Source organism: Armigeres subalbatus, chromosome 3 (assembly GCF_024139115.2).
Source record: "Armigeres subalbatus isolate Guangzhou_Male chromosome 3, GZ_Asu_2, whole genome shotgun sequence".
NCBI classification, from domain to species: Eukaryota; Metazoa; Arthropoda; class Insecta; order Diptera; family Culicidae; genus Armigeres; species Armigeres subalbatus.
The window spans coordinates 281,049,098-281,337,455 of record NC_085141.1 but is presented as its reverse complement, the minus strand read 5'-3'; the positions used below and the strand labels follow the sequence as shown (position 1 = coordinate 281,337,455).

The 288,358-nt window shown below is 40.9% G+C and overlaps 6 protein-coding genes and 1 long non-coding RNA gene across 28 annotated transcripts in view; 3 read left to right on the top strand and 4 right to left on the bottom strand.

Annotated features, from left to right (window-relative positions):
* LOC134224636 (uncharacterized) overlaps positions 1 to 36,993 on the top strand; it is a 155,019-nt gene extending 118,026 nt beyond the window's left edge. For 4 of the 15 annotated variants that reach the window (XM_062704077.1, XM_062704082.1, XM_062704087.1 and 1 more), the window contains 9 exons: positions 11,783 to 11,959; positions 25,687 to 25,863; positions 26,975 to 27,151; positions 33,872 to 34,048; positions 34,399 to 34,575; positions 34,744 to 34,914; positions 34,975 to 35,466; positions 35,523 to 35,656; positions 35,719 to 36,993. In XM_062704077.1, coding sequence (XP_062560061.1) covers positions 11,783 to 11,959; positions 25,687 to 25,863; positions 26,975 to 27,151; positions 33,872 to 34,048; positions 34,399 to 34,575; positions 34,744 to 34,914; positions 34,975 to 35,466; positions 35,523 to 35,656; positions 35,719 to 36,753 — 2,717 coding nt within the window. In that variant the 3' untranslated portion in view covers positions 36,754 to 36,993. Of the gene's footprint in view, positions 1 to 9,909; positions 10,113 to 10,195; positions 10,567 to 11,226; positions 11,633 to 11,782; positions 11,960 to 25,686; positions 25,864 to 26,974; positions 27,152 to 33,871; positions 34,049 to 34,398; positions 34,576 to 34,743; positions 34,915 to 34,974; positions 35,467 to 35,522; positions 35,657 to 35,718 lie in introns of those variants that run through there. The other 11 variants (XM_062704089.1, XM_062704090.1, XM_062704078.1 and 8 more) reach the window with 11 other exon arrangements.
* Positions 36,994 to 49,900: 12,907 nt separating this feature from the next.
* On the bottom strand, positions 49,901 to 57,950 carry LOC134224641 (uncharacterized). Its single transcript, XR_009983007.1, has 2 exons — positions 57,755 to 57,950; positions 49,901 to 50,539 (listed from the first exon to the last, which is right to left on the bottom strand). It is a non-coding gene; the product is annotated as an uncharacterized LOC134224641 (long non-coding RNA).
* Positions 57,951 to 61,012: 3,062 nt separating this feature from the next.
* LOC134224638 (uncharacterized) lies at positions 61,013 to 257,229 on the bottom strand. Of its 8 annotated transcripts, none has more exons than XM_062704100.1 (7): positions 257,112 to 257,229; positions 240,389 to 240,564; positions 146,828 to 146,918; positions 76,253 to 76,818; positions 63,879 to 64,249; positions 63,297 to 63,818; positions 61,013 to 63,230 (listed from the first exon to the last, which is right to left on the bottom strand). In XM_062704100.1, the coding sequence occupies exons 4-7, from the start codon at positions 76,332 to 76,334 to the stop codon at positions 62,124 to 62,126; spliced, it is 2,082 nt and encodes a 693-aa protein (XP_062560084.1). In that variant the 5' UTR covers positions 76,335 to 76,818; positions 146,828 to 146,918; positions 240,389 to 240,564; positions 257,112 to 257,229; the 3' UTR covers positions 61,013 to 62,123. The 8 variants fall into 8 exon arrangements, with proteins under 8 accessions (XP_062560084.1, XP_062560083.1, XP_062560080.1 ...); XM_062704099.1 differs by having other exon boundaries at positions 240,389 to 240,601; positions 257,112 to 257,191; XM_062704096.1 differs by having other exon boundaries at positions 240,389 to 240,812; positions 257,112 to 257,188.
* On the top strand, positions 159,236 to 159,889 carry LOC134222498 (uncharacterized). The gene has a single exon (XM_062701646.1). It carries the CDS (start codon positions 159,236 to 159,238, stop codon positions 159,887 to 159,889), a length of 654 nt encoding a protein of 217 aa, XP_062557630.1.
* LOC134222497 (uncharacterized) lies at positions 159,889 to 160,449 on the top strand. The gene has a single exon (XM_062701645.1). The coding sequence runs from the start codon at positions 159,889 to 159,891 to the stop codon at positions 160,447 to 160,449; it is 561 nt and encodes a 186-aa protein (XP_062557629.1).
* LOC134222496 (uncharacterized) lies at positions 191,001 to 193,001 on the bottom strand. Its single transcript, XM_062701643.1, has one exon. The coding sequence runs from the start codon at positions 192,999 to 193,001 to the stop codon at positions 191,001 to 191,003; it is 2,001 nt and encodes a 666-aa protein (XP_062557627.1).
* Positions 193,162 to 195,645, bottom strand: LOC134222495 (uncharacterized). The gene has a single exon (XM_062701642.1). It carries the CDS (start codon positions 195,643 to 195,645, stop codon positions 193,162 to 193,164), a length of 2,484 nt encoding a protein of 827 aa, XP_062557626.1.
* Positions 257,230 to 288,358: the final 31,129 nt, after the last annotated feature.

Sequence of the window (288,358 nt, the reverse complement as noted above, 5' to 3'; positions counted from 1 at the left end):
GGTTGGCTTCCATTGCCCGTTGGACTGACGTAGTCTCCTCCGCTGCCTTGACTTTCACTGCCTGTACTCTCAGTGCCATTCAAATGTTCCTCGTAGTGCTGCTTCCACCTTTCGATCACCACACGTTCGTCCGTCAAGATGCTCCCATCCTTATCTCGGCACATTTCGGCTCGCGGCACGAAGTCGCGGCAAGAAGTTTGCGAGATGCGTTGAGCTTCTGATAGAACTTGCGTGTTTCTTGAGAACGGCACAGCTGTTCCATCTTCTCGCACTCCGCTTCTTCCAGGCGGCGTTTCTTCTCCTGAAAAAGGCGGGTCTGCTGTCTCCGCTTCCGTCTATAACGTTCCACGTTCTACCGGGTACCTTGCTGCAGCGCGACCGCCCGCGCTGCGTCCTTCTGCGCGTATTCAGTGGCGACATCAGGTTGCTTCAGTCGCTCTAGGTCGTACCGCGGCGGTCGTCGGTACCGAACATTGTTGATGCCGGATAGTTTTGGGCGCAGTTTAACCATCACTAGATAGTGGTCAGAGTTGATGTTAGCGCACGATATGTTCTGAAGTCGATAATGTCGGAGAAGTGCTGTCCATCAATCAGAACGATGTCGATTTGTGATTCTGTCTGCAGTGGTAATCTCGCAGTGGTCTTCGCCGATGGTTCCGGTTCGTACTATCTTGTTGATTGTTCGTTGCGTATGTTTTTCAAAAGCTGGCTTGCAGGGCCTGACACCAAACCCCCTAAATTTCCGGAGGACCATTCCTCCTTATTCCCGGTGGACCATGGTGCACAGTTTCATTTAGAGCCCCTAGTTGGTACTCGGACGATGATCAGCCACCCCTAACATGGAGAACAGGCGCTGTTGTGAACCGTTCCTGAGTAAGATTTGCACCTCCGGAGAGGAGCAAACCTCCCTTCTCTGTCAGCATACGACCATAGTTCTCACCAGGATTGGTTACCCGATCTTCCCTAAGGTTGCTCGTATCCCGGCCAGCACAATGGGGAGGTAGGGATAGGAGTTGCTGGGTAAGAGGCTAAGTGCCATGAGATGGGGTCTATTTTATTCCTTCAGGTACGCGAAGTACCAATGGTACGCGTTACCCAGCATTTGCCGGGCCTTATGTAACTAACCGCATCTGATATACAGATGTTTTTGCATTTCTTGTATACTAACTATACTGTAAAGGCTATGCGATCGCTTCAAAAACAAACTTTTTTAGAAGGCTCGGAGAGTGTTATATACCAATCGACTCAGCTCGACGAATTGAGGTGATGTCTGTTTGTGTGTATGTATATATATGTGTGTGTGTATGTGTACAAAATTTTGTAGACACACTTTTTGGAACTTAGCATTGACCGAATCATTCGCAGTGAGTTCCATTCAACTGAGAATCCTGTCCCATTGTTTGCTATTGAAAATTGGCCAAACTGGACAATGGGACCAAATATTATGGCCAAAATACTATTTTCTATGCGCAAAACACGCTAAAAAACGCTCACTCATATTTTCTAAATTTTTTTGTGCGAGAAAGGCATCAACACCGGTAGGTGGATTAATCTGGGCTTTCTTTTGCACTATCTATTTTTCTCCGGTCTTCATTCTTATTTTTCTATGTTTCTTCTTCGCATTTTTTTCCTCTTTCTATTTGCCTTCTTTTTTCATTCTATTGTTTCTTTCATTTCTTATTTCTTTTTTTTCATCTTTCCGTTTTCTACATTTTATCTCTTCTTTCTATATTTTTTTCTTTCCTTTCCTTTTTTCTTGTTTTGTCATCCTTTTCCTTTTCGTTCATTTATTCCCATATTTATTCTTTTTTTTTTTATTTCATCCGTCATTTTTTCTTCGTTCTTTTTTTTACTTTATGTTCCATTTTTTCTACTACTTTGGTCTATTATTTTTTGTTGCTTTTTTAACTAATTTTATTTGCTAATTATCTAATACATGCATTCGTCTCTTAGACTAGGTGTTCCGTGTTTTCTTAACACTATCATCCTTATTTGGTGTGTTACATTCTTAGTTACTATTAATACATTTCAATTACCTCTGGTTGAATTGAACCATGTAGGAATTACAATGTTTTCAACTTAAACTAAACTTTATTTATTTATTATCAGTCTAAGGCCGGAGTGGCATGTGCTGCACATAAAAGTCTTCTCCATTCAGCTCGGTCCATGGCTGCACTTCGCCAACCACGCAGTCTGCGGAGGGTCCGCAAATCGTCCTCCACCTGATCGATCCACCTTGCCCGCTGTGCACCTCGCCTTCTTTTTCCCGTCGGATCGTTGTCGAAAACCATTTTCACCGGATTACTGTCCGACATTCTGGCTACATGCCCGGCCCACCGCAGTCTTCCGATTTTCGTGGTGTGAACGATGGATGGTTCTCCCAACAGCTGATGCAACTCGTGGTTCATTCACCTCCTCCACGTACCGTCCGCCATCTGCACCCCACCATAGATGGTACGCAACACTTTCCTTTCAAGAACTCCCAGTGCGCGTTGGTCCTCCACGAGCATCGTCCAGGTCTCGTGTCCGTAGAGAACTACCGGTCTTATAAGCGTTTTGTAGATAGTCAGTTTGGTACGGCGGCGAACTCTATTCGATCGGAGCGTCTTACGGAGGCCAAAGTACGTACGATTTCCAGCCACTATGCGCCTCCGAATTTCTCTGCTGGTTTCGTTATCGGCGGTCACCAGTGAGCCCAAGTACACGAACTCTTCAACTAAACTAAACTGAACCTAATTCATACTAAGGGTACAAGGAGCTAATCGTTGCAATAGAAGATTGCAACGATTTTTGTCTAAAATTGGAAATTATTTTGTTGGACATTTGTTGCAATGTCTCAATATTAGAAATTCTATGAAGTTCATTGGTACTATACCACGGAGGCAACTTCAGAATCATTTTCAAAATTTTATTTTGAATCCTCTGAAGTGCCTTCTTTCTGGTATTGCAGCAACTAGTCCATGTTGGCACAGCATACAACATGGCAGGTCTAAAAATTTGTTTGTAAATCAAAAGTTTGTTCTTAAGACAAAGTTTTGATTTTCTGTTAATAAGTGGATATAGACACTTAATACATTTGTTACATTTGGCTTGAAGGCCTTCAATGTGATTTTTAAAAGTTAATTTTTGGTCCAGCAGAAGTCCTAAATATTTGATTTCGCTTGACCAATTGATTGGAACCCCATTCATAGTGACAATATGTCTGCTAGAAGGTTTCAAATAAGAAGCTCTTGGCTTATGTGGGAAAATTATAAGCTGAGTTTTGGAAGCATTTGGGGAAATTTTCCATTTTTGCAAGTAAGTTGAGGAAATATCCAAACTTTTTTGCAATCTACTACAAATGACACGAAGGCTTCGCCCTTTGGCTGAAAGGCCCGTGTCATCTGCAAACAAAGATATTTGACACCATGATGGTAAATCAGGTAAGTCAGAAGTAAAAATGATATACAAAATGGGCCCCAGTATGCTGCCTTGGGGGACACCAGCCCTTACAGGTAATCTATCAGATTTAGAATTCTGATAGTTTACCTGCAGTGAGCGACCTGAGAAATAATTTTGGATCAGTTTAATAATGTACAAAGGAAAATTAAAATTCATCAATTTTACAATCAAACCTTCATGCCAAACACTGTCAAATGCTTTCTCTATATCAAGAAGAGCAACTCCAGTCGAATTTCCTTCAGATTTGTTGAGCCGAATTGTTTGTAACTCTTAATAACTGATGAGTGGTTGAATGCCCATGGCGAAAACCAAATTGCTCATCTGCAAAAATAGAATTGTCATTAATATGAACCATCATTCAGTTTGAAATAATCTTTTCAAACAGTTTGCTAATTAAAGAAAGCAAACTGATTGGGCGATAACTAGAAGCCTCAGCTGGATTTTTGTCCGGTTCAAAATTGGAACAACTTTGGCGTTTTTCTATTTATCTGGGAAGTAAGCCAATTGAAAACATTTGGTACATAAATTTACCAAAAAGGATAAAGAGCTCTCAGGAAGTTTTTTGATAAGTATGTAGAAAATACCATTATCACCCGGGGTTTTCATATTTTTAAATTTTCTAGTAATAGATCTCACTTCATCCAAATTAGTTCCCAACGAAGGGTCAAAAACATTCTCTTGATTGAGAATGTCTTCGAAGCTTCGTATTACATGATCCTCAATTGGACTAGTGAGACCTAGACTATAATTACGGGCACTTTCGTGCTGAGCAAGTTTTTGAGCCTTTTCGCCATTTGTCAATAAAATTTTATTTCCCTTTTTAAGTGCTGGAATTGGCATTGGTATTGCCTTCGCCTCACATTTTTAAAACGGATCAGTAGCTGAAGGTCGTCGTCAATAATAATGGAGTTGAATTTATTTCACATTTAGGAATTGCAATGCCTCTGGCTTCGACAATTATTTTTTTCAAAGATGCGAGAGCATTATTAATATCACTTTTGGGGAATGTCAACATGAAAATTCCTATCGATATACGTTTTATTCAAATCCCAATCAGCTCTATGATAATTAAAAGTAGAGCTGATTGGATTGTTAATGGCTTCTTGTGAGATTTCAAATGCCACAGTAAGGTGATCAGAGTCAAGGTCAGCATGGCCACACAGCTGACTAGAATCCGTTAAAACTAAATCAATTGTAGAAGAATTTCGACTGGAAGAAAAACAAGTTGGTCCATTGGGATATTGAATAGTATAATATCCCGCAGAACAATCTTCAAATATAATTTTACCATTGGAATTGCTTTGAGCATTATTCAATGAACGGTGTTTGGCATTGAAGTCACCAATTATGAAAAATTTGGATTTGTTGCTAGTTCGAACTTGAAGATCAGCTCTTAACAAATTCCTTTGCTGCTCAGTGCATTGGAAAGGCAAATAGGCAGCAACAAATGAGAATTGTCCAGAATTTGTTTCAACAAAAACTCCCAAGGTTTCAAAAACTTTGGTTTCAAACGAAGAATATAATTTGGTTGGGGTTCAGCCAAACCGCACCAAGCGGCTTTTCGACTGACTTGTGATATTTTGTTCGTAAAAAGACAAAATTTGTTCGTGGTGGGTATGAATTGCTCGAAGGGGCTGTTACCCTCCAATACCTTTTCCGAACTAAATCTATCACATGTTGTACATATGCATTAGGGTGGTTCAAAAAATCGATTTTGCTCCACAGTGCTCATCTGATTCTTTACCATGTTCTGAATGTCCTCTGAAAATTTGAGCTCATTTGGATTAAAACTGATTTAGCACAAGCCGTTTCAAGTTTGCATGCAAATTAGTATGGAGGAATTTATTTTTTCATTATACTGTTAATGACGTTTCCCCATCAAGCACAGGTTAAAAGAAAACCTACATAGCTAAAAGGGATACTCAACATCTTTCACCCAACGAAAACCGCATGTTTATTAATCGTCCCTATAATTAGTAATCGATTTTAAGACAGGTTGCGAATCTTTAGTCATGATCGTTAAACTTCTTTGAGGGCATCACTGAAATGTGCAGTGCAACATAGTAGCCTGAATTTGTGTGTGCTATCTTTCGCGCCACGAGCAGCAATGTTGCCTGTTGATTAGTTATGCAATTAGCTCCAGAAAACCACGGTATAGATTAAATTCGATTACTAATTATTGGAACGATTAATTGAGCTGCGGTTTTCACTGAGTGAAAGCTGTTGAGTATTCCTTTTAGCTATGTAGGTTTTCTTTTAACATGCGCTCGATGGGGAAGCGTCATTAACAGTATAATGAAAAAATAAATTTCCCCTACTAACTTGCATGCAAGCTTGAAATGGCTTGTGCTGAATTAGTTTTAATCCAAATGAGCTCAAATTTTCAGAGGACACTCAGAACATGGTAAAGAATCAGATGAGCACTGTGGAGCAAAATCGATTTTTTGAACCACCCTAATATGCATAATCGAGCTTCAGACATAGTAGTTCACTTTTGTTTAAGTGAACTAAATAAAATTCTTTAGAAATACCCCTCTGGGAAGCATATGAGCGAGATTTCTTTTTCATCTTAATTATTTGAACTGGTTAAAAACCAAGTAATTTAGAAATTTCAATTAATCTTATCATCACTGGGGAGACCTTTCAAGACGACTTTGAACAATCGCTCAGTTTTGTCGTCGTATGAGAAGATTCATGGCGCTTCTCAGTTAAATACTGAAGAAGACGTTTGCGATCGTCAAAGGATCCCGGCAAAACGCGGCAGTCACCCTTCCTGGCAATCTGAAATGAAACTTTAATCCCCTGAAGCTTACTCAAAATCTCATTCCTAAAGCCAGAAAACTCGGCAACATATACCGCAATTGGCGGAATCCTTTGCTTTTTCACATGAATCGAACCATCTCAAAATCGCCATTATCAAATCGAACTGATTGCTCAGTTCGATAGGAGAAGAAATAATGTCAACGATAGCGTTAGAAGGAATATCTGAAGTCTCCAGCTTCCTTCTATTTTTTCCGCGTTTGGGCTGGACGGTCTTGAAACCTTGTTGTTTTTAAAGGGAGTGGAGAATTCAGAGATTCCCCCTTCCTCTTGTTTTTGTTAATACTCATGGCTGAGCGTGATGACGTGACCTTCTAAGAGGTTTTTTCCAGAACGGATTACCTGCAGGATTACCACCGCTTGTCTGAATTTTACTTCCGCAAACGGGTCCAACGTAAAACGAAGGCACGGGTCCTTGCAAAGATCGTAACGAGATCAGTGGGTACAAATAGCGCTGAGAAGCACCGTTGGAATAAAAATATCTTCGGGTAGTATTAAAAACTTCCTTCCGCAAAGAGAAAAAAGAACCGCACAGCACGAAAGCACGATGCGGTCTGATTTCCATTTCATTGTAAGCCGTTTAACTTCACGTAGAAGTAATACACTCAAATCATTAATTAGTGCTTTTTTTGCGCCTAAAACGGGGGAGCGTAAGATCTGCACGCGTAACTAGTGATCTTTCGGCCTTCGCCTTCATTGCATATGTTCATGGTCATCTAAAAAAACCCTGGAAAAGGCCTTAAGATTTACACGCGTAACCAGAGTTTATTTTTAGATTGTTTCAAAAGTGGTACATTCCCTTTGTTGTACACACGGAGAAAAAATGCGGTGGAATCAACCTGATTCTGCTTCAAATCAACAATATTTATGCATTGATTTATGAATAACAATATTTATTGTTGATACAACCACAAATAGGATTGAATCAACCATACACGATAGTTGATTCAACTCTCTTATATATTGAATTCAAACATGCTTTCCAGCTGTCACTGTCAAATAATGCTTCAGAAAACAACAATATTCATGGTTGTTTTTACATTCGAAAATGCTGCGAAACTACTTTATCGGCAATATGATGACAACAACAAAAGAGGAAAAAGTGACAGAAGCAGAATCGAACTAGTTACATGGGGAATGAGAGTCATCCACCTTACCTCTGCACCGTGCTTACTTCATGTAGACAGGATGATTTATATTGATCAGTTTATACAGTTTTTCCAAATTATGGAATGGTTGTCAAAAGAACAATATCATTATTGTTTCAATCATACAATGCAAGATTGAAACAACAATAATGTTCAATTGAATCAAGCAGTGAACAAGTGTTGAACCAACAACATTGAAGATTGAAACAAAAAAAATCCAACTTGTTTGATGCAACACTCGAAATAGTTGTTTCAAACGTGCAAGATTCTTCTGAGTGCATAGAAACCTTGGAAAAGGCTTTATGATCTACACGCGTAACCAGAGTTTTTTTTATTTTGTTTCAAAAGTGGCACATGTCCTTTGTGGTACATAGAATAGAGCTAGGATAGGATGTGACAATTCAATTGGGACTGCCTTGTTGTTTTTTAGTCGGTTGCTCTGACGAGGTGGTCGGCAGTGCAGCCAGTTTAATTTGGTACAAAATCTTCCAAATATCATGAATAAAAACTAGATGTTTTTCCTTCCGTTCCATCCATTATTTATGTAAAAGAAGCGAAAGCCAACAGAGAGAAGTTTTCGCTAATGAAAATATGACTTTGAGTCCGAAAATGACATTTTGACATATTTGCGAAACAAATAAATTTGAAATAAATGTCCGATTTTGTCACGTTTTATACTTTATCACCACAAAAATCAACAAAGGGGGTGGTAAAATCGGGATATTACTGTACCATGAAGGTGTCACACAAAGTGTGTAATGTTCAATAAACGCCTTCATTACGGAGCCCACAACAACGAAAATAACTACTTAAAATACAAACATATAACAAGGAGGTGTCTCACAACTTGTTTATTTTCAAATAACTGTCTCCATTTAGGAGGTTGATCCACCGATATTGACTCTATGGAGTTTCAGACAACAACAAGAACTACTTGGAAAACAAACATATACCATGAAGGCGTCACGCAACTTGTTTATTCTTCAATAACTGCATCCGCTACGGAGGTTGATCCATATACCTTTACTTTATGGAGGTCGTAGACTACCTGGAGCCCACGACAACAAAAATAACTAATTTGAACACAAACATATACCAGGAAGGAGTCACACAACTTGTTTATTCTGCAATAATTGCCTCCATTACGGAGGTTGATCCACAGACCTTGGCTGTATGGAGTTCGTAGACGACCTATGTTTTGCACGCAATTGCGCATAATTTCTAATGTTATTGCTGTTTGGAGCCAATACAGAGTACCATTTTGACTCAAATCCCGAACATGACTCATATTCCGAACACCCGCTTTTAAATGACCATTTAGATTTTATTCTCGTATTTTTTTCATACACCCAATCAGCGACTGTTAGTTTTTCTAACAATTCTGTATAAGAATCTACTAAAACCTGTATAAGAACTGGGCATATGCGACATTGTTAGATTCTTGTAATCCCATAAACAAATATTGTAGCAAAGCTTGCAAAATTGTTAGGTCTCATACAATATTTGTATAAGAATCTAGCATTTTCACATATGCCCAGTTCTTATGCAGGTTTTGGTAGGTTCTTGTACAAAAATTGTTAGAAAATCTAACAACCACCGGTTGGGTGTAGGATCATAAGTACATTTACATTCTCCATTCTCTGTACGAAAAAAATATTAAAAATTTTTGTTTTAGGGTGCTAAAACTTCTGTGTTCGGATTCGGAATATGAGTCATGGTCGGAATTTGATTCAAAACGGTACTTCCAAATTTAGTTATTTGATTTTTGACATTTTAGGCATACAAAATGAATATTTGTAAAAAAAATCAATGACTCAATTTCGAGTTGTGTTTCCATCGAAGTAGGTGCTTATCTATCAGGCGCTTGCGTTGAACAAGTAGAGCCTGAAAAATAAGGGTCTTTATTGGACCACCTCGATATTTTTCGCAAAATCAAGCGTCGTTGAACAATACACCATGTAATATCTTACCTAAGGAGTATGCCATGTAGCCAAAGCCATGAACAATAAGGATACCTTACCGTTTAATTTCACAATTCACGTAAAACAACGTTTTGCTGCTATCTCAAGTATGAAAATCAAATCTAATGTCAAAACACAATATGGATTAAAACACAAAATTATATGACAAGGAATATAGTTGCTTGTGTCCAAATTATTAGTGCTGCAGTAACGTTCAACTGACAATATAGATTCGCTGACACCTTTTTTGTGAGGAAGAGCGGGGGGTCGCAAATAAATAGATAAATAAATTAGAAATGAAATAAAAAATACAATTAAATGAAGAAAAATAGGAAATAAAATGACAAATGGAATAACAGATTAAAAGTCTTATGCACCACACCAAGCCAATGCAATGGGGCTGAAAGCCGGCAAGTTTGGCACCAAATGCAACCGCAACAAATTTGTGCGCAACCTTCGAATAAATAAATCCATGACACCTTCCATCAGAAATTCTCACTTGGCAAAAGATTTCAAATTGTCAACCTTCTCCCTTTCCCCCGATATTTTTTTCCCATTAGATACAGATTTGGAGACAGGTCGATTGGGAAAAACGGAGCACTAGCATAGCGCAGGGCTACTCGGCTGCGGAGGCGGAGTTTGAAGCAGGCCCGGCAGCTCCGGAAGATGGAGGGCAGCAAACCACTGATCGAGAGCAAGCACTGCCTCTCGTTAAAATGTGTTCTATTTCTATTTTATGGAGGTGAGTACAGAGTTGCAGTCGAATGTTTCAATTTTAAAAATAATTCATAAATTGCGTCACTCAACGTCTTCATCTGATTGCAGGTTTGGGATGCATCTATCCCTTCCTCCAGTCCAACATGGCCCACAAGGGCTTTGACTTCAACGAGATCTACTCGATATCGGCCATCATTCCGATAGCGGCCCTTTTCGGTCCGCTGGTGTTCGCCGTACTGGTGGACAAATGGGCCACGTCCAGCGCGTTTGCCTATGGTAAGCGGGTTCGCATCCTGACCGCGGTCAGTTTGATCGCATCGATCATACTCTACGTGCTGCTGATGTTCGGCGTTAGCCGGAATCCCCCTCCCGGCTTGTGCGAGCCTCAGGTGAGCTTCATGTGCAACAAGAAGGGAGCCTATCTGATGCAGGAGAAATGCTCGGCTGAAGGAGTGTGCCACGACTGGGACTATAATAAGGTGAGTGGTGTGTTTCATCGGCACTAGGGCACCGAAATCCATACCTACATAATCGATATGGTTAAATTTTAAATGTAATTAATTGCACCTAATCATATACAAATTGTGGAGTGCTTTTTGACCATTGAAATAAAAAGTAGGAGTATGACCGTATCTATAACATTACTGCTTGATGAGGTAGGACATCCGACTAACGTACTGAGAGATGTGGGTTCGATTCCCATTATTGGTAGGAAGATTTTTTTTTTCGTCTTTATTAGCGAGACTTTTAGCCCTGGGCTGGCTCGTCTCGAGAAAGAATATTATTTTTCTCATTTTCATAACTATTCTTCTCCTTAACACATGTTTCTAGTCTTAGACTTTTATACTTTAGAAAATTTCTAGATGAAAATTGATAAACTTAAAACTGGTGCAGTGAACTCTATGACCTTTTATTAGTGTCATGTTTTCTTTGGATTTATGAATAGAAACAGTAGGGAATGTTTGGTAGAATGTAAAACACAAATAGAGCATAGATTAAGAAAAAAGTTGAGTATGAGATGGAACTCAGTTGTGCTTTCAGGGTAGATGCTGCACCAAGAATTTAGTAGCACAGATTTTATAATATATATAGACCAATAATATGCATGGCTTACCCACAATTTCCCGTTCTCATTCCAGGCTGGTATACTAAATCTCGAGAACTGTGCCTACAAGTGCCAACAGGATGTCCAGTTCGAAAGCACTTGCTACGACCGTTTGGAGCTAGAGAGTCGTACGGCTGCAATTCAAGATCAAGAATCGGACAACGACGACATTGGCGACGTCGTGGAAGAATCGGAAACTATTCGCACGGATGAAGGAAGCGGCGATACTGGCAAACCACACAGCAATGATCTTGATGGCGATGGTATTCCGAACGATCAGGACCCGGATGACGATAACGATGGCATCCCAGACACACAGGATAACGACGATGACAATGATGGAATACCGGATGCGGAAGACATGGACGACGATAACGATGGTATTCCGGACAGCAAGGATCCAGACTCGAAGATAACGGCAAACGATTTGGATGGAGACGGTAAGTCGAATAGTAGCGGTAGGATTATTGTGAATATGTGTAAAAAAATGTGCTTTATGGGCTTTAAAATCGGCTATTAATAGTGCATGATTGGGGTGGCGAATGACACGTTGTAGAACTAGGCAGCAATTGGTTGAGCTTATTTTCCAGGAATTCCCAATGATCAAGATGACGACGATGATAATGATGGCATTCCGGATAGTGAAGATAGTGATGATGATAATGATGGAATCATCGACGCCGAAGATGATGACGATGACAACGATGGTATTCCGGATAGTGAAGACACCGATGGAAAACGTCGCAGCAATGATTTTGATGGCGACGGTACGTAATCTTGACGCTGTCTTGAGTTTGGTTTTGTTTCTACGTTTCCTCGTCATCCTCAGTTAGTGTGCTAAGAAAATGGTCGATTATCCACAATTGATCGTTGTCAAGTTTCTGTGGTCATGATCAATTTCAGCGAACTTCTTCGACTATTTAAAATTATTACTCTTGATATTTCAACGAAGAACTAGTGAATAATGACAACGTAATGAGCTTAGCTTAGTTTAGTCTGACTGTACATATCAATAGTTGCTACCCCGTGATTGATCAGAACTGGTGCAAATGGAGAGGAGACGTTTGGCCGAAACCCATTTGGCCGAATGCCACTTGGCCGAACAAACCATTAGGCCGAAACCCATCTGGCCGAAAAGGACATTTGGCCGAATAGGACTTTTGGCCGAATAGGACATTTGACCGAATAGGACATTTGACCGAATACCACATTTGACCGAATAGGACATTTGACCGAACATGTAATTTGAAAAGTGAAAATGTGAAAAGCGTGAAGTGAGTAGTGAGACGTCTCACTTCTCATTTCGCACTTCTCACATTTTACAGTGAGAAATGAGACGTCTCAATTCGCACTACTCACATTTTACAGTGAGAAGTGTGAGATAATGAGTGAGAAGTGAGACGTCTCACTTCTCACTCCTCATTTCTCACTACTCACTGTAAATAGTGAGTAGTACAAAGTGGGTAGTGAGACGTATCACTACTCACTTCACTACTCACTTCTCAGTCTCCTAAGTGAGGAGCACTACTCACCTTTCAGTTAGAAGTGAGACGACACACTTTTCACACCTCATTTCTCACTTTTCAAATGACTTATTCGGCCAAATGTCCTGCTCGGCCAAATGACATGTTCGGTCAAATTACCTATTAAGCCAAATGATCTGTTCGGCCAAATATCCTATTCGGCCAAATGACCTATTTGGGCAAATGCCCTATGCGGCCAAATGTCCTATTCGGCCAAATGACCTATTCAGTCAAATGACCTAGTCGGCCAAATGACCCGTTCGGTCAAATGGTGTAATCGGCCAAACCACTTTCGGCCTACTGGCCTTCGGCCAAATGGCATTCGTCCGAACGGTATTAGGCCAAACGGTTCTTCCCAGGTGCAAATTGCACTTCGATCCAAGTGAATGGTGGTTGGGATTTACTATCTATTCTCGAAGTGCACATTTCAGCAGCTCGCAGCGACGCCGGCCAAGTCCTTACAGTGTATGGTCATTGTTGCTACTAGAGACCGAGAATACCTCTGTATTTCCACAATTATTACGGGAAGGAAGTTGTGTTAGTTGGGAGGGTTTATCAGTGACATAGATCGGGAATCACCATGGGAAGTCATGTGACCTATACAACTTCTATACAACTGTATTAGCAATTCCTTTTCTTGTTCAATTGTTCATCCTTCGCGAGAATACACAATCAATCGCTCAAAGTGAGCGATTGTTCATTTGAATTTTAGATTAAACGCCCGCGTCATCATTTCCTTAACGTAAGGAAAGTAGAAAATAAGCGGGATTTAAATTGAAAATAAGAAGATATTCACGGCAGTGAAACCACATTGATAGTAAAAGGAAGGCTAATGTCAATCAGCAACCCTTATTTTATCTCAATTAGAGGTTAAATAAGAATGCATAGTCAGCCACGTTTATTTTTCATTTCTTTCTTTTGTGTGGGTTATGAGTATGTTTTCATTTAGTTTTTCAACTATTGTTCACTCTTATGGATTCCATTATTGCAATTGAAATGCATTGTCCAAAAAGAATGAGCAACATTTATTACCGCCCAACCTTTTCAAGTCATGGGCCAATTTTTAGCATTTTGAATATTTTCAAAATTATCAGTGTTTTTTTTTCATTTTCTTAAAAAACTAAACACGATTTTATTGCTTTCAAACAACCATTTTTGTTTATTTTGTTTCCGTTGTTTCATTAGGGGTCCCTTATTAACATCGGTGTTGAATAAATGGGAATTTCTATAATCTACCAGCATATTGAACAGATTTGCATGCACTGTTTTCAACATGATGAGAGAAATGTACCAGATTTCAACAAATCCACTGTGCCAAAGTGCTTTATGTTCAAGTCATTGAGATGTTTGGCGATATCTGCTAGAAAAGCCAAGCCACTCGAGCAGTGGTTTCTCTTTATCTTGTAAAAATAGTGTCATTTTCTTTTCGAAAAAAAAAAAAAAAAAAAATCTCTCAAGCATAGTACCGAGACTTAGTCGATGAACACAATAATACAGCAAGTTTCCGTATTCATCATTTAGAATTGGTGGTGGTTGAATTCCCTAACGTTGATAAAGTTGATTGTCCTAATAAAAAGCATCAATACTGTACTACATAATACAGGAATATTGATCGTTTTCGCTTATCGATTCTTTTGGTTAATATGCAATATGGAAGGGAAATATGGACATACCTTTTTGATTGCTTTTCCATGCTTAGAATTGTCACAATGGCCATTTTTATTCCGAATCATTGATTGTAGCTGCTCCATCAATAGTGAGATCACTTAAGTTTTCGAAGGGGAAAAAAATGTTCCTTCACACAGGTCTTATCAGCCCTCAGGTTTTTCCCGTTAGTTGCTCCCTGCATAGGGATCAAAGCTGCCAATTTCTCTGTCATTCGAAGATGACCATCAGTTCCTCTTATGAAGACAGCCACCATTGCCACGTTTTTCACGTCAGTATTTTCATCGTTTGCGAGAGAGTAGAATATTAAGGTGGTTATACAACAAAGCCACAAATCGGCCATCTTGGAAACCACGTGCTTTTTCTAGTGATTTTTCGAGAGCACGAATTGAAAGAACCACAACGCCCATGGGGATGAAACATCCGTAGATCGTTTACTTACTCATGCTAAACAATCGACTTTAATTTCAGCATTGTACGAAAATTATTTCCCTAGATTTGAACTTTTGATGTTACAAGTAGAAAACCTTGTGATGAATTTCAAATTCTTAAGGTGATTATACAATCAAGCCATGTGGTGAATTTCAAATTCACCACAAGGTTTTTTATACAATCAAGCCATGTGGTGAATTTCAAATTCTTAAGGTGATTATACAATCAAGGCATGTGGTGAATTTCAAATTCACCACAAGGTTTTCTACTTGTAACATCAAAAGTTAAAATCTAGGGTAATAATTATCGTACAATGCTGAAATTAAAGTCGATTGTTTAGCATGAGTAAGCAAACGATCTACGGATGTTTCATCCCCATGGGCGTTGTGGTTCTTTCAATTCGTGCTCTCGAAAAATCACTAGAAAAAGCACGTGGTTTCCAAGATGGCCGATTTGTGGCTTTGATGTATAACCACTAGGGTGGTTCAAAAATCGATTTTGCTCCACAGTGCTCATCTGATTCTTTACCATGTTCTGAGTGTTCTCTGAAAATTTGAGCTCATTTGGATTAAAACTGATTTAGCACAAGCCGTTTCAAGTTTGCATGCAAATTAGTATGAAGGAAATTGTTTTTTCATTATACTGTTAATGACGTTTCCTTATCAAGCACAGGTTAAAAGAAAACCTACATAGCTAAAAGGGATACTCAACAGCTTTCACCCAACGAAAACCGCATGTTTATTAATCGTCCCAATAATTAGTAATCGATTTTAAGACAGGTTGCGAATCTTTAGTCATGATCGTTAAACTTCTTTGAGGGCATCACTGAAATGTGCAGTGCAACATAGTAGCCTGAATTTGTGTGTGCTATCTTTCGCGCCACGAGCAGCAATGTTGCCTGTTGATGAGTTATGCAATTAGCTCCAGAAAACCACGGTATAGTTTAAATTCGATTACTAATTATTGGAACGATTAATTGAGCTGCGGTTTTCACTGAGTGAAAGCTGTTGAGTATTCCTTTTAGCTATGTAGGTTTTCTTTTAACATGCGCTTGATGGGGAAGCGTCATTAACAGTATAATGAAAAAATAAATTTCCCCATACTAATTTGCATGCAAACTTGAAACGGCTTGTGCTGAATCAGTTTTAATCCAAATGAGCTCAAATTTTCAGAGGACACTCAGAACATGGTAAAGAATCAGATGAGCACTGTGGAGCAAAATCGATTTTTTGAACCACCCTAATAACCACCTTAAGAGCCAGTTCGCGAGAAGCGCGACCCCCTTTCCAAGGGAGGTTGCAACGATGTTCTCCGATTTGGATGAAATTTTCAGGGTTTGTTCATATATGTAAGAGAAGGCATTTTGCAAATTTTCAGATTTTTTCATTGAGGGGAAGTGGGGTAAAACGGCCCTTCAAAAATTATTGTTCAAAAATCGCCAAAACCAAAAAATGCAATAACTTTGGCAATGAGTGACCGATTTTGTTTAAATTTTGCACGCTTTTTCTACTCAATTAGTACTTTATACCAAGTGGTTAATAGGGTTATAAAGTTGTTTACTTTATGAGAAAAATGACTTTTTCGATAAAAAATGGTCGTTTTTCCAAAGGGAATATTTTCCACCAACAGATCTAGGATAAAAAACTAAACCCGTAGGGCAATTAAGGAACTAAAGAGCTTTCATCTCATATATAATTCAGAAGCGCCAACTCAAGAATTTCTAAGAAAATCGAAATTTTCTGCAACACTGTTTATTCTTAAGAAAGTTTGCACAAATTTCGACCCTACTTATGTTGATGTTTTCCGATCTGGTGAAAACTGTCCAAACTTTTTTGTCTAAGTTGAAATTAAAAATCTGAATTTTCTATTAGGGGAGTGTAGGGTAAAATAGTCCTTTAAAAATAAATGTCAAAAAATACATCATTTTTTATGTGAGTTTTAGCAGAAAATACATAAGTTTAAAAAACTGTTTCTTCTTCCTTTCAATTCATCTATATTTTTCGTCTCAATAGATACGTCTATCCTTCGCTTAACTATATTAGATAGCAAACTATTTGCAGAACAATTTTCAATAGAAGTAAAATAGAACCAAAATAAGTGCCTTAAACATTAGCACGTCTTTCGCAAACTGAAACAAAAATGAACGAATTCGGCGAACGTGCTTATTGATATTTTTTTTTGAATAAGCTACAATTAATGTGGGTACCGGTAGTGATGTTGCTTTTATATCTATACGAAAAATAAACAATTACTCTTAACGACAAATGAGCAATTTCGGTAAATTGGGTAAAAGAGCCTTGTAAAAATAAAATGTCAAAAATTCATAAATTTTTATATGTGAGCTCAAGCAGAATATACATCAAACTTATTGAAACTTATTTCAGTGCGCCGACTTAAGAACAATCAATCAAATTATGAGTTTCTGCACATTGCACTGTTTGTTTGCAAGCCAGTTTGTGAGAATCGCAACTCCATTTTATCGATGTTTCAGCATCTGGCTAAAACTTACAAGGTTTATTTAAGGTTATATCTACACATATGTAGATTAAACCTAGGATAGGATGTGCCAATTAGTCATTAAAAATCGTACCGATTTTCTGTCAAAATCGTACCGGTTACTGATTGGGTGAAAATGACAATCGATTACTTCGATCGGCGGTATCACATTTTCAAAAGGGCAGTTTGTTGTTACCTTGGCCGTGTTGCTGGATAATCAAATTGATTTTTACTTGGAATTTTATGACAAAATTCAAAAGTTTGTTTTTTAATTTTTTGGGTAAAATTAATTTATGCTAGGCTGCAAATGATGTATGCATGATTCTTAAGAGTTATGCTTATTTAAAACACTCGTTGTAAAGCATTATTAACCAACTTTTTACAAATTTCACTGTAAAACTTCAACATCTCCCTGTAATTTTTTTTCTTCTGATAGTACTTAGCATCCTTTATTACGAATTATGAAACAAGAAAACATGTTTTTTTACATATACAATTCGGGGGATTTTGCATAAAAAATATTTGGAGGCACTGGCCACCACCTCGTCGAAGCAATCGACTGAGGAAACAACAAGGCAGTTGCAATTCTATTGTCACATCCTATCCTAGGATTAAACTATTTGGCAAAATATTGGGATGGGGAGAGAGGGGTAAAATAGATCTCCAAATAATGTTACGAAACAAGATAATCGTAACCACACTTCTTAGATTTGATTATTCCGACCCAACTGGCAACTAATCTAGTGATTTTGCTAGTTTGCTTCGAAATTCTTCCAAGCTTAGTATTTTTATGGTTTTTTTATCTGTCAACAATTAAATCCTTCACAATCTCTGAATCTCAAAAAATAACGTGAACTAGTTATCTAGTCATGTCATTTCTATAATATTCCGGCGGAGGTATTATAAACTTAGCGCCGTCTTAAACTTCCGTTCAAAAATATTGTTCCACCAAAATAAATGCTTTGGCTTGTTTCCATCCATTCGGAAGTGAGAACATTTGTTTTGGTACTTCAACACAGTAGTCTTTTCCTCGGTGAAAAAAGCAATAGATAGATTTCTCAAAAAGTATTGCAAGCTGTTACTACCCAAGTACTACTTCTTAGCAAACCACACCTTATGGTTGGTTGGAAATATGTTCATATAAGGTTAGTAAAGATTTCAAGACAAAAAGGCTGATATTTAAAGCATCATTTTTACAATCAACTACACAGTCTTGTTGAGGTAGTCAAGCACTTTCAGGTGGTGTAAATTAAGCCGAGAATAAAACAGTTTTGCTTGGTAATCTTTTAATTAATTGATTAAGCGATCTACAATTTATATACTTTATCTATGAGTGTAGAAACGTGAAAATATATACCCGATTAGAACTGGTATAGTCCATTCAGTCAAACATTTTGTTTAGAATGTATCTCTGCAATATTAGTTAGCAGTTTGAAGGTTAGTAATTCAAAATGTATGAATGGTACACGGTTTGACAATAAACTTGCAGAATTTGGTTTAAACTGATAATGATGGAGGATGAAAGAGAGTTATGAATACCGCACAATCGTTACAAGCTACAAAAACAAGCCTATGGTAACCTGATGCAAGTAGGTACAAAAGAAAAATATAATCTGAGAAGCAGCTCCACCAACAAGCTATGTTTAAACGCTACGAAATTGCTCATTTGCCGTTGAGAATAATTGTTTTTTTTTGGCATAGCTGTTGAAAAAAAAAATATCAACAAGCACTTTCGTCGAATCCGTTAATTTTTGTTTTAGTTTGTTTCAGTTTAAAGCACTTATTTTGGTCCTATTTTACTTCTGTTGAAAATTGTTCTGCAAATAGTTTGCTATCTAATATAGATCAGCGAAGGATATACGTATCTATTGAGACGAAAAATATAGATGAATTGAAAGGAAGAGGAAACAGTTTTTTTAAACTTATGTATTTTCTGCTAGAACTCACATAAAAAAATGATGTATTTTTTGACATTCATTTTTAAAGGACTATTTTACCCTATACTCCACTAATAGAAAATTCTGATTTTTAAATTCAACTTAGACAAAAAAGTTTGGACAGTTAATTTTGTACGAACTTTCTTTTGAATAAACAGTGTTGCAGTGAATTGCGATTTTCTTAGAAATTCTTGAGTTGGCGCTTCTACATTATATATGAGATGAAAGCTCTTTAGTTCCTTAATTGCCTTACGGGTTTAGTTTTTTATCCTAGATCTGTTGGTGAAAAATATTCCCTTTGGAAAAACGACCATTTTTTATCGAAAAAGTCATTTTTCTCCTAAAGTAAACAACTTTATAACCCTATTAACCACTTGGTATAAAGAACTAATTGAGTAGAAAAAGCGTGCAAAATTCGGTCACTCATTGCCAAAGTTATTGCATTTTTTTGGTTTTGGCGATTTTTGAACAATAATTTTTGAAGGGCCGTTTTACCCCACTTCCCCTCAATGAAAAAATCTGAAAATTTGCTAAATGTCTTCTCATACATATATGAACAAACCCTGAAAATTTCATCCAAATCGGAGAATATCGATAAAAGAGGGGGTCGCGCTTCTCGCGAACTGGCTCTTAAGTATGCTGCTTTTTTACGTAACGTAGCTTTCAAATCTACTGCAAGAGCTTGTACTCTTCACCGCGTTCCGCGCAAACTAGTGCTATTGAAAAAGGCTATTTCCTTAGGACACACGTTGTAAACAAGAACCGAAATGCTTTCCTTAACAAGCTCTCCGTCTTGGAAAGGTTTCATCCGTTTTGCCAAAATCTTACTAACAGCAAAACTGTCCCGCACTGCATTTTCTGACTGCGTATTTGCTCGAGTGAAGAGAGTTTGTTGTTTCTATAATCCACTGTACCATTAATGTGAGTCAATGAATGGAGCTTTAAATGGTTTGAGCACTTCACCTTTGAAGCTCTACCAACTTTTGTTTCCTAATGAGCCTTCTTAAATATCATATTTCATAGAATGCTTGGATTCAGATTTTATTCCTTAAATAGACGAACGCAAAATGAACTCCCCCAAAAAATTATGACGTTTGAGCGCGCATAATGAACGCAAAATGAAATTTTGTTCGAAAAGACGACCCGCTCAAATGTCAAAATCCATGGTGAGTGAATTTGATGAACTCCTGCACAGGTCTATATGGCAAAACTTTCAGAACAAATTAAGCAAACCGGCCTTCCTTTTTGAACGTGAACGTAAACTACCCGTGCCAATCTTTATTGAAAACGCGATGTTCCACATTAACCTTTTGTGTCTTGGGATCGCTCAATGCAATCATTTCAATACGTATTTGCTAATGAATAATGAATGATTAATAAACAAGAGCTTCTCGAGCCAGCTAGAAAAGCTGGTGGGCCGAATCTGAGTTTATTTTTCTTACACGTCGTGGGCCACAACGTTGGACAGCCCTGGTTTACATAAAAGTAGAAGTGTGTTGAAGCAAAAACATAACTACAGCAAACAGAAAGTTTTTCAATCGCTGAATGTGTAGCAAGTACTAAGATGAACTTTTACACTTGTTGTTATTTAACTTGTTCATTGAACGACTGAAAAACTGAAAGATTAAAAAAAACAGAAAGACTGAAAGTTGGAAAGATAGAAACACTTTGAGGCCGAAAGACTGAAAGATTTGAATACTAATAAACTAAAAAGATGAAATATCAAAAGTCTGGACTGAAAGTCTGAATGATTGAAAAACTTAAAGACTGAAAGACTGAGGGACTGAAAGGCTGAAGAATTGGAAAACTGGAAAAATGAAAGACTTAAACTCTGATAGATTGATAGACTGAAGGATTGGAATACTGAAAGATTTTGAAGACTAAAAGACTTAAACACTGAGAGATGGGAAGAAAATTTGAAGATTGGGAGAAACTAGAAGATTGAAATACATATTGCAAGACTGCAGGCTGAAAGATTGAAGGTCTGAAAGACTGGAACACTGAAAGAGTTTTCGAAAAGAATGAAAAAAGGAAAGACTGAAAAACTGACTGACTGAAAAAAAGATTAATAGACTGAATGACTAAAAGACTGAAAGGCTGAAAGACTGAAAGGCTGGAGGACTGAAAGACTGAAAGACTGGAAGATTGGAAGAGTGAGAGACTGGAAGACTGAAAAGCTGAAAATTGAAATACTGAAGACTGAAAGAATGAACTGTTGGAATGGACTATTCAAAAAGAATAAAAGAAAAAAAATAACTATAAGACTAAAAAGGCTGAAAATTTTAAGTACACTGAAAAACTGAAAGTATGAAATTTTGAATGACTGATAGATTGGAAAGCTGAAAGTAACGGAAAGATTTAAAGACTGAAAGATTAAAAAAAATATTGAAAAAGAGACTGAAAAACTGAACGACTGAAAATCTGAAAGATTGGAAAACTGAAAACCTGAAAGACTGAAGGACTGAAATTCTGAAAGTTTGGAAAACTGAGTGACTGGGAGTCTGAAGAACTTAAAGACTGCAGGTCTGAAGATTGAAATACCCCAAGATTAAAAGACTTAGAGACTGAAATACTGAAAGTATAAAGGAAAGATCAAAAGACCGAAAGACTGGAAAACTGAGAAACGGGAAAATAGAAAAGCTGAAAGACTGACACGAAAGAAGTGAAGATGTGGAGGACTTACATACTTTAAGACTGAAAAAACGGAAGACTGAATTACTGAAACGCTGAAGCAAGAAGAAACCGAAAGAAGGACTGAAGAACTTTTTCGCTAAAAATCTAACTAAATTAATTTAATATGAAGAGTCGTTAGACGCTTTCATAACTTTCTTTATGTGTAATTGTTCATCCATAACACGAATCCCCATCAAAGGAATTCTTTCTACTTGGTCCTCGCGCAAATTGTTGCTTCAATCCAAAACCCCTTTCTCTGTTCACAGCCGAACATATCGGAACGAAATCACAAATCTAGACCAACATTTGAAAAGGGCGTAACAGCTAACATTTATTCCTTCTGATTTTTCGTCTACATATATAGCTATATATGAAGACAAAGAATTAGGCGCAATAAATTTTGTCTGTTACGCCCTTTTCAAATGTTGGTCTAGAAATAGTCTACACGTTATCACCCAACTGTCAAGGACTATCCATAGTTTAACAACGTGTGTGGTTATTTAGAGTGAGAAAGGCACAATAGCGGTAAAATCAGGGACTTTCTTCTTGCCCTGGGTGACGATCTTGCCCCGTCCTACCCTATGTCAATTTGATGACCGCTAGTACTGTCGGTCAAGCAGCGCAAAAAAAAACGACTTGAGGGCACTACACTAGATAATACAACAATTTTATTTAAATTAGTGAAAAATATACTCAAAATACGACAGGATACCACCATGCCATAACGCCATCTTCCCATAGAAACTAAACTTGGATATTTATTTTTCTCAAACTGCGCATTTGCACAATATAAAATATTTCATCTAAGAAATTCGCAGGCATAACAATAAGTTAGAAAAACTTTTAGCTAATGGCTAATGGTAGCTAAAGAAAATTTATGGCAGCGATGTTGATTTGCTGCCATTCACACGCGCTGACTACTTCGATCCGCGTAGTGAATAATGACAATGTAAAGAGAGATGTTTGTCCACGCTTCGTCCTTGGACATCACCCGGAGGCCAAGATGGCGCTACGATGCCACCGACTGGGAGGCATACGTTTACCACCTTCAACGCAAATTTGAACGAAATACACCCACAACTTTTTCTGAGTTCATCAAAACCGTCCTCGATGCCGCCGTTGCCTGTATACCTCAAACTAGCACTCGGACATGACGAACGGCACTCCATTGGTGGTTGGAGTTCCCGCTGGCCATCATAACAACAATACTATGAATGCAGGTCAGTGATTCTTGAAGCAAAGAGAAAACAGTGGGAGGATTTTCTCGACTCGGTCAACCCCGGCCAATCTGCGGCTGAACTCTGGGGAAAAGGTGAACATACTTAGCGGTAATCGACGATCTTCCCCCACCCGTCTTTCACACCGGATCGTACCATCGTATATTTTGCTGGTTTAGTCTCCATCAACGACTATCCTGCTCATTTTCAGCGGACTATTGCTAGCAGATCTTCGTCTCTCTCGAACTTTCGAGTCCCTTCGGATTCACAAAATGCCGCTTTTAATTCTCCGTTTTCCGCTCCTGAGCTATCTTTCGCCCTCTCTAGGAGTAACGGAAAATTATCAGGTCCCGATGGGATTGGTTATCCCATGATCAAAAACCTCCCTCCTTGCGCCAAAATCCGGTTTCTGGAGTTGATCAATGGTCTGATCAAACCTTTCCGGACGAGTGGCGGAAAAGCCTCGTTGTACCCATCCCTAAGAACAACATTTCCTCTCTAGATGTCACAAAGTACCGGCCACTCTTATCAAGTTGGTAATCAAAGCTCAATGACCTTTCCAGAGGAAACAGGAGTTCCACAGGGATCCGTTCTAGCCGTCACATTACTCCTCGTAGCTATGAACGGGGTGCTTCGATCCCACCCGGCCAACATATATATCTGCTGATTGGCGATACGCCCGGTCGTACACGGATCAAGGCACAATCGGCAGCCTGTGCCGTCTTCCGTTGGGCCAACTCGGTGGGCTTTACTATGACGGCCAGCAAATCTGTGCGAGGACACGTCTGCAGGTGAAGACATTAGCTGTCCGGACCTAGCCTTAAGTTGGCGGACCAGCCCTTCCCAAACAACAAAAAAATGTGAAAGTTCGCGGAGTCTCCTTTGACCGGAGCCTCTCGTTCCTACCGCACTTCCGCGAAGTTAAAGTAAGTTGTCGGACCAGATGCAACCTGGTTCGGACCTGGTGTAAGCCGGGGGTAAAGATCGGGGAGACTATCATTGATATCCGCCTATTCTATGGCTTGGAACTGACCTGTATCGCCCACCGTAACTTTGTCGAAACTTTGTCACCGACTATTAATTCCTACGTTCGTGCCGCCTCAGGACTATTACCCTCAACACCAGTCGAGTCTGCTTGTACCGAGGCAGACATCTTGCCTTTTCGCCACAGTGCGCTAGCGGCCATCTGCCGAAAAGCCGCCTCTTTCGCCACAGCCACCTCCGGAGAATATAAAATCTCTCTCCTCACTGAAGGGGACCAGATTCTGTGGTACACGATTGCCAGCGTCGTTCTTCCCCCAGTGGCGCGAGTCCACTGGCATGGAGCGAGGAGCTGTAACTTCTCAACAGCCACTATAAATAGCTCCAAAGCTTCCGCCGGGGTGAAAATTCAATGGCTCTTAAAAGGCCGGTGGCCGAGCTCCTTAACAGAGATTCCCCTAACGGGCATCCCGAGGTCAATCTTGGGAGTAAGTTCCAACAACACGAGGCTTTCGGGCTTTCCTTGGTTACTTACCCCAAGGCTAAGAGTCCCCTCCAGTGACCGGGCAGCCTGGGAGCCCCAACCCGGGTTCTAAGTCCCTCGCAACATAAACCACCGATTCCAACAAGGTCTGCTGGGGGGCCTCGCACTTCCCGAATCTCATTACTGTCGCCTCACCTGCATAGCCATAAATTCTCTGGCAGCAATGCAAGAACGAATATGCTGCTTTCCATCATTTTTCAGAGCTCTAAAACTGATATACAGCGTTCAGATTTTATTTAATTTAACTTCCGACGTTCTGTATTATTGTAACTACGATCGGACATATTTGAACATTTTCGGAATATAATTTCCATTCTGAATTTGGATGACCAGATGGAATTAGAGGGCTGACCGCGACAATTGGCGAAAATCGCCCACATCAAGCTATTTCAAGTATCTCCGGAGGGCAGCGCACTAAATGTCACCTGGACCTACATTTTTTCTATCAAGGATTACCTGGATATTCCTTAGTTTCCTTTTCGTCGACCATTTTTAGACATTTACAATTTTCTATTAAAATTTTATGTGTTAGTATTAAGTTTTGAAATGTTCAAATATTAAGGATATTTGAATTAAAATCTACCAATGGAAGGTCCTACGGTTGGACCTGAGGGTGGTCATCTTGCCTCCTCCTCCTGCCAAGTGCCCCTGGCCTTGGTACTCTCGACGAGCGAAGAATTTAAAATTTAAAAATTCACATCAGTAACGAGTAGAAAAAAAAGATGAAAACTTATATGCTTTATCGGTATTTTGTGATCCGTTACTTAAAGTTGCAGTAAACTAATCATTTTTGGTTGAACAAAAAAAATCTCACATGTCGAGCATATGTTTACAGAGTACACAAAAGAAATATTCAGGGGTGACATATTTTAAAGGCCAAGATTGTATACCGAGTTGTAAGAACTGCAGGTTTGGTGGATATTAGGGCTTATACATATCAGTAAGGACTCCATTGCTTTGACTTTTGGTTCGAATATTTGATTGAAGACATGTCACAGGTCTACAGAGACAGTAAATATTTTCTAGGAATTCCAAATGATAAAGACGACGACGATGATAATGATGGCATTCCGGACTTGCTGGATGACGATGATGATAATGATGGTATCGTGGACGCCGAGGATGACGACGATGACAACGACGGTATTCCGGATAGTGAGGATAAGGATGGAAAGTCCTCAAGCAATGATCTTGATGGCGACGGTACGTAATACTACGTTCAGACTACGGAGTTATAACATTTTATGCAGATTATCAACAAGAAAAATTCCATCTAGATGATCTCATAATATGTTATGTAGTTCGAATATAGTATTCAGCTTTCAGTATTAATCGCTTGTGCATATGATAGAATTTATAGATTACATTTAAAAATCAAATATCATCACTTCACGTCCTCCCTTTCCATAAAAAATTAAGGAAAATTGAATTTGTCTGACAACCAGCAGTTATTGAATGATTTTTAGCATACGCAAAAACTGGCAAAACTGAACATGGAAAGCTGGAGAAGCTTGTTTCTTTCGAAACTGTTCCATTTCACTTATGATTTCAGTTACTGTTCCAGTGTTCCGCCATATACTGATTTCCATCAGTTGTTCAATTTTTGCGTCAGCATGATCATAAAAATGTCGTAGTTTTCATTACGTAGCCTGCAAAAATGATAATAGTTTCGCCTCCGCATCGTTGAATTTCAGTCATACTAAATATTGCAGTTTTAAAAATTAAACAAGATTTTTTTATACAATCAAATATCCCCGTTGGGTAGTTATTGTTACATTACATGCGATGTCCCCCTTAAAATGTCGCTGAGGTCATACAGACTACACCATAGTTTCCCAAAGTTATGGGTCGCGACAACCCAGCCTGTGTAAATCTTATGGAAGTGGGCCGTGACCCCCCAACTTTGGGAAGCTATAGACTACACAATAGAAATATTCTGGGGCGACATATTTATCTAATTCAAGACTGGCTACCGAAAACTGTCAGATTTCAATTGTTCATGTTCTTTCATTTCATTGAAAATTACTAAAACTCTATCCAAACTGCGAATCGCTGCAGAAATGATTATAACATTATAACATTCAAATTTCATCATGCTTTTTTTTTAATTTCTGTGTAAGAAGCACAAATTTTGTCTATAAGAATCTGGCGATTTTGTATAATGCCAAGATTGTATACCGAATTGTAAAAACTACGGGGTCGGTGGATCTCAAGACTTATAAATATCAGTAGGGACTCCGTAGCTTTGACTTTTGGTTCGAATATTTGATTGAGGACATATCGTAGATCTACATAGACAGTAAATATTTTCTAGGAATTCCAAATGATAAAGACGACGACGATGATAATGATGGCATTCCGGACGTGCTGGATGACGATGATGACAATGATGGTATCGTGGACGCCGAGGATGACGACGATGACAACGACGGTATTCCGGATAGTGAGGATAAGGATGGAAAATCCTTGAGCAATGATCTCGATGGCGACGGTATGTAATACTACGTTCAGACTACGGAGTTATAACATGTTATGCAGATTATCGACAAGAAAATTGCCATTGAGATGATCTCATAATATGCTATGTAGTTTGAATATAGTATTCAGCTTTCAGTATTATTTGCTTGTGCGTATGATAAAATCTATAGATTAGTTTTGAATATCAGATACCATTACTTCACGTCCTCCCTGTACAACAAAACTAAAGGAAAATTAAATTTATCTGACATTCAGCAGTAATCGAATGATTTTAGAATACGCAAAAACTGGCATGGCACCGAACATGGAATGTTGAAGAAGTTTATTACTTTTTCTAGTTGAGATCCATTTCATTGCTTGTGTACCGACAATTTCATTCTCACAATCTCATACGAAATTTTTGATTTTAGTTACTGTGTTACTAGTGTTCCGCCATATACTCTGCCGTCATACGCATATTTGTCCCATGTTTGCTGGGATTTCCTATATACATGGGACAGTTATGCGTATAACGGCAGTACTGATTTTCATCAATTGTACCATTTTCCCGTCAGCAGGATCATAATACACCCAGGTTTTTTTAAACGGTTTGGTTTTAGTCTTTTAAGCCCTTCAGCGTCAATGAAACAGTGAGTTAATCTCACTAAAAAATTCACAAAAAAACAAAGAAAATTCAGGTGGTATTTGAAAAGCTGTGAAAGTTCGGATTAACCAAGAAATTAATGAATTCCACCCGTTTTAAAAAAAAACCTGGGTGTACGTCACAGTTTTCACAACATGGACTGAATGAATGATAGTCGTTACGCCATCGCATCTTTGAATTTTAGTCATACTATTGCAGATCTGCCAATTTCTTTGTTCATCAGAAGTTGACAACAATTTTTTTTACAGTCGGATATTCTCAGTAGGGTAGCTTCTCTCAAATTTCTGGCATTGCATGTCAAAGTGTCGGGGTTCTGCAAAGGCAATAGAAAAAACTAGCCTTCCCTTTGCTTTTTTCATGGCACAAATCTCAATAAATAATCAATATTAGTAAAGGTAGTGTAAATTGACGGCAAAATTTTTGCTTCTGGTAACGAAATCGTCACAATCGGTTGTGCTTGGTTGGGACCAAGATAAATTGGATCAGGTGTACCAATCTGTCAAACTCACGATTCAGTCATCTTTGATTTTTGTTTGCTAACGAGTTTGTTTACGTTTTTTGAACTTTCCAGCAGGCAATGGTGAAATTATCACTTGCGGATTTGGTGGTTTATTTGAAGTGGTGTGGATGGTGGTGCCAGTAGTGGCGGTGCAAGTGGCAGTGGTGATGGCAGAAGCAATGGTCACGGCAGCGCCAGCGGTGGTTGTTGACTTTAAAGAAGTTATTGGGACTGTACTATGTATTGTAGGTGATGGTCTCGGTGGAACATTTTTTCTAATATTTAGTTTATTTGGAAGGCTCGTTTGCCGTGAAGCGTTACGGAGCCAAAATCAAGTTTTGTAATACATTTCTTGATTCTTATACATAGTATTAGTTTTAGGGAACCGAAAAACTCGCAGTTTGGTCGAGGTTACAGATTTCTGTGAATTTTTCTTCAATTAACCGAAATCTCAACAGAAGATTTGTTCGGTAATTATTTCACCAAATTTTCGGCGATTTTTCGCCCAAATTTTCGGCACCAAAAATCTGTAAAACTGATTCACCGAACAGTACTGCTGTTGGGATTTCGGTGAAATTTAACAGATATCTGCGATTTATTTTAAGTGTGTAGGGAATACAATAATATAGTAGGAAATGTTCAAAAGTTGACATTTTTCGCGATGTTCACATCTTTAACGGGACAAACAAACTTTTTCTTGGGAGACAACAACGAGAGGAAAACATACGAAAGGGATTAACGAGGGACATTGAAATCCACAACAAGAGAAAGACATTCATAATGGGGTACAAAAGACAAGGGGATAGGCAGACTATGATTACAGCCTTTCATCAGCAACTTTCAAAAATTGGTGGACGAGTTACATGTACTCGAGATCAAGACCCGACAACTTTTCCCTAATAGGCTTTGGTTGTTTTCCTCGGACTTGGAGATGTTCAGTTAGTGTAGATCTGGGGCCACGATGCTCCTCGCACGCCCACACGAAATGATGAATGCCCTGGTAATCCTCGCCGCAAACACAGAGATTACCTTCCAAGAGCCCCACTCCGAAAAGGTGTGCATTTAAGGTTTTAGTGATTGGACATTAGACGACACATTGTTCGAATGAAGTCTCGTCCCATATTCAATTTTTTTAACCATGGACGCTTCGACACCTACGGGCGAATTGAATTCAGCCAACTACCCAACTCTCCATTTGTCCATTTCTTTTGCCAGCTGTTTAAGGTTTCCTGAAGAACTAATGTAAAAAAATCATCGAAGGTGATTTTCCGATCGTAAATATCTCCTTCCATAGCGCCCACCTCAGCTAAAGAGTCCGCTTTCTCATTTCCCGGGATCGAGCAATGAGAAGGGAGTCAAGCCATGATGATTGTGTAAGACCGTTGTGATAAGGCACTCAAAGCTTTCCGCATCCCATTCAGAAGAAAGGCTGAGTGCTTAACCGGTTTCACTGACCGAACAACCTCCAAGGAACTAAAACTGTCGGTGAAGATGAAAAAGTGGTCAGGAGGTAGGCTTGCGATTTTCTCGAGTAAATAGAGTATAGCTGCTAGCTCAGCAGTATACACGGAATTAGGTTCTTTGAGCTTAAAGTAGGCGCTATGAAAAACGTTGAAAACACCGAAATCAGTGGAGTCATCCATCCTTGTCCCGTCTGTGAAACGGCTTGACAACAAATCATACGATTCAACCCATTTGTCTAGCCGGAAGAGAATCATCTTCTCCAATAGCTTCCGAAAACAGGATAGCATCGCGATTGGACGATACGAATTACAATCCGACGCGGGTTTTCCGGGCTTCTGGATGGCTATAACCTTCACTTGCCTCCAATCATCCGGAACAATGTTACACTCCAGTAACTGATTGAACAAGCTTAATAAGCGCCTCTTCACGACGTTTGGGAGGTTTTTGAGCAATTTGATTCTATCCATTCCTGGAGCGGAATTGTTACATGAAAGGAGGGCAAGCGAGAACTCAATCATCGAAAAGCGGCGATCCATCTCATCCCTAAGTATCACGTGCCTTTTGCTTCACCAGTACCGAATCTGGACACACTTTCTTTGCAAAGGCGAGTATCCACCGCGACGAGCTTTCACGATCTTCGTTTACGGACGACGTGTTGCGAATTCTTCTCTCGATGGTCCACAGAGCTTTCATTGAGGTCTCGCGCGATATACCTTCAACAAAAGTGCACCAATATTCGCGTTTCTTCACTTTGACTAGCTTCTTGAACTGGATCTCGAGCGCGATGTAGCATTTGTGAAGTACGATCGAACCGTGCTTCCGAAATTCTTTAAACGCGCCGGATTTCTCGCGACAAAGTTGTGTACACTCGACATTCCACCGCGGACTGTGTGGTTTCCTACTAATTGAAGCTCCTGGCATTAGCTGGCGTTGTGCCTGCAGAGCGGTGTTAAGGATCAACTGGGATAGGAACTCGTATTCTTCTCGCGGGGGAAGTGCTTCTATCGTCTGTACGATATCAATGATGGCCTCTGCATATTTTCTACAATCGATGTGCTTCGGTGAGGTCATATTAGAGGTCGATAGAAACAGTTTGATTACGTCCATTGGAAATCGAGACTTCGATCGGCAAATGATCACTACTATGGGGAGCTTGGACCACCTTCCAAGCAATATGCTCTAAGAAAGGTGTGGAGTAAGTCGACATTTACTTGTATTAGTAATGATAATGAGAGCTCGAACAAATGGGAAGATCTAGACGGCTATCTCTTGCTGGAGTTGCCACTCGTGTAACTTCTCCTGTATTCAAAAATGACATATTGAAGTCGTCGCAGAGGTCGTATATCATTGTTGAACGGTTATCGTCGTACAGTTCCCCCAGCTTGTGCCATGGGAGTTAAAATCTTCCAAGAGCAACAGTGGCTCGGACATAACTGAGCAGATATGCAAGAGATCTCTACGAGATATCGCGGTGTTAGAAGGAAGATATATCGAGGCGATACTGAGGTCTTTTCCTCGAATAGTCACCTGACATGCGACAGCTTCGGTGCCAGACATCTGAGCAAGATCGACTCTATAGAAGGAGTGCTGTTTTTTGATCCCTAAAAGCACGCCTCCATATCGATTTGCCCGATCGCGGCGGATTATGTTGAAATCAGGAAAATGAAGGTTTACATCTGGTGTTAGCCATGTTTCACATAAAGCAAAGGCATCGCATTGAAATTTGTTAACTAAAAATTTAAAAATATCTAATTTTAGAAGAATACTTCGACAGTTCCACTGTAGAATCGAAATCATATTACCCTTATTGACTAAGTTAGCCATCGAAGGATACAAATGACTCGAGGAGGGGCATTTTTGAAGCCAGCTGCTTCAGGAGAGGAGTCAGAATAGGAAGAACAGTTTTGACCATGTTCTTCACGGGGTCGAAAGCATCAAAGGAGTTGAGGATGAGCTCCACGATGCCAGAAAGTGTGAACATTAGAGCGCTCGGAAGTTCTTCGGATCGCTCTGTATGCTCTCTTTCTGGCTGAGAAATCGCAAAAAGTGGGGCATCTGGGATTTTAGATGTTCCCGGAAGCGGTGGAAACACTTGATCATCCCGATGTGAAACCACAAAAGTTGAACGCTTTTGAGTATTTCCACCCGCTTTGAATTTGACCATGTTGGATTGGGGCTCACTTTGAGGCCGTTTTCTAGGCTTTTTTGAGGGTTGCTGGCTCTGTTTTATTCTCTTCCCCATTTCCGACATCGGAGTCAGAGCTACCTTGATCGTCTAAAGGAAGAGACGAGTAGATGGTATAGAGAAGCGGCCTTCCTCAACATTTCGACGTAACTTCAGCGAAAACGCTGCTGAAGAGACCGCTTCTGGTGGATTCGCTGCTGTATGTACGTTGGGCAAGCTTCAAGAGCATGTGGAGGGCTTTTGTTACAATAGACACATTTCGGTGCCGTTTTGCACGCCCCCTCCACATGTTTCTCTCCTCATGATGCACAGCGAGGTTTATTGCAGCAGCACTGAGCGGTATGGCCCAGCTGCTTGCAACTAACAAAATTCATCACCTACCAGCCGAACAGGTAAACGAAGTTTGCCAATCACTACGTAGTCAGGCAGTGCGGACCCGGAAAAGGTGATGCAGAAAGAGTCAGACGGGAAATAAATCCGCTTCTCTGTCTCCTGCGACACCGAATACATTTGTTTGCAATCCAGTATCGCAACAGGAGGAGGCTAAGAAGCGTTATTGGAACGACCGAAACCTTGTTTCAAATCGTCGCATGTCACACTTCCCACCGTTAACATCCCCGCAATCTCACACACTACTGACGGTAAATAAACCTTATATTCGAGAGTGTAAAGCTCACAGGTGGCAATCTCGGTACGTTACTAACCGTGACGCGAAACTTACTGGATTCAACCATGTCAATGGTCGTAACAGACGAAAATCGCTTTTCCAGATCTCTGCTAATCGGGCGTTTGCCTTTGGGTCGCAAGAGAACAACATACGGCCCGCTTGATTCGGGAGGGTAGGTCTTGTGGCAGGGGTTTTTATTGGAAAAAACTACGTTGCTAATGTCCATTTTGTTTTTACTCGATACACCAGATTGCAGCGAAACATCTAACAGGGGATTCGAAGTTCCCCCGCCATCTTCGTCATCGTGCATTGCGGACATCATCATACGCACTAAGGAATTCTTCAATATTTTGTATAGACACATCTTCAGGTAGATCAAAGAGCTTCACCTTGACGGCTCCGTCTTCAAGACGAATACGAAGCTTGTAGGGCTAGGTCTTATTGTCTATTTCATGTTTATTATCATAATCGATTACCACTTTCTGAGCAAGATCAAGGCTACACACTTTCACAAAAATACAACTCAAGCTCCGGCTGCATTGTATGCGCAGGACATCTTCTTTCTTCAAATCAAGTTTACTAGCAATCAAAATGTGTAAATCGTCATAAAATGGTTTTTCGGCATATTCGAATAATCAGAATGGAAACGCGGAATGTGTTTTTTTCCGCCGACTTATCGTGGCGTGGCCTCTAGACGCGAAATGAGGCCCGAAAAAGAAGAAAACGAGATAGCTTGCGATTGACTTGCGTAGCTCAAAGAACTTGCGTAGCTCAAATCGAGTCGGATACCTTATAACTGAGAAAATCCAACAACCACTGTACAAATGAATTGATCTGAATCCATTTTATTTTCCATTCTGCGACCAAAAGATCACAAGTCAGTCAGATCTGCCCATGCTTTCGTTTAACAGATTTAATTGATCATAAATCGTATCGGATGTCCCTCAACCTCACAACTGAGGATTCCCTACAACCAATGTGCGTATGATTTCCATTTTCATTTTACAGACAAAATATCATAAGTAATATCATGCCACTTGGTGCCTTTTGGCAAAACCCTGAGCATATGATTTACTTACCATCAACTGTGATATCGCCTTCAGTGTCTCATACTTTACTAGACTTAACTTAATTAATAAGCTTCATTCGAATTCTATATTTGGGAATATTTCACTACACACATCATTGTCTTTAAAATCCACGTGTCTTGTTCGGTTAGAGTGGCGCATGAATCGTTGTAGAGTTAGACAGCAATCGGTTGAGCTTATTTTCTAGGAATTCCCAATGATCAAGACGACGACGACGATAACGACGGAATTCCGGACTCACAGGATGATGATGATGATAATGATGGGATCGTCGATACCGAGGATGATGATGACGATAATGACGGTATTCCCGATAGCGAGGACCTTGATGCAAAATCTCGTGGAAACGATTTTGATGGCGATGGTATGTAGGCAGAATGATTCTACGATTTGAGTCCTGTTTCTTCCCTTGTGTGCCATGGAATGTGCCATCTACAACTGTTCACTTTCATAACATAAATCTACAGGCAGTTTGCGACATCAGTTATTCTGCAGAGACAATGCACGATGTTCAACTGGTTACGAAGCCATCAGCGTTACAATTTCTTCGTCACCATGCTCATGAAATTTTACAATTCTGCTACTAACAAAAACGTGTCCTTAACAAATGCAAGTACTTTCTACTGTAATCCAAAATCTCAGCGATGTTTGCCTATCTTAACTACATTGAAACACTCGTGTATGTGATAAAATGTGTTACTACTGAAATCTTAGGTATTCCCAATGACAAAGATGATGACGACGATAATGATGGCATCCCAGACAGTGAGGATCCTGATGACGATAATGATGGAGTTCCCGATGTGAAAGATACGGACGATGACAATGACGGAATCCCGGATTACAAGGATAAGGATTCGAAATACGATATCAACGATTTAGATGGGGATGGTATGCCAGTTTCATTCGATCTGTACTAACAACCTCTGTCAAAACATATCACTAACATCCATTAGTAATGATTTTTCAAAGAAACAAAAATTGAACATTAAGTCTCAATTGGAATTGGCAAGAATTGGCAAGTAATGATTAGGGTACGACCCCTTTCCGCACGTGTAGGTATTCCCAATGAGTTAGATGATGATGATGACGGTGATGGAATTCCAGATGCAGAAGATGACGATGATGATAATGATGGCATCAAGGATGACGAGGATATCGATGACGACAACGACGGTATTCCGGATGATAAGGAAGGCCAACCAATTAATAACGATCTTGATGGAGACGGTAATTCGCTATGCACTATCGTTCAAACGAATGATTTCCTCACAATTTGATCTGCCCTAGGTATACCCAATGACGTAGATGATGACGATGACAATGACGGCATTCCAGATACAGACGATCAGGACGACGACAACGATGGAATTCCCGATGCCGAAGATGCTGATGATGATAATGATGGTATACCGGATATTCTGGACGCAAACTCACGCAATGCCAACGATTTGGACGGTGATGGTATTCCGAACGATCTAGATGACGATGATGATAATGATGGCGTCAAAGATACGGATGATAATGATGATGACAACGATGGCATTCCGGATGCAGTGGATAATGATGACGATAACGATGGAGTTCCTGATGAGAACGAAGGTTTGGTTCAATATGTCGCTCCACAGATTTGTCACGATCCTGCTGTAGATAACTCAGACGAAGACGACGAAGATGATGAGGAGCAATGCTATACTTTTGACGGCAAAACGATCAAGGTTAAGGCTTCAATTGACGAACATAACGAGCGGGATGATGTTGAGGAATGCGTCTATCCATTGGGTAACTACATGTCAAAATAAAGTTTATAGCTGACTTTAACATTGTCTTCGATTTAGATGGATTCAAATGTCACATTGACAAAGCCTGGATCAAGGACCAAGAGCAAGGATGTAAACCTGTCATAGAATGCTCTCTAAGCAAGGCCTATGCCCACAATTCCAGCCTTCTGTATGGAACAGAATGTGACGGTGTAGGTTTTCATATTACTCTTCGATCGATTGATTCTGTTATTGAAATTTTTGCTCTTCTTAGGATGAAGACAACGACGGTGACGATGACCGAGGCGACTCTACGTACTATTACTACCTATCCGTTCGTTCCTTGTTGGACTTTTTCCTGCTAGCAGCGCTCACTTTGTTCAACACAATTATCGTCGTCACTACCCGTGATGCGTCAACGGGTATCGCAGATTTCGGTCGCCAGTTGGTTTGGGGTGCAATTGGTTGGATCATATTCTTCAATGACGACTATGAGCAACCGTACTTCTGGTTCATCATCTTGAACACTATTGCTGCTGTTATTCTTCTTAGTCCACTACAGATGGATCTTTCACCTCCCGAAGAATGGTGGAAGTTCAAGACAGTTCCTCAGAAGTTCTTCTCCGGGCCAGCTTTCATCAAGTATGGCAAACAATCTTGGCTGCCCTTCCTAATCACTATTGGTTTGGGTTCACTGTGGAGTATCATTGACTCGATCGACAAATCTCACATGGTTGATATCCCGAAAGATGCTGCTACCGATGGGTCCGCCTTCAGAACCGTTTTCAGAACCCTACTTCTGGCTGGTGATCTCCTCGCGATTCCGGTGTTAGTTTTCTCCCAGCGAATCATTCAAGTTTTCGGCACATGTAAGATCCTTGTGGCAGCTTTCCTTGCTCTGGTTCTTCGCTTCATCCTACTGGCCATTTTTGACTGGGAATACTGGGATATCATCGAAGATGCCCTACTGCCGGCTACTCTTGGTTTGACATGGGTGACCTTGGTACTGCATTTCCGTGATATACTTCCCAGAAAGGTTACCGCCATTGCCCAATCATTGCCGGTGATCGCCCATTTTGGATTTGGTCGGTTCTTTGGTGCCCTGATCGGTATCGAGAATGATTACGATAACTTGGAGAATGATTACGAGGTTTTAGCTGGAGTTCTGTTCGCCATTACGATCCTCAGTATTGTGCTGTATCGCTATCGGGAGATCATATTGACACAAATCGGACAGTATATACCGGCATTGAAACCTTGTGAAAAGGAAAAGGTTTTGAAAGTTGGGAAGGGAGAAACCGATGTCTGAGGTTACATGAAACCACTAATGGATTGCTAGAATGTTATTTGGGAGATCTTCGCACGTTTTTTTTTTCTAATGCGGTCCACCGGAGTGGAAAAAAGAGTCGACATTGAAAAAAGGAGGTCGAGACAGTAGTGTTAAGCAAAGCGGTTGTGTTTGAGATTTAGATTTTATTTATAACATTTTGCTATGATAAACTCAAGACAAGTTCACTTGTGAAATAAAGACTTTGTTGATTGGCGTTGACTACTGTGTAGAAGTGCTATTTGTTTTTATTGATGACTACCAGCTGTGGGGAAATTGTTTACCTGGGGGTTGAATTGTGGAGTGTCATTGCCTCGATCCATAAACCTAGCATCTTCTTGTGCAAAAGCCTTTGGTGTGTTCGGATGTGCTAGAACAGTATTGTGCGCCGTGGTGTAAAATGACTCAATTGCATCGATAACAAAACACTGAAAAAGTTTTCAAGTAGGAAACGAAATACGTATCTGTTGATTATTATTATTATTATTCAGACTAAGGCCGATGTGGCCTGTGCGGTATATAAGAGTCTTCTCCATTCGGCTCGGTCCATGGTTACACGTCGCCAACCACGCAGTCTACGGAGGGTCCGCAAGTCATCTTCCACCTGATCGATCCACCTTTCCCGCTGCGCCCCTCGCCGCTCGGTCTTGTGCCCGTCGGATCGTTGTCGAGAACCATTTTAACCGGGTTACTGTCCGACATTCTGGCTACGTGCCCGGCCATCTGCACCCCACCATAGATGGTACGCAGTACTTTCCTTTCGAAAACTCCAAGTGCACGTTGGTCCTCCACGAGCATCGTCCAGGTCTCGTGACCGTAGAGGACTACCGGTCTAATGAGCGTTTTGTAGATTGTCAGTTTGGTACGGCGGCGAACTCTATTCGATAGGAGCGTCTTGCGGAGTCCAAAGTACGTACGATTTCTAGCCAGTATGCGCCTCCAAATTTCTCTGCTGGTATCATTTTCGGCAGTCACAAGTGAGTCCAAGTACACAAATTCTTCTACCACCTCGATTTCGTCACCACCGATGCAAACTCGTGGTGGGTGGCTCACATTGTCTTCTCTTGAACCTCTTCCTATCATGTACTTCGTCTGCGACGTGTTGATGACTAGTCCGGTCCGCTTAGCTTCCTTCTTCAGTCTGATGTAGGATTCCTCCATCTTCTCAAAGTTACGTGCCATAGTATCTATGTCGTCGGCGAAGCCAAATATCTGGACGGACTTATTGAAAATTGTACCACTCGTGTTAATCCCTGCCCTTCGTATTACCCCTTCCAAAGCGATGTTGAATAGCAGACACGAAAGACCATCACCTTGCCGTAACCCTCTGCGGGTTTCGAAGGGACTCGAGAATGCCCCTGAAGCTCGAACTACGTACATCACCCGATCCATTGTCGCTTTGATCAACCGTGGCAGTTTATCCGGAAATCCGTGTTCGTGCATTAGCTGCCATAGCTGGTCCCGATCATATGCGGCTTTGAAGTCGATAAATAGATGATGTGTGGGCACGTTGTATTCGCGGCATTTCTGCAGTGCTTGGCGAATGGCGAACACCTGGTCCGTGGTAGTGCATTCACCCATAAATCCCGCCTGGTACTGCCCCACGAACTCTCTTGCAATTGGTGATAGTCGGCGGCATAAAATTTGGGAGAGTACCTTGTAGGCGGCGTTCAGTTATGTGATTGCGCGGTAGTTGCTACAATCCAGCTTATCGCCCTGTTTGTAGATGGGACACACGACACCTTCCATCCTCTCATGCGGCAAAACTTCCTCCTCCCAAATCTTGGTAATGACCCAGTGCAGCGCTCTAGCTAGTGCCTCACCACCGTGTTTGAATAGCTCTCCTAGTAGTTGGTCAACCCCAGGGGCTTAGTTGTTCTTCATCCGGCCAATCTCCTCCTGGATTTCCTGGAGATCCGGAGCCGGTAAAATTATGCCCTGCGCGCGTTCTCCCAGGTCCATCACCATACTGCCATCTTCGTCTGCCACATCGCCATTCAGGTGTTCTTCATAGTGCTGCCGCCACCTTTGGATCACCTCACGCTCGTTCGGAAGAAGGTTCCCGTTTATGTCCCCACACATATCAGGCTGTGGCACGTTGCCCAGTGGCACGTTGCCCTTGAACGGTTTAATTTCTCATAGAACTTTCGTGCGTTATTAGCGCGGTACAGTTGCTCCGTCTCTTCACGGTCTCGATCTTCCTGCTATTTTGTCTATTCCGCGCCCGTTTATATCGTGCCTCGTTCACCCTCGTGCGGTGTTACAGCAATATCGCCCATGCCCATGCCCATCTTCTCGCAGTTTTCAGCATAACATTCTATATTTAATTCTACAAGAACTGAATGAGTATCATGGTTCTTCATCGTAAATTGTGCCGTCCAACTGCAAATTAGTGTTTTTGGATGTTTCTGTTATAAATAAAAGGGCGGCTTATCAAAAAATTGAAATAGTGTTTTTTGAACCACCCTAATGCTCCTACATGTTTACCTTCATTAGGCTTCAGTTTGACTGTATCTAAAATCTTAAATTTGATAACCTAATAGAGTAGTTTATTTACTCTACGAAAGTTGATAGATTGGAACTAGCGCCCTAATGGCAGGCTGGTCCGAAGCTAGGTAAAGGGCTCTGATCTGATATTTACACTCACCAAAGCGCTCGTAAAGTGTTTTGATGCCGACCTGACGATGGACCTCAGAAGTGTTGAGGATCATCTTTAAGAACTTGTTTTTTACTCTTTGGAGTTTCAGATGATGAGTTTTAGCAAGATGTTGTGGTGTTTGGCAGACTCTAGTAGCCGACTTTGAATTGCTTTTTTTTAAATAGCTTGGATAATCCTGAGAAAAAGCTGATGGGACGATAACTTCTTGGAGAGTAAGGACCCTTCCCAGGTTTTCGAATGGGAATGACTTTCGCTGGGAAGTAGCTGAGACGGAGACACTGATTGAAGATCAACGAAATGTGGTCGAAGAACGGAGCACTCATATGTTGCAGTTCGAAATTCAGGATGCTGTCGAAGCCTGGGGCCTTCATGTTTTTGATGATTTGATATAGGCCGTCAATTCGCCAGCTGTGATTTCCAACTCCACCGAGAAGTCGTTGGGAGTAAGATGGATGTTGTTGGCATGTTCGTTAGTGGCTGCTTCGTGTGGACTGACGATGTTCTTTCCAATATTGTGTGAGCTGACAAAGTGACAACCTATTTCGGCAACCTTATCTGCAGGAGTTATCAAGTGATCCTTAGAGCCATTGTTCTCTAATAGGAACAAAGGTGGAATGGGCCGAGGTTTAGAATTTTGGTCAATTTTCAGAACGGCTTCACGCAGAAGAATCTTGCAAAATTACAACATCTATTTTGTTGTTGTTCTTGGATGTAGGGTAAGACGGTATAATATGCCCCCCCTAAGGCAACTCCGCGATAACTTTTTACTTTTCAACGCAATTTATGCAAACTTTGTGTTATTTGGCAGCCCAGGAAGTCGCAAATGCATTGCCCGTGAGTAGTCATATAAAAATATTACAGATAACACGTAATAAAGCTTTTTTAAAAAGTCGTGAAAAAATGAATTTCAAAAGTACCTGGGCAATACGCCCCACCTTAACCAAAGACGTTTTAAAGCCCTTCATTAGTATTTTATCAATCCCATAACAAAAAGGCTACAAATCCTTATGCGCTTGACATTAAAAAACCAACGTAGGTCCATTTAAGCAGGTGTGAATTACATTTCAATATTTTCCATACAATTTGGAACCAACTGCTGCAGGCTCGCTGCGCTTGTGTTCAGTTGGTAAGGGCATATCGTCCTGCCTACACTGGGGCGTTTTGGCCAGTGAAACATGTTTTCGAAAATCGTTACATTTTTGAAGATGGAAGCAATTTTATATCATATTAACCACTGAGAAAAGTTATTTTGTTGCCCAACTGAGTGTTCCAGTGCAAGTTTTGTGAACAGTATGCTAGCGTCGCTCCAGAATGTTGAGCAAACAAACATTGAAAGTTACATCAAAACTGTAACTTTTAGTATTTTTCTATTATTTTTATTACGTAATACAAAAATACTCCCATATTCACATAGGATCAGTGGCGTAGCCACGGGGGTGGTTTTGGACATAAAACCCCCCCAGAGACAACATTTTTAAAAGGATTTTTTTTTCGAAAAAAAATTGTGTTCAGAAAACCCCCCCAGACCAATTTTCTGGCTACGCCACTGCATAGGATGATGGTTTTACAAATATTTATAGGTACCAACTGATTTTGACCCTTAGTTAGTTATAGTTTTCTAGAAATCCAAGTGGGGCGTTTTGGCCAGGTGGGGCGCATTATACCGTCTTACCCTATCAATGCAAAATTATACACAGGACAGGACGTAATTAATTACCCGCTTCTCAACCTAAGTAGTGCACCGCGAAGGCAGCGATAAATCGAATTGAACCAACGCTCAAATTACAAACCACGTATCGGCCCATACACCGCGAGTGACGAGTGAACAGTGAAAATCGCATAGCTGACAAAAGTGTGACAATGGGGACGCGCAGCGGGGGGTTGTTTCCCCCCGATCGTGCCAATCAAAATAGGTATGTGATATTGAAGAAAATAAATGGATCAATAACCGAGCACAGCATATTTCTCGTGACAAAGTCAATCGAGACATACTGCTGTTATGAAGATATTTGGCTAAACAGAAAAGACGGTTCGTTGACCGTAATTCTGAATGAGAAAAATGCAAGGAAATTAGTTGAAAACATGAAGGAATTGGCAGATGGAACACCGATCACCGTCACCTGGGATACCAAACGGAATACGTCCCGCGCTGTCGTTGTCTGTCGGGATCTCGCAATCGATACTGAAGACGATATAAGAACAAACCTAAGCACACAAGGTGTGACTGAAGTTAAACATATCAGCAGAATAAGCGACGATAAAAAAACGAAATTCAACACCGGAGTCGTGATCCTCACGTTCTCCCAGCCTTCACCGCCAGAAAAACTGAAAATTGGATACCGCGTCTGCAGAACCGAAAAGTACTACCCCCGACCAACGCAATGCTACCGGTGTTACGAGTATCAGCACATTAGTAAATTTTGCAAAAGAAGAACGCTGCCGAACCTGCGGCGAAAAGGCACACCTGGAAAGTGATGAATGCTCAAAAGAAATAAAGTGCATAAACTGCGACGATAATCATATCTCGACCAGCAAGGCATGTCCAATTTTCAGGCAAGAGCAGCAAATAATCAAAATAAAACGGATAAAACATCTCATACACCGCAGCCCGGAAACAACTTATCAACAACAACGAAAAACCAAGTTACGCAAAGTTACAGGCGATGTCCAAACCATCGTCGAAAATGCAAGAAAACAGTGGGAAAAGGAGCTGGAGGAGAAAATGAGCTTTATCTCGGAAAAAATGAAAGTTATTTCGGAACGAATGGAAGCGCTCAACGAAAAAGAAGCAAATATTAAAAACTGGTATAACTACCTCAAAGACAAAGAAAAGAATTTAAAGATCACTGAAGAGAAAATGCAAAAAGATATCGAAGAAATGAAAACGCAATGTGGCAAGCTAACAAACGAGCTGCAGAAAAAGGATGAATTAATAGAAAAAACTAACAAAAAACATTGAGCCGCAGACCCAGAAAACGATCACAACTAAAGAAAAACATGGAAAAAAATTAAATGTGACAAACCGATCGAATCATCTCCCGACAGAGACACCAGAGAAGGCACACCAAGAAGGAAAAGCAACCGAATAAACAACAACAAACAAAGAAAACGGATTCCTCAGACATGGAAACAGAGGAATTAAACGAAGATAACTGATAATAGCAACAATAAAATCAAATCTGAATATGACCACGCTTATACAATGGAACTGTAACGGTATACGGAGCAAACACGCAGAACTTCAACTACTAATAAGTGAACATCAACCTCTTTTCCTGGCCATACAAGAAACCAGGACAAACCCAAAGACAGCTTTTAATATAAAAGGATACAACTCGATATTTGAGCATCGACCATCTGGTCAAGGAGGGGTAGCTATGCTTATAAAGAAGGGAATTCCTTTCACCCCAGTACAAATACAAACAGACCTGGAAATCATCGCTATAGAGGTAAACACACCCTTCAAAATGACAATCGCATCAATATACATTCCGCCAAATATAACATTGGATACTAAAGAATTTGACAAAGTGCTATGCACTTTACCGAAGCCACTAATAATGGCCGGTGACTTAAACGCTCACCACGCGCAATGGGATTTGAAACACCAAGATTCCAGAGGTAAAGAAATTATCAAAATAATAGAAGACCATGGATTATTAACGCTAAATGATGGCCAACCAACCTTCATACACTCAGCCAAAAGAAACGATATGTACAGCACATCAGCAATCGATGTAACAATATGCAGCCCTGAACTAGCATCAAAATTAGATTGGACCATAATAAACGACCAGCATAGCAGCGATCATTTTCCCATTAAAATCGGAACTATTCAGGTCAACTGCCCTAACAAACAATATCCCAAATGGAAAATCGACTACGCAGACTGGAAAAAATTCGAAGAGATTCTAGAAGATCAAATAAACCCAAATGAGGAATACTCAATAGAAGATCTGACTACTTACATCAGACATGCCGCACTAGCATCAATCCCAAGAACATCAGAAGTGGTATCAAAAAAATCCGTACCCTGGTGGAATGACAACACCCGGGAAGCAGTGAAACAAAGGCGAAAATCTCTCAGAAAATTAAAAAACACACCTATTGACCACCCTGATTACCAAATGATCCACGACAACTTTCGTAAACACAGATACGAAGCAAGGAAAATCATCGAAGAAGAGAAACAGAAATCATGGGAAAAATTCACTTCTGAGATAAATGAACACACAACACCAAAAGAAGTTTGGAACAAGATCAGAAGCATATCAGGAAAAAAATCATCAGAAAAAAACCGGACGATAACATCAGATAACAACAACATAACTGACCCTCAACAGATTACGGAACACCTTGCCAAACACTTCACCAAAGAATCATCAGACAGCGCATACCCACTCACCTTCATTACTAAAAAGAATGCTGAAGAACAGCAGCCAATCAATTTCCCCACAGCAAGATATTCACTGTACATCAAAGAATTTACTTTGGAAGAGCTTATATACCATATGGACACACTGAAAGGATCCTCACCTGGTCCCGATGACATCCACAATCAAATGCTGAAAAGACTTCCACTATTTATCAAGAAGAAATTACTTGCATCATACAATAACATTTGGACCAATGGAATATTCCCCAACACCTGGAGAGAATCTCACCTAATCCCAATCCCTAATCCAGGAAAACACACAAACGATCCAAAAAATCTTCGACCCATATAGGGTAGAATACGGCATTGGCAGGGTGCGACGGTTGTTGGCACCCTCAACAATATTTGCGTTTTCCAGTAAACATACACTATTTATGAACATAATTATGATTCAATCACACAATTTCATGTCTAAGTTTTCATTTGAATAGATTGTTTGTGTAAAAGTAGCAAGATTTGAGTTGTTAATCACCGAAACAAATGTGCACGTACGAAATCCTTGCTATTATTGCATTGCCAAAGAAAGCAGCGCACGAAAAGCAAACTGTTACTTACTTTTTTGGATCGCCTGTTTCTCCTTTTTATTGCGTAGACACGACAAATTAAGTACGTAAACTACTTTTTACACTTTATCAACACTTGATTATCACCACAAAGAGCAAATTTATGCAATATTTGCTCTATGTTTCACTAAATAAAATCGGGACTGTTCGTTTTCTTTGACAGCAGCACACTTCGGAATTGAGCGAGAGAATGTGTTTGTGAGCATATCAAACACACGCTAAAAAGATACCACGCACAATTCTGTGATTTTATTTTAGCAAAAATGCGAACAAAATATCCGGCGATTGCATTTATTTAAAAAAAAAATGTTAAAATACAAATGCCTTTATTCAGATTTGTACGCAGACCATGAATTATATCAAAAGTGATAGCAACACCAAAGTATTTTAACCCTTATGTGGCCGACAGAACCGTTTTCCATTTGCAACTTCAATACTTTCCAAGCTCTTAAAAACAATCATAACCATTCCTGTTCCTACATAGCGCATTTCAACCATAAATAATTGCCTACTTTTAGGGTATTATCTAGTATTCAACTGTGAAACGTAGTGTAAGAATGGGGTGGCTCCAGCGGCTGGATAGGACAGTGCTGCCCAATATTCATATATAAAGACTCACGAGGTGGAATATATTGTTAATATACTATACTACCAGAACCGACTAGCTTCGTTTCACCTAACACTGATAAATTATATATTTTTTACATTATTTAAAAGACGATTATGTATTCGAAATTTGCAAATTTTGATTCCATTTTTTGGATTAATTTTCGATTAAAGCAGAAATTTGTATTTCATTTGTATGGGGGCCCCCCTTCCAGAAGATGAGGGGTCTTCATCGTTCCCAAAAACCTCTACATACAAATGTTCATGCCGTTTTCTAGTCTATAAGGGCAGACAGACCAAAATTCATTCTTATGTGTATAGATTTGGTTTTACGTAGTTTACGTCGAGTGGTCGTGTCTTGTACACAACCACCATGATTTTTTGATGAAATAAACATATCATGTAAGGACCGCAAAGAGCAAGTTGTATATTTGAAACTGCCCAGGTAACCATTAGCACTTTATTTCGCCTTTTCGGCTATATAGGGCTATTATAGAGCCAGTATGAAGTTTGTTAGCTCTGTGGTAGCCTTATAGTCGCACGTATGGCTTATTTTAATGCTTATGGTTACCTGGGTGGTTGATAGACTTTTGCTTACGACTCTAAGGCATTACAAAAGACAAAAGATGAAAATCTTGGCAGCGGACAAAAACCATCCAAAATGGCCAACATTATTCAAATAGGTTGAAAATGGTGAAAGTTATGATAAAATCAATATCTGGGTACACGGGTACCCTATCTGCCATTGACGTCTGTTTTTTGATGGCCGCATAAGGGTTAAATTTGTTTTACAATGTGTTTAAATGCTTTTACCTATATGTCTACATTACATAAAATTGATGCCAAGGCTAAAAATCCATGTTTTGTTCCAAAATTGAGTGAAGCGAGATGAGCGTGCGGCCGATTAATATGAATGAATTTTACTACTGGAGGATATAAACAACCAGCATTTGGCACCAATACATTACCAGTTTTCTACTTCCATGTCTAGTTGCTGAAGGGAGCAAACTCATTGCTGATAATAGAAATTGCTATGCCAATAGAAGAAACGTTGACCTGTTACTTTATATTAAATTTACTGAGTTTGTGGTAAAAGCTGTTATATTTAATGAACACCAATCATCAAAGAAAGAGCATACAAATGTATACCAGTTGAACTATACCTGTGTTTTAGTGTATTTATTCATTATTTTCATCATTCTATTTGGCGAATGTCTTAGACTGCCAAGAATAGGTATTTTCCCCTACCTAACAAGCTGTGTGATGAAACTTTTCGAAAGAATGGTCAATCGCAGACTAATGAACGAACTCGAAAATAAATCAGTCCTGGGACCTAATCAATTCGCTTTCCGGAAAGGAAAACAAACAACTGATCCCCTTACAGAGATAGAAGACATATGCACCCAAGCCATAAATGAGAAAAAACACGCAGAACTTCTTTTCCTGGACTTAGAAAAGGCATACGACAGAACCTGGCGCTATCTGATACTAAAAAATCTGTCAAAAGCTGGCATAGGGGACACATGGCTACCTTTTGCCAAAAATTCTCGAAGAAAGACGTTTCAAAGTGCTTTATCAAGGGCATTTCTCCTCTGAACAAATTCAACAAAACGGAGTACCACAAGGATCAGTACTTGCTGCCACATTCTTCCTAGTTGCTATCAATAGCATAAACGATTGGATACCCAAAAACACCATTATCAAACTATATGCAGACGACATCACCATCGCCGTAATCACAAGATGCGCCAGATGGACCCGTTTTAAGATACAAAAAATCCTAGACCGAATTAAAGACTGGTGCATTGAAACTGGATTTACCATCTCTACTCAAAAGTCGTCAATTATGCACATTGGAAACCGGAAAAAACTTCAAAAACAGCCTCCTGCCATACTTGATAAAGAACCAATCAAACTAACAAAAAATACAAAACTGTTAGGAATATGGCTAGATCACAAACTCAACTTCAAACATCATATTCAAACGAAACGAGATGAATGTAAACGAATATTAGCCCTGATGAAAAGTATAAGCAGCACAAATTTCGGAGCAGATCGAAGATCATTACTTCGGATATTAAACACCATGCTTGTTCCCAGACTTATATACGGAGGCCCTATAATAAGCCGAGCTAAAGATACCGATCTCAACAGACTGTGCCCCATATACCATCAAGGAATTCGAATAGCCACTGGGGCATTTCACTCCAGCCCAATTGAAAGCCTGTTAGCAGAAAGTGGACAACTTCCATTGGATCTTAGAATATCTGAAGCACTTATCTTATATAGTACAAAACAAATGTGCCGCAAAGCTAATCAAAGCGATCAAACGAAAAATCAGAGACCCTGAACATCCCACAGGTAAATATTACCATAGGACAATCAAATTACAACACCATCAAACAAATAAACGGAGTCAACATAACCACACTCAATACTCTAACACCCACCGAAAAAAGAATCCGTTTTCTCGAAGCATGCAAACTCAAATACCCCCACCACAAACACATATACACCGATGGATCAAAAACCAGACAAGGAACGGGAAGCGGAATATACTCGAGTGACCATGAAATTAGCATCAATCTTCCTAAACATTTATCCATCTTCAGCGCGGAAGCATACGCAATAAATAAAGCAATTGACCTCAACCCCACTGAATTGACAGTCATATTCAGCGATTCTCAAAGTGTCCTCGCGGCAGTTAAAGGGCACAACTCTAACCACCATGGATAGAAGATATCAAAACAAAGTAAAACAAAACCCTGGCTGCTTAGACCTGTGCTGGGTACCAGCTCATATCAACATAGCTGGCAACGAAAAAGCCGACAAACTAGCGAAACTTGCCACAGCAGCACAGACATCCACCAATATTGAAACATCATACGATGATTACAAAAGCTAGTTAAACTCCATACAAGACTAACATGGGAGAATGCCTGGCACAATAACCGCGGACACTTGAGAGAAATAAAATATGATACAAGCGAATGGTCAACATCCTTCTCGATGAACAGAGAAGAAAGCAAAGCTATTACCCGACTCAGAATCGGTCACACTAGAATTACACATGGACATTACGCCCGCAAGGAAGCCGCACCCACCTGCTCAGCATGTGGCTCCCCAATTACAGTGAAGCACATCATTCTGGAATGCACCAAATTCAGCAAACACCGTATCGAAGAAAATATCGCCAAGTCACTCTACCTGTCCCTAGGAAACGATATCAATGAACTTAGAAAAACAGCATCATACCTCACGAAAACGAATTTGATCCACGAAATTTAACGCAAAAATACTTACACGATGAATAAGCCAACCACCGAGCTACGCAGCATAAGGGAATCAAGACAACCAACCTGACGGGAACCCGGACCAAAGGCCAACACGAACGATAAATCCACAGTGACTAGATATAAGAATGTATTGTAATTTTATCCTCCGGTGACTTAAATGACAACAAGTTAAAAAGTTTTAAAAGTTTTCTAGAAATCAAAGTGGGGCGTTTTGGCCAGGTGGGGCGCATTATACCGTCTTACCCTAATATATGACAGTGACATCTGAAAAGCATGCACGGTTAGATAAATTTACCCATTAATGGGAACTCTCCTATTTTTTTTTTATATATATCTTTATTATAGAGGTTTGCAGCCCTAGGCTGGCTCACCTCTTCTCTCTTATTATTGATATTATTCCCACCGTGAAAAATTCACCCATTTTCTCAAAAAAGTGCCTCTCCCCATTTTAAGGGGTAGAGGCACTTTTAAGAGAAAATGGGTGAATTTTCCACGGTGGGAATAATATCAATAATAGGAGAGAACCCATTAATGGGTAAAGTAATCTAACCGTGTGGTTGAAATAAATATATCCGAGAGTTGGATCAACTATAGCGTATGGTTGGTTAACAACCAAAAATATTGTTATTCACAAATCAATGCAAAGATATTGCTGATTCGAAGCAGAATCAGGTTGATTCTACTACATTTTTTTCTTCGTCTTAGCACAGTCTAATTGGTTCTAATTGCAGAAATCACTATTCCTGAGGTCCACCATTCGGGCCTGGATGATTTTTGTCAAGCGATTGCAGCGTGCCGTAAGCGCAGGCAGCCAAGTACAATGGTACTGCCTGCGAGTGACATTTCGTAAACGGATCAGATCCTTGGTGAGTGTATCTTCGGTTAGGATGTTACTTACCTGACGAGCTGTTGTACATGCTGCTCCCGAGCCATCGGAATCGCCTGTTCGATGGAGCGCAGCTGCAAGTGGATGACCTCCGAAGTTAAGTGAGGCGCCTCGTAGTTGATGTTGGAATCGACGACCCGCTGGAACCGTTCCCAGATTGCTCGGTGGTAGTTTCGCCGCGACTACTGATGCCGATCGACCAAGGAGCCCACTTCCGCCATCACCGGATATCAAATAGTAGTCCGAGCTGAGCTCCTGGTAGACAACCGGCTGCAAAATGTGATCGTGCGTATTTGTGATTAACAGGTCGATTGTAGCATGCAATCCGGACCGACTCAGCCAAGTGGGGAAGTCCGGACTCAGGATAGTGTTGTGGCCTTCCTCCACATCGTTGCTCTAGCTGGTGCCGTTTCGATTGCAGCGAATTTTGTTCCAAGCTTGATGTTTGACATTCAGGTCGCCGGTAATGAGGTACTGACCTTGCCTCTGAGTAAGTTTGATGAAGTCCCTCGTAGGGCAGCCGATGAACCATCGCCGGTTTTGGCTTGAGTTGGGCAGTACGCCGCGATGAGCGTGATTGTGCCGACGGAAGTAGTAACTTCGACACCAATGGCCTCGATGACAGTCAGCTGGAAGCATGGCAGTGTTACGTTCGAGGAACAAGACTGGATAGGTAACTATGTCAAACTGAACTCTGCGTTCTTTATTTCTCATGCTATTTATAGAATCCAAAAATACTAACAACAATATAGCAATTGTCTACTTTTGTGTACATAGCTTATATAACTTTATACAATACAAATTCATAACAGCACCTAGGGGCTTATCAGTTTATCGGATGGCACAGCCTCCGGCTATTTTCACTTCTTACAACTGATTCAGACGTTACAATATCTTCCCCCTTTAGTTAGCCTTCTTGTAATAAATTAATTTCAAGTCTAAAATTAGCTCTAGTTTATATAATTCAATTTCAGTTCAATAAACGTATTCATCACATACTGTTTTCTTTTTCTTCCGTGTAGATCGCCTTAGAATAGGAGGATGTTGTGAAACTGTTGTTTCAGATACTTGGTGACCGGATCGTAGCGAATTAGGATGTAGTTCACGCGACGCAGGAAGTGGTGGCTCAGGGCTGGGTGTGAATCCCCTGAATTCATCTTCGCTCTCATCCATCTCCACGTATTTCCTTTTTGTGCTTTGTTTTTCGCTCGACTGATCATCCTGTTGTGATAGCTGGAGCGTCACATTACGCCTGCGTCCAGGTTGACTTCGTATCTTAATCTGCCCCTTGTGGGCCGAGACCAGAGTTGATCCGATGGAGATCTGTAATACATTCGAAGAGATTCTTTTAATAAAAATTGCATCTAACCATTTTTCAGCATCTTTAGTATTATGATTTTTGTAATAAACCTTATCTCCGAATTTCAAGTTAGAATAAGGATCTTGTTCATTGTTTTCCATGGTTTCAATTTTTTGTTCTAATGGCTCGGCTAGCTGTCGTCTGTAACTATTCTTTGGGTTGACTAAGTCAAGCACTGTTTTTGGTTTGTAATTAAAAACACTCTCAGACGGATACTTTCCTGCTTCAGATAGACAAGTGTTACGGTAGTTAAAAAGAAAGTAGTTAATCTTATCTTGAATGTCCATGCTTCTCATGGCCGCGTCTAATAAAAATTTCTTCAAAACATCCTTTGTCACTCTTACTAATCGTTCCGCTTGTCCATTGCTTTGAGGGTGGTAAGGTGGGCTTTTTAAAACATGAATTCCTTGTCTTTCTAGGAACCTAACAAAATAAGACGAATTGAAAGGTGGGCCGTTGTCCGTTACTACCACATCCGGAAGTCCAAATCTTGCAAAGAATGCTACAAACTCTTTGACAACTTTTTCTGCGTCCGTACCATACTTCATCCAAACTATTTCTAGCCATTTAGAAAAACTATCAACGATCAATAGAAAGGTACGTCGTTCGAAATAAAAAAAAATCCGCATGAATTCTGCTGAATGGCCTCAGAGTAGGAATCCATTCAGCCGTATCCTTGTGTGTAGGGATGACAGATGTTTTTATACATACTTCACAACTTTTTACAAATGACTCAATGTCATCGTTAATACCGAACCAGTATAAACTTCTTCTAGCTTGCTGTTTCATTTTCACGATCCCGATATGATTTGCATGAAGTATTTGTAAAACATCTCGTTGTAAAGAGGTAGGCACAATTACCCTGTCTTGGAAAAGCAAACAACCATCAATTTCCTCCAATTCTTTATGATGTGAGTAAATATTTTTAAAACAATGGTCAATTCGTTCTGGCCAACCGTTTCTTATAAATGAAACAATTTGTTGTAAATACATATCATTTTTAGTCTCTTTAGCTACTGAAGTGGCATCTAATGGTAATTCCTGAGACAAGTTTAAATAGTTTATGTATTGTTTTTCTAAAGATTTAGGTACTTCAATTTCCAATGGAAAACGGGAACAAAAGTCCGCATTTGCCATCTTATTTGCTGGTCGGTATTCAATGTTGTAGTCGTATATTGCCAATTCCATTACATAACGCTGTATTCTGGTTACTGATATTGAATTTCGCCCTTCTTTGCCTAGTATACCTAATAAAGGTTTATGGTCAGTAAAAATGGTGAAGTTTTTACCAAATAAAAATTTATGGAACTTTTTTACTGTTGAAACCACCGCTAATGCTTCCAAATGCAATATGGGGTAACTTTTCTGAGCTTGGTTGAGCGAAAAAGATGTGAACCATATGGGATGTTCCTCGCCATCTATGACATGTGAAATTACTCCACCAAGACCGTATGAAGAAGCGTCTGTACTAACTACGATGGCCTTTTTAGGATCGTAAAACGTTAAAATATCTGCTTTTAGTAACTTTTCTTTACACTGCTCAAAAGCTTCGTCACAATTAGAACCCCAGTTAAACCTTACTTCTTTTCTTAGCAAGTGGTACAAAGGACTCAATGTTGTCGATAAATTTGGTAAAAACTTCCCATAATAATTGACTAGTCCCAGGAATGCTTTTAATTCTGTTGTGTTCTTCGGCTTTTGTGCTGCAACAATGGTTGATACCTTATCAGGATTTGGAAGAAGTCCTTTGTCTGTTATGATATGGCCCAAATATGGCAGATTAGTTACGAAAAACTTGCACTTTTTTAGATTAATCTTCACATTCGCCTTCGATAGTTTATCCAGAACCAATATAAGTCTCTTGTAACAGTCTTCAAAGTTTTTTCCTGCAATAAGGACATCGTCAAGGTAAACATAAACGTATTCAATGTCTTGTAAGATGGTTTCCATCACCTGTTGGAATATGGCTGCGCTTGATGATGCGCCTTGAGGGAGCCGATTATAGGTGAAGAGACCTTTAATTGTATTAATAACTACAATTTTCCTCGAATTTTTGGACAATTGTAATTGTGTGTATGCTGTTGCTAAATCTAGAGAACAAAACATTTTACATCCTGCCAATGACGCAAATAAGTCTTGGGCAGATGGTAGCGGATAGGTGTTGGCTATTAACACTTTATTGATTGACGCTTTACAGTCGATAACCAGCCTGATGTCACCATCTTTCTTGATGATAACAACAACCGGAGATGCCCATAGACTGGTTTTAATGGGAGTAATTATTTTGTCCTTCTCAAGTTGATTCAAATGGTCTACAACTTTATCCTTGAGCCGATAAGGTACGTCATAAGGTTTCCGGAAAATTGGGCGGTTCTCTCTTAATACTAGATCAGCTTCGAACCCAACAATTGGAGATGAAAAATCTCTATTGAAAATATCACGATAACGTTGTTTTATGACATGCATTATCTGCTCATGATTGTTTTCTATTCTATTTACAGCCAAGTTTTCTGAATTAGATAATTGCAAAAAATTTCGTCTCCATCCATTGTAGAATACATCCAACCAATCCCTTCCCATTATTATTATTATTTAATCAGACTAAGGCCGAAGTGGCCTGTGCGGTATATAAGAGTCTTCTCCATTCGGCTCGGTCCATGGCTACACGTCGCCAATCACGCAGTCTACGGAGGGTCCGCAAGTCATCTTCCACCTGATCGATCCACCTTGCCCGCTGCGCACCTCGCCTTCTTGTGCCCGTCGGATCGTTGTCGAGAACCATTTTCACCGGGTTACTGTCCGACATTCTGGCTACGTGCCCGGCCCATCGCAGTCGTCCGATTTTCGCGGTGTGAACGATGGATGGTTCTCCCAACAGCTGATGCAATTCGTGGTTCATTCGCCTCCTCCACGTACCGTCCGCCATCTGCACCCCACCATAGATGGTACGCAGCACTTTCCTTTCGAAAACTCCCAGTGCGCGTTGGTGCTCCACGAGCATCGTCCAGGTCTCGTGTCCGTAGAGGACTACCGGTCTAATTAGCGTTTTGTAGATTGTCAGTTTGGTACGGCGGCGAACTCTATTCGATCGGAGCGTCTTGCGGAGTCCAAAGTACGTACGATTTCCAGCCACTATGCGTCTCCGAATTTCTTTGCTGGTGTCATTTTCGGCAGTCACCAGTGAGCCCAAGTACACAAATTCTTCTACCACCTCGATTTCGTCACCACCGATGCAAACTCGCGGTGGGTGGCTCACATTGTCTTCTCTTGAACCTCTTCCTATCATGTACTTCGTCTTCGACGTGTTGATGACTAGTTCGATCCGCTTAGCTTCCCTCTTCAGTCTGATGTAGGCTTCGTCCATCTTTTCAAAGTTACGAGCCATAATATCTATGTCTTCGGCGAAACCAAATAGCTGGACGGACTTATTGAAAATTGTACCACTCGTGTTAATCCCTGCTCTTCGTATTACCCCTTCCAAAGCGATGTTGAATAGCAAACACGAAAGACCATCACCTTGCCGTAACCCTCTGCGGGTTTCGAAGGGACTCGAGAATGCCCCTGAAACTCGAACTACGCACATCACCCGATCCATCGTCGCTTTGATCAACCGTGTCAGTTTATCCGGAAAACCGTGTTCGTGCATTAGCTGCCATAGCTGGTCCTGATCGATTGTATCATATGCGGCTTTGAAGTCGATGAATAGATGATGTGTGGGCACGTTGTATTCGCGGCATTTCTGCAGTACTTGGCGAATGGCGAACACCTGGTCCGTGGTGGAGCGTTCGCCCATAAAACCCGCCTGGTACTGCACTACGAACTCCCTTGCAGTTGGTGCTAGTCGACGGGATAAAATTTGGGAGAGTACCTTGTAGGCGGCGTTCAGCAATGTGATTGCGCGGTAGTTGCTACAATTCAGCTTATCGCCCTTTTTGTAGATGGGACACACGACACCTTCCATCCACTCCTGCGGCAAAACTTCCTCCTCCCAAATCTTGGTAATGACCCAGTGCAGCGCTCTAGCCAGTGCCTCACCGCCGTGTTTAAAAAGCTCTCCTGGTAGTTGGTCAACCCCAGGGGCTTTGTTGTTCTTCAGCCGGCCAATCTCCTCCTGGATTTCCTGGAGATCCGGAGCCGGTAGAATTATGTTCTGGGCGCGTTCTCCCAGGTCCATCACCATACCGCCATCTTCGTCTGCCACATCGCCATTCAGGTGTTCTTCGTAGTGCTGCCGCCACCTTTGGATCACCTCACGCTCGTTCGTAAGAAGGTTCCCGTTTATGTCCTTACACATATCAGGCTGTGGCACGTGGCCCTTACGTGAACGGTTTAACTTCTCATAGAACTTTCGTGTGTTATTAGCGCGGTACAGTTGCTCCGTTTCTTCACGGTCTCGATCTTCCTGCTGGCGCTTTTTCCTCCGGAAAATCGAGTTTTGTCTGTTCCGCGCCTGTTTATATCGTGCCTCGTTCGCCCTCGTGCGGTGTTGCAGCAATCTCGCCCATGCTGCATTCTTCTCTTCCACTAACTGCGCACATTCGCCGTCATACCAGTCGTTTCTATAATCTGGGAACACCGTGCCAAGTGAAACGGTTGCGATGCTTCCAATTGCGGATCAAATATCACTCCAACCATCTTCAAGAGACGCTGCGCCTAGCTGCTCTTCCGTTAGAAGTGCCACTTCCAGCTGCTGCGCGTATTCTTGGGCTAGTCTACCATCTTGTAGCCGCCCAATGTTAAGCCGCGGCGTCCGACTTCGACGCGTGTTGTACACCGTCGAGAGTTTTGAGCGCAGGCATACTGCAACGAGGTAGTGGTCGGATTCAATATTCGCACTGCGGTAAGTGCGGACGTTCGTGATGTCGGAGTACAATTTACCGTCGATTAGAACGTGGTCGATTTGGTTTTCCGTTTCTTGGTTAGGTGATCTCCATGTTGATATTTTTTGCGGGGAAAGAAGGTGCCTCGGACTACCATTCCGCGGGAGGCTGCGAAGTTTATGCATCGTTTCCCGTTGTCATTCGATACGGTGCGCAGACTATCCAGTCCGATGACCGGTCTATACATTTCCTCCCTTCCTACCTGTGCGTTCATGTCACCGATGACGATTTTGACGTCCCGCAGTGGGCATCCATCGTATGTCTGCTCCAGCTGTGCGTAGAACGCTTCTTTCTCGTCGTCGGGTCTCCCTTCGTGTGGGCAGTGCACGTTGATGATGCTATAGTTGAAGAAACGGCCTTTAATCCTCAGCTTGCACATCCTTGCGTTGATTGGCTGCCACCCAATCACGCGTTGGCGCATCTTACCCAGCACTATGAAGCCGGTTCCCAGCTCGTTGGTGGTGCCACAGCTTTGGTAGAAGGTAGCCGCTCGATGCCCGCTTTTCCACACTTTCTGTCCTGTCCAGCAAATCTCCTGCAGCGCCACGACGTCGAGGTTGCGGGGATGTAATTCATCGTAGATCATCCTGTCGCAACCTGCGAAACCTAGCGACTTGCAATTCCATGTACCAAGCTTCCAATCGTGATCCTGTATTCGTCGCCTAGGTCTTTGCCGATTATATCGAGTCGCATTATCTCTTATATTGTTCGTAAGGATTGGTTTTCTAGGCGGCTTATTGGGCCAGCGCAAACCTCCTGTCTCGTCGGAGGGCTGTCGTGTCAGGGCTGTTTAGCGTCCCACCTAACACCAGGACTTGGGCTTGTGCGCTTTGAGCGGCACACGGTCGCTTTGGTGGGGCCTACTTGCGGATACATGCAGCTTTTTATAGAGGTTTAACAGGGCCCACTGTCAAACCCCACCACATCCTAGGCAAGCCCCACAACTCGCAGATGGCCTGGGGAGGGATCGTCAAGCCCTTGGACATAGTCCCTGCTGCCCGTCCCTTCCCATAAGAGAATTAAATCTTTGGTCTCCATTTAAAACAATTAATTCTAATTTAGCCGAAATACCATTTAGACATATTGTTACAAAAGCTTTCCCACAAATTTCTAAATTTGATCCGTTGATCACAACCAATTTCCTGTTACTGTTCCTCAATCCAATGCCACTGAATTTTGTTTGAAACTCTGTTCTACTAATTACCGACACAGCCGAACCACTATCCACCTCCATTACACAAGTTTTTCCTTCAATTTTTACTTCGACCAGACAAGGTTTGCTTATTTTTCTTTTTGCTGAAATCATAAGACACGGATAGTCACCTTCTTCCTCGCTTTCGGAACTATAGTCTACTCGAAGCCGTTTGAAATAATCGTGGACTTCCTTAGGTTTTAGCTCTTCTTTCACAGAATTCACCGGTTCCCTCAGACTGTCCTTATACCGATAGCAGTTCTTTTGGATGTGACCACGCTTCCTACAAAAATGGCAGACAAAATTGGCGTATCTGCCACGACTCGAACTACGTTGGCCCGACCTTGATCGCCCTTCATCTTTTTTATAGTTTGGACGAAAATCATTATTTCTATTGTTATACCGATCTGTGTCCATAGATCTACTACGGCTACGATATCTCCTATCATCTCTAGAATGTCTACCACCGAGGCGATTTTTAATTGAATTGACTCCCGAGCCTGTTCCTCCTTCCGCAAAATAGAGGCTATTATTGTTCGCCATTTCAAAACCTTTAATTATTCGTTCCGCCGATCGCAAATTCAAATCTTCCTCATTTAACAAACGCTTTTGTAATTCCCTATTGTACACACCGAAAACCAATTGATCTCGAATGGCAGAATCACGAAACGCGCCAAAATCACATGATTCAGCTAAATGTTTAACTGCTAGCACGTAATTTTCGCCAGTCTCGGTTGGACTTTGTCGTCTGCATCGAAATTTATATCGCAACATTATCTCGGAATCAATTTTATCCAAACGCTCCTTTAATTTCTTTGTTATCTCAGAGTACGATAAAGTTTTAAGATCTGTAGCCGGGTACAAAAGCTTCAATTCTTCAAAAACCGCTAATCCTGCACAGCTCATAAAAATGTCTTTTTTCCTTTCTTCCGAAATATTATTTGATGAAAAGAAATACTCTATTAACTCTACATAGTTTGAAAAACTGGTGCCGGGCACATACGGATCGATTGTGCCGATCAACGCCATTTTGGCTGCACCGAATCAATTAAAGAAATATCCACACACGAAAGCAATTAAAATTAACATAAAACCCGTTCACGTACCTGTTTACAACTTTCCCTCTATTCGTGCGAATCCAAAACGTCTTTCCGCCTGTCGTTGCTCTTAGCCGATTTACTAGCACGGGCCCTGGTGTCCTCCTGGTAGCTACTATGCACTTGGTTCTGCTGGGTACCGAAAAATATCGCCTCTTTCACTTCACACACCGCTTGTTGCAATTGCGTTGATCCCTTTTGCGTCGCTTTAGGGTAACGGCTGTATTTTGGACCGGGCTCTTATTTTGGACCACCTAGTTGAATTTTGTATTTATATCACACAAAACTAAATAAAACGTGCAATATTTAAATTTTATTGCACAAAGAAACTATCCATAAGGTATTTCCTACATTTGTTTCTTATAAAATATTGCAATTATTAAGAATATTTTCACGTATTTACCCATGCCGGCTGGATTAGACCAAAAATAAGACGACATTGTAAAATTGAAGTCAACTTTCAAAAGCTGTAAGTTTATTTGTACGTAGATTTAAACCACGTGAATGATGTTGTTGACTCATTAAAACCTAATTGAAGCAGTTTCATATCTCGAACGAAACATTGTAAGTTTAAAACAGTATTCTGAGGCATGTCCAAAATAGGTTCATTTTTATTGAACTGAACATATTTTCGACATATCTTCTTTCTAAGTTCTAGATCTCTTAGACTTTTGTTTTTAGCAACCATTTGTTTATCTAGTATCAAACCATTCCTAAATTATTGTTCATACCGCATTTATAAATTACCGTTCATTGATGTAAGCCCTAGAAAATGTCTATTAACCCAACATGTAACTGCTTTTATTATTTCAGTACGAAAATACTGCCTATGATCGCATATCAGTCCCACCTTTGCTGTAATTCCTATCCATATTTGTCCCATAATATGCGATTGTGAGCAGAATAGTTGAGAAATCTCTACGACAAGAACCAATCTTTGCTATAGCTCTCCGTCCGTGCTGTTTGCCAATGCAACAGAGTTCCGCGTTCTACGATTATGTTTCGTTTTGAAAAGAATATGCCAAAAGCAAGGAAGAACCAGGCAGCCCACTACTATCAATGGCGCAAATGGAACAGATCTAACAAACTACATAAAAAATATGCAGGGTATGTATGCAGGTGTATACATCACGGCAATGGGCCACAAGTTTGTTTTGCTTTGATGATGCTGTACCGAGTGGTACTGACATTGAAATTAGTTTCAATACCCTAAGCTTGTAGATATTGTTCTAAGCTTTGAATGCCTATAAAAATGTATTGCTTCACAAGGACTTTCAGGATGAAAACGCCGAAAATGCTGGAGATCGCTAATTTAATCCAATAGTAACATAACTTTGCAAGCAATACAAAATTGTTCGAGTGGTCCAAAATATGTTCAACAGGTGGTCCAAAATAAAAACAGGTGGTCCAAAATTAAACCTTACATATCTTCAGAATTTATGGTAGTTTGGTTCTTTCAGTGGGATTTACAACATTTTTACCTACAAATCCTACTTAGCATTCACCACTTTTTAGTTGCATAGGGAATTGATCAAGTATTATTACAAAATCTAACTTTTATTCGACAAAATTGTTCGGCCATCTCCTAAAGTGGTCCAAAATACCTCCCTTACCCTACGACCGGCTTGTGCGAAATACCGCCAAAAATAAGATCATAAAACTCGGATGTTGCACCACCGCCGGTAGTTAATCTTTAGGACCGCCAATCCCTATGCTGAACCGCACCGATTCCACTGCACCACAAACCACTTCTCCAGCCGTACCCTCGAAATATTGTCCTTAATACGCAGCACTATAATATCAACCGAATTCTTTGGATACTATTTAACTTTTCGTTTTTGCCTCGTCGCCAGTTGTTACGTTCGAGGAACAAGACTGGATAGGTAACTATGTCAAACTGAACTCTCTGTTCTTTATTTCTCATGCTATTTATAGAATCCAAAAATACTAACAACAATATAGCAATTGTCTACTTTTGTGTACATAGCTTATATAACTTTATACAATACAAATTCATAACAGCACCTAGGGGCTAATCAGTTTATCGGATGGCACAGCCTCCGGCTATTTTCACTTCTTACAACTGATTCAGACGTTACAAACAGCAGGCCACAGTTGATGTTGTATTGAAGTGCGATGGCCATGCGAGTCGTATGATGTGAAAGTCCGGAATGTTAACGTTGACTTCCGGTTTTAATTGTGTTTCGGTAAAGAACGCCACGTCTATTTTATGATCCCCAGGAAAATTCTTAAGCTCGATGGTTTTGCTCTTGAGCGAACAAGCATTTCAGTTGACCAGGCCTACCCTAGCAGCCATTTTCAATGATGAATATGCCAAGAGTGAAGACATGGTCAAAACAGATTTTACTATCACGCAGCCGAGTGGCAAGCTGCGCGAAGATCGGCTTCAGATCCTCCGGGGTGTAGAGTGGAGCAGTTTCTACCAGTGGGATATTCTCGTTCCCCGGATGCCGACGGAAAACAGGAGACGGGAGCGGGGGCCATTCACTGGAGGGTGGAGCCGGCGCTGCTGAAGCTTGAACCGATGCAGCTGCTGCTGCCAGTCACTTGTGTGGTTGTGACAGTCGAAGGATTGGAATGGTCGTCGGTGAGCCACAATGGCCGGATAGTTCACCTCGTTGAGCGCAGGAACACGGTTCTTCTTCGGCAGAGTCCTGGTGGAAGCCTTCTTCCGGATTTCCAGGAACTCCGCTCGCTTTCGGCAGCCCTTTGTGGTGGCTCGATGTTTGTCGCCACAGGCGCACTTGGGATCGGCCATCTCCATCTTGCCGCACTCGTCGGTCGGATGGGGATCACCATATTTGTTGCAGCGCGGCTTCATGCGGTAGTTCCTGGTCCCGTGCCCGAAGTTGAAGCAGTTGGTGCAAAGCTGGTCGCGATATCTGCTCGTCTTGTCGTAACGAACGATCTTGTGTCCAGCCACTGGAATTGGCTTCAGGGCGCAACTTTCGAGTTCTGCTTGGAGTTTCTCTTCCTTCATGATGCGCTCGCGCGAGACACGTGTCTTTTTATGCCAAGAGAAAATTAGGCGGTAGCCCAAAAGACCCGTAACTTATAGCAATCTGATGTCCGTGTTGGGAATGTTCGAACGGGATTATTCAATTCTGAAATATTTACAGGAATTGTCAAGAATTGAAATTTTCAACGCCCAACGTCAGAAAAAGTGGTCAAATATTCAGTTTTTTCCCAACTTTAATAAATCCGACTGTGATATCAACCAGCAAAAACAATAATACTTCAATAAACTATTTTCAGCGCTTATTTATTTACATATAGATTTTTAAAGTTAAAGTATGTCCCATTGTCAATATGCTGAAACATTCTTTCACAATAGTTTTTAACGATTCTTCGGCTCATTTCAGATGTTGTTAATGTGCATTTCTAAGCATATCAAGAGAGTATTTTTCCAGCTTCAATCTATTTAATATGTTATTTTGTTTTTTTGGATTTTTAAATGTAAATATATCAATCTGTTCCTAGTTTTCTTTTTGAAAGTTTGCTCATTTCGAAAGACGTTAATAAGTGGATTTTTAAGGCTCTTCAAGCTTGTTATTCAGCGCACACGCTTCTTGTATCCTATATTTAGTGATCAATAAGAGTTAATTCCACATTGTTTTGTGCTGGATTATTTCACAATGGAGCGCGAATCGCGTCAAACTTCATCAACTGCAGAAAAATTTCAGACGCAAATTTGGTTTTCTTTTGTGGCTGCAAGCTTTGTTATTTGATTTCAGGTTTATCATTTATGTAAGGTACACGTACTTTCAAATTTTAACAATTCTGTAACAATTATATGTTCTGTTGATTGCTTTAAGCTTATTATACTGATTCAATTTCTGTTTTTCTTTTCAGTTTTTAGTGACAGTCACTTAACAACGAATTCCCACAAAATTAGTTTTAGTCGAGAAAGTCTCACTTCTTATAAGTAATGTATAAGCGTAGATATTTAATTTCATGAGTAGTAGTACAGCGATTGTTTCATTTCTTAACCCGGAAAACGATTTACATATTCTACTAGAAACGTCGATCGAGATTACTGGACGCTAAAAGATGAGATGCGATGAAATAGGTAAAAGTAAAACTACGCGATATACTGTCAATACTATTCTACCAGTTACGCTTTGGCTGACGAATCAATGCGAATCAGCCTAGATTTATTAGAAATTGTAAAATAGATTGAAGGACAATAAATAACCTATGTATTTGCTTTCGAGAGATTACTTCGATAGTTCGTGTACATTTCTGATTTGGTACAAATTTTGTTCGTGGCTAAATGATATTTATCAGCTATTCTAAGCCCTACATGACGAAGACTAGATGTCTCATCCTTTGTTTTTATTCTATTTTTCTAAACAATTTAATATCTAAAGTGTCCTTTTCGACCGCGATAATTGTGATAGATTCGGAGGGGTTGATAGCTACCATTGGAGGGTTGCAAACGTTGCTGCTGTGGTGACTGAGTTTGTCCATTTGCTTCCGGTGCTGTGATGTTCAGAGCGGATGTGGATGGCACTGTTGTCATACGTTTGGCGCAGCGTGGTGCCAAGATGAAGTGGTAAAGGAGGAAGTAAATAACAGCAACGACGCAGGCAATGATGGCTAGCACTTGGAAAGTGGTGATCAGACATTCTAGCTTCGTCCACGTTGCAATCAGGGCACCGATGAACCGGCCCAGACAGAAGTGGAAAATCACGGGCAGGGCTTGTCCAGTTGTGATGATACGACGAGGGAAAATGTGGCGCATGTAAAATATGATCGTCAACCAGGTAAGTCCGAGGGTTATCGGGTAGAGGAAATCGATTACTACGCGCCACCATGTTACGTCCAGGCTAGCCAGCAGTGAAAACCGGAAAATGAAGGTTGTTATAGCTGCGATCAATATATTCGAGTGTCCACAATAGTCAACGATGTTCTCCGCAAACCACAAGATAGGGATAACCAACAGTGCTCCTAGAATTACGAAAACGCTCCACGTGGGTCCGTAGTATTCATCCATGTTAGGCAGTAAATCGTAATTCTTGACCAAAACACCCTCGTAGTTATCCAACACGCTCCAGAAGGTACCAAGTATCAAAGTGACGAAGCAGAGTCCAGCAGCCTCCGGTACGTATCTTCGTATAGCCGACATGGGAATGGCAACCATTCCACATTTGGTGTGCCACCACATTTCCGGAGGAGAAAGTGGCATCCCGGAAGATAGCAAAAGAACAATGGCCGCCAGTACAATTAGAACTACGTAAACATAATACGTTTCAAATACCCAAGACAGAACAAAGTAGAACAAAGCCCAACCGATTGCACCCCAAACAATCTGCCGACCGAAATCTCCTCTACCGGTAGAGGTTTCCCGTGTGGCAATGATGGTGGCGGCATTCAGCAATACAATAGCCGCTAGCGGGAATGCGTCGGCAAACGAGCGCAGCAGAAGGTACGACCAGAACGTCAGCTCGGGATCTCCGACGATCTACAATGAGAAATTTAATTTTTACAAATTCAATAGTAAATCGTATTCAATATGTAAACTGCTTACCCGCATGCAAACGCTTTCGGAGAGCACGCTCTCCTCATTATCGTACGGATTATGAACCTCGCATTCAATTTTCGGAGTGCAATGTGAAGAGTTGGTCAGCAGCTTCATCCAGGTGACCTGCTTCTCCGGAATGTTGCACGAAAATCCGTCCAGTGGATAACGGCACCATTCGGCACTGTGGGTTTCGTTCTCATCGTTCACCGCATTACGCAGCACCGTTTCGAACTTGAGTGATTCGGTGGCCGGAGTGTAAGCGTGGCAGATCTCCGTTTCGGGACCACCTTTTCGTTCGCATATATGTGGCACGGGGATTGGGGTGTTATCAACTTCAATGCGGGGTAGTTCTAGATTTTCTGGCGCAATTTCCGCTTCGTCGTCCATCAGATCGTATTCGTCATCTTCAATCGAGCTCTCGGTGGATGGAGAAACGGTAATTCCCTTCGTGTAAGGATGATTGAGGTTTTCGAACTCGATGGGCTTTTGGCAGGTGTAGGAACAGTTCGTCAGAGTCAGGTGTCCAATCTAATGGATAAAGAGAAACATTAAAAATCTATAGTTGACATATAGTTCAACAAAACAAACCTTCTCTCTCTTCCAGTGATAGCAAGTTCGTTCCTCCGAGCATCTTTGTTGAAATATGATCGCGCCGTCCAGATCGCAAGCAAAGCTCACCTGCGATCGACTCGATTCTTGGCGTTCAATTGGTGGTACAACGAAGAACAGAATGGCATACAGAATGGCGGAGAAGATCATGCAAAATGAGGCCAGAAACCGCAGGCGTCTACCGTACGACGATCCATTGGTTCCTGCAAGACGATCGGCTAGCGGTGCAAATATAAGCGGTCCCAATATGGCGATCAGCGGTGCCACTACCGAGATGATTTGTGATTCCTTATAGTCAAGCCCGGTGAGGGTCATATGTCTTTGTAGGTACGGGTGTAGACATCCTAGAGCTGGACAGGAAGAAACAAAAAAAAAAAAAACTGATTACACTGGACGACAAAATCAGTATTCGCGATGCTCATGTGTTACAATATTATAGTTTTCGACCTATAAAATCGACTAGTGATTGGCGATAGTTGGTTGATTGGGGAAAATTCCGAGATTTCTTGGTCACAAAGTAGGACCCTTTGTCGCTTTAACGGCGTTGAACTTATTTTCATGTTTGCATGCATGCAATCATAGAATAAATATTTTTATTCGTCGTATATTCATAGAAATTAAAATATTAAGTTAATACCATAACCTAAGTTATTACGATATCTGTTTGTTCCCAAAAATGTTTTTCAGGCTAAAAGAAACGAGGAAACCTCTTCAAATTATGACCTGAGGATGTGGAAAATACAGACTACGATGAGGTAATTATAAATATGACGGAAAGGTTCTCGAATCCAGCCACGACAAGGAAAGAGAAATTATTGATTTTGTCGATGCTGCCAAGTTCGTGGCGTATTCAGGATGCCATAGATAAGTTCAAAACCAATAGAAATACAGTAAAAGAGGCAAAACCATTGAAGAATAACTGTCTTCCAATCAAAAATTCTAGGTCTAGTACTGCGTTAACAGATGAGATAAAAGAAATAGTAGACAATTTTGAAGATGATGAAGTAAATCGAGCTATGCCTGGTCAAAAAGATTATGTATCAGTAAAAAAAGATAGAAAGCTTCAAGCAATCCAAACTCGATTAATGATGACGACTTTGAAAGAAGCGTACACACGCTTCAAGGAAATTCATGATAATATTAAAGTTGGTTTTTCCTCATTTGCAAGCCTTCGGCCAAAACAAAGCAAGCTTCTTTCCAATTCAGGAACACATAATGTGTGTGTGTTTTCTTTGCAGCGAAAAAGAGACAACGCAGTCCGTGCAGTGTCGGAGAATAAAATTAAAGCAAGACAGGTAAAACAAAATATTTTTTTTTTATTTAATGTGAAAATTGTGAAATGTTTGAAATATCATAACTTTTTAGTTTATTAGTTTACCATCACCAAATTTTTATGGTAGATAGCTAATAATGGACCGTTTTCCCTAAAAAATTACGTTCATAAAAAGATAGGGTTTTGAGATATTTGAGTTTTTGTGACAAAAATGATTTTTGTTGATTGATTTTCATTGGTGATTGTTGATAGTGTGAACTATCTTACCAAGACAGGCTGATAGTTCACACACTATCAGCCAAGCCGTTCCTGGGTGGACGTTAGGTAAAATAACAGCGATTTCAATTTCGTGTTGTTCTTCAATGGCCCTCTGCTTACGTTTCAACTTCTATTCAATTTCATACTTGTCGCTCGCTTGCGATAACTTTCAATTCTGTGCTTCATCGTGCTTTACAAACATGCTCCCTTCCACTTTGAGCTTAAGTAGTTCGATCTCACCGATAAAAGCCAATGAAAATCAATCAATAAGTTTCTCGCGGTGATGAAACCTCATAAACAAAAAAAAAAAAAAAAACGACAAAAATGATAGTAAAATTCTGCGTAAAAAATATTTTTTTTTAACGCTATATTTTTTTACGGTGTAGATTTTTTTAAGGATCAACATTTAGTTATCTAACTTTGCTGAAAAAATCATAACAATCGAACATTACGTTTTTGCTGTGCAGCTTTTTGAATATTTTTTAACCATTTTCACATACACCCTTTTGAAAAGTTAGTCGTGACTCAATATGAAGATTTGATATCGAAAAATGACGAAATAGATGAAATTGAAAAACTGTGCAAAGTTTCAACTCAATAGAAAATCATGAATTAAAAATTTTCTTAAATTTTGATGCTGTTGCTTGGAATCGATCAATATTTTTAATAGTTAGATCATTGATTGTTTTGTATTTAATAAGATTTTTGAAAATACCCAAAATAATTACAATTATTGTTATATACATTGTACCTTAAAATTAACTAAAACATATTATTAACTTACATAAAAACCTTACAAATACATTAGGATAGCTCACATCTCTTTAGTCTTAGAAATATCTTGTCAAAGTTGCCAGTATTGACTCCCTGGAATAGATTTCCGACGAAAGAGGCAAGAGCAGAGCGAGAGATATATGGCGCAAGAAAGGAGAGAGAAGTGAAGCTGAAAATCTGGACTGGCATGGAAGGGAGAAACGACGAAAAAGAGAAGGTGACCGAAAACGAAATAAAAAGGACGTAAGTGTGATTTTCCAGAAAGGGTAGCTTAAAATGTCCCGGCAAGAAGTTCGTTGGAGATTTGGTGATTCCTGGTGATTTCAAGAAAAGCTGCAAATTTTGTGGAACCTTAAAGATCAGTGCAGATCCTGAAGCATAAACCCATTTGTGATCCTTAACACTGGCGAGTCCCGCGCTGGTGGTGAGCGGGTGAGCCATAGTCAAAGCTATGGCGGTGAGGGTCTTGCAAGGTTCGCGTGGTTCGTCCCCGCTTGCAAGATTCCAAAATCCTATGTACTATGGCCCCGTATGCAAGCGCGTGGGACATCGGGAAAATAGCAACTTCAATTTGCATCGAGGACAAGAACCTGCTGTACAGACTCAAGGTAAAGTCCAAGATTCTTCGATTGTCTATTGGTACCGTTACCCTAGGTGTAAGTAAAAAAATAATTTATGTTCCATTTTATTTGAGAGATACTCTTTGTAGATACTAAAGGTCCACCTAAAGTTCCATTGCCAGTTAAGGAAGTTCGTGTGTCCTCCGAAGCAATGTGCACTGAGCTAGTCGCCTTTTACACTTGGTGGACCAATTGATCTGAAATCCAGAACAATTTAGAGAACTTGAAACATCTGCATCAAACTATTTTAAGCTTCATAATATGGGTTCCAGTAAGTCTTGACAACCCGGAGATGGCGTGTTCGATTCTCGGTCTAGGATATTCTCGGTTAGAAAAATGCTGAGAAAATGCTAACAGAATTTTCTTTTTTGATGCGACATTTTGACAGATGTTTCATCGGTTTTATTGGAAATCACCTGCGATTCTTATGACCGAATGATTTTGAATCTTCGAACTGTCATATTAAAGTTTAATTCGAATTTTATTTAGGAAATGAGACGCAACCTAAAAAAACTGGTATTCAATATTTCAGAAACTGTGGAAATCGCTTTTAAGGAATTTCAGGAATTGATCCTTGAAAACCTTAAGAAATTCCTATTAAGTTTGCTATGGTATTTTGGTCTGAAATTATTTTAGAATTGGATTTAACAATTCAATTCATTTTATTTGGAAACTCAAAAATATATGTTTCTTAATTTCTCATTTTTTTATTTCTTGTATTTCTCATAACTCCCTTTGAAAATACTTCTTCTTGAAATTTCACACAAATATTGTTTTAGTAATTTCTTAGAGAATATCTTCTGAAAGTCCATTGAGAAATCCACTCGAAATAATTTCAAGAGTTCATCAAAAATTTCTTTAAGTATTCAAACCAGGCATTCTGGTTTTCCTGGAATTTCTTCAACAACTCTTCCAGATTTTTTTCCTCCAGGAAGTTCATTGGGAAACGACCCTGAAATTTAATCGAAAATTACCTCACAATTTATCCTAATAACACTTGAGGGGTTTTAACCGCCAATTCACTTGCAAAATTTCTCCAGTCACTTCTTCAAAGAAATCATCCACGACATGTGCCAAGAAATCATTCAAGAATTCCTACATTAAAGAACTCGAATATTCCTACAAAAATTCCATCGTGAACTCCATCTGGAAGAAGAATATACAGGAACAATTCCTAGGTGATTTTTTGGAGTATACCTTAAGAAATTCCAGTTTTTGGAGGAATTTATAATGGGATTTATATAAGTGCTCTTGGAGTAATTTTCACGGAAACTTTTGGAGGAATTCTAGGAAGAAAAGACAGGAGAATTTGTGGAAGAATTGAAAACGATATCCCAGGGTGCAATTGAATTTCCATAAGAAATGAAGAAATTTCCGGTAGAATTTGGGGAGTTGGGTTAGAAACTCTATGTTAGGTTCTAAGGAAGCTCAGAGCAAATTTCTGGAGAGTAATTGAACCGTTTGTTTGACAAACTGCATATGTAAAATTTTTGGAAGAAATGAGATTTTTATATATTCTGAATCCTCGTCCAAAAATACGTACACTGGCAAAAAAAATGTTCAGGAATGTATGAATTTTTTTTCGTTTGCTTGGGAAACTACATATGTGCACGCACTTTGAAGAGCAATTGAACCGTTTGTTTGAGAAACTGCATATGTAACATTTTGGTCAAAATGAGATTTTTATATATTCTGAATCCTCGTTCAAAAATACGTATCCTGGCAAAAAAATACGAAAAAAAAATTTTTGTTCAGGAATGTATGAAATTTTTTTAGTTTGTTTGAGAAACTACATATCGGCACCAACATTTCAAAAGGGCGAAACTGCTTTTGTAAACAAGAGCTTCTCACGTCGCTGGTGGGCTAATTTGAGCCAACCCACGCAATTCAACACCACTGATGGAAGCAGCGATTCCTCTTCTTCCATTCAATGGCGCTGGATTGCATGAGTGGACACAAATAAGCCCGCCAGCGACGTGAGAAGCTCTTGTTTACAAAAGCAGTTTCGCCCTTTTGAAATGTTGGTGACGATATGTGCACGCACTTTGAAGAGCAATTATGGAGTACTGCTTACAGTTTTCGCACTGGAAGTGTCCCACAGTGTTGAGTTTTGCCAAAAACTATTGATCTGTATCGAAGAAATTGAAAGAATTGGTGCCAATTTGTTCAAAAACAGTTTTTTGTTGTTTTCTCGAAATTTTGTAAAATGGACTTATGCAGTTTCTCAAACAAATGATTCAATTATGGAGTACTGTCTACGGATTTGATGTATATTTGTTTATAAACAGTTTTTTGTCGTTTTCTCGAAATTGTGTAAAATGGATATATGCAGTTTCTCAAATAAATGATTCAATTTATGGAGAGTTCTTGGAAGAATTTCAGGCAGAATATCATGAGAAATTTCTTGAGGAATAACTGGTGGACATTGTCAAGGATCTTATGAAGGAATTGCGGAAAGACGCGGAACGTTTTCGTGATCCGGATGATTTTGTTCTTATTATTATTATAATCTTTATTAAAGAGGTTTTTAGCCCAAGGCTAGTTCACCTCCGAAGGATTGATTTTGTTCTGTTTTGTGCGATCAGTAAGCAAATTAGTACGCCATCGATTGTTTTTCGAATCAAAGAAGGCGTGTTTTAAGGGCCGTACACATATGGTGTTAGCACTTATGAGGGGAGGGAGGTTAGTCGTTTTGTAACGCACCATATACATAAAAAATCATTTGTTTTTTAAGGTTTACTGGCGGGACTTTGAATAGAGTAGAAACTTCTGCGCCAGGCCTTTGATGATACCATTGCATAATTTCTTTCGAAGCAGTTTGCCAGCCGTACACGGAACATGGCGTCCAAGAAGACGCTGTTGCAACTGAATCAGAGGAAATTACGTTCAATAATAGTCAGAGAGATCTAATGCTAAGTCAAATCATTGTGTCAATTTTTATGCTATTTAGATGTCTATTGTAATTATACGCGCTCAAAATCGACCAATGCTTCATCGTAGAAACTGAGTCGGAAGAGTTTGTTTTAACAAATTCAATCTCCGATTTATAAAAATGGCAAAGATCAAGATTGATAGTTCAAAAAACATCGACAATACAAAGTGTTCTCTTTATAAACTGAACAGTCTTCACGACCCCTTATCATGTTTTCAGCTGCGCACATAATGATTGTGAGGTGGACATTTGTCCGAGTAGGACATTTGGCCGAATACGACATTTCGCCGAATAGGAAATTTGGCTGAATGGGACATTTGGCTGAATAGGACATTTGGCCGAATGGGACATTTGCCCGAATAGGACAATTAGCCGAATACGACATTTGGCCTGAACGGGTCATTTGAAAAGTGAGAATTATTATGTGAAAAGTGATATGTCTCTCTTCGCACTCCGCATTTATCATTTTTCACTGTGTAAAGTGAGTAGTGTGAAGTAAGAAGTGAGACGTTTCACTACTTACTTTGCGCTTCTCACTTTTCCAGTAAGGAGTGAGGAATTAGGAGTGAGAAGTGAGACGTCCAACTTCTCTGAGACTTCTCTCTTCTCGCCGCTTATTTCTCACTTATCACTTCTCATTGCGTAAAGTGAGAAGAGCAAAGTGAGAAGGGAGACGCCTCTCTTCTCACTCATCACTTCAAACTTCTTATTTCTCACTTTTCACAGCCCAAGAAGCGCATTACTATCGAATCTGGTTGCAGCCACTTGATTGTAACTAAATTCGGTCGAATATCAGTTGCGGCAAGCGACCTGGAACATGTGTGCTACTAGGGAGTGGATGTTAGAGATCAAATGAAACATTAGGCCAAACGACCTATTAGGTAGAATAACACATTCGGCCAAATGACATATTCGGGCAAATAACCTATTCGGCCAAATGAATTTTTCGGCCAAATTACTATTCGGCCAAATGCCCTTTTCGGTCAAATGACTTTTTCGGCCCAATGGCTATTCGGCCAAATGACCTTTTCGACAAATGGCATATTCAGCCAAATGACTTTTTCAGCCAAACACGAGCAGGAGAAATTGGCTCAATAATACCTAATTCTGTTATTGATACCATATTTTGCTATGAACTAGCCCTGCATAAGAGGTAAAATACCAAAGGAATAATACCAAAAACTAATATGCACAATACTTAAGCCATAACATATTCAGTTATTAAATTTAATTTCAATACCAAATGCATAACCAATTATTATTCGTTTGGTATTGAAATACCTTAGCATGTTATGCCTCAAGTATTCTGCATATACGTTCTTGGTATTATTTTTTGGTATTTTACCTCTTATGCAAGAATAGTTCATACCATTTTTTGCTATCGAGGTCGTCGCTGCTGCTCGGAAATGGCCCTTCGCTCATCCTGAGTTGATTTCGTTTTGTTACCAGTGGTAGTTGATCTGGTGGTAGATCGATTATGTATACTCCGTTAGGCATAAAAACGATAGGCATAAGTATGTTTGGCATAATGGGCGTTAGGCATAAAATGAACAGCCAAAAGAACAGCCCATGACATTAAGAAGGCAGAATTATGACAAACGTCCATTATGCTTAACGTATAATATGTCTAACGTACTTATGCCTAACGTTCATTATGCCTAACGTACTTATGCCTATCGTCATTATGCCTAACGAGGTATACATAATTGGTATACCAGATCAACTACCACCGGTATCAAACCAAAATCAACTCAGGATGAGGGAAGTGCCATTTGGCCGAAAATGCCTATCGTACTTATGCCTAACGTCGTGAGCCCGACCAATTGATCTGAACTCCAGAACAATTTGACAAACCTAAAAACATTTGCAACAACTATTTTGAACTGCATGCATATAATTCGCAAGGGCGTTAGGAACTTGCATGGTCTGGTTAAGCTAAGTTGATTATGATTTGATGTCAAGTGTAGTTGACCTGGTAGACCTAAACTCCAGATAATACGCAAGGAACTTGTGTGAACATGCAGGGTTGATTTTCGTTATGGAATACTTATGAATCTGTAAATTTTCCTCGCGTTGAGGTTGGTACAGTAAAACCTTTGTAAGTCGATGTTCTGTGACTCGATATCGACTCATGGATGCAAATTATGCCATTCTAAAAAAATATGTCTGGGTTACTGGGATGCTTTCTTCAAACAGCTTATCAAGGATTTTCTGTTTCTCTAAACGATATTTCCATGATGAACGAAATTTTCTACAATCTTTATGACAGCTTTTGTATTCCATGCGATCTTGCAAGGAAAAATTAACATTCCTGGAAACATAACAAACTAGCAAACTACAGGAAATGGATAAGACAACCGTGCAATAATTGTGAGAATTGCTTAGAAGAATCTATGACAAAAGGTCGAAGGACAAAAGATCGAAAGACTAAATTTCGAAGGACAAAAGGTCGAATGGACAAAAGGTCGAAGGGACAAAAGGTCGAAGGGACAAAAGGTCGACGGGACAAAAGGTCAATGGACAAAAGGTCGAAAGGACAAAAGGTCGAAAGGACAAAATGTCGAAGGGACAAAAGGTCGAAATTACAAAATTGGTTGAAATTGATAAGCCATAGTATTGAGAACAATACAAAGCAAAAGTATGATGTAAGTACCGTCATTGGGGGTGACCGTTGGCCAAATAGTGGCCATGTATTCAGCAGATTAGAATGACTTAATAATGGAATTCATGTATCTGGGCACAAGGAAAATTTAATATAAGATACCTTTTCGAGCGATTTACATAACCGCCCTACAGACTGTTTGTGAGAACGATGGTCCAATCTTGACTTGAACCCACAACCTCTTTTTACTACACAAAACTCTACCACCAATATGCAATATGCATATGCACAATCATGATTATAAACCATTCGGGATGCGTGCGGTTTTCGTTAATGTTCTACAAAACACAACATTACGCGTGTTTGAGTGTTAATAGAAATGATTCGTACGGTTGAATCACCGAATAATATGCAATTTAATCTGTTATGTACAGCGTTTGTGTTCAGTGTTTATTTCTTATTTAAAACCAATAACGACGTCACGTTGAATTAAAACCAATAAGGGCCCCATCAAGGGGCCCTCCTTAGATGTGCGGTAAGACGCGCGGCTGCAAAGCAAGATCATGCTGAGGGTGGTTAGGTTCGATTCCCAGTGCCGGTCTAGGCAATTTCGGATTGGAAATTGTCTCGACTTCCCTGGGCATAAAAGTATCATCATGTTAGCCTCATGATATACGAATGCACAAATGGTAACCTGGCTTAGAAACCTCGCAGTTAATAACTGAAATGAACACTAAGCTGCGAGGCGGCTCTGTCCCAGTGTGGGGATGTAATGCCAATAAGAAAAAGAAGAACATCCCCATCTAATACATGATGAGGAGTGGGAAATGAATTTGACACACATTGCTACAAGAGACTTACAATCTTATATATCTCCATGATCGAAATCGGAATGTCATGTATAGGAATGTATAGGAAGTCGCGTTTGTTGGCTGCGAAATAATTCATTATACGACACTGATTTGAAGTTTCCGAAACCAATGTATTTCACACAAACATGCACTCGAAGCGACACGTGTTACAAGAGCACGATCTAACAAGTACTAATTATTCAGCTGCCGAAAACTAATAAAAATCATACAATGCTCGCCCTGACTGCTGTATATTCACTGTAAATTGGTTAAAGAACTGCCCATGAAATAAAGAAGGAGAAATCTCTGGGAAATGTAATAAGCTAGATTTTTCTTCATGAACATGTTTTCAAACTTGTCGTATATTTAGTCTTTTTCATGTGTACAGAATTATAGATTTTGAAATTTTGGGCTTCCGACCTGTTGCCCATTTGACCTTTTGTCCCTTCGACCTTTTGTCCCGTCGACCTTTTGTCCGTCGACCTTTTGTCCTTCGACCTTTTGTCTTTCGACATTCTGTCCCAAAGCCGCTTAGAAGACGCCCGGGAACCAGCTTGATCACGGTTTCAAAATGTTGACCAAAAATGCGTACTTACCAACATGTAATTAGGTGCAGGTTTCCCTTAATACAAGCTGACACCCAAATTTTTGCACACTTGTACGTTTATGTAATTAAACGGATGTGATGAAATTTGCTTAAAAAGTTTAGTCACCAGATGAATCATTGCACAAATGTACCATGCGTATCCATACGCTCTCATGCTTATATGCTGCTGAACATTTTTACTGAACATACTTACCGTTCCTCCTGGGAGGCCCATTTTGCCAGAAAAATACTTGTTGGGACATACAGATATCGTAATAATTTTGGTTATGATATTTACTTAGTATTTTAACTTTCAATTTAATGATTTAATTTATTTCGAGATGATTAATAGATAATGAAACTTTAGGAGCTGGTGCCAGTAGGTGCCTTCCAATCACCATTGTATACAATGAACCCTTTAACAGTTCTCGAAACATTTTCACGTTTAAATTACCCTGTACTTTACCCACGATCTTTGTTCGCTTGAAAGAATTTCCAATGCGCGCTGCATTACTTTCTGTTTTGACGGCAAATATTGGAGTGAAATTGTGTTTGCGTCAATTTCTGAATATTTTAAGCATTCATTTGCATAAGGATATATTTCTCTGAAAGCATTAATGTTCTCATAGTAAAGTATCGAAGTATTGAAATTCCCGTTTTTTGGTGGCCACCCGTTAAATAAACGATAACGAGACGTATCATTAAAGCTTTCGATGAAGGCTACTTAGTCTAAATCACATCAGGATAAGAAAAGTTTTTTTTTATAATCTGCAATTAATATTTTGGCTTTTTTCCTCGTCCTTAATAATCATTGGAAGTTAAAATGAAAATCACTGATTATGGACATTGTTCACGCATGATTCAGTCAGAAACGATCAGTTCGAAATTAATGATTTTGTTCTGTGACAATTTCTAAGGCAGACACGGTTAATGCCATTCCATTGTAGGCTTTCCCCAGGATTCAATGGTAGCTTCATCAAATGAAAGGCACACTATTGAACTCCATTCAATGTCACATCCAGCGTTCCACAAGGAAGTCACCTAGGGCGATTCATATTCCTGTTGTATCTCAACGACGTCAACCAACTTTTAAAGTGTTATAAACTGTCGTTTGCTGATGATGACTTTAAACTATATTTCACCATAAAACTTGCAGCCGATACTGGTTTTCTTCAAAATCAGATCAACATATTTGGTGAATGGTGCTATGCTAATCGAATGGTATACCGAACCCGTCATAATGCTCAGTGATAACATTTGCACGTAGCCGTTATCCGATATTTCACAATTACTATCTGCATGTAGCATCATTGAAAAGAGAAACGGTGGTGAACGATCTGGGAATCACACTGGATTCAAAACTCACGTTGAAAGATCATATTTCATATGCGATATCTAAAGCTTTGGGCAAATTTGGTTTCATCTTCGGTATTCCAAAGTAATTCAAAGATGTTATTGCCTGGAAGCGTTATATTATTCATTGGTTCGATTAATACTCCATTTTACCAGAATGGTTGTATGATGATCGAAACTGTGCAGAAAAAAATGTGTAAGGTTTGCCTTGCGATTATTGCCTTGGAACGACCTGGATCGCCTTGGAGTGCGTAGGAACGTATCTAAAGCATTGCTTTTTTCTGATCTTCTGGCTAGCCGAATAGACTGTGCGGGTGTACTGAGCCAGATCAACATCAACTTTCGACGAAGAATATTTAGTAATAATGATTTTCTGCACATACCAGCTACAAGGATTAACTATGGCTTTAACTCTCCTTTATTGAGCATGTGTCGAATTTTTAATAAGTGTTTCAATGTTTTTGATTTTAATTTGTCTAGTGTCTAGCGTTTATTGTCTCGTGGTTGATTATTATATTTTGTCAACTATATATCGGTGTGTAAGGTAAATCTGGCATTAGGAATGTATTATTCTGTTGATAGAATGGATGAGGAGGTTTTTCGCTCTCTTGAGTAAAAGTTTAGTAAATTCAACTCAAGAGAACTCTTCTCAAGAGAACTCTTAAATAACCAAATAAATAAACCCACATCTGCATGCAAACAGATTCAGCGGTCTACATTTGCTGCCTTTTTTATTTTCAGGCAACTTGTTATCCAAATTGCAAGCATTTAAGTAGTTCCATGTTAGTGATACATTTTTCTCATTGTTAAGTGTTTTGGATACAACCAAATGTTTCTAATCTCAGGTTTCCACTATCGTGCCTATCCTAATGACAATTCTACAATTTTTCACCTCTCCCAAGCTGGTACTTAGAAAGTAAAATCATTAAAACTAAAATAGATGAAGTGCACTAGAGGAGGCAGAAAGCATCACTAGATGTTGTTTCCAGTCCTATCTCCCTAATGAGTTGATCTGTTGTAAAATTTTACACTCTATTTGATAACCAAACAAATCTGACTTTCCTTGCTCAACTGAGCATAAAAATGTTTACACATTTCACTTACCGGCATAAAACAGAAACAGGACAATTTTGAGCGATATGAGGTTGCGGTTCACTAACGGCTCCTTGGCAGGTGGCGCTCCCATCTTGGCAGCACTTAACACACCTCTTACTTCCGGGCAGGTTGTGTCAATTTGTCTTATCACTAGGGAGGGGGGTTTCTTCTATTACTACTTAACACGCGTGCTGTTCCGAAGCACTAAATGCAGTGACTTGTCACCACCACTGCTACTGCTGGCAATTACTCAACTTCGACGGGGAGTGGTTCAGCAAATGTTTGGGCAGCATTGAACCATTTCCTTCATCACGGCTGTCGTAGTCGTCGTCGTCGTCATCAACACCTTCATCAGACCGGGAAAGAGTTGCCTCTATCGGATGGCCCGGAGGCAAATGGTTCGCACCAACAGAAATAGAATGATCTAATGGTCTCCAAGGTTTGGAGCTTCCCTCTCGCTGTCCGGTCGGTGGAAACTTCTTAGTGTTCGTTTTCTTATCGATTTAGTATTCACTTTCCACGTTCCGATGAGGGTGCACCGTCGTTTATAGCTCTCCGGCAAAAGGTGAGAAAACCTAGAAAGAAAGTGCAAACGGAAATGTTAGAATATCAAATCAATCCGTAGGTCTCGATATGTGCTAACGGTCATGGCAGTCAATTGGTTTAGAGCAATATGGCAAAGTGGTTCTCGAACGATGTGACAATGCAGATAAAATTATAATAAAATTTAAACAAGTAGACAGAAGAAGACACAAAGAAGACAACTTGGAATTTAAATAGATTTAAAAAATTCGACTTGTTTTTAGAATTTTATTTGGAAAACACTGGAATATGAAGAAAATGTTTCCGAATTGAAGGGATTCAGAAGCGGATGAGCTGTGTGCTCACTGGGGCGAATGTGGGTTAATGGTGCAGTGGGTCGTCTGAAACCGAGAGTGGGACTCGTATACAGATCCGCCGTACATCGGGCGGATTCACGTCAGCCACATGCGACCATCTAATTGTGTGACGATGATGATGTGGGAAATTTAGTTAAATCATCGCAGCTCTCTGAATTTCGACTGCTGAAAATGTGTGGAAAATTTATATCATTTGGACATTCCACTTTCATTTCAACAGATGACTATAAATCTCAGCTAGGCCGGCAAGAATTTTCTGCCATTTCAGTTTCGGGCCATTCTAAATTTCATTGATCGATTAAGATTTGGTATAAAGTGGCCCTCTGCTGCACAGTAGCAATAAAGTTTAAAAGACCGGTTGGTGCGATGCAATTCGAGATATAGGAGGATGACATCATAAATTGAATTTGATTGTTGTTCGATCGCATTCGAGTGGCCAATCGGGGGAGTCAAATATACGACGATGATGCTGTGAAAGAAAAGCGCGATGCGCGATGTTTATGGAGTAAAAATAAACTTAATTTGTGACCACCCATGAAGACACCACGCGCACAGACTGTCGTCGGTTATTTGGGTATGTGATTTCTAAAAATTACTGGGGTTGTTAGTGCAAATTAACTTTGCCGACTACCGACGCGTAAACGAGGCGAGCGGTAGGGCTGTCGAAACGGTAGCAACGCTAGCGGTTTAACTCGGGCTAGGAAATATTGGAACATGCATGTACTCACGGTTCGGCAAGCGTGCCTACTGTTGGCCGTCGCCACGTGTGTGACACGCGGCCGTTTAACTGCTGCGGACTCCGATTTTTCGATGGTTGTTGTCGTGCTTCACGCCATCGACGGCTCCTGCGCGTGGATCGGTGGACAAGGCGCGAGATTTCAGATCTTCGTCGCCGGAAATTACGCGAAAACAACGAAGTTGAAATACCGAAATACAAATTATTTAGAAAACAATGTCGTCCCCACCTTTAGAGCCAGATTTTCCATCTCGCTTCCCAAACCGAATGTTATTTTACAGAGCTGGGGTCAACGATACTTGAAACCAGGTCGATGACCGAACTCGCACATGTTTTTTTGGCTAACGACTTTACCTTTGGCGCCAGAAATAAACCGTGGAATAAACTTCATGATGTAGATCATGAACAAGTGAACCAATATTCCACGTGAGTGAATTCAAAAATGACCCTCAACGTGAGTGGACTCTAAGCAAGGGGTAGAGGTAGATGAATTGAAAATTTAAAAAATCGTTGAACTGCCACATATAGATAGAGCTTACCAGACTCTAGAACATCAATCTTGCATCAAAATCATAAAAAAATCACCAACAACATTATCCGCAACTCTTTCCTTACTTGTTCTCACTCTTTGTTTACATTTTCCAAGAGGCTCGGAAGCCTCCTTCCAAGAGGCTCGGAAGCCTCCTTCCAAGAGGCTCGGAAGCCTCCTTCCAAGAGGCTCGGAAGCCTCCTTCCAAGAGGCTCGGAAGCCTCCTTCCAAGAGGCTCGAAAGTTTCCTTCCAAGAAACTCGGAAGCCTCCTTCCGAGAAACTCGGAAGCCTCCTTCCAAGAGGCTCGGAGGCCTCCTTCCAAGAGGCTCAGGAAGCCTCCTTCCAAGAGGCTCAGGAAGCCTCCTTCCAAGAGGCTCGGAAGCCTCCTTCCAAGAGGCTCAGGAAGCCTCCTTCCAAGAGGCCTGGAAGCCTCCTTCCAAGAGGCTCAGGAAGCCTCCTTCCAAGAGGCTCAAGCCTCCTTCCAAGAGGCTCGGAAGCCTCCTTCCAAGAGGCTCGGAAGCCTCCTTCCAAGAGGCTCGGAAGCCTCCTTCCAAGAGGCTCAGAGCCTCCTTCCAAGAGGCTCAGGAAGCCTCCTTCCAAGAGGCTCAAGCCTCCTTCCAAGAGGCCTGGAAGCCTCCTTCCAAGAGGCTCGGAAGCCTCCTTCCAAGAGGCTCGGAAGCCTCCTTCCAAGAGGCTCGGAAGCCTCCTTCCAAGAGGCTCGGAAGCCTCCTTCCAAGAGCCGCAGAAGGCTCCTTCCACGAGGCTCAAGCCTCCTTCCAAGAGGCTCAGGGCCTCCTTCCAAGGCTCGGAAGCCTCCTCCAAGAGGCTCGGAAGCCTCCTTCCAAGAGGCTCGGAAGCCTCCTTCCAAGAGGCTCGGAAGCCTCCTTCCAAGAGGCTCGGAAGCCTCCTTCCAAGAGGCTCGGAAGCCTCCTTCCAAGAGGCTCGGAAGCCTCCTTCCAAGAGGCCCGGAAGCCTCCTTCCAAGAGGCTCGGAAGCCTCCTTCCAAGAGGCTCGGAAGCCTCCTTCCAAGAGGCTCAAAAGCCTCCTTCCAAGAGGCTCAAAAGCCTCTTTCCAAGAGGCTCGGAAGCCTCTTTCCAAGAGGCTCGGAAGCCTCCTTCCAAGAGGCTCGGAAGCCTCCTTCCAAGAGGCTCAAAAGCCTCCTTCCAAGAGGCTCGGAAGCCTCCTTCCAAGAGGCTCCGGAAGCCTCCTTCCAAGAGGCTCAGGAAGCCTCCTTCCAAGAGGCTCAGAAGCCTCCTTCCAAGAGGCCTGGAAGCCTCCTTCCAAGAGGCTCGGAAGCCTCCTTCCAAGAGGCCTGGAAGCCTCCTTCCAAGAGGCTCAGGAAGCCTCCTTCCAAGAGGCTCGGAAGCCTCCTTCCAAGAGGATCGGAAGCCTCCTTCCAAGAGGCTCGGAAGCCTCCTTCCAAGAGGCTCAGTAGCCTCCTTCCAAGAGGCTCAGGAAGCCTCCTTCCAAGAGGCTCGGAAGCCTCCTTCCAAGAGGCTCGGAAGCCTCCTTCCAAGAGGCTCGGAAGCCTCCTTCCAAGAGGCTCGGAAGCCTCCTTCCAAGAGGCTCGGAAGCCTCCTTCCAAGAGGCTCGGAAGCCTCCTTCCAAGATGCTCGGAAGCCTCCTTCCAAGAGGCTCGGAAGCCTCCTTCCAAGAGGCTCGAAAGTCTCCTTCCCAGGGGCTCGAAAACCTCTCTTCAGGAGGGTCGGATGTTTCCTTTCAAATGGCTCGGAAGCCTCCTTCCAAGGGGCTCGAAAACCTCCCTTCAGGAGGGTCGGATGTTTCCTTTCAAATGGCTCGGAAGCCTCCTCCCAAGGGGCTCGAAAAGCTCCCTTCAGGAGGGTCGGATGTTTCCTTTCAAATGGCTCGGAAGCCTGCTTCCAAGGGTCTCGAAAACCTCCCTTCAGGAGGGTCGGATGTTTCCTTTCAAATGGCTCGGAAGCCTTCTTTCGATATGCTCGGAAGCCACAATGATCCATCGGAGAAAAGGAAACTCCCTATCAAAAGGCTCGTAAGTCATAACCCTAGTTTCAGGAGGCTTGGAAGCTTCTTTTCTAGAGGTTCGGAAGCCTACAAAAGTCTCGTGGAAAGCTTGATGTATAAAATCAATTTGAATTAGAAAGTTTCATGGAATAATGAATACTTCAGGCAATTTTTAGTTTTGTGTTTTGTTTTTAATATTTCTTATTTTCATTTACAGCAAATATAAAATAGGGGGTACCTCAATGAAAGCATAAGTTTGAAGGGGTACCTCTCAAGAAAAAGGTTGAGAACCGCTGCTCTAGGACATCAATCTTGCCTCAAAATCAGACAAAAGCCATCAACAACATTTTACTTAACGCTTTTCTTACTTATTCTCACTCATTGTTTACATTTTCTAACATTGATCTCAAATCATCAGCTAATCTCGGAATGCAGTCATGGATGGAGCGTACCCGGCTCTAAAACATCAATCTTGCATCAAATGCAGACAAATGCCATCAATTTTAAGCAACTCTTTCCTTACTTTTTCTCACTCTTTGTTTATATTTTCTAACACTGATCTCAAATCATCAAATGGTCGTGGAATGTAGTTATGGATAGAGCCTACCAGGCTCTAGAACATCAATCTTGCATCAAAATCAGACGAAAGTCATCACAAAATTCTACGCAACTCGTTCCTTACATATTCTCACTCTTTGTTTACATTTTCTAACACTAATCTCAAATCGTCAACTGATCTCGGAATGCTGTCATGGATAGAGCTTACCAGGCTCTAGAACATCAACCTTGAATCAAAATCGGACACAATATCAACGATATTCTACACAACTCTTTGCTTACATGTTTTACATAGATCCCATCTCAGGGGAATGATTGTTTACCCTATCAGGGATTACCTCTCGGAAAATATTCTAGTCTACACTACTAATAAACCACACTTTTATCTATGTCAAATCGATGCAATCAACAAATTTCATAAGTGCGCCCTAAAATATTCTCCATACGATATACAAATAATAAAAATAATGTGTCTCGACTAATTTATATGTACCAGTGTCACTAATGTTTTTCAGTGTCACTAATGTAACGATGGAAAACTTTCAAAGTTTTTTTTCCATGCTCTTATTTTAAACCAAAACGCGATCTCCGATTTTTTTTTTCATGCTTTACCATGACTAAGCTTATCATTTCTTGAGCGCCACTAAGTGTCACTAATGTAACGATGGAAAACTTTCAAAGTTTTTTTTCCATGCTCTTATTTTAAACCAAAACGCGATCTCCGATTTTTTTTCACGCTTTACCGTGACTGAGCTTGTCATTTCTTGAGCGCCGTCTCCAGCTGCTACTCGATCCGCAGCAGCTCGGATGCACTACTACTTCCCGCGAAATACATCACAAAACTGAAATCTGACTTCGTTCATCTGTCACTCTCGCATCTGTTGCTCATGACTAATGTGTATGCCCTCTTATTCAATTCAATCTATATATTTGATTATACCCATCACAATCCCTACAGAAGTCACGAAGAATTTTCGTAATAACTCCTGTGGAATTTTTTAACTCCACAAAACATTTTGAGAAATTGCCTCAGGAACTTCCAAAAAAATCTTGCAGGAATCTCCGAATGAATTAGCTAAGAGACTTCCGGATGAATTCCCTGAGGAACTCCTGAATTCTTGGAGAAAAAATCTGAAGAAATTCTTGAGAAAACGTCATGAACGGCATTCCTGGAGGAATTTTGATTGAACTTTTGTAGGAATTCAGGGAAGAACTCTTGGAGGAACTTTCCGAGGAATTCTTGGAGAAACTTCTCAACTGATTTCTGGAAAAACATCCGTAGGAATTCCTGGAGCAACTTCTGAAGGAAATCATAGTGGAACTTCCGGAGGAATTCTTAGAGGAACATCAAGAGGAATCCCAGGAGAAACTTCAAGATGAATTCTTGGAGAAAGTTCTGGAGGAATTCCTGGAAGATCTTGTAATAGAATTCCTGCTGGAATTTAATAGAAAATCTTTCCGACGAATTCATGGAGGGGCTTCCCGAAGAACTCCTGGAGGAACTTCCCAAGTAGTGCCTGGTGAAACTTCCGGAGGAATTCCTGAAGGAACTCCCGGAGGAATTCCTGGAGGAACTTCCGGAAGAATTTCTGAAGGAACTTCTGGAGGAATTCCTGGAGGAACTTCCGGAGGAATTCCTGGAGGAACTTCCGTAGGAATACCTGGAGAAACCTCCGGGGGAATGCTACGAGGAGCTTCCGGATGATTTTCGAAAGGAACTTCTGAAGGAACTTCCGGATGAATTCCTGAAGGAATGTCCAGAGGATTTTTTTGATTAACTTTCCAACAAACTTGATGAGGGACTTCCGAAGAAACTCTGGAGAATTTTTGTCATTTGAAATTATTTCACGCTGACCCATGCAGCCGCGCCGCCGGCTGAAAATGATCTATCACGCCGCCGCCGGAAAATTTTCAATCGGTGCACAGGTCTACTCCATACCCAATAGTAAAACCGTTAAAGTATTCGGCGTCTCTATCGACCAAGCCTCACATTTCTTCCTCATTTGCGCTTTTATAAAGTCAACTACCGTACCAGGGTCATTTTTTGTTGTTGGGGAATTAGAACTACTGCGTCTATTAATTAGAACTATCAACTTAATCAAAATGCTTTCAAAACGCTCTATGACCAGCAACAGAGGTATTCGTCTCCGCATTGGAGAAGCCATTATAGACAGCCGGCTTCTGTACGGTCTTGGACTCAGCTGCATTGCATACCGTAACCTTCTCAACGTCCAGTCCCCAACCTTTAACAGCTATGTTCGCCTCCGCTCTCCTACCCTCCACACCTGCCGAGTCTGCTTGCGCCGAGGCAGGCATCTTGTCACTTCGCCACCACGTTATGGCTGCTATATGCCTCAAGGCTGCTTCCTCCGCCGCTTCGACTGCCGGGAATTACAGGATCCCTATCCTTATTGAAGGGGGCTGGATCCTGTGCGCGGTGGCCGGCATCCGTCTCACCCCAGTGGCCAGGATCTATTGGCATGAAGCGAAGAGCTGGCACTCCTCCCTAGCCAGTATAAATCACTCTATCAGACGCTTAAGAAATGAGACAATACGGAGCATCTTCGTAGGTCGGTTGCTGAGTTGCTGAACACAGAATTCATGAACCACGAACATCGCTACACCGGCAAATGGTCTTCCCAAGTAATGCATTGCAAAGCAGCAGATTTTTGGTCAAAACCGCCGGTCTGTTTATCGCTGTACCTCAAAGCGATTACCCTAGACACCCTTGGATTCAGTTCATTCTAGTCAACGCTTCTTTGTATTTATATGAAAATACTATTTTTTTAACTTTTTATTATCAATAATTGATAAAAAAAATAGAAATAGGTAGACTAACCAATCACGTACATGCATACCTAGCACAGACATCAAAAATCAATCACTTGCGGGTTTGGATCTAATCCTCAGTTTGAACAAGATTTTACGCAGAGTGGACGCATCAAAGCGATCGCAGCGGAGCGGACACAGCATCACGGAGGCGCTAATAACATTTTCAAAGAAAATCCATCGCAACGCACCAGCATTTCATATGAAGAAAGGGTTGACCATAAAAATAGCACTTTGGCGATCCCGCACCGCCACTGCCGATGCTGAAAATTTATTACAAATTGTGGTGTCAGTTAGTTGGAGAGGAGCATTGGGAAAAGAAAATTGGTTCTTCTCAGGGCCAACATTTTATGAAAAGAAAGAGTTAATTGCGAAAATGGACTGTTTCGGTGGCATCGGTTTTGGCGTGGTAGCTTGGTTGCTGTTAGTGATTCCATCCATGAAAATTCACTACATCATCTCCCTCCGACGCGCTATCAAATTCCTTATTTACGATTAAGATTGAGTTATTGATCCTATCCATTAAAATTTACTGCATCTTCTCCCTTCGACGCGCTATCAAATTCGCTATTTACGATTGAGTTTTGTACTTTGAAGAAAGATTATTTCGGATAGTCGGATCAACCTTCTTTTGTATAAAATCAATGAAGACGCCACCTCAGTGGAAACTATCTACAGCAACCACCTATCGTCGAACGTCGCTCGGACAAACAGATGCCAAGAGATAATGTTTTGCAATATGAAGAAACTTTGACTTGAGTCAAATTTCTGTTGTTATCCCTCGCAACAATACGCATCTTAGATAACCAACATATCATAATCTAATTCAGAATCTTGCGAGAAAATTTCATAGGATTCTTAGAATTTGTCATTCTCCGAACGGTCCGTTGTCTGCTACGGAATGCCGATCAAAATGGTTCGCGCGCGCCGAAAACCAGCTTTCTTATATCTAATGAAGTAATTCCATTAGCCCCGCCCCATTCAATAATCGTTATGAGTGCACATTATATTTACAACCATAGAGATCACAAAGGGGCGGGGCTAACGGGCTTAATTTATAGAATACAAGAAAGCTGCTCTCCGGCGCGCGCACGCCATTTTGCTCGGGATTCCGCAGAAAGAGCGGAATGAGCGGTCCGACAAAATTTGATACAGCATGAAGGCATGGATAGCAGTGGCTTGCTGAAAATTAATTCCAAATGGTGGAGGCTTAGCGAAAAATCATCAAGTGGCGGACGGACAATTTTAACGCAAGGTGCTGACAAGCGTTTGGATACAGTTAGTTATTGGAAAGACGCATTGGGAAAAGAAAATTGGTTCTTCTCAGGACCAGCATTTTATAGAAAGAAAGAGTTAATTGCGAAAATGGATTGTTTCGGCGGCATCGGGTTTAGCGTGATATCTTGGTTGCTGTTAGTGATTCCATCCGTTCAAATTAATTGCATCATCTCCCTCCGCCGCGCTATCAAATTTGCTAGTTACGATTGAGTTTTGCACTTTGAAGAAAGTTCATATCAACCTTCTTTTGTATAAAGACCTTTTTGGAGGTCACCATCCTCAAAAATGGCCGAAATAAAGGAGAAATAAGCAGTACATGAAGTGGCGTGAAACCGCCCACGATATAAGCGTACGTGGCAAAGTAAGGATTGTGATGTCCCCGACTGAAAGCCAGTCGAGTGGCTTCAGCGGCCGATGAGTCATATTAATTCCACGGTTAGAGACTCAAAGTCCATCCAACTGGGAACAACTATTCAACTTCTTGATTCAGTTGGCCTCCGAGCAGTTTGCTCAATGTTAATAAAACGACACAAATTATTATGGCAAATACCATCAATTTCGAATAGCTACGCAGTCCTACGTCACCTTTGCGTACAACCCGATTGGGCTGCACCTTTGAGTTTTTTTTTCTTTTTTTTCTTTTTTTATGTTAATAAATCGATCAATGCAGTTACGTCCTTGTGACTAGGCGCGAGATTCAATTATTACTATCACCACCTATCACTTTGATTTTTTTTTGCAAATACATTCAATGATGCATGCAAATTTAATTAAAATTGAATTTAATATGCAATTAATCAAAAATTCAGCACGACGAAATTGGCAATGACAGTACTTCAATGTGTCGCTGTATGTAAATATCTCTCTCCTTCGTTATCTTCCATTTGATCATTGAACCTTCCTTGTATGACCATAATGTCACTTAATCATCATCATCAACAGTTGAAAAGAAGAATCGTTGAGAGGACAATAAGCTGCGGTTTGAATGGAAGTCTACCGGTTTGTTTGGGTCGAATTATCTCGTTGAGCCCGTACAGAGCCCGATCAGCAATACAATTTGCATGTGAATGTCCTCTCGAGTGAGTGTCGCGAAATAAAAAATGCAAGTATATGATGAGTAAGAATAGTGTCACGACAGCGCTGAGACACCGTTGGCGATTATTATTGGTGCGAGAGATCAGTCTTACATCATATTTTATTCTTGGGGGCTTGCAGGAAATAATTGTTTCGTCATAAGCGGATGGTTGTTATACACCATCAGAATATTTAAATTTCTGATCGGAAATGCACTGCACTAGTGATCAACAATATGTTGCAACTTGTTTGTGCAAATGTAGTATTATAATGAAATGTTCGAAAAGTCTAACATAAAATTCGCAACTGTCAAAACAACTTAATTATTTCAAATTCTTCGCAAACATCTCAGAACAAGCATGTCCAAAGCATTTCATGTCCACACCCCAATACGGAAATCCAACAACAATTCATGCATTGAAGCCCACGCTCATGGCTGACCTTACCCTTCGAGTAAGCTATGAACCTACACTCATCGACCAGCCGAAACATGATCTCACCCATTAGATGCAGCCCGAACTATGTGATATAACACTGATACGGACCTACGGCGACCCATACATACGGGGTATGCTAAATAACTCTCAACATATGTTGGCAACATGCTGCGATGCCAAACTCGAATGTAAACAGTTTGGGTGGACGTGTTGACGAGTCTTCAAATTAGTCCCCATCAAATAAAGATAGATAGATATGTATGGATATAGATATGGATATGGAATTTAGTGGGCAGTCATCAGCTGGGGTTTGTTTCGGGAAACGATCGCACCGCAAACTCATCGCGTGAACTTGTTCGGTGGATCGCATCGCACGCGTGTAGCAGGGCGCACGCAACACGAGCTGCGAACTGCCATTGCCACTGCCATTGGTGATTAGCATGTGCTTAATTTAAATAAAATTTCAATTAATTTAACGCCTCACATTAATATGGCGATCTGAGCCGGAGTGCTTCGGGATTTTATTGCACGTTGTTCGTTCACGGAGACAATGTTTGCATTGAGTTAACTATTTGGAATCAAAGGGCGTTGGCAATTTATTTGTTATAGCATTTTCCCCATATTATTAAGTGTTGAATGTTTATTATCATTTTTGTCATACACTTTTGTGACATTCGAAGGACTCTGACGGAATTTCTGAAAGAATTTATAATCGTTGAAGAAAGAAGCGATAGAAAATTTGGTAAAAAGAAACACAATCTAATTTAAGAAGAGATTCCTGAAGAAACATAGCGATAAAACCCCCTATCTGATTCCTAAAGGATCTCCCTCAAAGCTTTTCCTAGAGAAACGGAAAAGCTTTGAGGGAGATCCTTTAGGAATCAGATAGGGGGTTTTATCGCTATGTTTCTTCAGGAATTTTTTCTTAGATTAAATTGTGTTTCTTTTTACCAAATTTTCTATCGCTTCTTTCTTCAATGATTATAAATTCTTTCAGAAATTTCGCCAGAGTCCATCGAATGTCACAAAAGCGTTTGACAAAAATGATAATAAACATCGCGTAATTCGTAGAGCTACCTCTAGAAAATTATAGGAAGAATTACAACAGCTTTGTTAATGGTTGCACGTCATCAACCACGCAGTACAAAGGTATCGCCTTCCACCTCGTCATCGAGAACCATATTCACCAGGTTCTTTCCTGAATGACTAAGGGTAAGCCTCCTGAGTGCACGGAGGGCCTTTCTTCTGGCCTTAACAATACGACGAGTTTCACCCGGTCACCAACGGATGATATGGAGATTGTCGGCTTTACATCCGGACCGTGTACTGGCCGAAGACGACCTTGAAGAAGTCGGAAAATTTTAGCGTGTGCAACGTCAATGTTTGATAACGCTTTAACGCGCGTTGGATGTTGTTGTCAAAGGACTCCCAGTCGGCGGCATCGCGATAGGGAAAGAGCACGCTATGTTTAAAGGCAACTATTATGCAAAGTGAATGCACATCGGATGTTAAGCCGTTAGATCATAGTTTTTGACCTCTAGTTTAAGGATCTGTGTCGATTAAAATATTTCATCGGTGAAATTTTGACTTTTTTACTATTTAAGGTAATATTTTTAACCTAAAAACCTTTTCTGATTTTTTTAAATTTTTTGAAACAAGTTATATAAAATCCAATCGCTGCTTTTTTTTCCTGATGCTTTCGGAAACATTTTCATATAAAAACAATTTTCATATGATGAAAATAGTAGAAGTTATATTAAAATTACTGCTAGTCTTGAATGTTCTTACGGTATATTATGAATAGATCTGGAGCCTTCCTTAGCCTTATTACACTGCTACACTGCAAGACCATGCTAAACGTGGGTGAGTTCGATTCCCGGTCTTGTCTAGGAAATATTCTCGCCTTCCCTGGGCATAAAGTTTCATCGTATCCTCATGATATACAAATGCGAAAATGGTAACTTGGACTAGAAACCTCGCAGTTAATAACTATGGAAGTGCTAAATGAACACTAAGCTCCGAGGCGGCATTTGTCAGAGTGGTTGATGTAATGCCAATAAGAAGAAGTATTATTAAATTTAAAAACCTAATATCACTCTTTAACATTTCCAATCAACACAAAGTTAAAACTACGCAGTAGTTCAAAGTAGTATTTATGTTCTGTATTTCAAACTTACAAACCTCAATGGACGACTGCATTATGTGACCACTGTTATATGCTACCTCCGTGGATAACAGTTTACTTGCATTTTGTTTTTTTGGCATTTTGTAGTTTGCTAGATAGTATAGAAATTTCTGTGGATGGCTTCCGTTGTTTGCTCCGTATACTTTGTAAGGCCTCACAAAATTCAAGAACATGGAATTTCAAAATAAGAAATTTTTCGGTGATTGGTAGCCCGGCTGCTATCCAACTGTCACAAAAAGCTCGTATGGCATCTGAATAGAAGTCCAACAATGTTACACAGCAATCAACTACCTGTGGTAGACTCTCCAATACCTTGTAATAACCATTGCATTATTTTACTTTCAAAACACCTCGTTTTACTAAAATACTTCGGCAGTAACGCCCAGTGAAACCAAGTTGAGCGTGATGAGTTGCGTTGACCTCTGCCCAGACTTCAGATTTGTCTGGATGGTTTTTTTTGCTACAGGGCAGAAAATTTGGTAGACCAATCCCACCAGCTAATGTAGCGCTGGAGGAAGGGTTTTGTCTAAAATTATGTCATAGTCTTCTCCTTCTAGTAGATGATCTTCCTTGACCTGTCCAGCGTTAAATTCGGTTTCTATGGTAACAAGTGGTGCAGGGTTGCTGGTGTTTTAATAGACACGTATGAGATATGCAGTTACACAAGAATTCGCTATCGAAAAATGCAATATATGTTCGGTATCAACAGTATTTCTAGTATAACTTCTGCTACTTTCATCATATGAAAATTGTTTTTATATGAAAATTTTCCTTGAAGCATCAGGAAAAAAATGTAGTACCTGGATTTTATATAACTTGCTTCAAAAAAATTTAAAAAATCAGAATAGATTTTTAGGTTAAAAATATCCCCTTAAATGGTAAAAAAGTCAAATTTTCACCGATGAAATATTTCAATCGACACAGATCCTTAAACTAGAGGTCAAAAACTATGACCTAACGGCTTAACATCCGAGGTGCATTCACTTTGCATAATAGTTGCCTTTAAACATAGCGTGAAGAGGCATCATCAGTGACAGTGGGAAATGGTTGCTGCCGGAAAAGGTCGAGGAAGAAGGGACCGACTGGGTTTTACAGAAGGTTGGTATGAACCATCATCGATGAGGAAGGCTAGATTTGCCACTTTGAAAGCTTCGAGTAAGGCATCACGGGGATCTTACCTTGCACATCCCTCGCCCGGGTGGCGAGCTTCATATCTCTCAAGAGAAGGAGACAAGAACGACGTCACTGATGACGTTTCTCAACTTTTGTTTAATATCGGAAGGCGTTTCCCAGAGGGATTTTTATATTCTTCACTTCTTCTATTTTTCTATTTTGCTATTTAGCGCAAGGGTGTCTTCGAGAGGTATTCAGCAAAATGATCAATCCCCTAAAAGTGCGATGAAAAAATTTCAACTTTACAACATAAAAGGTTTATGTCTTCGTGAAGGTTGTGGCCAAATTTCTACTGAAAAACTTTGTCGAAGATGCCAAGTTCGTAATTTCATTACTTTTAGAGATTTATTACTTTTTATGCCAACAAGCTTTAAACGTGATCATCATATTATAAGCATACTAGCAATTTGCGAGGAAACGAGCAATTTGATGGAAACGCATCGTGCATTGGTTCATCATCTCCTCTTGACTAAAATTGTTGTGCACACATTAAAGGTTTATGGTATTCTGCATTCCAGTGAGAGCCATTTGCATCAAGTCAATATCAATAACAACCTGGCTTGAGTTTAGAACCTACTTGTAGTTTCACAGGGGTAATGGCATTGCATTGTATTCGCTTTCACATTCGCTTACAACTTGACAGTTCAGCTATTAAAATAAAGTCAATTGCTTGTACTTCGTTACGTGAATGAGATTGTCTGTCACAATAAGCTTCTTGTGAAGTTGCAGTTATCCATCTATCTATCTTCTATCGTCTTCTTCTATGTATATAAATCTCAATGTTTGTGTGTTTGTATGCATGTTCCAGCATAACTTCTGAACCCATTGACCGATTTCAACCAAATTTAGAACGCACATTATTTATATTGAGGAGACGACGATAGGGAGGTGGGGTGCTCTTTTGGAAAGGTTGAGGGTGTTGGGGGAGGGGCATTCATACGAAAACGAGCAATTTAGTTTAACTTTTGAACCCCTTGACCAACTTCAGCCAAATTTGGAACACACATTCTTTACCTTAAGCAGACGACGATAGAGGGGTGGGGTGTACTTATGAAAAGGGGGAGGGTGTTGGGGGATGGGCATTCATAAGAAAACGAGCGATTTAGTTTAACTTTTGAACTCCTTGACCGACTTCAACCAAATTTGGAACACACATTCTTTACCTTAAGGAGACGACGATAGGGGGTGGGGTGCACTTAGGAAAAGAGAAGGGTGAGGGAGGACGAGTATTCATAAGAAAACGAGCAATTTAGTTTAACTTTTGAACTTGACCGACTTCAACCAAATTTGGAACACACATTCTTTACCTTAAGGGGACGACGATAGGGAGGGGGGGGGGGGGTGCACTTAGGAAATAGGGTGAAGGAGAGGGGGGAGGGATATTCATAAGAAAACGAGCAATTTAGTTTAGATTTTGAACCCTATGACCGATTTCCACCAAATTCGGAACACATAATCTGTGTTTTAAGGAGACGACATAGAGGGTGTTCGCGCACGGGAGGACCGTTGTGTGATTTTGATGATTAATGAGACTCGTTTGATTACCCAACCGTCCTGCCATGACGGAGGCACAAGGAAGACTATTTAATTGTCTCTATATGTGAGTATACATGAAATATAGGGATGTTACATTTATTGTGTGCTGTTTGTACAAACAGAGGGCTATGGATGCTCTTTGAAGCAGGGGGAGGATGTACCCTTTAGACCCCTATTATTTAGTTCATCCATCATCTTTAAAATTGTAAAATTCTCCGGAAAACAATCTTCCGAATTCCTCATAAATAGCGAATCCTCAAGAATAACATTTTCCCGGGAATAACATTTCTCCAAAAATGGCTTAAACGAAAATTATATTTCCCGAAAATGATTCTCCCCCGAAACACATTTCCCGGACAATGACATTTCCCTGAAGATGGCATAACACAATTTGGCCTAAGGTCATTCGGCATGAAGGACATTTGGGATAATTATTAACAGCATGAAAAGTGACTTATATGACGTTAGGCATTTTTTGTGTTGATTGTAATAGTTATGTGCCTGAGTGATGCTGCAGCATGGAATAAAGCCGCATTGGTGAAAATAACTACGTATGGTAATACAATTAAATCACAAAATCCTTTCATAGAAAGCATGTATTAGCCGGGTATAAACAAATGCAAATTGTTACTCTTCATCGTCACTGGGTCACTTAGGGTCACTGGGTCATTACCAAGATTTGGGAGGAGGAAGTTTTGCCGCAGGAGTGTATGGAAGGTGTCGTGTGTCCCATCTACAAAAAGGGCGATAAGCTGGATTGTAGCAACTATCGCGCATTCACATTACTGAACACCGCCTACAAGGTACTCTCCCAAATGTTATGCCGTCGAATAGCACCAATTGCAAGGGAGTTCGTGAGGCAATACCAGGCGGGTTTTATGGGCGAACGCTCCACCACGAACCAGGTGTTCGCCATTCGCCAAGTACTGCAGAAATGCCGCGAATACAACGTGCCCACACATCATCTATTCATCGACTTCAAAGCCGCATGTGATGCAATCGATCGGGACCAGCTATGGCAGCTAATGCACGAACACGGATTTCCGGATAAACTAACACGGTTGATCAAAGCGACGATGGATCGGGTGATGTGCGTAGTTCGAGTTTCAGGGGCATTCTCGAGTCCCTTCGAAACGCGCAGAGGGTTACGGCAAGGTGGTGGTCTTTCGTGTCTGCTATTCAACATCGCTTTGTAAGGGGTAATACGAAGAGCATTACGATTAACACGAGTGGTACAATTTTCAATAAGTCCGTCCAGCTATTTGGCTTCGGCGACGACATAGATATTATGGCACGTAACTTTGAGAAGATGGAGGAAGCCTACATCAGACTAAAGAGGGAAGCCAAGCGGATCGGACTAGTCATCAACACGTCGAAGACGAAGTACATGGTAGGAAGAGGTTCAAGAGAAGACAATGTGAGCCACCCACCGCGAGTTGGCATCGGTGGTGACGAAATCGAGAAGGTAAAAGAATTTGTGTACTTGAGCTCACTGGTGACTTCCGAAAATGATACCAGCAGAGAAATTCGGAGACGCATAGTGGTTGGAAATTGTACGTACTTTGGACTCCGCAAGACGCTCCGATCGAATAGAGTTCGCCGCCGTACCAAACTGACAATCTACAAAACGCTCATTAGACCGGTAGTCCTCTACGGACACGAGACCTGGACGATGTTCGTGGAGGACCAACGCGCACTCGGAGTTTTTGAAAGGAAAATGCTGCGTACCATCTATGGTGTGGTGCAGATGGCGGACGATACGTGGAGGAGACGAATGAATCACGAGTTGCATGAGCTGTTGGGAGGACCATCCATCGTTCACACCGCGAAAATCGGAATACTGAGGTAGGCCGGGCACGTAGCCAGAATGTCGGATAGTAACCCGGTGAAAATGGTTCTCGATAACGATTCGACGGACCCAACAAGGCGAGATGCGCAAGGTGGATCGATCAGGTGGAAGATGACTTGCGGACCATCCGTAGACTGCGTGGTTGGCGACGTGTAGCCATGGACCGAGCCGAATGGAGAAGATACTTAAATACCGCACAGGCCGCTTCGGCCTTAGTCTGAATAAATGAAATGTAATACTCTTCATCGGAATAATGGTTTGCCCATGGTTTCCTTGTGGATGGTGGATGTGATTGCTTCTTTAAAAGTAGACGTTCGCCCGGAATAAGGCAATGGTGGGTGTGATCCCTTCTTTAAAAATAGGCTTCTTTTTCTTATTTGCATTACATCCCCCTCCTGGGACATTAGCGCCTCGCAGCTTAGTATTCATTAAGCACTTCTACAGTTATTAACTGAGCGGTTTCTGAGCGAAGTTACCATTTTTTCATTCGTATATCATGAGGCTAACAAGATAATACTTTTATGCCCAAGGTAGTCGAGAAAATTTCCAACCCAAAATTCCCTAGACCAGACCGGGTATTGAACCCAGCTACCTTCAGCATGGTGTTGCTTTGTAGCCGTGCAACTTACCGCACAGTTAAGGAGGGCAAAAATATGCGTTTTCCCGGAATAAGGCATCGGTGAATGTTTTTCCTTCTTTAGAAATAGACGTTTGGCCGGAATAAGGCGATTGTGGGTTTGATCCCTTTTTAAAAATCAGTCGATGTTTCCAAAAGTGACATCTGCCTTCTTTTAATGATGAAGTGTCAATAAGAAAACTCAATTATCCTTTTGAACAGCTTGTTTTATTATTTTCCGATTGTAAAAAAAGACTGCGAATCAAACTGGCAATTCCGAGCAAGGCCAGCAGGAGTAAATGAAACCACAGATAGTGCGAAAAGAAATCGAGAGATGAGAATGAACCGATGTGTAGTGAATGCAGCAGAAAACACTGAGTTGGACTCAGAACATTAATTCAATTTAGACTCAATGATTCGTTTTGCGGCCTGATTCTTTCTGCCGAATCCTCACTCACTACTCAATTGCGATTCCATTCGTTTACGAACCGAATGTAAACAAATACTCGGCTATGCATCATTTGCTATCTGTGGGAAAGATTCGGTGATGAATTTTGTCTGTTTGTCTGTTTGTTTTTGGCATGATTCGTCATCAACTGAAGCCAAACGGCAGACAGTCGAAATTGAAAATTTTGTAAGGGCTCGTGTACAGTTGCCTAATTTGCGAATGTGCGTAGAGGTGAGTGAAAGATTAGCGGTAAATGAACCGAATTTTCCCATACCTGCATACAGCTAGTATCAAATATAACAAAAAAAAAATATTTTAAATGTTATACTTTTTTCAAATTTTTAAGTCGCAACTGTCACCAAATAGCGTATTTTATTATTATCTAAAATTTCTTAGAACATGCAAAAAATGTAGATATGAAAATGAAAAAGATATGATAAAAAAATTTAATTTGAAAGGGTCGTCAGCATAAAACGTAACAAATCTCCAAAAGTAACGGAATTACGAACTTGGCACTTTCTATAAAGTCTTTCCGGAGAAATTTTGCTACAACTTTCGTGAAGACTCAAATCATACAACATATAAGATTTGAGTCTGCACGAAAGTTGTAGCAAAATTGGAAAAATTATTTTTTCATCTCACTTTTAGGGAGACTGATCATGTGGTGGCTGAATAACTCAAAAGGAACGTATTAACTTTTACTGGTTGTATACTATTTCGCCGCGGATTTTTTTCTCGCGGTACGACATTCCGCGGAATGTATCAACTCTTCGAAACACATTTCGCGGAATGCACCTTTTTTCCGAAAGACATTTCGCGGAATGTATGAACAGACCTCTACCGACGGGGCTACGATCCCCGCCGGTGGGCCGCGCGGCGGCACTGGATTTTCGAATAAAAATTAAAACACCACTCAGTTCGGTGGTACAACTTAGACTCTTTATTAACTTACATTTAACTTACAGCTAACCTACTTTATGTTGACAATTTTCTCTCTCTCTTTTCTTTACTTAATGACTCTCTCACGCATAACGGTTCATTTAGAACCTTGCCAAGTGCTGTATTTTGCTTAAAAAGCAAAAGTAAGCAGACTTAAAAAACAAAACCCTGTTGCTGGGCGCAAAACTCTTTTCTAGTGCGGGTCGGTGCCAAGGTAAACTGACTCCGCATAAAATATTGTGACGAATCCCCCTGAATGAATTTAAGTAGTTGAGGTCGTCACATGTACCTTTTCACCGAAAATCATTCCGCGGAATGCCATTTGACCGAATTCAGTTAGAATAATTATCATTCATTCATCAACTATTTACCGATTCCTGCTTAATTGCATGCAATCTGGGCATTTTTTTTGGATTTAATGCTAACCCGACATGTTCCCGAGAATTTTTGCATTCGTAAAACCGTACTCTACCCGAACCCGACATAAAACCGTACTCTACCCGAACCCGACATAATTATTTAAGCCCGCACAAAAGTTTTCCCCGGAAAATTCAAACTAGATATGTGTAAAAAAATGTAAGTCCAAACAACGAACTAGCCCCACAATTAGCAAAACTGAATAAAATAATTTTCAGTATTTTATTTCTTAAGCCGGTACGCGACCCGGACTCACAAACCCGTACCCGACCCGAACCCGATATTGTACTAATTTTTCAAACCCTGAAACCCCACCATATGTTCTGCCCGGTATAAGGCGAAAGGAGTTGCTAATGTCTTCTTTAAAAGAACGCGTCTGTCCGGCATAAGGCGAAGGGAGGGGTAATGCCTTCTTTAAATGAATGCATCTTCCCGGTATGAAACAAAAGGAGTTGATAATGTCCTCTTTAAAAAAATGCGTCTGCCGTCGGTATAAGGCAAAGGGTAGGGTAACGCCTTTTTTAAATGGATGCATCTGCCTGGTATAAGGCGAAAGGAGTTGATAATGCCTTATTTAAAAGAACGCGTCTGCACGGTATAAGGCGAAGGCAGGAGTAACGTCTTCTTTAAATGGACGTATCTACCCGGTATAAGTCGAATATAGTTGATAGCCTGGTATAAGGCGAAGGGAGGGGTAACGCCTTCTTTATATGGATGCATCTTTCCGGTATAAGGCGAAAGGAGTTGATAATGCCTTATTTAAAAGAACGCGTCTGTCCGGTATAAGGCGAAGGGAGGGGTAACGCATTCTTTAAATGGATGCATCTGCTCGGTATAAGGCGAAAGGAGTTGATAATGCCTTCTTCAAAAGAACGCGTCTTTCTAGTATAAGGCGAAAGCAGGAGTAACGTCTTCTTTGAATGGACGCATCTGCCCGGTATAAGTCGAATAGAATTGATAATGCCTTCTTAAAATGGATGTATCTGCCCGGAATAAGGGACAATTGAAATTTTGAAAACTACTTCTACATATTCTGGGAGGCCTTCCTTAGCGGGAAGATGCGAGGCTACCAAGCAATACTATGCTGAAGAAGGCTGGGTTCAACTTCTGGGCCGGTCTAGGAAATTTATCAAAAATTTTTTTTTGACTTTTTAGGTATAATAGTTTCAACGTGTTAATCTCGTGTTAAACGAATGCAACAAAAAAGGAACATGGCTTAGAAACCTCGCAGGTAATGATTCTGAAAATGCTGAATGGATAAAGGTTATTATTATTAATATTCCGCGAAATGGTGCAATCCGCGAAATGGTACATTCCGCCAAAAGTCATTCGGCGAAAAGGTACAAACCGCCAAATGTCGTACCGCGAAAAGTTACAAACCGCCAAATGTTATTCCGTGAAAAGTTCAACCGCGGAAAGGAATTCCGCGAAACAGTTTTCGGTGAAATGTTATACAATCACTTTTACTTAAAAAATGTCCCGAAGACACCAGTACGGTAAATTGCATAATAAAGGTACTATTAAATAAACGGGGAAAGGTCGAACAAACCATTAGGCCGAATAGTCATTTGGCCGAAAAGGTCTTTTGGTTGAGAAGGTCATTTGGTCGAAAAGGTCATTTGGCCAAATAGGACATTTGACCGGAAAGGATATTTGACCGAATGGGACATTTGGCCGAATATGACATTTGGCCAAATAGGAGAAATGAGGTTTGAAAAGTGAGACGTCCACTTCTCACTATTTATTCCCACTTCTTGTTGTGAAAAGTGAGTAGTTCTAAGTAAGAAGTGAGACGTCTCACTACTCACTTCTCACTGTGAAAAGTGAAAAGTGCGAAGTGAGACGTCTCACTACTCAGTTTTCACATCTGACAGTGAGAAGTGAAACGTCTCACTACTCAGTTCTCACTTCTCACAGTCAGAAGTGAGAAATAAGGAGTGAGAAGTGAAAAACGCGAAGTGAGTTGGGATACGTTTCACTACTCATTTCGCGCGTCTCACTTTTTACAGCGAGCAGTGAGAAATGAGAAGTGAGTAGTGAGACGTCTCACTTCTCACTCATCATTTCTCACTTCTCGCTGTGAAAAATGAGAAGTGAGAAGTGATTAGTGAGACGTCTATCCTGTTCGGCCAAATGTCCTATTCGGTCAAATGTCCTATTTTGTTAAATGATCTATTAGGCCAAATGTACTATTCTCTTTGTACTCTTTCGGTCAAATAACCTATTCAGCCAAACGACATATTCGGCTATATGACTTTTTTGGACAAATTAATTTCAGCCCAATGGTCTGTTCAGCCAAATGGTATATTCGGCCAAACAACTTTCGGCCTAGCGGCTTTCAACCAAACGACATTCGGCCGAACGGTATTTGACCAAACGCGCAGAAATAAAAACTAAGTATGTAGGAATGCTACCTCGGAGGCGGATTCCAACGACTGGAGGGTCTTTGCTAAACTGAATTACGCTAAAAGGGATTTTCCGAAGGGTCCCGATCGTCAAGAAATGCCGGATGTTGGTACCTACCTTACAAACCCACTTGTACTTGCATCCTCTAGAATGATTTAAGGAGGCTGGTGAAGTACGGTTGACCTCCCGAAGCACTGCAATTCAGGGTGAACGTGGTCAACAGTTTCAGGTTGGGCAGGTTGTTTAAAAAACCGCCCATTCTCCACTGAAGACAAAGTTTGCCCTCCGGTCGTAGGGGTCGGAAAAGACGCTGAAAAGGAGACCGGAAAGTTGTATTGATTCGTACACGACGCAGGGCGATGATGATGACGCATCAGTTGCACTGCGCACGCTAGTCAGAAGGGAACAAAGCGATTTGGTAGTCGGAATGATTATTTCGAGGCATGCTGGCAGTTGTCACACGGGCTGGAGTACCCGGGGAGCCCAGGCCATCCGTTCCCAAGAAGCAAGGACGGCCGAGAAATATAGTCAAATGTTCATTTTACCACTTCTTCCCCTACGAGAAAGGCACCATCACTGCTATGTGAATTATTCTAGGTTTTTATTCTAGTCTTTCAACACCAACACCAATATAATAACACCTCCCTTTCTTAACTCCGGCATTTATTGCTTAATCATAGTTTGATATAATGACTAGTAGACATATAAACCACGTACTATGGATCAAATAATTTTGTTAAAATGCGGCTGAGTAATAAAACGGTGGTGATAGCAAGAGGGATTTTGCTTAAAATGTTTACTCGTGCACAGTGATATTATCTCCAATCAAAAAAGGTCTGTAAAGATATTAAAAGCATTTTCAGGATTTAATTATAACCCTGACGTCGAGTTAGTCGAGTTGCAAAGACGTTGCTACAACTACTGATTGTAATAGTACTCTTCTTCACTCATATTGTACTTTTATCACTTAGTGGGAATTAATGTCTCTTTATTTCGTCAATATCTTTGACGATCAAATGATAAGAAGACTTGCAATGCCTAGCTTTTCGATTTAGAAAATGAAATACAGAGTGCGTGGTGATTTTTTGCAGTAATTGAAATAGGTATTTAGCAGTTCAGCCAAATTTCCAGTGTTGCTAGATAAATCTGAATTTTGTTCTACAATCATAAGAATTTTTTTACTTGAAATTTACTGCAAAAAATCGACACATACCCCGTAGATTCAAAACAGATTGGAACATACATTTGGTATATATTTGATAAGTAAAGTATAAAACTTTATAATCGACACTTGTCATAAGACGAGTTTGTACAATCCCATTTAATTCCACCACTTAATTGTACCTTGACAGACATGTATTCCGACCTCAACAGTAAGGTCGTCTTCAGTGTCTCGTACTTGACTTAAGTCGAGTCAAGTACGAGACACTGAAGACGACCTTAATGCTGAGGTCGAAATACGTATCTGTCAAGGTACAATTCAGTGGTGGAATTAAATGGGATTGTACAAACTCGTCTTATGACAAGTGAAGACATTCCGCTAAAAATCTCAAAATAATTTTCTTTATAATCGATTTAATTAGGCATCCTCTACCAGTAAGTTACCAAGCAAAGTCTTTCCATAGTCTTATCGTAGACACAATTCATGTTGAAGTTATATTTAGAACTTAAATCCATTGTTTTATCAGTTAGACCAGACGTTTTCTGAATATTTGAAGTACCGTTCTATACTTGAAAATAAAAGTGGCACAATAATAGATTTATCCATACCATGCAGCTAAATGCATGCACTACGATTGCCAATTGCATGAACGGACAACAATTCCGAATTAGCATACAATCGAATTATTAAGCCGCTACAATTGCTGAAGGGAGGCCATTAAGACGAAGATCCCCCTGAAGCAACATAAATCAAACAGAAGCGATAAAATAGAATTCAACCGATCCGTTACTCTATGATTGGCGATAGTTGCATTCCCATCGATACAGTCGTCACCATTCCCCATTTTCTTAGCAGCGATCGAATTTTCAAAATCGAATCCCAACTCCGAAGCCAATAAAAATATACTCATTGTGATGGCAATCAATTTTCGTTGGCTTGGTGTGGGATTACAGTGGAAACAATTTTATGAATGCACATCGACTTTGTATGCATCATAAAACTTGAACGAACACCCGCACCTTCAATCAGTTTGGTTTTCCCTCGATGCGCAACGAGCAAGTTGAGTAGCTCTGATAGTTGATTGATTTATTTACCCATAGGCGGGTTCTTTTGTTTCAGTTGGATTGGAAGCTTTATTGACATGTTTAATTTTTGCTTATACTGTGTAAATATTCTCCACCGGGCTATTGTTGCTTTCGATATTGAAAACAAGGTAGCATGATAGAGTTCCTTTTAGAAAAGTGAAATTTCTCTATTATTAATTTAAGAATAAAAAGAGGAGCCCAATTTTTTTGTTGGGAATTGTTGGCCTGTGAGTGATTTATGCATTCTTTCATTCCTTAATTCTTATCAAAAAACAGAAGATTGACATCTGTAACTTCACGAAGATCTGCAATGTACTCGAAAAGTACTTAATGGTTTTTAATTCTAAATATAAAGATGCGATGCTTTACCTTATCTGTTATTACAGCAACTTTTTTTTTCATTAATTTGATTTTTGTTTAATGGAATGTGACTGATTTGCGGTTACTTTTACTTTTGCCAGTCCCATTAGGATTTTCAACTCAATATTTTAAACCGTCTAAGACGAATTAAGTACTGTCCATTTAATTCCACCAGTTAATTTTCGTTATCTTTGCAGATACGTATTTCGACCACAACTGTGTGGTCGTCTTCAGTGTCTTGTACTTGACTCGACTCGGAATTAAATGGACAGTACTTAATTCGTCTTAGACGGTTTAATACATTCCACTAAACGAGCTTAATATATTTTTCTCAATATTTTAGTTCTTACCTTTCCTAACAAGGATCCATTGAACATTTCTAGAGTGCTTTGAAAATAGGTCGTATGTGCAAAAGAGAGTCTCTCTTTGGATCTATTCTCTTTCGATTATTACAAAACTATACAAAAGTTTACTTCGATTTTTTTGGCAGATAACCAAAGACGATAGCTTTGTCTATCATGCTGAAGTGGAAATGTAGCAAAAAATGCAAAACTAGCCGATATATTAGCGAAAGAGAGCGCGATCAAAGAGAATCTCTCTTTTGCACATACGACCTATTCTCAAAGCAATCTAGATTTATACAATCTTTGTGACATTTAGAGTTGATAGAGGGGGACTTAGTTCCCCTGTTTTATTTATCTATTGAAAAAATATATAATTTTATAACCATTTATTTTTCCCTACATGTTTTGTAGATTCATAATCGGCTTATTTAAATTCGGTAGGATTAATAATCCGGAAAAAAGTATACTTCCTGCACAATATACAACCTCAAATGACTACGTTATGTTACGTTTATATTGTGGTCAGAAACTCAACACAATGTTGTACTGATGTATAGAAATATTTATCCAAATTCAAAATTTTCAATCAACAGCAATGCAAGCCCTTGAAATAGCTTCTAAACGTGTGTATAGTGCCTCCATCCTATTCCAAATGATGTTCCGTTTTGTATACAAACTGTGCAGTAGTCGGGAACATAGTGGGTGGTTGGGTAGGTGTTGCACTGCATGCATTCGAGCGGAAGAAGATGTTACGTACCGCACACTCTCGGAAGTGACAATCAATGAAGCCGTAATTGGATTTTATGATGCGCTTCTTGTCTACAACGCCACCGCGATGTGAGTCGGTTTGTGTCGATGATGGGCTTCATGAATAGTGCAACAGTTTGCATATGTTTATGATGGGCTGTCAATCGACCCGAAGAGCATCTTCATGAATATTAAGTGCTGTTGGTACAACTTGTCTGTTTGAAATGATTTCAAACGGGCTGCATTATATCTATGTAGTGGAGATTTCAATATGTGGATCAGCTGTATAAACTGTATGGGTGGCTTGCTTCGTGGTAACATGTGGTTCAATGAATAAAAAGATTAACATACTAACAGTATGTACATGATATCTAAGAAATAGTTTAACACTGATCTAGTTAAATGCAGAAAATATTCAAATAATTCAAATGCTTGTTGTTTTCCTAGTTAGATTTTGTCGTATGAAATGTAGTGAAAACCCGATATCTATTGACACAATTTTATCTATTTATGATCAACATGATCGGAACATTCTTTTTTGTTGTGTGTTTTACATATTAAGAAGCGTATAAGACAAAAATAGCACTGGCAGGTAAATATGTTCCATAATGCACATTTATTTATATTCATAACGTACGCAATGCCCTCTATGATACGTAAAATGGAATGTGTTCATAACTTATGTTCTTGGTCGTCCGAGAAATTCCTTAAATTAAGCCTTAAGGTCTGAGGGAAGGGTTTTCCGTTAAAAAAGCACGTGGTAGCACTCTCTGAGAGAGAAAATTGCCCAATTCAGCCCGCCAGAATGATGCTGTCAGTGTCGCCAAAATTATTTCATCATTATGCAGTTTACAATTGCTTGAGAATTTGCCGTAAACGGAGAACAAAAGGAATTGGCAACAATGGGGAAGAAATTTATCACTCATGCAGTGGTTCGGCGAGAGAACAGCAGCAGCGCCGACCAATCACGCAAAGAGGAAATCAAAATAAACAAACACCAGCTGGTTTTGGAAAATGAAAACATGAGTCGTTTCTAGAACAACATTAGAAAATATCGTAGGAGGATTTCTGAACAAGGTTTCCACACAAGCTTTGAAAAGTATTTGGGTGTGCTGGTGCTGGTGTAAGTAAGACAAATAAGACAAATAAGACAAATAAGACAAATAAGACAAATAAGACAAATAAGACAAATAAGACAAATAAGACAAATAAGACAAAAAGACAAAAAGACAAATAAGACAAATAAGACAAATAAGACAAATAAGACAAATAAGACAAATAAGACAAATAAGGCAAATAAGACAAATAAGACAAATAAGACAAATAAGACACAGAAGACAAATAAGACAAATAAGACAAATAAGACAACTAAGACAAATAAGACAAATAAGACAAATAAGACAAATAAGACAAATAAGACAAATAAGACAAATAAGACAAATAAGACAAATAAGACAAATAAGACAAATAAGACAAATAAGACAAATAAGACAAATAAGACAAATAAGACAAATAAGACAAATAAGACAAATAAGGCAAATAAGGCAAATAAGACAAATAAGACAAATAAGACAAATAAGACAAATAAGACAAATAAGACAAATAAGACAAATAAGACAAATAAGACAAATAAGACAAATAAGACAAATAAGACAAATAAGACAAATAAGACAAATAAGACAAATAAGACAAATAAGACAAATAAGACAAATAAGACAAATAAGACAAATAACACAAATAAGACAAATAAGACAAATAAGACAAATAAGACAAATAAGACAAATAAAACAAATAAGACAAATAAGACAAATAAGACAAATAAGACAAATAAGACCAATAAGGCAAATAATACAAATTAAACAAATAAGACAAATAAGATAGATAAGACAAATAAGACAAATAAGACAAATAAGACAAGACTAAGAAGAAAAATAAAGAAAGTTCCTCCAGCAATTCCTTCGGAAGTTCTTTCAGGAATTGTCTACGAAAGTTCCTCCAAGAAATCTTTCAGAAGTTTCTCCAGGAATTCCTCCGGAAGTTCTTCCAGGAATTTCTCCGGAAGTTCCTCCAGGAATTCCTCCGGAAGTTCCTTCAGGAATTCCTCCGGAAGTTCCTCCAGGAAATACTCCGGAAGTTCCTCCAGGAATTCCTCCGGAAGTTCCTCCAGGAATTCCTCCGGAAGTTCCTCCAGGAATTCCTCCGGAAGTTCCTCCAGGAATTCCTCCGGAAGTTCCTCCAGGAATTCCTCCGGAAGTTCCTCCAGGAATTCCTCCGGAAGTTCCTCCAGGAATTCCTCCGGAAGTTCCTCCAGGATTTCCTCCGGAAGTTCCTCCAGGAATTCCTCCGGAAGTTCCTCCAGGAATTCCTCCGGAAGTTCCTCCAGGAATTCCTCCGGAAGTTCCTCCAGGAATTCCTCCGGAAGTTCCTCCAGGCATTCCTCCGGAAGTTCCTCCAGGCATTCCTCCGGAAGTTCCTCCAGGCATTCCTCCGGAAGTTCCTCCAGGCATTCCTCCGGAAGTTCCTCCAGGCATTCCTCCGGAAGTTCCTCCAGGCATTCCTCCGGAAGTTCCTCCAGGCATTCCTCCGGAAGTTCCTCCAGGAATTCCTCCGGAAATTCCTCCAGGAATTCCTCCGAAAATTCCTCCAGGAATTCCTCCGGAAATTCCTCCAGGAATTCCTCCGGAAGTTCCTCCAGGAATTCCTCCGGAAGTTCCTCCAGGAATTCCTCCGGAAGTTCCTCCAGGAATTCCTCCGGAAGTTCCTCCAGGAATTCCTCGGAAGATGCTCCAGGAATTCCTCCGGAAGTTCCTCCAGGAATTCCTCCGGAAGTTCCTCCAGGAATTCCTCCGGAAGTTCCTCCAGGAATTCCTCCGGAAGTTCCTCCAGGAATTCCTCCGGAAGTTCCTCCAGGAATTCCTCCGGAAGTTCCTCCAGGAATTCCTCCGGAAGTTCCTCCAGGAATTCCTCCGGAAGTTCCTCCAGGAATTCCTCCGGAAGTTCCTCCAGGAATTCCTCGGAAGTTCCTCCAGGAATTCCTCCGGAAGTTCCTCCAGGAATTCCTCCGGAAGTTCCTCCAGGAATTCCTCCGGAAGTTCCTCCAGGAATTCCTCCGGAAGTTCCTCCAGGAATTCCTCCGGAAGTTCCTCCAGGAATTCCTCCGGAAGTTCCTCCAGGAATTCCTCCGGAAGTTCCTCCAGGAATTCCTCCGGAAGTTCCTCCAGGAATTCCTCCGGAAGTTCCTCCAGGAATTCCTCCGGAAGTTCCTCCAGGAATTCCTCCGGAAGTTCCTCCAGGAATTCCTCCGGAAGTTCCTCCAGGAATTCCTCCGGAAGTTCCTCCAGGAATTCCTCCGGAAGTTCCTCCAGGAATTCCTCCGAAGTTCCTCCAGGAATTCCTCCGGAAGTTCCTCCAGGAATTCCTCGGAAGTTCCTCCAGGAATTCCTCCGAAGTTCCTCCAGGAATTCCTCCGGAAGTTCCTCCAGGAATTCCTCCGGAAGTTCCTCCAGGAATTCCTCCGGAAGTTCCTCCAGGAATTCCTCCGGAAGTTCCTCCAGGAATTCCTCGGAAGTTCCTCCAGGAATTCCTCCGGAAGTTCCTCCAGGAATTCCTCCGGAAGTTCCTCCAGGAATTCCTCCGGAAGTTCCTCCAGGAATTCCTCCGGAAGTTCCTCCAGGAATTCCTCCGGAAGTTCCTCCAGGAATTCCTCCGGAAGTTCCTCCAGGAATTCCTCCGGAAGTTCCTCCAGGAATTCCTCGGAAGTTCCTCCAGGAATTCCTCCGGAAGTTCCTCCAGGAATTCCTCCGGAAGTTCCTCCAGGAATTCCTCCGGAAGTTCCTCCAGGAATTCCTCCGGAAGTTCCTCCAGGAATTCCTCCGGAAGTTCCTCCAGGAATTCCTCCGGAAGTTCCTCCAGGAATTCCTCGGAAGTTCCTCCAGGAATTCCTCCGGAAGTTCCTCCAGGAATTCCTCCGGAAGTTCCTCCAGGAATTCCTCCGGAAGTTCCTCCAGGAATTCCTCCGGAAGTTCCTCCAGGAATTCCTCCGGAAGTTCCTCCAGGAATTCCTCCGAAGTTCCTCAGGAATTCCTCCGGAAGTTCCTCCAGGAATTCCTCCGGAAGTTCCTCCAGGAATTCCTCCGGAAGTTCCTCCAGGAATTCCTCCGGAAGTTCCTCCAGGAATTCCTCCGGAAGTTCCTCCAGGAATTCCTCCGGAAGTTCCTCCAGGAATTCCTCCGAAGTTCCTCCAGGAATTCCTCGGAAGTTCCTCCAGGAATTCCTCCGGAAGTTCCTCCAGGAATTCCTCCGGAAGTTCCTCCAGAATTCCTCCGGAAGTTCCTCCAGGAATTCCTCCGGAAGTTCCTCCAGGAATTCCTCCGAAGTTCCTCCAGGAATTCCTCCGGAAGTTCCTCCAGGAATTCCTCCGGAAGTTCCTCCAGGAATTCCTCCGAAGTTCCTCCAGGAATTCCTCCGGAAGTTCCTCCAGGAATTCCTCCGGAAGTTCCTCCAGGAATTCCTCCGAAGTTCCTCCAGGAATTCCTCCGGAAGTTCCTCCAGGAATTCCTCCGGAAGTTCCTCCAGGAATCCTTCTGGAGTTCCTCCAGGGAATTCCTCCGGAAGTTCCTCCAGGAATTCCTCCGGAAGTTCCTCCAGGAAGTTCCTCCGGAAGTTTCTCCGGAAGTTCCTCCAGGAGTTCCTCCAGGAGTTCCTCCGGAAGTTCCTCCAGGAAGTTCCTCCGGAAGTTCCTCCAGGAAGTTCCTCCGGAAGTTCCTCCAGGAAGTTCCTCCGGAGGTTCCTCCAGGAATTCCTCCGGAAGTTCCTCCAGGAATTCCTCCGGAGGTTCCTCCAGGAAGTTCCTTCGGAAGTTCTTCCAGGAAGTTCCTCCAGAAGTTCCTCCGGAAGTTCCTCCAGGAAGTTCCTCCGGAAGTTCCTCCAGGAAGTTCCTCCGGAAGTTCCTCCAGGAAGTTCCTCCGGAAGTTCCTCCAGGAAGTTCCTCCGGAAGTTCCTCCAGGAAGTTCCTCCGGAAGTTCCTCCAGGAAGTCCCTCCGGAAGTTCCTCCAGGAAGTTCCTCCGGAAGTTCCTCCAGGAAGTTCCTCCGGAAGTTCCTCCAGGAATTCCTCCGGAAGTTCCTCCAGGAATTCCTCCGGAAGTTCCTCCAGAAATTCCTCCTGAAGTTCCTCCAGGAATTCCTCCGGAAGTTCCTTCGGGAATTCCGAAGGAACTTCCGGAAGTATTCCCGAAGGAACTTCCGGAGGAATTCCCGAAGGAATTTCTGGAGGAATTCCCAAAGGAACTTCCGGAGGAATTCCCAAAGGAACTTCCGGAGGAATTCCCAAAGGAACTTCCGGAGGAATTCCCAAAGGAACTTCCGGAGGAATTCCCGAAGGAACTTCCGGAGGAATTCCCGAAGGAACTTCCGGAGGAATTCCCGAAGGAACTTCCGGAGGAATTCCCGAAGGAACTTCCGGAGGAATTCCCGAAGGAACTTCCGGAGGAATTCCCGGAGGAATTCCCGAAGGAACTTCGGAGGAATTTTCGAAGGAACTTCCGGAGGAATTTCGAAGGAACTTCCGGAGGAATTCGAAGGAACTTCCGGAGGAATTCCCGAAGGAACTTCGGAGGAATTCTGAAGGAACTTCCGGAGGAATTCGAAGGAACTTCCGGAGGAATTCCCGAAGCAACTTCCGGAGGAATTTCGAAGGAACTTCCGGAGGAATTCGAAGGAACTTCCGAGGAATTCCCGAACGAACTTCCGGAGGAATTTCCGAACGAACTTTCCGAGGAATTCCCGCAGGAACTTCCGGAGGAATTCGAAGGAACTTCCGGAGGAATTCGAAGGAACTTCCGGAGGAATTTGAAGGAACTTCGGAGGAATTCCTAAAGGAACTTCCGGAGGAATTCCTGAAGGAACTTCCGGAGGAATTCACGAAGGAACTTCCGGAGGAATTCCCGAAGGAACTTCCGGAGGAATTCGCGAAGGAACTTCCGGAGGAATTCCCGAAGAAACTTCCGGAAGAATTTCCGAAGGAACTTCCGGAGGAATTCACAAAGGAACTTCCGGAGGAATTCACAAAGGAACTTCCGGAAGAATTCCCGAATGAACTTCCGGAGGAACTCCCGAAGGCACTTCCGGAGGAATTCCCATAGGAACCCCTGAAGGAACTACCGAAGTAACTCCTGGAAGAACTTCCGAAGAAATTCCTGGATGAACTTCCGAATGAAGTCCTGGAAAATCTTCCGGGTAATTCCTTGAGGAACTTCCGAAGGAATTCCTGGAGGAACTTCCGAAAAAAATCCTGGAACAACTTCCGAAGATATTCCTGGAGGAACTTCCGAAGGAACTCTTGTCGGATTTTTCGAAGGAATTCCTGGCGGAACTTCCGAAGAAATTCCTGGAGGAACTTCCGAGAGGATTTCTAGAGGAAATTCCGGAGGAATTCCTAGAGGTACTTCCGGAAGAATTCCTGGAGAAACTTCCGAAGGAATTTCTGGAGAAACTTCCGAAGGAATTCCTGGAGAAACTTTCGAAGGAATTACTGGAGAAACTTCCGAAGGAATTCCTGGAGAAACTTCCGAGGGAATTCCTGGAGAAACTTCCGAAGGAATTCCTGGAGAAACTTCCAACGGAATTTCTGGATAAACTTCCAAAGGAATTTCTGCAGTAACTTCCGAAAGAATTTCTGGAGGATCTTCCGAAAGAATTCCTGGATAAATTTGGGAGAAATTCCTGGAGAAACTTCCGAAGAAATTCCTGGAAGAACTTCTGCATGAATTCCTGGAGAAACTTCCGAAAGAATTTCTGGAGGAACTTCCGAAGGAATTCCAGAAGGAACTTCCGGAGGAATTACTGGAGGAACTTCCGGAGGAATTCCAGGAGGAACTTCCGGAGGAATTACTGGAGTAACTTCTGGAGTAATTCCTGGAGAAACTTCCGAAGGAACTCCTGGAGGAACTTCCAGAGGAATTTTTGTAGAAACTTCCGAAGGAATTCCAGGAGGATTTACTGTAGGAACTTTCGGAGGAATTACTGGAGCAACTTCCGGAGTAATTCCTGAAGGAACTTCAGAAGAAATTCCTGGAGGAACTTCTGGAGGATTTCCTAGAGGAGCTTCTGGAGGATTTCCTGGAGGAATTTACGGAGGAACTTCCGGAGGAATTCCCGGAGGTACTTCCGGAGGTACTTCCGGAGGAACTTCTGGAGGAATACCTGGAGGGACTTCCGTAGGAATTTGTCTTGATTATCTTATTTGTACTGTTTGTCTTAGTTGCTTTATTTGTCTCTTTTATTTTGCTTATTTGTTCTATTTGTCTTATTTGTTTTTTTTTATTTTCGATTATTTAGGTATCTCATCAAATTCCAGTATATGATTTCAATTTATATATTTGGTATCCTCGTGTTCCCAAATAGGAATACGCTTTTTTCTAGTGTCACGCTAGATACAAAGTTGACGGACTTTCTACCGCTCTCATCGCTCCTTTCCTGCCGTGCGCCACAAGAAAATGTGCTGTTGGCTGCTCTCCCGAAATGGTAACTTTTGTATGGAATTTAAAAAACTTGGTTGAAGTAAAAAGAGCTTCCTGCAAAATTTATTGCGGTGACATATACTTTTTATTACATCAAAATGATCGTTGGAAAAATTCAAAACTTTTGTCAGTTGGGTTTTGCGAAGTTCGGTTCCTTTGTGCCTCAAATCATCGGAGAGAGGTACTGAGAAGCGAAAATTTCAGTTGTACAATAGCTCAGTATTGAGACATTCATTCAAATTTGGGAAACAGTAGGTCCATGAAATTTTGTAGGAACATTCCTTGATAAATTTCAAAGAGATTGTCAGTTGGGATAAGCGAAATTCGTTCCCAATTCCGAGTTATAGACATTTTAGTACGAAAATAGCGCTCTACCGCGAGAGAGCTTCCCTCAGACCTTAAGGTCTACACTAGAAACTAAAGCTCAATCGAACTGTTTCAAATACGGTACATGTCCCTTATGATGCATAGAATAGAATGTGCCCACATCATAGTCTAAGAAATCCCTGGACTTACTGCTTTAAGGTCTATACGAGGTTGCTCTATTTCTTTAATGTCTCGACATTCCTGCTGCCGGGTTTCCCTTCAGATTCTTGGATGACTAGGAACATTTTTTGCGAACTCATTTTATTTTCATTCCGGTGGATTTTTGGTAACGTGTGTAGACTCAAAGATTTTACTTTAGGTAGTTTTTGGATGATCAAGAACATAACCTGTCCCAACATTGCACAATGGTCCCAGAGTCGAATCTAGCAAGACAAAAATGTTTGCGCCAAAACTATTAGTTTTAGATATATAGTGTCTTTGGGAAAAAAATTTCATATTTTTTTGACGATTTTTTTCCATGTAGTGAAATTAGGGTGGTACCTATATTTTAGAAGTTCATAATATCAACTTTTTAATTTTTCGGTAAAGACTTGTGCAATGTTCCACAAAGTTGTAGAGCAATTCATTTTGAGCAACTTTGCCGAAGAAACCATTTTTCTATCACTTATGGTTCGCAAGTTATGTGCTTTTTAATAAATACGTTAGGGCGGTCCCTAAAAATCGGTATTCTTCACATAAATTTTTATACATTCATTTCTCGCATAAACTTTGTTCCGAGCACTTTTAGGACTTTTGAAGACGCACATTTTTGTTAAAGAACCATGGATCTATCTCTTATAACAAAAAAGTTATTCGAGTTTTTGTATGAAAAACATGTTTTTTTTATATGCGTATATTTCAAAATGGAGCAAACCGATTTTCAATCCATTTGTTCTATTCGAAAGCTCGCACTTTTCTGCGTTTATGGTGGGAAAACTGAGAGAGCGTTTTTTGTTTAAAGCGTTTTATTTCATTTTGAAAAAAATATGTTTTTAATCGAAAAACGGCTATAACTTGATAAATTAACGAGATAGGTCCATGGGTCTTCAACAAAAAGATGTGCCTTTAGAAGTTCTAAATGTGGTCCATACAAAGTATCCCTCAAAAATCAATACATAAAAATATATTTATAAAAAATGGTTTTCGAAAGGAAATAAACGTTAGTTACATCAAAGTAGGCTGAACTAGAGAGCGCAGACTCGGAAGCCTCCTTTCAAGAGGCTCGGAAGCCTCCTTCCGAGAGGCTCGGAAGCCTCCTTCCGAGAGGCTCGGAAGCCTCCTTCCGAGAGGCTCGGAAGCCTCCTTCCGAGAGGCTCGGAAGCCTCCTTCCGAGAGGCTCGGAAGCCTCCTTCCGAGAGGCTCGGAAGCCTCCTTCCGAGAGGCACCTTGATAGGCTCGGAAGCCTCCTTTCAAGAGGCTCGGAAGCCTCCTCTCAAGAGGCTCGGAAGCCTCCTTTCAAGAGGCTCGGAAGCCTCCTTTCAAGAGGCTCGGAAGCCTCCTTTCAAGAGGCTCGGAAGCCTCCTTTCAAGAGGCTCGGAAGCCTCCTTTCAAGAGGCTCGGAAGCCTCCTTTCAAGAGGCTCGGAAGCCTCCTTTCAAGAGGCTCGGAAGCCTCCTTTCAAGAGGCTCAAAAGCCTCCTTTCAAGAGGCTCGGAAGCCTCCTTTCAAGAGGCTCGGAAGCCTCCTTTCAAGAGGCTCGGAAGCCTCCTTCCGAAAGGCTCGAAAGCCTCCTTCCGAGAGGCTCGAAAGCCTCCTTCCGAGAGGCTCGAAAGCCTCCTTCCGAGAGGCTCGAAAGCCTCCTTCCGAGAGGCTCGAAAGCCTCCTTCCGAGAGGCTCGAAAGCCTCCTTCCGAGAGGCTCGAAAGCCTCCTTCCGAGAGGCTCGAAAGCCTCCTTCCGAGAGGCTCGAAAGCCTCCTTCCGAGAGGCTCGAAAGCCTCCTTTCAAGAGGCCTGGAAAGCCTCCTTCCGAGAGGCTCAAAGCCTCCTTCCGAGAGGCTCAGCCTCCTTCCGAGAGGCTCAAAGCCCCTTTTCCGAGAGGCCTGGAAAGCCTCCTTCCGAGAGCTCAAAGCCTCCTTCCGAGAGGCCTGGAAAGCCTCCTTCCAAGAGGCTTGGAAGTCTCCTTTAAGTGGCTCGGAAGCCTCCTTTCAAGTAGCTCGGAAGCCTCCTTTCAAGAGGCTCGGAAGCCTCCTTTCAAGAGGCTCGGAACCCTCTTTTCAAGAGGCTCGGAAGCCTCCTTTCAAGAGGCTTGGAAGCCTCCTTTCAAGAGGCTCGGAAGCCTCCTTTCAAGAGGCTCGGAAGCCTCCTTTCAAGAGGCTCGGAAGCCTCCTTTCAAGAGGCTCAGGCCTCCTTTCAAGAGGCTCAGAACCCTCTTTCAAGAGGCTCGGAGCCTCCTTTCAAGAGGCTCAGAAGCCTCTTTCAAGAGGCCTGGAAGCCTCCTTTCAAGAGGCTCAAGCCTCCTTTCAAGAGGCTCGGAAGCCTCCTTTCAAGAGGCTCAGAAGCCTCCTTTCAAGAGGCCTCAGAAGCCTCCTTTCAAGAGGCTCAGAAGCCTCCTTTCAAGAGGCTCAGAACCTCCTTTCAAGAGGCTCAGAAGCCTCCTTTCAAGAGGCTCGAAGCCTCCTTTCAAGAGGCCTCAGAAGCCTCCCTTTCAAGAGGCTCGGAAGCCTCCTTTCAAGAGGCTCAGGAAGCCTCCTTTCAAGAGGCTCAGGAAGCCTCCTTTCAAGAGGCTCAGAAGCCTCCTTTCAAGAGGCCCGGAAGCCTCCTTTCAAGAGGCTCAGGCCTCCTTTCAAGAGGCTCAGGCCTCCTTTCAAGAGGCTCGGAAGCCTCCTTCAAGAGGCTCAGAAGCCTCCTTTCAAGAGGCTCAGAAGCCTCCTTTCAAGAGGCTCAGAAGCCTCCTTTCAAGAGAGGCTCAGCCTCCTTTCAAGAGGCTCAAGCCTCCTTTCAAGAGGCTCAGAAGCCTCCTTTCAAGAGGCTCGGAAGCCTCCTTTCAAGAGGCTCAGAAGCCTCCTTTCAAGAGGCTCAGAAGCCTCCTTTCAAGAGGCTCAGAGCCTCCTTTCAAGAGGCTCGGAAGCCTCCTTTCAAGAGGCTCAGAAGCCTCCTTTCAAGAGGCTCAGAAGCCTCCTTTCAAGAGGCCTCAGAAGCCTCCTTTCAAGAGGCTCAAGCCTCCTGACAAGAGGCTCAGAAGCCTCCTTTTGAGAGGCTCAGAAGCCTCTTTTTGAGAGGCTCAGAAGCCTCTTTTTGAGAGGCTCAGAAGCCTCATTTTGAGAGGTTCAGAAGCTTCTTTTTGAGAGGCACGGAAGCCTCCTTTCTAGAGGCTCGGAAGCCTCCTTTCAAGAGGCTCAGAGCCTCCTTTCAAGAGAGCTCGGAAGCCTCCTTTCAAGAGGCCTGGAAGCCTCCTTCAAGAGGCCTGGAAGCCTCCCTTCCAAGAGGGCTCAAGCCTCCTTTCAAGAGGCTCAGAAGCCTCCTTCCAAGAGGCTCGGAAGCCTCCTTCCAAGAGGCTCAAGCCTCCTTCCAAGAGGCTCAGGAAGCCTCCTTCCAAGAGGCCTGGAAGCCTCCTTCCAAGAGGCTCAAGCCTCCTTCCAAGAGGCTCAGAAGCCTCCTCCAAGAGGCTCAGGCCTCCTTCCAAGAGGGCTCAGGAAGCCTCCTTCCAAGAGGCTCAGGCCTCCTTCCAAGAGGCTCAGAAGCCTCCTTCCAAGAGGCTCAGGCCTCCTCCAAGAGGCTCGGAAGCCTCCTTCCAAGAGGCTCAGAAGCCTCCTTCCAAGAGGCTCAGAAGCCTCCTTCCAAGAGGCTCAGGAAGCCTCCTTCCAAGAGGGCCCTGGAAGCCTCCTTCCAAGAGGCTCAGAGCCTCCTTCCAAGAGGCTCAGGAAGCCTCCTTCCAAGAGGCTCAGGAAGCCTCCTTCCAAGAGGCTCAGAAGCCTCCTTCCAAGAGGCTCAGGAAGCCTCCTTCCAAGAGGCTCAGGCCTCCTTCAAGAGGCTCAGGAAGCCTCCTTCCAAGAGGCTCAGGAAGCCTCCTTCCAAGAGGCTCAGGCCTCCTTCCAAGAGGGCCTCGGAAGCCTCCTTCCAAGAGGCTCAGAAGCCTCCTTCCAAGAGGCTCAGGAAGCCTCCTTCCAAGAGGCTCAGAAGCCTCCTTCCAAGAGGCTCAGAGCCTCCTTCAAGAGGCTCAGAAGCCTCCTTCCAAGAGGCTCAAGCCTCCTTCCAAGAGCTCAGAGCCTCCTTCCAAGAGGCTCGGAAGCCTCCTTCCAAGAGGCTCGGAAGCCTCCTTCCAAGAGGCTCGGAAGCCTCCTTCCAAGAGGCTCAGAAGCCTCCTTTCAAGAGGCTCAGAAGCCTCCTTTCAAGAGGCTCAGAAGCCTCCTTTCAAGAGGCTCGGAAGCCTCCTTTCAAGAGGCTCGGAAGCCTCCTTTCAAGAGGCTCGGAAGCCTCCTTTCAAGGGGCTCGGAAGCCTCCTTTCAAGAGGCTCGGAAGCTTCCTTTCAAGAGGCTCGGGAGCCTCCTTTAAAGAGGCTCGGAAGCCTCCATTCAAGAGGCTCGGAAGTCAACTCCCTAAAAGAGACTCGTGAACTTCGTGAACCAGCAAAATTACACTGTGATTTAATTCATGGATTCGAGAACACCAGTCACGTTTTCCAGAACGTTCCAGAAAATCAGAATCAGAAAGTTTCACAGAATAATGAAAACTTCAGACAATTTTTAGTTTTGTGATTTGTTTTGAATTTATCTTTTGGAATACGCTTATTTTCATTTACAGCGATAATAAAACAGGGGGTACCTCAATGAAAGCATAAATTTGAAGGGCTACCTCTCAAGAAAAAGGTTGAGAACCGCTGTTCTAGACATATGTTAAGGTTATCTTGAAAATGTTTTTATCTAGCGAAAAAACCTTAGCGAAACGAAAACCTAAATTTTATCAAAATGGGGAAACATTCAATTTTTTTTACATTATACTGCCGTCCCAAGCATTTATGTTTGTTGGCCTTCTTGCCAATGGATTTGAGAACTAGAAAGGATTGCTGGCAAACCTAGCCATGATGTCTGATAGAGAAATATCTTGTCTAAGCAAATGCGACACCACCAGCACAGTGGGAATGGCATCGTAAAAAAACGACATGGGACAACTATACTTGGCACGGCCAGTATAGATGTCTTAGCACATATTTTAAATTTAGAGATCCGAAAATATGTTTGGACGTCAGCTGCCATCGATTTTGAAACTAAATTCAGTCTATTAACTCAGAAATTGCCATGGCACATATTAGCATTCTACGTGCATCGTTTATGTTTGCACCACTTGGCGATTTTTAGCCTGCACAACAAGCGACACATGGCCGTAATTCACTTTTTCCTATACATTTTTTATTTCAAATTATCATGCCATAACCATATTTTCAACGATGTGTTTATGACATAATTTAAATCAGTATTATATCAGCCACCACTCACCGAAAGCCATATCACCCCGTTTCAAACTGAACAAACCCAGAAGGCAAACGATCAAACCTTCCATCCCCAACATTGTTGAGTTCAAACCGTCATATTTTATTCAAAAACATATTTACGAACGCGCACCAACAATCCGTTGTACACCGTTTCACTGTCCCCTGCGGCAGTCGGATTGGAAGCATAATGACGCCCACGTTGTACACGATCAGCTCTCCGATTGTCGACGATCTCACAGGCCACATTTTTGTCTTCCAATATCGGTAGGGTAAGATGGGTTGAAAGTTACGAACAGAAATGTGAAAACAATTTTTGTTCCAATTTGCGCTATCGGAGATCATGTCGAGTCTGCTCTAGCTACAGATCTGTATGACTAGGGAGCTTGTGTATTTTTTTTTCTGTTCAAGAAAATGATCCACATGTGGCCCTTGTCTGCCATTCATCGTTTGACAACCGCTAAACCGCCTCAGGTATTTACGAATACAAATCCGATGAGCATCGAATGAAATGCTAAATGATTCACAGCCCAAACCCTCCTCATCAGCAACGATGACATACGGTTTCCCGCCGAAGAAGCTCTTCACTGTGGCTGCGAGCAAAATATTATTCATTCTGTGATTTTGCGTAGAAGATTCTTCGTTCCGTCAGAATCACCTCTACCGCGAATCCCCGACATCTATACACTAGCGAGTCTCGCTCGGGAAGTGGGGCATGACATTACCACCGTCGTCCTACGAATGTGAAACGTTCGCGATAATCAGGGCAAAACAATCGACCGGGCGACCGAGAGGCCTGGCGCGCGCTTTGGTGGAGATGCATCGCCCGCCATCCTATCACAGAGAGAGGCGGATGGTTGATGAGCTGTCATTTTGACTGAATTGAACCTCGGTGCGATCTCTCACTCCGCCGGCTGTGTACGCACCCGCTACACATGCGGCTGCCGGGAGGGCTTATCTCGGGTGATCTTTTGGCCTGTCTGTTTCTTATTATAAACGAGCATTCGAATATGTGTACACAGGAACAAATGTAGCTGAGCGAATAATACCAGCAAAAAACATGTATTCAATTTGCCTGGTGGGTATACGCAAATATTGGATTCATGTACGAATGTGATGTTCATTCATAAACTATAGTGGTCTTCCGTAGTGCGATAAACTTTGGTCGCAAGGGCAAAACAATTTTTTTACATCCTTAACTAGAACATTGCCGCCTTGCAGCTAGAGGTGTGCGTCGCCTCTGACAGTTTTTGGCATCACGCCGGCATTTTTTATCATTACTATATCTAATGCCGGTACAAATTTTTTGGAGTCTACTCTACATTATTCAATATCGTTTTATTAAAAAATCTGGGTAATATTACAATTCTATCCGGACTTGGGACTGTGTGAGAAAGTCGGTGCCTAAAGGATAAAGAAGTTGCGTACCAAAACACTGAGGTATATTAAGCATAGAATGTGATTTTTAAGGAATGTTGCATTCAGAACTTGAATTCCCCTGAAAATTTAGAAGGAATTCCCGCGAAAATTCTGAACAATTGCTTAACGAATTTCAAAACGTGAAATTTCCAAATTCTTATCCTATGAAAACTTCCTGCCGCGGAGACGAGGCAGCCTCGGGCTGCAAGTCTCCTAAATAAAGACAAAAAAAAAATATACTTCCTGCCGATGAAAGTAAAAAGAATTCCTCGTGGAAACTCCAAATATTCTACGGAATCGACAAATAATTAGTTTGTCAAGGGCCACAAAGTGTATAACATCGTAGCTGAAATCCATTTTCTCAGACAAAATAAATCACCTCCTTCTTTCCTAAACACCATATCAACACGGAATACGATCCTACCATCCTTGAAATACTATTAAAATACAGAAACACAACTCTTCCGTTCGCATCCACGAACGTGTCTCGAAATAAAAGCAAACCGCCACCTTCATCTAGTCAAGCGTGCATTCATAAAGCTCAGGCCGATGTGTTAACCTTTAAATTACACACTTAAACCACCGAACGGGAGAGAGACGAGTTTGACTGGGGCCGTTTTAGTTGAAAACGAAATCGGAAAAAGAATGAAGAATATCGGCCTGCCGATGACATCATTTGTTTAGGGGCGTACTGTTTGGTCACAGTTTCAGAATTATGTATTCTCACAACGACAACCCAATCGCATTGAACATGTTTTCAAGGCTTCATATGGGCTGATACCGCAGCCTCAACAAGTTGCACATGAGTTCGCCTGCATGAATTGCACATATATAATGCACATTAGACTGATTTAACTGTACCCGGTTTCGTATTACTAGTCAATGAGCAATTAACAAAATTCAAAGATTTTTTTGATTATCGTAATTATAAAGATTCAAAAATCTTTGAATTCTGTTAATTGCTCATTTTGTAGGAACCTAAATATGCTACATTTTTATTACAAATAATGTGTCTTCTTGCAAAAAGAGCTTATAGACATCATCATAAATTCTCGGAATTGTAAAGTACCTTGCCTTATACAACCCCCAATGCCCATGAAAACAGTTCTTATTTTCAATTTCTGGAACAGTCTAGTGCCCATGTGCCGGTTAGCATATATGACGCGGGATTCGTTTGGTGGTCACCGGAGACTGGCAGCTGGGAGCCATTTGGATTTGCTTTTCGCAAAAACAGGAAGAGTGTAACTTTTCACCGACTCATAAATGTTAATAACAAACAACTGCCACGACGATTGTGGCTTAAATTGGCGCGAACTGCACACCTAAAAATAATCATGTAATTTTAGGTGTTGTGACACCGACATATACGAGCGTCATTTTTGACGTAAAATTAGGTGGTGGTAAAAAAATTGATTGATCAGAACGAGAATCGAACATAAGTCCGCTGAGTGAGAGCCCAGCACGCTACCACTCAGCTATCTCCGTTTCTTGAAAGAGGGATGATTGAAGTAAAACTTGTTCCACGATTTGCACTGAACAAGTATTTCCCTGCATCAATACATGGACTGCTTGTGCGTTAGGTGCGTTGCAACGGTTGCTGTGTTTAGGTTCCGTGACATGTAATTTTAAATCATCTGACATTGAAAAATATACGATTCTGTTTATGTCATGTGGTTTTGTGTCATTTTATTGAAATACATCACCTGTAATATTCATAATTTTTTGATGTGTAGGGTTGATACCTTTTAATAGTTATGGACCAAAAACAAAAGGGTGTCCATAACCGAATCTTCTCCGCTACCATTATGTACCGTAGCAGGAAAAACGTTTAGCTGTTCTGGTTTCATGGTTTGGGTAGTATGGAAAACGCCACAGTTTTTTGAATAATGAAAAAGTATTGTATGCAATTAAGTATCTTAACTCTACGAAAAATATACAGTTAGCTGCTCCACGCATTACAATAAGAGATCGGCGAAGACGCCATCTTGTTTCCAATCGAACCGTCAAAAGCGGTTCTAATTCGACTTGTTTACATTTTGCATCCATAAGAAGCAAGCAAAAAGTTCAAGTGATGCCAGTTTTATTTTAACGATTTCATGCATTTTCATACGTTGCCATTTCGACAGTTTTTCACTCCCCCGGTCTCTGGTTATAGGGTTGCTACTCATATGCGGTCATTTTCCATCTGGGACAAACTAGCTTGATATTTGTTTCGACTTTTCCTGATCAAACATTCCTATTTAACAGTTGCATACGATAATACTATGATGCTAATGACCGTTACAGGTGCTAACTCGAAAACGACGAAAATTCATATGGGATCTACACATCAAAAAATTATGAATATTACAGGTGATGTATTTCAATAAAATGACACAAAACCACATGACATAAACAGAATCGTATATTTTTCAATGTCAGATGATTTAAAATTACATGTCACGGAACCTAAACACAGCAACCGTTGCAACGCACCTAACGCACAAGCAGTCCATGTATTGATGCAGGGAAATACTTGTTCAGTGCAAATCGTGGAACAAGTTTTACTTCAATCATCCCTCTTTCAAGAAACGGAGATAGCTGAGTGGTAGCGTGCTGGGCTCTCACTCAGCGGACTTATGTTCGATTCTCGTTCTGATCAATCAATTTTTTTGTCAATAAAGTTGTGATGTAAAATTAAAGTACCACCTAATTTTACGTCAAAAATGACGCTCGTATATGTCGGTGTCACAACACCTAAAATTACATGATTATTTTTAGGTGTGTATGATATGCGATCATAGGCAGCGCATGTATGTAATAAAAATAATGTAATAATAAATGTAGCAATAAAAACAATCACTTAAGAAAGGCCCAAAAAGCCTCAGATAGAAGGGTTTAATTTTTTTCATTGATTTACATTTATTGCAACAGTCAAAAACATTGTTTTTATTTCGTTATTTGTAGAGAGAGGACGAAGGGGATCAATTCCCCGTCGAATGCAATCTCGCTTAAATTTTCAAAAGGACCCAAAACATTTTTTTAAAATTATTTTGATTACTGCAATCAAAAGCTTTCATATTGGTCTATTGATTGCAATATTCAAATTAATTCATGAAAAAATGTAACTTAGGTCCTTTTGAAAAGTTGAGTGAGAAATATTCAATTGCTTCAAAGCCATCGAAGTAGGCCGAATGTGACCCACAACTGACAGCCACATTATTAGCAATCATAGCAATCTGGAAATGTGTCGCCAGTCACATGTAGTCAACCATCAATAGGATAAGGTTTTTCAAGAGCTTGCTTGCCAACAGATAGAATAAACTCTATATAGTTAATCAAAGTGAGTAGAAGTGATTTGATGAAATGTTAACATTTATTGTACGTTGAATTCGTTCAAACAAAACCATCGAAGTAGGGCTTATACGAACCACAACTGACAGCCACATTATTAGCAATTAAAGCAATCTGAAAATGAGTCGCCAGTCACCTGTAGTGAACCATCAATAAGGTAAGGTATTTTAAGAGGCTCCCGTTTACCATCAGATAGAATAAACTCCACAGGATCGATTCGCTTTATATAGATTTTTTTTTGTTTATATGTAGGAAAAGACTTACATTTTCTTGAAAATAGTTTAAAAATCACGAGAATGCAAAAAAGTTGATTAGCTGACTGGGGTTTAATCACCGTGGAAACTTATTTGTTGTTTTAATTGGCTTTTTTCGGTGACAATGTTTGTTATGTTTGTCTGACTGAACAGCTAGAATGTTGCCAGCTAGTAGCGTCTGATGATGGCTGAAGCGTAGTAAGCCGAAACGCGTAACGCTAAATTGCTGTTTTGATTTAATTGTCACCGAAAAAAGCCAATTTAAACAACAAATAAGTTGATTAGCAGTTAAGAAAATTCAAAACGTTTGTACATAAATCGATTTAGAGTGCGGTGCTACAATATTTGACATTTTGGAATGCAAAAGTGCCCGTCCTGAGCAACGACATAGCCTACTCCGATCTGGACCCCTGCAGTCATATGACTTACGTCCACAATCGAAGTACTTAAGGTCACTCCTGACGGAATCCTAGTTTCAAAGTGCTCGCGTTTTCAGGGGCACACCACTCGATACTGAGGCGTCGCACGACTGTCATTTTTGTTGATTTAGCTTTGCTGCGTCGCAGCATGCGTGAAATAATAAAAATGACAGTTGTGCGTTGCTTCCGTATCTAGTGGTGTGCCCCCGAAAACGAGAGCACTTTGAAACTTGGATTCCGTCTGGGTGACCTTAAAGCAAGACTGAGTTTGTTGATTTATGCTCATCGGCCATATTTACAAACCCACATTCAGCTTTGCCTTATCCGGCACCTTATTGACAGCCAGGGGTACTTGAAATATGGCAACCAGCATTTCTGCTCGACCGATCGCGGTGTCCTGGATCACACTATGTGCCACTTTAGGCCACTGATCCTTTATCTCTCAGTCATTTTTTGCGGCATCCTTCCCCGCTCGTTTCGCTTTTTTTTGGGGTTCACAACCTCCCTCCATGGAAGGCCTTCCTCCATGCGAACTTCAGCACCTTTTTTGCTGCGTTCCTTAGGTTCAACCGTTTTCCTGACCGTCTCCCGACGTTTTCGTATCCGTAACCCCCCTCTCTGGTGGTACTGGCTTGGCTCCTTTCCGATCGGCTTACGGCTTCCAACCCGACCTTACTGAGTTTAGGAATTGCAACGGTGACTTTGCTGAGCGTTCCCCGATGAGCTTCCCGAGGAAAGTCCGATGAAATTCCGAAGATATTCCCAAGAAAATTGAGAAGATTTCTTGAGGAATTTATGAGAATTCCTGCTCATTTTTTGGAAATTTCCCAAAGAAATTCCGAAGAATTTCCCAAGGGATTTGAAAGCGAAGGAGATTTCCGAATTTTTCGATTTCTTGAGGAAGTTCCGAAGAGCTTCCCGGCACCAGGCACGTAGCCGAACTCTCGCAACTTGGTTTCATCAGTACCCGCTAAGCTGCAGAGAACGACGGAGGTGCTTCGTAGCTTAGTTGGGAAAGTACCTGTCTAGCGTACTGGTTTCGTGTGATCAAACCCCACCGAAGGGAGTGATACCTTTTCAGGACTAAATCTATCACATGTTGTACATATGCGAAAATCAAGTTTCATCAAGTAATTATTTTCCACTCCGGGCTTAATACCCGGAACATGGGTAACTAACTTTGAATATACTGACGAAAAACGTTGAATGTCATTTTTGAACGACCGCCAAGGTAGTCATGCGAGAGGCAGAAGAAGACATTTGCTTATTTGTTCAATTTTATCCAGCTTACAAAATTTTAATGAATGATAGAATATTAAATTACAATTATATACCGTCGTGCGGGGCTTCTTTTGACTTCAGGGGCTACTTTGGATTTTGGATTTTCTGAAAAAAACTAAGCGAAAAAAATACCAAATTTAAAACAGAAAGTTAGCATCTAACTAACAACAAGATACCCGAATGGTAATAATGGCGATTTGATAGTAATGTACGTTACAGCTCTTGTTTCAAAATGTCCAAAGTAGCCCCCGATTTTTCAAAAGAAGCCCCGCACGATGGTACTACAATACTAAATTAACATTGAATTTTACAGCTTGTTCAACAATGTACTAGGCGCCTCACCAAGCTCAAACAAGTTCTCCACCTGAGCAAACGTTCTGCGGCACGCTGTAACCGGCTCGTGATATCCAAATGACGTTCTGTGGAATCTAGGTTGTAGCAGATTCGTAGTACGCGACAGCCTTGTAGGTGTAAGGAAATCCAAAAGTCACAGTAGATGCGGTGAGTTATTTTCTCCAGTTAGAAGCTTCCCAACAAACATCGATTGCTGGATCTTCCTTCGTAACGTGTCCAGGAAGATTTTAAGAATCACGCCAGAGCAAATTTTGTAGGGCTAGTCGAATAAATCGCTTCTGTATGCGTTCAATCCTTGGACAACATGAAACCTGGTATGGACGCCAAACGATCGAAGCTGCTTCTAATATGGGACGAACCAAGGCACAGTAGAGTGATTTCAGGCAATATGTGTCTGTGAAATCCTTAAGAATCTTGGCGATAAAACCCAACTGACTAGTGGCTTTAGAGATAGAAGCCGAGCGATGTTCGTCGAACGACAATTTAGATTCTAGCATAACACCTAAGTCCTTAACTTATTGTACCCTGTTCAGCGATACTCCGTACTCCGTGACCGCGGGACCCACAAATAGTATGTACCAAAACTAACCTTTTTGTACATTTTGGGGTCCCCTCTGGCTGAATCCGGCCCATGATCTGCGCTTTATCCTCAAACTGTGTTATGCACGTCGATGTATACTCCATCAAGTTAGTAGAAGCTGATGAACTGGGCATAAATATATGCTGGTTAAAGGAAATGTAATTTCGAGTGCCCTAAAGAATCACACCACTTGAAAATGGTAACAAGGGTAAGGGTAAGAGCTCTTACGCAGCGACGAAATATTACGGCTGGAATGCCGTCCGGTCCAGGAGAGTAGGAATTCTTCATCTTTGATGCTGCCGCCATGATCATTTCTGGGGTTATCGTAAATGTTTTAAGGTCAACCGCACGTTTAGAGCTGCTAACTCAGCTTCTTGTGCAGAGGCTACGTCGGTCGAGAATACTGATGAAAAAAGCTTGGCGAATATCTGACAGGACATTGCAGCTGAACTAGATTCCGTTTCATTTAGGTAAACGGTTGATGGAAAGGATTTAGACTCTCTCTTGGAATTTACATAACTCCAACCCCCTCTTAGGTTTTTTCTCAAGCTTGATTGAACTCGTACCAGTTCCAGTTTCACGGTTGCTCCAAGCAGGTGACGCTTTAGGCCGTTTACTAGACATGATAATTACACAATACTAATCAATCAGTGGAGATTTATCTTCGATAAGATTTTATCAAATGGCCGCCCTTGGGAGAATGATTTCATTTTCTATACTTTGCTTTGCGAATAATGGATAATAATCAGGGATTGAATCCGAAAGGGAAAGAGCAAGTCTCTCACTTAAGGTGCGCAGGGGAAAGTTGAAATGCGGGGTAAGTTGAAACGGAAGCTATAATTTAGATAGGAAATGACCGAATGCTCTGATTATTTTTTTCAACAAACTACTCCCCTAAACGCACCTTCTGACTGCCATTCCCGAAAGATTGCAGCTTTCAAAAGCAATCCCTGTCGTTGTTTATTTTTCGCCATTTGCAAAATCCAAACCAACTATTTGACGTGCCTACGAAACAGGTCTCAAAACGAAGTTTGGAAGAGTTTTTTCATCAAATTTTCACGGTAGGTAATCATTCAATATTGAATAAGCATAATGATTATGAAAAATCGTTGAAAGACCCGTTTTAGTTTTTGTATTTTGGTTGTTTGATATTGCTCCGCATGTTCTACTCATCGGGGCAAATAGAAATGCGTGGTGCGGGGCAAGTTGAAACAACGATTCAAAACGTTCCCCTCGCAATTAAAAGTAATATTTTTTTTTCAGAATTCAACATGGTCCGTAAATACATTCGGAAAACATAAATTATAAAAACATGCAAATTTCTGAAAATAAATTTAATAAATTTCCGCCCATTCCGTCATGAATGCAACCCTCCTACAATCTCCAATAGAATGAAAAGGGGTCATGTTTAAACTGCAGTTTTAAGATTCTTAATCTACTAAGCACTGACTCTCAGAAAAATAAAACATAGAGTATGTAAACATTTCGTTAACTACGCTTTTCACTTCCCCAGCTGCCTATTTCAGTTTTTCTTAAACAGGAGACAATTTTAGGCTAATTTCTGAAAGAAAATCAAAATCGACAAAAGCTTACATGGGACTCTTATGCGAATCCTGGCAGTATTATAGTCACCTTTGCAACCTCGTGCTTCTTGAGTCTCACTGAGTACATACATTTTGTTATTAATACGGCAAAATTAGCTTATGTCAAAATATAACGTAGTGTTTCAACTTGCCCCGATACGCGGGGCAAGTTGAAACGATGCATATAAAAAATAATTTTAATATACAACATTTTTATATAAAAGTTTGTAATGTTTGCTAATTTTTTATGTATAGTCTTTGGTCCGAACTAGCAAACGCCGCAAACGGATTCAAAATATATCAAAGGGTGATTTTTTTTACAGCACTTCGAATTTCAACTTTGTACCTTATCATCTCTGTATACATATAGGGACACGGCAGGTATTTCCGTCCATCGTCATAGGGGCTAAAACCATCGAAAGCAACATCCATTCGCTAGAGCTCCACTATAGCAGAACGTATCTCCTGAGCTTAAGATTTGATACGAATGAGTTTGTCAAAAAAGTGTCTCCTTTATTGGTTTTCGAGACTATGACGAAAAGACGAAAATACCTGCCTTAACCCTACGATGTGTAGCATACCACGAGAAACTTTTTTTGCAAGCTGTCATGATAGAGAACTGATTCGGGATGTTATACCCCATGATAAATTTCTTTTAGAAAGCTCCAAATGTCGGGAGCACTGCCTCTGATGATGTATTTCAACTTGTTCTACACAGCTGTGCAGTAACCGGACACGGACGGAAGTCGTCGGACTCGACCTGAGAAGGTAATACTGACTAAACTCCCTTGGGCTCCACCCCCAGGATTGTGTCTTTTGATAAGAAAATCAATCTCTCAAAATTTCTGCTCAATCGTTTGTTGCATAAGCTGGCGCAATTGATTTGAAAATTTCGATTTCAATCAGCCAAAATATATAGGAAAATACATTTCCGTCACTCATTCTATCTGGGAATTAATTCTGATTGCTCGATTGAGCTCAGAATTGCAAAAAGGTCAGTTGGTATGTTACAAAAAAATGTAACAAAACATTATGCGATGTTTCAATGAGCTGAGCTCATCCAGACAAAAAAAAAGTTTTCACGATCACGACCTAGAGCAACAATTGGGGAAAAAAGGTCATCTAAATTGCGCCACTATTCCAAACAGTCTGCCGACTACCGTTTGCCAGGTTCAGTTCATAACACAATGCTACCTCCCCCACGTTCTGTTCATCAATTACTCGGGAGGGGCCTGTTTTGCATTTGTGCACGAAAAGCCGTGAAGCGTGAGCACTTCCCCATAACCTACCAACTGAATCAACAGGCGTTCGCTCATGGTTTTATTTATAATTACAGCACCCGCCTGCCTGTAGGTGCCTTCGAGCTGAAGGGTGACGTCACCAGAATGCAAGCGTCTTGACTCACCTCACCATCAGCCTTCGAAGTGACACTTGGGCCCTTTTCTTTTCCGTCAAAATGATTAATTGCTCGAACGCCTCCACTGAATGTGGAACAGTTCCGAGATGGATGGATGACACGATGACCTGGTGTGAATGGTCTCGATATGCTAATGGGCGACTGGTGGGGCCTCTTGTTTTGCAATTTACGCGTTAGCTAAACGTTCAGAAACTTGGATTACATCCAGCTGGTGGATGACAAAGAAGCATTCAGATTGTTCAGCATACTTTGGCACTAGTTGGAAGCTCGTTTGCTATAGTGGTTAGTTAATTGGGTGTTTGCTGATTGGACTACAGCTCAATTAAAAAGCACACTTATATCAAAATTTTATTCAAGCACGTAACTTATCTATTTAGATGGCAATCCAAGTACTTCCAAATAATGAAATGAATTCGTTAGTTGGGATGAGTTTGTGATTCAACCACTAACAAAATTTAAACCTCTCTGAATCCTAAACTTTCCAGACATTTTTATAAATTGGTGTCGTAGTCTACGGACAGTTTTGCAGATTGTGAGATTCTTTTATAAAACATGGTAAAGTGAATTCTCCCTTACTCGTTGTGTTTTTTAGCTTCTCCGAACTCTGGATACTCTACATTCTCCAAATAAAATTCAATATTTTACCTTTGAATCTTTTATTGTACCTTGAGCCCTTTTACTGTTACTGTTACTGTACCTTACTCAATTCAATATCAAGTGAAGGAGAGTTTATCGTACATTTGTGAAGCGTTTTCATATAAGTTACGCTTCAAAAATGAATAATAAGTATTGTTGAACTAAATCCACGTCTACCTAGTTTAAGTGTTTTATTGTTTCTCTATATCTTTCGCTGAAATTAATGACTTATCTTAATACACAAAATAAGTATGAACAAATAAAACTCAACGTTTATGGTACTGTCATAGCTGAGACACTTGTTTTGTGCATGGGTGAGTCATTCATGATGGTAAGAAAGTAAGATATAATGCGATCATATTTGAAGACAAATGGTGGGTCATTTTATTATTCTGTTAGCCTTTTACATTATTACTAACGGAAGGACCAGCAGCGGTGACCAATAAGAGACCGGGTAAATCCTACTAGTGACAGAAGATTACTCACGAATGGTCATATTAGTAAGTCACCATTTCAAAAATCACACACATCTGCGGATGGTAATACGTTCAGTGGTTATTAGAAGCCAAGTCCATGCTCATTTCCCTTATGACACATTTGACCGGAATTTTCAAACATGAACATTTCATATGGTTAAATTAAACTTTTAATCTGTTCCAGATTCAGATTCAGATACAAAAATCATGGACCGAAAATCGTTGATAGACCTATATGGAAACAAAATCTTAGGGCAATTATGTTTCTTTGTGTCCAAAGCTACCAAAGGTGGTTGAGAAATACTTTGTTCAATTTAATTTGACCAGATCATATCCACGGGCTATGTCATATAAGTATTAGATAACATTGAAATTGGTGATCCCAACTTGATTCTCATATTTCGCCCGAAACACAAACCGTTTAAAAAGGTGTCAAATTGTGATACGCTAATGGTGCAATCCCGTTAATGTTTCTTTGGTTATCTGTCAAAACCAGTCATTCGCCGCAGGGGGTTTCGAGTCAGTTAGCTTAAAGTGGTGTTTTCACTATAACACCCGAAGCGAAACTGAGACCCACTGACCTGGGGCGGTACGGGTCGCCAGGTTGGTCACTAGCTAGAGGCAATGCTATAAAAAGAGAGCTAATTGATTAATTTTTGAGCTCTACCATCCACATGCTCTGGCGACGTTTATGAATCACGCAAAACATGTATTAGCTTTTGGCAGTTGCTTGTCTGCTTTAGTTTTACGATTCTGATTTTGGGGGTCTGTTTCGGATGCCACCTCCCCCCCACCATCATCACATGTGCTCGGATTTGCCACCAAGTTATGAACGCTGCGATGCGGTGCGGTTAGGAGTGAAGGTATAATGGACGCAGCACACACTACTCATTAGCGGGGTTTATGAGATGTGACGCTCTTGCGATTGCCACATATATAAAGAAGGTGATTGAAGCTTGCTGCTCTTGTTCACAAAGACTAAAAACAACTGTGTGACAGTTTAAGAAGGACAACTGATTCGACAGACCTGATTGATGAAATGCCGTGGCATCGAGGGCGAACACTATTCTAATTAGTAATAATAATATTATTGTGCTTTCCTCACTGTATCTGAAGAACGATAAATATGTCAAATTTGTATAAAATACAACTTTTGTAACCTGTTATTGATTACAGAAGTAGATATGTGTGAATTTAATTCAGCCTTATTAGTTTAAATAGAAATAGATAGGGTTATTTATACTTATTGGGTTGGAACGAATGAAGTTTAGAATAAAATTAAACTTATTTTTTATTTCTCATTGATAAAACTCATTTGGTATAGAGTTATAGAAAATACTTTTCATCATCTTATTCTTCGGTAGAGCCACATTCCAACTGGAACATGGCCTGCTTCTAAACTTAGTAGGCTATTAGTCCTCAGTTATTAATTGAAAGCCCTTTAATGCCCACCATTGCATGGATACAAATATTATTGGATTATTGGATTTGACGATTTTCGACGAAATTTCGCCATGGACGCAATTGCCAGATTTCCTTTAAAAGAAGAAAACAAAATTATTTTCCCAATACCGCTGTTTGCCTTAATTTCAAACAGTAAAATCAGCGTTAGAACTTTATTTATAGGTGTATCGTTGCGCCGGAATTACTCTGAATTCTGAAATTGGTAATGGTATTGGTCTATGATATTACATACCTTTTGGTTCTGTGAGAAGATAGCGAGCTGCCCAGATTATTTCTCGCCATATATGAATGCTGTTGGATCTCCTGCATTCCGCGGTATCATAAAACCAAAGCAGCGCCGAAGTTTGAATTTGGAGACACGATTGTGTTCTCTACGATTCCTTTCAAATCCATAGCATGCTGAAAATTGACGTTTCAAATCAATATTTGTTGACCTAACAAACAATGAAAATGCAGAGCTTACTTGATATTTTTTCAAAAGTTAGTTTGACTTTGAATCGCAAGTTTGCGCTGCTGTCGTAACAGTCTGTTCTCCAAAAGGTAGTATGGGACTTGGAGGAGTGGACTATCTTGTACTTAAATATCTTTGATGGATATGTATCTTGTGTGGCATGTACAATGAATAAACTATGCCCAGGGTGTCGAGAAAGTTTCCAACCCAAAAACATCCTAGACCGGACAGAGAATCGAACTCGCCATCTCCAGCTTGGCAATCCTATGCCTTAGCTTGCAAGGGTACTGTAGATCCCAGCAAATAGTTTTGTATACATTTCTATTAGCTGAAATTATATTAGGTACTTTTATCGCTGGTGATAACTGGAGGTTGAGAAAACGCATTATATTGCTTTTCTTCGATATTTAGCAATTATTGCTTCGAAAAGGGGGTAACCTCAAGACCCGTAAACCGTTTTTTTTTTAAATTTTAACCCGGGAATGCATATTCTAACTCCAGGTCTTAGTTTTGAAATGGGAACTGCGGACTCCAACGATACCAATGTTCAATATATTTTGCTTGAAACCCGCGAACTTCCTCTCAGTATTTAATTCACAAGTTACAATTTTCTCACATTGAATTATAAAAGACAGAATCACCGTCTTCGACCAGAAATCGCACAGACTGAACACTTAACAACTAGCATGAGACAACGGATAGGACATTCACATACCAGGGTTCGTAAGGCTCACTCAATCTCAGGAGCACATGATTTTCCCTCACGAAAGTTTTCGGGGAGAAATCGCTTTTCGGGAAAGAAAAATAGCCTGGAGAGTGATAACAATTTTTCGCTCACTTCGATTGCCGCTAAACGTTGGTTTGCTCTTTTTCTTTGATATTCGAGTCTTTTCGTGGCATCATCAATGCAAATGGTAGTAGCTTATGTGGAACAAATAACTTAACGCTTTCATACAGATAGCGTGGTGGTGTGGCTAAAGTAAGCGCATCCCAACAGCTATTATTGTTACTATTCTGGGTTCGAATCCCGGCGCGGCCATACAATTTTGTAATTGTTCTGCGATAATTCTCGCGAAAAGTGAGTGAGAGGTAAAAGTAATGAAACGAAAAAGGATTTTCATCTAATAGGCAAGAATTTCGTTCATCTTCCAATGCTAATTCTAGAGAAAAGATTGATGGGTGAAAGATGATCCTCAACATAAACAACGAAACAAGATTTTCCCTTGGCCCGAAAAACGATTGCTTTGGTTTCATTGAAACGAAAAGTCGAAACCCTGCATAACACCCAGTGGACCAGTGGAGAACTTTTCGCTTCACGAAAAGTTTTCTCCTTACCGGGGTAGGAATCAAACCCACACTCCAGCACATGCGTTTAGACGATTGATAGCCACGAAGCCCACATTGAATTATCATTGTGTTTATATTTTTTAAATTAATTGCAAAGATTTCGTCGTCCGTCACGGCATACAAAAACAAGGCACTATCGACACGTACTTAAACATCAATTTTCACTGTAAACAATTGACGTCACTGATATCGCTGCTAGAGACGAGTTTGGCCTTCTTTTGCACTCGTTCATACTGCGATAGCAATCACGTCACTTTTGAACTGTCATTTTCTTTACGAGCCTACCTTGATTCTGTATACCGTGGTCGTCCGTGAAGGGCCCTGTTTTCAAATATTGCAAATTTCTGCCCAAACGCGAAATGCAAAGATCTTGCGAGAAGTTTCCAACCAAAATGCAAGCAGCGAGCTATCATTTTTTTATGTCAATACCTAGCCTTCCTATAGACTTGAAAGAGAAGGACGATTAGACGTCAGCTGAGAGCTATCCGTTTATTTTCGTCGAGCTTTTTTTCGAAGCGCGCCAAAAACAGTGATGCCAGACTTTCAGGAATGAAATTGTATAAATACGACAATCAAAAAATTTTTTTTTGGAGTTAAATGTGTCGTGTTTTACCGGATATTTTACTGTTTTGAAAATTGGATATTTCTTATAATATAGTCTGGCTGAAAACCGAAGGTTTTGTTTGACTCCTCCAGGTCTGTAACATTTTTTTTTACGAAGTACAAAACAATTTTTTATTTTAATTGCCAACAACACTGGCTGCAAGATTTTCAGGCGTTCCTCAACATTTGCTGACCAGATTCCATGCATTTTGCCCTTCCAATGCAACCTGCAATATAAAAAATTGGCTACTTTGGTAAAAAAAACAAGGACCGTCTTGAGCAAAACACGTTAATCCTTCCTTGTGTTGATCACAAGATTTTCTCCGCCTTTCTCTTTCGATTAAACTAGCTTAGCTGAGTTTAGGTCATGATTTTATAAATTAAAGAAATGATATCATAAAGTGAGATGTTTTAAGAATTGTATTGGATCGCATTTTTGACTAAAATTAGAACTCCACCTAAATAATTTTCCATAAAAAAATTAAGAAAATTACCAATGGAGAAATCAGGATATAAGCAATAAATAAATCTAAAATTTCCGCAAACAGTTAGGAATTTTCCACAAAACAAAAATAAATTAGCACTTTTAAAAGCAAAATTGCAATTATAAAAGAAGAATTTTCCATAAAGAAATTAAAATGTTCCACGGAAAAAAATAGAAAATTTCCATAAATAAATCAATATTAGCTATAAGCAATTACAAAAATTTTCACGAAATAAATTTTGTTTCCGCAAAAAATTAAAAACCTTCCTCGAAAAAACCAATAAAGAGCTATAAAAAATATAAAAATTTCCATAAAGAAATATAAAAAGTAGAAGGTTGTAAGGACACGACCACCAATTGGACGTAGGATTACGTGAAGTGTAAAAAATTTTATTTTGAAATTCTGAATATGTTCCCTGGCGTTGATATTGCGGTATTGCGGACAGTGCCCTTGTTATGTTGGCAGTGTCTATGCATTTAAAGGTATTGTTTAATCCAGGGCTAACAATAGTCATTCTCGTCGTATGAAGAAAGCAAAAAAAATTAGTCTTCGTCATAACATTGCACGACGCAACACCTATTTGTTTTCTTCGCGCCGCATGCGTGCCACGACGATAGTCGGGTAACCAAAAGTTTCGTCTTCACTTCTTCACACAATTGATTGCACGTCATTATAGATGGACTGGTTAAAAACATAATGGCGTCTCAAATAAACAAATAGTAGGAACTTTGGTAACATAAATGTATCGATAACATTCATAACGCTTTCATACGTTACTTTAAACTCATTATTATAAAGGATTAATAAATCTTCGCATGGCAGCTGCCGTTTGAAGAATAACGGTATGAAGTCTTCGTTCTTCAATGTCGTCATGACGATTTGGTTACACGACGACAGCCAACGTTGTGCGCGTCATTGACGATGTGTAGGGCAGCAATGAAGACACGGCAACTCGTCGCTACTGTGGATTTCGTGCCATGACGATGACTATTGTCAGCCCTGGTTTAATCCTTCCGATACCCGCAGCCGCATGATTTTCATGGCCATATCCAAAATATGCTCCGGTCTCGCGCCCGTCGATCCCGCACCTCGCTAGTACCCATCATGAACGCTGTCACAGGGACCCCACGGTTGAAGCATCTCGGATGTCCAAGATAAATCATATTGTCTATCCGGAACAAAGTTATTGCGCTTTTTATACCGAAGTTGGATTTTTCTCCAGAGAAAGGCAATTTACTCAACATCGGAAATAGTGCGCCGGATTCCCCTAAAGATGCGTTAAACAACGCATCAATTAGTTTGACATATAAAACTTCGGAAGAAAGTTCGGTTCGGAAGTCCTGACTTCCGAATTCTAAGTTGGTGCTACACCGACAATATCGGGGAAAGACAGCTCCTCAGCAAACTCATCATAGATAATGGAAAGCGGTTTCTGATTTTGTGCCGGTGCAAGTTCCAGACACTTGTCTTCATTCCACATGAGTGTATGTTGTTGTCCAATCATCATTTCATTGTCATCAACATTGTCAAGCAGTTTAAAATATTACACAGGATTTTGTTTTTACACGATTTTTTTTCGCTCGTATTTTTGATCGTGTGACTTCAATTCACCACCAAACTCTTCGCAACATGTTTCAAAAAATCCAGAATAAATCGAAGAAAAATCACATGATAATTAATATGCGTTAAACATTTAGGATGAGTGGAAAATTGAGAAAATGTAAATCGTGTAAAAACAAAATCCAGTGTACTTCATTTTAATTGTGTTTCATCCGCTAGAGATTATTTAGTAATTTATTGAAAGCTCTAGGAATTCTTTGAAATGGTATTCCTGAGAATATTCTAATAAGTGTGATAATGCATTGATTGTAATCTCGATATTTTGGGTAGTTTTCTTGGCATGCAGGCTTGATTTCAGAGTCCACACAGGGTTTTACTACTGCCCATGACAGTAGTATAAGAAAAAAAAAACTGTTTTGAGTTTACTCCAGTATTTTCATCCGAAATTCTTCCGAAAATTTATTGGAATATTCATTCAGGTGTTATTTCTGAAACATACCAGAAATTGTTTCAAAGAATCCTTCAGACATTTTTTTTCATATTCCAAGTAAATAGTTAAGAATCATCAAAGCATCTCGAAAAATCGAAGAGATTTATGCAATCTATATTCAGAACGTACTGGAAATTCACAATGATTGCTGAATGTTCTTTAGATCTTTCTGAAAAACTGACATATAAATAAAAAATGTGATATTCTACACAAAGCAAATGACGAAATTCAAAAGTGTTTCTTGAGTGATTCACTCCAAGTAGCTTCGATCTATAATTTTTGTAAGTCTATAAGAATACCTAACACCTATGTTCGACTACTGTCTGAGCAGTATAGATTGCTAAATATCCATAAAAGTTCTCAAAAATTCCCTACGAATTTCCCTGATTCGTGAATTTCTGAAAGATTCAAAACAACTACAATATTGTAGATGCAAATAATTACTTGCATAGTTATTAGTTATGTTAATAAACACTGTTAGTCTTTAAAGTTATTCTGCTACAGCCAATCAATAGAAGGCTTTCTTTCTATATTGCAAAATTGTAAGATGAATGCTGATACATACTTCAAATATAGACCCTTGCTCAATCTTTCCGTTCCGTAAAAGGCCAAGTTCAAAATACCGTCGGTAATATTCTTGCGGCCGAATTTATTCCATTGGATTGCTGGATAAAATTCGACTTTAACAGTCATTTTCTTGAAACTTAAGAAATGGAATCGATTTGATCCAGGTAAGTAACCTAATGGCTTTGAAAAAATCTAATTGTTGGGCACGCCAACTGAAGACTTAAGAAGACTCTCTAACATTCCAGGAGGAATTCCTGGATAAATTTCTGGGGGAATTCGCTGAGCAATTTTGGAGGAAATTCCCGGAGGAATTTCTGAAGGAACTCCCGGAGGAATTCCCAGAGGAATGCCTGAACGAATTCTCAGAGGAATTCCCGGAGGACTTCCCAGAGGAACTCCTGGAGAAATTCCCGGAGGAATCCTGTAAAAATTGCCGGTAGAATTCCTGAGGGGTTTTTTGGAGGAATTGCTGTAGGAATTTACAGAGGAATACCTGACTGGAAACTCGAAGAAATTCATGGAAGAATTTCCGCAAGGATGCGTGGATGAATTCAAGGTAGAGGACGTCTTTCGAAAAAAAAATTGTGTTAGTCACGACCAGAATGCCTTATTTAAGAAGATTCACTAACATTCTGAGAAGACTCTCTAACATTCCAGGAGGAATTCTTGGGGGAATTGCTGATGGAATTTCTGAAGAATCTGAATTTAGAAATATTTTCGAAGGAATTCTTGGAAGAATTCACGGAGGAATTCCCGGAGCAGGTCTTGAAGGAATTCGTGTAAGAATTCCCGGTGGAATTTCTGGAGGATTTTTTGAAGTAATTTCCAGAGGAATATAATACCTGACTTAAATCTCGAAGAAGTTCATGGAAGAGTTTCCGGAAAAGAAATTCATGAATGAACTCCTAAAGGAATTTGCAGAATAATTGCTGAAGGAGGTCTAGGGGGAAAAAATCCAGAGGAATTTTTGAAGAAATAACTGGAAGATTTCCCGGTTAAATCCTCCTGCATCCGTTCACAGAAGTCCTTCTTTATTTCCTCTCGGAATTCCTGCAGAAATTATTTCAGAAGCTTCAGACATTGTTCTTGGATTTTTCCATGAAGTCTAAAAAGGAATCCCGGAGGAATAGCTGAAAGAAAATATTGAAGGACTATATCAGAGGTATTGGAAAGAATTTCAGAAGGAATAGTTAGAATTATTCCTGTGGATACAAAGAAATTAATAGATGCATGGTCAAACCATTCATTCTGTGGGTTACTGAAAGAATTCGTACATTATTTACAGGAAATCTCGCTTAACTTTTCAAAAGGGCATAAGTAACATTTTTTTCATGAATTAATTTTAATATTGCATTCAACAGACCCATATGAAAGCTTTTGATTGCACTACCCAAATTAATTCATGAAACAAATGTTACTTAGGTCCTTTTGAAAAGTTAAGCGAGAAACCATATAAGGAGCCACTAGAATTCCCTCGGCGTGAATGCACTCCAACAATGTGAAATACCGTAAAAAAAAAAACAAATATAACTAGAATTCCCGAAGCAACATACTGGAGAAGTTTCTTCGGAAACTTCTTGAAGAATCTCCGAAGAAGTTTCTCTAGGACACCTTCACGGATATACGAAGGAATTCTTTTTAGAAGATCTTATGATGGAATGCCATAAATATTCTAGAAGATCTGCTGGTTTAATGTCTGGAGGAATATCCTAAGGTTGTTCTGGAGTAGTACCTTACCTGGAGGTATCTCCAAAGGAGTGAGCACACTCGGGGTAGTCAATATCTACCTCATACAAATTGTATTATTATTTTTTTTTATCATATAGCTCATACCTTATCACGGTATTTGGACCAGATGCTACCTTGTAATATATTAAAATTGGTCTATACCTCTTGTACAACTTCTTGTTTACGGCGCCCGTATAAGGCTTGTGTCCTTGGCGGGGGCCAACCTGGCTAACCGTATGTTACGGCGCTGAAAGCAACCATTGTATTGTAATATAACAATATCATATTACTTTACTATAATACCTGTATAAGAAGCTTACATTTCTTGTATCAAAACCTTGCAGAATATTTTATGCAATAATTGTGAGATTTTTTGAGTGTAAAAAATCTGAAAATTCCATCGATACAAATACGAGAACGATCTTTGCGGTGAAACCCTACGGAATCCTATTCCAAATTTACCTCTCAACTTCAAAAGCACAGATCTCAACAAAAATCGGACTGAAATCCACTTTTTTGTTGTAGCATGCGTGAAAAGATTGGTTTAGAGTTGTGTTGATTCTTTATTTAGATTTGTGCATACAAAAATGCGAGGTAAGGATTGACCCGGCCATTGTGACAGCCATCGTAGATGTTATTAAGGGTATAGGCGCTCTCACTAGTTATAGGTAGGAACTGGGGGGTTCCTATGAAATTTGAAGGCATCTGATCTATATTGCAAGTAGCAAAACTGAGGACATCGCTTCGCCACAACTGCGACGTTGCATTTTAGTCAAGGATGCTCAAATGCGAGTCACGATGATGGATTAGCAGAAAATTTATTTCCTGGTCGTAGGTGTACATTGTTGATTGATCAATCATAAAGAAGGTGTGAAGGATGACGAAGATTCACATGCAGATAATTGCCTTTGTCATCCCATGGTTTTCGCTTCGAAGAAGACGGCATTTATTTAAATTATTTTCTTGATGTGTGAATAAAGATATGCATGCATATCTTCGGCCACATAGGGGAAAGGATACTAAGCGTGAACAATGATGGTATCAAAAATGATGATTGATATCATGTCATTAACAAATTGGAAGCAGCACCACTTAACACTGTATTTCATTAATGTTGTTGAGTACCGTCGTTCGGGGTGACATTGGGCCTAGGGGGTAAGATTGGGCCAAAAACGAAAAATGTTTCAACTCCTAATATCTCAGAAACTGTTACAAATTTTGATGAAAACTTCAAACGGTTCGAAATTATATTAAAATTCACGTCTAGGAAATCACAAAACAAATTCCAAGAACTAATTGTGCTCGTACGATAATGCTTGGAATTTGAATGTAAAACTATTGAGCGAATGAACCCGTATTAAAATAGTGTCAATAATGCCCCACAAATCTATTACATAACTAGTTTTTAGATCGATGGATACCTGGTTATCATGTTACGATAATCTGTTGTTGTTTTATCGAATTTTATTAATATTTATATAACGGTTCTGGTTTTTCGTAGCAACGAGCAATGCACTCAAAAAAGGGGTGAGATTGGGCCAAGCATTCAGTTGATTTGCCTTACATAGTTGGTAAGAGCCGTAATGTAGGAATGAATTTTGAATGAACGATTGAATCGTTTCATCGTCACCGCTGAACTATTTCATTTGGCTCAATGTCACCCCCTGTGCGGGGAGAGAATGGGCCAATTTTGAACAACATATAACTTTGAAGAATTTCCATAATTCATTGATTTTTCCCCACACAGCGGTAAATTTATTGTTCAAGCTTGTACCAAACTAATTAAAACTTGATTCCAATGTTAACTACTAGAGCTTTGTAACATTTACTTGGAGCATACCATATTTTGGCCCAATGACACCCCCGTTGGCGGTACTTCCAAAATCTGACAGTAATATATTTTTCTATCAATTGTCTGTCAATTGAATAATTTTAAGTGTTATAACGTGCCACAACAACATAAAATAAAAAAAAAAAAACAAAATAATCCACCTAGCGTTGATGCATCATAATGCATAATGCTGAGTACAAAACAGTGTGTCCCACATTTGTTCTACACATACACATAAATACATACATACAGACATCACCTCAATTCGTCAAGCGTCGAGCTGATATAACACAATGTTTCTCCGGGCCTTCTATCAAAAGTTCTGTTTTGAAGCAATGCTATAGCCTTTACATATACTTAGTATACGAGAAACGCAAAAATGTCTGGGCAAAACTAAGTAAATAATAATAATCTCTATGATGATCAGAACAATTAGCACTTGTGTGTCACAAACCATTCCCACGGTGACTTCCTTCTGTTCCAAATTTAACAAATGAACACTGTATGGCTGTTTATTACTACAGCGTTAACTTCAACACGTCTGTATTGTGATTCTCATTCAAATCGATTAGGAATCAGCTATTGATTTTTGAATCAATCTTTCATCACAAAGCGGTGTCTTTGTTCTGAAGAATCATAAGGGTTCCCAATTTGCAAGTATTTCGAGGCCAACTAAAGTTTTGGATGCTTCTTGTGTTATTTGTTCAATTATAAAATATTCATTTTTATTTCCATTGAAAATATGTAAACTGGTATCTATTTTATATAATTTCAAATTTAGCTAGAAAATTTATCTCTGAAAAATAAGAAGTTGTTAGTCGCTAACATTTAGGTAGTTATTGATGCACTGTACTGTGCAGTAGGTCTAATTCCGAACGCATTACTCATTACTACAGGCGGACTAATTACCCGTCTAAGTTGGATCAGCCTGCAGCTACTATATATTAAAGTGGCTGAAATTAGCATTAGAATTAGCATTAAGCAGCTCACACAAATTCGTAGGTGATGCAAGCCTGGACTATTGTATAAGAGTAGCATCACTTTCATCCCTTATCACAGATATTGACTTGAGACCAATCACAATCTCTTAGATAGTAGAAATGCACTCTCCAATAGTCGAGATCTGTCATGGCCACGTCCTTACGAATGCTGAGGAAGAGGAAGGATGGTTAGTTGAGTACCTTCTTAAGAAAGATGCAGAGAACTCTACGACTTCTCATAGATGTCACGGGAGGTTTTTGAATTGTTGGTGTGGAAGGTTATAACAGTAGGAATCGTTTTGGTAGAACATGAAACACATGAAGAACTAAGCTTAGCTCTGACTGACTGTACATATCAATGGTTGCTACTCCGTGATTGATCAGAACTGGTGCAAATTGCACTTTACCATCTGTTCTCAAAGTGCACGTTTTAGCAGCTCGCAAATGTTGACCAACAACTACGCCAGCTAAGTCCTCACAGCCGGTTGGGAAAGGGAAGGAATGTTAGTATGTGGTGATTGTTGCTACTAAAAACCGAGAATACCTCTGCATCTCCACAATAACTACGGGAAGGAAGTTGGGTGGGGTAATCAGTAACATAGATCGGGATTTACCATGGAAAGTGATGTAATCTATGCAACTTCTATACAACAGTATTAGCATTTCTCTAAATATTGATTTTCAATAACTTCAGAAGGTAAAGTCCGATCGGTCCAACATTCAATAACAAACCATTAGTGTTGAGCTAAATTGAACATTTCAAAAACACTATAATTAAGGCTAAAAAAACAAACAATGGGACGGAATTCCCCCGAAATTTTTCCACAAAATAAATATTTTTTTCCATAAAATATTAGAAATTTTCCTGAAAATAATCAATAAAGAACAATAGAAAAGTAGTAAAATTTACATAAAAAATACAAAAAAGCCATAAAGTTTCCATTTTCCATTAACTTCAAAAGCTTTTAAATAAGGGGTCTTCTTTGGGAAAATGCTCAGTTTTAATGCTTTTTTATATTTCTTCATGAAAATTTTAATATTTTTTTTGCTCTTTATTGATTTCTCGCTTAACTTTTCAAAAGGTCCTAAGTAACATTTTTTTCATGAATTAATTTGAGTACAGCAATCGAAACCTTTCATGTTTTTCTGTTGATTGCGCTATTCAAATTAATTCATGAAAAAATGTTACTTAGGTCCTTTTGAAAAGTAAAGCGAGATTTTTTCGAGGAAAGTTTTTATTTTTTGTGGAAAAACAATATGGAAAATTGTGGAAAATATTGTAATTGTTTATTGTTAATATTGGTTTGTTTATGGAAATTTTGGGTTTTTTTTTTACCCTTCCTTCGGAAGTGTCTATAATTTCACTTTGTATGCGTTACGCAGGTGTGTTACGTATTAATCTATCAAGAAATCTCGTGAATTATTAAATAAAATGTATGGTATTTGAAACAAATTCACTTTGACATTAAAAATATAATTATAACAAATTATATGATATGCAATTATGCCTATTTTCTTATTTGTTTCAAAGAAACAAATGATTTTAATTGAGGAACATATAAAAGCATGTACAAAAAAATCTTCTCAGAAAAGCAAAAACGTAAAAATTGAAAGGGATTTCAAAAATTTCTTCAGTGGAAGCTAGATAGCAAATGTGAGCATGTTTTGAGACACTAATAGATCAATTGTATGCATGTATGTGTGCGTATGTGTGCAAATTCTGAAATTTACTACCATAAAAATCTCGCTCATTTTTAAGGTATTGAACAAGTTTAGTTTTACCAAATTAGGCATCCATAAGGCGAAATATGTGTTATTATTGAACGCTATTGAGTTTCGCTCAAATCAATGACTGATTTAGTTAGTTCTGGATTAATAAGGCAAAGACAAAGGTGCTGTTTGAACGAGATGGCGCCACAACATTTAAAGTAAAATGAATTTCCTTGTATGGACAAATCATCCGTTCTCATTAACTACGCAACGCATCAATATGAAACCTAGGTCAAAAAGCAACAAATAATTTTTAGATTTTTGTTCCCACGACTTGTTTTACAGTTCTAAACAATAAAAGAGATTTCATTGTACCTCCATACTAAATTCTAGCTGTATACTTTCAATTTCTTCAAGACTGTTCTCCACCTCGTGTGTGTGGAAGGAACATTGAAAGCTTACGATATCGAACAGCAGATGTCACTAGTGTATATGCAATATTACATTGATACAAACACACAGCAACACCACCTGTCGCCTGATAATGGAAATATTGCAATTATACCGTCAGGTTTAGTGGCTGTTGTTAAAATATTTAGGAAGGGCCTCAAGCGGAATTTTTGCTAGAACGCAACTGACGATCTCCTATTAATATCGAGGTCTCTGGAAATTACGAGTACAATATATGCAACCAGCGTTACGAAAGTTACTAACCATGTCAACCATAGTTATACAATCCGACGAGCGCCTTATAGATAGGCAGCATGAAGTACAGTACGTTATCATTCGTTGAGTTGTCACTCAACCCATGACATCCGCCTTTGGGTAGGCAATTATTTTGCACTTTCACGGTAAATCGCCGTGGGAAGCTGAGTAGTTTTATCTCGTTTTAAATACTGGAGTCTGGAAAAAAATCCTTATAACTAAGGAAGGGTCAAAATCTCACTGTAGGTGGATTAATCTGGGTTTTTTCGTAGAACATTTTGATTTCCTTATGGAAAATTTTTCTTTTATAATTGAAAGTTTTGCTTTTAAAATTGCTATTTAAGGTTTGTTCTGTGGAAAATTCTCAATTGTTTGTGGAAATTTGGCCTTAGTTGTAGAAATTTCATAATAATTTATTGATCTTACCTTTATTTCTTTATTGGTAATTTCCTATTTTTTTATGGATTTTTTTTTGATTTTTCAGGTTTCACGTAAATACGCCTAGAACACAGAAAAATGTATAAACTTTATTATTTCAATCAATTATGTCTAAATAATTCTTAAAACCTGCATAAAATGTTCGTACAATATCGATCTATAAAACGAGGGTACCCATAACTGAACCAATGAAGGAGCCTTCAACCGAATTTTGTAGCCTTTTTGGAATGTAATGAATAAAAATTTCTCCATTGAACCTCAAAATAGACTAAATTTACTGTAAAAATACGCTTTGAAGCTCACTTATTCATTTGAATCAGCGGACCTCAACCTGGGGTACAGGTATCCCTGGGGGTACCTTCACCGCCCCAGGAAGTACCTCGAACAAAAATGCGTTATGATGGATGTATTACAATTCCAATAAAAAGTTATTGACAATGTTTTGATATTTTCTATTCTGAGTATGGTGATCAATAAACTTAAAACTTTTGAATCCTATCCACCATAAGCAGTACAGTGTATGAAGGGCTGTTGGACACAATAACAAAAGAACAAAACGTCGAATGGACAAATTCACAAGATGACAAAATATTGATTAAAATGCTTCCGAACTAAAATCTAGAATCTAAAGGTTCGGTAGACTCCAGCTGAGAGACATGAAGGCCTTTTTTTCCGAAATGTTCAGTAGCTGCGTTGCAAGAAGCTTGAAATCCTCTTTTCAAAAGGCTCCTTCCGAAGCAATTTCGTCAGCGTCCTTTCACGAGGCTCGGAAGCCTTTTGCCAATAGGCTCGGAAGCCTCCAGCCAAGAGGCTTCGAAGCTTCCTGCCAAGAGCCTAGGAAGTCTCCTGCCCAAAGGGTCGGAAGTCTCCTGCCAAGTATTTCGGAAGCCTCATTTCAAGAGGCTCGGAAGCTTCCATTCAAGAGGCTCGGAAGCCTCCATTCAAGAGACTCGGAAGCCTCCTTTCAAGACAAGACGCTTGGAAGCCTCCGTTCAAGATGCTCGAATGCCTCGTTTAAAGAATTCTTCGAAATTCTTCTATCAAGAGGTTGCAAGCCTCGTTTCGAGAGGCTCAGAAACTTTCTTTCAAGAGACTGTTTTCAGTAAGCGCGGAAGCCTCCTTTCAAGAGGCTCGGAAGTCTCCTTTCAAGAGGCTCGGAAGTCTCCTTTCAAGAGGCTCGGAAGCCTCCTTTCAAGAGGCTCGGAAGCCTCCTTTCAAGAGGCTCGGAAGCCTCCTTTCAAGAGGCTCAGAGCCTCCTTTCAAGAGGCTCAGAAGCCTCCTTTCAAGAGGCTCAGAAGCCTCCTTTCAAGAGGCTCAGAAGCCTCCTTTCAAGAGGCTCAGAAGCCTCCTTTCAAGAGGCTCAGGCTTCCTTTCAAGAGGCTCAGGAAGCCTCCTTTCAAGAGGCTCAGGCCTCCTTTCAAGAGGCTCAGAGCCTCCTTTCAAGAGGCTCAGAAGCCTCCTTTCAAGAGGCTCAGAAGCCTCCTTTCAAGAGGCTCAGGCCTCCTTTCAAGAGGCTCAGAGCCTCCTTTCAAGAGGCTCAAGCCTCCTTTCAAGAGGCTCAAGCCTCCTTTCAAGAGGCTCAAGCCTCCTTTCAAGAGGCTCAGAAGCCTCCTTTCAAGAGGCTCAGAAGCCTCCTTTCAAGAGGCTCAGAGCCTCCTTTCAAGAGGCTCAAAGCCTCCTTTCAAGAGGCTCAAAGCCTCCTTTCAAGAGCTCAAGCCTCCTTTCAAGAGGCTCAAGCCTCCTTTCAAGAGGCTCAAGCCTCCTTTCAAGGCTCAAGCCTCCTTTCAAGAGGCTCAGGCCTCCTTTCAAGAGGCTCAGAAGCCTCCTTTCAAGAGGCTCAGAAGCCTCCTTTCAAGAGGCTCAGAAGCCTCCTTTCAAGAGCTCAGGAAGCCTCCTTTCAAGAGGCTCAGAAGCCTCCTTTCAAGAGGCTCAGAGCCTCCTTTCAAGAGGCTCAGAAGCCTCCTTTCAAGAGGCTCAGAAGCCTCCTTTCAAGAGCTCAGAAGCCTCCTTTCAAGAGGCTCAGAAGCCTCCTTTCAAGAGAGGCTCAAGCCTCCTTTCAAGAGGCTCAGAAGCCTCCTTTCAAGAGGCTCAGAAGCCTCCTTTCAAGAGGCTCAGGAAGCCTCCTTTCAAGAGCTCAGGCCTCCTTTCAAGAGGCTCAGAAGCCTCCTTTCAAGAGGCTCAGGAAGCCTCCTTTCAAGAGGCTCAGAAGCCTCCTTTCAAGAGGCTCAGAAGCCTCCTTTCAAGAGGCTCAGAGCCTCCTTTCAAGAGCTCCAGAAGCCTCCTTTCAAGAGCTCAAGCCTCCTTTCAAGGCTCAGAGCCTCCTTTCAAGAGGCTCAGAAGCCTCCTTTCAAGAGCTCAAGCCTCCTTTCAAGAGGCTCAGAGCCTCCTTTCAAGAGGCTCAGAAGCCTCCTTTCAAGAGCTCAGAAGCCTCCTTTCAAGAGGCCTGGAAGCCTCCTTTCAAGAGGCTCAGAGCCTCCTTTCAAGAGGCTCAGAAGCCTCCTTTCAAGAGGCTCAGAAGCCTCCTTTCAAGAGGCTCGGAAGCCTCCTTTCAAGAGCTCAGGCCTCCTTTCAAGAGAGCTCAGAAGCCTCCTTTCAAGAGGCTCAAAGCCTCCTTTCAAGAGAGCTCAGAGCCTCCTTTCAAGAGCTCAGAAGCCTCCTTTTAAGAGGCTCAGGAAGCCTCCTTTCAAGAGGCTCGGAAGCCTCCTTTCAAGAGGCTCGGAAGCCTCCTATCAAGAGGCTCGAAGCCTCCTTTCAAGAGGCTCGGAAGCCTCCTTTCAAGAGGCTCGGAAGCCTCCTTTCAAGAGGCTCGGAAGCCTCCTTTCAAGAGGCTCGGAAGCCTCCTTTCAAGAGGCTCGGAAGCCTCCTTTCAAGAGGCTCGGAAGCCTTCTTCCAAGAGGCTCGGAAGCCTTCTTCCAAGAGGCTCGGAAGCCTCCTTTCAAGAGGCTCGGAAGCCTCCTTTCAAGAGGTTAGGAAGCCTCCTTTCAAGAGGCTCGGAAGCCTTCTTTCAAGAGGCTCGGAAGCCTCCTTTCAAGAGGCTCGGAAGCCTCCTTTCAAGAGGCTCGGAAGCCTCCTTTCAAGAGGCGCTGAAGCAGCTTTCCAAGATACAGCAGCAGCTTTTCAAGAGACTTGGAAGCAGCTTCCCAAGAGAGTTGGAAGCAGCTTTTCAAGAGATTTGGAAGCCCCCTATGAAGAGGCTTGGTAGCATCATTTCAAGATCCTTGGAACCCCCTATCAGAAGGCCTTCTTGCAAGATATTGAGATGCGTTCTTTCAAGATTCTCCGAAGCCTCATCTTAAAATGCTCGAAAGCCATTTTTCAAGAGAATCGGAATCATACTTTCAGGAGCTTCAGGCTTGGAGGCCTCCAAAAGTCCTTGAAGTCTTGCGAAAAACTTGTTGTATGAAATTAATTTGAATCGGAAAGTTTCACGGAATAACGAATATTCCTGACAATTTGTTTGATAGTTATATATCCCGTTAGTTTCTTGGTTCTTTATTAATATATCTTATAAAGTACGCTCTATATCTTATAAGGGGGCCCTCCTTTTCTGGGCATAAAAGTATCATCGTGTTAGCCTCATGATATACGAATGCAAAAATGGTAACTTTGCTTTGGAAACCTCGCGGTTAATAAGGCGGCAATATCCCAGTGGGCGATGTAATGCCAATTAGAAAAATAAGAAGATAAAGTACGCTTATTTTCATTTTCAGCGAAAAATGGGGGGTACCTCAATGAAAGCCTAAGTTCGAAAGGGTGCCTCTCAAGCAAAAGGTTGAGAACCGTTGATTTAAATAACTTTACTTTATGACATTCACACAGAGGAAAAAAGACCTTTCGTTTTGATTTTAACTTTGGTAAATAATGATTTGTTCATAGTACAAAGTAGAGGTGTCTATCAAAAGATACGTGGGAGTGTCCACAGCCAAACCTTTTCCCATACTAGTTGAAAATTTTCGATCTATAATTAAAAGAATATGATGAAGTATGAACATTTGCTTTAGGTAACCATTGAGCAAAAGAATAGCAGTTCTTTGCAGAGCTCTATCTGCTGCTTGAATTGTGTTCAGACCAAGTTCTTTCCTCTGTATCCTGCGAGTCCTCCTTAGCCGTGCGGTAGGACGCGCGACTACAAAGCAAGACCATGCTGAGGGTTCGATTCCCGGTCAGGTCTAAGAAACTTTTTGGGTTGGAAATTGTCTCGACTTCCCTGAGCATAAAAAGTATCACCATGTTAGCCATGTCATGATATACGAATGCAAAAATGGTGACTTGGCTTAGAAACCTCGCAAGTAATAACTGTGGGACAGCTTAATGAACACTTAGTTTCAAGGCGGCAATGTGGGGGATGTAATGCCATTAAGAAGAAGAATGGTGGGACGCCCAAAAGAAGAATGGAGTGATTGGATCGGTTGAATCACAATTGGTCGGGGATCAGCTAAACCGCACCAAGCGACTTTTTGACTGACTTGTGATCTTTTGTTCGGACAAGGACAACGAAAATTGTTTCATAACAATTCATAAGTACATTTATTGTAGGATTTCCTCAGTTATGGGGTTGAAAGATATCTGATACGAGTTGCGATCAATTAAATCTGTTAAACGAAAGCTTGGGCAGTAATTTTTCGTAAGCATTTGGTGCGATTTGGTTGAACCCCGACCAATTCGTCGTGGTAGGACGCAGTAAAAAATTCTTCTACTGCGCTGGTGCGGCGCCCGCAAAACTGGATCACAATTCTGCGTAGTGGGACGCCCGCATATAAAAAAGATTTTCCTCTACGTTGGTAGGACGCCAGCAAGAAGAATGGCGTGATTGGATTGGTGGGACGGCCATATGTAAGCATATTTTCCTCTGCGCTGATTTGACGCCTGGATGAAAAAATGGTGTAATTGTGGTTCGGAAGGATCATAATTCGAATGGTAGGGTGCCCAATGTTAAAGGTTTTTTTTCTCTTTGGTTTGGTGGAACGCCCGTAATAAGAAGGATTTAATGGTGGATAGGATGAATAACAATTCTTCGTGATGGGACGGCCGCATGTACGCCTATCTTTTTCAGCTTTTTTGCGAAACCCGCTTGAAAAGATGATATATGATAATTCTGCGTAATGCGATGCAAGAGTCTTTTAACTTGTATTGGTGTAATGCGTGGTGTAAATCTTCCTGGAGAAATTAACAATGATATCCTGTAAAAGGCCTAAGAAATTTCCTGCGGAGATAAAAAAAAAATCCTTTGAAAGAGAAATTTCCTTCAGAAATTTTAAGGAGTTGTCTGTGGAAATTCTTAAGAATTTCTAGCGGAAATTAAGAGGAATTTATTTTGGAAAATCAGAGGTATTAGTTTTTGTTGTTGCAAAACAATACATTCTTTTAGACTCAAATTTCTAACTGGTTACAGTGGCATACCCGAAGAAATCTCAACCACTTGGTTCGCATCGCCACCAACCTTTTCACCAACAGGAGAACCACTTGCTCGCAGCCATCCGATTATAGCATCGGTCTGCCATTTATTCGGCAGGCTTGGCCATATATTCTGAATTCAAAGAAGATAGCATGTTTAATTAATCGGGCCGTTTACTTACCACGCGTAATGGATTGGGGTGCTGAGCGGAGGTAACCAGTCGGTGGTATACCACACGCGTCTTTTGTGTTCTCTCCGTTGTCAAGTTGTTTCTGAAAAAAAATGGACATGCGAAAAGGGTTAGTCAATGAAAACAGAAAATTATAATTAATTAAACATAACTCCATTCAAAGTAGTTCAGTTTTGTGGTTGTCAGGAGGAAAGAGACGCACTTCAATTAAATCGTTTCCCAGTTTTAATCCGGCGGTGGAGATCGATTTGGGAGATAATATGAATCGCGGAAAGATTCAACAGTTGAAAGCTTTGGGTATGAATTTGTCTTCGCTGGATTTTAGAAAAGGGTATGTGATATATTGCGTGAATTGATTGATAGTTTCACGTCAATTGAAAATTTTGACTGGAACTTTATTTTTAGTTATTTGATTCAAACTCTCTTCTCCTCAAATGGACAATAACAAATATTAAGTTATTTGTTTTTGAATGTTTATTATTTTATATTACAGTATCAAGTTTTCAACACACACCGAGTTCAACCAAGCTTCATAAACATGGATCATTATCTGTTATAATTAGTGGTATTCAAAACAGATTCAATACCGCGTACTCTTACTTTCAGACACTGGGAACTTCCTGTGCTGAAGCAGTTGAGCAAAATTTTGCATTGATTATTTGTTTGATTCGCGAGCGATGTCTTTCGTATAAGAGAAGGGGAAGGGGACATTTGATGAGGGAGAACCATCATCACTGACTGTGGGAGATCTCGATATTGAGGCAAGGTTACCCCCGCTAAACCATTCGAGAATGCGCAGTTTACCAAAGAGGGTGTGAAACGATTATTTAATAACATCGGGAATTAATGGCAGCTGCGCTTCTACGTTGGCGAAGTTGTTAGTGCGTATTAACTGATATATTAATTTGACACATCAATATGGTTGCACAAGAATGAAACGATCGAAAGACGTTGAATAAATGTTGAGAAAAATGGGAGACGTTAAATGAACTTCAATTTTTATTTGATTGTGAGTTATTCAACCTTCTCAAAATCCTAAGTGCAGCATCACGATCCAAAAATAAAACGAAGGCGTTTCATAACTGTTATTGTAATTTGCCGCTGATAAGTCCCCCGAGAGGTTATCAGGTAAACGCAAGCGTCCAGTTTCAGATTTCCTTAAACAAAAACCCACATTGCAATCGGAAATTTGTCTCCTTTCTCTACCGTGCTGTAACGCATTCTTCGCCGTGGCGGTCCGTGGTTACATTCAGCAATCTGTACAACAGTCCGACTCCAAGAAATTTACAATTCCCTTCTCTGGGACCTTACGCACAGACTGCACGGGCAAACATCATCAAACCGATCAATGTCGCTCCGATTGAAGGGAATACCTGATTGCCATATTTGGCTGCGTAATGGCGCCATTAAATCATTCGGAATGATCGTTCCGTGGAGAAAGAGATGCATCCCTCCGCTGCTGCTGTACCTATGGAAGACAATCGATTGTCAACTGACCACGATATGGGACGAAAAAAAATCGTTATAAATAACAAACCGTACGCGTACGGTGAGCTGGACGATGACAGCCACGATTGCTGCTGTCGTCGGCTTGACTGGCCGTTGACAAAATATGGTCAAAACGAGTTCGACCTCGAATTCTCGCGTTGCCATTATCTATCACCAAGAAAAGAAGGCAGTCGACAGTCGGCCAACCAGCCCAACAACGGGATGCTTCAACTGCAACCAACGGGCGTACGCCGGATCACGTTCGGCGATTGTACGGCACATAAATAGCGTTGCATTGTCGGTCGGTGCGTGACTGATAAAATATTGTGTTGTAATTTCGGATAAGGGCGAAACTGACGAAATGTAAATAAATCGACGTAACTGTCTGGAACCGGTCGAATGGAGAGTGGCATGAAATTTTTAACTAATGAAGAGAAAATTTCTCTGCAAAGCCAAATGAATCTTTGAGGATATTGCTTTTAATTTTATCGCTAAAACAGTAAAAAGTTGTTATGAAAACTCATATGTGAATATGTACGTTATGTGGAAGATATTGATTTGGAAAATGTATTGGAGGTAACCACTTTCCCTTCGATGGGACTCGAACCCATGACCTCACAGTACGCTAGACTGGTGCTTTAACCAACTAAGCTACGAAGGACCTCCGTCGGCCTTCGCAACCTAGTGGCTACTGAACGAGCTCGTGATTCCCAAATTAATCCCCGGAAATAGGCAATTAACTTTGATTGAAGCAAAAAGTTGTCTTACCTTAAGGATGCATTTTGGATACAGACCATTGCTCCTCTCTTTGCAAATCTTTTTTCAGTAAAACAAGTGATAACTACTCAAAACTTTTTTAAACTTTAAATCGAAGGCACTAGATTGTTCAAGGGGCCTTCCTTAGCCGTGCAGTAAAGCAAGGCTGGCATTGGAAATCTTCTCTACTTCCTTAGACATAATAGTATCATCGTGTTAGCCTCATGATATAAATACGAATGCAAAAATGGTAACATGACATATAAAGGCTCCCCCAAACCTAAGCGATTTCATCGCCGCGACGGCGACAACTAGTCGCAGCGATTCTATCGTTGGGTCGCTGCAGGCAATGTTCTATTTACGCTTCCATACCAACGGCGACAGAATCGCTGTCGCCAAGTGATAGAATCGCGTCGCTACTGTCGCGTCGCGTGTGTTTGGGGGAACCTTAAACCTTACAGATTGTTCGGGAGTTGGCTCACCCATTCCTACGTACATCACTGGTAGTGTGTAGATATTCTCTTACAGATTACTTACATTTTAAAAATGAGGCAATTCAAATAAATTTACGACTGATGACGTCAATAGGACGATCAGCCAAGGAATAAGTTTTTATGAAATCAGTAGGCTCTCGGTAATAAGAAAATGAAGGTTGACATGACCTACGGTATTTAATTTATATGGTCGGGGTTCAGCCAATTCGCACCAAGCGCCAATGAAAAATTACCAATTTTCTTGCACAAATTTTAGTGTACCGGACCCAATTGATCACAAATCGTATCGGATATCCTTCTGCCCTAGGGCCCTCCTTAGCCGTATGGTAAGACGCGCGGCTACAAAGCAAGACCATGCTGAGGGTGGCTGGGTTGGATTCCCGGTGCCGGTCTAGACAATTTTCGGATTGGAAATTGTCTCGACTTCCCTGGGCATAAAAGTATCATCGTGTTAGCCTCATGATATACGAATGCAAAAATGGTAACCTGGTTTAGAAACCTCGCAGTTAATAACTGTGGAAGTGCTTAATGAACACTAAGCTGCGAGGTGGCTCTGTCCCAGTGTGGGGATGTAATGCCAATAAGAAGAAGATCCCTCTGTCCTATAACTGAGGATACCCAACGACAAATGTACGAAATAATTGATATGATTTACTTTCAGTTTTCATTCTACGAATAATATATCACAAGTCAGTCAAAAAGGCGCTTGGTGCGGTTTCGCTGAACCCCGACCATATGTTCAAATGTAATAACTGTTTAATGTAAAAGAGTGCTGTAAATATATGGGGTTAAGTGTAATTAAATGTTCGAGGATAAATAAACGTTTGGATTATGTGTCTCGAATAAGAATGAGTTTTGTGCACGGAGAAGAACCCCACCAATAAAGGAAGTGTACCTGCAAGAAACCTCAGGAAGGCAGTGTCTCCGAATAGTGCATATTCGATGTTGGTAAGGGTCCGGTTACCCAACATTATGGTCCTTCGAACCGGATAAGGACTGCCGGAATCAGGAACTGAGGAAGCTATCGACACTGGAACGAGTCAAGAACCAGCCATTAGAACACCATCAACTTTGGATAGTTGGCGCCATCCCATAGGAGAACAATTGATTCCATTGAGGCTTGGAATACATAGGAGTCAAGAGCGCCATCACACAGGGTAATAATCGGAGGCTTTGTTCCATTGAAGGGAATTGCGCGCTTTAGGATTTAGCATTTTGTGGATCGCCATCGCGGATGACCGCCATCGGTTTAGCTTGGACTTCATCGGAATAGAGTTTTGTGCAGGTTAGGCATCCTTTAACCTACTAACATCTGTTATCTTGCGTGACCTGGTGACTTGAACGTGAACCAAACGGACGGTTTGGAGTGGATACGATCGAAAGTGGACAATTTATGGTGATCGAATCCAATTACCCTATCTGGCGTCAACATTCAGGAAAAAACCATAGGCGTGTATAATTCATGGATCATCGAGTAATTTGAGAAGCCCATCGACTAGCTATCTAACTGGTGGACATCGGGCATAATTACTGGTGGACAAGTCGACGACTGGCTATCCTGGTTCGGAATAGGATAAACCGAACTGAACATCGATTGGCAAACCAAACCGGGAGAACTCGAGCTACTCCTACCCAGTGCAAAGGGGTTCAGCACAGAGAGGAAGCATCGCATCACTTTTGTCCAGGTAAATTAGAAGCAAGGTCAATGATGTTACACCATTTTAATTTGGACAAAACCTCTTCGTTTTACCTCTCTGACCACTGAGCCCTGTTTTCCTTCTGGGCTCCACCATCTTTGAGTTTGGATTGCTAAAGAGGCATTCCACGGGGGCATGTCAGTCGATCCTGGGCGACCATTTCGAAAATATTTGAAACTCTGCACAGTTTTTCAATTTCATCTGAATCGTCATTTTTCGATATCAAATCTTCATATTGAGTCACGACTAACTTTTCAAAAGGGTGTATGTGAAAATGGTTCAAAAATATTTAAAAGCTGCACAGCAAAAACGGAATGTTCGATTGTTATGATTTTTTCAGCAAAGTTAGACAACTAAATGGTGATTCTTAAGAAAATGTGCACAGTAAAAAAATTTTTTTTGCCTTTAAAAATATCATTTTGTCACAAAAACTCAAATATCTCAAAACCCTATCTTTTTCGAACGTAATTTTTTTAGGGAAAACGGTCCATTATATTAGCTATCTACCATAAAAATTTGGTGATGGTAAACTAATAAACATTTCACATTTAGTAAAAAAAAATGTTTCTGTGTAAGTTATTTCGCGAATTGCAGTTTGATGAGATTTTATTGTTAAGGGACGTGATTTAAACAAGTTGTTTTCATGATATTTTGATTTAATTATTCATAGCATCTATAAGAAACTTAGACACGATCCAGTGTTGTGATCAAAAGTATTGATAGTGTCATAATTTTCATTGCACGTGACTGGCGAAAGATTATGTATCAGTAAAAAAAGATGGAAAGCGTCAAGCAATCCAAAAACGATTAATGATGACGACTTTGAAAGAAGCGTACACACGCTTCAAGGAAATTCACGATAATATTAAAATAGGTTTTCCTCATTTGCAGAAGCCTTCAGCCAAGGCAATGTAAGCTTCTTTCCAATTCAGGAACACATAATGTGTGTGTGCACAACCCATGAGAATATTAATCTTATTTTACATAGTTTGAAAAGAATCAATTTAACAAAGGATATTAAAATGTTAACTGGTAGTCTTTTGTGTGAAAATACAATATCAAATTGCTATCTACGATCTTGTTCGGATTGTCCAGATTCTTCATCATTGGAAAATACTTTATTCGCTGAGTTTGAAGAAAAATATATTGATCAGTTATCATTTGAGCAATGGGTGACCACGGATAGGTGTGACATAGAAACTATTGTAAAACCTGTAGATGAGTTTGTGTCATATTTTTGCTTGAAATTAGAAAGTTTAATCCCTCACGATTTCATTAAAACAGAACAATCCAGCTTTTTAAAAAATACGAAAAATACATTACAAAATGGTGAATTTTTAGTCATTTGTGATTTTTCTGAAAATTACAGCTTTGTATTGCAAGATGAAGTGCAGTCCCATCACTCGAACGTACAACAAGCTACAATTCATCCATTCGTTATTTATTTTAATGGAAGTACGCAAATTGAACACTTAAGTTTTATTATAATTTCCGAAGATTTAAGACACGATTCAGTATCCGTAAACTTGTTCATTGAAAAATGATTAACTTTTTACGCGTTGATAAGCATAAAGAAGTCAAAAAGATATATTTCATGTCTGATGGAGCAGCGTCGCAGTACAAAAATCGTAAGAATTTTTCGAGCCTATGTCAATTTAAATCAATGTACGGAATTGATGCAGAATGGCATTTTTGCTACATCACATGGCAAAAGGTCCTTGTGATGCTATTGGAGAAACAATAAAGCGCATGGCCACAAGAGCAAGTTTAGCCAAAGAACGTGAGCATCCAATTAAAACTGCGAAAGAACTTTTGATTGGGCAAATCGTAGAAAAGAAAAAGATTTAACCAAATTATCATTTTGTTTTACTACTACTGAAGAGTACGAAATAAAGGCTTCAGAGCTCAGCGAGCAATTTAATAACGCGAAAACGATCCAAGGAACCCAAAAATTTCACTGTTTCATTCCATTGTCGGAAAATAAAATTAAAAGCAAAACTATACTCAAACTGTGCTGATAATAATTCAAAAGTGTTCGATATTTTAAAAATTTGAATAAAAATAAATAAAAAAAGTATTAATAAACTGTTTTCATGATATCATAACCCATACCAAAATTCAAACCCAAAACTCTTAGAGTTTCTATAACAACATTGTGTAACTGCCACATTTAATTTAATACTTAGGATAATATTAATTCATTTTATTTATTTATACATATAATATTTATACATATAATATACATAATATCGATGAATACATAAATATGGAATATCATACAAACAACTTGTTTAACTCACGCAAGGCCCTTAACAATAAAATCAGCATCAAACTGCGATTCTTGAAAAAAAATACACGGAAATTTTTTTGTTTACTATATGTGAAAATTGTGAAATGTTTGAAATGTCATAACTTTTTTGTTTATTAGTTTACCATCACCACGGCAAATGCTGGGTAAAGCGTACCATTGGTACTTCGCGTACCTGAAGGAATAAAATAGACCCCATCTCGCGGTCCTTAGCCTCTTACCCAGCAACTCCTATCCCTACCTCCCCGCGGTGCTGGCCGGGATACGAGCAACCTTAGGGAAGATCGGGTAACCAACCCCGGTGGGAACTATGGTCGTATGCTGACAGGGAAGGGGGAATTTGCTCCTCTCCGGAGGTGCAAATCTTACTGAGCGTCTGTTCTCCATGTCGGGATCGGCTCACAACAGCGTCTGTTCTCCATGTTAGGGGCGGCTGATCATCGTCCGAGTGCCAGCGAGGGACTCTAAGTGAAACTGCGCACCATGGTCCACCGGAAATAAGGAGGAATGGTCCTCCGGAAATTTAGGGGGTTTGGTGTCAGGCCCTGCAAGCCAGCCTTTAAAAAATCATAAGCAACGAACAATCAACAAGAGAGTACGGACCGGAACCATCGGCGAAGACTACTGCGACGAAAAGGGACTAGCGATTGGAAACTCGGTTCGTGGAACTGCAAATCTCTCAACTTCATCGGGAGCACACGCATACTCGCCGATGTGCTCAAGGACCGTGGATTCGGCATCGTAGCGCTGCAGGAGGTTTGTTGGAAGGGATCAATGGTGCGAACGTTTAGAGGTAATCATACCATCTACCAGAGCTGCGGCAAAACACACGAGCCGGGCACAGCTCTCATAGTGATGGGCGACATGCAAAGGCGCGTGATCGGGTGGTGGCCGATCAACGAGAGAATGTGCAGGTTGAGGATCAAAGGCCGGTTCTTCAACTTCAGCATAATCAACGTCCATAGCCCACACTCCGGAAGCACTGATGATGAGAAGGACGCATTCTACGCGCAGCTGGAACGTGAGTACGACAGCTGCCCAAGCCACGACGTCAAAATCATCATAGGAGATTTGAACGCTCAGGTTGGCCAAGAGGAGGAGTTTAGACCGACTATTGGAAAGTTCAGCGCCCACCGGCTGACGAACGAAAACGGCCTACGACTAATTGATTTCGCCGCCTCCAAGAATATGGCCATTCGCAGCACCTACTTCCAACACAGCCTCCCGTATCGGTACACCTGGAGATCGCCACTGCAGACAGAATCACAAATCGACCACGTTCTGATTGATGGACGGCACTTCTCCGACATTATCGACGTCAGGACATATCGTGGCGCTAACATCGACTCTGACCACTATCTGGTGATGGTTAAACTGCGCCCAAAACTATCCGTCATCAACAATGTTCGGTACCGACGACCGCCGCGGTACGACCTAGAGCGACTGAAGCAACCTGATGTCGCCACTGCATACGCGCAGCATCTCGAGGCAGCGTTGCCGGAAGAGGGTGAGCTCGATGGGGCCCCTCTTGAGGACTGCTGGAATACAGTCAAAGCAGCCATTAACGACGCAGCGGAGAACTACGTCGGGTATATGGGTCGAAGTCGAAGGAACGATTGGTTCGACGAAGAGTGCAGACAGATTCTGGAGGAGAAGGACGCAGCGCGGGCGGTCGCGCTGCAGCAAGGTACCCGGCAGAACGTGGAACGTTATAGACGGAAGCGGAGACAGCAGACCCGCCTTTTTCAGGAGAAGAAACGCCGCCTGGAAGAAGCGGAGTGCGAGGAGATGGAACAGCTGTGCCGTTCTCAAGATACACGCAAGTTCTATCAGAAGCTCAACGCATCCCGCAAAGGCTTCGTGCCGCGAGCCGAAATGTGCCGGGATAAGGATGGGAGCATCTTGACGGACGAACGTGTGGTGATCGAAAGGTGGAAGCAGCACTACGAGGAACATCTGAATGGCGCTGAGAGTACAGGCAATGAAAGTCAAGGCAGCGGAGGAGATGACTACGTCAGTTCAGCGGACGATGGAAGCCAACCAGCCCCCACCTTGAGGGAAGTTAAGGATGCCATTCAACAGCTAAAGACCAATAAAGCAGCTGGTAAGGATGGTATCGGCTGAGCTCATCAAGATGGGCCCGGAAAAGCTGGCCACTTGCCTGCACAAACTGATAGTCAGAATCTGGGAAAACGAACAGCTACCGGAGGAGTGGAAGGAAGGGGTTATATGCCCCATCTACAAGAAAGGCGACAAACTGGAGTGTGAGAACTTTCGAGCGATCACCATCCTTAATGCCGCCTACAAAGTGATATCCCAGATCATCTTCCGTCGTCTGTCACCATTAGTGAACGAGTTCGTGGGAAGTTATCAAGCCGGCTTCGTTGACGGCCGCTCGACAACGGACCAGATCTTTACTGTACGGCAAATCCTTCAAAATGCCGTGAATACCAGGTCCCAACGCACCATCTGTTCGTTGATTTTAAGGCGGCATACGACAGTATAGACCGCGTAGAGCTATGGAAAATTATGGACGAGAACAGCTTCCTGGAAAGCTTACCAGACTGATCAAAGCAACGGTGGATGGTGTGCAAAACTGTGTGAAGATCTCGGGCGAACACTCCAGTTCGTTCGAATCGCGCCGGGGACTAAGACAAGGTGATGGACTTTCGTGCCTGTTGTTCAACATTGCGCTAGAAGGTGTCATGCGGAGAGCCGGGTGTAACAGCCGGGGAACGATTTTCAACAGATCCAGTCAATTTATTTGCTTCGCGGATGACATGGACATTGTCGGCCGAACATTTGCAAAGGTGGCAGAACTGTACACCCGCCTGAAACGTGAAGCAACAAAAGTTGGACTGGTAGTGAATGCGTCAAAGACAAAGTACATGCTTGTGGGTGGAACCGAGCGCGACAGGGTCCGCCTGGGAAGCAGTGTTACGATAGACGGGGATACCTTCGAGGTGGTCGAGGAATTCGTCTACCTCGGATCCTTGCTAACGGCTGATAACAACGTTAGTCGTGAAATACGAAGGCGCATCATCTGTGGAAGTCGGGCCTACTACGGGCTCCAGAAGAAACTGCGGTCGAAAAAGATTCGCCACCGCACCAAATGTGTCATGTACAAGACGTTAATAAGACCGGTAGTCCTCTACGGACATGAAACATGGACAATGCTCGAGGAGGACTTGCAAGCACTCAGGTATTCGAGAGACGGGTGCTTAGGACCATCTTTGGCGGTGTACAAGAAGACGGTGTGTGGCGGCGAAGGATGAACCATGAGCTCGCCCAGCTCTACGGCGAACCCAGTATCCAGAAGGTAGCTAAAGCCGGAAGGGTACGATGGGCAGGGCATGTTGCAAGAATGCCGGACAGCAACCCTGCAAAGATGGTGTTCGCTTCCGATCCGGCAGGTACGAGACGACGTGGAGCGCAGCGAGCGAGATGGGCAGACCAGGTGCAGAACGACTTGGCGAGCGTGGGGCGTATTCGAGGATGGAGAGATGCGGCCTCGAACCGTGTATTGTGGCGTCAAATTGTTGATTCAGTGTTATCTGTATAGATGTAGACTAAATAAATGAATGAATGAAATCACCAAATTTTTATGGTAGATAGCTAATATAATGGACCGTTTTCCCTAAAAAAATTACGTTCGAAAAAAGATAGGGTTTTGAGATATTTGAGTTTTTGTGACAAAAATGATATTTTTAAAGGCAAAAAAATTTTTTTTTTACTGTGCGCATTTTCTTAAGAATCACCATTTAGTTGTCTAACTTTGCTGAAAAAATCATAACAATCGAACATTCCGTTTTTGCTGTGCAGCTTTTTAAATATGGTTGAACCATTTTCACATACACCCTTTTGAAATGTTAGTCGTGACTCAATATGAAGATTTGATATCGAAAAATGACGATTTAGATGAAATTGAAAAACTGTGCAAAGTTTCAACTCAACAGAAAATTATGAATTAAAAATTTTCTTAAATTTTGATGCTGTTGCTTGGAATCGCTCTAAAAGTTGGGTTCGGTTGTATTCGGGGTGTTTTCTGTGGACATTTGGTGGGTTGATCGGTGCTGTAACTGTTTCCTGTGGTGAGTTGCCGCAGTATATGCTTGGCCGAAACCATCTTTTTTGGATACTACACCAAATTTTCTCCTCTTCATCCATATCTGGTTCTGTTCGAGTTATGACGATTTGATGTGATTTTTTATGTGGAACTGAACGCAAGGCTGTTTGTATGACTGATTGATTGATTGAACTTGGAGCCTCACTTCCTGTTTTGTCGGGTAAATTAATGCAGTATATGCCTTGCGAAGCTAGGCCTGCACTCTGCCTACTACACAACATTTCTCTCTTCAACTTCCCTCGTCATACCTGAGTTGTCATTTTTTGGAGTCGACAGTGTGACGTCACCTTGTTGCGGTTGTAGAACTCGGATCTGGAGTATCATTACTCGTTTCTCCGGGTAAATTAAAATAGTATATGCCTGGCGAAGCTAGGCCTCTCGCAGTATACTACACCGTACCTCTCTCTTCCTAAACATCACCATTGTGACGACGGCAACATGGCACCACCCGCTGGAGCATCAACTTTCAAGGCACCGTCGATGAGGGCATTGACAGCGAGGTTGAAGGCAGCTCAACTGTCCTTCAACGACATTCAGCAGTTTACTGAGGCATTTTCTGATGTTAATACTGCTACCGAGGTGGAAGTACGTATTGCAAAACTCGACGAGCTGTGGGAGAGCTACAGTGCTACTATGGTGGAGATCTTCGCTCATGAGGAATACAACGAGGAAAAGACGTCGTTTGAGGAAGAACGTGCGGAATTCAGCGATCGATATTATGAGATCAAATCCTTCCTAATGGACAAGATCAAATCGTTCCAGAAACCCCAGGTTCTGGAACAGCCGAATCGAGGTGGAGATGGGGCTTCAGCAATTGTCGATCACGTACGTTTGCCGCAGATCCAGCTGCAGACGTTCAACGGGGACATCGACGAGTGACGAGAGTTTTCGCGACCTATTCACGTCGCTCATCCACTGGAAGGTGGATCTACCGGGAGTGGAAAAACTTCATTACTTGAAGAGCTGTCTTCAAGGTGAACCCAAGGCTCTTATTGATCCACTTCCAATCACAAAAGCCAATTACTTCCTTAAAAGCTTCCGGCAAAATCTACCGACACTAGGGGTGCCGGTCAAATTCAGCAGTACTCGAAGGTCAAGCAATCAACGGTGAAGGCCAGCTATAGCTCTACCCAGGCGTCTAGGGGACGCTGCGTTGTCTGTTCGTCAGATCATTTTCTGTATCAGTGCAACGAGTTTCATCGAATGACGGTATCGGACAGGGACAGTCTACTGAAATCTCATGGACTTTGTCGGAACTGCTACAGGACGGGGCACCATGCCAAGGAATGCCAATCAAAATTCTCCTGTATGAACTGCAAGGGTTGACACCATACCCTAGTATGTTTTAAGCAGGGGAAAGAGAAAGAATCCAAGGTGGCAGCAGTTGCTTGGGGCAACCAGCCATCTGTACTCAAAAATCAAAGGGATTCATCCAACACCCAAGTGGCTAACGTGGCAGCCACGGAAGCTGTAGTGTCCGCTACAGCTCACCAACATCCAACACGGGTTCTTTTGGCAACAGCAGTTGTGATGATTGAGGATGACATCGGCAATCGGTTTCCTGCTCGTGCGCTGCTGGACTCCGGATCCGAAAGTAATTTCATTACAGAGCGATTAAGTCAGCGGTTACAAGTTCATCGAGATCGAGTGGATATTTCGGTGGCAGTTATTGGTCAGGCGGCGACCAAGGTTCGGCAAAGGATTCAAGCTGTACTTCATTCACGAGTTTCAGACTATTCCTGTGAACTAGCATTGCTGGTTCTTCCAAGGGTCACGGTAAATCTTCCAACAACCACTATCAATACGGCTGCTTGGACACTGCCGAGCGGAATTCAGTTGGCGGATCCTACATTTTTCGAGTCTAATGGAGTGGATATCGTACTTGGTATCGAGTACTTCTTCGACTTTTTCGAAACAGGAAAAAGGATTTCTCTGGGGGAACAACTTCCAACCCTCAACGAGTCCGTGTTCGGCTGGGTTATCAGCGGTGGCATTTCGGTTTCAACTAGCTCTCTTCACATTAGATGCAACGTGTCCGCGTTGGATGGCTTGGATACTTTAATCGCCCGGTTTTGGTTCTGTGAAGAGGTAGAGTCAGGCAAGGGTCATTCGCCTGAGGAGAAGCGATGTCCAGTAAGGTGCAGCGGAATACGAATGGTCGATATACCGTTGCTTTACCGGTGATGGAAGGCGCTGTGTCAAGGTTGGGTGAATCGAAAGACATAGCATTTCGACGTCTGCAAGGAACCGAGAGAAGGTTGGCAAAGAACTCATCACTTCGAGAACAGTACGTCGCCTTTATGGAAGAGTATCTCAATCTCGGACATATGAAGATGCTGGAAGAAGATTCCCAAGGTTCGATTCAAAGGTGCTATTTGCCGCATCACCCTGTGGTGAAAGAAGCTTCAACCACAACCAAGGTTCGGGTTGTTTTCGATGCCTCCTGTAAAACGTCTACAGGAGTTTCGCTTAACGATGTACTACTGGTGGGGCCAATAGTACAGGAAGATCTCCGGTCCATAATTCTTCGGTGTCGGACCAAGCAGATCATGTTAGTATCGGATGTGGAGAAAATGTTTCGCCAAGTCGTTGTTCGATCCGAAGACCGCCATCTACAGTGCATCCTCTGGAGAAATTCGCCATCGGAAAATGTACGTACGTATGAGCTGAATACGGTTACGTACGGCACAAAGCCCGCGCCGTTTTTTGGCCACCAGGACGCTGCAACAACTCGCTGTGGATGAGGAAGGACGTTTCCCTCTTGCAGCCCGTGCAACCATGGAAGACACCTACATGGATGACGTCATTACGGGCGCGAACGATGTTGAAACAGCAACGCAGATGCAGATTCAACTGAATGCGATGCTTTCAAGAGGAGGTTTTCAACTTCGCAAATGGGTATCTTCCATCTTCGGACATTCTAAGGTTCCAGTTCACCATTCTTTCGCTGGATAGCGATAAGGTTCTTACGAAACGCAGCGTGTTATCCGTAATTGCAACTTTATTCGATCCCCTAGGACTTCTGGGAGCGGTTATTACTACGGCGGAGATTTTTATGCTGCTTTTGTGGACAATACGCGATGGAAATCAACAATCTTTAGGATGGGATCAACCACTACCTCCAACGGTGGGTGAGGCCTGGAGAAGGTTCCACGAAAAACTACATCTTCTCAATCAAGCCAAGGTCGAAAGATGCGTTATCATTCCGGAAGCGGTTGCAGTTGAACTACATTGTTTCTCTGATGCCTCGGAGAAGGCTTACGGTGCTTGTCTGTATGTTCGGAGCACTGATGCAGACGGAAGGGTGAAGGTTCGACTTCTTTCTTCTAAATCGAAGGTTGCTCCGTTAAAATGTGAGAGACCCTTGATAAAATCTGTAAGAGAATATCTACACTACCAGTGATGTACGTAGGAATGGGTGAGGCAACTCCCGAACATCCTCGCCCACCCTGAAATGTGAAGCATTTCTGAACACCTTACTAAATTAGTTCTATTTCTTGTCAAAAAAATCTTAAAATCAAATCTTCGTTATTACCACCTAATCAAAATCATGTTGGTGCAACGTACGTAATACGTGAGGCTCACCCACCATCAAGGGTTATATGCTGGGTTTGTTTAGTCTGCTCCAGGCCTGGGATTTGTCACCTTCATACAGAAAAACCATGCGACAAAACCAAAGAGAAAACAGTCACATCAAACTGGACAACACAACCTAACCAACGTAGCTCGATACAGCGTACTACTGGTCTCTCGCTCAAACAAGACATTTTGAATCTTGTCACATATTTATTTTGTTACGATATATTTGTCGTGTGACGCTTTCCATCACGACTAAGGTTTTGCACAACCAGACGGATTAGAATAGTTGTCATGGTTATGTAGAAATTTTGGCTATCTCAGTCTTTAAAACCATTAAACGATTATCGTTTTACTCTGCCCGACGTTTCGGCCATTGGATGTGGCCTTTTTCAAGGGAAAAACTATATTTTTTGAGAGAATGTTTTGTTACAATGTTGCACAGTTTCAGTTACTAAATCTAATCTTACTTGGTCAGTCGTTTTGTCCTAATTTACATGTCGTTCTGGGTGTCGTATGGTCATAGTATTGGCTTCTAAATGTGTCAAATATTAGTATTTAGTTAATATACATTGTTTTATGAGGTAATTCTTACTTTTGCGGTGGTTTTGTTCTACAATTTGATATTTTATCAACGGTCACAGTGCTCGACATAACAACGACTGTTTTGAAAATGGTGAATTTATGTTCATTAGTTTTATCCCGGATTCAAACTCTGTGTGTTGCTAATCTCATCTGTTCGTCTGTGCTTTCTACTCTTATAGTTTTTGATAGTGTGTAGTATGCCAGCGTATGTTGTGTTGAGATTATCAACATCTGTACGGTAATTGACAGTATTGGTGTGATTTGAGATGTGGCACATCTCTAAGATGGGGAGAGCTGAGGCTCTGCGAGAATGGTCTAGTATGCTTGTTTTAGTTAAGTCAAATTCATGGTCTTGATCAATAATGTGTTTCATCAGTGCTGTTGTTTCTCTTAGTCTAGCTATCTCATTATTTGTCTGTGTGGTGTTTACTTCTACGAGCTTTTGGTGTTTATTTATGTGTGTTTGATGTCCACTTAGTCGTGTTTTTAATTGGTTTCTAGTCATACCAATGTATGTGTTATCACAATTTTGCATGGGATTTTGTAAATAACATTTGATTGATGTGTTATGGGGACTGGATCTTTTACCTGTTTTAAGATGTTTTTAGTTGTTTTTATGATTCGATATGCTAATTTTACCTGTGGATAGTCAATTTTAAGGCAGTGTGCGATGTTGGTGGTCAGCTGGGGGATGAACGGAATCGATTTGTAGGCCATACCAAATCATGGCTGATATACAAGATGGCTTTTTTGTGAGAATTAATAACAGTTACGGTCACAGTACAACGCAAAATTTAAAACATTTTGCGATAATCAACCGGAAACTTTGCAATATGTTATCACGCAAAGCTTTCCTGATACAATGTCGGAGTAGAGGCGTTTTTCCACCTCATATCATAAACTCGTTAAAATGCATCCACCCACTGCTCGAAGATAATAGCCCGTTCATCCCAAAGCTCCAACGCATCGTAGAAAGGTTTAAGAAAGCTCTCCTCAACGTAGAAATCAAACATACTTTCTACGTCATCAGCAAGCTCACACACGAAAGGGACCATGTAAGAGTGATCCTAGAATCAAATGTGGGTGATGAAATTCTTCATGAGTTTCTATCAACACAACAGCGATCATATGACAACAGGATGCACACACAACAACGCACAATAGGTGCCAAACTGAATCGTCTGATCGCACAAACGTCAGCCTACTACGATGCAACTCCGTCACTGAATGAAAAAGCAGTGACAAACGCAACCAATCTCAGTGTACCGATCGAAATGCAGACACTGTTAAGCTTAGGTCCAAAATTCGCCCTTCCGACTAATGAACGATGTCCAAATGCATTCTATCATTTTATTGCTGACATAGAATCCATTCTGAACCAATCTCCCGACAAATCAGTTCAAGATCGCAACAGATGCCAAGTCGTAACACACATCCAAAACCACCTAGCTCGAAACAAGTCAGATAGTTACCAAGCCCCAGTACAAAAGTTCTGTGAACAGGCCGTAAAAATCACGCGCAGGTTTCTCGCTGAACATGACAACGTCATAGCTTTAGAATCAGATAAAGGCAAACGGATGGTTATAATGTATCGCGAGCAATATGATACCAAAATGCTTACACTACTAAACGACGACACGTACAAAGTTGTCCCTAGAGACCCGACATCAAAATTCCAAACTCACAACAACAACATCATCAAGCGTCTTTTAGACCTCCATCTAATTGATGCGCCAACCTATAGGAAGTTGAAAACAACCACATCCATCTGCCCAAGGATATACGGCCAACCTAAGGCACACAAGCCGGACCTACCTTTACGACCAGTCGTTCCTAACATGACCTCACCCACATACCATCTATCGAAGTACATAGCATCAATACTCAAACAATCTTCAAGGGACAGTTCAACATAACCGACAGCTTCGATTTTGTAAATTATATCAACAGAGTTACACTTTCACAAGGATACGTGCTGGTATCTTTTGACGTGGTCTCCCTCTTCACGAACATACCCAAGGACCTCGTCATCCGTGATATAATCACAAACTGGGATGATATCCAACAAGCCACGAACATATGCTTGGACTTACTGTTGGAAATGGTAGAATTCTGTTTGGACACATCCTATTTCTGTTTCCGGAACAAATTCTACATTCAGACATTCGGTACAGCCATGGGCAGTCCACTGTCTCCAATTCAAGCTGATATAGTTATGATATAGATATAGTTTTACTGCAGTTGAAGTCGAGCTCATTATAAAAACGGCTAATATGTACGGCATCATAATAATGTGTCGAATTTTGGAGATTTTAGTCCAGCTCCTCCTGTTTAACCAAAATGCGTCATTTAATTACATATCTAAAATGTATGTTTGAAAATCACGAATGGTTTGAAATTATCTATATCCGGAAATCTTTTAAGCGGGTCATTAACACTCGAGCACACATGTTCAAAATACAACAGTTTGAACATCATAAACCAAAAAACATATCACGCTGTACAAGCCCGCATGAGCCCGCACGCTGAACAAGCCCGCATGAGCGTTTCATGACCGTACACTTATTACGTAAGAACTTATGGAAGGAGTACTATCATTTTCTTACTCTCCATATAAATAAAAAATAATGTGTAAGAAAAAATGCACCGTTATAAGTGTACAGCCCCACAACAGCCCGTGGCTAGCGATTAAAATTTAATACTCCGCCCAAGTTAACGTGCAGTAATTCCAATCAATTGGGGCCCTCATTAGCCGTGCGGTAAAACGCGCAGCTACAAAGCAAGACCATGCTGAGGGTGGCTGGGCTCGATTCCCGGTACCGGTCTAGGCAATTTTCGGATTGGATATTGTCTCGACTTCCCTGGGCATAAAAGTATCATCGTGCTAGCCTCATGACATACGAATGCAAAAATGGTAGCCTGGCTTAGAAACCTCGTAGTTAATAACTGTGGAAGTGCTTAATGAACAATAAGCTACGAGGCGGCTCTGTCCCAGTGTGGGGATGTAATGCCAATAAGAAGAAGAAGAATTCCAATCAATCAAAAATGTATCGAATGTTCCTTAATTGCCCCTAATGTAGGATATACGCTTAAATAAAATTCCGTATTTCTCTTATACATAAAATATTGCAGTCGAATAACCGTCTATCAGGCAATTGCTACAAACGGTGTACCGGTTAAAATCCACTGAAGTTGATATTTACGCGGACGATTGATTGTACTGCGTAAGTCAAAACCGGGTAGATTACAAAAACCGCGTAAAAATGACTTTATCAAAAATCGCTGTTTCGTATGCTCCGATTTTTTTTCAAATCCACGTGAACAAAATCGGTTAAAAAAACAGCATCAATGCAAAACCCGCTTGAAAAGTACGAAAACTCCATAAACCGCGTGAAAAGCGAGCAAACTTGCGTTGCGTTAAATGGTTCAGTTATTCTACACTGGGGGATCTTTCTCTGTGCAAGAGACACTTGTTTTTTTTTGTTTATGTATTATTATGTACGTAACAACGCAAAAATTGAATAAAATGTCTTATTTCTAAATAGAAAATCTGTCAAGAGAACAAAGAAATAATTAATTATAAAGTGCTCTTTTCAGTATATTTCAAATTTGTCCGCTGCTATTGCTCCTCCACGCAGATGGACAACCAGAAGATGCGACATAACTTACTTTCGGGACCAATGTTGTGTCGTGCACAGAGCCGAAAGTGTATGCGTTGTCACACTTTTGTCGCAGATGTGTGCTCTAACAAGACATACAACAAAAGCAAATTGTCGCGGTTGGAAAAAGTTGTCATCTGGTCGTGGGGATCCAGTCGTGCGACGGAAAACTGGAAGTTGACAAGTTTTTTTTGACTGACCATGTTTTTATGTATCTTGTCAGGTGTCACTGACAAACGCGACAATTCCCAAGCCTGGCTGCTCCATTCCTTGAATCTCCTTGGTCATGGCTCAGTGCGCTTCGGTGTACCCTTGACGTCCTTATTATTGTTATAATTGCTGGCCTGCTGGCCTCCTTGACGCAATGAACTCGCCGCTCAGATAATGAGTGTGAAAGTACTGTAGTGACGTATCGAGAGGCATTAGAATGATGATGAGTTGGATACACATATTTGGAGGAAATACTAATACACAAATTCGTGATTGGTTTCGTATTGACTGCGGTTTGCTACAAAGTTTGGAAATATAGACCAAGAAACATCCCATACTGCATTGTTTAGGATTTTTACGATCTATTGTCATTGGCGGCACCTTAAGATCTCCACTGATTTCCTTCGATTGCCTAGTTGTTATTGGACAAAAGAAATCGAATGTTTATTGTTTCAGTCATGATGTCATTTCAAAACTTTACAATATCCATATTGCGAAGGTCAGTTGGTCGGGTGAAACCATGCTCTTTACACGGAAAACCGACATGATGTCAGCATCGTCTTATTCTTCGTCATGTAAAGTGAACAGCCTTGTGCTTTCACGCATACCTATGGTACATGTTAGTACAGAAAACCTAGCCCCATTCATATACCAGCAGGAGATGACATCACACTGCTACCGATATAGGTATGCATAAGTTGAGCAAAATATCATCAAACTCATATTCGATCTGATGTCATACTTTGTCAGTTCATTCCGCGAGTGTCACATACCTTCTCTGCTATAATATAATGCATTAGATGGACAATTTAATTCGACAAGGCCGTAAAACTTCCAACAAAGAATTATGACCGCCTTCTTTATTCTATCAATAAAATTAATTGTAGAAGGTCACAATCCATTCTTTGACAATGTTGCTTTTGATACGTTTTAAAATATGAAACATTTGAACGGTTGCAGAACGTGTCATGCATAGAAATAACCCACATTACGCCAGTTAGCCATTCCCAGATTTATTATTAGTTTCTTACATGTCGCATCAGACGTCATCAGTTGTTTTGTTTTCGTTACCCCATGTGGCGCCGCACTGTTCCAAAACACACAAACCAGATGTCTTTTTGTTCAAGTTATCTCCCCTCCGTTAAATTTGGAACACGCTTCACTTTAACCATACAATGTATGAATAACGTTCAAACATCATTTATGTCAACTGTGTAGAACTTTCGCTATGTACTACATTCTAACACAATTTTGTATTATATCTTTCCAATAACTGTATAAATTTTGACATGTGCAAGTTTGTTAGATTTCCATAACTTGCCAAAATTTCACACAGAATTGTGAGATGAGAGTCTTCTTCTTCTTATTGGCATTACATGAGATAAGAGTGTTTTAGGTATATAGGGGAACGGCTCCTTGAATTCATACCATGTACCCAAATCAATACCATTCGAAAACAAAGAATTGGTGCGCAAATTGTTTTGTTTCTCATTTTTGTATTTTTTCTCAGCAGTGAGCACGCCGGATAACAACAAAAATTGATCCTAAATAGCCTGTTTTGCGAATGTTATTGATATAGGAGCATGTTATTAATAATGGAACAGATACCCTACATGATGATAAATGTCCAAACTTTTGCCGCTTTCGTTCTGTGCAAATTTGGTTAGCCCTTCGTTACCAGAACCACAGTCGTATATTTTTGATCTTTAGCGTGTACGGCAAATCATCTCTGCGCCGAAATCTGTTCAACTATCAGAAAAAGAACGAATCTCAACCTTCACCTAGGCTAAGAACATTCGCACAAGTCTGGTCTGGTGGTCCCAAATCCATCCCCAACTAATGAGGCGTTCAGCTTGGATTTTGGATAAATATATGTGACAAAGAAAATCTTGTACCCATCCCACATGCCGACCCACGCGAATTTTCTCCCTTGCCGACAGACAGACAGGCTAGAAGCAAATTTTATTGTCGAGGCGCAGGGAATCTTGGCAGGGCAAAAGAAGGGTGGAAAACAACGCCACGCGGCATCGTCGTTGCCGTGGTGGTATAAGTCTTCTTCCACTGACTAACTGGTAGGATGACCTAATTTTCCTACGAAATAACGCCGATAGACCTACACAGTAAATAGCCGATGATAGATGATGGGCTAAATGGGAAGAACGTTGGTTGGCATAGCATAAAGAATCCAGACCAGAACGGCAATACAATATTATGTCAAAATTATCCCAAATTTCGCCGGAAATAATTATACAGCCAGGCATTGATTTCATACAAAATGGTCATATTGGACGATAAAATTTCCGATTCCTAGCAATTAGATTGTGTTCAAATTTTGCTCCAGCTCTAAAATGATGGAAATTGCCAATCAATGAAAGTTATTTGTATGCATTTTGCTTGCTCATGTCCGTTTCAGTTAGAAATAATTATGAAACCATCACTTCCATCACGCGATTTGACTTTGTGATTATTACCAACTGGACCGGGCATAAGCAAACAAAATGCATCCAAATATCTCGCATTAGTTGGAAACTCAATTCCTGATATGTTTTGCACGACTGATGTTTTTTTGTCAATTAGTTCAGTGTGGTAATTGTCTCAAATTCTAATTGTGTTTATACAAGAAAATGGTCTTTTCCCTTACGATACTGCTTTGCGATACAGTTTGAGAGCCCAACAGAGCCATATCGATACCTTCCAAGCATCTCAAACTGGTGTGAATAGTTAAGAAATGGAATTTTCGAAGGAGCTTGAATCCGTAATAAACTAGGTCCTCCGTACGGAAAACCGATGAAAGTTTCAGTTTTAGAGCACTAAAACGTCAGTGTTCAGAATATGAGTCACGTATGGGCTGACTCCCCAATGGTTTGCCCTGTAGGCGTCCCACGATGGATTTAGACGATGACAAACTATCGAAGTAGGCCTTTTGGTGAATGCCTTTCTAGCTCAAAGCCCGTGCTTAATATTTCCTTGGTGAAGTCAAAACTATCATCGTCGTTATCGGTGGATGGCAGCAAATTCAATCGCAACGATGGCGTAATTGAAATCCCCGGTGGAGGCCGTCGGCGGTGGTTGCTGCACAAATGTTATGATAACGGTGGCGTCTGAAGAGTGGGTCAATAATCGAATGGTCGTTATTAGGGATGCTACATTCAGAGATATGCGAAAGCGGCCATGTTGAATTAATAGAGCTTTGAGAACTGTCAAAGTTTGAGCCAAATGACCATCGTTATTGTTGGTATTGCGATTGTTATGAAATAGATTAAATGAAAAGTGTTGTCGAATAAACAATTTGTTTTGATTCCGCGGGTAAAAGTGGTCTAGTTTATGCCTTATTGTTGCACCCTCCGGGTGCAAGAAAACGATTTCAAGTGGGATGGTGAACGAACTGGGTCCGCGACGTTAGGCATAAGTACGTTAGGCATAATGGACGTTAGGCATAATTATGTCTTCTTTATATCATAGGCTGTTCTTGGGTTTATTTTATGCCTAACGTCCATTATGCCTAACGTACTTATGCCTAACGGGGTTACCCGAACGAATTTAACATATTAAGGCTCAAGACTCCATCACAATGTTTTGAAAATAATGACTGTATCGCTTGTTTGTAATAGTGAGGCAATTGGTACGGAAAAGTGCAGCAGCGATTAATAAATTTTGTTTACAACTGGGGTGGGTGGAAATGGGGTGTTAAAAATATGCCAGCTGATGCATAATGTTGCCAGACTTGACGAAATGTGTATTTTATATCATAACATTTGTTCACGGTGTATCAAATATATTGGGTTTTTACCGGTTAAAATTTTTTATACACCACTTGGAATGTAACAGAAGCTTACACAACATGTTTAAATATTGATTTTTGGTTTATTTGTTCAATCCGACAAACAGCAATGTTTTTTACCAATAAATAAATCTGGCAACGGTAAAGAGATGATTATTTTCTTGTGTGTGCACACCTTTGTTTGCTTGTTGGCGTGGACCTGAGACGAGACCTGCAAAGACGCTGCTTCTTTTCTCTTGTTTTGACACTTGTTCTTCTTTTCATCACAGTTGACCATCGAGTTTCAACTGTTTACTTGACTGTTTCACCTAAGCCCCAGGTGGACCCTTCTGAGCACAATAAAAGTGTATCCAATTCACGAAATAGTTAATTCATTTTCATAAGGATTTTTATACCGGGAACAAAACACAGGTTTATTACTGATTATTAACAAGCTTAACGGAAGGTTTGGAATACTCGTTAAAGTAAAAAAGTCTTGGTAAAACAAAAATGATGTGGAATATTTTATTTGGGATACCAATACTTTCACTCAAAAAGCTGCTGGTTGCACCTGACAGTTCGTGACAGCAGTTGACTGGCAGCAGCTGAAGTTACATTTTTTCCTCTTTGCAGGTCTCGTCTCAGGCGTGGACGTGGCTGGCGTATACGTTGTATTGTTCGGATTGAATGAAGTTGCATCGCGTAGATTTTATTGCGCTAATGAATTTGAGTCTTCCGCATTTTATTGCATTTACAATACGGTCGTCAAATTTGTCTATCCGATTTTTGGAAAGCAGTTTTCGACAGTTTTTGGACGTGAAATGAATTAGTCGGTAGTCAAGATTGAATAAAAAGATGAAACTCAATTAGTGAATATGTTTTAGGAGTGATTAAATCAAGGAAACAGTGGAAAAAGATCAAGTGAAAAATCAAGTTTTCAGCGTTTTTCCAGCAATTCCTCAGTAATTGTTAGTTTGGATAAGTGATAAATTAATATGAAAATGTAATGAATACGCAATGATTGAGGTAAGTCGGCAAATTGCCCCAAAATATTGAATTTAGTTCAAAACTTTATTAGTATTAGTGCAGATTCGAATAAAATCATCGTCATCATCGGATTGATTACGGTTTATAGAGCCTTAAATAATTAAATTAAATCATAATTAAACACATAAACAATACAATAAACATACAATCTAGTTTTCTCCCACAGCAACTAGCCTCTTTCTGCTCTCTACCTCTATAGGCTAGCGGACGATTCTATATTAACAAATAATTTCAATTATAAACAAATTTACAAACTACCAAGGAACAAACTCACGGTAAGGAACGGTAATATGATCTATGCAAGACGATGACGAAACAGGGACTTCAATACAAAGACTTCGTTACAGTAATGATCTACAAATTTGTTTATTTGTTTATTTGTTTATTTATAATTCATCTGACATTCAACAGTCTTAATGAATAACATGAATATTAGCTTAAATTAGGTTCTGTCGTTTTAATCGATTCACAAACTGGGATGTGGAAACTCCGAAATCGAATGTAGCTTCAATCGATGAAAACAAACGAATCAGGGTACATATGGGCCAGGTACGCGGAATTCAATCAACGAAAGGAGATGGGAGCAATCGATTTCTCCGTTCAGCAACTTTACAATAAACGTAGCCTGCTGAATTTTCCGTCTCCGATCCAAGGTATCAAGACAAAGCAATTGGCATCGTTCGGGATAGGCAGGGAGATTCGCGTGGTCCCACCACGAAAGATGTCTCAATGCGAGTCTGATGAATCGTTTTTGGATACGCTCGATTCTCAGATTCCATGTTACGTCGTTTGGCGCCCATACAATGGATGAGCTTTCGAGAGTTAGACTTGCAAGGGAGCAATACAGTGCCTTTAGACAATGTGGATCAGTGAATTCCTTTCCAAATTTAGTCACAAAGCCAAGTTGACGATTAGCTCTGGAAATGATCGACGCATAATGGGCGTGAAAACTGAGCTTTGAATACAATACAACGCCAAGATCTGTTATGTCGTCCACCCTCTTGAGGCAGCAGTTATCGATGTAGTAATCAAATATTATCGGATCCTTAGAGCGATGGAAAGTCATTACAGCACATTTTGGAACGCTGATCACAAGCTTATTTTCTTAACACCAGAGAGACAACATATTAATCAGCGTTTGTAGATGAGAGCAGTATTCAATACAGCGCACTACCATGTATATTTTCAGATCATCGGCATAAATCAGCTTGCATCTAAATCCAAAAGAAGTTGCTACGTTGTTGAAAAATATGACGAACAGTAACGGTCCCAGATTGCTTCCTTGTGGGACACCATAAGAACAGGTGAACGGTGAGGAAATACCAGCTCCGTACTTAACTCGCAATATTCTGCCAGACAGGTATAATGTATACCATGCAACGAGTCTATCCGAAATGCCCTCTTGAAAGGAGGCTTCCGGGCCTCTTGAAAGGAGGCTTCCAGGCCTCTTGAAAGGAGGCTTCCAGGCCTCTTGAAAGGAGGCTTCCAGGCCTCTTGAAAGGAGGCTTCCAGGCCTCTTGAAAGAAGGCTTCCAGGCCTCTTGAAAGGAGGCTTCCAGGTCTCTTGAAAGGAGGCTTCCAGGCCTCTTGAAAGGAGGCTTCCGGGACTCTTGAAAGGAGGCTTCCGGGTCGCTTGAAAGGAGGCTTCCGGGCCTCTTGAAAGAAGGCTTCCGGGCCTCTTGAATTTAGGCTTCCGGGCCTCTTGAAAGGAGGCTTCCGGGACTCTTGAAAGGAGGCTCCCGGGTCTCTTGAATGGAGGCTCCCAGGCCTCTTAAAGGAGGCTTCCAGGTCTCTTGAAAGGAGGCTTCCAGGCCTCTTGAAAGGAGGCTTCCGGGACTCTTGAAAGGAGGCTTCCGGGTCGCTTGAAAGGATATGTCATATGTCAAAATATGCGTCATATGTCAAAAAATGAGTAAATTAATTTTATGAATTGGGTAGTAAATAGTCATATTATTTATGAATGCAGAAAAGATAAATTGAGTGAAAATTTTAAGTTGTCATCAAAGTGAGGACATAAAGAATAGTTACTTTGAAAATCATTCTTCCTAAAATTTTAATTAATCTGCAATAACCGGAAACCGTTGTGGATATTAAAGGTAAGTTGTATTAAGAATAAACTAGAAGTATTCCCATAAAGCTAAAAACATGTTTTAATTTCTTGATACTGCAGCACCAAAGGAGCATAGAAGCCACTTTAGGGAGGACCAGTTAGTGTGTTTATTTTCTACTGAAGGTAAGTAAAATCAATAAATATGGCACTGCTCTCATAATCTATTACCGATTGTGACAATTCCAGAAGACTAGCGAACCACCACTGATCGCAGAGATATAGCCACCAGTACGACAACGGGAAAGAGTTTTTGCGTGCCACCGGTGTCGTTAAGAGGAGCTCTCAAGTCTTCATGCTGGAGGACAGGACAAAGAATGGATACAGAACGGACAAATCCACCAAGTATAAAATTAAATATGTTTTTGATGCAATCCCATAGATGTAATATTTTGTAATATTTTTGTTTCAATAAATGACAAAGATTACTCTTTTCCTACAGTTTGGTTGGAATATTATTGAATCAGGTGAAATTGCAAAAATTAGAAAAATATATTTAGTCAAATTTGAGTGAAAAGTAATCAATATAACATTTTTCTTCGATGATGAATTTGAGTAGATTGTAGTCATTTTTTGACATCATCCGGACTTTACTCAAAAATGAGTAAACCATGGTTTACTCAATTTTTGACTTGTTCCACTTTTACTGAAAATGAGTGGTTTTCCACTCAATTTTGAGTGGTTTCAAATGGGCGTGCAGGACACTCTTCTACCAAGCAGCGCTTCCTTATTCGACAAGGCAGATCTCCATGATCGTACATGCAGCATGAACATAAATTCATCCGTTCCACAGTTTTCCACCGATCTTCTACACTTTGCCTCAAGAAAACTTGGTATTGTCACCCGAAGTGACCTAGGTTTTGGTAAACGGAACATTTTACATCACGGTATTGCGGTTGGATTGAGGACTCTGAATTCATTATAACTCTTGGACCATGTTTGTCACTTGAAGACCCTCCGTTCGTTGCTTGAACGAATACTTTCGTTCTTGGTTGCTCTTGTTTCTTGTTCTTCTCGTTTGCTTCCACCTTCTCGAAGGTTGCTTCCGGAGCCTTTTCGACGAGACTTTCCCTGAAAGCCCCGAATGTTTCCAAGTCCAAGACTGGGCGCGTCGCTTGTATTCCCCCCACCACCATTAGGTCCTTCCAATTCTTGGATTCGGTTTGCCAACCTTGTCGACAGGATTTCTGGATTCCCGAATCTTCTCCGCAACTTCTCAACTATCAGCGGGACGTTCTCTGGCAATATGAGAAGATTTCGAACCGTTTCCAAAACTTTCCTTTCAAACGAGGGTCTGAGAAGACTGGCGTCGGGTATTCCAGCGTAACAGCTGCCCGTTCCCCGCTTTACTTCTGCCTTGCTTGGTTTCGATGGCTTCACTTTGCTCCGAGACTTTCTCGGAAACAGATCTTCTAGTTCACCTTCTACCACATCAGCCTTCGCAGCATCCCCTAATTCCGCAAAATCGTCACTGTCGAGCACAAAATCTCCAACGTTCCCATCCAGATCGATAATCTTCTTCAGAGCTGATCTTCTTCCGGCGGACAATTCTCTTCCGCTCAAGCTCCAAGATCCTTCGCTGGTTCTCCTCTTCAAGCTCCTCCAGTCGATTCCACTCTTCGAGTTCTTTGAGTTCTCTCAAAGCACGGGTTCGCGTCGACTCCGCCGATGGCACACTAACACTTTTTTTTCATGCACCCACGAACACGACTGGTTTTCTTGACCGGAACAAATTCGGCACGTTTCACGCGGTTGCAATAACGACCGATCATGCCTGATAACATATGCAACAAATCATCGTGATCATCCTCTGTAGCGTCTTCGTCTCCGCTGACGTGTTGCTCGCCTATCCTTTTCTGTCCCTGATCTCCTACCTTTGTTGAATCTTCAACGTCATCGACTTCTTCTATCTCATCGTCCTGCGCTAGTTCCCTAGTCATAGGACTTTCGGTCAACTTTGTCTTTTCTGACTTACTACCTTCATAACGGCCAGAATGTGTGAAAACCACTGTAGAAATGACTATGTTGGGCACCCAACAAAGCTCCGAAGTGTCCGAATACAGGTTAATTAAGGATTGGGTATAGACCTGTGCGCCGCCGCGCCACGCCGCCGCCGCCGACACTTATTGACGTACGCCGACGCCGGTGAAGGTGTCGGCGGCGCGCCATACGCCGGTTGGCTCCACGCCGCCGAATTTCATATTTCACGCCGATGTTTGGCCAACACAAAAATCACATTATGCATCTGCCGAACCAAGGCAACCTATCAAGCATTAATTAAATAGCTATTATACCTTTAGCAGATTTGTTTACTTTTATCCCTGGCACTTTAACCCGCTTTGGCGTGTTAAATGTTAGGTCATCCAAAAACTTCTTGGCTACAGATCTACAAATCAATGAGCGTGGCGATTAACTTCTAATCTCATATGTCACTTCATGTGGAATATCCTCATTCTGGTCGCATCATCTTGGTTGGAATGCTACATATCTTAATTGGTCCAGTGCTTACATACTCAGTTTTTACTTATACAGCTTGGCAAATTCCACACAGCCGTTAGCCCAGCTAAATAAAAACTGATGTCTCAGGGGGAGAAGGCGGAGCACTGAATCCCTACCCCAACATGTGCGACATCTGGATTTGGTTCTAAACTGTAAACAACAGTGTTAATTCTCTACCACCTTTTTGTTATGGCGAGGCAATTTTTATGCACACTTTTGTTTTCGATATTTTATCAAAATTTAACACTCAATCATGCAGCAATATAACGATGAGGTATGCTTGAGATACCTACTTGATTATAGGGAAAGAATTTATTTGCAGTAACTAACCGAATGTAAAAATGTTCGCATTAACGATTGCGCCCTAACACTGGTTCTAAGCTTCGATGCAGAGTACACGAGCTTTTTTCGCAAGTGACAGGCGTATGAGGCCCTTGGCAAAAATAACGTTTGTTTGCTGGTTTTCGGCAAATAATTTGCTGATTTTCAGCTATTTTGACAGAAATCTCGGCAAAAAAACACGTTTGCTGGGGCTCGGCTGTGCAAGTCTCGGTAAAAGTTCAACAAATTGCGGAAAAAAAATTAAGTGTGACAAACGCGGCTACAAACTAACACCATAATGAATGTTGGATTTTGATTCCCAGTCTGGTATGATTCGCTGGGCATGGAGTATCATTGTGTTAGCCTCTTGATATGCGAAAGCAAAACTGATCTTTTGGCTTCTGGAGCTGGAGCACGATTGGGCACGTGACCCAACAAATTGAAGTCCGAAGGAATTACTAGATTAATTTCCGAGGGAATGGAATGTCTTATGAAATACCTTGAAAAATTCCAGTGGAATTGTTAAAATAATTTCCGAATTAATTTTGTAGAAATTTTTAAAAGTATGTATGTATATATGTGGTAATCCATCACCCTGGCTTGAGTCTTGATCTGCATGCGGCTCCACCCAATAGTACAATCGAATTTAATTACCATTCTGCTTTCAATGCACTTCTGTGTGAAGGGCATGAAACGGAAGTGGCGGACTCGTAACCAGAGACACTTACGCGAAACCCGCGGGATAGAGAGAATCTCCTTTCAGCAATGTAATCCAATAGACTAATAAATAGATTCGCAATCCTTTTTGAGCTTTCCGAGAGATGAAGAAGGGCACGTCGAGTCCATTACAACTGTGGGAAGTGTACCCATCTACATGAGTAGAAATTATTAAAAGTATTCCAAAAAAGAATTTCTGAAGGAATTATGGAATGGTCAGTATGAATCTTATATGAATTTTTGAAGGAATTACCAGAAGAATTCCTTAAGAAATTTCTTAAGGTCCTAAGAAGTTCCGAAGCAATTTCTAGGGGGAATTTGAAAGAAAGGCCTGGTTTCATTTGTTGAGAGTTTTTAAAGAACTTCTTGAAGAAATTCTTGATCGGATTGCTGACAAAGCTTTTGAAGGTATTTTAGAATGAGTTTCTTGATGACTTACCAAATTAATTCCTGAATATTTTTCCTAGGGAATTACTTAAGATATTTATGAAAAAAGAAATCTGTAGAAATTTTCGAAGGAACTCGTGCAAATTCGTGAAATTCCCAGAGAATTCTTGAGAATATCTTGAGAATAATATAATAATATATTCTTGAGAATAATATATCTGCAATCTTGATATTTTGGGAGTTTTTCTTGGCATGTAGTCTTGATTCTAGAGCCAAAACTGAGTTTGTTTTACTACTGTCCGGACTTTCGAAGAAATTCCTGGAGAACTATAGGAATTTCTGTGTACATACCAATAGCTATTTGTTCGGTAAATCCATTAAACATTTCTTCGTAAATTACTTTCAGAATTCTCTCGGTTGGGTTCGGGTTTACAAAATGTGAAACCCGACCATCTCTATGGTTCACCTTTTTGAAATTCATTCAAAAATTCTGTTAGAAAATCTTTTCAAAATTTCTTTCGGTTATTCCTTCAAGAATTGAATCGGAAATTCCTCTAGGAGGTAATCTGTTTTAGAAATTCCTCCAGGAGGTCCTACGGAAATTCCTTCAATAAACCATACAAAATTCATACAAGAATAATTCCGGATGAATTCTTATTTGGAGGTATTTGTAAAGGAATTTTCAAAGAAATTTCCAAAGGTATTTGAGCGTTAAACTTATTTTCAATTAAAAAAAAACACTTAAACAAAGGTTTAAAAAATTAAAGGAATTTACAAACGAAATTTTAGAAAATTTTCCAAAAGAATGTCTGAAGATGTTCTCGAAAGAATTCTTAAAAGAATTTTAAAAGAAATATTCGAAGTTCTACAGGAATTTCTGGAAGAGTTGCTAAAGGAATTTCCGGAGGAATGTTTGAAAGAATTCCTATGGGAAATTCAGAAAGAATTCCTGGAGAAAGTTCTAAATAAACTCCAGAGCGAAATTTTGAAAGAATACCAAAAATATCTTCTTAGAGTTTCCGAAGAAATTCTTTAAAGAATTACTGAAGGAATTTCTATTAGAAATTCCTAAAAGAAATTCTTGAAGGAATTAAAAAAACTAAATCAAATTCCGAAGGCTTTCTCCTAAAGGAATTTCCGGATGTATTCCGGAGGTATTCCGATGGAAATTCATGAAGGATTTTCCATTGGTATTTTCTAAAGAATTCTTAAAGGAATTTCCGAAGGAATTCCTAAAAAAGTTTTCCATTGAATTTCCGAAGAAATTCCCAAAAGACTCCGTAAAGGAATTTCTGAAGCAATCCCTAAAGTAATTTTCAAGGAAATTCCTGAAGGAGCTTTTGAAGGAATTTTGGAAAGAATTTCCGGAGCACTACCCAAATAAATTTTCAAGGGAATTCTTGGAGAAAGTTCTGAAGGAATTCATAGGGTAATTTTAAATTAGTTCACCGAATTCCTTTTTTTTTATTTTCTGAGGAATATCTTGAGGAATTTCAAAACGAATTTCTGAATTTATATCTGAAGTACTTTCCACTGAATTTATGTGCTGTGATGCGGCAATATCCTTGTGGAGGATGTAATGTAAACTTTTGCTGTGGAGATACAAGCTATAGCTATTAGCATGTTCACCCTATCAGTCTATCTGTAGCTAGCAATTGTACAAAAACCTAAAATAAAATAAAAGCATGATAGGCCTTGCTGCGTGATCGATGATTTTTTTTCTCAACTTAAAATCATTCACGCCGATTCACGCCGCCGCCGCCGCCGCTGAACATTGCTTACGGTGTGACGCCGCCGACGCCGCCGCCTTCGGTGTAAAAATGGCCTTACGCCGCCGCCGTTCACAAATACTTCGGCGCACAGGTCTAATTGGGTATGATAATTTTGACATGGCGTGTAGTTTAATCGATGAAAACTACATAATTTGAATTAAAGCCCGCTCAAAACAGAAGAAAAAATCCATGATCAGCCGATCGTTCTGCTTACTGAAGAAAACATGTCCTATACAAAACCCGAACGAACCTGCGCTGATCTATAAGTGAGAAATGAGAAGTGTGAAGTGAGACATCACTGTGAAAATTGGCAGACCGCATCGTGCTTTCGTGCTGTGCGGTTCTTTCTCTCTTTGCGGAAGGAAGTTTTTAATACTACCCGAAGCTATTTTAATTTCAACGGTGCTTCTTAGCGCTATTTGTACCCACTGATCCCGTTACGATCTTTGCAAGGACCCGTGCCTTCGTTTTACGTTGGACCCGTTTGCGGCAGTAAAATTCCGACAAGCGGTGGTAATCCTGCAGGGACACCGTTCTGGGAAAAAACCTCTTAGAAGGTCACGTCTCCACGCTCAGCAATGAAAATTAATAAAAACAAGAGGAATGGGGAATCTCTGAATTCTCCACTTCCTTAAAAAAAACTAGGTTTCAAGACCGTCCTGCCAAAGCGCGGAAAAATAGAAGGAAGCTGGAGAATTCAGATATTCCTTCTAACTCTAATATCGGAAATAATTCTTCTCCAATCGAACTGAGCAATCAGTTCGATTTGATTAATGATGAAATTGAGCAAATCGAATCTACCTCTAGCCCAGGTGATTCGATTCATGCGAAAAAGCGAAAAAGGATTCTGCCAATTGTGGTATCTGTTGCCGAGTTTTCTGGCTTCCGGAATGAGATTTTGAGTAACCTTCAGGGGATCAAGGTTTCATTTCAGATTGCTAGGAAGGGTGACTGCCGCGTTTTGCCGGGATCCTTTGACGATCGCAAACGTCTTCTTCAGTATTTAACTGAGAAGCGCCATAAATTCTTCACATACGACGACAAAACTGAGCGATTGTTCAAAGTCGTCTTGAAAGGTCTCCCCAGTGATGATAAATCACTGGATGAGATTAAAATTGAAATTTCCCAATTACTTGGATTTTCACCAGTCCAAGTAATTAAGATGAAAAAGAAATCCCACTCTGGTACTTCCCAGAGGGGCATTTCTCAAGAATTTTATTTAGTTCATTTTAACAAAAGTGAACTAAATAATATGAAAAGTTTGGAAAAGGTCTGTATTATGTCCCATGTCCGTGTTACATGGGACCGTGTTACATGGGACCGTGTTACATGGGAACATTTCCGCAGGCCTGGGGGAAATTTCCAAAACCCCACCCAGTGCCGTAAGTGCCAAAAGTGGGGTCATGGAACCAAACATTGTCACATGGATGCTAAATGCATGATTTGTGGTGGAACCTCTCACGCCAAGGACGCATGTCCTGTGAGAGAAGATTCCAATAAATTTAAGTGCGCAAATTGTGGGGGCAATCATAAATCCAATTTCTGGGAATGCCCTTCACGCAAAAAAGTTTTGAATTCCCGTGCAAAATTGATAACGGGAAATTCCAATCGGATCCCTTATTCGACGGGTAGAAATTTTTCAAACGCTCAAATTTCGAAATAGTTACCGGTCGAGCAATTCATACCCACCACAATTCACAAACAAATTTTGCCGCTCGTCAACGGGTATCAAGCACTTCAGTAAATTCCAATTTTACCAATGTACCTACGTATACAAACATCGCTGGTAGACAAAAATTCTCTTCTCAAAATGAAGTTTACACCCATGTCCCAACGGAAAACTCAGGTAGCATGTCTACTTCCGACTTTGATTTTCTAACTGAACAATTCCATCACATGATTGATGCAATGTTCAAAGCAAATACCATATCAGAAGCTGTTCAGGTTGGTATAAAGTACACACAAAAAATTGTTATCGGACTCCGTTTTAATGGATCTAAATAATTGTGTGAAAGTTCTTAATTGGAATGCCCGCTCTCTAAAGGGTAAGGAAGATGAATTATTCAACTTCCTAACAGTTCATAATGTGCATATTGCCATTATAACAGAAACTTATTTAAAACCAGGACTCTCCATTAAAAGAGATCCAAATTATTTTATCTACAGAAATGATCGTCTTGACAGCGCCTGTGGTGGGGTCGCCATTGTCATTAATAGACGTATCAAACATAAATTATTTTCTTCGTTTGAAACCAAAGTTTTTGAAACCTTGGGAGTTTCTGTTGAAACAAATTTTGGTCAATTTTCCTTCATTGCAGCCTATTTGCCTTTTCAATGCAATGGGCAGCAAAAGAATTGGTTGAAAGCTGATCTTCAAATTCTGACTCGCAACAAATCAAAATTCTTCGTTATTGGTGACTTCAATGCCAAACACCGTTCATGGAATAATGCTCAAAGCAATTCCAACGGCAACATTTTATTTGAAGATTGTTCTGCGGGATATTATACTATTCAATATCCCAATGGCCCAACTTGTTTTTCATCCACTCGAAATCCTTCGACAATTGATTTGGTTTTAACGGATTCAAGTCAGCTATGTGGCCAATTGGTAACTCATGCTGACTTTGACTCTGATCACCTTCCTGTGACATTTGAAATCTCACAAGAAGCCATTTATAATCCAATCAGCTCTACTTTCAATTATCATAGGGCTGATTGGGATTTATATAGAACGTACATCGACAGGAATTTTGATGTTGATATTCCTCTCGATACCAAAAGTTATATTGATAATGCTCTCGTATCTTTGACAAATTTAATTGTCGAAGCCAGAGGCATTGCAATTCCTAAATGTGAAATTAAATTCAACTCCATTATTATTGACGACGATCTTCAGCTACTGATCCGTCTTGAAAATGTGAGGCGAAGGCAATACCAAAGAACTCGCGATCCCGCGTTGAAAATTATTTGGCGCGATTTGCAAAATGAAATTAAAAAACGTTTCGCTATCTTGAAAAAATCCAACTTTGAGAATAATGTCTCGAATTTAGATCCCAGTTCGAAACCCTTTTGGAAATTAACAAAAATTCTTTAAAAACCTCAAAAGCCAATTCCAGCGCTTAAAGAGGGAAATAAAATTTTATTAACAAATGGCGAAAAGGCTCAAAAACTTGCTCAGCAGTTCGAGAGTGCCCATAATTTTAGTCTAGGTCTCACTAGTCCAATTGAGGATCAGGTTACACGAGGCTTCGAAGACATTCTCAACCAAGATAATGTTTTTGACCCTTCGTTGGGAACTAATTTGGATGAAGTGAGATCTATTACTAGAAAATTTAAAAATATGAAAGCCCCGGGTGATGATGGTATTTTCTACATACTTATCAAAAAACTTCCTGAGAGCTCTTTATCCTTTTGGTTAATTTATTTAACAAATGTTTTCAATTGGCATACTTTCCAGATAAATGGAAAACGCCAAAGTTGATCCAATTTTGAAGCCGGACAAAATCCAGCTGAGGCTTCTAGTTATCGCTCAATCAGTTTGCTTTCTTCAATAAGCAAACCGTTTGAAAAGCTTATTTTAAATAGAATGATGGTTCATATTAATGACAATTCTATTTTTGCTGATGAGCAATTTGGTTTTCGCCATGGGCATTCAACCACTCATCAGTTATTAAGAGTTACGAACTTAATACGGCTCAACCAATCTGAAGAATATTCGACTGGAGTTGCTCTTCTTGATATAGAGAAAGCATTTGACAGTGTTTGGCATGAAGGTTTGATTGTAAAGTTGATGAATTTTAATTTTCCTCTGTACATTATTAAACTGATCCAAAATTATTTATCAGATCGCTCACTGCAGGTAAACTGTCAGAATTCTAAATCTGATAGATTACCTGTAAGAGCTGGTGTTCCCCAAGGCAGCATTCTGGGGCCCATTTTGTATAACATTTTTACTTCTGACTTACCTGATTTACCAACAGGGTGTCAAAAATCTTTGATTGCAGACGACACAGGTCTCTCAGCCAAAGGGAGTAGCTTTCGTGTCATTTGTAGTAGATTGCAAAAAAGTTTGGATATTTTCTCCACTTACTTGCAAAAATGGAAAATTTCCCCGAATGCTTCCAAAACTCAGCTTATAATTTTCCCACATAAGCCGAGAGCTTCATATTTGAAACCTTCTAGCAGATATTGTCACTATGAATGGGGTTCCAATTAATTGGTCTAGCGAAGCTAAATATTTAGGACTTCTGCTAGATCAAAAATTAACTTTTAAAAATCACATTGAAGGCCTTCAAGCCAAATGTAACAAATATATTAAGTGTCTTTATCCACTTATAAACAGAAAATCAAAACTTTGTCTTAAGAACAAACTTTTGATTTACAAACAAATTTTTAGACCTGCCATGTTGTATGCTGTGCCAATATGGACTAGTTGCTGCAATACCAGAAAGAAGGCACTTCAGAGGACTCAAAATAAAATTCTGAAAATGATTCTGAAGTTGCCTCCGTGGTATAGTACCAATGAACTTCATTCATTTCATTTATTTAGTCTACATCTATACAGATAACACTGAATCAACAATTTGACGCCACAATACACGGTTCGAGGCCGCATCTCTCCATCCTCGAATACGCCCCACGCTCGCCAAGTCGTTCTGCACCTGGTCTGCCCATCTCGCTCGCTGCGCTCCACGTCGTCTCGTACCTGCCGGATCGGAAGCGAACACCATCTTTGCAGGGTTGCTGTCCGGCATTCTTGCAACATGCCCTGCCCATCGTACCCTTCCGGCTTTAGCTACCTTCTGGATACTGGGTTCGCCGTAGAGCTGGGCGAGCTCATGGTTCATTCTTCGCCGCCACACACCGTCTTCTTGTACACCGCCAAAGATGGTCCTAAGCACCCGTCTCTCGAATACTCCGAGTGCTTGCAAGTCCTCCTCGAGCATTGTCCATGTTTCATGTCCGTAGAGGACTACCGGTCTTATTAACGTCTTGTACATGACACATTTGGTGCGGTGGCGAATCTTTTTCGACCGCAGTTTCTTCTGGAGCCCGTAGTAGGCCCGACTTCCACAGATGATGCGCCTTCGTATTTCACGACTAACGTTGTTGTCAGCCGTTAGCAAGGATCCGAGGTAGACGAATTCCTCGACCACCTCGAAGGTATCCCCGTCTATCGTAACACTGCTTCCCAGGCGGACCCTGTCGCGCTCGGTTCCACCCACAAGCATGTACTTTGTCTTTGACGCATTCACCAATGAACTTCATAGAATTTCTAATATTGAGACATTGCAACAAATGTCCAACAAAATAATTTCCAATTTTAGACAAAAATCGTTGCAATCTTCTATTGCAACGATTAACTCCTTGTACCCTTAGTATAAAATAGGTTAAGATTAGTTTAAGTTGAAAACATTGTAATTCCTACATGGTTCAATTCAACCAGAGGAAAAATTCTAACTGCCAGAGGCAATTGAAATGTATTAATAATAACTAAAAATATAACATAGCAAATAAGGATGATAGTGTTAAGAAAACACGGAACACCTAGTCTAAGAGATGAATGCATGTATTAGATAATTAGCAAATAAAATCAGTAAAAAAAAAAAAAAACTGTGAAAATTGGGAAGATCCAACTAAGAAGATAGACGCTTGTCTTTTCACTCATCATTTCTGACTCTCATATCTCACTTTTCACAGTGAGAAGTGAGAAATGATGATTGAGAAGCTAGAAGTGAGACGTCAAATGACCTATTTGGTCAAATGACATATTCGGCCGATCGACCTATTCGGCCGAATGACTTGTTCGGCCAAATGACTTTTTCAGACAATTGACCTATTCCGCCAAATGACCAATCTGGCAAAATTACCTATTCGGTCATATGACCTATTCATCTCTATGACCCTTACGGCTAACTGACTTCGGCCTAATGGTCTGTTGGCCAAATGGTATATTCGGCCAAACAACTTTCGATCTAGTGGCATTCGGCCGATTGGTTCTCGGCCAACCAGCCCTCCCCCCTTTCATGCTTTATCAGTTTGAACCTCCCATTGGGTTGCTATTAACTCCCTAATAGTAGTTCATAAGCAGTTGCAGTAAGAAAGTTAAAGAATATAGAGGAACTGTTCCCTTTTACATTTCACTGAATATATATTCATCTCATCACAAAACAAGAAAATACAGCACCAATTTCGCCGTTTCTTTTGGCTGAAAAAATCACAAAAATAATGAACAAAACGAATTTCTTTTTATTCTTCTTCATTGGTGTTACATCTTCCATCGGGACATTGTCGCCGCCTTAGTGTTCGTTAAGCACTTCCACAGTTATTAACTGCGAAGTTTCTAAGCCAAATTACCATGTTTGCATTTGCATTGGCGTAACTACCTCCGATGCCTAGGGGGGGCTATAGCCCCTTTATATTTTTTCTCGAAATTGACCCTCTTTCATAAATTCTCGAACATTTTAACACCTAAATTATCAGCGGTAATGTGACAAATGCAGTCCAACCACCTAAGGCAATTGCCGATCAATCACACTCATTCATATTATTCTCTTTTCTCAAGCAAGTGCACGTGTGAGCAACAACTCACAGTCTTCGTTTAATTGCGCTCGACTAGCGTCAGGCAATGGATGTATTTGCATACTTCATAAATATTCTATCTATCTCAAATGAAAAAACCCAGATTAATCCACCTAACGTTGGTGGTGCCTTTCTCGAATTTAGTTAAGACACCAACCTCATATGGGGTTTATATGGTCCGATGTACCATTTTCTTCATAACTTTTAAGCGCAATGACCAATCGTTATCAAATTCAATAGTGATCAACAAGGCTTTGTCCCCTGTCGAATAAAACTTGTTGCGAGCAAATCGGTGAAGGATTACTATACGAAAAGTTGTCTAATGTTTTTTATAGCTTTTGTGCACACACATACACACACACATATACACTAGAGTGGGGCGCAGTTGTATGGGAAAACGAAAACTTCGTCCGATCAAGTGAGATCAAGGTTTTTCTGAATCGTTTTGGGGCCCCAATCAACTGTGCAAAATATGGGCTCGATTGGTTGCGACCTCGCATGCCGCATCGCGTTTTATGTTTACATGGAGATTAGTATGGGAAAACGTTCTTGTTTACATTTTTACTCTTACCGGCTTCAATTTATCATCAATCACGTGACTCAATACGTTAGCATATAGCCTGGAAGATGCTGAAAGACTTTGCCGAAAAAGGTACGCATCTGGAAGGTCTACAAAAAATGTTATTACGTTTCGAAAATTGATTGTTCAAACCATATGCAAGAAATCAATGTTTCTGCCAGCACTACCGGACAACCTGTAATTATCAAAGGGCAAAACCCATTTTCCTTCCAGTCGAAATTTTTACTTTGTGAAATCATTCCGAATATCTCCCATTGACTCTAAAGTCCTCTAAAATCAATAATTTCGAAATAACACTCAGTTAAATTATTGCTCCACGTAGTTTGGCAGTGCTGGCAGAATAAATGATTTTTTGCATATGGTTTGAACACTCAATCTTCGAAGCGTTATAACTTTTTTCGTGGACGTTCCAGCAACATGCCTTCTTCAGCAAAGTTTTTCGGCATCCTTTGGGTTATACTTTAACGTAATGTGTCACTTGGTTTACGATGAACTGAAACCTCTAGTAGTAGAAATGCAAAAATATACGTTCTCCCATACTAATTCCCATACTAACTTCAAACGCGATGCGGAAAGCGAGGAAGCAACCAATCGGTCCCAAATTCTGCACAGTTGTTCAGGACCCAGAATGGCTTCGAAAAACCATTGATTTGAAAAAATGACCATGACGCCCCACTCTAATATACACATACATACACACGCACAGACAGACATGTGCTCAGTTTGTAGAGCTGAGTCGATTGATATATAACACTATGGGTCTCAGAGGCTGCTATCAAAAGTTTGTTTTCGTAGTGAAATTATAGCCTTTCGGTACAACTTCGTTGTACGAGAAAGGCAAAAAATAGTGCAACTTTCCATGGGTTCCGCCGAGAATCTTCCAAAAATTCTGATGAGAATCCTTTAGTGATCCTGACTGGAATGTTCCAGGGACTCCCATGGGATTCTCTAGATATTTCGACAGGAATCCTTCAAGAATACCGATGGGAGCCTCCAGGGATCATGAAGGGAATCCACCAGGAATTTCGACGGGAATATTTCAGGAATTTGAAGGGGAATATTCCAGGGATTTCGTCGAAAACCCTCCAGGAATTTCAATATGATGGTTCCAGGTATTTCATGAGCAATGTTCCAGGGATGAAGACGCATATCGTCGAAGGATTCCGAAGCAATCCGTCGAAGGACTTCGAAGCAAATCGTCGAGCGACTCCGAATTAATCCTTCAGTTATTTCGAAAAGAATCCTCCAGCGATCCCAAAAGGAATCCCCCAAGGATGTTGAAGCAAATCTTTGAGGGATTCCGATGCAAATCATCAAAGGATTTCGAAGCAAATCGTCGAATGGTTACAAAAAAAAATCGTTAAGGGACTCTGTACGAAATCTATGAGAAATTCTGAAGCAATCCGTCGATGTATTCCGAAACGAAACGTCGAATGATTCTGAAGTAATTCTTCGCGGGATTCCGAAGCTAATCGTCAGTCGGATTCCTTATCGTCTAGAGATCCCAGCGCAGATCATTTGCAAAGCGTCGAGAGACTTCGAATCAAATCTTCAAAGGATTACGAAGCAAATCGCCGAAGGATTCTGATTTGTTAAGGAATTCCTAAACCAATCTTTAAACGAATCTGGAGATATTCCGGAGCAAATCAACGAGAGATTCTAAAGCAAATCCTCCATGGATTTTAAAGGGTATTTTTCACAGATTCCCAAGGGTATTGCTTAATAATACTGGAAAGAATCCAGTAGGAATTCTGCTGGATTAAGATTGGAATACTTCGATGAATCCGAAAAGAATTCTTTAGAGATTGAAGTGAGAATTCTTCTCGGATTCTGATGAGAATCCTTCTCGGATGCTGATGGGAATCTTTTTCAGAATTCAGAAACAACCTAATTTTTCTTCCACTCATTTCATTAAGTATGATAGAGTGAATATGAGAGATAACTCTTTTGTCTTCAAACTTTTTCGGTAATTCATTATGCTATATGTTGAAAACTGATATCACTGCTAACTAACTTATCAAATCCTAGGGGGGCTAATATTTTTTCTAGGGAGGGCTAAGCCCCCCCTAGCCCCCCCTTATTTACGCCAATGTGCATTTGTATATCATGAGGCTAACACGATGATACTTTTATGCCCAGCGAAGTCGAAACGGTTTCTAAACCGAAAATTGCCTAGACCGGCACCGGGAATCGAATCCAGCCACCCTCAGCATGGTCTTGGTATTAAGCCGCGCGTGTTAGGAGTGGAGCAGAATGGATACGTTTGCGTGCGTTTTGACAGTTTTCCCATGGCAAAACTGTCAAAACGCACGCAAAAGTATCCATTTTGCTCAGCTCTTTACCGCTAGGCTAAGGAGGGCCCCTATTGCTTTGATTTTTCATGGGATGAAGAAGTCCAGAAGCTGTTACCCTACATTACAGCTATCAGTATGCAATTTAAGAAATATGTACTCCATATGTACGTTGTGTTACAACGCAACGTAAAAATGAAGGAAAGAATTTCGTTTTAACAAAACAACTTTTAAAAGTAGTTTTTTTTTATTCGAATCTCTTACCCCACTAATGCATTGATTGATGAACTTCGTCGCTTCAATCGCAGTAAACGAATATCGATTGCCATCGTTTCCGCAAACTGTGCCAAAACTGAAGCCGCATTTGACCGTGGGACTATCGTCATTGTTTACTGTGCCAAGAATAGCCAACCGACCGACGACGGTTGATGTTGAGCTCGTGTCACAGCATCAATCGTCGTAGTAGCACATATCCCCCGAGAATCCTCTATCTAGTAAACAAAATGGAATACAATCGATGGAAATGGCACACAGTTGCGCATAGTTACTTTGCAATGTCCCGGGCGAAGTGAATCAATGATTCTTTTATGATTTTTATGATTTTATTATATGATTCTATCTTTTATGCGTATTGTATATCCTTTGTTCCGATTCCGACATTGGCGATGACTATCGTTATGATTCATTTGTCCGACACAGCTGATTGGATCGATTTTTTACTCCCTGAACGGTGTATTAACAGAGCAGAAGACGCATTAGCGTTAGACAAAATCAATATTTTATATTTATATTTTGAATTGCAAAAAAGATTATTTGTTCTTCAAACAATTGTGATGTCACGTATTTCGCATCACATTATTCATGGGTGATCTAATGCCATCAGAAGCGTGGACGTACAGAATGGCGAAGGAGATGATCTAATGAACTTTTTCTGTAGGTATTTTTTTCGCGCAATTTATGCTGTTACGACTGGTGTTGTAAACATTTGGACTGCCTTCATCATCGTACCAGGTCGCCCGCCAGAATGGTTCAGCTGAATGTTGTTTACTTTCTTTTCGGACTCGATTTAATTTTCAAATCGACTCGGCTGGTAGCAAGTAAGAAAAACACCGACAGGAAAGTAAAAACCCTGTATTCGGCTTCCTGCCGCATTAAATTGTTCACGCGACTTTATGCCACCATCCGGTCGGTGTTAGAATAACAGTTCAGCTCATGGGCGTGATAGGGGATTGCATCATTCGGAACAGAATTGTGTTCAGATAACCGAGTTATCATCACGGCTTAAATTAAGAATAGAGCATGAGCATGAGCATGAGCATGATTGACCGCCCACGGTTGCTACTCCGTTATTGCCAGGTCAGCTGTAATTACACAGAGAACCAACAGATGAAGTTTGGGACTAACATCATCTTCAATGTGTAAGAACTGGTGACCCAAAAATAAGCAATACCAGCGCCGGCCGTGTCCGAATGCAGGTCAATTAGGGAACAGGTAGGAAATTGTTGACGTGATACTCGCTTTGATAGAAGCCGACGAGTCATCTGCACTTCCACGAGAAATCACTGGGATGTTGGATATATGGGGTAGGGAGTGTGGCAGGGTTCGTTTTGGTAAACGGTATGCCGTGTATAGCGTGTAGTTTGATCGATGAAAACAAATAAAAAACAATTAAAAAAATTATGAAAGGCCGCATGTTCACGCACATAGAGCGACTTGCCACTAAATCAACCCGGTAACAACTATCGAAAAGTGCGCGGTGATATGCTCACTAACGAAAACACTAGTTTATTCGCGATTTAAGAACTACACTTTATTGCCGTATCGAAACACTTTATTTTGGGAGCAAAGTAACACAAGTTTCTATTTCGAAGATAAAGTACCGATCGCGGCGGAGGTTTATTACTGACTATCTATCAGCTGTTTGCTGTTCTGCTGCCTCTACGCAGTAGAGGTGGTGTTGAGCAAAGCAACAGCCGATCGTGAGGCGATCGGCACCTACCTAGTAATATACGGTACGATGTGACCGGCTGATATGGAAACAGCGAGAGTGAGTAACCATGCGCTAGGGTGGCTCTCGCAACATAAATACAAAATATGAACCATTACATTTTGGCACGATCATAGCCGGCCGCCTTGAAACCTACGGCTTTCAATTTAACTAGCAAATTCAACTTCACTACTATTAACTAAATAATGCTTCTAATTCTAGTTTTCACGAACTCTTCAATGCTCCTTCATGAAACATCGAGGGCTGCTGATTCCTGCTGGGGTGTGGCAGCGACACGGTTCCTGTTCTGTTGAACTACGGCGATTGCATTGCGCTTCGATTGGTGAACTGTATTTCGGGATGATTCGCTGGATCTTCGGGAATGCCGTCCACAAAACGGCTGGAGGGAATAGTCTTTGGCACGATGGTTCTTGCTTGTGGTACATCTGCGACTTGATTGCTGACGGTGAAACGGATGACGGTAGTGCTTCTTCGGGGGTGTGGTCGATTGCCTCGTGGATACGGACGATGGGCATCGATCGCTGGTGGGAGGTCCTCTTGGTCTGGTCTGGTCTCTTGGTCTGCGGTTGTCCTCGACGACGACGGAGAGGCATCAAACGTTGTTGCCTGGAACGGAGGCCCTCATGGCCTCCGCGGCCGCTACCAGCGGCGGTGTCGATGTCCAACGATTGGAATGGGATGAAAATTCGACCATATCGTTATCACGTTACCAAAGTCGAATCCTGACGGTTGCGGTGAGCTCATACCGCGCCATAGAGCTGATCCGGTTGCCACAGAATTGTCGATGAGTTGGCCAAACTTCGATTAAAACTGCAGCTTCTGGACCAGTGATTGATGTCAGGATATACCTCGGCGAAATGTGACGAATTAGCCATGCAACAAAATAGAGCCGGGGGCCGACTCAAACGGATTACTCTAACTAGAGTTCGATGGACAGGACTTCTTGAGGACGCTCACAACTACCATCACCAACATGCGTTTGTACCTCGGACTGGGGGTTCATGGAAAGAGTCTTGGACTGATGGGGTTGGCTCCGAACGATCGACTGTCCCGGGGACCCGGGACCGGTAGAACAGCGGCTATGGGGTATAAACATTCCGATAACTTTTTGAAATACTGATAAAAACAAAACTTACTGGAGTGCGGAGGCCACAAGGACCTCCGCGGGTGCCGAAGCACCACCGGTGGAGGCGAGTTATGCCTCTTCGCTGGTTGAGTTTGCGTTGTCCCGTATAGGGAGTACGCAAATCTTCGAGATTGCTCTTCGGAAGACCCCATTCGTAGTGCGCACGTCTACTACACGGATGTTATCGTCTGAGCCACGGAAAATGGCAGTCACACGACCCAAATTCCATTTCAGCGGCGGAAGCCGCTCGTCCATCAGCAGAACCATAGTGCCGACGGAAATGTTGTCACGTTGGCGTGTCCACTTTGTGCGGTTGTGCAGGTCGGAAAGGTACAATGTGGTCCACGTTTTCCACAGCTTCTGGGAAAAGTCCTGCGCCCTTTGCCAGACGGAGAGACGGTTGGTTGGAAAATTGTCCAGATCGGGTTCAGCGATGGCAGTTAGTGGACGCTGTATCAGAAAATGCCCAGGTGTGAGCGCTTCGAAATCTCCAGGATCGTTACTGAGCGGGGTAAGGGGTCTGGAGTTTAAAACAGCTTCAATCTGCGTGAGCACGGTTTGCATTTCGTCGTACAACAGTGTCCGGGTTCCGATGACCTTCTTGAAAGCGTTCTTGAAGCACTTCACGGCGGCTTCCCAAAGACCGCCAAAGTTCGGCGACCTTGCTGGGATGAACTTGAATTCAATCCCTTCATTCGCGGCGTTGCAAGCTACGGCGTTCTGGAATTGCTGCTGCTCAAACAAGTTCAACAGCTGTCGAAGTTCCCGCTTTGCTCCAACGAAATTCGTGCCATTGTCACACATTATGAGGACCGGTCGTCCACGCCGGGCGGTGAAACGTTTTAGTGCTGCCAAAAACGCCTCCGTTGTGAGATCGGAGACTAGTTCTACATGAACTGCCTTCGTTACAAGGCAGACGAATACTGCAACGAAGCATTTAACTGGAGTACTTCGGCGATGGGGGTAGGAAACTAGAAACGGACCGCAGTAATCCACGCCGACCTTCAGAAATGGCGGTGCCGGTGTAACCCTTTCTGGTGGCAGTTCGGCCATCAGTTGTTCCAAACATCTTGGTCTGACGCGGAAGCAAGTGACGCATTCGTGGAGAACTTTACGCACCAGGTTTCGAATATTGGGGATCCAGAATCTTTCTCTGGCGCTTGCGATAACGACTTGTTGTCCGGAGTGAAGCAATTTCACGTGGTAATGGCGGATTACCAACGTGGCGAGAGGATGACGTGGATCAATAATCATTGGATGCTTCCGGTTTTGCGAAACAGTTGCATTCCGAAGCCGGCCGCCAACGCGAAGTATACCATCTCGTAGTATGGGGTGGAGTGATGATATTTTAGAGGAGTCCTTTACCTGATCCTCCCGGGACAGACTTGCAATCTCCTGGGGAAAGCATTCTTCTTGGGAGAGGTGAACCAGTTGCAGTAGAGCATCTTCGTATTCTTGCGTGCTAATGTAGCCGAGTTTCCTGGAAGTTCGGTGCGTTCTTTGCGAGTTGTGACGGAAACGACGTAATAAAGCCACCAGTCGAACGAGAGAAAATAGTGTCGACCGTAGCGAGAATATTTCGTTTGGTGTAGTGGCTTGCAGTGGCAGGGCTACGGATTTCCGTTCTTCAAGAGAGGCTGGATCAAAGTGTTCAACGCTGACATTTGGAGTTGCAGGCCAGAAGCTTTGACCTTGGTGCAACCAAACAGGTCCGTTGAACCAGAGTGGCTGGTACTCTAGCTGTGTTGCTGATATTCCTCGCGAAAGAACGTCTGCTGGATTCTCAATGCCTGCAACATGATTCCACACGCCGCCTTTCGTCAGGTGCTGGATCTCGGACACCCTATTCGCCACAAAGGTTTGCCATCGCGATGGTGCCGACGCAATCCAGAATTTTACGATGTTGGAATCGGTCCAGAAGTACGACGGAATTACCAGTGAGGTGGCTTGACTGACTTTCTCGTACAAATGACTGAGAAGCAGGGCGGATGACAGTTCAAGACGGGGCGTAGTCTGCTTACGTTTCTTCTTCTTCAGGTCCTCCAGTGGCGCTACTCGTGACTTGGTCATCATTAGCTGAACACGCACGGAACCGTCAGCGTAAGTACAGCGGAGATACAAACAAGCGCCGTATGCGCTATCCGAAGTGTCACAGAATCCGTGCCATTCGGTTGGGACACATTCTTGGATATATCCAACCCAGGGTGGAATGCTAATGGATTCGAGAGAACTAAGGTTCGTCGGTGTTCAACCAAAAGGCCTGAAGGTTTTCTGGGAGCGGGTCATCCCAGTTTAGTTCCAGCTTCCACAGTGTCTGGATGAAGATTTTAGCTTCGGCGACGACTGGCCCTATCAGACCCAATGGATCGAAGAGCTTGGACGCGTCGGAAATCACAACTCGTTTTGTAACCACCGACGTTGTATTCCACTCGGGCATGGTGAAACGGAAGTTGTCGGTTCTGATGCACCAGACGAGACCCAACGTTTTCACGGTCGAAATTGGAGGTGACGAGTCCATTTCGAATTCCGCTCGATGATCACAACGATCAGGCTGCAACTCCTTTAGCACCTCTTCACAGTTGGAGTTCCACTTGCGTAGTGTGAATCCAGCGGAGTCTGTGAGGGCGATTGTGTCTTCGACCAGCCGTTTTCCTTCTTCAGGGTTATCGACGCCAGTGATCATATCGTCGACGTAAAAATCTTTCCGCAGCACCTTTGCTGCGCCTGGATGTGTAGCTTCTCCGTCTTCTGCCAGCTGAACCATACAACGTGTAGCTAGAAAAGGAGCGGAAGCGGTGCCGTACGTAACGGTCGTGAGCTGAAACACTTCGATAGGTTCGTCGGTGTCGTTCCTCCACAAAATCAGCTGCAATTTTTGATCACGTGGGCACATCTTGATCATCCGATACATTTTTGTAACATCTGCCACAATGCCGATCCGGTGCAGACGGAATCGAGCATGAATCGAGATTAGGTCGTCCTGGACCACAGGGCCAATCATTAGCCCGTCGTTGAGCGAAAGACCAGACGAAGTTTTGCACGAAGCATCAAATACTACTCGCAACTTTGTTGTTGTGCTCTCCGGCTTCAAGACGGCGTGATGAGGCAAAAAGTAGTGTGCCGCCCCAGAGAAATCTTCTTCGCGTATCTTTTCCATGTGCCCCATTGTCACGTACTCCCTCATAAACTCGCAATACTGCTTCTTCAGCTGAGGGTTGTTCGATAGCCTTCTCTCCAGACTAAGGAACCGCCGTTCCGCCACAGCTCTGGAGCTACCTAGCTGACCGATTACGTGGTCCTTCCTAGGCAGGTTCACGATGAAACGACCATCTACGTCGCGTGTAGTGGTTTTCTTGAACAACTCCTCACATGTGGACTCTTCCACGGAATAGGTACTCGCTAGATGACAGCTCTCGAGATCCCAGAAACGAGTGAGCTGTTCTTGAAGATCGGACATGGAACACAACGCGGTGGATGTGCCGGGTACGGAGATCGAGCTACTAGGAATACGTCCGGATACAACCCAACCGAAAACAGTATTTTGGAATGTTGGGCCATTCTCGCTGAGCCTGAACCTTCCTTCCTGCAGCAGGTCGAGGTAATACTCGGCACCGATTATCATATCGATGTCCGATGTGTGGTAGAACTCAGGATCAGCTAATACGATGTTCTCCTGGAGATTCCACTGGCAAGTCTCGAACCTTTCACATGGGAGTGGAATTGTCAGCTTCGGCAGGACGTTGAACCGCATAACTTCCACGAACTCCGAAATGCTATCGAAACGTGGGCTGATTGTACCGCTGACAGCTTTCTTCGACACGCTCCCGGTATTACCGATGCCCTTTACCGGTAGATAATTCGGGAGCTCTTTAAGCTTCATGCGTCGACAAAACTCGGACGAAATAAAACAATACTGCGAGCAGGAATCGAGTAGTGCCCTGGCAAGCATCGAGCTTCCGTTGGCATCGCAGATCCGCACAATGGCAGTGGAGAGAAGAACTTGACGTGTGGAGGTCTTGGTTTGTGTTGGTAGGGCTGTGGTGTGTTGCAGTGTGTTTGGATAGTCTGTGGCGAACTGTGGGTTGGTGCTATGCGATTGTGTATTGACAACTGGCAATGAAGTGGAAGGTTCGGTGTGGTTTGTGGTTGGTGCTTTCTGGTGTGTTGGTGGTTCCGATTGCGTATGCTGTGTCTGTTGGTGGTGTTCACTTGGGGGTCTCTTCGTCGTCTGTGGAACGGATGACTTCGTGCTGGCACTGTGCATCTCTGTGTGGAGGAGGGAATGATGCTTCTTCCCGCATTGACGACACGAACCTTTGCTGCAGTTCCGGGCAAAATGACCTGACGATAAGCAGTTCATACACAGACCGTTTCTCCGCACTGCATCGTACCGCTCCGAGATCTTCAGCTTCATGAACCGCTTGCACGAAAACACAGGATGAAATGGTTCGGAACAAAAGCAACACCGACCAATGGACGTTGAGGAATGGCTGACACTTAGCTTCGGCTTCTTCAAATCGGCGGAGACTGAATGACTCGATCCAACTGATTGAAGAACCGCACAATGATTCTTCAGGAAGTTTATCAAGTTCCGGTAGGCAGGCACTTCCTTGGAATTGTGCGACGACTCCCAAAATCGCAGCGTGACTCCATCCAACCTTGAGCAAATCATGTGCACTAGAATCGTGCTCCAGCCTTCGGTATTCTGCCCCATTTTCTGAAACACCTGGAGGTTCTTCTCGAAGTCGCTGATAAGCTGCTCAGCGCTTCGAAACTCTCCTTCGGCATCGGATCAATCCTAAAGATGGCATCCAGGTATGCCTTGACGAAGAGCTTCTGGTTATGGTAGAGCAGTCCACGCCACCGGGTAATTGACGGCAAAAAGCCCGACGGAGCTAATCTCGTGAAGGGCATCACCAGTTAGCGACGACCGAAGGTACGTAAACCTCTCCATGTCAGTGATGTCTCGGTTTTTGTGAATGAGGCTCCTGAATGCATCTCGGTATGACACCCAGTCTCGTGCCGTCGAATGTCGGAAGTTTTATCTCCGGTAGCTTCACCCTGGAGATGGTTGTTCCGGCTGCCACTGACGACCCGGCGTTTGGTGATGGCTTTCGAACACGGCGTTCCACCAACGCGGCCTTAGCCTTGCAGAACCGATTTTCAACATCCGTAGTGATGGCTAAATTGTCTTCTTCTCGCTTCCTCGATTCACTCTCCAGCCTTACTTTGCGAGCTTTCTCCGGTTCATCTGGATTGGCGGTTGCCTCATCAGCAGCTTCATCCAGCAACACCTCCACTTTATCACGCACCACAAAAAACTCAGACACACAATTTTCCAACAGCTGCAAACGAACTTCAACTTCTTTTTTGTCTCGTTCTTCGTCAAAGTCTTGCACGAACTTCTCCACCAGCACTAAACTGTTCAGAAGGCGCTTCTCCTTCTTAAGCAAACTTCTTAAGTCTTCGGGCATGATTGTCACTTAGTCACTCGTTAGTCACCCCGAAATCACTGTACAAAGTCTGCACTAAGAAGTTCGTTTGCACTGGGAACACTACACTGCACTATTCTATCTCCTCCAACTGCACACTGCACTGATGACAACAAATCGACAGTATGTCCACGCGCCGCGAGATGAACTGAGCACCCAAATTGACAACCGCGAAAGGAATTTAACCAACGGAAATCGAGCCAACCAGGTATCAGCGGAATCCAAGACCAACTAGCGACGAACGAACCACAGGGACCAGATTCACTTCGATCAAAAACACAATATTTCGCATGTAAAATGGAATTTATTTTAATCGTCGCACAGTGTATCCAACCCACAGTCTAATGGCTCCCGTCATGCATCGCAAGCCACAGACCACACATGCAATGGTGTACTTCCCTTTATCTGCAGCCAGTCCGTAGTCGCCCAAATCTGTCCGCTCAAATGTCGCCACCAGCCCTACGACGATCCGCTAGCTGGCACCTTTCCCGCAGTCGACGAAACTAATAAATCCGCCTCCAGTCACCAGCAACACTTAATCCTCTTCAGTCACTTAATTAATTGCCGCCCAAGATGGCAATCATAGCGCGCCAATAATCAATCCACTGCCGTGATGGCGAATTTCTTTGCACTTTGTTCGCACTCCACAAAGGCACTTATTGTCCGGCACTAGTGTCCTTTCTTCCGCGTGGCACTATTGAACCGCGCACAAAAGTCCTTTTCCGCGGTTGATCCGGCTCCAAGGACCAAATATGTTTACGCACATAGAGCGACTTGCCACTAAATCAACCCGGTAACAACTATCGAAAAGTGCGCGGTGATATGCTCACTAACGAAAACACTAGTTTATTCGCGATTTAAGAACTACACTTTATTGCCGTATCGAAACACTTTATTTTGGGAGCAAAGTAACACAAGTTTCTATTTCGAAGTGAAAGTACCGATGGCGGCGGAGGTTTATTACTGACTATCTGTCAGCTGTTTGCTGTTCTGCTGCCTCTACGCAGTAGAGTTGATGTTGAGCAAAGCAACAGCCGATCGTGAAGCGATCGGCACCTACCTAGTGATATACGGTACGATGTGACCGGCTGATATGGAAACAGCGAGAGTGAGTAACCATGCGCTAGGGTGGCTCTCGCAACATAAATACAAAATATAAACCATTACATTTTGGCACGATCACCGCACAAAGCAGAACAAAATTTCGGTGATTGGCTGATCGTTCTGCTTACCGCACAAAGCAGAACAAAACTTTGATGACCGGCCGATCGTTCTGCTTACTGAAGAAAACATGTCTAGACGCGATTTAAACTTTCACTTTCTAATTAATTCACTCACACGCACGACGCAGAACAAAATTTCGATTACGGCCGATCGTTCTGCTTACCGCACAAAGCAGAACAAACTTTCGATGACCGGCCGATCGTTCTGCTTACTGAAAAAACACGTCTGGACGCGATCTTCGATCGTTCTACGTCCAATACAAAACATCAACAAATCTGCACTGAACTGATTATTTCACTATCTAATTTACTCCCCCACTTAGCAGAATCAGATATGTTGATAACCGCACTGCGTCTAACACAAAACACGAACAAACTTGCACTCCTTATTGCTAAAATGAATATTAATACATACAATATACAATGTAGGCTATATAGTACACCTAAAATGAAATAGATATATGCTTGAAAAATACAAATAATAAACACATCGAGTAACAGAGGATGTCGAGATAGAAATGTTTACTTTTTAAATTTGCAGTATGCGTATCAGCATTGTGTATCAAAGTAAAATCAGTGATGATTCAGTTTCATTGTAATTTTTCGAACACTATTCTAGATTGATTGTTTTCCCCAACAGCGCTCTATTCATTTTTGAGAAATTTCCAATAAAATAAAATAATTACGTTGCTTCGAAAAAAGGCGCCTGTTCCAGAATTATCTTCAAAATTAAGGCGTTTTTTCTATTGAATTAAGTAGTAAAATATGTCATGAAAACAAATATAATGACCAAATGTGCATTGTTCTGGAGATGATCAAATAAATAAGTTACGCAAGAACAATTTTCTAACTCTCGCCTTTTTTAGCCGCTTTTGGTGTTGAAACTTTTGGTGTTGAGAAATTTGTGTACTTTATGTCTTCGAAAAAAAAAACAATTTAAGTAGATTGTTTATCTTCAGTATAGACTGATTACATATGAAATCAAAAATAAAATTAATGTTGAAACCATATCAAGAGAATTAGAGACACTTTCCAAATGATCAGTTGCGCATAATGCTTATATGTATATGTTTGCAGTATATCGTTTCTATTTTTTTTCTCAGAATTATTAGTTTAAAAGAAAAAACTTCCATATAAATCATTGAAAAGTACAACGAATGTAAATACCACTTTGAGGGGCTCACTTAAAAAAATGCTAACATGAGCTAACAAAATTGAATAAAAAAAATTAAATAATGTAAAAAAAGGGATACTTAAGTGATACGCATTGCCCGACTTGGACTCCTGCATTATTTGCGGAATAAGATTCAGTTGATGCAGCATTTTGTTTCTAGCCAGTAAACTCGGGAAAGGGGATTGAGCTTTTGCTTGATTCGATCCTGTTGCGAAGGGAGCTGGAGTCGCCATCATGTACCGCTGGGATTTTTTGAGCACCACATATTGAAATTTTGAAAAGCTTCAAATACGGCTTGCAGGTGAACTTCATGAATTTAAAACTTCTTTATTTTACACGGTAATGGGAACCTAACTTTCAAGCACATAATCAGCAAATTGAATTATTTCCGGAAGGTTAGAAATCGCGTAAAATGACGCAGCGAAAAAAAAATTTGCTTCCTATTTCAATCATGGCACACTACTCTCCTCATCACGGCTTAAATTAAGAATAGAATGGAAAAAGTTTGTCTATCATCGCATTCATATTATGATGCTTTGAGAGAACATATTTGTTTCCAGTGGAAAACAATTTTTGATTTTAGTCTGCAGTGTGCTAAATTTTCATCCGTAAAATGTTTCTGCTTTTGAAATATGTATTGCACTTAAGATGTAATTCACCAAAACAAATAATATAGAATCATATAATCTTCTTCTTCTATATAATAAAAATGAAATGGTCTGTGTTCGTATCCACATAACTCGAAAACGACTGGTTGGATTTTATTCATTCTTTCAGCAAAGATTTTCTTTATCGTTTTCGACGGGCTTATATGATATTTCCTCATGCAAAAATCACGGGTAAGATGTAGAAAATCGTGAAAAACTAATATTAAGAATCGTATGGAAATTTTGCATGGGAAGTTCACAACGCGCATTTTCGCCTACTGAGCAGGACAACGTCTGCCGGGTCGACTTGTCTAAAATAATTTTATAGAATAAATTATTGGCTTCCTTTTTGAATATTCTTCAAATATGGGAATATTAGAGCTACAGTTTAAATGTAACAACATGTTGATCTTCATAGGGAAAATCCTATGATCAATAAAAATTGTCCATTTACAACGACCTAATAATCCTGAAGAACTTATTTCACACAACAGTAAGAAAATTCATAAAGCTAACAATTGATTCAGGACACGCCAGGTACCTTTGTTTATTTACTTTTTACATAGATCAGTTATTAACGGTTACGAAGTCTCATACGATTAAAACGAGTTTTTTTTATTCGTACGAAGTTTCGACACGGAATTAGTGTATTTTTCAGAGAAGGCTAGCATTTTTTTACACATGTATTTTAAAATTGTTGATGATGTGATTTCAGGACTCAAAAACATAAAATTTATATAACTTGTGCGGCATTTTTAATGAATTGTTTTGAAAATCTGATTTCATTTGATTATAATTTATCAAATATTTAATTTGATAAAATCGTTGAATCAAACCAGAACTAGAGTATTTAAAATCTACAAATTGAAATTATGTTCCTTAGCATCATTATGCAGCAAAAAAGAATAAAAGTTTCGCGAAAACAAATTCCTTGGTACTTGAACGTCATAAATGAGTCAGATTTTCATAAACGCTCCCAATCCACGCTACTGACCACCATAAATGACATCATTCCCACCGGAATCGAAGTAATGTTCTTTGCCAGTAGCAAAAGCACACAATTTTTCATCATCACCAACGCTAAGAGGATACGACCATACTTTAAACCCCCCTCAAGGACACGGTCATCCGCCAAGTGCATCCATTTAACTAAGCGGAACGACCTTGAGAACCTCACTCCAACTTTAACTTCGATGGTGTGGACTGCTCTGTTTGACCTGTTTGGTTCAGTGGCGAGGTGACGTCATCGCTTCCCTCGGTTGGACTGTTTTCATAGTCGTTGCGTGAATATCTCTCATAAGGGAGCGTTCCTATAGTTGCCGACTGGTGAACAACCGTGTATGGAATTTAATTCTATTAAGATAGCTTGGCTTAATACAAGGGAACGCATGGCAAGCGGTGGAACATCCAGCTTCAGCACGCGCCACTCTGTCTGCTGTGGGTAAAGAATATTGGGGAGGGAAAAAAACTTCTGGTTGGAATGATATCATAAGCAAATAGATAGGTAGCTGCAATTTACCTAAATTGGCGTCCAAATTAACAGTCCAGATATTTTGTAGAAGGTCAAATGTTTGAATCGAACGTTGAACGTTTTTAGATAGATTTTAATTTTATTAGTTTTTTGGTTATGATGTGAAGATTGTCAAGCCAAGTTAAGCTATCGTTAAAATCCTAGAAACTAATGTCGTTTTCGTTTTTGTGGTGTAGCGATACCGTTCAGTGCAGCATTTTGCACGGCAAAAACGAACGTTTTGAGTGCATTTGGGTTTGTTTGTTATGGATACCTGTTGGATACCATAAAAAGAAAACAATAACAAAGTGAGAAACTTGACAACAAACTACACTACACGGCACACTCTGTTTATTTCTGGTGCTACACTGCTTGTTTCAGTGCAAGAAAAATGCTACACTGGTGTAGCACGAAAATCAAAAACGAACATTTTCGGTGCAAAAGTGTAGCACGAGTGTAGCTACACCGCAAAAACGAAAACGACATAAGTAAGCGATACAAATAGCTCTCCCTAATGTCGTTTTCGTTTTTACGGTGTAGCTACATTGCCCATGATCGCATAAATGTAACATTTGCATTTTGGTTGATTTTGTAAATCGTTTGCCAATCCTCCCCACAAACTCAATCATTTTCAACTTACCACAGATAAGCAAGATAGTAAAGCCTATTTTACTGTTGTGGAATTAGATGCAGTAAATTGAGCTTTCTGTACGATTTACAAAATGAACAAAAATGCGAGTGTTACAAATATGCGATCATGGGCAATACACTCGTGCTACACTTTTGCACCAAAAACCAGTGTAGCATTTTTTTTTTACACTGAACAGGGATGCCAGAAGATATTTTAATATGTCTTCACAGTCGTTTAAAAATGTCTTCAAATGTCTTCAATATTAAAATTATGATTATTAGCGAGAAATTTCAAAATCCAATAGGTTTGTAAATTCAATAATCTCCTTGTTTTACTGATGTGGAAGAATGTTTCTTTTTTGAACATTGTTAGAATTCAAGAGAATATTCTTTAAAATTCTTTATTTTTTTTATAACTAGTTTCCCCTGGATTTTGTACTGAGTCGGATTTTTAACGGAATTTTCACGTGGAATTCTTCCAAATTTCTTTTTGAAGAATACCCTGTTGGGATTCAAAATTTACTGTGGAATACTTAAAGAAAATCCAGAGAATTTTCTGAAGGAACTTCCGGTAAATTTTCTAGATCAACTTCCGGATAAATTCCTGATGGAGCTTCTTATAACTTATACTAATTTCTTTTGGATGGAGCTTCTAATTACTTCTGGAAATCTCCTGAAGAAATTTTCCGAGAAATTCCTGTTGGAACATCCAATGGTTTTACTGAAGAAACTTCCGGAAAAAGTTCAGAAGGAGCTTCCGGAGGAATTCTTGGAAGAACTTAAGAAGGAATTCCTGTAGAAACTTCAGGATGAATTCCGGAGGTTTTTTCTGGAGGAATACTTGAAGGATTTTCCTGATGCATTTCTGAAGGATATTCCTGAAGAATTACTGGAGCAATTTCCGGTGGAATTCCTTAAGAAACTTCTGGAGAAATTCTTGGAGGTAGTTCTGGATGAATTCTTGGAAATGCAGAAATTTTCGAAAGAAAACCTATAGGAAATACCAGATAAATTTCATAGTATACTTCCGAAGGCATTCTTGGAGAGTCATTCGACAACTTTCTTAAAGGATCTTCCAGAGGAAGAACTTCCGGAGGGATCCCTTGTGGAGCTTCCGCCGCAATCCCGGGAAAACTTTCAGAAAAAAATCCTGGAAGAACTACTAGAGGAATTCGTGAAGGAACTACCGAAGGAGTTCTGGAGGATCTTCCAAATGAATTCCTGGAGGATTTTTCGGAAAAATCCCAGAAACTTCCGGACAATTTCCTGGACGATTTTTTGAAGAAATTCATAGAGAAATTTGCAGAGAAATACTGGAAGAATGTCCAGAGATATTTTTAGAAGAATAATCAAAGGAATTCAAGGAAAAATTTAACAAAAGTGTGTAGCAAGTTTCCTCTGAATTACTTTTAGGTAGATTTTCCTGTAGAAATTTACTTTGAAAATTATGATGAATATCCATTTAACACCAGCATAATTTCAATTTCTTATTGACATTCGTAAGATTTTTTTATGAAAATTAATTGAGACAATTTTCTTGTGGAAATTAAAAGGGATTTATTGTGGGAACTGTGGAAATCAAGATGAATTTTCCGTTTGAATTTCGGAGGATTTCCTTTATGTTTTTTACGGAAATTAATAAGTATAAATTTTGTACTGAATTTCCAATTTCATTTCTCTTGAATATAGACAAGAAATTCCTCATAATTTTCATCGGAAATTCGAAAATTCTTTTAAAAATGCACGGAAAATTCAAAGAGTTTCCCGTCGAATATTTAGAGGAAAGTGACATGGACATACCGGAAAGATCAAATGAATTCGTAAGGAATTTAGAAAAAGATCAGGTTCTATAGACTATAGCTCAACGGTTGACTAGATTAAATCAAGCCCCAGCAGCACACATGTTCTGCACAGGGTACTGCAACTCAAATGTGACCAGATTCAGTCACAATCAAGTTGCTGTAACATTTTTTGTCTGACTTGTGCTGCTCGGGAGTCATAGAAGAGTTCAATATATTTTTGCCGTAAATTATATCGGTCCTTGCGTTCCAATGTAATGATCGAAATACCTTTTTACATACACGCCTTCGGATTTTTTTAGTCAGCGCTAAACTCCAAGTTGAGTGCGTATGAGGTCATAAATGCGTTGCATTTATCAGCCAGCTAGAGTGAATGTATTTTTATGTTTGAGATTCTAAGCCCCAGACAAAGACGATTATAACTTTTGTATTTTTTTTGCAATTCGGAGACGCATAGTGGCTGGAAATCGTACGTACTTTGGACTCCGCAAGACGCTCCGATCGAATAGAGTTGGCCGCCGTACCAAACTGACTATCTACAAAACGCTTATAAGACCGGTAGTTCTCTACGGACACGAGACCTGGACGATGCTCGTGGAGGACCAACGCGCACTGGGAGTTTTCGAAAGGAAAGTGTTGCGTACCATCTATGGTGGGGTGCAGATGGCGGACGGTACGTGGAGGAGGCGAATGAACCACGAGTTGCATCAGCTGTTGGGAGAACCATCCATCGTTCACACCGCGAAAATCGGAAGACTGCGGTGGGCCGGGCACGTAGCCAGAATGTCGGACAGTAATCCGGTGAAAATGGTTCTCGACAACGATCCGACGGGAACAAGAAGGCGAGGTGCACAGCGGGCAAGGTGGATCGATCAGGTGGAGGACGACTTGCGGACCCTCCGCAGACTGCGTGGTTGGCGAAGTGCAGCCTTAAACCGAGCTGAATGGAGAAGTCTTTTATGTGCAGCACAGGCCACTCCGGCCTTAGTCTGATGATAAATAAATAAATTTTTTTTGCATAATTTACATATGGTCGGGATTCTGCCAAACCGCACCAAGCGGCTTTTTGACTGACTTTTGATATTTTGTTCGCAAAAGACAAACGGAAAGTATTTCGTGTTAAGTCATGCGTACATTTGTTGTAAGGGATCCTCAGGTATGGCGTTGAACGATGTCCGATGCGATCTATTACATGAAAACCTTGGCAAAAAATAGGAAATTTTTCATTGGTGCTTGGTGTAATTTGGCTGAACCCCGACCATATAAAAGTCGCAGAATTTATAACTAAGAAATAAAATTATATTTTCGCTCGCTGGCTTATTGATTATCTTCAAGTATCTTTAAATAAGTAGATAAGTCTTCAAATATTTTGAAAAGTCTTCAAAATGTCTTCACGAAATAAATGTCTTCACAGAGATTCAAATGTCTTCAAATTGAAGACATGTCTTCAAATCTGGCATCTCTGGCACTGAAACAAGCAGTACACTGTTAGATGACTTTACCCATTAATGGGTACTGTGTTATTGTTGATATTATTCCCACCGTGAAAAATTCACCCATTTTCTTGAAAAAGTGCCACTACCCATTTTAATGAGTAGTGGCGCTTTTTGAAGAAAATGGGTGAATTTTTCACGGTGGGAATAATATCAACAATAACACAGTACCCATTAATGGGTAAAGTCATCTAACCGTGTATAGCACCAGAGAAAATCAGAGTGTGCCGTGTAGCGTAGTTCGTTGTCAAGTTTCTCCCGTTGTTATTGTTTACTATTTATGGTGTCCAACAGGTATCCATAACAAACAAACCAAGCTACACTAAAAACGTTCGTTTTTGCCGTGCAAAACGCTGCACTAAACGGTGTAGCTACACCTCAAAAACGAAAACGACATGAGATAATAACTTTTTATGTTAAAATACTGAAAATATTTCATCTCGACTTTAGAAATGCATCATCTTTAGGCTATATCTATGCTACTGTTCAAAACAAATCAAACCCAGATATGAATTAACATAAATATTTAGTTCACATAGGATATCAAAACAATCGATATCAAGGCAAGCTCATGCCAAAGCTTTGCATCCTTTAGAAAAAGAAGGGTCTTAGTTAAACGTGACAAACCAAAATTTTTGGTTCAAACTTTATAGTTATTTCACACAAACAATATGGCATTAGTTCTCATTATCCCTTGATACTTCTAGGCACTGAAAATGACTTTAAAAATCCCAACTCTCTTGATTCTTAACCGTTTTTAACGATTCACCTACCAAATGACCTGGTTAAGTTTTTAGTATTTAAACCAAATAATTCCGGAATGATTCCGGGGTCGAGCGGGGATGGTCTACTTTTTATATCGAATGACGTTGCTAAAAGTGTTGAAACTCGTTTTTTGGTGTTTCATACTTCACAAAATCACGAGACATTTTCAATAGATCTTATTAAGAAGATCCTTGATGGGCTTCGACAGGTTCCACGGCATTCCAAAAAGCTGGCTCACCCAGGGAAGTAGTCTCGTTTTGAAATGACTTGAAACCCATCCTGCGACGTCTCAAACGTCTGGCGAAACGAGCTCAATAGAGTATACACCTGATTCTGTTTTTAAACGGATTGTAGGCCGTGTAGGCCGTGTAAAAAAAATCACATACAAAATTTTTCCAAAGCTGCGTTTCGTCGAGAAATCATAAAACTTTTTTTACAGGGATTTTCAAATTTTGAACTGAAAACTTTTTTTACACGGAACGCATCCCCGTGTAAAAAAAGAATCGGGTGTTTTGAGGCATGTTAGTCAGGTTCCTGGCATTCCAGGAACCTGGCTTCACAGAGGAAGTGGCCACTTTTTGATGTGATCTGAATCCCACCATGCGACGTTTCAAACTTCATGATCTCGCGAAACGAGTTTATTCCTAGGTACCTGAGTGGTGTTGGTCAGGTTCCGTGGCTTTCCGGGAATCTGGTTCCCCAGGGGAAGTGATCACTTTTTTAAGGTGATCTGAAATCCTTCGAGAATGTCTCAAACTTTTATGATTTCACGAAACGTGATCAATAGAGTCTATTTTGAGATAATTGAGTGGTGCTGGTTAGGCTCCGTAGCATTCCAGTAACCTGGTTCCCCAGGAGAAATTACCACCTTTTGATGTGATCTGAAACCCATCTTGCGACATCTCAAACTTTATGATTTCGCGAAACATAATGAATAGAGTCTATTTTGAGATTTCTGAGTAATGTTGGTCAGGTTCCTTGGTATTCCGGGAATCTGGTTCCCCAGGGAAAGTGATCACTTTTGTATGTGATTTGAAACCCATCTTGCGACGTTTCAAAGTTCATGATTTTGCAAAACGTGCTCAATAGATTCTATTTTGAGGTACCTGAGTGGTGTTGGTCAGATTCCGTGGCATTCCGGGCCCCTGGTTCCCCAGGGGAAGTGGACACTGTTGACAATGTATTTCGAGGTACTTGAGGGGTGAACCTGATGTGATCTGTATCGTATCAAAGTAGAAACTATCCTGAAGTGCCCAGTTTTTCAGAATACTGCAGATCATGTACATTATTTTTTTTGTTGGTCATTTTATACATCGCAAAATAGGATTCAGAATACACAAAACGGGTTCCGCAGTCACGAGGAAATAAGGTTCCCGGAATAACGTCTTCAAAGCTGCGAAAAGGTCTTGAATTATGCTCTATTGATCATATTTTGTGATATGTGTAATGAATGTTGATATGTCGCGTGATGGGGTTCAGAATACATCAAAGAGTGATCAAAATATATCAAAAAGCTTCGTGAAATCATGAATCATCACGTCGCGAGATGGGTTTCAGATCTCATCAAAAAGTGGCCACTTCCCCGAAGGTATCATCACAGATAACATATATTTAAGCTAGAACATATTTTATTGAAAATCTCGTGTAAACTTTTAAATTGATATACGTTGACTCACTACTGCCATTTATGTACTCAACTGATTGCGGAAGTACTGATTAGCAATAGTCGAACGCAGCCAGTACGTGTGACAGTCGCAATTGGGCTGCGTTTCACATAGAAATGATCGGCGCGCCATCTCCAAACGATTGCCAATTGCATTCCAAATGTTCGATACATTTGAATCAACGGTTGCGGATGTTTACACACGTATCGGATACCAGAATAAATATCTGTTATCTGTGGCATCATATTCCTGGAGTGCCATAGAACCTGACCAGCACTGTTGAGCATGTTTCGCGAAATCAGGAAGTTTGGGACAAGATGGGCTTCAGATCACATGAAAAAGTGATCACTTCCCTAGGGGTACCAGTTTCCCGGGGTGCTACGGGCCCTGACCAACACCACTCAGGTATCTTAAAATAGACTCTATTGAGCACGTTTCGCAAAATCACGAAGTTTAAGACGTCGCAAGATGGGTTTCAGACCACATCAAAAAGTGGCCACTTCTGCTGGGGAACCAGGTTCTCGGAATGCCACCAAGGATGCTTGGAATAAGCTCTTTTGAACATGTCTGGTGATTTCATGAAGTGGCACACAACAAAAAATCAGTTTCATCACTTTTAACAACGTCATTCGATTTTAAAAAAATTACCCTGATCAATCCACCTAGTGGTGTTGGTGCCTTTCTCGTGCAAAGATAATACTAACTAACGATAACTTCTGATCCCATAGTCCAATCTGGCCAATATCGAATGGAACTTGTTGCGAGAAATTCTACCAATGCTAAGTTCCAAAAAGTGTGTCTACAAAATTTTGTACACATACACACACACATACATACATACATACACACAAACAGACATCACTTCAATTCGTCGAGCTGAGTCGATTATAACACTATGGGTCTCCGAGCATTCTATCAAAAGTTCGGTTTTGGATTGATCATATAGCCTTTCCGTATACTTAGTATACGAGAAAGACAAAAACATACAGATAAAATATATCGATTTTTTAAATTATCAATCGTTTTCGAATGTTTTTCGAATCTATTCAACCTAGAATCAAATTTTAATGAGCCGTTGATATTTATGTAAATGCTAGTTATATTTATGACAATTGTTGATATTTATGACCAGAGGCGCATCCACGTTGCGAGTCGTGGGTAGGACAAATAGGAAATGTCAGTTTGAGCAATAGTTATGGTATTAGCCTTAAGAGATTCGCAAAAATTCGTGTGTGTTACAAGCCTAGACTATGGGATGAAATACTACACTTCAACCCGTGACCACCAAGAGCTGCATCTCTTACTACAGAGGTGCAGAGAATTTTACGACCTCTAATAGGTGCCACGGAAGGTTTTGAAGCTGTTAGTGTTAGAGTTTCCATCCCGGGACAAAAAATCGCGGGACTTAGGAAAATTCGGGATTTCCCGATTCCCGGGATATTATTTTTTAAATCCCGAAAATCCCGGGATACCCGGGACAAAAAATACTGTTTCATTTCCGGTTCGCAAACAGCGTAATTTTTCTTCTCACAAAAGTTAGTTCCATTTAATTCAACCAGTTAATTTTCGTTATCTTTGCAGATACGTATTTCGACCACAACTGTGTGGTCGTCTTCAGTGGTCCGACCCCGTTGCTCTGCCTATTTTTTGGTGTATCGCTTCGATCAAAATCAACTCTGGTCAACAGGCCGCAATCAATTTGTCCAATTCTCGGCTTCAGTCAAAACTATATACCAACTTTAATCGCGTAACCTACTAACCTCATTATCGTTAAATTATGAAGTTAACTTTCGTTAAACTATCGAGCTCCGATTATAATTGAGTTTATTCATCTTTATCGCAGCAAGCGATTACGTTGAACACAATTAACTTTGTCGGCGATAATGATAAATTAACGATTACCATCAAGACTAGGAAGTGATCTGTTCAAGATTAGAAGAGCTGCAGCTCTTGGCAAAAGTAACAATTATTAGCCTGCCATGGGTTGGAGGATACTCTAGTATTGTGTTTTCTTTGTGAGGGGGTTCCCATATCCGCAATAGGTTATGGGCCCAGTACGATTCTATTGCACATCTTCCATCTTTCGTCACCAGGGTATTGAATGCAATCCCAGCAACTGTCTAATCCAAATGCATATTCAAAACAATGCAAACAGTCAAGCCAACTTCAACCGCCAGCGAACCCTTCTTCTCGGACTCGGCGATCATATATTCCAAAAGGGTATTCTACCTTCCCAGAAAAACGTGAATATTATTTGCTCTTGTAGTACTTTTTCTCGAAAGAATCGATTCAAATTAGAATTGAATTGAGTTCCAATTTTAAATCTGTATTATCTGGCCTTTCTAAAATATGAATTTTACCCCTGAACATTGAAAAAAATCGATTTTAAATCAAAAAATAAGTTCTAAGGAAACATCGAAAAATCGGGATTTCCCGGGATATACGAATAAGTTCATCCCGAATCCCGGGACAACGAAAATGGCCGGGAAATGGAAACTCTAGTTAGTGTGGAAGGTATAGCAGAAGAAATAATTTCAGTAGATCGTGAAACACAGAAAGAACTAAGAAATACAGCATAGGAAAAGGACGAGCATGCGATTGAACCCACGACCTCCTGCTTATAGGCAGAAACGGTAGCCACTAGATCACCAAGCTTGTTCCCGAAATCGATGCACATTCTACTAACCTACCTGGATACCTGGTGGGCTACAGCATCGCACATTCTACCTATACTGCCGCAAAAAGCGAAAAAGCTACCGACCCATGTTGAAATGAAATCTATATCAATATAAGACAGTTTTGCTTGCGGCAGCAACATAATCAATTCCAGAAATAATATGGACTTGAACAAATCTTAGCAAAAATAATAATTTGAGAAGTTTTCTACGATTCTCTGGAAAAATGTTGCTTTTCTAAGATTGCTTAAGGATAACTAAGAAGAAGCATGACATACATATTTGAATTTTCAATTATCGAACATTTTACAAGCTTCCTGCAGAAGTCATGGATCACAGAAATTTACATAAATCTTCAATGGTTTCAATCAATTATTGCTTATTATTGGTTATGGATCTAGCGATGCAAAGCGAACTTTTAAGAAATCGTATAATTGTCAATGAAACTTTTAAGAGCTCAGAATTTCGTACGGGCCAGATTTCAAGTGGACTTTGTAATGTTTGTGGTTCCTCAGATTTCAATGAATCTTTTAAGGTTTGTAGAAAACTTTTTTCCTTGGGTTTCCAATAATTCATTTAAACGCACTTCATCTATCAACACTTACAATTTTTTTTTGTTAATCCCATTTGCTGATTTTAACAACTTTTTTACCTCTGAAAAATTTTATAACAAAGAATATTTCTGATCATTTAGTAATCTAGGTTCGATCATTCAGTAGATTGTCAATAAATCATTACAGATGCTGAATTCCAAAATATTGATAAGCTACTAATTCATTGAACCCAAATTACAAGATGATCGAAAAGATCCTTGCTTTAGACATCTTGAACGCTTTCGAGATTATAAAGTGCTCAAAGTCCTAAAAAAATAATCAGTAGTCTATTCCTTTAGGATCTAAGAAAACTCTATGGTTATTTTAAATACTCTGATAAAATTTGAAATCACCTTTTTATAACACACAGATTTTTGCCAGTCATTAGTCATTTTTCCTACCAATAATCATGGGTAGGACAATGCTTTGACTGTCCCACCCAGGAAAATTCGTGCGTAGGACATGTCCTATTTGTCCCTCCCACTCCCGGCGCCACTGTTTATGACAAATGCTAGTAATGGAGCAGTGGTTGGCCGTTTTCATGGTATGAGAGTGTGATTAAAAAATACTTTACTAAGAAAAAAACAAATAATCTGTCTTCCGTGTACAACCTCACAGTCAACCATTACGAAGAAGAATCTTTCAACCTTACCAATTTTTGCTATATCTTATAGCGTATATATAGCGTAAGACTTATATTCAATATTGTACGGTGGATCAGGATGGACAAGTGATAGGGGGATGTAGGAAATGAAAAACTACAAAATTGCGATAAAAAGGAAGCCTACCAATAGTAGAGGACACGCCATGTGCATTCGTTGCAGTATATGAACTTGTATTCAATTTCTTTTGGCCTTGCACGAATTGAGAATTAAAACCAAAAGTTAAAATTGTAGAGCCTTAACAATGAATTTGCTTGAAAACTTCATCGAACTAAGATCAATCATTCAAATATTTTCCTCTCCATTACTCAATGAATCATCACCACTAGATTGGGTAGTAGGGTGTCCCAAGAACATCGATGTTCGAAAAGTCATGGTGCTCAACCCTGAAATGAAAGATATACCTGTCAGGATAATTTTTGTAGATCAAACCGAATTTCTAAAAAATCGTTTAGAGGTCGCGCCAGACCGATTTTTGAAAAATGAGCTTTTTTTAGGTCAAAAATCAAATATTGGGTCCATTTGCAGTTTTTTTACAGGGTCACCCATTCGTTTCATATTTTTTTATTTTTCTGTGGATCTTTGCCCATATTCTCCATGAATTAGTTTTTGGTATTATACGTGTTTACAGTCTGCAGAACTTTTTAAATATCGAAAAAAGCACATTTTTTTGACTAATTTTCGAAGTTTATTCATCCTCACCCAATTTTTTTTTCTCGTTCAGAAAAACTTACATACTTACAAGAGCTATTTATAAGGAGTATTTCCATAAAAAAAGATCCAAGAAATGTTGTTCTGGGGCTGAGATATTGCTTCTTCTTCTTCTTCTTATTGGCATTACATCCCCACACTGGGACAGAGCCGCCTCGCAGCTTAGTGTTCTCTTAAGCACTTCCATAGCTATTAACTGCGAGGTTTCTAAGCCAAGTTACCATTTTTGCATTCGTATATCATGAGGCTAACACGATGAAACTTTTATGCCCAGGGAAGTCGAGACAATTTCCAACCCGAAAATTGCCTAGACCGGCACCGGGAATCGAACCCAGCCACCCTCAGCATGGTCATGCTTTGTAGCCGCGCGTCTTACCGCACGGCTAAGGAGGGCCCCTGAGATATTGCAGTTTTAGTAAATAGTCAAAAAGTGTACAAATTCGGTACTTTTTCTTTTCATGTTATAATTTCATCAAGTTGCACCAATATTTTAATTTAAATTAAAAACAATTCAAAAGCAAATAAATGGGAATATTTTCTAGGTAACATAGCTTTTATTTCCGATTGAGTTGATTACCTGAATTACAGGATTTGGTCGGAGTATATGGATGAGCCAGTTATAAAATGATATCACATCCAACAGTTAATATGTAGCAATATACAAGTATAGCCGTGCGGTAAGATGCGCGGCTTCAAAGCAAGACCATGCTGAGGGTGGCTGGGTTCGATTCCCGGTGCCGGTCTAGGCAATTTTCGGATTGGAAATTGCCTCGACTTCCTTGGGCATAAAAGTATCATCGTGTTAGCCTCATGATATACGAATGCAAAAATGGTAACTTGGCTTAGAAACCTCGCAGTTAATAACTGTGGAAGTGCTAATTGAACACTAAGCTGCGAGGCGGCAATGTCCCAGTGGGGGATCTAATGCCAATGAAGAAGAAAAATACAAGTAATCAGGTTTAGTATGATCTCTCTAATAGTTTTGATTCAATCATAGGATGCTTTTCACGGTATACAAAAAACATTCAGTTTGAACGTAAACATGTGTCGCCACTTTTATCTTCGCACAAGCTGAAGTGAGACGATGCTCTACGGAACTTTTGGAGGAATGCTTGGAGAAATTCCTAAAAAAAATTTCGGAGGAATTTCCGATCGGATTCCCGGAGGAATTTTCGAAAGAATTCCCGTAGTAATTTTCGGAGAAATTCCCGAAGGAGTACTCGGAGGTATTCCCGGAGGAATTTCCACAGCAATTCCTGATGGAATTTCTGGGTGAAATCCCAGAGGAATTCAAGAAGGAATTCAAGGAGGAATTCCTGAAAGAATTCTCAGATAAGTTCCCGAAAGAATTCCACAAGCTGTTTTCGAAGGAATTCCCGAAGATACTCCCAAATGCGTTCCCGGAGAAATTCTTCGAAGAATTCGAAGGAAAGAGTTCCCAGAGGAATTAAAAGGAGTTTCCAGAGGAATTTGAAGAAGTTCCAAGAAGAATTCCCGAATTCTTCAAGAATGGTATGGAGCAATTCCCGGAGGAATTCTTGAAGGAATTCACAGATAAATTTTCTAAAAAATACCGAAGGAATTCTCATAGGAATTCCTTGAGGTGTTCCTGAAGGCATTCTAGGATGAGCTCTCGAAGGAAGCCTCTGAATGGTTCCTGGAGAAATTCCCGAAGTAATTATCGGACGAATTCCCGAAGGAATTTCTTGAAGTTTTCTGGAGGAATTTCCGGAGAAAATCCCCAAGAAATTTCCGAAAGCATTCTCAGAGTAAGTCCTGATAGAATTATCGGAGAAATTCCTGGAAGAATTCTCAAAGGAACTCCCGGAGGAATTCCCAGAGGAATTGACATAGAAATTCTCGGAGCCGTTCCCGAAGGAATGCCCAGATGAATTTCCGAAAGAAATCCCAGACGAATTCTCGAAGGAATTTCCAGAGGAATTTAAAAAATAATTCTCGGAAGAATTCCCGAAAAAAATCTTATGGATTTTCTGAAGGAACTCCCCGATGCCCTTAGGATTTCTTGGAGGAATGCCTGGAGAAATTTCCGAAGGAATTACCGAAGGAAATCCCGAAAGAATCCATAAGGAATTACCCGAGGAGTTCCCGAAAAAAAATCTCTTAGGAAAACCCAGAGGAATTCCTGAAGTAAATTTCGAAAAAAAATCACGAGGGAACCCCCGGATGAATTCCAGGAGCAATTTCCGGAGGAATTGCCAGGAGGAATTCCCGGTGAAATTCCAGAAGTAATTCTTGAAGAAATTTCCAACGGAATTCACAAAGGAATTCCCGGAGTAGATCCTGGAAGAATTTTCGGAGGAATTTCTGAAGGAATTCACAGAGGAATTCCCAGAAAAATTCCCGAAGGAATCCCCAGAGGAATTCTCTGAGAAATCTTCGAAAGAATTCCCAGAAGTACTCCCGAATGAATACCCGGAGGGTTTCCTGGAGAAATTCTCTGAAGAATTTCAAAACGATTTCTTGGATGACATCTCAATGGAATGTTCGAATGATTTACTAGAAGAATGTCCGGAGTTGTGGCAAAGTCCTGGCAATCTGGAATTTCTTCAGATAATCCAACGGGAAATATTTTTCTGGAATTTTTTTTGGGAAGTTCTCCAGGAATTTCATCGAGTCAGAGGAAGTCTTTCGGAGAAATTCCGAAAGCAATTCACAGATAAATTGCCTGAAGTGTTCTCAAATTTCCCAGATGAACTCTATAATGAATTCCCGGAGGAACTCCTGGAGGAATCCTCGCAGGAATTCCCCCAGGAGCTCCCGAAGGAACTACCGGAAGATTTTCCAAAGGATTTCCTGGAAGGATCTTCAAAGGAATATTCAGATGATTTGCCAGAAGAACTTCTTGAGGAATTGTCAGATTCCTGGAAACCTGAAATTCGTTTAGATATTCCTTCGGGAATTATTTCGGCATTCTACCTGGAATTCTCGGAGTTATTCGCGGGGTTCCCTGAGGGAATTCTCTAAGAAATCTTGAAAACAAATCGAAGGAATTCTGGAAGGACGTTGCAGAGAATTCCGTAGGAATTTCAAAATGAACTTTTAACGAAACTCCCGAAGGAATTTCCGGAGAAATTCGCGAAGGAATTGATGAAGAAATTGATGAAAAGAATTCCCAAAGAAATACCCACGCAATTCAAGCAATTTCTGATGGAATTTTCTTATTCTCGAAAAACTTCTCATATATTTCCTAGCGGGATTTCCGAAGGAATTGTCGTAGGATATTCCGAAGAAATGTCCGAAAAAATCTCCGGAGGAATTTCCAAAAGATTATCTTTTGGAATTCTAGCCTAATATGTTGTCTCCTTTCCCGGGGAAGAACTGCTTAAGGAATTTTTAAGGGATCAAATTTTACTAAAGTTTAATGTTATTTTTTAATGGAACTTCCTGAAGGAATTTCCTAAATTATTTCTGGATACATATCTAAAGGTATTTCTGGAGAAATTTATGGACATTTTCCTGAAGGGATTATAAAATGAATTCTTGGAGGGATTTTCTAAAGAACTAGCCTTGGATTTTTTAATAAAATTTCTAATAAAGAATAAAAAAATCCTTAATACTCACTAGAGGAGCATCGACAAAGAAAAAAAAGTCAGGGAAGAAAGAGGAAAGAATTTAAAATTTTACTGCACCAGCGAAATTTTGGCAAAATATCGTGATACACTATTCAAATTGTAAGTATTATTTCCTATCATCATCATCATATCATTTAAAATGAAAATGAGATGTATGAATGGCGGAGCTTCCAGGAAAATGTTTGTTTAACATGCGTTTTGGTTTAGTTCCTCTCTACACTTCGTTGTCATAGTCTCTAAATGTCTCTAGATGTTTTTGTTATATGTATACTTAACTATCATTAATTTGTTTAATTTTATTCATATTAAATAAAATGGATGTAATTCAATTGTAAAGGGCCCCGCTCATAGGATACGTTTACGTTGCGTTTGACACATTTCCCATGGGATCTTAACCGATTTAAAACTAATTTTTATTAAAATTGAATCCTCAAAGCGTTTCTTTGCTCCTTCTTTGAATTTTTTGAAGGCATTCTCGTAGTGATTCTTAATGGTTAATTTCAATGGAGCAATTTCAGAAATGATTTCTGGAGGATTTTGTAATAGATCTCCTGGAATTCCCATGAATAAATTTACTGAAAACATAAGAAAAAATACAAATTTTCCCGAGAACTACAATGACCAATTTTTGGAGAATTTTCCCAGTTTTTTTTTCTTAAGGAATCTCAGGAGTAGCTTCCAGAGTAACTCCAGGAGTGGATTTCCTAAAGGATCACTATCATCCACAAAAAGAATTCCTGATGGAACTTTCGGCGAAACTTCCGAAGGATTTTTTCTATGGTATGTCCGCAGAAGAAAATGTTGGAGATATTCCCGAAGGAATTCTACGATGTAGTTTTGAAGGAATTTCTATTACTTCTATAGGTTTTCTTGGCAGAATTTGCTGAAGGTTTTGAAGATTTTCTTGAAGGCGGAAATGACGGAGGCATTCGTGTATAATCTTTGATATTCTTATAATTTCTTGATGGTTTCAATTTCCTGAAAAAACACCGTAAAATAAATACTTAGGTATTATTCGATTAACAATTTGGAAAATAAAAATCTACAATTCTCGCTTAACTTTTCAGAAAGACCTAAGTAACATTTTTTTCATGAATTAATTTGAGTACTGCAATCAAAAGCTTTCATGTTGTTCTGTTGATTGCGCTATTCAAATTAATTCATGAAAAAAATGTTACTTAGGTCCTTTTGAAAAGTTAAGCGAGAATTGTAACTACCTACTAAATTTGCAATTTTCTTTTTGACATCCCCGTTGTCAACAAAAATGAATTTTAGCAACAAACATCAGAGTAACAAGAACTGTGCGACGCTCAAGTGAAACATATTTGTCACGGATGAATCATACGAAACGAAAATTGACAGATCTACTCATCAAAATCAGTCATCAAAAGCGATTGTTGAATTTACCAACACAGCTATAAACTTACATCAAGTCATAACAGATTCCCATTTTTTGAGAGAAGTATCTCTGACCAAGCAAGCGTCAATTAGTCGTCTTGCTATATTAAATGTGACTTTCGGTTAAATTTTCCGGTTGTAGGCATTCTTTGCTAAATTGTTTCCTACCTAGTTTCTAGTCTAAGAAATCATCGTCATTGTGAATAAAATCTTTATAGGTAAGGAATTTATTCTTTTGTTTATAAATTGAAAGTAACTTTCACCTTCAACAAGAACCATCCCAAAACGAACACTGTACAGATTCAAATACCACATATTAGTTCAATCTATCAGGTCAATCATCATATTATTTGCGTTGCAATCGAGTCAATTGCCTTCTTTTCGCTATTAATACACCGAAGAGTTCCCTTCCCGCCCATCGGTTACGGAGAGAAGAGGCCAATTTTCCGCTAAAATAAACACTCATGATTACATTGTTTTCTTCCGATTACCGCCTTCCGCTGTTTGGTCTCCCCGTGCGAGCTCAACCAACAACGGAGGAAAGGTGAAACTACGTTAGCGGGGTCTAATCGATCTATCGGCACGACCTGCCATGAGACAGTAGGTCTTGTAGTGAGCCATGCCTCAATGATGCACCAGGATCATCCCACCGGTGCCACCCCGCCGCCGCCGCCCGTGTCGTCACGGTTAGTTGTAGCTACGTCCATTAGTGGTGTGTGCCGCAAGCTTTGACGGTTGAGCGAAGCTGGAAAATAGACACACTCATCGCCATCGCGTCACCTTAGCTGAACATCCACCGGAGACCGCCCCGACCCGATCAACCATATGGCGTCCTCTCCTCAATGCGGTTCAAAGCCAATAAAAGAGATGAAGTTCGCGCTTTGGAGCTATAAATTTCAAGTGGAAAACGCTTCGATTCAATTACGGGACGCCAATTAACGGCTATCGATTGTATTGTTGGGAGGCGCATTAGCACTGTTTGAGAATCGCGCCGAGTCGCGCGTGGCAATTTAGAGGTGGCGTGGCGCAAAATTTAATCGGCGTGATTGGGGGAAGTGTGAAAAATTGTTACCGGAAGGGAAAGTTTGGGTTGTTATGCTTTTATTATTATGATAATTTGATGGCAGTAGAATGTACTTTTGTGTGAAAGATTGGGTTTTAGATACAACTATAAGTCGTCATATGTGTTATGAATAGAGTTAATGAATATCAACGTTAAGGAATTTTTCCACATTTGACTAATTGAAACACTTCATTCTTTAAACCGTAGGCCGAAGATCGTACATATATTTGATTCGATCCCTTCGATCAGCCTAAAATTTATAAAACTTTTATTCCATTTCAGGTAGGTAGGTTCTGGGATTTTTCTCGGTTTTTCTATCCCTCTCCCCTTATAGTAAAATTTAAACTTTTTTTTCTTTTGCATATAACGAAAGAAATTGACTAAATGGCTCCTGAGCTTGAAAGCATTTGGTGCATTCAGATAATGACACGCCACTAACATGAAAATCCTAAACATATGACGACAATAAATATAGAGTAGAAAATCTGGGTAGAACTATCATTAAATTTGTGGTGATAAAGTTGTGAATAAATTAAATATATATTCTCGAACATCCCCGCTATTACTTGTAATGATCGTGATTCGAGTCTAATGTCCATCTCACGTTCCCAATTGCATCCAACTTGGTGACATTAGTTAATATTCATTCCTCCGTTTCCCACTGCCGTATTTTTTCTATTGATCTGTGAACATTGGCTCACCTATGTAGTTTTAAACAAAGGGACATCAAACAGCTGGGAGAGATGACTTTTCAAGCACCCAATAGCCGCGCGTTGTTGGCTGATGGTCGATTCCGTGAACATCGTTTAGCATATCATGATCACACCGTCATCGTTGTTGTCGGAACCTCCTTCCAAGAGCGTCATAGAAACAAGCGCGCAATTAGGCTCCGTGATGCTTTCAGACACAACCAGTACTCACGATCTGTCCGAATCATGTACAACTTATGCGGCTGAAGAGAAAGGAAAGGCATACTTTTTGCCCAGCTGCTGCACTGACGAATCCGAGGTTAGTGTAATCTTATCATAAATCAGCACGTTAGGTTGCAATGTTGTGTACCACATTTGGGGATGGTCATTCAGTGCCAATTAGCAGTATTCTAGTTTCGAGCGGCACACTTCCCACACGTTCAGCTGTAATTCAGTTTTGAATGAAAAAGAGGAAAAATTCGAATTTTCATCTCTCGCTTTTATATTTTTCTTAGCTCGTTCGTTTGCTAAGCTTCTTTGATACTGGAAAAAGGTCACTGAAATAGTAAACTCGAATATTGGAGTATTGCTGATTGAAAATGACTCAATTGTTTAATTTTTGAAGCGGATTGACTTAATTTACGATATTTGAGCTAAAAGTTTCTGGGGGAGTTTCACGAGAAGCTTCACGAAGAAACTTTCGGCGGAACTCCTCGGAGGAACTTACCGGAAGAACTTCCTGGAGGAACTACCGGAGGAACGTCCAAAAGGAACTTCTGGAGGAACTTCCCGGAGGAACTTCTGGAGGAACTTCCGGAGAAACTTCAACGAGGATTTTCCTGAGAAGCTTCCTGGAGAAACTTCCGGTGAAACTTCTCGGCGTAGCATCCCGGTGAATCTTCTTGGCGTAGCTTCCCGGTGAAACATCTCGGCGTAGCTTCCCGGTGAAACTTCTCGGCGTAGCTTCTCGGAGGAACTTCCGGAGAAACTTCCAGGGGAACTTCCGTAGGAACTTTCGGAGGAACTTCCGTAGGAACCTTCGGAGGAGCTTCCGTAGGAGCTTCCGTAGGAACTTCCGGAGGAACATCCGTGGGAACTTCCGGAGGAACTTCCGTGGGAACTTCCGTAGGAACTTCCGTGGGAACTTCCGTAGGAACTTCCGGAGGAACTTCCGTGGGAACTTCCGTAGGAACTTCCGGAGGAACTAAGGAACTTCCGGAGGAACTTCCAGGAACCTCGAAGGAACTTCCGTAGGAACTTCCGGAGGAACTTCCGTATGAACTTCCGGAGGAACTTCCGTAGGAACTTCGGAGGAACTTCCGTAAAGGAACTTCCGGAGGAACTTCCGTAGAACTTCCGGAGGAACTTCCGTAGGAACTTCCGGAGGAACTTCCGTAGGAACTTCCGGAGGAACTTCCATGGAACTTCCGGAGGAACTTCCGTAGGAACTTCCAGGAGGAACTTCCGTAGGAACTTCGGAGGAACTTCCGTAGGAACTTCCGGAGGAACTTCCGTAGGAACTTCCGGAGGAACTTCCGTAGGAACTTCGGAGGAACTTCCGTAGGAACTTCCGGAGGAACTTCCGTAGGAACTTCCGGAGGAACTTCCGTAGGAACTTCCGGAGGAACTTCCGGAGGAACTTCAGGAACTGGAGGAACTTCGGAGGAACTTCCGGAGGAACTTCCGTAGGAACTTCCGGAGGAACTTCCGTAGGAACTTCCGGAGGAACTTCCGTAGGAACTTCCGGAGGAACTTCCGTAGGAACTTCGGAGGAACTTCCGGAGGAACTTCCGGAGGAACTCCGGAGGAACTTCCGTAGAACTTCCGGAGGAACTTCCGTAGGAACTTCGGAGGAACTTCCGTAGGAACTTCGGAGGAACTTCCAGGAACTCCGGAGGAACTTCCGTAGAACTTCCGGAGGAACTTCCGTAGGAACTTCCGGAGGAACTTCCGTAGGAACTTCCGGAGGAACTTCCGTAGGAACTTCCGGAGGAACTTCCGTAGGAACTTCCGGAGGAACTTCCGTAGGAACTTCCGGAGGAACTTCCGTAGGAACTTCCGGAGGAACTTCCGTAGGAACTGCCGGGGGAACTTCCGTAGGAACTTCCGGAGGAACTTCCGTAGGAACTTCCGGAGGAACTTCCGTAGGAACTTCCGGAGGAACTTCCGTAGGAACTTCCGGAGGAACTTCCGTAGGAACTTCCGGAGGAACTTCCGTAGGAACTTCCGGAGGAACTTCAGGAACTGGAGAACTCAGAACTTCCGAAGGAACTTCCGTTGGAACTTCCGTTGGAACTTCCGTTGGAACTTCCGAAGGAACTTCCGTGGGAACTTCCGAAGGAACTTCCGTGGGAACTTCCGAAGGAACTTCCGTGGGAACTTCCGAAGGAACTTCCGTGGGAACTTCCGAAGGAACTTCCGAAGGAACTTCCGTGGGAACTTACGAAGGAACTTCCGTGGGAACTTCAGGAACTCCGGAGGAACTTCGGAGGAACTTCCGTAGGAACTTCCGGAGGAACTTCCGTAGGAACTTCCGGAGGAACTTCCGTAGGAACTTCCGGAGGAACTTCCGTAGGAACTTCCGGAGGAACTTCCGTAGAACTTCCGGAGGAACTTCCGGAGGAACCTGAGAACTTCCCGGAGGAACAGGAACTTCCGGAGGAACTTCCGTAGGAACTTCCGGAGGAACTTCCGTAGGAACTTCCGGAGGAACTCCGTAGAACTCCGGAGGAACTTCCGTGCAGGAACTTCCGGAGGAACTTCCGTAGGAACTTCCGGAGGAACTTCCGTAGGAACTTCCGGAGGAACTTCCGTAGGAACTTCCGGAGGAACTTCCGAGAACTCAGAACTTCGGAGGAACTTCCGTAGGAACTTCCGGAGGAACTTCCGTAGGAACTTCCGGAGGAACTTCCGTAGGAACTTCCGGAGGAACCTGTAGAACTTCCGGAGGAACTTCCGTAGAACTTCCGGAGGAATTTGCGAAGGCACTTCCGGAGTAATTTGCGAAGGAACTTCCGGAGGAACTTACGTAGGAACTTCCGGAGGAACTTCCGTAGGAACTTCCGGAGGAATTTGCGAAGGCACTTCCGGAGGAATTTGCAAAGGAACTTCCGTAGGAACTTCCGGAGGTAGGAACTTCCGGAGGAACTTCCGGAACTTCGGAGAACTTCCGGAGGAACTTCCAGGAACTTCAGGAACTGGAGGAACTTCCGTAGGAACTTCGGAGGAACTTCCGTAGGAACTTCCGGAGGAACTTCCGTAGGAACTTCCGGAGGAACTTCCGTAGGAACTTCCGGAGGAACTTCCGTAGGAACTTCCGGAGGAACTTCCGTAGGAACTTCCGGAGGAACTTCCGGAGGAACTTCCGTAGGAACTTCCGGAGGAACTTCCGTAGGAACTTCCGGAGGAACTTCCGTAGGAACTTCCGGAGGAACTTCCGTAGGAACTTCCGGAGGAACTTCCGTAGGAACTTCCGGAGGAACTTCCGTAGGAACTTCCGGAGGAACTTCCGTAGGAACTTCCGGAGAACTGGGAACTTCCGGAGGAACTTCCGTAGGAACTTCCGGAGAACTTCCGAGGAACTTCCGAGGAACTTCCGGAGGAACTTCCGGAGGAACTTCCAGGAACTTCCGGAGGAACTTCCGTAGGAACTTCCGGAGGAACTTCCGTAGGAACTTCCGGAGGAACTTCCAGGAACTTCCGGAGGAACTTCCGTAGAACTTCCGGAGGAACTTCCGGAGGAACTTCGGAGGAACTTCCGTAGGAACTCCGGAGGAACTAGGAACTTCCGGAGGAACTTCCGTGTAGGAACTTCCGGAGGAACTTCCGTAGGAACTTCCGGAGGAACTTCCGTAGGAACTTCCGGAGGAACTTCCGTAGGAACTTCCGGAGGAACTTCCGTAGCCGTAGGAACTTCCGGAGGAACTTCCGTAGGAACTTCCGGAGGAACTTCCGTAGGAACTTCCGGAGGAACTTCCGTAGGAACTTCCGGAGGAACTTCCGTAGGAACTTCCGGAGGAACTTCCGTAGGAACTTCCGGAGGAACTTCCGTAGGAACTTCCGGAGGAACTTCCGTAGGAACTTCCGGAGGAACTTCCGCAGGAACTTCCGGAGGAACTTCCGTAGGAACTTCCGGAGGAACTTCCGTAGGAACTTCCGGAGGAACTTCCGTAGGAACTTCCGGAGGAACTTCCGTAGGAACTTCCGGAGGAACTTCCGTAGGAACTTCCGGAGGAACTTCCGTAGGAACTTCCGGAGGAACTTCCGTAGGAACTTCCGGAGGAACTTCCGTAGGAACTTCCGGAGGAACTTCAGTAGGAACTTCCGGAGGAACTTCCGTAGGAACTTCCGGAGGAACTTCCGTAGGAACTTCCGGAGGAACTTCCGTAGGAACTTCCGGAGGAACTTCCGTAGGAACTTCCGGAGGAACTTCCGTAGGAACTTCCGGAGGAACTCCCGTAGGAACTTCCGGAGGAACTTCCGTAGGTACTTCCGGAGGAACTTCCGTAGGAACTTCCGGAGGAACTTCCGTAGGAACTTCCGGAGGAACTTCCGTAGGAACTTCCGGAGGAACTTCCGTAGGAACTTCCGGAGGAACTTCCGTAGGAACTTCCGGAGGAACTTCCGTAGGAACTTCCGGAGGAACTTCCAGGAACTTCCGGAGGAACTTCCGTAGGAACTTCCGGAGGAACTTCCGTAGGAACTTCCGGAGGAACTTCCGTAGGAACTTCCGGAGGAACTTCCGTAGGAACTTCCGTAGGAACTTCCGGAGGAACTTCCGTAGGAACTTCCTTAGCAACTTCCGAAGGAACTTCCGTATGAACTTCCGGAGGAACTTCCGTATGAACTTCCGTATGAACTTCCGAAGGAACTTCCGTATGAACTTCCGGAGGAACTTCCGTATGAACTTCCGTAGGAACTTCCGGAGGAACTTCCGTAGGAATTTCCGGCAACTTTCTAAGTCTTACGGATTCCCAAATATCTAACCCAACGAGTAATTTTATATAAACTAGCGCCGTCAAGTGGATGAGTTCTGAAATAATTTGAACTGCGCCAGCTTCGTGTTGACCTCTTGAACAAATTTGTAGAAGACTGCAACTTTCCAAATCTTACGGATTCCAACATATCTTACTTATATCAACATAAGCTGGTGAGCACCAACCACGCAATTTGTATCAAAATCATGACTTGCTCCGACGTTTTGAGGTCTCGAAAGGTCCGATCGGAGGTCTCAACCTCTCAGAAAAATCGTGAAGGACGGGTACATTTGTTTCCCAAAATTGTTCAAATCGTTTCACTAACGGCTGAGGCATAACGATTTGAAAATAGCGTTCCGAATTTTTCCGAGGCTTGATTGTTCGTGTAAGTAAAACCTATATTGGTTGGAGGAGTGTTAAGGTTCATTATCCTTCTCTTTACGCAATTTGACTCAATCCTAATTGAATGAATTTCTAAAAATTTGACAGACCTTACAGATTTCAAAACTAGCAGCCACCCGTATTCAAATCTTCAGTTTTGACCCTATCCTGTGTACTTTTATAGAGATATTCTTGAGGAATGAAAATGCTTTTATGAATCCTTCAAGTACGATGTGACAAAGATATTAATTCTTGTTGAAGTGAAGCCCAATCGAAGTTTCTTAGCGTATCAGATATAACAAAAAGATTCCATTACTACAAAAAGATTCCACCATCTGCACTCAATGTTGTTTATTTGTTTGTTTCCAAAACATACAAGTTACAACACCCGCATGATCAAATGCGCAAATCAAGAAAAGATCTTTCAATCAGCCGCCCAACATGTTGCTGTTCTTTGTGAACACCAAGCTGCTCGGTGCGCCGGATGACGGTGTCTCCGAATTCGAATCTGTGTCACTAAAAATAGGAACTGACCCGCCGGTGCGGTGTCATTTATTACGCCACGGATGGGACTGGCAGTCAGCGAGTTTTATTGCCATCGACAACGAAAACACAGCGAGCCACGGGGGGTGGACTTTCGGAGATCAAAGCATACCCATTCGGATGACTACAACGACGACGACGTCGCAACGGGTTCGCACTCGACACATCTGGTGACCAAACAATAAATGGTGTAACCGAGGCTTGGCTTGCACTCGGTTTACATGAGCGATTGTTCGCTAAAGGTATACTTCGTCGTATTAAGATTCGGATGTTTTGGAGACGCGATCGGTTGGCACCTAACTAATGCAATAATGTTTTACGACTTGCCCTGAGTTCAAGGTATTGTTTCATTCTGCTCCGCGGAGAGTCGTATCGGCTGATTGGGTGAGTATCATAAAAATTCAACTTTTAAATGCCCCAGCATCTCATGGGTATAGAATGAAAGAGGGGTTATGGCTGACGTCGTCGATGACATCATTAGTTGGTGCGGGTTTTATGAGCGTTTGGTATTGACGAGTTCTACGATTTCTCGTCGATTCTTTCAGATTTACTGGGAAGTTATATGTTCAGAGAAGTGTTTTCCCGAAATTCATGATTAGCCACATACTGGTTATCCACAAAGTACTTCACGCTTTTCGGGTGGTCTCCATTAGAAATTAAATAATTTTAATACTTACAGGATCAATTAGTGTCAAACTGACTACACGACTCCATTACACCCTTTCATTGGCGGGGCAAAGACAAATAATTTCTGCTTCGAATAGTTGAAATTTTTTTAGTGAGCGTATGATCGTATAATTGTTTGGCCCGCCAGTTTGACTGGGAAGAACCTGAGTATAACGTTTCACATTCATATTATTCCATATTGTATTAATCGTTTTACTTACCGAAGTAAATCCAGTTAGATTATCAATAATAACCGACTCAAAAATCCTTTTTTATTTTTTTAAGATTTGTTTTTTTTATGCCACTCTTCTTACACTTTTGCGCATCGGAGTGTGGTACTCATCAACAGGAAATACTCACTAAAGAAACATTTTGGGCTTCACCTTAGGTCTAACGTTTCGCTACTGTTTCGGAAGGTGGGCTTTCCGTAGGTTTATCACCGTTCCTAAGTTGGTAGACCATGCGCACTGGCGGAGCCAGCTATTGTTATTTGGTGGGGCACCGCTTGGTGCAAGAATAATAGCCGTTGAGAACAATGGTGTGATTGTATCATGTGGTGCCCCACCTCTGTCTCCGCCAGTGACCATGCGCCTCCTCCGTTCTGGCTGGCATCGTTCCGTTTGACCTTTTTTGTGTCCCATTCGTGGACTACTTCTTGAGCCCTTTGGCTTCCTTTCCCCTTCTTTTGTGTCCCTCTACTCCGTCGAGCCTTGGCGGTGGATCGATCCTATGAGTATATATTTTTTTTATTCCTGTGAATTTTGTAATTTCTTCAGTTCTTCACTTGTCATGATATAGCCAGCACTAAGGGAGCAATTGGCTAGAATGGATTCTGGAATAGATCCTACTCCGACGGGAAACTCACCAACTCAACGTTGGCCGCAACCGAAGATCCGCCACAATGGGCAACTGAATAGCTTTCGCGAAATTAATTTATTGGCTTTTTTCGGTGATAATTATACTACTCAAAGCGAAAGGGAGTAGATGAAAGTAATGAAGGTACAGATTCGATTGTCACCGCAAGCGAGCGATAAGTGTGAAATGAATAGAAACTGAAGATTAGCAGAGGGCCATATGAGAGAACAAGCATTGTTGAAATCGCTGTTATTCTGCCTAACGTCCACCCAGGAACGGCTTGGATAGTGACGTGGTGATCACTGTACCAAGACAGGCAAAATAACAGCGATTTCAACCTGCTAAAGTGCTGTTCGGCAAGCGTAAACAGTTCTATTGATTCGTGGCATATTTTCTGAGATTCATACAAGAGCGCGCTAAATCTCTTCACGCATAACTCTCGCAAGCTCATACTTCGCCCAAGTTGAATCCGAAGATCCGCCTCAATGGGCAACGTTCAATGGTGTCCTGGTGACCCAAAGCTGGTGCGATCACATGCCACGGTCTACTCAACTAGTACCCGACGGGAAATCTAGCCTACTCCGTGTAATCGAGCTTTCCATGCTGATGAGTCATTCAACTCTTAGGTTAATCGTTGAGCCATTCAGCTCTCGCCTTAATCGCGGACTACTCGGATAGTCCTAGGCGGTGGATATATCCTACCCCGATGGGAAGCTCCCCGGCATTAGAAGCTTCTCGCTTCTCGCAACTACTTCCCCAACTGGACTTCGATCCAGAGATTTCGGGTGGAGAAAGCGTCCAGTTCAATTGTGCTCCGACGACCCGAGACCGGTACGTTCACGCACGACAAACTACTAGGACAAGTTCGCGGCGATAGATCTTCCTAATCCGAAGACCAGGTTTCCAGGGTCAGCTCCCAACTTAGTTGCTGGTTGAGCCATTATTCAGTTCCCGCCTCGATCGTCATCGCAAATGACTCGGATAGGCTTCGGCGGCGGATCTATCTTACTTTGACGAAGCTGACCGTGACACCACGCGCTCACAGCAAGCTAAGGTGCCATTTGCGATGTTGGTAGATAGTGCTTTCATTCATTATCTACATCCATCTTCCGCGGCGCTGTACTCCGATGCACTGCTCGCGACCTCCTTTTTAATGGCGGCATGCGGCTGCTCCAACATCGTTGTAGGATGTCGGCTATGCTGGTCATCTTTCTTGCGACAGCGCTCCACTGTAAGGTGTCTGTTATCGGTGATAGTTTCCATTCCGTATGCCTTCAACATTGCACTCCTCTCTCTCCTCTCGAACCGAGGACCTATGAGCAGAATGCGCTCAGCAGTTTCCCGTCTGAACATTACGGATTGGTGAGGGAAGCCGCATATGCGAGGCTGTGCAGGTGTGCACTTGAAGAGCTGGGTCATGTCGTAGTTTAATTCTTCATGAAGTCCGTTAATCCAGACCTGCCGTTGGTCGAGTTGTCCCACTCCCTCTGTCATTTGGGTAACGTTGCTGCTCTGTGCTTGAGGTGGTAGCACTCCTCATCTTTCTTGACCTCCCGTTTGATAGGCGTCATGCCCGCGAGTACGCATGTTGCCTCAAGAAATATGGTGCAATATGAACTGATGTCTGTCAGGAACATCAGCCTATGAATGCTCTGCAGATTTCGGGCATTGTAGTTTATGCTGAACGCTGACGCACGACTGGAATTTCGTACCGCAGTATAAAAAACACCACGCTACACTTGCTGGAGCAAACCCTAGAGCTGTTCGCCATCATCCTCAATAGTGCCGCTATTGCCGTTTGCCATTTGCTAGCGTAGTTGACATGACTGCTAAGCTTAGTTTATCGTCGAGCATCACTCTCACACACATCTTGTAGATAACTTTATATTACTCATATACGATCGAATTCAGTCATAACTATATGAGTTACTGCAAAGATGGCAAGAAGCAACAAGATACCCGACTTCTATGATTTAACGGAGACACGATAAGCGCCGCAAGTGAACAAAAACCGAACTACTACACTGTTAATTTTAATCGATCATCTTTTGTAGAAATGTCAATAAAATAAAACAATAACAGCTGAGCCATTGCACCATGAAAACAACTCATACAAGACGATGGCCAAAAACAGTTTCTTTAAAACAAAGCTGGCAAGCTGTTTACCCGTCTTATTTTTATTTAATGAAGTGCGTATATTAAATTATGTTTAGGGATGTGAGACCCTAGATCGAGTTTTGTCAAAACCCGGGTATCAATAAGCACAGTCAAATTTGCTCGTAGCATTTCGCCAACTCTGCTTTTACAAATCACAGAAATAAAACTCAAGGGAATGTTTATAAGAACAATAATAACAAAGTCCAGCTATTTTATCCATTTTAGCTTAAGGCATTTCGCAGCTCCAACGCTTTTCCAGACTCGTTTTTCTCAGCTCCGATTGAAATAGATGTTTCATCGATCGAAAAGCAACTCCAATGGATTTAGACCCCGAATATGACGATAACGAAATTGATGTTGCTAGAAAAGTTGAAATGGGAAATATCGACAGCGATCAGCAAATACACCTAATTAACAAAAATTCAAGGAAAACCGCGACAAGCATTTGGTCCATGATCATTATTCTAGCGACTTGTTATCGTGAAGAGAACAGGGTTTTAAAGAAAAAAGTAAGGAGCTATAAAAAATAAAACAGAAGTCACGAATCAATCTCGTTGCAGAAAAAACAACAAATACAGATGGTGCTGTCGAGTAAGTGACGTTTGTGAACTTTTCTCTCGTTCTCGATACACGGTAAACAAAACCTTCAAAAATAGTATTAATGCTTGAGTTTTTGTGCAACAGATGGAAGCACTTTCATTGATTTCAGTGTCTCCGGTGAGATGTATGAAAAGTTTTGAACTTGGCTATCTTGTTGCTTCTTGCCATCTTTGGTTACTGCAACACTGCAAACAAATTGATCTGAATTATGCTGCTAGTCACATCCACCGACTCTTATTGACGTCTCCTCCACCGATTTCGGCTGTTGACGATTATCATCTCAGTCTTATGATGCCCCAGCTGCAGCATCTTGAAGCGCAACCATTACTCGACGAGATTTCTCGAATGAGCTACGATCAGTTCGACCACCTCGTTGCATTTTCCGTATTTCATTTACGTCACTTTTTCCACCAAGTAAATACAGCCCTACCGGTACTCCCAGAACATACAACGTGTTCGTGATATTCGCTCAACAGGCACTCGCTCGAAAACCCTCTCCCTTTACTTCTCCACACAGTATAAAAATGTTACAGCATATATGATGTAACAAAAAGGCTCCGTTAGATTCGACTCATTTTCCCATCACTTTTTAAAATTACAAGTTGTCGTTACTATGGAACTTGTATTAAATATTGCGTACAAGAAAAAGTTGGATGTAAAATTAGAGACTATTGGATACAAGAATACGTTTAAATATTTCCATAGCGTGTAATTTTCAGAATTTTTAACTGTGTAGTAGCTATCAGACAGATTCATCTGTACGCTGAGGGGTCTCCTGATGGCTTGCTAAGTTTCGGCAACAGAACCAAAAGCGGCTTCTTTCATGTATTCGAAGATCGAACGTCCAGGCTCTCTCTGCATGGCTGCAACATGTTCAGATTTTCGAATCTATGACAAAAGGTCGAAAGACATGAGGTCGAAAGGACAAAAGGTCGAAAGACAAAAGATTGAAAAGACAAAATGTCGAAAGGACAAAAGGTTGAAAAGACAAATCGTCGAAAGGGACAGAAGGTCGAAAGCACAAAAGGTCGAAAGGTACAAAAGGTCGAAATGGACAAAAGGTCGGAAAAGACAAAAGGTCGAAAGGGACAAAAGGTCGAAAGGGACAAAATTTCGATCAAGAACATGTTGATAACAAGTTGGGTCTTTGTGCTATGTATTTAACTTCAAGCAGAAATAATAACACACTCATCTCATTAATCAAAGTTGAAGAATGAGCCATTTTCAAAGAAGGAGAAATGACTATGAAACAATATTATGAATGTCTAGATAGTTTTGTTAGAGATAAATCAGATTGTTGATTTTGGAAATGAATAAAACTTGTATTGCGCGAAACAGAGTTGTCCTATACAGTTGGCAAAAAAATTGCCCTTTTATTTTTCACTATTTTTAACAATTAAATAAAATGCATTCAATGAGTGCAAATAATAGATGGATATCGACCTTTTGTCCCGTTCGACCTTTTGTCCCTTTCGACCTTTTGTCCTTTTCGACCTTTTGTCCCTTCGACCTTTTGTCTTTCGACGTTTTGTCTTTCGACTTTTTGTCATTTCGACCTTTTTTCCCTAACCCCAGATTTTCTATTATGGCCGCCTTTAACGCTGTGTTCGAGATCCCATCGGAACCAGGTGCTTTCCCGAGTTAAGTAACTTTGCTACTATCGGTAGCTCCTATATTGTCACCCTCGCCACCTCTTCCTCGGCTGCGGCAGCTCTTACCGTTGCTACAGGTGGCTAATGGGTTGGGCCACGGTGCAGAAATAGCACATAAAACTTCGTTGGACATCGCTCGGGAGGAGCCAGTGCTCCTCTTGTTTTGGCTCCACATAAGCGTCTCCCCATGGGTTCGTTCTAGAGCCTTGGCCCATTCTACCTCACTCAAGTGTTGTTCTCTAGATCTATAGCTTCACTGATGGCCCCACTGTTGAAATGGACGACATTGCTCGGGTTGTAGAAGTAGCTTCCCGACTTTCTCTCCTTAACTTGCTGCCAATATTTTAGCGGATAATCAAATGGTCACTATAGGTGCATCCATCGTTCACCTTCCACTGCATGTTACCGACCAAATTCGAACCCCAGAATGTTACGTCAATTGCGGATTCCACTCCGTTTCGTTGGACTACCTCGGAAGTCGTCGTTGCCTAGCACGAAGACCAGCCTTGGCCTCTCTGGTTAGTACAGTGGCTATTCCCGTCTGTCGTCCACGCATTGAAGTCTCCTGCAATGACTAATGGCTTGCGACACACCAGGTCTGATGTCACCCGATTGACCATCTGAGTGAATTGATCTATTGGCCGCTATAACTGCTTCCTCTACCCTTGTGTACACCACTTCTTGGATCGGTAATCTTTACGTCGTGCAGATTGCCGCTGTAATGAATTCACCAACTACTCAGTTCTCCTTATCCGAGGGTCAGCCAGGATGCAATAGCGACGTTCGCTTCTGCTGCCAGCAAATTCTGGATGGCAAAATGGATGAGGTCGAGCTGCGTTACTTGCCTCGTATTTTCATCCAACGGTAAAGCAGGCCGAACCAGGTTGTGCACATGGTTCATGCTCGTGTATAGTGTGCACGATAATGTTTTATCACATGGCTTTTCCCTGCAGCGCCTTCACGAGTTGCTCATATCAGACCCTATGCACGGCAACGATTTGTGTCCCGCTTCAAGACAGTGGAAGCACATGTCGAAGTCTCAAAATCCGCATGAAAACGACCCCAGTGTACAGACAACCCAACATTAAGCTTACCTACTTTGATCATCTTAGGAGCGATCCACAAAGGACGTCACGCTATTGCAGAGGGGAAGAAGTTTCGAGAATCATGACGATCCATATGCAGTCAAACCTCCATGAGTCGATGCTCTATGACTCGATATCGACTAATAGGGGCACATTATTTCATATTAAAAAATCTGGGTTACCATAATGGTCCCTTCAAACAGTTTTCCAATGATTTTATATTCCACATCTCAATTTTTCAATGGTCCTTTCGATACCGACTCATGGACCTGTGCTACCACTATTGGACCTTGGACCTTGGATGGCTGAGGAAATCTCTTCTGCTGGCATGACCTAGTCCATCTGTTTACATTGGATGGTCACCTCATCGTGTAGAGCCTTCACTTCTACGCATTCATCCCGTACTTCCTGTGATGGCACTCCAGATGAGATACCACCCGTCTGTGAGCTCTTCTTTAGGACGAGGATTATCTCGCCCACTCTCGCCGCCTTATGCTACGAACCTCTTTCAATCAATATTTCAGCGATGAGCATGCGAAATAAACGACAAAAGAGAAACTTTGATAAAGCTTTGTTTTTGTCATAATGACAATCATCCGAACAATTTTTTCAGCATAAAAAATTGGAAAAATTTCGGTTCTATACTATCGCAGTTTTTTTATGGAAATATTTAAAATTTTATTATCAAAATAGCATTGTATGCTCGGAAATATCAGAGCACGCAAGGCAAATGGTTCCTATCATATTCGTGTTCTGATGAAGGCTTGTTGCAAGATGCATTTGCCAGCAACAAGCTCAGTTAATTACAAAAGGGTATGATATGGATATGCTAATATCATCTTCCAAACTTGGACGTACATGTTCATGATAGAATTAGAGGCGAAAGTATAGAATTGATAGTTCCGTTAGGATACGGCAGGCATGAAGAATGTTTTTATAGAAGTCGATTTGAAAGCGAGCGGAGGGCAACATTTGTGATGGCACATATCACACGACCTTCCTTCTGCCAAGCTCCCATATGAAGAGGGAGGGAAGAATATCAGTGTGGAAGCTGATATATCTTCACTGGCAAAAGGAAGGTGGTTTGACTTGCTCATATGCCATCGCGTGCGGAAGGATTTTTCTATCGACGAGTACTGTCTCCGAATTTCTAATATGACATCAGCATTTAGTCGAATAGGATTTTTATTGCACAGTTCTGTTTTCTCATTGCGTCCGTCTCGTCGCAACCAACTTAGCTGCCTCGGAGAGAACAAAGCAGAAAGGGTATGTTAGACGCTAATCGATTATTGATTCCCTTTTTTGTTTTAATCTTGCAATTATTTAGAAGGCTCATTGCCAATTCACTGCCGTTGTTTGCGACTTTCATCTTCGAAGACTGTAAACATTTATAAATTTTTATCGGGATCTCAGCAATTTGTTAAAGTTTTACCGAGATTCGCACTGCTGTCCCAAAAATCATGTTTTGCCTTTCTCGTATTCTTAGTATGCGTAAAGGCTATATGATCACTCCAAAACCAAACTTTTGACAGTTAGCTCGGAGATCCGTAGTCAGAGGCGCAAAGGCGTCTCGAGCCGTGGTGTGGGTAGGACAAATAGGAAATGCCGATTTGGGCAACTGTTCTGGTATTAGCATCCGCTTTGAGCGATTCGCACAAATTCCTGGGTGTTACAAGCGGGGAAGGTTGAAGCCCATTTGGCCGAATGGGTCATTTGGCCGAAACAGTCGTTAGGCTGAAAGGGTCGTTTGGCCGAGAGGGTAATTTGAGCTTGAGCTTGAGCTTGATTGACTGCTCGTAGTTGCTACTCCATTATGACCAGATCAGCTGTTCTTGCACAGGGAACCAACAGATGTTTGCTTGGCCGAGAGGGTAATTTGGCCGAAAAAGTCATTTGGCCGAGAGGGTCATTTTGTCGAAAGTGTCGTTTGACCGAAATGATCATCAGGCAGAATATGACATTTGGCCTAATAGGTTATTTAGTCGAAAAGTTCATTTGGCCTAGTGGGACGTCGCTCTTCTCACTCCTGATTTCTCGCTTGTGAGTGAGTAGTGCGAAGTGAGTAGTGAGACGTCTCATTACTTATTTAGCGCTTCTAACTTTTTACAGAGAAAAATGAAGAGTGCGAAATGAGCGTCTCTCTTCTTATTCCAAATTTCTCACTTTTCAAATGACCTATTGGGCCAAATGCCCTTACGGCCAAACGACCTTTCGGCCGAATGACCCTTTCGGCCTAATGACCCTTTTGGCCTAATGACCCTTTCGGACAAATGACCCTTTTGACCAAATGACCCTTTCGGTCAAACGACCCTTTCGGACAAACGACCCTTTCGGCCAAACGACCCTCTCGGCCAAATGACACTTTCGGCCAGATGGGTTTCGGCCAAATGACCCTTTCGGCCAAACGACCCTTCCCCGTTACAAACATAGACTATTGTATGAGAGCATTTGAGAGCACTTCCATTCGTTACCACAGATAATTGCATTCGTTACCACAGAGAGATGCAGAGAACTCTATGACCTCTCGTAGGTGCCACACTGCCACAGGAGGTTTTGGAGATGTGGTGTGTTAGGCCAATATAAATGTCCAATCAATATAGGACATTTATACTAATACAGCAGATAATCATGATTTAAAAAGATCTTTCCAGACAGAATACTCACATGTGTTATTTTTCCAAGATTGTTTAAGAATTGCTAGGAAGCGTGACATACAACTTTCAATTCTTACGATTATCGAACTTTTTTTTCAAGCTTCCAGCAGTAGTTATGGTTCACAGAAATGCGTACACATCTTCAATAATTTCATTCAATTATTCCTAGCTGTTACAATTTTTTATTAACTTTTAGAAATTATTATGAGCGATTCAAAGCAAACTTCCAAGATTGTGAAATAATCTTTTAGTTTGGATTGTGGTTCCTCTGATTTCAATGAATTTTTTTAGGTTTGCTGAAAACTTTTTCCAGTGGGCTTCTAATAATCCATTTACTCATAACTATCAAAAATTTTAATCATTCGCATTTTCAGACTTCAACTTTTTTTTACCTCTGGAAAACTTTTAGACCAAGGATATTTTTGATTATTTAGTAATCTTAGTTCGATTATTTAGTAGTTTGTCAGTAACTCAATCCAGAGGTTAAATTTTAAAATATGTTGTATGGTAGACATCTAATGCAAAGCTTTTACTAATAGTTCGTTGTTTGAATTATAGTACAAAAAAGTTAATTGGTCCACATTTTGTGATCATTTAGTAGATGTTACTGCAACTAACGCTTTAACTCCGTTATTAGGCTCGATGCCCACGTAGCGTCTTTTAAACTCTGCGTGCACACGGCGTTAGAAAGACGCAGTTGTGCATCGGGAAAAAGCACCGCGCCGATGCACACCTGCATTATTTCACGTTGAAGAGCCGCTACGTGGGCATCGGGCATCCCTAACATTTAAACTCTCGATAGATTTCTTGTCATTCTTACACAAATATATACTTGGTAAGCATATGCGGTATTTCAAAAAAATTCGTTTCAGGTGGTTCGAAACGAAATTCCGCGAAATTTCGCGTAATTTGAGCATGGCGAAATCAGATTTATTGATTTCGTTTCGTTTCGTAAAATTACCAAAATTTCGCTTGAAAAAACTAGCTCAAAACGAAATTTAACGGAATTCCGCGGAATTTCGAGACAAATTTGGACTTAAACCATACTGTCTTGTAGGTCGTGAATTATCAAAAATGTTGGCTGCGCCGCTGAATAAAATCTTAAAGCTGTTTTCAAAACTTAATGTTATACAAATTTTTACCCAGTTCTTATACAGGTTTTGGTAGATTTTTATACAGAATTGTTAGAAAATCCAACATCCGCCGGTTGGGTGTATGTAAACAATCGTAAAGTCATGTAGAGTCTAGCGCATTTGTGCGCCCTCATGCAGCATGGAAAGAGAAATTCGAAGAGCGGGAAATGTTTGACAGCCAAGTAACTGCAAAATAATTTTGTTTATAGGAGTGATTTCAAAAGCGCAGAAAAGCGGCTCTATCCGCAGTACCCAGATTTGAACCACGGTTTTCGTCTTAGAGTTTTCAAAATAACAGTTCGTGTACAGTAAATATTTAGTCGCTTACTAAGGTGGTTTCACATAAATTACCTTTTCAACAAACCAAAGATTCTTTTCCCGTGGCACTTACGGATACACAGAACATTCCTCTTATAATATTATAATAATGAGTATCAAACTAATTCTCTTCTCCTAATCTTAATTGACTGTGAGGACGGAACCGGCTCATACTATTCGAGCAGCTGTTTCTTACTCAATGGAAGGGTTTCCGAAGCTCTTATAAAAAGGTTGAATTTGGAAGGAAAAAGAAAGGAACACCGTCTGCGACCAGAGGTCGTACAGACTGACCACTTAAACACCTAGACAACAGACAGGACACATAACACCCAGTGGACCGATGGAGAATTTTTCGATCACGAAAAGTTTCCTCCTTACCGGGGCGGGAATCGAACCCACACTCCATAGCCCATGCGTCTAAACGATTGATGTCGCTAACCGCACGGCCACGAAGCCCACCTGGTAGCATTTTGGTACAACTTTTTGTATGAAAAAAGAAAAAATATTTCTATTACCTGGCAACTGCTGCCGTAAAAACTTTGCGATCACATTTCTGAAATGCAATCTGAAAGACATATCTTTGTGCATTTTAAAAATGAGCAGAGGATTCGTCTAGCGAGCAAATGTATGCTATTAACAGTTCTCTATCTGCGCAGACTATATTCTTATATTCTGGTTTTGATTTAGCTCAATACCATAAAACCACGCTGATAAATGAATATGAAGTATGCTTCAGCATAATCACATAAGTCTTAAATGAAATAAGGTTAAATAGAATTTAAATTAGAAAAAAATCCCACAACTCCTATATTTTTATATACATACTTACTGATATAAAGCTGAACTGATATAAAATTGATCAGATTCGGGAGCACCCACTCCACCATGAATTCCTTTGAAAGCGGCACAAATGCTGGGTTATTACTTTATCGGTAATGGTAAACGGGAAAACGGCATCACAGACTGCTTCTTCTGTTACTATAATTCAATTGGTCGCAAAGCAGTTATTTGACTTTAAGAAAATGAGAGAATTGCGTACATAATGTAAAATCAATTCAATAAAAATTCCGCGGAAAAAAATTTAAAATTTCGTTTCGTTTCGAAAAATTTCGAATTAAATAGATGTTGATTTCGTATCGTTTCGAAGTCTCGAAATAAAATATATATTTCGTTTCGTTTTGTTTCGAAGCAATACAGACATTTTAAATTTCGTTTCGTTTCGTTTCGTTACGAAAAAGTGTCTTATCGCATACCCTTAATACTTGGATTATGTGCATTTGTCATATGTTTAGTACAAATTTAACGATTTGGTATAAATCCATAATCCAAGACAACATTTTCAATACGACTTATCTGCTTTTGTAAACAAAGATTCAAACGACGATTTGACGAATCTGATAGCTCTCCCACGCAAACCAACACCATCAACAGGTAGCGGAAACCTTTACCTACCTATTGGTAGTGTTGGTTTGCGTGGGAGAGCTATCAGATTCGTCAAATCGTCATTTGATTCTTTGTTTACAAAAGCAGATAAGTCGTTTTGAAAATTTTGTCTTGAATCCTAAAATATGCACGGATTTTTTACAGGCGACATGTGATATGAGGCAACCGAAATTCCTCGATGGGGACGCGTTATATTTTACTCCACGATACAGAAACGACGTACCACTACAACATGTTGTCCAACCGTGCACTTTCAGCAGAGAACGGTTTTCCATGCATCATATACGCATTATTTTGTATGTGCAGGTCACCCGCTTTAACCGCAATCGGCGATGTATAGGTAGCCAAAGCGTTAGGGCGAAGCCAGAGTAAAAGCGACGTGCGATGCGACGCGACGCGACAGTGCAATTTGACAGCCTGTTGATAATGATTGTTATTCTTTTACGTGAGTCGCGTCGCATCGCTCGTCGCGTTTACTCTGGCGGGCACCTTAAGGTTCCTCCGAACACACGCGACGCGACAGTCGCGACGCGATTCAATCGCTTGGCGTCAGCGATTCTGTCGTCGTTGGTATGGAAGCGTAAATCAAACATTGCCTGCAGCGACTCAACGATAGTATCGCGGCGTCTAGTTGTCGCCGTCTCGGCGATGAAACCGCTTATATCTGGGGGAGCCTTTAATCGTTTGGCAGTGCACGGTTTGGTGCCGATGGTGCCGATGCAGAAAAGCACATTGGTTTGGTGCCTACCAAGTAGGTATAGGGACACGGCAGGTATTTCCGTCCATCGTCATAGGGGCTAAAACCATCAAAAGCAACATCCATTCGCTAGAGCTTCATTATAGCAGAACGTATCTCCTGAGCTTAAGATGTGATACGAATGAGTTTGTCAAAAAAGTGTCTCCTTTATTGGTTTTCGAGACTATGACGAAACGACGAAAATACCTGCCTTAACCCTACCGCTTCAAACAGCGCATGCGCGTTTGGTTGAAGAGCGCGCAATCGGAACAAAATAGAAAAAGAAAAGAGGCGGTGATTAAATAAATTTTCTGCTCTCTCAAAGCGTTCCATGGTGAAAGTCCGGTTTTGAATAAGCACATCGGATCAAAAGCGTTTTAATATTTCATATTGATTGGGATTTTGGCCTATGATGAATTTTTCGTCAAATCCAATAACCAAAATATTTAGAAGCTATTCGTATACCATGTGGACAACCTAGGGGGTAGAGGGGTAGGAAGAATGTCCATGGTTCACACAAATTAATGAAAAATTGCATGATCAGATGTGTACGCTGATAAGGAAAGAGCACATCTAAAACTGTCCAACATCTGTCCACGTGGTATGAAAACAGCCCTTCGGAAAAAAGATTCATCAAAGGAATAAACTAAAATAGAATAACTAATAGTTGAGGGACGTTTAGATTATAAACTTCATTGTACAGACCCCATTTTTATGATATGTATGACATGCTAATTACAAATGTGTATTAGCCATCTAATCATTCTCAATTTTCTGAACGCATAACTATTTAGACTTGTCTCATTCTACGAAATAACTTGGATTAAATTTAAAAGATGTCGTTTCATTGAATAGATTCTTATATGTCATTCTGAAAAGCATTATGATTCCCCAGATTAGTTTCTTTTTCAATTTAACGCACTGTTACTTCAAGTTTAGTTTGAATTTAATTCGATAAATATAATGTTGCTTAGAAGGCTACTTCGGCCTTAGTCTGAATAAATAATAATAATAATGTTGCTTAGAAGCAGATAGACGAAACATATGGGATCGTTTATATTGGCTGTGCCAATTCAGGTCCCTTTTTCAGGTCAGGTTTTCGCAAAATATTTAACTTTGATACGGGAAGCACGAACAATCATCAACTCGTCATAATTTTCATCATTGAATTATTAACTTTTTTCTACAACAAATAAAATTTTGAAAAAGTATCACCGACGCGTGCTTACTTGTAATGTTAATGCTGATACATTGATAGCTACATCAAACAACTGAAAACCGAAATACGCCGCTCGGTGCACAGGTTGAAGAATTGACCACGCGACGCCTCTGACCACATTTTAAAATTCTACTTCTGGAAAATACCGGCGGAAAATTTGGTGTGTTAATGATTTTCAGCAAAATATTTTTCGTATCCTATCCTATTTGTAGCAACCAAAACCTCACTTTCACTGAGATCTCGCCAAAAATCATGTTAGCTGAAATACGATGGTGCCCATCTCGAAAAAAAAAAACAAAAAAAATCTGAGATCTCGACAAAAAAATATGTATGATTATTTTCAGGACTCCGATTAACTTTGAAATCACGTTTTGGTGAAATTGAATGAGGTGAGGCGGAAGGAAGAAATCTAGATCTACATTGGGCGTAGCAGCCCAATGTTTTTTTCCAGCTCTTTGTCTATGTATGTAGGCGAAGAACTGAAAAGAATACATGTAGGCTGTTACGCCTTTTTCAAATGTTGGTCTAGAAATAACGACATTTCCTATTTAAAAATACACGATTATCTGACAGTCATCGAAATCGTCAATTTCCGAGATATTCGATAAGTATAATAAGCACACATTATTCTTAAATAGCTTTCTTCAGCTTAGTTTGCTGAAGTCAAGTCAAGTAGCTCTGCAATAAAGCCGTATATTTTCTGTTTTGGGCTTTATTTATTTGGATCGCAATAACTCCCAATAAAAAAATATTGTCGTCAACGACTAAGGCTGAATTGAAGTTAATTCGAGTGGTTGCCATTCCTGACCCAGAGACGCGATCATTCGCCATTTATAGGTCCCATTCTATGTTAATTTTTCGGTGATCCCATAAAATTTAGTGACCGCATTCAGTTTTTTTCTTTGCCAACTTATAAAAAGAGGTAGGTAGAGCAGTAAACTTGGCTCTATCTGATGAGCAATAATCAAAACAGTCCGAAGACTGAGCACTTCAGCAGCATCACCTATCTTCTCTGTGCTGTTTTTTTGTTTTCAAAAGACGTTTAATTCCATATTTGGCATTTCAGAACCCCTACCGCGTGCCTCTTTTTCGGTTTGTTATTGTTTGCTAAAAAGGTTTTAAATTAAAAACCGGTTAGATATTTTGATTATCACAAATATCGGGACTGAATTATGACCGACACCTCGTATCATTCATGGAAGATTGAATTCTGCGGTGATTTGAAGGCCCGACTTACATATGCAGTTCTCATTCTTACCTTACTAATTGAAACAGCCGATGTATGTTTTCTTCACTACCGATGCAATTTGTATTAGCTCAGGTTCTCGCGTCACCAATCTGGCACTTTGCAATTCAAATTTTCCCACTATATGCCACCAACCGCGTGGTCGTGATCGTATTTTTCGTCTCACCAATTATCAAACAATATGCTCACTTTCGACACACAAACGAAATGCAAAAATTAATTCCCCTTGACGGGAGGGGGTCACGGACTGAATTCTAAATTATTCGTACTGCGGGTAGTTGCATTCACCGTTTTGCTGTTTTTGTACCACTCCCGATACCCAAAATTCGCACCTTCCGCTCCGGCGGTGATCGCGATTTTTTTTCTTCGAGTCTTCTTCACTTGGAATGCCGCGGTTGACGATGCGATGTCGGGTCGGATAATATAATAAAGTTCGCTGTGAGTGTGCGGAACGCGTAAAGCAGACTATTTTTAGTTGATTCCACAAATTTTTCACACACAAACACCGGCTGCAAAACAGCCAGCTACCGGCTGTTTCCACTTAATTAAAAATTCGGCCAGTCTACGCCCGGTCCAGTTTTGCCAGCCATAGATGTCCCGCGGCCGACAATGATGCGGATATGTACGGATGGAGTTGAGGTGACAGCTTCTTTCACAATACTCCGCGGTCGAACGAGAGAAACGCTAATGTGTTGAGATGTTTTCAATATGGATGCTATCAGGTTTATTAATTTATTGGAGGGGTTTGGCGTTTGAAGGTCAATAGTGTTGATTGTTAGCTGCTTCAGTGGAGGATTGAACCTGAAAGTGGGTGAACAGGAATAGGAAATATTGTGTTTCAATAGTAAAGTATTTTTGAATTAAGCATCCAATACATCGAAGTTTAAGGTCTACTAAAACGACGATAAGGGAAGCTGATGGTCGGTTAGTATATGGGCAACACGTTTTCCGGCGAGTGCGATACACGGTACCGGTTCGCTACTCTTGGAGTCGTTCTAGGTAAGCACACGGACTTTGTTTTTTTTTATCTCCAGTAATTATAGATTTTGTACCTCAAGAAGGGATCTGGCGAGATCTTAAGGTAGTCGCTAGCGAACACGACGACAGCATTGCCTGAGCGGGGAGGGTCGATAACCAGAGTAATCTGCAGGCTGTTAACAAACTCGGGGAGCAGTATCCTGAACCTGGGTAGTCGTCGAGCAGATCGATGTCTTTATCGAGCTCATGAGCGGCCGAAACAATACCAGAAACAACTAAAACAGAACCTTCTGAATCTTCGACAATCTGTACAAGTTGCACAACGAGAACAAGACGCGCTCATTACAAAAGCGGCCTGAAGCGAGAAGTCCAAGAAAGGTTCACCGACCGAGGCATACTCCTTATTTGGGGGTACCTACGTTGGTGCCACCTTGTTGGTAAAAGCCGTCATTGGTAGGTACTCCGAAGTGCTGAAGTTCAGTGTCTTTCGGCACTGCGTGACTACGTGCGGAGCGCCAGACGTACCAGAACAGGCAAACTGATCCTGCTGTTGCATTGTGGAGCACAATCGAGTGGTACAGCTTATGAAAGGTTGGCCTCAACTGTGAGGCCGTCTTCAGTGTCTCTTACTTGACTCCGACTTATTATTTTCCGAAAAGGATGCTCCTACATGGTTACCTTCATTAGGTTCCAATTTGACTATCAGGTATCAGGTAACTATAGTAAGCATGTTGCAATCAGCCTCATTTGAAAGATGTTTTAGGTACTTTGAATCTGGACACAAGTCCTGGGATTGTAAGGGATCGAATTTGCTATAATGCTGGGCTCGGCAGGCAACTTTATGTGGTGTGTTACGGAGTTAGATCTACCACACTATGCTCAAGTTGTTACTCTTCTTGTTAATACTTATGAGTGATTGTCGGAAGAGTATGGAACAACTCATTTGCTTTTAAATTACCCACCTACTCCATTTGTGCCCTAATTTAAATCGGCTTTACATCAAGTTAAAGAAATATCTGAATATGTTATTCCACGCTCGGTGGCAAGCAAGCCTCTACTGTCGTTGCAGAAGCAAATCCGCCTCAATACGACAAATAGAAGCACATGTTTGTGATTCAAACGCAACCGACTGTTGTTCAATTCTGATACACATAGTTGGGTAGAGAGAACAGGGTGTGAAATGTTGCCAAAGCAGATTCGATAGATACGGGGAATTGACTGATATCCCATCGTTATTAGCTGGTTATGGAACAACTTCTCGCAAGGGCAGCTGTTGTATAATTGGTAATACGTATGTGTACTTAATGAAATAGTGCGGGTTCAAGTCCCACTGGCAGCCGAATCTTTTTTCGCAATATCTCATGAAAACACCTTAAAATGGCAAACTTAACTTAATGTGTATCAAAATTAAACATCTTTTCCAAAAAAAAATCTGACTTCCCTCAAAAGTTATCAATCAAGAAAAAGTATATGAGTATGAATAACAACGACTGTTTCATTTACTCTCAATAGCAATGGAGTAGAAAGACATGCAGTAAACAATAGATACATATGTCTTATCTGTTCTAGTACACAGATAAAAAAAGTCCAATATTGAATCGTCAATATTGCTTGCAAGTTGTAAGCAAACTTGTTAGGAAGAGGACAATTTCCGCGTCGAATAGTGTAAATTGATGCGTCTCAAGTTTAACGTGTTGTTTACATTTCATTATTTTTTTCTGTGTAGGAACCTGGGGACTGGAGAATAACACCAGAAGCCTGAACAGGAATGCGCTAATAGCTGTTCTGTCATGCGCATGCGATGCCAGTTTGCCGCAAAGGTTGATCTAACTGGTGGATTGCAGCGATTGGAGATCTTCGATCAACCTGCCTTAGGACTGGGCGAAGGGTGGAGAGGCATGAACGCCGCATTACGTTCAAAGCTGCAAAACTGGCGTCTATGTGGCCATTAGTGTGTGTTTCGACAATCCATGTCAGAGTGGCAATCCTTGGGGCTATGCCTACAGGATAGTAATGGAAAAGACCAGCACTCCCTGAACGGTCTACCCCAAGGTAGATTATCGAGGTACTTTTCCGTCCTATTCTACAGGTCTTCAGCCTTCAGCACCGTAATAGCATTGGTGAAGAATGAAGCGTTGCTTGCGGTGACCATGTTCAGGACAGTCATGCAGAGATGCTTGGAAGTGTTTAGTTTCCCTAATATGTGGAAGAAATAGACACGGGTGTTGCTACCGAGGGTTGGGACACCACCTGACGATTGATAGGCGTATAGACAAACCAGAGAAGTTGCTTGAGAGGACCATTCTTTCTCAGAGGTGAACCTAGGGCAACCTAGGGCTGCAAACCTCTTTAATAAAGAATAAAAAAAGGATCATTCTCGACCGGCTGACTCCGTACACCGAATGTACGGACAGCCTATCAAGCAATCAGTTTGCGTTTCATAAGGGTAGGTCTGCGGTAGATGTTATCAACTCTGTGGTGAAAACCGCGGAGAGGAATTCGGTTCTGTGCGGTTTATGCGATTAACGTCAAGAAACCGTTTATCAGTGCAAGCTGGTGCGAAAGTGTCGTTCGGCTGGATGTAAATTGGTCAAATTGAAAGTTTAGCCAAAACGGTTATCAGGCTGAACATAGTTTGGGCACAAAGGCTTATGACCCAGAATGACGGTCCACTGAAATGGCTATTTGGCCGAATAGGCCATTTGACCGAAAACACCGTTTGGCAGAAAATGTTTTTCGGCTGAGCAGGTCATTTTCTGTTTGGCCGAAAAGGTTGTTTGGCAGAAAGTGCTATCAGGCCGAATATGTTATTCGGCCAAATGACAGGGACTGGTAAAATCACTTCCACTTCACTGAAATATATGACATCCAGCACCAAAACAAGTCATTGTTATGTGCGGAGTCAACATTTATCTTTAGTATGGCACATTTATACTCGATTTCAAATAATAAAATATCTATATCGTTCCATATTACAGTGCTTGGATTGACCATTTCAAAGCCAGATTTCTAAAGGATGTTGATCTGTTCAGCATATAATGTGAAATAATTTTCATTTTTCGGTACAAATCAATTAGAAATGTTCATTTCAGCTCCACTCGATACTCATTTTTTACGCTTGATTGTCAGTCGGGTTTTGAGTATTAGGCAGCTAATTTTGCTTGATAGCCAATATTCTGTGAGATACTCATGTCTGCAATGCCGAGCAACGGAGCAAAACAAACACGAGTCAATGACGAAGCTGTCTACTGAGTGTCAGTTCATTTGAAAGTGAAATGAAAGTTTTCGACTTTGACTGAAAATGTCGTGGCAGAAACGGTCATTTGGCACAAACTTTCTTTTGGCTGGGCATGTCAATTGGACGAATACGCCGTTTGACCGAAATGCCGTTTGGCCAGAATTGTTTTTTGCCAGAAAGGCCAAAAAGAGAGAGACGAAACGTCTAACTTCTTTTCTTCACTCCTCATATCTCCCTTACCATTTCGCACTTCTCTTTCCTCACTTCGGGCTTCGAGCTTCTCATTTTTCACATCAATAGAAGAGGAGTGGAAATGATCAGTAAGAACTAATAAGTGAGATGACTCACTTCCTACTTCTTATTTCTTCTTCTCTACTTCTCTCTCTTTATTTTGATTCTACTCCGTTTGGCATCAAGTCCTTTGGCATAATGCCGTTTGGAATAATGTCGTTTGGCATAATGACCGTTTGGCATAAAGTCGTTTGGCATAATAGCCGTTTGACATAATTGTTATTTGAGCTGTGTGATTGATAAGTAAGATTTGTCATAGCCTCTCTGGCTTCTGCTTGGAAAATGCATCCTTAGAAAGAAGGAATCATTACTTCCCTTTTCTAAAACCGAACAAATGCCCAAATTTTTTTTTTTTAATCTTTATTAAGGTGTTTTTTTAATCTACAGACTAAGTTCAACACCGGGAATGCCCAAATTGGAAGAATGAACCATGTCGTCTTTTGCCGTCTGCCAGGCAAATGCATTCAAATGCATACAAGGAGAAATCACATGCTACTTTACCTTAAACCGAGCAACTGCCAGGATTGAACAAAGGAACCATATCATCTTCCTGAGTAACACAATCCACACTTATTTGGTTGCAGCAACTCAAATATGACCAAATTTGGTATATGAGTTACGTTAACTTCTCAACAACATGTGTGCTGCTTAGGTTTTACCTTCTGCCGGGCAAATGCATCCTATAAATCAAGGAATCTCATTTTTCCTTGCTTCTAACCATCTAAATGCTTGAATTGAAGGAAAGAACTGCATCATCTTCTGCATTCTGCCATCCTTCGAAAGGAGGGATCTTATCTTCCTACGACTTGAACCGAAATTCAAAACAAAACAATTCAAAGCATCTCTCTTATAATGTTCAAGCGATAATAATTATAAATAATTGAACATAGTATACATGAGTTCTGAAATCGGTGATTACATAACTATTATGCCAAACGGCTGTTATGGCAAGCGACATTATGCCAAACGACCTTTATGTCATACGGCCTTATGCCAAACAGCATTAGGTCAAACGACTTTATCGAAACGACTTTATGCCAAATTACCTAGCACTGGGGTGGCTCAAAAACACTTTTTCAAATATTTTTATGGGCCGGTGATGGACAGTGATTTGCAGTTGGATGGCACAATTTACGATCCAGATCCATGATAAGGTACACTGGGGGAAGTGGAAAAAGGGGGTAAGTGTAAAAATCGACTCGAAAAATTGGAATTGTACATATTTTACAGTTTTTACCACATCATAACATTATGCAAGAATATACTTTGATGCTCGCACTAATATTATGTTGCAATTTGAATAATACATACACTAACCCGATTAACGCTTGAACTGTAGTTTTAGGTTTCGCGAAAAGTTGATTTTTTCATTCATAAAATCAATTCTTATTTGCACCAATTGTCCTTTTTTCAAGTGAATTTATATCACAGGTGACCATTTTAATACAATTAAACTAATCCCATTCAATTGGTAGTGGTTTGTACCAAGAAAGCAAATAATTCAAAGATTTTACACTTACCCCAGGTATCAAACACTGCGGGGGAAGTGGATAATGTTCTAATTACGCAATTGTTTACTCTCCTCCAGGGTTTATTTCGAAAGCTATGAATCTTAATATGTTCCTTCTTTGTTATCATTGTGATTCCAGTGGTGATTGGACTAATATAAATGAGAAAATGCCTGATTAATCCACCTATCGGTATTGATGCCTTTCACATGTTTTAGATATGAAAAAAATGTATAAGAAAGTTAAAAACAGCACTGATAGGTGAATATATTGGATAATTCACATTAATTTTTATTCATAACAAGTTTCGCCGTTGAATGTGATTTTTTTGCGAACAAATTGGTTAAGGACAAGTGCTTAAGAATAGCTGATAATTTTGTACGTGCTTTGCGCACACACATACATACAAATACGCACATACAGACATCATCTTAATTCGTTAAACTGTGTTGATTAGTTTATAACCCTGTAAGTCCCATTTTTCCTTTAAAAAGTTCATCTTTGGGGCGAACATATAGATTTTACGTACACTTAGTGTTCGAGAAAGCAAAACCAGCCCTCCCCTAGCTATTACGAGAATTCCTTGAGGATCTATTCCGTGAAGGTAATGAAATTATTCCACAAAAGATACTCAGAGCAATTATCGTATTGATTTTAGTTATATGTAACTACTCATCACTATTGAAGGTCAAGATAACATGGGTTTTCCACTTACCCCATCCCATTAGGGTAAGTGGAAAAACAACTCCTAATTTTAAAATCTATTTCCATAAATTACAAGCCACCAAAATGGTATAATTACCACACAGTTGGTGCAAAATTGACTGTTTTTGATAGCCCATTTTGATTGAACGCATTTAGATCATTTGAACTGGTTTTATACTAATTCAAACATGCACTATCGATTTTTCCTTTTCCACTTCCCCCAGTGTACCTTACTCATTCAGTTTTTGTAGAATTTATTGCAGAATGTTATGCGGCGAGAAGATTAGAGTTTATTAGGCAAAGATATTAGCATTTTTCTGGAGTGTTGTAGGGGTGAATTTATTCTTTTTCAAAGGTAAAAGAAACGAAATTTGCTCAAAACCCAGATCAGAGAAATGCTAATAACTTAGCCGGGCAAACTCTAATCTTCTCGCGGTTTTCTGCAAAACATTCTGTGTTGAATTCTTCCATATCTGAATGAGTATCATAGTTCTTCGTCGTAAGTAGTGCCGTCCAACTGCAATTCACTGTTTTTGGATGTTTCTCCATAAATTTTTGTATATAAACTTCCAACGAGTTTAGCACCGCCCAAACGTTGACCGATTCGGCTGAAATTTTGTCCAGGATACCAGGGCATCAAATAGAACCGAATAAGAGGGAGGCCCATCAAAAAAAATTGAAAAAAGTTTTTTCAATACTAATTTGAGCCACCCTACCTACCTACCACCCTTTATTTCTTACTTCTCAATTATCTTCAAATCATCACTAATGTTTGGCAAAACAACATTTTCGTCGAAATTACCAGTTTGGCCGCATGTCCATTTCGGTCAAATAACATCGAGCAAGTCGAGTCAAGTACGAGACACTGAAGACGACCTTACCGTTGAGGTCGAAATACGTATCTGTCAAGGTACAATCAAGTGGTGGAATTACATTGGAAAGTACAAACTCGTCTTATGACAAGTGATTATCTGTTTGGCTGAACGGCATTTTCTGCCGCATGACACGTCCGGCCAGAAATGACATTTTTGGCCAAATGGCCCTTTCTGCCGAACGACCATTTCAGCGAAATGGCATTTTCGGCTAATTGACCTATTCGGCCAAACGATTTTTTGGCTAAATGACTTGTCCGGCCATCTGACATCTTCGGTGAAATTATCAGTTTGATCGTTTGCTCATTTCGGCATTTGTTATTTTAGGCCTAATGACTTTCGGCCAGATGAGTTTTGGCAAAACTACATATTTGTCCACACACCTTTCCTCTGTTGGGTAATTAAATCACTACGACCATTTGATAGATCTATTGTGATATATGCCCCATTTAATGTAGCTGAATCAAGTTGACGCATTAACTATGTAGAGCAGCGGTTTTCAGAATTTTTCTTGAGAGGTACCCCTCCTTGAAAGGAGGCTTCCGAGCCTCTTGAAATGAAGCTTCCGAACCTCTTGAACGGAGGCTTCCGAGCCTCTTGAAAGGAGGCTTCCGAGCCTCTTGAAACGAGGCTTCCGAGCCTCTTGAAAGGAGGCTTCCGAGCCTCTTGAAAGGAGGCTTCCGAGCCTCTTGAAAGGAGGCTTCCGAGCCTCTTGAAAGGAGGCGTCCGAGCCTCTTGAAAGGAGGCTTCCGAGCCTCTTGAAAGGAGGCTTCCGAGCCTCTTGAAAGGAGGCTTCAGAGCCTCTTGAAAGGAGACTTCCGAGCCTCTTGAAAGGAGGCTTCCGAGCCTCTTGAAAGGAGGCTTCCGAGCCTCTTGAAAGGAGGCTTCCGAGCCTCCTGAAAGCAGACTTCCGAACCTCTTGAAAGCAGACTTCCGAGCCTCTTGAAAGCAGACTTCCGAGCCTCTTGGAAGGAGACTTCCGAGCCTCTTGGAAGGAGGCTTCCGAGCCTCTTGGAAGCAGGCTTCCGAGCCTCTTGGAAGGAGGCTTCCGAGCCTCTTGGAAGGAGGCTTCCTGAGCCTCTTGGAAGGAGGCTTCCAGCCTCTTGGAAGGAGGCTTCCGGGCCTCTTGGAAGGAGGCCTGAGCCTCTTGGAAGGAGGCTTCTGAGCCTCTTGGAAGGAGGCTTCCGAGTCTCTTGGAAGGAGGCTTCTGAGGTCTCTTGGAAGGAGGCTTCCAGGCCTCTTGAAAGGAGGCTTCCTGAGCCTCTTGGAAGGAGGCTTCCTGAGCCTCTTGGAAGGAGGCTTCCGAGCCTCTTGGAAGGAGGCTTCCAGGCCTCTTGGAAGGAGGCTTCTGAGCCTCTTGGAAGGAGGCTTCTGAGGCCTCTTGGAAGGAGGCTTCCAGGCCTCTTAGAAGGAGGCTTTGAGGCCTCTTGGAAGGAGGCTTGAGCCTCTTGGAAGGAGGCTTCCGGGCCTCTTGGAAGGAGGCTTCCGAGCCTCTTGGAAGGAGGCTTCCGAGCCTCTTGGAAGGAGGCTTCCGAGCCTCTTGGAAGGAGGCTTCCGAGCCTCTTGGAAGGAGGCTTCCGAGCCTCTTGGAAGGAGGCTTCCGAGCCTATTGGAAGGAGGCTTCCGAGCCTCTTGGAAAGAGGCTTCCGAGCCTCTTGGAAGGAGACTTCCGAGCCGAGGTGGAATTCTACTGTCAAGAGTGGTTAAATCATAAATTATCAAATCTCATAGGCGATTTATATCATGCGTGCTCTTGACAGGAGGTTTCCGAACTTCTTGAAAGAAGGCTTCCTAGCCTCTTGAAAAAATGTTTCTTTTCCACTCAAAAGGAATCTCACGTGCTGCTTAGAAGAAGGCTCTTAAGTCTTTTATTATGATGCTACTGAACTTTTCGAAAAAAAAGCCTTCATACCTCTCAAATAAAGCCTTCCAAAACCTTTAGATTCTAGATTTAAGTCACATGACGTTTTGCTCTTTTGAAATTTTGTCCCACAGTCCTGGTGGTGCTGGTGTAGTTTGCAGGATTCTACGGGCTCGATATATTGATCACCATGCATATAATATACAATACCATGTTTGGAAATAAAAAATCATACAATTATCAAAACCTTATTAATAAGTTTATATTGGAATTGTTATACATCCGCCATTACGCATTTTTGCCCGAGGTACCCCTTGGAGACATCGAAGGTACCCCCAGGGGTACATGTACCCCAGGTTGAGAACCGCTGATGTAGAGCAATCACATCACTTTTATTACTAGCATTTTCCCAATACGGTATTATGGTTCTAATAAATCGTAATACCATATTGGGGCTTGTTCTCCAAACCTCAGAGGGTTTCTTTCAGCCCCCTGCTGAAGAACTGTAATCTTCTTTTAAAAATTTCCGGACAATGGCATAAAAGATGTTCCAAGTCTTCTACATGTATGCCGCAAAAACGACATACATCATCTTGAAGTTTTCCTAAGAGCTTCAAGTGATATCGGCTCGGGAAATGGCCTGTTATAAGATCTGTATATGTACCTAAACCTTTTTTTAAAGATCTAGAATTCTACGAGTGGTAAATACGTTAGATGTAATGAACCGTTTAGACTGCCTCGTAATTAGGGTGCTTTTCCATATGCCCTTTATTTTCGAATGTTCCCAAGATTTTAGTTCCATTCTAAGATACCACGTAGATACACCACTAAAAGGTTCGGGACCTATGAATTGACGAGATGAATCAAGTCTTGTCAGCATATTGGCTTGTTTACTGCCTTCAATGCCACAATGACCAGAAACACAATAAAGGTTTACTTTGTTACGACAACCCTAGGTTTGGAGTGACTGAACACATTCCCAAACAAGTTTAGGTGTGTACGTTGCTAATTTAAAAGTATTTAATGGTGCTTGACTATCAGACCTTATGCAAATATTGGAATGCCTATAATTTCGGCATAATCATAAATTAGCATTCTAGAATAGCTTAAGCTTCTGCTTGGAAAACAGTTGGCCACTTGCCCATGGAAATCGACATATTTCTTTATCCCTGGGCCAGTAACGCCTGCTCCAAATTGATTATTTATCTTAGAACCATCGGTGTAAAATACAATTAATCCTGAGCGAAGAGTCTGCTCTTTAATTTTACTCTGTCTAAACGATTTTATAATCTTTTCTAAGTAAGTGCATCTAGATGGATATGTGGATTTTCTAAATGTCATGTCAAACAAAGTCCTTCTTCGAGATGTAAGTTCCAATTCAACTTACTGTCAAGTCTAACTCCAAGATGCTTGACTGAGTTTCAAATCTGTTCCTTTCAAGTTCAAAATAGGAAATGAATTATTTCTTTTCCTTGTAAATGCCACTAATGTGGTCTTTGAAGGATTTATGTTTAATCCTTCTTTTTCACAGCATAATGTGATGAAATTTAGAGCAATTTGTATTTGATTAGAAATAATTTCATATTTTGCTCTAACCAATAATACCATATCATCCGTGAAGCCAATAATTTCGAACCCTCGAGCTTTCAGTTGTTTGCAAATATCATCAACGATTAAAGACCTCCTTGGAGACACCCTTTAACTGCTCTTACACTAGTTGATGAGCTTCAAAGGTTAGCTGATATTTCTCTTTTTGATAACATCTCGCCAATCCAATCAACAATACATACATCGAAACCTCGTTTCAACATAGCATCCTTCATTGAACTGTGAGATGTGTTATCGAATACTCCTTCAATGTCAAGGAACGCTGCCTGCAAGTTAAATAACTTTTTCTTCGAAATATCTTCCCAGCTTTGTAACTAACTTCGCCGTCGCTGAAGATTTGCCCTCCTGATATGCCAACCTGATATTTTGCTTAGAGGGGTTTTCGTTAAATAAGATGATTTTAAATACTCGTCTATCCGTTTTTCCATAGTATATTTTTTTACAGTTTTTTCTAGTGGCCTAGCGGTCGAATGAATTCCAGCCATATGATCCTCCTCGTTTTTAAGACGGTTCAAGGGCCGGCTATTTGCGTGAGTTAATTCCAAGCGGTACTAAAAAGCTCTTGGGAGTGATCATTGACAATAGGCTTAACTAATAATGCCCAAAAGCTCGAGGGTTTGCTCCAGTAGACGTAGGTTACGACATGGCAGCTGTAGCTATACATCTTAATTGCAACATTCCTTTTTTTATTCTGTTACGGAAACTCCACTATAAATGCAAAAAAATGTGTCTTGTCACTGATACTGATACTCGTTTTTAAATCCAATTTAAACAGCCTAACTATTATTTTGAGTCAAGTTTCATTGATGAATAGATTCCATAATTCATATTCATATTCACTTTATATGGCCCTTTATGCCACAAAGAATAAAAATATGAGACATTATTGTAGCATGAGCAAATCGTATGCTGTATTTTCACAGTAGAGCGATTCCAAGCAACAGCATCAAAATTTAAGAAAATTTTTAATTCATGATTTTCTATTGAGTTGAAACTTTGCACAGTTTTTCAATTTCATCTAAATCGTCATTTTTCGATATCAAATCTTCATATTGAGTCACGACTAACTTTTCAAAAGGGTGTATGTGAAAATGGTTCAAAAATATTTAAAAGCTGCACAGCAAAACGGAATGTTCGATTGTTATGATTTTTCAGCAAAGTTAGACAACTAAATGGTGATTCTTAAGAAAATGTGCACAGTAAAAAAAAATTTTTTGCCTTTAAAAATATCATTTTTGTCACAAAAACTCAAATATCTCAAAACCCTATCTTTTTTCGAACGTAATAATTTCGAAAACGGTCCATTATATTAGCTATCTACCATAAAAATTTGGTGATGGTAAACTAATAAACAAAAAAGTTATGACATTTCAAACATTTCACAATTTTCACATATAGTAAACAAAAAAAAAATTCCGTGTATTTTTTTTTTTCAAGAATCGCAGTTTGATGCTGATTTTATTGTTAAGGGCCTTGCGTGAGTTAAACAAGTTGTTTGTATGATATTCCATATTTATGTATTCATCGATATTATGTATATTATATGTATAAATATTATACATATGTATAAATAAATAAAAATGAATTAATATTATCCTAAGTATTAAATTAAATGTGGCAGTTACACAATGTTGTTATAGAAACTCTAAGAGTTTTGGGTTTGAATTTTGGTATGGGTTATGATATCATGAAAACAGTTTATTAATACTTATTTTTATTTATTTTTATTCAAATTTTTAAAATATCGAACGCTTTTGAATTATTATCAGCACAGTTTGAGTATAGTTTTGCTTTAATTTTATTTTCCGACAATGGAATGAAACAGTGAAATTTTTGGGTTCCTTGGATCGTTTTCGCGTTATTAAATTGCTCGCTGAGCTCTGAAGCCTTTATTTCGTACTCTTCAGTAGTAGTAAAACAAAATGATAATTTAGTTAAATCTTTTTCTTTTCTACGATTTGCTCAATCAAAAAGTTCTTTCGCAGTTTTAATTGGATGCTCACGTTCTTTGGCTAAACTTGCTCTTGTGGCCATGCGCTTAATTGTTCCTCTAATAGCATCACAAGGACCTTTGCCATGTGATGTAGCAAAAAAATGCCATTCTGCATCAATTCCGTACATTGATTTAAATTGACATAGGCTCGAAAAATTCTTACGATTTTTGTACTGCGACGCTGCTCCATCAGACATGAAATATATCTTTTTGACTTCTTTATGCTTATCAACGCGTAAAAAGTTAATCATTTTTTCAATGAACAAGTTTACGGATACTGAATCGTGTCTTAAATCTTCGGAAATTATAATAAAACTTAAGTGTTCAATTTGCGTACTTCCATTTAAATAAATAACGAATGGATGAATTGTAGCTTGTTGTACGTTCCAGTGATGGGACTGCACTTCATCTTGCAATACAAAGCTGTAATTTTCAGAAAAATCACAAATGACTAAAAATTCACCATTTTGTAATGTATTTTTCGTATTTTTTAAAAAGCTGGATTGTTCTGTTTTAATAAAATCGTGAGGGATTAAACTTTCTAATTTCAAGCAAAAATATGACACAAACTCATCTACAGGTTTTACAATAGTTTCTATGTCACATCTATCCGTGGTCACCCATTGCTCAAATGATAACTGATCAATATATGTTTCTTCAAACTCAGCGAATAAAGTATTTTCCAATGATGAAGAATCTGGACAATCCGAACAAGATCGTAGATAGCAATTTGATGTTGTATTTTCACACAAAAGACTACCAGTTAACATTTTAATATCCTTTGTTAAATTGATTCCTTTCAAACTATGTAAAATAAGATTAATATTCTCATGGGTTGTGCACACACACATTATGTGTTCCTGAATTGGAAAGAAGCTTACATTGCCTTGGCCGAAGGCTTGCAAATGAGGAAAAACCTATTTTAATATTATCGTGAATTTCCTTGAAGCGTGTGTACGCTTCTTTCAAAGTCGTCATCATTAATCGTTTTTGGATTGCTTGACGCTTTCCATCTTTTTTACTGATACATAATCTTTTGACCAGGCATAGCTCGACTTACTTCATCATCTTCAAAATATTGAACTACTATTTCTTTTGTCTCATCTGTTAATGCAGTACTAGACCTAGTATTTTTGGTTGAAAGACAGTTATTCTTCAATTGTTTTGCCTCTTTTACTGTATTTCTATTGGTTTTGAACTCATCAATGGCATCCTGAATAGACCACGAACTTGGCAGCATCGACAAAATCAATAATTTTTCTTTCCTTGTCGTGGCTGCATTCGAGAACCTTTCCTTCATATTTATAATTACCTCATCGTAGTCTGTATTTCCCACATCATCAGGTCCTAATTTGAAGAGGTTTCTTCGTACAGCTTCGTTTATTTCACGGTATTTTTCTCCGGGTAATAAACGTAGTCCATCTTACTCCATTTAATCAGGTCACTTTTATCCCAGCTATGCCCTCGTTAAAGCGTTCGATGTTGACCTTTTGGATACACTCATCTTCCGATTGATTTGTTGAAACAGATTTCGCTGATGGTACGGTGGCAAGGCTCTCAGCACTTAATACTTCTGGTAATTCCTCAGTTGTTGTCGATACATCTGGCAATTCCTCAGTTGCTGTCGTTTTCGAACTTCCTGCGCTCTGCTCAACCGATGATATACAGATTGCTCTTTTGTCAACGTTTAGACGGCAGGACGTTTCAGTTTATCTATGGTGCTTTCGGTGAGATTTCGTAACTCTTTTGAACACTTTTTTTCCATCAAACGGCCTACAACAGTTGAGAAAGCGACTACTCATGTTGTTCGTAATATTTCAATAAACAAAATCACTTTTAAGTTTTTACTGACTAGTTTGGTGTCATTTGCTTGACTGAAGAAAATAATTACTATAAGATCTTTAACAACCTTAGTAGTAGTAATTTTTTTGCTTTTTCGTGAGCATTGTCATGGTATGTACCTATCATGCATTTGTTGTTGTTGAAGATACCCGTTTCCTCCCGATCATAAAGTCTATTCTCTAAGAGGTATATTTTTGCAGGTAAACTATAGACGTACACGTGTATATAAATCTTTGATTTTGCAGCTTTTGTCTTAAAAATAACATTTCTGATATGTTTCTATCAACGTTATTATCAACAGGTTTCAACACTATTAAAAGAATTTTTCGCCAGTCACGTGCAATGAAAATTATGACACTATCAATACTTTTGATCACAACACTGGATCGTGTCTAAGTTTCTTATAGATGCTATGAATAATTAAATCAAAATATCATGAAAACAACTTGTTTAAATCACGTCCCTTAACAATAAAATCTGCATCAAACTGCAATTCTCGAAATAACTTACACAGAAAAAAATTTTTTTACTAACTGTGAAAATTGTGAAATGTTTGAAATGTCATAACTTTTTGTTTATTAGTTTACCATCACCAAATTTTTATGGTAGATAGCTAATATAATGGACCGTTTTCCCTAAAAAATTACGTTCGAAAAAGATAGGGTTTTGAGATATTTGAGTTTTTGTGACAAAAATGATATTTTTAAAGGCAAAAAAAAATTTTTTTTTACTGTGCACATTTTCTTAAGAATCACCATTTAGTTGTCTAACTTTGCTGAAAAAATCATAACAATCGAACATTCCGTTTTTGCTGTGCAGCTTTTTAAGTATTTTTGAACTGTTTTCAGATTGACCGTTTTGAAAAGTTAGTCGTGGCTGGCTATGAAGATTTGATATCGAAAAATGGCGATTTAGATGAGATTGAAAAACTGTGCGGAGTTTCAAATATTTTCGAAATGGTCGCTCAGGATCGACTGACATGCCCCCGTGGAATGCCTCAGTAGTTGATTTTGAAGCTATTCGGCTGATCTATGATAGTTTATTTAATAAATGTTTAAAAACCCGCCACTTCTTGCGAGGCCAAATTCTACTGCTTGGTTCGCTGTCGCTTATCATATGAAAATGAATAAAACATCGTCTCTAAAACCTTGACGAGAACAACATAAAACTGTTCAAGAAAACAAGTATCTTCGTTGATACCCGTTCACTTCCACATCTTCTTCTTCCTGCTCACAAAGCCTCTACGCACCACGCGACGTTAATATATACGCGAAAACAAAACGCGTGTGCACCCACGATTTAGTGTCGTCTCTCCACTGTCCGCTGTTTCGTATTGTCTCACGCCATTCGCAACTGTTTTGGACGCCCCATGCCGTTGTCCAAATTGATTGTATCTATGAATTTTCCTCCTCCATTGTTCAACACATTTCACTTCTCTAGAAGTCGTCTAGCCTTCGTCACACCCAAGCAGAAGCCTCACAGCGTAGGTATTTCGCCGGTCCGCATTTGCCGTACCAATCACGAAAACTGACACCGACTTTTCAGTGACAAATTAAAAAAAAAAAACACTGAACCGAAACCCTCCTTCTCCATCTGCCCCTTGTTGGTCGGTGAAAATTTCAATGTCACTTGGGGAAAGGAAAATCTGCGTCCACACACTCACAGTCAGCTTACGAACATCGCAGGGCTATCAATTTCCACCCCAGATTTCCACTTGCTTTCCCTATTTCAATGGGTACTGGCCATCGGGAAAACTGTAAACCCACACTGCACCGCACTGGAATGCACTCTGAACTGAATCTGTGTACGAATTTCCTTGATGCACACAACCTTTAGTACCTTTCGAGGAAGAAAAACGGTCGGAAAACACGAGTGCTCGCGGTCGCGGTTAAAACGCAACTGGTAGATGGTTGGTTTAGTCAGTCCGCACGCGGTCTCCCCCGATAGGAAAGGATGCAGACTTGAAGCGCGTGCTAACGTGCCGCTGTAAGCGAGCTGATGAAAACGGAATTCTCTCACTTGGCACTAATGGTCGCTCTCTCGTTTGCAGTCGTCTCACTGCATTGCACTATAGTATACGCGTATACGCGATTGCAAATGTTTTTGTTTTCGGTTAGATTCTGATGGTGGTTGGTGGGTTTTATTATGATGGGTGAATCGTGATGAACACGCTGCTTGTAATGGAGCCTTTCGGTTAAGATTGACTCTCGGAGCACGTGTGCGAATGTTGTTACTTGTTAGCGCAATTTTCTCCAAGACAGGAAACAATTCTGTTAAGATAAAAAACGAGAAAAAAAATTAAAATATTTGTGTTTTATACTTCATATAAATATTGGTTAGAACATTATTGGTATTATTGGTTGTAAACTGAAAAAACAACGTAGCCCGTGGGTAAGGTTAAGCAACCCTATGAACATTATTTGACGTTACCTGTTCAAAAATTTAACTTCAACGGCGTTGCGTTGAATTCCCGGAAAGTTAGCTTCAACCTGTATAATGAAGAACTTTGAATCAACGTTATCGCCAAGGTTGTTCACATCTTTGGTTTTTGATAGGAGCAAAACAACTTTCGGAGGTATTGTCTAGACCTGTGCGCCGGTCATATTATCGGCGGCGGCGGCGTGGTGGTCACTTGTGCCCCGGCGGCGGCGGCGTCACGGCGGCGCGCCGTTGGTTTTCATCGGCGGCGGCGGCGTGAACCGGCGTGGATGAAAAAAATCAATGGCTGAAAAAGTCAATTTTACCGTGGATTTTTGAAAGTGGTTTAATGTGCCAAAAAAGTTCTTGGCAGAGTTTCTGAAAGAATTTCTGAAGGAAAACGAGATTTTGTTTTGAAACTCCTAATTACTTGGGAAATTTCATTCCTCGAGGATTTAGCGTTGGCATTGAGCAATTCGCACAAATTCGTAGGTGGTACAAGCATAGTCTTTTGTAAGAGACTAATCACTATCTTTTAGATGGAAGCAAGGCACTCTTCAACAGTTGAGGTCCTATCTGGCCACGTCCTTGCGAATGCTGAGAGAGAGGAAGGATTCTTAGTTGGACTTCTTCTTCTTATTGGTATTACATCCCCCTCTGTGACATTGCCGCCTCGCTGCTTAGTGTTTGCGCTTCCACAGTTATTAACTGCTAGGTTCTTGCTTTATAGCCGAGCGTGTTACCGCTAGGCTAAGAAGGGCCCCAGAAACCATCGTTTAGTTGAACACCTACTTAAGAAAGATGCAGAGAACTCTACTCATAGATGCCACAGGGGGTTTTGGAATTGTTAGTATGGAATCGATTGGTAGGAATCGTATTGGTAGAACGTGAAATACAGATAAAAAAAAACTGAGAGAGAAATACAAAGTAGGAATGGGATGTGCCTATAATTGAACCACGATCTCTTGCTTATAAGACAGAAGCGATAGCCACTAGATCACCGAGCTCGTCTTGGTAAAATCCTATGAGAATTTCTGCGGAAACTCATATAGGTATTCTTCCGAAAATCCATTAACGTTCTCTTTAGTAAAATCATACAATATTCCTGCTGGAATTCATTCGAAATTTATTAAGGAATGAAATAGTTTCCGATGGTATTCGTAGAAGTATTTCCGAAGGAATTATGTGAAGAATTTTCGAAAGAATTCCTAAAGGACTTTCTGAGAGAATTCCTGATGTAAGGCCCGAAAGAGTTTGTGAATGCGTTTCCGGCAAACTTTTTGAAGGAATTTCCGGAAGACAGACAATTTAAAAAAAAAATCCTAACAGAATTTCCGAATGCATCTCAAATGCAATTATCAAAGAAATTTCATTTTTTTTAAGGACGAAATAAAAATCAAAAGTAATGGAGAATGTTGTAAAGGAATTCCTGAGGGAAATGGAATGAATTTTCTGAAGATTATCCTGAGAATTTTCCAAGGAATTGCTTAAGGTTGTTCTGAAAGAATTCCTATGGGAATTCCAGGAAAAATTGTCAAGAAGCTTGATAAGGAACCCTTTAAGGAATTTCTAAGAAATTTCCGAAGTAATTTCTAAAAAAAATCCGAAAGAAATTTCTAAGCAAATTTTCAAAGCCTAAAGGAATTTGCGAACGAATCCGTAAATGAATTTTAGAAGGAAATTTTAGTTAATTTTTGAAGGAATTCTAAAACGGATTTTCGAAGGATCTTCTTAAATATTTTCTGATGATATTTCAAAAGAAATTTGTGAAGGATTTTCGGAAGGCATATTCGAGAAGATTTTGTGAAGCATGGAAGATGGAATTTGGTAAGGAATTCATGAAGTTTGTCCAAAGGAATTTCCTAACACAAATCCTGGTAGAAGTTCTTAAAGGATTCCTGAGGGAAGTTTTGAAATAGTTCTTAGAATAGTTCTTTTTTTGAATTTTTGGAGGAATAGCTTGGGAAATTTCAACATTTTTTTTCTAGATTTATTTCCTAAAAATAAATGCGATCCCTAGAGGGATTTCTGAACGAACTCTTGACGGGATGTCCCATGTCTTGGAGAAATCTCAGATTGTCGGAGGTTTCTTCAGGATATTCTTTCAGGAACTTGTCCAGGAATACTTAAGAAATTTCCTAGAAATTCGCCCAAGAACTTTGCAAAGAACTCCAAATGAGTTCTCAGAAGAATTCCTGAAGGTACTTTTTGAAGAATACCTCAACGAATTTCCCAAGGTTTGTATACAAATTTATGAAGCAATACGTGAAGAAAATTCCGAAATAATTTCTGAATGACTTTCTGGAATTCGTTTCCGGAGTTTTTGTTGAGCTCCTTGGGGCAATTTCCGAGAGACTTACCGGACGAATCGAAAAAAAGGAATTTCTGGAGGAAATTGCGAATAAATTACTGAAAAAAAAAGTCCAAAGAAATTCCTGGAGAAATCTAGATTTTACTTCAGAAATGCCAGTAGGCACTATTAGAAATACCTCTGGAAACTCCTCCAAAAAATTCTTCAAAAAATTGTTTATGGATCCCTCTGAAAATTCTTCTAGGAATATTTTTGGGAAGTCTTCTAGAAATACCTTCAAAAACTCTTTTAACAGTTCTTTAAGGAATTATTTTCGAAAATCCTTTCAGGTTCTTTTTTTGGAAATGCCTTGAAAAGTTAATTTGGAAGTTCTTGTACAAAACCCTCCATGATTTTCTTCAAAAACTCCTCCAAAAATTCACTTGATTAAATAATCTTAAACATTACTTCTTAGCTATATTTTTTTTATGATAAACCCTAAAAGACTTTCAGAAAGAATTGTTGAAAAAAATCAGTGAACTGCTGAAAGATTTTCAGAAAGAACTCATGAAGGCATTTTCGAAGGAATTCCTGCAGGAAGTTCTGAAAGAATTCCCGAAGAATGTTTTTAAGGAATTGCTTGAAGTAATTATGAAGAAATACCTCAGGGAAAATTCGAAGGAATTTCTTATTTAATATCTTGAAGAATTTATTTAAGGAATTCAAAGAAATTTCAAAAGATGAATTTCTGAAGGAGTTCTCAAGGAATTTTGTAAAGGTATTCCTTTTAAAAAAAGAAGGATTTTGTAAACATTTTTTGGAAAAACTCTTAACGGAATTTCTCAAGGAATTTCCGGAGGAATTGCTAAATAAACTTCTGAAGGAATTCCTTAAGGAGTCTCAACGGAATTTTCGTAGGAACTCCTGCACACATTTTCGTATGTATTCCTTAAAGAATTCCGAATAAAATTCGCAAAGGATTATCTCCAGAAATCGGTATTGGAAATTCTGAAGGAATCGTAAGGAATTCGTAAGGAATTTCCAAAAAAATATATAAAGAAATTTCCGGAAGAATTACTGAAATAATTTTCTAAGTTTTTTTAAAGGAAACTTTTAGATTAATTTCCGTAGCAATTTCTGGAATATTTTCCGAAGGAATCCCTGGAAGAAATTCCGAAGGAAATCTTAAATGAATGTCGAAACGTTACTTTTTCAATTATTCCCAGGAATTCCTGGAATTGTAAGTTTTTGAAGAAACTTTTCCTAGAGCTTTCACAATAAACTATTACACAATAAAATAAAATTTAGTAATGTTTGAAACTCCTGGCGTTTCATCTAAATAATTTTACTAAATACTACGCGGCGAGGCGACAACATCCCCAACAGTGGCAGTTAATAAGAAAAGAAACAGGTTTTCAACTGATGTTCGCAATATACCAAGTGATTTTGTCAATCATAGCATAGCATAGCATAGCAAATATGATTGTACAAATCGTGGGTGGCTATACAATGCTCAATTGAGCAATCTACTGTATATTGTCGCAAATTGGTACTTGGGATTAGTACCTTTTCCTATACAGTAGCAGTTGTATACCTGGCCACGTCCTTACAATCACGGAAGGAAGGGAAGGAATGTTAGTTCAACATCTACTAGTGAAGATGCAGGGAACCCATACTACCTTCATAGATGTCTTGGGAAGGAAAATTTGTGTTAGTGGGAAAGGTAAATAATAGGGAGCTCTATTCGACAATATAGAGCAATATAGAGCGTCAATAACAGTATATGCTGTAAAAATAATAAAATATATTCATCAATTTACTTACGAACCGTCCTAAGGAAAAACAAAACAAAACACAAAATCTCGGCAAATCGCGCGATCGATCTGCCGTCCGAAACAAGAGCCAACACGCACTGAACTAATTAACTTTATTACCGGCCGCGCAATGCAAAACACAAAATTTCGGCAAATCGCGCGATCGTTCTACCGTCCGAAACACGAGCCAACACGCACAGAACTCATATCAAGTGATTTTGGCAATCATATTCAAAAATGATTTCAAAATAAATATTAGTTACACGAAACAAAAAAGAATCGGAAAAGCATTCACAGTAGGGATTTAATTATTTTGCTAAATTTTGCCAAATAAGTCAACTATCCTAATGGCGCAAATCTAAAAACAAGGAAAACTGGCCTGGTTGATTTTGATAAATATTTGAAAAAGAAAATATTGTCAAGATAATGAATGTGCTTCTTAACTTGATATTCCTGAACTGTAATGATTTGCCTACACCATTGCATTGTCACATCCTATAAAAAATGGAGGGGGCGCTTTGAGCAAAAGCTTATGAACCACAACAAACATATTTTAGGAGTCTCCTCCAAGTTTAGGTGCCCGACTGAATGGGGGCCTGACTTATACGAATTCCAAAAACCAGTTAAACAATTAACATATGTATTATTTTACTAGATAAAGCTTCATTCAAACTCTCAATCGAATCAACCAACTTTTTCATTAATCGAGACAATGCATGTCACTACACCGACTTAGAGACACCGAGACACCATCTCTTGAGGAAGATTTGAAATTGAATTCTGACGAGTTCCACCTCGACATCATTGTCCATAGACGAGTTTAGTACTATTCCAATTAATTCCAACAACTTGTATTGCTTTAGCGATACGCATTTCGATCTCAACTGTTAGGCCATCTTCAGTGTTTCGTTCTCGACTCGACTCAAGTTAATTGAATTTTTCATTGCGATTAGTCATCGGCGTGGCAAAATTATGATCAGCGGCGCGCCGACCCAAAATCGCCGGCGGCGGCGGCGTGAGTAAAACCACCGGCGGCGGCGGCGTGGCGCGGCGGCGCACAGGTCTAGTATTGTCAAAGCCAACGGTTTGGCTAACAAAAAATTCATTATTTGCTTCGAGCAACAGTGGTACACTACGAGTTAACTATTTGAAACCAGCCACTGCTAATAATTCTCTAGAATGAGTCTTTTGGAAATTCTGAAAAGCTTCTTTCGGAAGTTCAAAAGTATTTATTTTGCATATTACAAAAGAATTTCTTTTCGAAATTCTAGAGAATTTGCTTTGGAAATCCAGATTTGTTTAGAAATTGAGAAAAATTTCCTTTGGAAATTAATATGATCAAAGTATTTTCTTTTTTTTAAATATTGGGTGCATTTGTTATTGCTTACAAGCACACTTTCGGGATATCAAATAACTGACTTTGGATCTCATGTTACTTGGTGTCATTATTACTTACTCCAGTTAGATTGTAATCGATTGAGTGCTCTCTCTACGATAACGTCAGTCTATCAAGCATGTGCCCTCAATTGCGCGCAATTGCATTGAACATGACAGTGCAAAATGCACCTAAAAATCGATATCGTAAAGAGTTCATCAGATAATTAGAGCCTGCAGTAACCTTGATATGCAGCACTAGCAGTATTGGAACTATTCCTTTCATAGTATGAAAATCAAACTGCCAAATTCGAAATGGTTTCCCATTCAGTACAAGCTCATTCTGTAACTAGGGCAAACTCCACATCATGATTATATTCGTAAACGTACGAGTGAAAACATGTAAACAAAATCCAAACCCGAAAAAAAGCACATAAGTTCTGCCTGATTGCACATGCATGTGGAGTTTTGAATGCCGCGCCACGTGCTACGAATATACAATACATTTTTTTCGAACCACACCGTGTTACATATAATTTCCGATTAACCATCATTAGAACGTAAACATAGAGGCTACTGAATTTAGACGCCCATTTTTTCCGTTTTGTTTACGCGATGCTCTATGCTCTGGATCGGGCGGATTGCACCGTGAATCATCAATGCAACACCGCCGATGGCATGATTTGAGTTTCTTGGAATTGGTGCCAGACGAAAAGTGTTTACAAGACGCTCATGTAATGTGGGTCATTTGACTAACTAATACGCAATCGGTATTACCTGTGTTGAATTCTTATGTGAGGCTATAGCCGTTTGTTATGTTCTGAGATTTATCTATGTTTTATGTATTGAATGTTGGGATTCACAATAGATACATGGCTGTGAAAAGTACACAGTATGGGTTATTTGATTTTAAACGCATTCAGAAAGTGTCCAGAAGGTGATTGTTTTTTTTTTCATGTTTTTGGAAACTCCCTCGTGTAACAAAACTAGGTCTAAACTAATGTGTCGAAATAAGAGATGGAATGGTAAGAAAAATCATTATAAAAAAATCACATTTGAACCATGTACCACGCGCCTCCACGCAATGTCCATACCAGAATGCTGTTCACAACGTTCATTTGACGACGCGTGGTATGTTGTTCCAGAAGAACTATCAGCTAAAGGTGTTTTGCCTGCATGAGTTTTTTTTATTATTACTATACAGTTTTGGCACTTCCTCAGCGAATATGCTGGGAATATGAATCGGCTTCAACTTCTCCGCCAAGTCATGGTATTTGGTTAACTTGTTGGAGAATATTGTTTGGACATTATGGCCACTAGTGGTACAACACTGTTGATGAGGTTTAACCGCTTAACTCTTTTGTCATAGACCACATCGGCCCGATTGTCACAATGAGGACATCTGTTATGATCTCGCGATTCCACTATTTTCCAAAACCGGGACATGTAGTAGGTGAAAAACTGGTAAACCAAATTGTGCTTTAAAGCGAGCTGTTGGTTCAAAACTTTGGCGACTTCGTCATGCTGACCAGGATAGTTTGAATCAGCTGAGGCTGAGCATCCGAACGCGATATGCTTTATCATCTCTCCTACTGAATTGCACTTCATGCAGCGGTCCTCCACATTTCGTGAATTTTTGGCGCGTCGTTGAAATAATTTTAGTACCATAGACTGACGTAGTTTTGAGTGTTCATATCGCCCCCTTAATTTGTTAAAAGAAAAATTACGTTCAAACCCTTGTGTAAAAAGGGATGCAATAAATGTTGACGGAATATAAACTTTCTAATTATTCGCGAAAATTGGAAAACGATCCGTTGCGTTTATTATTTTACTTGTTCAATTGAAGCTTAGAAAACGAAAAGATTCTGTATTATTTTGTTTGAAAGACGCGGATTACAAAGTCGGGCAGAATCATAGCTCTTAGTTGCTAAATCAAACTCAATGCAGAAGTACGAACTGCCCCTTCCCCCTTTCCCACAACAAAATTTTCTCGGTACGCCAATAATTAATGATACATATTTTTCAAAGAATTTGATTTTTTTTATTGACGACAGTTATTTGCATGTAATGTGCCAGCAGATGGTGCAATACGGTGATCAGCATAGTATTTTTGGCAATGACAAAACTCCATTGAATTGTTTCACACAAAATAGCTGGAAGTATAGTTAGGGGGTCCCGTAGCGTAGTTGGCCACACGTTCGACTTATAAGCGAATGGTCATGGGTTCAATTCCGAGCCACTCCACCAAATCCTTGTCAGTCGCCGGATACGCAGTCCATACGGTGGCATTTTGGGGTACGCGTCTTACCGGTCACGGTTGCCTGACGACGATGGACTTGTTCTTCTCGGAGGCTTTCCTCCAACTTTACCCGGATTAAATGGCAACCAAACAATGCAACGACCATTGGATACACGACATGGACAAACGGACACCACGAGAAGATGAACTGGCAACGACAACAATAACAATAAATGGATATCTAAAAATAGATTCTGTGTGGATTCTGTACAGCATAGTAGATCACGGCATAGTAGCCGGCATATAGAACACAGAGTGCCTACCAAATAAATATATGAAAAAAAAAGCTAGAAATATTATCGAACACCTGTTTACTGGTCTGGTACCAAACCAAGAAATCCTCCTATAATTGTTTTTAGGAAACCCTTTCAGAAAACTTTCTTCTCTTCAGAATCTCCAGAAAATTCATTTCTGTGATTCTGGGGTCTCTGACACTGAAATAAATTTGAGGAATTGCTCCTTTAAGAATTTTTGAGACTTCCGTTTTCTTTAATTCTGCGACATTCTTTCACCAGGAATTCTGGAAAACTCATATTACAAGGGCTATTCCTTCCCAGGAGTTCTGAGGAATTACCCCTTCAAAGATTATGAAGAAATCTTTCTCCAAGGATTTCCAGACTGTAATTTTTCTTAAATTCTGAACAAGTTCTCCTTCCGGAAATCTTGGAAACTCCTGCTTCATAAATTCAGGGAAACTGATTTTCAATTATTCTGGGTTCTTCCATCTCCGGAAATTCTGGGGAATTCTTTCCTCAGGAGTTCTGAGAACTTACCACTTCTGGAATTATGGGGAATTATTCCCCCAAAAATAATTAAAGCAGCTTAACCTCCCCTAACTCAGGTATTTCTTTTTCTCAAATTCTCTGGAAATCTTTCCCCAGAGCATAGAGATACTATTTCAAAAAAGTAGCAAGAAACTTTTTGAAATGAAATGGTCGGGGTTCAGCCAAAACACACCAAGCGCCAACGAAAAATTACCGATTTTTCTGCTCAATCTTTCGTTTAGCAAATTTAATTGATCGCAAATCGCATCGAATGTCTATCAACCGCATTACTGAGGATATCCTACTGCAAATGTATGCTTAAATTGATATGAAACAATTTCCGTTGTACTTGTACGAACAAAATATCACCAGTCAGTCGAAAAGCCGCTTGGTGCGGTTTGGCTGAACCCCGACCAAATAAGTAATGAGTAAATATTTCTGTAGAAGTCTTTAGTTGCACCGCATATGGATTACTGTTCGTCGCATCTTAAAAAGCTACAAAAACAGCAGCATAAGTTTTTGAGATTCATTTTAAATTGTAATTATTTGTAATTTTCAATCCATATTAAGTTGGATGCACTACAATGGCAAACAGTCAAACAACGAATTACATTTAATGTGCTTGTGTTGATTTTTAAACTAAAGAACAGTCTCGTGCCAGAATATTTAGCGAACATTATTGTTAAAGGACGAAATTTACCCCAGCATAGAACTAGGCAAATTGACGATTTACCTGTTGTAGCATTATATTCACTGACGAAAAATCAAATGTAAATCTATAATAGAGGAATACAAATTTTCAAAAGATTACCTTTAGATTGAAAAAAATGCAAGAACTATTATATATTTGATACTTGATGGGCTACAGCTCTTCGATGAACCTATGCCGAATAGAGTATCCTTCTCCACTGGACTCAATCCTGGGCCAATGGACCAATCAATAAGCAAAAACTGCCGCTATGAATTGAACAGTTCGCGCCACCGTAGACATGTTCTGTCAAACACACACGAATAGAAATATGCACATACAGTGTCGCCGTTGTTTTCATGCGGTGAGTGCAGAATGAGTGGCCTTGATTGATCCATTGCCTCCAGTCGCCCTGAACATTGAGCGCCCTCAGGTCCTCTTCAACTGCCTTCCACGAAGCCTGTGGCCTCTTCCGGGTTCTCTACTAAATATTATCTTCGCTTGGTGTTTCTCCGGCATTCCGGTAGATTCGAGATTGCATCACCCTGCTTCAATCCATCTAAGGCAGTGGTCCCCAGCATGCTTACTATCAAGAGCCGCACAGAAGTTTTGAGCTGTTGAAGCGGGCCGCAGTCAATTTGTAAGATTTGTTTTTCAGTTATATTGAATATCACGGAATATTGAATATTTGAACAAACTATTTTATTCCTGTGAATATTTTTCAAAGCATGTACTTTAGAGTGGCTCATATTAGTATGGGATTTTTTTCAGTTTTTTGATGGGCCGCCCTCTTATTGTTCTCTATTTGATGCCTTGATGCTCTGGACAAAATTTCAGCCAAATCGGTCAACGTTTGGGCGGTGCTAAACTCGTTGGAAGCAAAAATGTATGCAGAAACATCCAAAAACAGTGAATTGCAATTGGACGGTACAGCTTACGATGAAGAACTATGATACCCATTCAGATCTTGAAGAATTCAATATGCTATAATGCTATTTCCAATATTGACTGCAGTACTGACAAAATCTCAACGCTCGCAAACAAGACTTTGGCGGATGAACTAGCAGAGAAATCCTGAGACAAAACTCCACTGAAAATAATTTAGTTGCTGGGGCTCACAATCCACAATCTCCACTCAACATCAAAGTAAAACAGCACCAACCAAACCCATCTCCTGCCCGGCAGAAAATTTCGCGTGATGCCATTGCAGAGCTTTTCGCTGAGCGACGCGCAAAAGGCGCAAGTAAAGGGAAGTTGTGTTAGACACCTCAATAAAGCTGGTTGGAAATGCTTTCTGCCAGGTAAAAAAATTAGCTGGAGCCCAGACTGGAAAAAATGGAAGAATACCGGCAGCATGAAATTTTCATAAACATTTCCACCAATAATCCTTTGACTGAAAAGGGGACTAACTGTAAAAGATATCAAAAACGAAAAGGTCCACCAATAATCTCCATCAAAAGCAACAACAACGTCACAACTTCCTACAACAGCAAAACCAACAACAAATCTACAGACAAACAGCTGCTCGTAATGGCAAAGTATCAATTTGCCGGACCCCTGGCATCTACAGACCATCCAATTGCAGCTCTCTCTGCTCCTGCTGCAAAATTGTTAAATAATTTCAAAAAAGGTGAAAAGATTAACCCGGCCAAAAAACAAAACCCACACCTCCACCAATCCACAACCAACAGAGTGCACCAAATATCGGAAATCTGCAAAGCCTTCAACAACAGCACCAGCAACAACAACAACAGCATCTACGACAACAACAAGAACAAAATCATCAACAACACCAAATATATCAGCAACAACAACAACAACAGGAAACACAACTACCGAATCCTGACAGCCAATTTGAGTTAGATCCGATGAGACCACCCATCGTCCGTCTGACTCAGCAATCCACCGAAGGAGACGGCCGTTTCCTTAAAGCCAGACTACGTGACCCGAGGATTATGAAGGTTGTCCGGTTGTTTTTGGCATACATGAAGGACCAGTCTGCTAATGTATGCGTCGAGAAAGACTCCAACGAGCATCAGGATGCTCCTTGCATCTGAAGGACTGCCGACTGCACCAGAATATCTACATCAAATATTCATCCAAGTACATCAGGAATACGGAATTGGGCCAGCAGAAGCTGCAGCTGATCTACAGTCATACCGACAATACCTGTCCAGCGAGCGGACACATCGCCTGCAGCAACTACGGGAGAGCACAACGAGGCACCGCTCTCCTTCCCCCGGAAATTTTCGCAAGTAAGGACGCCTTCTTCGGCTGAAGAAAATAGCACTATCTTATCGATCAACGGGGTAAATATTTTAACAACCAACGTGCTTCCAACAAGTTATTCATCAAAACAGAATGCCACTGAAGTTTTGATTTACTGTCAAAATTTCAATCGCATGAAAAGCCCAGCTAAAATGAAGGAAATTCATAATAACATCTTAAGCTCGACCTTCTCGGTTATTTTGGCAACTGAAACCAGCTGGGATGAAAGCGTGAATAGTGAAAAACTTTAACGCTTTAGCAGCAGCTTTAACGTATTCAGGGACGATCGCGATTTCTTAGAATCCAAAAAAAAGTCTGGCGGTGGAGTTCTAATCGCAATCTCTAGCAATTTTGATTCAGAAATAATAACTACAAAAAAATATAAGAACTTTGAGCATGTTTGGGTGAAATCTAACATTGCAGGAGAAACCCATGTTTTCTCCTCTGTGTATTTCCCACCGGAACATGCGCAAACAACATCTTATGAAAGTTTTTTAAAAACTGCAGAAGAAATTTTATCGGGACTTCCACCTGAAGTCAAAGTACGTATTTACGGAGACTTTAACCAACGCACCGTTGACTTTATTCCGGATTCAGAGAACGAACAAATTCTACTTCCAGTCGCTGGGAAAATGAAACACTTATGTTTATATTTGACAGAACTGCTAGCCTAGGACTTAACCAAATCAATCACATTAAAAATCAACAGAACTGTTACCTTGATCTCCTACTAACCAATATTCAAGAAGATTTCTGTGTGACTAAATCATTGAATCCCTTATGGAAAAACGAAACATTCCACACGGCAATCGAATACTCTGTATCGTTCATGAATATAAAAAACCCAGCGACTGTGACTTTGAAGAAGTCCTTGAATACAACAAAGCAAACTATGACAACAGAAGACATAAGCTAAGTAGATTTAACTGGAAGCAAATTTTAGAGAATGAAGGTAGGTAATATTGAATTTTTCGTTGATGTCTTTTATAACATTATTTTTGATATTATTATTGACGAGGTCCCAAAAAGAAGAAAACGACGGAGCGGAAATTCAAAATATCCAATTTGGTAAAATAGGCAAATAAAAAATTTAAAGAATCGCAAACAAAAATTTCATAAAACTTACAAGCTAGACAAGACGAATGAAAATTTGGAAAAATATTTAATCATCTGCGATCAATTAAAATTAGCAATTGAAGAACACAACACGAAAACAGAAAACGAAATAAAGTCATGTCCAAAGAACTTCTTCAATTACGTAAAATCAAAATTAAAATCAGACAATTTTCCGTCAACCATGTATTTAGACGAACGCGTCGGTAATTGCTCGGAAGATATCTGTAATCTTTTTGGAGATTTCTTCCAAGAAATATACACCACCTTTACGGAACAAGATCGCGACCTAGATTTTTTTGCGCCTATCCCAGAATTCGCTAAGGATATCGGTGTTAATCAGATCATGGTGAACCATATTCTAAACGCTTTAAAAAACTTAGATGCATCTAAAGGCCCTGGTCCTGATGGTATTCCACCGATATTTATGAAGAGTCTGGCTAAAGAGCTGACTGCACCTTTGTTTTGGCTCTTCAGATTGTCATTGGAATCCGGAAATTTTCCCAGGGTATGGAAAAGCTCCTATCTTGTGCCTATCTTCAAATCAGGCAAAAAATCTGACATTCGTAATTACCGTGGAATAGCCATTATCTCTTGCATTCCCAAACTTTTTGAATCCAATATCAATGAAAAATTATTTTCACAACTTAAAAACAGAATTACGAATAAGCAGCATGGATTTTCCAAAGGTCGCTCTACCGCTACAAATTTAATAGAATTCATTGACTATTCTCTTAATGCAATGGATAATGGTAACTACGTGGAAGCTCTATACACTTACTTTAGCAAGGCGTTTGATCGTATTGACATTCCAATGTTACTCTTCAAATTGCAAAAAATTGGAATTGAGCCAGGACTCCTTAGATGGCTTGAATCTTATCTCACAGACCGGCAACAAATAATAAAATTTAACGGAAAGAAATCCAATCCCATTCAAGTCACTTCAGGAGTTCCACAAGGCTCTCATCTTGGCCCTCTTTTATTTATATTATATGTAAATGACATTACCTTCATTCTCAAAAATATAAAGATTTTAATTTATGCCGATGACATAAAGCTATTTATGTAAATAAAAAATGAAGACGACATAATCATATTCCAGAATGAAATACACATGTTCTATACATGGTGCAGAAAAAGCCTATTGCAACTGAATGTTAAGAAATGCAACATAATATCATTCAGCAGAAAAAGAATAACACCAAATACACAAATTGTATTAGGGAACAATACTGTAGAAAGACACGAAAGAGTTAGGGATTTAGGAGTGATTTTAGATTCGAAACTAACTCTTGTTGATCACTATAACACAATCATCCACAAAGCTAATAATATGCTAGGCTTTATCAAGCGTTTTTGCTTCAACTTTCAGGATCCCTACACAATCAAAACACTATATATTTCATATGTACGATCTATAGGGACACGGCAGGTATTTCCGTCCATCGTCATAGGGGCTAAAACCAACGAAAGCAACGTATATTTGCTAGAACTCCACTACAGCAGAACGTTTCTCCTGAGCTTACGATTTGGTACGCATGAGTTTTACAAAAAAGCGTCTCTTTTATTGGTTTTCGAGACTATGACGAACAGACGAAAATACCTGCCGTCTCCCTACTGGAATATTGTAGCATTGTATGGTCGCCTTATACAACCACACATGAAGAAAGAATAGAGTCAGTACAAAAACAATTTCTATTATACGCTCTTCGTAAATTAGGTTGGACGTCATTTCCTCTTCCATCTTATGAAGCACGTTGCATGCTTATAAATATACAAACTTTGAAAGAGCGTCGAGAATGTGCAACGGTTTCATTTGTTAACGATATAGTTTCTCAACGTGTTGATTCAACTGAAATTTTATCGAAATTTAACTTTTACATACCTTCTCGGCTACTTCGACATAGAACATTATTTTAACCAACCACTGCCGAACAAATTACGCCAAATTTGGGCCTCTCAACCGAATGATGGCCGTTTACAATCAACACTGCGAAACTATTGACTTAACAATGTCTCGGCATAACATTAGACAGTATTTCCAAAGAACAAACATTACAAATTCAGCAATATAAATTCAAAATCAAAATTATACATCACTTTACTAAAAAAACCTATTATTTAATTATACTATAGCATTACAAAAACAAACATGTATATGTATATGTACTAGTCTACGTTGGTTGACGAAATAAAATAAATAAATAAATAAATGAATGTTATGCAGAAAACCGCGAGAAGATTAGAGTTTGCCCGGCTAAGTTATTAGCATTTCTCTGAAGTGGGGTTTGAGTAAATTTCGTTTCTTTTACCTTTGAAAACAAATAAATTCACCCCTACAACACTCCAGCAAAATGTTAATATCTTTGCCTAATAAACTCTAATCTTCTCGCGGTTTTCAGCATAACATTCTGTATTTGATTCTACAAGAACTGAATGAGGATCATTGTTCTTGATCGTAAATTGTGCGGTCCAACTGCAATCACTGTTTTTGGATGTTTCTGTATACATTTTCGCATATAAACTTCCAACGAGTTTAGCACCGCCCAAACGTTGACCGATTCGGCTGAAATTTTGTCCAGAGCATCAGGCGGCCCATCAAAAAATTGAAAAAGTGTTTTTTGAGCCACCCTAATGTACTTGCAAGTACAATACATTGTAAAGATTTTATCGCCTTAGTTGACTTTTAGTCTATAGTACCTTTTTTTGTCGTAGCGGACTTGATTTGAGAAATTGTTTTTTAGCCATAGCATCTTTTCGGCTTAGTTGCAAGAAAATATACTATACTGTTTTCCCAAATGATCATGTGGCAACCGCTTCCGCTACCGCTTTATGCTCGAGGTTTATTGGCCATCCCTCTGGCAGCAGCGAAATTTACTAGCCGTAAGCCGTTGTCATTGGTAGTGGAGTGAAGGCTCTCCTTACCGATTATGGGACGGAAGAAGTACTCTCTACCGACCTGAGCATTAGCGTCTCTGATAACAATTTTCACGTCATGCTTTGGGCATTCTCCATAGGCTTTATCAAGACATTCATAAAACGTGTCCTTCACGTCGTCGGATTTATCGTTTGTCGGTGCGTAAACGTTGATTAGGCTGTAATTGAAGAATTTGCCCCGTATCCTAAACACACAGATTCGTTCGCTAATGGGTTTCCACCGCATGACTCGCTTCATCTGCTTGCCCATCACTACGAGACCAACTCCATGCTCTGCTTTTCCACCGCGGCTGTGATAGATGTTATACTTGAATGCAGTATTGGTCGTGGGGTCCACGGCTCGGAATTCACGTTCTCCGGATCTCGGCCATCGGACTTCTTGAATAGCAGCCACGTTCACTCCAACCTTCTGCAGTTCGCGAGCCAGAAGGCTCAGGCTCACTCGTCCGGGTTCTTTTTAGGTCGTGACATTCCACGTACCGAGTTTCCAATCATAGTCCAGGTCGATTGCCAAAAATAACGTTCTCTTTTTCTTCTATCTTCATTTTTCGTGGTATATTAGAGGCTTCAGTAAGCTACCTTACCGGGGTCGCTACCTTACCGCTTACACTGGCAAAAATTCCCCGTCACTAACAGGAGCAAAACGAAAGTAAGAACATTCCGAGAAAATTTTACTTTTCGTACAATTTCCAATACAGCAAACAAAACCTTCTTCTTTCAAAAATGATGGTCCTGAAAAGGGACCGATTAAGTGCGCCATTCACTATCAGTATGCGAGAAAATGTCACCACCACTGACGGACATCAATGTTGGATGAATTCCGAAATCATCATGCTGTTGCTGACGACGGCACACGATTATTTACATCAAACCGGATCTACAGCATCTGCCAATTACACGAGCGAACACCACTGATACTGTCGATACTGGGACCGCTCTTCGAAGAATCTCGAACTAACTGGTTGCCGGGTGTGCTGCTGGAACCGCGTTGGACCGCTCTCTGCGAAATCTCGAACAAAGTGGCTCGCGCGCGCAGGAAAGCTGCTTCCTTGTATCCAATGAAATAAGCTCATTAGCTCCGCCCCTTTGTTATTCGTAATGAGTGCACATAAAACTTGCACCCACGAATATTAACAAAGGGGCTGAGCATCGGGCTCACTATATTGAATACAAGAAAGCAGCTTTATCGCGCGCGCGAGTCCTATTGTTCGTGATACCTTGGACGCAGCGGTCCCTGCAGCGGCATCAGTGACAGTCGTCGGAGCCTGTTGCGTCCCGCAGGTTGTGGTCCCAGAATCGATATAGGTGGTGCTCGTAGGCGTGTTGCTGCTGAATCATCATCACGTGGCCTTTATCAGCAGTACTCAAGTGTACAGCATTACTGCAAATCGTGAAGCATTGAGTGGCCAACCGCAACAATCGTCAGTGGATATGTATTAAGGCGCATAAACCGGTTCTTTTCAGGATCAAAATTTTAAATGGAAGACACTGGATATTTTATTGCTAGATTGTATTAGTATTTGTAAAGGCATCGTTGAGTATAATTTTCTCTTGCATCAACTTGCCGACGGCCGGCACAGAGCTCAAGTACGACGCCATCCAATTCTCGACAGACACCATGAGAACGTGCCTAATAATGTGGTGAAAACTTCTCTCAATATTAAACTTGCTGTTGTATATAATAGTAGATTAAGAAAAATCTGATATAAAAAGTAAATTATTCTCTCAAGATTCGGACAATCGATTGGTTGCTGTTAGTAGTTGGAAATGCTCAACAAGGTTTCAAGAAGCATAAATCAATTTTTCTCAGAACCCCCATTTGAAACGGAAGATTTATATACTTCTTTAGCTCCTTTGTTGTTCGATGCGCCTATTTACGAATCGAAAATTAAGCTCCATTCACTCGATTATTTGAAAATGAAAACTATTCTAGAGAAACATTCTAATAATTTTATGAAAATAGCACTCCATAATGCAAGGAGTTTAAATAGCAACATTGAAAACTATCGCTCATTCGTAGTAAATTCAAAACTAGATGTTTTATCTGTAGTGGAAACCTGGCTCAAACCTTCTAACACCAGCATGTCAGTAGAGCTTGAGGGCTACAAGATTATCAGATCTGATCGTCAAAATAAGAAAAAATCAAGAGGAGGTGGAGTCGCCTTTTATTTGAGGAAAAACATCAAATACTCTGTAATCACAAAATCTGAAAAAGAAAGCAAGATTGACTATTTGTTTATCAAATTAAAACAGGCTAATTTAGTCTGTGGAGTCGTGTATAAACCCCCAGACGTTGCAATAACGAAACTCGATGCAATTTTTAGCATTGTTTCTGAAATTGCAGCTACAGAACCCAACATTCTGATGACAGGCGATTTTAACATAAATTTAAAGAGAAAAAATTCTAACAATACATTGAAACTGATCGACTATTTAAGTGCATTATCATTCAAGCTAATTCCCACTCATCCAACTTGCCACAGGCCCGGTTCTGCATCAACCATTGATATATTTACAGGTAATTGCACTCAGAACTTAAACAACGTTTATCAATCGTCTATGGGTGGAATCAGTGATCACGATTTCATTTGCATTGATTACAAATTTAAGCTTCCTAAAACTTGTGCTGATGTTTACTGGACACGTGATTATCACAAAATAGATCAATCCTCTTTCTTGGCAGATTTGCGCTGCGTAGATTTTGATGCTGTACTCAACTATGCAGAGATTAATGTGAAACTAAAATGTTTCAATGACCTATTTTTCGAAATTCTTGATAAAGCCTAGTACGCAGTTCTCAAGGAAAATGGTCAAGGAAAATTTGATCAAATTACCAAAGTAATATTGACGTAATATGACCTAATGATAAAGTAGGCGAAAAAAGCATGTTTGTGTGTCATCAAGCAGGTGAGAAATTGGAAATAAACAGCTGCAATTTGTTTTCTAAAAATAATAATCTCTTGAAGCATATCCTCGCCTGCATCGTGGTTGGTGTTATAATGTTCGACGAGCCCCGTGGCATTACCCTCTCAGGATCGGCGAAACTTGGTCGGATTTCTTTACCAGAACTTGTCGTCGTGCATGGGGAACTACGTGAACGTTCCGCCCGGGGTTTTTGGATCGTAGAATGGCTGCGAGGGACCTATCTTCCGTATCTCCCGTTCCTTGCTGGGATAGTTGTAGCCAGAATTGCTCGTCATGTGTGGTAGATCTTGAAGCTTTGCCTGATTCTTCCGGCTGCAATGTCAATAAAATTCTTTGCTTTTCAGCCGTGGCGTCCGGTCCAAATGGCGCGCTTTATGTCCACATGGAAGACTATTTCGCTATAGGCCCGAAGGCCCCTTCAATGGACGAAGAAACGAGTGATTCCAAAGCCCAATTAGGGCATGATTTTGTGGATGTGCAGAAATGACCAGTTCACATGCTCGTCGATGAGATGGGGACCCAGATCCGAGTTCGAAAGCAATTGTCCGGGTTTCACTTGTTTCGTCCCGTAGACATTTCACTATGTAACGTATTAGCTGAAGCTCAGTACAAACAGTAGCTTATGCGCCACTTCCTCAAATAAGGAAGACTGCTGATGCTATTTTGGGATCCCGGCTATGAGATCTTCTTCTAGGGCGAGTCTTTCAATGGCTCAAAAACTACGCGAAATCTTGCACCCGAACGGTGAATAAACTTACCCGTTCGAACCCCCGTGCAAAGAGAGAACTCTTCAGTGTACAGGAATTATAAATTCAAATCGGTTTAATGAGAAAACGAATAAAAATAAACATCGAATTCATTTCAATTGAGATGTTAACCAATGCAGAATAAGCTCATACGGGTATCTACTTGGGACCAATGCACGAATGGAGATAATTAACTTTATTGGTCCAATTTCAGCGTGCACATATTCTCTCCTAGCTACCCTGACCTTCTCTAAATCTAGCTAGCTATCTAGCTACAAGGATCGAATTATGCTGACTCTCACGTTTTCCCCTCTCGTTGTCTACGCTTTGAACCATGTTGACACACCTTACCAAGCTTGATGTTGAAAGCCAGCAATCCGAAAAAAGTTCATCCGCGTATCACACTACGCCTCGGAAACAAATTCGACGTAGCGACCGCATGTTAACGAGCGATCCTTTCAACCGTGGGTTTTGTTGGATCGGTTAGGCGTGATTCAATGATGTTGCATTCGAATGGGCGGAATTCGTATAGATGTGCGCACGAGTACCCCTGGCGCAAGGGCATACGCATCAAGTCTGCAGAGAACGTGGATGATAATTTGGCGGGTGGTCCAATACTACACAAGCATCCTACGTTGTAGGTGATTTCTACAGCGCAGTTCGGTTTTATTAGAAAACGATCCTATTTTGAAGCGATATACTGCCGTGAATCGCATATCTTTCCAAATGAGAAATCGTGATGGCCAAGATGCCTCTAGTTATTGTTCAGAAATAATTCGGGGGTCGAGTGGGGTACCTTTTATTCTCAAATTTTTTGGTATGTCCTCCTTCATGAAATCGCGAGACATATTCCTAGTGCCTATTTTAAGGTTCCTTGGTGGGTTTGGACAGGTTCTGTGGCATTCTGGAAACCTGGTCCCCCGGGGAAATGGCCACTTTTTGATTTGATCCGAAACCCATCTTGCGACGGCTCAAACTTCATAAATTCGCGATTCTAACTCAATAGAGTGTAATTTGAGGTACCTGGATGGTTTTGGATTGGTTCAGTGGCATTCCGGGAACCTATTTCCCCCGGGGAAGTGGCCCCTTTTTTATGTGATCTGAAACCCATCTTGCGACGTCTCAAATTTCATGATTTCGCGAAACGAGCTCAATTGAGCCTAATTTTAGGTACACCCAGGCTTTTTACAGGGTTTTGTTTTGGTCGTTTAAGACCTTCAGCGTCAATGAAGCAATAAGTTAACCCCACGAAAAAAATCACAAAAAATCAAAGAAAATTCAAGGGGTATTTTATAAGCTGTGAAAGTCTAGGTTAACCGAGAAATTAATGAATTCCAACCGCGTAAAAAAACCAGGGTGTACATGAGTGGTGCTAGTCAGGTTCCATGGCATTCCGGACACCTGGTTCCCTCCTGAAGGAACTTCCAGAAGAACTTTCGGAGGAACTTCCAGAGTAACTTCCGGAGGAATTGGGTTGTTTAGGGGTATATATGTTTTTACAAACAAATTGTATTCTGAATCTGCATAACAAACTGAGCCTAACCCCAATTTTTCAGAATTTTTGGAGCCCCAGAACTATTTTTAATTTGCATTTTAAATTTATATGGGACTAAAAATTTGTTCTTATGCTGCATGGGCTAACTGTCATTCTATGAATGTTAGTGTCATTCTATCGATTGAAATGGCTTATTGTTTGCTGTATAAAAATGTAAATAAAAGGTTTACAAACAAAATAAAAATATGTTGGAGATTAGCAAAGCATGCTCTTTATGTTAAAGTATAAAAAACCTCATATTTTTCTTTGCTAAACAACCCAATTCCTGAAGGAACTTCCGGAGGAATTCCCGAAGGAACTTCCGGAGAAATTCCCGAAGGAACTTCCGAAGGAATTCCCGAAGGAACTTTCGGAGGAATTCCCGAAGGAACTTCCGGAGGAATTCCCGAAGGAACATCCGGAGGAATTCACGAAGGTACTTCCAGAGGAATTCGAAGGAACTTCCGGAGGAATTCCTAAAGGAACTTCCGGAGGAATTCCCAAAGGAACTTCCGGAGGAATTTACGAAGGATCTTCGGAGGAATTCACAAAAGAACTTCGGAGGAATTTTCGGAAGAACTTCTGGAGGAACTCCCGAAGGAACTTCCGGAGGAACTCCTGAAGGAACTTCCGGAGGAATTCCCGAAGGAACTTCGGAGGAATCCCCGAAGGAACTTCCGGAGGAATTCCAGAAGGAACTGCTGGAGGAATTTCGAAGGAACTTCCGGAAGAATTCACCAAAGAACTTCCGGAGGAATTCCCGGAGGAACTTCTGGAGGAATTCCCAGAGGAACTTCCGGAGGAATTCCCGGAGGAACTTCCGGAGGAATTCCCAGAGGAACTTCAGGAGGAACTTCAGGAGGAACTTCAGGAGGAACTTCCGGAGGAATTCCCGGAGGAACTTCCGGAGGAATTCTCGAAGGAACTTCCGGATGAATTCCCGAAGGAACTTCCGGAGGAATTTACGAAGGATCTTCCGGAGGAATTCACAAAAGAACTTCCGGAGGAATTTTCGGAAGAACTTCTGGAGGAACTCTCGAAGGAACTTCCGGAGGAACTCCCGAAGGAACTTCCGGAGGAATTCCCGAAGGAACTTCCGGAGGAATCCCCGAAGGAACTTCCGGAGGAATTCCCGAAGGAACTGCTGGAGGAATTTCCGAAGGAACTTCCGGAAGAATTCACCAAAGAACTTCCGGAGGAATTCCCGGAGGAACTTCTGGAGGAATTCCCAGAGGAACTTCCGGAGGAATTCCCGGAGGAACTTCCGGAGGAATTCCCAGAGGAACTTCCGGATGATCTTCCGGAGGAACTTCAGGAGGAACTTCCGGAGGAATTCCCGGAGGAACTTCCGGAGGAATTCTCGAAGGAACTTCCGGATGAATTCCCGAAGGAACTCCCGGAGGAACTTCCGGATGAATTCCTGGAGGAACTTCCGGAGGAATTCCTGGAGGAACTTCCGGAGGAATTCCTGGAGGAACTTCCGGAGGAATTCCTGGAGGAACTTCCGGAGGAATTCCTGGAGGAACTTCCGGAGGAATTCCTGGAGGAACTTCCGGAGGAATTCCTGGAGGAACTTCCGGAGGAATTCCTGGAGGAATTCTTGGAGGAAATTCCGGAGGAATTCCTGGAGGAATTCCTGGAGGAACTTCCGGAGGAATTCCTGGAGGAACTTCCGGAGGAATTCCTGGAGGAACTTCCGGAGGAATTCCTGGAGGAATTCTTGGAGGAATTTCCGGAGGAATTCCTGGAGGAACTTCCGGAGGAATTCCTGGAGGAACTTCCGGAGGAATTCCTGGAGGAACTTCCGGAGGAATTCCTGGAGGAACTTCCGGAGAAATTCCTGGAGGAACTTCCGGAGGAATTCCTGGAGGAACTTCCGGAGAAATTCCTGGAGGAACTTCCGGAGGAATTCCTGGAGGAACTTCCGGAGGAATTCCTGGAGGAACTTCCGGAGGAATTCCTGGAGGAACTTCCGAATGAGTTCCTGGAGGAACTTCCGAACGAATTCCTGGAGGAACCTCGGAATGAATTACTGGAGGAACTTTCAAAGGAAGTCCTGAAGGAACTTTCGAACGAGGAGCTTTCGGAGGATGTTTCGAAAGAATTCCTGGAGGAACTTTCGAAGGAATTCCTGGATGAACTTCCGAAGGAATGCCTGGAAGAACTTCCGTAGAAATTTCCAAAGGAACTTCCGAAGGAATTCCTGGAAGATCTTTCGAAGGAATTTCTGGAGGAGCTTCCGCAAAAACTGTTTGGAGGAACTTCCAAAGAAATTCCTAGACAAACTTCCTGAGGAATCCCTAATGGAACTTCCTGAAAAATTTCTGGTGGAACTTTTGAAGGAAATCCGTGAGGATTTTTCGAAGGAATTGCTGGAGGAACTTCCGAAGAAATCCTCGGAAGAAGGTCCGATGGTATTTCTGGAGAAATTCCCCAAGGAACTCCTGGAGGATCTTTGAAAAAGCTCCTGGATGAACTTTCTGAAGGAATTCCTGGAGGATCTTCCAAAGGAATTTCTAGTGGAATTACTTTTTTTTTGGAAATTGACTTTTCGAATTTTGAGTTTTCATTTAACCTTTCAGAGGAATTTTCTTCGGAGTTTCAGTAGGTTTTCCGTTGATATTTGAGAGGAATTCTCTTGGTATTTGGTTTGGAAATTCAAAGGAATTTTCCGTTAAAAATTAGAGAAAGTCCCTTGCAAATTCCGAATAATTATCCAGCAAAACTAAAGAAAATTTTCCATGCAATTTTCTTGGCCATGCAGTGGTATTTTACTTCGAAAATACAAGAGAGTTGGAAACTTGTTTTTTTTTTTTAATTTTGGAATCAGATAAATTTCCCTTTCAAATTCTTTGAAATGTGCTTTTGAAACTCAGTGGATTTTCCATTGGCAACTCAAGGAATTTCAATTTGAAATACTAGGGACTTAATTTGAAAGAATAAGGGATGTTCTCTTGATATTGGATTGAATTGTAGGGCAAAGCCGAGTAGAACGAAGATTTTATAATTAATTTAATCTTTAATGTTTCTTCAAGGTTATCTCAATTTCCATAAATAGTTTAATTCATTTCCAGCGACCCAGTTTAATCCAGTGGCCCTTCTTATGCTTCTTTCCGCAATAACGCTGCCGCATTTCTTGATTTTTTTTAAATCACGGTTTTAGTACTTTACATTTCGCATCTGCCGTTCCGCACCATTGCGTGCCGTTCCATATGCTGCCGTGTATTTGAAAGTGACAGCAGCCGCATCCTTTCGTTGTCGCACTCCATTGCGTTTCTCACTTTATTGTGTTCTTTAGCCTCGTGCTAAGCAACTGTTATTTCTCTATCCTTGAGATGCCGATCGATTGGCTAACCAACCCTGGTATGAGCTTTGTTCGTTTGCTGATAGGGAAGGGAGATTAATTTCTTTCCGGAGTTGACAATCTGATCGGACATCTGTTCAAGAAGGTGCGGTCGAGCCTCTTGTTAGGGGCGGCTGAACATCGTCCGAGGGCCTGGGAGGGATTGTTAGCAAAACTATCGACGTTGTAGTACGGCAGGAAGTATCTGGAAAGGAATCAAAGCTGAAACCGTTAACCAGTACTGTGACATCGGACATGAGCAGCGATTTACTGAGGTGCAGATACACTGTGAAAGCACTGATGACGATGAAGTTCCATGGAAGAAGTTCCAAACGCGAGTACTACAGCTGTTCGAATTACGCCATCAGAATCTTCTTGGGGTTTATAGAAACGCTCAGGTTGGCCAGGTGGAATAGTTTAGATCAACTTATTTGAAAGTTATTCAGTGCCTTTCAATTGACGAACAATAACGGCCCAATTAATTCCACCGACTCCTGGTCCTGGGAGTCCTGGTCTTGGTCCTTGGCAGCATCTTTTTACAAACATGGCCTTCAATATCGGTACACCACAACCGAAAAAAAAACAGTGCATCTAAAATTAATCGAAAAAAAGTAAATAAAAGCAATGAAGAAAACTTCACAAAACGTCACTTTACTTGCGGAATAATGCACCAGTGCATTATTTCGCAAGGGAAGACGTCAGTATGTGTTTTCTTCACTGCAATACGCCTGCTATTGCCTAATTGTTCCTTTTCCTTGCCAGCTCCGTACTGTTCAAGGAACGTCAACAGCAAAATCATTCCTTGACCACTACTTGTCCTATCTATTTGCACAGTACTTTAGAAGTCCATACCACCCTTAAGCATGCCCCGCTCAGGAAAAAAACGGTCAAAGATCCAAGCACTCCTTGGATCAACACTCGTATCCATCGATTGATTAAAAATCGGTCCAAAGCTTATGAATGTTGGAAACACGATAGAGAGAGTGAGAGTAAATGGAGAAATTTCACCTGTCTTCGCAACTTAACAAATCGAGAGGTCAAACGTACGAAACAAGAATATTTCTTCTCCCAACTAAGCGCTGACCTTCCTGCTAAGCAACTTTGGAAAAACATTAAACGATTAGGCTTAAAACAAACAAATAATAATATGGGTGGAGGGGATGTTAATGCAGATACCCTCAACTCATTCTTTGTTGCTCACTACACACCACTTAGCTTCAATCAAAATGATGATGTTGGAACACATCCGAATTTCTCATTTAGGTGTGTTACAAATAATGAAATACTCTCTGAGTTCGTTACTGCTTCGTGTGATGCTGTTGGTAACGATTTAATTCCGCTCAATGTTTTAAAAATGTCCTTAAGTGTTACTCTCAAATACATTGAAAACATCTTTAATTATTGTATCACTTCCTCAGATTTCCCTCTTGATTGGAAAATCGCAGCAGTAGTTCCAATAGGTAAGACTGATCACCCTGTTACTGAAAAAGACTATCGTCCAATAAGTATTCTTTGCGCACTATCAAAAATATTCGAATCATTACTCTCTAAGCAACTAAATGAGTATTTGACACACAACGAACTTTTATGTACTCTCCAGTCTGGATATCGGAAATCGTGCAGCACTGTGACTGCTCTTATTAAAATTGAAAACGACATTAGAGAAGCATTAGACAACAAAATGGTCACTTTATTGGCTCTTCTGGATTTCAGTAAAGCATTCGATTCTATTGATCATAGACAGTTGTGTAACAAGTTGAAGTATAATTTCTACATAGATCAATTTTCCATAAAATTGATTAAGTCGTATCTATCCGACCGAATGCAATACGTTGATTTCAACAACCAACAATCCGAACTGATTTCTGTCCTACGTGGGGTGCCACAAGGTTCAATTCTTGGACCGTTACTTTTCTCGATGTACATCAATGATCTACCTTTAAATCTGTCATATTGTAGATTTCATCTTTATGCAGACGACTGTCAATTATACATATCAGGAGTGCCTGATACAATATCTGAAATGGTAAATCGAATTAATTCTGACATTCAGAGTATCTTGCTATGGTGCGAGAATAACGGACTGATACTAAACGGAGGAAAAACTCAAACGATTATTTTTCATACTAAACGTGCCGTTCTTGTTAATGTACCATCAATAAGAGTAGGTAACGATATCATTGAATATTCTAATGTAGTCAGAAATCTTGGGTTAATGATGGATTCTAACTTAAACTGGACATCCCAGGTTAATGCCGTTTGCAGTAAAATTTATAATGCCTTACATTCGCTTGTCTTACTGAGACATTGTACTCCCCAACATATCCGGGTTCAATTGGTTAGGTCGCTCTTAGTTCCATTGTTTGATTATGGAGATATTTTGTTTGGCCTTGTAACTAAGAAAAATTCAAGAAAACTTAACCAGGTGTTCAATGCAATCACCAGATAGGGGAACGGTTTGCTAGTTCATCTCATAGCTCCTATTTCCATCCCATAAAAAACAAAGCAATGGAAAGGAATTTGGTTTGTTTATTATTTTTGTGATTTTTTCAGCAGTGAGCACGCATGTTGACAAAAAGAAGCGACGAATTTGGTCCCGTATTTCTTTGTTTAGCGATGAGATGGATATATGTACAGTGAGATGGAGATCGGAACAGTTCCCCTATGCATTTAATCTGAAAAAGTTCGACCATATATCTAATTATAAAAGGCAATACTTGGATGTGATTTTACAAGTCATTTAAAGCTTAGAATCTGTATCCAAACATTCAAAATTATAAACGACCCTCAATTTACCTTCGAGATTTCTTCAGACATGCGCGCTCTTCAAGAAGTTCATTACTCATCGTTCCTAGATGCCTTTCAAATAGTTTAAAACAATCTTATCGTTTACGAGCCATACAAATTTGGAATGATCTACCTCAAAATCAAAGGAGTGAAAGAAGTTTTTCTACTTTTAAAAGAAATTTGAATAATTTATTTAGTGTATAAGGTCATTGGTTTAGATGTTGCATAGTAGCATTGAGCTACTAGCTTTGAGAATCAGTAGGTGATTATTTGTGTTACTATATGGAGTTTGTTAATAAATAAAAATAAAAAAAATAAAATAAAGATTGGTTTTAACTGTATTTTCTTTAAAGAGACATACACTCAAATGGCAACGATTGCGTTGTAATCGTTCTCAACAGCATCAGTGATGCCCGTCGGCAGGGGTTGCTGCAGTAGAACGTAGCCATTCAACGTTAGAAAGTTAAACTTGATTGCTGATATTAATTGTAAAGACGCATAAGTAACTTAAAATAAAACACACATTTTCTGATGAATCTACTTTATTGGATATGAAAAAGCTGCTTTCCCGAGCGCGAGTCGCTCAGTTAATGATTGAAAGGGAAAATCTCTCGCAATGTTGTGAATTCTCAACAAGGTTTCAAGAAGCGAAAATCGGTTCTTTCTCGGAAAATCGGTGAAATAAAATTGAATTGCTATGATTTCCTCATTAGCTATCCCTACGACATCAAAGATGGCCGTCGGCGAAGGCTGCTATTGAAAATGTAATAGCCGTGGTAGCTGCTGCAGCCATTTGGCGGTAGAAAGTGAATTTTGTTCTTCAGATTCCGTTGATCATTTGGTTGCTGTCAGTAGTTGTCAGATGCATCAAGACGCGTATGTCGAGTCCTTTCATGATCCCCAATTTGATCGGAAGATAGTTTTTTAGACGAATTATCTCTATACAAATTAAAAGCGGCAATTATGGCGTGGGTAGCGGTCCCAGCGATGTTTCTACTGACGACAGCAGCAACCACTTCCGATGGATGAATTTTTATTTTGATGGACATTTACGGTAAAAAAATCTCTTCTGGTGGTGGTCCTAACAGGTCCTAATAAAGGACCCAATGGTTTTTTTTTGTCTTTATTAAGGAGACTTTCAGTCCTAGGCTGGCTCGTCTTCGAGGACTGAATGATTTTAATTGTACCACGAGCGCTGTCCGATGATTCGTTGCTACGGACGCTGGACGGTGTACGCGTGTACAACACGCGTCGAAGTCGGACGCCGCGGCTTAACATTGGGCGGCTACAAGACGCTAGACTAGCCCAAGAATACGCGCAGCAGCTGGAAGTGGCACTCCCAACGGAAGAGCAGTTAGGCGCAGCGTCTCTTGAAGATGGCTGGAGAGATATTCGATCCGCCATTGGAAGCACCGCAATTGCTGCACTTGGCATGGTGCCCCGGGATCAGAGAAACGACTGGTATGAAGGCGAATGTGAGCAGTTAGTGCAAGAGAAGAATGCAGCATGGGCAAGACTGCTGCAACACCGCACGAGGGTAAACGAGGCACGTTATAAAATAGCGCGGTACAGAAAAAACTCGATTTTTCGGAGGAAAAAGCGCCAGCAGGAAGATCGAGACCGTGAAGAGACGGAGCAACTGTACCGTGCTAATAACACACGAAAGTTCTATGAGAAGTTAAACCGTTCACGTAAGGGCCACGTGCCACAGCCTGATATGTGTAAGGACATAAACGGGAACCTTCTTATGAACGAGCGTGAGGTTATCCAAAGGTGGCGGCAGCACTATAAAGAACACCTGAATGGTGATGTGGCAGACGAAGATGGTGGTATGGTGATGGACCTGGGAGAACGCGCGCAGGACATAATCTTACCGGCTCCGAATCTCCAGGAAATCCAGGAGGAGATTGGCCGGCTGAAGAACAACATAGCCCCTGGGGTTGACCAACTACCAGGAGTGCTATTTAAACACGGTGGTGAGGCACAGGCTAGAGCGCTGCACTGGGTCATTACCAAGATTTGGGAGGAGGAAGTTTTGCCGCAGGAGTGGATGGAAGGTGTCGTGTGTCCCATCTACAAAAAAGGCGATAAGCTGGATTGTAGCAACTACCGCGCAATCACATTGCTGAACGCCGCCTACAAGGTACTCTCCCAAATTTCATGCCGTCGACTAGCACCAACTGCAAGGGAGTTCGTGGGGCAGTACCAGGCGGGTTTTATGGGCGAACACTCCACCACGGACCAGGTGTTCGCCATTCGCCAAGTACTGCAGAAATGCCGCTAATACAACGTGCCCACACATCATCTATTCATCGACTTCAAAGTCGCATATGATACAATCGATCGGGACCAGCTATGGCTGCAGCTGCACGAACACGGTTTTCCGGATAAACTGACACGGTTGATCAAAGCGACGATGGATCGGGTGATGTGCGTAGTACGAGTTTCAGGGGCATTCTCGAGTCCCTTCGAAACGCGCAGAGGGTTACGGCAAGGTGATGGTCTTTCGTGTCTGCTATTCAACATCGCTTTGGAAGCAGGGATTAACACGAGTGGTACAATTTTCAATAAGTCCGTCCAGCTATTTGGCTTCGCCGACGACATAGATATTATGGCACGTAACTTTGAGAAGATGGAGGAAGCCTGCATCAGACTGAAGAGGGAAGCCAAGCGGATCGGACTAGTCATCAACACGTCGAAGACGAAGTACATGATAGGAAGAGGTTCAAGAGAAGAAAATGTGAGCCACCCACCGCGAGTTGGCATCGGTGGTGACGAAATCGAGGAGGTAGAAGAATTTGTGTACTTGGGTTCACTGGTGACTGCAGCGGGCAAGGTGGATCGATCAGGTGGAAGATGACTTGCAGACTTTCCGTAGACTGCGTGGTTGGCAACGTGTAGCCATGGACCTAGCCGAATGGAGAAAACTCTCATATACCGCACAGGCCACTTCGGCCTTAGTCTGAATAAATAATAATAATAGAATAAATGTCATCTTTTTATTTTAGCTTTGCTGTGTCACAGCTGATCGTTGCTTCATTGTTGAAATGAAAGTGATGCCCTTGAAAACTCGAGGTTGAATAAAACTGAATCCTGAAAAGTTCGCCTTTAATAGTGTGATTGCTGCTCAATACAGAAATATCACATTTCTAGCTTAACTTTTGAAGAGGACCTAAGTAACATTTTTTTCATGAATTAATTTGAATACTGCAATCAATAGCTTCCATGTTGTTCTGTTGATTGCGCTATTCAAATTAATTCATGAAAAAATGTTACTTTGGTCCTTTGAAAAGTTAAGCGAGATTTAAGCATAAGTACTTGAAAAAACAAATGTTTAAAGTCAATGTGAATGTTCTATACAGTTCGCCAAATAATTTTTACCAATTTTTTTATTTCTCTGGCATAAACATAGTCGGTGATGCATTCGGCAAACATTGAGAACTTTTTTTTTACCACTTAACAATGTTGTTTTTTTGACAATTTTTATTCTTGAATCAAATGCAATCGAGCATTTAAATAGTTCCTATCGGTCAACTATCGGATGTGGATCAAAAGAGTCGCAATAAGAATAAGGATGTAAATAGCGGTAAATAGCTTCAAGCAGGGATTGCTGAAATCACTCTTATTAAATAACGAGCAACGATAACACAAAGGCAAAAACTGTTCCGAATCATATCAAGCTATGATAAGAAAATTATCAAACTTGTAAACCAGTCAAAAAAACAGATTAGTGTAAGCAGCCCCCAAAGAGAAATGATGGTTTTCGCTCATTTTGTATTGGGAACC

Coding starts and splice junctions, on each gene's coding strand:
- LOC134224638 (XM_062704100.1), bottom strand. CDS start 76,334: ATGGGAGCGCCACCTGCCAAGGAGCCGTTAGTGAACCGCAACCTCATA. Junction 63,819..63,878: donor ATCACTGGAAGAGAGAGAAG/GTTTGTTTTGTT, acceptor TTTATCCATTAG/ATTGGACACCTGACTCTGAC. Junction 63,231..63,296: donor CCGAAAGCGTTTGCATGCGG/GTAAGCAGTTTA, acceptor TTCTCATTGTAG/ATCGTCGGAGATCCCGAGCT.
- LOC134222498 (XM_062701646.1), top strand. CDS start 159,236: ATGATTGAGGATGACATCGGCAATCGGTTTCCTGCTCGTGCGCTGCTG.
- LOC134222497 (XM_062701645.1), top strand. CDS start 159,889: ATGGAAGGCGCTGTGTCAAGGTTGGGTGAATCGAAAGACATAGCATTT.
- LOC134222496 (XM_062701643.1), bottom strand. CDS start 193,001: ATGACCAAGTCACGAGTAGCGCCACTGGAGGACCTGAAGAAGAAGAAA.
- LOC134222495 (XM_062701642.1), bottom strand. CDS start 195,645: ATGGGGCAGAATACCGAAGGCTGGAGCACGATTCTAGTGCACATGATT.